Genomic DNA, 232,500 nt, shown 5'->3' with positions numbered 1-232,500 from the left:
TAGTGTGCGCAACGAGACATGTTCTCTGCATGCGACCGGACCAGACCTACCCAAACTGAACATAAATGATAGACCCAACAATAACTAGGAAGCGTGTTGTGAGAACTTGTGACTTAATCCATGCCTCTGTGGCTAATTATTACAGCCTAGTCTTTTGGGGGAATGGCAACGTAGGTTACCTTTCTATTGTGATTTTGCTTTCATAGCCTAGGCTATAATGATTGCGTTATTGTATTGTATCATAAGCTCAAAGCTGCGTTTTTCACGGCGAATTGAAAGTTGCAGCGTCCACTTCGCAGAAATACGAGATACGTCGCACCCTTGCCAGTAAATACATGGATTACAGGGGCGGTGACGTTTCAATATTCAAATGGGTGCTCGTTTTTGACCCCGCCCCGCCCCCCCCCCTCCCCCCCCGCCCTCCCCCCCCGCCCCCGCCCCCGCCCGCCTGCCTGCCTGCTCGGCCAGCCGCTTAGACAAAATGATAATGACCATTGCTATGTTTGGCCACTAGAGGGCACTGAAAACCCACAACGCTAATATGTTCCCCATTTTCAGCAGTTAAGACAATGCCATACATTAGCATTTCTAAAGGACAAGGGCACCTCGGCACAGGATTGGACGCTAGTTTGCTTTGCTGATCAGTGGGGGGAAAAAGTTTTATTTAGTATCACTTTAGTTAGTAGGCCTATCACTACAATATAGAAATACTCTGTTACAAATATAAGTCCTGAATTAAAAATGCTGGCATGCTTACTTGAGTAAAAGTCCAAAAGTATTGGTATAACATAAAAAGCCTACAAAAAGGAAAAGCTAGGCTTTAGGTCTATACTGTATAGACCTACTGTATATTTGTGTATTTATATTTGTTTGGCACTGTGTTGATAAGTAGTTCCTAATGTTTGGATGAATGGACCATTGTAAGTTCTTTGAGTTTGCAATATGCTTAGAAAAGTCACTTAAAATTGCAATCCATTATAGAAACGTTAAGCACTACTATTCTTTGTTGTGTTGTGTTTTTTTTTTTTTTCAAACTGTTCTCGACACTCGGCTGTACACAACAGTCCTTTTTATTTTTCTTACTGTCCTGTAACCTTAACTGGGTGACTTAATTTCCCCTTCCCCTTCTTTGTATATACTTACTGATTGTTTAGACTTACTGTTTTCTCTTTTATTATATATTTTTTCTCTCTCATTTTCTTTTCTTTACATATCTACTGCATAGTACTGTGTTCTATTCGTCTGTGTCATTCAATGTTATATGATATACTTTAATGGTTTCCTGTTGAAATAAGCTTAGTCTTTTCAGGATCTCATTTTAGTAGACCTTGTACCAGTGAACTGTACCGTCATGAAACTGTACATTTTCCTATGCAAACTTCTAATAAAGCCTTCAATCAATCAAATAGGCTTTAGGCTACATCAATTATATGTAATTCAAAGGAGCTTTACTGGCATGATAAAATACTATAATGCCTCATTCACATAGGGAGCAGCAAAGCTAAAGTTTAGCTTGCTTGGTCAATGTTATCTCAATGGAAACCAGCTTTAAAGCTTTCAAAGCTTTGTTCTGTGTATCTCCTGTATCTTTAAAGCTGGTTTCCATTGAGATAACATTGACCAAGCAAGCAAAACTTTAGCTTTGCTGCTCCCTATGTGAATGAGGCATAAGAACAGTTCAGTTGAGATTTTTTTTTTATTATTTTGGAGGTGGGGGTAGAATACTGTAGAGCTACATGGCTACATCACACAGAGTAGACATACAGCCAGGATGTGGAGGCGGGCTATGACGCTGGGTGACGCCCTCGAAAGGGACAAAGCCGACGTGTGATATCGGCCGAGTGCCAGGAATGCAGTTTGGCCAGTTTGGGGCGAACGACTGAGAATCAATGGGCTCTCATAACAGTACGCTCAAGCACTCACGCGCCCCCTATGTTCCCGCCGCTGATGGATTATATATCTCTATAATCAAAGATTAACATCATAAACAGAGGGTTTTACAGTGCGCTCCTCCTTGGTGTCCCAAACACAGAGCGCGTGCTTGATTGAAGCCTGTTTATGTTGCTGCGGTGATGGCGCATCTCACCATAATAGCCTGCTTATAGTGGCGTTGCTCTCCCGCAGTGTTTATGATGCCTGACCTGTGTTCGCTTCACTTCATACATAATGTATTAATCATTACCCTCGCTGATAAGATATGGTGTCACTGTGTCAGTCGTCAGACCGTGGACGGTGTTACCGAGAAGAGAACTGTAAAGTTAAACAATGCAAGCCATGCATGAGTGAAGCCAAAGAAACTGGGCTGTGTTTAGATTTGGAAGCTTTTAAAAGTTACGTTTTAAAACGTTAGTTAGTATTACGTGTAGGCTACATGTTTATTGCCATAGCCACCATTGAAAACCACATGAGGAAAAGAAAAGGGTTCTCCCCTCGGACTCGGAGCGCAGGTCTTCGCCAGGCAGGGTGGTCTGCGTGAATACCATGCAGTCACTTTGCCAAAAATCCAACTCGCCAAATCAACTTGCTAGGACACCTCGCCAATGAGCAGGGTTGTCAGCATTGTAGCGGGGCAGTTAAGGAGAACAATACTTCAGTTCTGGAAAGAAGCACCAACATTTGACAGAGTGTACCTCTTGGGTCATTCTTTAGAAAAAACACATTAGACACTTAATTTTCAAAATGGCCGCCAGTTTTAAAGAGGGCCACCTTTTTGGATGTTTTACAGTACGCCAGCCAGTTAATATCAAATTTTCATAATATTAGAGTTGTTTTGTAGGTTTTAAAACATCCTGAGTTCATTTATTACACTTTTAAAGCAGCCAGAATAACCTTTCTGACTTTTGGTTTGGGTCTTTCCTCACCTGGGACCCCCCAGACAGACCCCTGAGCCTATTTCAGTAATCGCTCTGCTCCTGCTCCAGAACAATGTTAAATTAGACCTGAAATATGCTCTGAAATAAAAAATTACTAGTAGCAAATAACAGAGGTCTTCCACAGGGGGTCCGGGACCCCTGGGGGGTCCTCAGAGCTACTACAGGGGGCCTGCCAAATCTCGATGAGATCTTTTTTTTTTTTTTTTTTTACATTTGAAACTTCGAATGTTTTTATGTATCCTGGTTTTATGTATTGTACTTTGATGGTTTATTAGTATTCTCAGTATTATTTATAATGTTTTTGTGTTTACCAAACAGTTATGGTAGACAGCAGTTACTGCAGGGATTGCAATAATGAAGGTATTTGTTATTGTCACCCCAAAACCCTCACCTTATCCTCTTATAGAGCCCATGGTCAATTACGCCCAAAGAGATTCACTACAATACAGTATTTTCAGACATGCAGGATATATTCGTCTTCATCATCATCATCTTCAATGTCCAACCTAATAGTGTTGACACAGTCTCCACCATAGCATAGAGTGAAAGGCAGGTTATTTGAGCAGCTGCACCGTCCCTTACAACCTGCTTTGCAGACACATTTGATGAGCTCAAGTTCTGCCTTTGGAGCAGGGAGAGCAAGAAACCTGACTGGAATATACCCTCCACTCTCTGAATTCCATCTATTTTCTTCGATTGGTGGAAGCACAGGGCAATTTGTCAGGTATGATTTATCCTGCATTGTGACGGAGTTGGCACAGAGGTAATGTGGTAGCAGTGCAGCACGAGTTGGAGGTAGCATCTCACCCTCCAAGTTCTTTGACAGAAATAGTTCCCATCTGAGTAATCCCAGGGTTGTTGGACCTTTTGAACTGTAAACATGGCATGCAAAATGTTCCGACTGCAATGTTGATGGAAGCTCACCAGGAGGAATGGCCAATGACCTTGCCATGGTCCTTGAAGCGATTAATGGCTTGGTCATCATCAAGTAGGCATTGACCTGTCGTTTTGGTGATTCCAACAAATGTTCTTCCCCAGTCAGCACCTGAAAAACTATGTACGCAAAGGAACCCTTGACATTTGTAACATCCAATAACTTGAACTCACTCGAATATATCAATTTCCTTTTTTGTTCCCGGAGGCAAGGACTTGATAAGGAATCGGGGTATCAGCCTCTTCATGTGTTTGCACTTCCTCAAAATCATGTCCCTTGATGAGGGTATCGTATTATGATGCCTACTTTGCCTGACAAATTGCCCTGAGCTTCCATCAATTGAAAAAAAAAATAGATGGAATTCAGAGAGTGGAGAGTATGTTCCGGTCAGGTTTCTTGCCCTCCCTGGTCCAAAGGCAGTACTCAAATGTGGCTGCAACGCAGGTTACAAGGGACGGTGCACAGACACATGGACTCGAGTCATGATGACTCGACTTGTCTCGGACTCGAGTCGCAAATTTGACGACTTGCGACTTAACTCGGAGATAAGGGCAAAAACTTGAGACTCGACGACTTGGAAGACAATGACTCCCGACTCGACTCGACCTGAGACGCGCTGACTCGGACGACTTGCCGCAACGCCACTCACCAAAGCAGTCGTGAGCGCCACGCTAGGTTCACACTTTTATTGATTGATTGATTTGATTGATTGGAGACAGGCATGTAAGCGAGAGCACAAGCACGGAAGCAGCCAAACACTATGATCAGATATGCATGGTATTTTTTGACATTTACTTTAGGAAGAAAGGTTTCGCTCTTCAAGATATAAACCTGAGATATAACCTGTGACTCGACTTGAAAAGCTTGTGACTTGACTCGACTTGACAACCTTGTGACTCGACTCGACTCGACGGGACTTGACATGACAACCTTGTGACTCGACTCGACTTGACAACCTTGTGACTCGACTCGACTCGACTTGCCCACAACAGAAAAAACTTGAGACTTGCTTGAGACTTGGACCAAATGACTTGCGACTCGCTTGGGACTTGGATCAGAGGGACTTGTACAATTGTATGACGGTGCAGCTGCTCATGTATAGTAGTGAATTTCTTTGGGTACAATTGACCGTGAGCTCTTTAAGAGGATAGGGTGCGGGTTTTGGGGTGACGATAACAAAGAGGTGTGTGTGTGTGTGTGTGTGTGTGTGTGTGTGTGTGTGTGTGTGTGTGTGTGTGTGTTGTGTTGTCAGTGTGAGTGCAGTGCAATAAATGGACATGTTAGTTTGCGTGCCCAAAGTGAGAAGTTGCAATACCTTAATTCTTGCAATCCCTGCAGTAACACCTATGAACCTGTCTGTCTAACACAAAAATATATATATAAATAATACTGAGAATACAAATAAAAACAGTTTCAAATGTAAAAAAAGATTCGGCAGGCCCCCTGTAGTAACTCTGAGGACCCCCTAGGGGTCCCGGACCCCCTGTGGAAGACCCCTGGGTATTTGCTACTACTCATTTTTGCTTTCAGATCCCAGTTACAACAACTTTAATGCTTCAGTTATGATCTGATTTAACATTGCTCTGGAGCAGGAGCAAAGCGATTACTGAGATAGGCTCATGGGTCTGTTTGGGGGGTCCCAGGTGAGGAAAGACCCCAACCAAAAGTCAGAAAGGTTATTCTGGCCACTTTAAAAGTGTAATAAATGAACTCAGGATGTTTTAAAACCTACAAAACAACTCTAATGTTATGAAAATTGGACATTAACTGGCTGGCGTACTGTTCAGAGGCAGCCATCTTGGAAACATGGCATCCATTTAGATTTTTCAGTGTCTAACGTGTTTTATCATAGGAACAACCCCTAAGGAGTACTTGTGAAAAGTTTTAGGTTTCTTTCCACTTGTGAAGTATTTTAGTGCAAAAATGCATTTATCTGCCCCGCTATTGGACTGTCAGTCAGGAAAATCCAGGAGATTTATTTTTTAGGGGGTGCGCGGAACTCCCCAACAGGGGTCTGGTGGTCCTCCCCCCAAAACATCTTAAAAGATATATATTCCTGTGTTCTGTTGAATTTTGTGCATGTTTGATACTTTTTTCAGGCTTGCTTTACTAGCATGGGTACAATTTCAGCCTTTAAATGCCAAATGTAGGTGTACAAATTTGATGACTGAAGCAAAGTAAGACATCATTCGACTTCTCATCTGGGTGTCCTCCACCAGAAAAAAATGTAACATAGTAGATGTAGGCCTAATTGCCAATCATCCTGGCGAATCCAGGAGTATTGACAAGCCTGCCCAATGAGCGTGGATAATTGGCGAGTTGGATTTTTGGCGAAGTGACCGGTTACCGTCTGCGTTCAATCTCCATCATGGAGCTGAACGGTAACCGGTAGAGTTGACGGAAAGAAACTCGCAGAGATTTCACGCCATGGAGAGTAGAGTTCAATAATATTTTTTGGTTTTTGTCACATTCCTAAGACAAAAATGTGATAACAATAAATGTACCCCCATTGATTCCGGATGGTGACCCGTTTCGAAACGGGTCACCATCCGGAATCAATGGGGGTAAATTTACTCAAATCACATTTTTGTCTTAGGAATGCGACAAAAACCAAAACAATATTATTGAACTCTACTCTCCATGGCGTGACTAATCAATAGAAAAAAGTCATTTTGGGGGTGAACTACTCCTTTAAGGCCCATTCCCACTGGGCCAGATAACAGATAAAAAAAATCTCTTTCTCCAGATATTTTTCCATTCAAGTGGATGGTAGATACAGATAAAAAAATATCTGTCACAGATAAAATAAATATCTGTGACAGATATTTTTTTATCTGTATCTACCATCCACTTGAATGGAAAAATATCTGGAGAAAGAGATTTTTTTTATCTGTTATCTGGCCCAGTGGGAATGGGCCTTTAGGCATAAGGATATTTAGGATCTCAATGACAAATAATTACCCGAGTTTCCTTTTAGTTGACATTAATTTTATCAGTGAACTCCACTGTCATGAAACTGTATACCTTTTCCAATCCATAACTTATAATAAATACCTCAATCAATCAATAAACCATCTAGCCTGGTATAACCAGCCTAGATACTAATGCAGCTATAGCTAACTAACTGCAGTATCGTCCCCACCATGTTTTAACATGGGGGGATTGTGTCTAGCTGAGCTAGGCTATAAACCATCAGCCCGGGCGAGTTTCTTTCCGGCGACTCTTCTGGTATTCGTTCAATGTCCATCATGAAGCTGAAGGACATGAGGACGCTGCAGGGGAAAAGCAACACAAACGTTTGGCATTTGTGGCAGACAGGAGAGGAAGCCCCTTTGTGCAAGCATGCAGAGAAAGTGCTTTTTGAGGTAGGCACTATAGAGGCAGAGGCCCCTCAACATACGATTCCAATTTGGGGTTCATTGAAAGGGGGGTACACGAATGATATATGTAAAAAACAGACCTGCCTATTAAAACATTTTGTTTGAGAGATAAAGGGCAAATTGTAAAACATTCACCATGAGGCGAAGAATTTGGCAGAGTTTCTTCCTTGGCATCCACGGAGTATGCATGCCAATTTAGTTGCTGATTGATCCAGCGGTAATTATCAACGCACGCACGCACGCACGCACGCACGCACGCACGCACACGCACACGCACGCACGCACGCACGCACACGCACACGCACACGCACACACACACACACACACACACACACACACAGGCAAAACAGTCTTCGCCTGTCGGCCTGGTGAAAACAACACACTATAGATAGATCGCTCATCAATGTTAAGTCAAATATTAGGCTTGTGGTCTTCAGGCAGGACTACTCCACTACATTCATGCATTCATGCACCATTGACCTCCCCACCGTCCAATCCTCGATGAGCCCCGAATGTAGGTTAACTCTATATATTTAAATCTGGGTCTTCTGCATGAGAAACATTGGGAGAGTGTTTTTTGCAGGTCTTTCAGTCCGAGTGTATCAAAAAGGCAACTGGGTTAATCACTGTTGGTCCGACCAGTTTAACATTCACAAGGTTAGCATTCACCAGCGTCCGCAGGTTAGCATTTCACCAGGTTAGCATTCACCAGCATCCGCAGGTTAGCATTTCACCAGGTTAGCATTCACCCGCGTTAGTTTTACTGAGGTTAGGGTTAAGGTTAGGTTTAGGTGTATCTCCGTCCCCCGACTTTCGTCACCTCCGTGCAGCCAATCACAAGCTTCCGCTGCCTTAACCCGGTTGCTTTTTTGATACACTCGGACTGAAAGACCTGCGAAAAACACTCTCCTGAGAAACATTCTCACTCCCAAGTCATCAAATACGGCCGCTTGAGCAAGAGCCCCAGTCGAACTAGAGGAGCCAGAGCAGAGGTTCCCAACCCCCGGTCCCTGGACCGGTGCCGGGCCATGGAGCAGGTGTACCACCATAACTGCGAGAAGGGAATTCCAATTAGAAAATTGACACTGGGTGAAAAAAAATGGGTTACAAACATTGTGGGCTAAAATGTTTTCTTTTACTGTTTGATTTAAATGATGTCGCATGACAATGACATGACTGACAAATCCTTGCTATCTTTATCCTAGTGTTTTCAACCAGCATCACTGTCAATACAAGCACTATATTTGTTTGTTCACGCTCGCACTACTGAGTAATCTGTCAGTATCTGTCTCTCAGTCCTTGTCCCCTTTTATGGGCATAGAAGGGATTCTATTAGTGTGGTTGCCCTAACAGGGCATCATCTGGGAATCAGAGACAAGATGTGCCGGTTTTCATAGTTAACTGCGACCTTCGGTCGCAATTAATAGCTGTATAAATAGCAGTCAACGTCTGTGTTTTGCTACGGCCTGATTTCACACCTGATTATACATTAGCCCACTGGTCGTTGGTCCGCGAACATTTCATGAACTGTGAGCCGGACCGTGGTAACAAAAACCCTAACCCCGGTTATCAATGTTTTTAGTCCTCTAGTCTACTCTAGACTAGAGCAGGGGTTATCAATGGTTTTGGTCCTCTAGTCTACTCTAGACTAGAGCAGGGGTTATCAATGTTTTTAGTCCTCTAGTCTACTCTAGACTAGAGCAGGGGTTATCAATGACACTAGGAGGAGCTCTTATTGGGCCCCTCATTGATTACGGAGTCCTTGTCTGGTATCGCGACGCCCCAGCCGCCTTAAAGTTAAAGCTTCAAACAGCCCAAAACAAACTAATTAGGGTTGTGCTTGGTCTCCCTCCTCTGACCCACCTTACCGATCATCACCACGAAAGCGTGGGATGGCTCAAAGTAGCTGACAGAGTACAGCATCTTGCAATGGGCCTGGTGTACAAGATACACTACACCTCCAAGATTCCCATGTACCTGACAAACTACTTCTTAAAGGTCAAGGATGTTCACGACCACAACACCAGAGGCAGCTCCACGAATCATCATCAACGTAGATTTAACACTAAACAAGGCTCTAACTCGTTCTCCTGCTACACCATCAACATGTGGAACGCCCTTCCTCAAGCCCTAAAGGAGAGCAAATCCCTAGCCTCCTTCAAAATTGGTATGAAAAGTCACCTTCAGACAGCTGCTACCCGTGACTTGTAAATAGACTAAGCCCCAATGCCCCCCCCCCCCTTTTTTATTATTCTTTCTTCTGCCTTTGTATTTGATGTTATGCTTTTGAAACTGATATTATCCTAGATAAAGTACTATGTTCTATCCGTCTGTCTTTCAATGTTATATGAGATACTTAAAGTGTGGTTCCTGTGGAAATAAGCCTCGGCTTTCTAGGATCTCCTTTTAGTTGACCTTGTACCAGTGATTTGTACTGTCATGAAACTGTACTTTTTTTCTATTGCAAACTTCTAATAATTCTTCAAAAATGTTTTTGGTCCTCTAGACTCTAGAGCAGAGGTTATGTGTTTAGTCCTCTAGTCTAGACTCTAGACTAGAGCAGGGGTTATCAATGTTTTTGGTCCTCTAGACTCTAGAGCAGGGGTTTTCAAACCTTTTTTTGACTCAGGGCACCCCTGAATTACACTGTTCATGTTTAGAATCTTACACGTAGGCTATGTCACAGATAAATAACCGTTTCCATCAGAAATGACTGAAATAACTTTATACTGGATGTTTAACCACTTGAACCCCAGCATCCCTATTCTGGGGTATAGGGTTCACCAAAAATAGCTGATCTACAAACTTGTAGATCTGCTATTTTTGGTGAAGAGAGTTGGCCGTAGATGGAAAAAGAACTCATCAAGTAAAGTGCAAATCAGGATCTTCACACAGTGAAGCGATATTGACATAGTGATATTGATGAATTCCAAACATTATCAAATTATTCTGAGGCACCCCTGGACTGCCATCACAGTACCCCAGGGTGCCCCGTCACCCACTTTGAAAACCCCTACTCTAGAGGACTTTGCAGCGCTGGAAAGTGACGACTGGGGCACTTGCCAAAGAGGCTGTATTTGATGAGCTGGTTGGCAGTTAGAACGTGCTGCAACAGAAATCCCCCCTTGAACAAGGGGGGATTTCAGGCTTGTGGTTTACTTTGGTCTACTCTGCTAGACAAACTCTATACTTAAGTCAGTGGTTCGCAATTTCTTTTTCTCAACAAACTGTGCGTTTCAAGGACGCACAGTTTGGTATATATTTGTCCACAGAGCCCCAGTCTCTATCTTATTAGTCTCTCAAGAACAGACTAACTGAACTCCAGTTAAAGGACCTTTTCTTTGACGATGGCTAGCCAGATAGACCTGTATGGGTCCATTTGGTACTCCACTAACAATAATTTAGCTGGGGACCCCCTGGAACCAGCTCAAAGACCCCTGAGGGTTCCTCGAAACCACTTTTGAGAATCACTGCTTTCTTTAAGTAGTGTCAACTATGTAAATAGTGCATTTCCTGTATGCTACAAATGTAGCCTACTGTGTGTCAGTCAGGGAGCAATGTGTAACTACAATTTACAATTTAGGCATTTAGCAGACTAGAGGACCTAATATCGCCCTAATCGGGAGATAAGCGACCGTCAGGTCACATGTATATGTCATAGTATATTAGAGAAACAGCACATTCGAGACGCGGAGCACTCGTGGTGCGGCACGGGGCGGAGCAAGCGGTCGCCACAACAACGTACTCCAGGCGGTGCGCCGCTCTATTGTCCACGACACTGCGAGCGGCTACCGAAGCCCCCCTGTATCCACGAAGCCCAAACGAGTTACGAGGCCCCCCTGGGTCCACGAAGCCCCAAGCGGCGCGAAGGCCAGCGGACCTTGGTCCTGCTCTTCGCCCCCGAGCGCCGCAGGCGCGAGTGGCCGCGAAGAGCGGGCCAGGGCCGCGCGGCCGGCGGAGCGCCGCGCGAGTTACGAAGCCGTGGTGAATGCAATCGTTATATTTATGCCCAGGCCGTAAGGCCTGGGCAAGCGCACGTTAAACGCCCTGTCCAAGTGACTACAATGGAGCTAATGGCTAGGCTAGGCTAGGCTAGGCTAGGCTAGGCTAGTAAATAAAGAGTAAACACTTCCGGTCTGCGGCGAGTTCAAAGCGTGACGTAACTCTCTTATATACACTCTGGTGAATGGCAGAGCAGTGGCTGACGTCGCCATCTGGTGGTGATTAGTGTGTGGTGAACGTCAAAACGAGTGCTCCTTGACAACTTTTACTGGTTTCTTGAACATACTGTAACATATACACAAATAGGCCTGTAAGTGGCAAGTGCCATTCCATGATGACGACATGACTCCTAGACATACTGTGTACTTAAACCTCTAAATACAAAACTAAATTCTGATTAGACTATAACTAACCAATATAATCTTTGTTACTTGCAATACAGCATAAGAAGCAGCTGAATTGAGTGATTTTCTTTTTCTGCAGATGAGAGAGACGTTTGCGCGAAGCAGTGTGTCGTGTCTAACCCACGCCAACCTTCGGGGTGCTCCGGCGCGTGTGGCTGAGTCTCGTGGGGATCCCTGCTGGCAGGTCACCCAACAGCTCCACCTGCTGATAGAGAAGGTACATCCTGTCTGTCTGTCTGTCTGTCTGTCTGTCAAAAAAGTATAATACAGGGTTAAGTGGTTCGGACTAATCAATTTAGTCGATTATAAAAAAGAGAAAAAATCTGCCCAATTAATCCATATTTGCAAGATTAAGTCATTGTTATTGTATTCTAATATTTGTTTTATATATTTTTGGTTAATTGCCCAGCCCTAAAACCAGTGCATATGAAGATCCATATACACTCAACCATCATAAACTGAGATTTATAGAGAAGATATTAAAATAATTTTCAGTATTCGAGGTTCCTTTGAATAAGACTGCACTAAAACACTCTGCACGTTAAACCACACTTGCATTTGTGCTCACATATACAGAACACACACACACACACAAGCACGCACACACGCACACGCACACACACAAACACACAAGCACGCACGCGCACACACACACACACACACACACACACACACACACACACACACACACACACACACACACACACACACACACACACACACACACACACACACACACACACACACACACACACACACACACACACACACACACACACACACACACACACACCCTTATGTATGCATGTACCCTGTCCGGTCTTTTCATTCTATTGTATGTGTATTTTCATATGGATATGGTGGAATGACAAATAACCTCAACCTTGAACCTGGAACCACACCCATGCTCGAACACACACACGCACACACGCACGCACGCACTCACGCACACACACACAGCTGACCCTGAGTCAGTGTCAGGTCATTTTGGAGCGCTGCAGACATACAATGGGCTCCTTCATAGTCAGAGATGAGATGTGATCCTGTGTGGTTTAATCAGCGCAGGAATGCACTCACCTGGCCCGCGCACGCGCACAGAGACACACAGAACGGACATAAAAAAACAGACGCACAAACATACATGCACTTAAGAATGTGCGCACACACACAACATTGATACAGACGCACGCACGCACGCACGCACGCATACTTGTGAGGAGGATATCAGCTTTTAGGATAAGATTTTTATGAATGTCATTTTTAGACATTTCACTCATCTATAGCTCTTGAAACGGGCCTCCAGATTCCAAAGGCAGCCCCTCACCAGCATTCAACTAATAGTCAGGGGATAGCTTCAGAAAAAAGGTCCAAACCTTGAATAAAATTCCTTACCAAGAAATGTCTTCACCAATGTGTTTATAAAGGTGTCTAGAAACTCACAAAGACTGATATTCAGTTTCCCTGGGGCCTAGGAGAATTTGTGACAGCTGCTGAAAGTTGAGGTGCCATTAACTTAACTATACATGACAAAACAGACAAAAATAAATGTGCTTTAAAGGGGTACTGTCACCTAAAGGGGTACTGTCACTTTAAAAAGTCATCTTAAAATATGAGTTAATATTTTTATGATGTCATTGTGGGAATGCGCAATTATAAGTTAATCAAATTAATTGACTGTACTTAGACAACTGTACTGGTCAGCTGCTGTTGGGGGGCGAGGGGCAGATTACACTGTGAGATGAGTTTCAGACTGTTTCAGACCGTTTTCAGAGAGACTACGTGACCTACAGTACTGTATCATACTATTATAATTTCGGGGCGTGTCAGCGGGCCTTTAAGTAGCATTTGAGGGGTCAAACTAGGTTTTTTTTGTGATTCTGAATCCATTGCAAGCATTCGTTTTGCACGAAAAACATTCCTTGGGCTAAAATCGGCACACACAACACTGTGAAGTGATAACTCATCACTAAACCATAGTTTTGTGGGTCCATTTTTAGCCCAAGGAATGTTTTTGCAAAACAAATGCTTGCAATGGATTCAGAATCATGAAAAAACCCTAGTTTGACCCCTCACATGCTACTTAAAGCAAATTTATTTTTGTGTGTTTTTTCATGTATAGTTAAGTTAACGGGACCCCAACTTTCAGCAGCTGTCTCCTAGGGAAACTGAATATCAGTCTTTGTGAGATGTGTTTCTAGACACCTTTATAAACACATTGGTGAAGAGATCTTTTGGTAAGGAATTTATTCAAGGACGTTTTAAGATATCCCCTGACTATAAGTAGAAATCAGGAATAACTCTTATCATGTTACTTACTTAGAAATCTTCTTTTCTTTTCTCCATAAGACAACAATTTCCCTACCAGGAAAACTGTCCTCGCTATGTCTATTACTTCTTTCTACATTTGGCACTCACACAAGTATAGTGAAAACAAGTATGCACACACACGCACGCACACACACACACACAGAGCAACCCAAGCTCTTAATCTTAGTAGACCTCTGCTGCGTATACTTCCTACCTGCCCGTCACATATAATTTCTTTCCGTTTCCCCTCCAGTCAGTCTCTCAGCAGTACCAGAGGCAGATCTCCTCCGCCGTGAGAGGTGAGAAAACAACAGCTCTCACACACACTCACACACACACACACACACACACACACACACACTCACACTCACACTCACACTCACACTCACACTCACACACACACACACACACACACACACACACACACACACACACACACACACACACACACACACACACAATATCAATGACACATAGACAAACAACACTATCAGGTGACTAAGAAATGACAGGAGCTATTGGTGTCCATTCACATGTCATGGAATGCATGCAGGTTATCATTCCCACCAAAGACTAAAGTTCAGTACTACATTCCATGACAGCATGTCACTCACTGAGAGGATCTGATCTATAAGCTATAGAGCCTGACCCATGCCATATTTGTGGGCCCAATGCCGATCCTCCAAAATGGACAGTCCTAGCCCCACTGATTACTATTGTTTTGACTGCAAAATCATCAATTTGAACAACTTTGATTTGATGAAAGCTAATCAAAAATAGATTTTAAAATAGATTGTACCACTAGCCCCTGTCAGCTCACAACCTGCCACATTGTGACGGGTTGTGAGCTTGGAGATTGGCTAATAAAACCTATTTCTTTCTTGACTTCAGGCTTGAAGATCCAGTTGTGGTGATCACGATTGATTTATCCTTAAAATAAAACCACTTAATACGGCAGCCATTCGGTTGAAGTGGTTCAGATGGGTGGGCCGTGAATGCTTTCAGACTTTCAAGTGGGCCCTGATCTTTAACCCATTTAGGCCTAGGCTTATTGACTGCTTTAACCATTGAAAAATAGCAGATATACAAGCTCACAGCGCGGCACCGAGTGCCGCACTGTGAGCTTGTATATCTGCTGTTTTTGAAAAAGTCGTGAAAATGTGTGCAAATCTTTGAATATATGTATTTTCAAAGCGAACGTTTGTAACTCAAATTTTGCTTCTGGGTGGTCCCTGGAACTAGATATTTTGAGATGGGGGTCCGTGGCCAAATACATATCATTTTGGGGGTCCTTCACATGAAAAGGTTTGAGCACCACTGACATAGTAGTCTCTCAAGAACAGACTAACTGAGCTCCAGTTAAGTGAAAAGGATCTTTGACGATGGCTGGCCAGATTGCTGACATAGAAACATAGGTTTTTCAAAAAAATCCTAGAAGGATTCAAAAGACACTTATAGAATCGGGTCAAAATTCAAATTTTCACGATTTTTCAAAAATAGCAGATCTACAAGCTCGCAGCGCGGCACTCGGTGCCGCGCTGTGAGCTTGTATATCTGCTATTTTTCAATAGTTAAAGCATAAAATAATGATACACAAAATTTGTACCCGTTCTAAATGGGTTAAAAGGTTGGGTGGGAATCAGCTGAAGTAGGGTTTGGTTTGGGGAGAAAGCAGAACAGAACAGAACATGCCAGACTGATGCTGTCTTACACCCCTCCCTGTCAGATGAGGTATCCCGGGTCTTGCCCTCACTGGTGATGGACGACAGGGCTTCTGCTCGCCCAAAAGTGGCAGCGCACGTTACAGGCAGCTTCATCCCCAAAGGGGAGCAAACTGGAGGTAAGTCCTTGCCAAAGCACTGCATACACACTAGTGGGGATGTCCTGTGTGTGTGTGTGTGTGTGTGTGTGTGTGTGTGTGTGTGTGTGTGTGTGTGTGTGTGTGTGTGTGTGTGTGCATGTGTGTGTGTGTGTGTGTGTGCGTGCGTGTGTGAGAATATGGCAGTGGTTTAATTCTTAAATCCAGTTGTGGAGAGACCCAGACTAGTACTGCAGGCGTTTATTTTCGCTGTAAAGGTATTTTTAAAATTGTCGTTAAATGTTGATGTCCTCACAAGCACAGTTAATACAATGTGTGTGTGTGTGTGTGTGTGTGTGCTGTGTGTGTGCGTTCTTGCCGGCGTCCCCCAGGTTCTGTGGGTCGGCGAGTGCAGGGCCAGAAGATCTCGTGGTGGGAGGGGGAGAAGGGACTGGCGTTCCTCCAGGATGTGCAGCTGGTGGACGGGGAGCTGGTGCTGCCGCGGGCGGGCCTCTACTACGTCTACGCCCAGACCTACTTCAGGCACACCCACTCCCCCGAGGAGGAGGAGGAGGAGGACGGGGAGGACGACGGAGAGGAGGGGGAGGACAGAGGGAAACCCCTGCTTCAGTATGTCTACAAGAAGGTGAGCTTTGTTCGTTCATGATGGAATACCAGGGGTTCTCAAACCTTTTTAGGCTGTGACCCCCCAAAATAAACATATTTGAACTGGGGACCCCCCAGTTCACTTATCTTACTGGTACAATATACCAGTAAGATAAGATGCCTATGGGCGAAAAGCGACCTTGTCCTAAAGGGTGAGGTCACGCCATCTGTTTTGGCAGGAGAAGCAGCTAAGAACATAGGTAAAAAATCTGAGCTATCCGTGTGCTAAAGTTGGAGTCTGTAGAACCAACCATGTGCTGTGAGACCCCAGACATGCTTACTCAGTTGATCGTTATGTGAAAGTCCTATGAAGTCTATGATGTTTTTATGCCCATATATGGAGATCCCTGTCTGTAGAACCATATACGGTCAAGATGTGACAGTTATCATTAGAGATGTTACCGATCAATCGGCAATGGATCGGATCGGGCCGATCAAAGCGTGATCGGCGATAATCGGTGGTTTAGATCAAAAGGTAAATTCACCGATCCGATCCGATCGGTGCATCCGATCAACCAGCCGTTCAGTATGCCCACTTTTGTATGCCATTTTGGGGTATTGATTTCCAGTGCTGAAGGAATAATTAGTTACTGCTATGATAATAAATACATAGTAATGCTGGTAAATAACTATAAGGCAAATATATAAATGAATTCATGAGTGAATTAATTAATTAAAGTTAAAACATTAACATTTAGAAAATATAAATAATATATAAATAATAACTTGATCGGATCGGTGATTGATCGGTATCGGGTGATCAAACTTTTGTGATCGGTGATCGGTTCCAAAAAACCTGATCGGACCATCCCTAGTTATCATACTAAACTGCGACATATGGTCGCAATAAACTCACATACGAGTTATACTCAGTGTAAAAATGTACCTTCAGGATTTTGTTGTGAACTTTCCCCTCTTTTCCTTTATGTTGACTGTAAATAAGCAAGCATTTAGTCATAACCACCCTAAGGTTACTATATAGTTTAGAATGTTTCATTAGTTTTTGTTTTGTTTTGACTAGTTATTGTTTTGGATTGTAATGGGTAGTCAGGGGATAGGGGAAGAATTCAGAAATAGTCATCGACAAGCAAAGCATGTTATTTTCACTATTGTTTATGATTTATGAAAATGCTAGAAAATATCGACAAAGAAAAAAAAAATAAGGACCTTTTTTTTTACTAGTTTGCTTTAGGAAACAGAATACAGTTTCAGTTAGTTATCATGTCTTTGCACAAATCCTAGTTTTCCTAACCATAATAATTTAATCTCCCCCAGATGAGCTCCTACCCGGTACCCATCCTCCTGATGAAGACGAGCCGCACCTCCTGTTGGTCCCGGGGGTCCCAGTTCTCCCTGCACTCAGCGCACCAGGGGGGGCTGGTCCCCCTGGCCGCCGGCGACCGCCTCTTCGTCACGGTCAGCAACGCCTCGGCCGTGGACATGGACGAGCGCAGCAGCTTCTTCGGGGCCTTCCTCATCAGCTAGGAGACGATGAGGAGCAGTGGTGGGGAAGAGGAAGGTGCTTTCTGCTGTTGCTGGGTGAAGCTTCCGTTGTGTGCAGCGGAGGTCCAAGATTATTATTCACACCGCGGCCATCTTGGATCACATGCCACATAAGGTGGCAGCCTGCATTACAAACCATTGTAAACAATGGAGCGATGGTCCCAAAAGAGTTCTGTTCAACCAATTTCTTTTGATCAAATCGACAAATGGGCAGATGACAACATCAACATCCCCAAAAGGATTCAAAAGAAGGGTACATCCACAGTATTCATGGTAGTTAGGTTGCAATTTAACTCTGTACAAAGACTTGCTACAGTATCTGTGCAGACTAGTGCTTGCTCTGCCATCATATTAAATTACTGTAATGTGATTTTTGCATATTAATCATGAATCAATCTAACAACAAATAGTTAATATGATGGTGGAGCAAGCACTGCAAAGATAGCAAATCTTTGCACACAGTAAGGTTGCAACCTAACTTACTGTGGATGTAATCAATCCAGTTACTGTAGCCCTTCTATTTAATCCTTTTGAGGATGTTGTTGTTGTCGTCATCTGCTCATTTGTCAATTTGGTCAAAAGAAATTGGTTGAACAGAACTCATATTTTGGGACCATCGCTCCATTGTTTACGATGATTTGTAATGCAGGCTGCCACTTAGTTATTATTCAAACCAGTGTCAATTTAGCAAAGGCTATATAAGGTACGGCAAAGTCACCTGACAGCATCAATGGCGAGCATCAAACACTCATTTTTAGTAGGTTATAGGCTAAGGCTATAGCAAAGGCTACAGTGTAACATGGCGAAAATGCCTTGAGACAACTTAAGCCTTCAAATGCTGCCTATTTTTTATTGAAGAATGGATCCAGAGACGACTGCTTCTATTAAAGTTTTGATCTTTTATATTGCCTCTATGGAAGCTGCCATACCTTGCCATACCAAATTGATGCCGCTGGAGAAGACACAGGTGGTTCAGTAATTAAAGGTAGGGCAACAGATCATTATAAATGCTGGATATTTATTCAGATAATGAGGGAAAAGCTGTTCTGATGTTCTAATTTGGCAATGCAATTAAAAAATGTTGGGAAAAGGCCTGAACAGCTAAATGTGCCCTGCCAACATTCCGTTGAGCAGTTCTGTGATGTCAGGTGTGCAAGGAAAATAAAATGAAAACATTTGATGGCGGGCATGGGATGGGAGGCAAACTGGAACCAGTGATGCCAGATTTTGCAAGAGAAACAAGCAACCAGATCTATCAAAACAAGCCCAATAGAAGTGACTAGGGCTACACGAGCACTTTAAACTTCTGATACATCAGCTATTTGAAAATAGCCGATCTAAAAGCTCACAACGCATCACGATGCAATCTGTTGTTAGATTGATGATCTGCTGTTTTCAAAACAAATCTTGAAAAATTGTGAAATGTTTTTGAAACAATTTAAATACACAAATCTGGTACGGGGGTACCTGACATAAAATATTTTAGGCAGAGGGTCACTCCGTGGACAAATACATATTAATTTGTGGGGTCCTTCACAAGAAAATGTTTGAGAGCCATTGTTTTAAACAACATTAGGAAGCAAGCCCAAATAAGCCTTTTGTAACAAGCCCCCCACCAAAAAAACACACGACTTTACAGAAAAATAAGCCCAAAGTCGCTTATAATACTGGACCAGCTTTTGAACAAACAATTATTTTTGAATGATTGCTACCAGTTAATTGGTTCAGCAATATAAAAGAAGACACTGTATCACGGGTTGTTTTCCGATCGCTTGTTTTTCGATGTGCATAACATGTAATTTTATTGAGTGGTCTAAACAGCGCCATGTATCGTTTCGGCAGCATTGCAAGATTTGGTTGTCAAAAACCAAATCTCTTTAAATATCTCAATAAACTTTACAGTGTGCATATCAGGAAGCAACACATCAGAAAACAATGTATTCGTTTATGTTCCTATACTGAAAAAAGTCAAAAGGTTGCAGTCTCAAAATAATGTTTGTTCATAAGTTGGTCCACCTGGCTCTCATTGACTACAATGCATCCATGCAGTTTGCCTCTGCCAGCTGGAACTTCTGGATAGAGAAAATCTTCTTTTATTAAATACCTTGCAGGAGTGGAGTAAGTCAAAACTGTTACACTCACCTAAACTCCCTAAAAATATAAACCAATACAAGGATACTTATCAATATATTTTACATTGAACCTTTTACAGTAAGAGGCTTCCAGAGCATTGCAAATATATCTGGTTTACAATGCTAGACATTTACAATGTTCACTTATAGGCCAATATTATACAAGTCCTGGCAATACAGTGTACATCTAGCAGCTTCCTCCACTGGTGATGTCATCACTGTGCAGTTTCTGCAACCTATACACTAGATATGGACTCATATGAAATGGTATCTGTTGCCCTACCTTTAAAGTGCCTTTAAATACCTGACGTGGCATGCGGTTGGAATGAAAAGCTGCCAACACCGTCCTCCGTGGCATATGACAGGAGACCACTGGGTTAGGGAGGCGTTTGTGTGCGTGTGTGTGTGAGAGAGAGAGAGAGAAAAATCGTGCAAGTGTGTAAATCATAGTGAAGAAAGAGCAGCATTGAATCCATGTGTGTATGAGTGTGTGTGTGTGTGTGTGTGTGTGTGTGTGTGTGTGCGTCCGTCTGTGTGCGTGAGCACTGCGCGTGTGTAAAAAGAGAGAGAACAAACAATATCAGTGAGTGTGTGAGTCAAACTCTGTTGTGTGTAAAAAGACAGAGAGAGAGAGAGCAAGAACAAACAATGTCATTGTCTGAGTCAAACTCTTGTGTATTTTAAGATGTACATATGGTGTGTGTTTGAGAGCAGAGAGAAGAGCAAATATCTCACCTTGATCTCCCTCTGTGCTCGCTGGATGAGAGCCATATTGTACAGGGAAGATTATAATCCGTACAATGTGGGTCTCATCCATTGAGCAGAAGTTAGATTTTTCTATCCCTTTGTTATGCCACATTAAAACAAAAGATTGTATCACACCGTTATCTTGCACCATAAGGCAGACGTTCTACAAGTAGGGCTGTCACGATATGACATTTTACATGACGATTAATTGTCATTCAAATAATTGGCGATTGACGGTTTAATTGTGTTTTTGTCGTTGATAATTACATTTCTGTTTGGCTTTTAGGCGTTGAAGTTGTACATGGTAGATATGACACATAACCTAAATATACAAAGAATTAACTGACATATTTGACAACTTACTACTTGAAAATAACTTTGATAGTGGAAATAGCCGATCTACAAGCTCACAACGCGTCGCGATGCGACGCGTTGTGAGCTTGTAGATCTGCTATTCCCACTATTTCGGACATCTTTCAACATTCACGATTATGACGATTATGACAAAATAATTGCGATAATGTCAAATAATCACGATTAGACGATTATGTAATAATTGTGACAGCCCTATCTACAAGCTCACAACGCCTGTGAACTTGTAGTTAACACCATTTTTGGTGCAAGATACCAGTGTGACTAACTCAGCCAATTCTTTGAAGGTTGAGGCCTGACGATTTTGCAGAAACCAACGAGGAACAAGAAATGAAAGGCAGTTAATCACACATATCACCTGTTATTCCTGAATGCTTTCTTCACTTCTCTTTCTACGGACATTCCTAGCTATGGCACTTATGTAAATATGAGAAGGCACGGCCTGTTGCTCTGGTTCCATTGTCTGTACCAGGGCTCTTTGAACCCAGTTCAACTACAGGTCTTCTATCCTAGTGGTTCTCAACCTGTGGGTCGGGACCCCCAGGGAGGTCCCCACATTATTTTGGGGGGTCCCCAGATGATTAACTTAATGTGCAACATTGCTTTCTCTCTCAACAGTAAACATCCAACATGAAGTTTAAGTGTATAGAGGGTATCTGCACATTTCTAATTAAAGTGACACTTGAAGGACTTTTTAATGCCTCTAAAATGACAAATTAAACATTGGCCAAATTGTCAAATATTAGAGGCAGAAATTGTGAAAATAGCCGGTCTACAATACATGCTCACAACGCCTCATAACGCGAGGCGTTGTGAGCATGTAGATCTGCTATTTTCACAATAGAACCATGTCAACTCTTAGTGCCTGTCAGGGTGGGGGGGTCCCCAGTTAAAATATGATTATTTTGCAGGTCGCGGCCTGAAAAGGTTGAGAACCACTGTTCTATCCTACCAGGAAGTTTGACTGCATTCATCCGGACTCATTCTAGCTGCCTAATTTGGGCATTTGCAACACCAGATGAATGTATTTAAACGCCTGGTTGTAGGACAGGATACCAGAGGTAGGTCAACAAGGGTCTCTGAAAACTGGGCTCGAAGATCCCTGGTTTGTACTGTTGAATGTAAAGTATGTCTTTTGGTTTTAGCTGTGATCAAAGGCGCAAGATTACCGCAAATGATATAATCAAGCACTTACTTTCACTCGTCACTGACAATGATCTAAGCTCGAGAAATCGCCAAAGAAGGACATAATAATGAGCTTGGACAAGGTTGTTTGTACAAAAGCGGCGGGCTGCGCCACGGTCTGTAAATGTGAATGCACTGACAGAAATATGTGGTGCTGAGTGGGACCAAACCTCTACCCAAAACGAGTGAGTGAGTGAGCTATAGCTCTGCATTCGTCAGCACTGATTACCCTTGCAAACTCACTTGGAAATTGTCTACAGGTGTTTTTCTTTTTGTTCCAAAGATTGAAATCATATGTTTAAGCCAAAGGGAGTTCAATGGGTGGCCGCCAGATGAGTGGCCATGGGAACGTCCACTCCTCACATCCGAGTCTAGTTCTCCTCTGAACAACAATAAGCAGGGCGGACATCCCACAAAAAAACGAACTGACGACTGACTAGACCAGTGGTTCCCAACCTGTGGGTCAAATTATTATGGGGGGGGGGTCCCCAGATGATTAACCTAATGTGCAACATTGTTTTCTCTCTCAACAGTAAACAACCCAACATAAAGAGGGTATCTGGACATTTCTAGTGACAATTTAAAGACAATGACAAATTAACATTGGCCAAATTGTCAAATATTAGAGGCAGAAATTGTGAAAATAGACGATCTACATGCTCACAACGCCTGGCCATGCATGCGTTGTGAACATGTAGATCTGCTATTTTCACAATAGAACCCTGTTATACAAAATGTAATGCCTCAACTCTTCGTGCTCGTCAGGGTGGGTGGGTCCCCCATTCAAATATGATTATTTTGGGGGTCGTGGCCTGAAAAGGTTGAGAACCACTGGACCAGTGGTTCTCAAACGTTTTCATTTCAAGGAACCCCTTAACTCTTGAGAGTGTACAAATGGACCAATAAGGGAAAGATCCCCTTCAGGAACCCTGAGAGTCCCTGGACCCCACTTGAAAACCACTGGACTAAACATGTCAATTTGGATACGAGTGCAAATGGAGCCAAATGTGAATGTAAATAAACCAAGTTTGTCTGTAAATATGTTTAAATAAAGACACTGTGACACAAATACCCGTTCTGGTAAGAGTACTGTATGCTCAGTGGAGGGGAGGTATGGGCACTGGCAGGACTCGATCCTAGGTCAAGAGGGGAATTGGCACCTATTTTTCAAGTGCATTCAATAGTTCTAGCCATTTTTGGCATGCTATGATCACACATGGTCTTTATTCTATAGCAGGGGTCTTCAACGTTTTCAGGCCAAGGACCCCTTAGCTCAGAGAGAGATGAAGAGAGATGTACCCCCTCTACATATTGTATAAATGTGTGATGCAGATTTTCATCGATTTCATTTCACTTGGTTGACAGCACTTCAGTCTGTTGGATTCTTAAAAAAAGAAAAAAAATTAGGTTCCAGACATTTAAAGGTGTACTCAGTGATAATGAAAGTGGCCGGGGGTCACCTTGTCACAGCGTGGAAATGTTTAGATTTTTATAGATTTTTTTACACCATTATAATGTTCTCGTTTTGATCATTAGACCCAATCACTGAATATCGGTAAGCCTACGTCTCCAGCTTCAGGATATGTATGATACTGATTTACTACCAGACTGTGGCATTTTATGAGTTCAGTAGTTTACAATCGAGGCATTTAGCAGACGTTCTTAATTCAGAGCGACTGTGGTTCTCAAAACTTTTATTTTGACCATCATAACTAAACATCATAACATAACTACGGCCATACTCTACCCTGATTGGTCGAGGACTGGCTGGCCACCTCTGAAAACCAAATCTAGCTATGCTCGCAACACAGGCCATGGTGGAAGTCCTTATATGGTCAGCACACATTCTAGTGAGGAGAATGAATGGAAAATGTACCAATTATATTTTTATTTGAATGAAATACAATCACTGAATATACCTTTAACCACTTAAATTGTTGATACTTAGTAAACTTGACCTTTCTCTCTGTACTCTTTCTTTAACTCTACACCAACCTATCTCTCCTCAGAATAGGCATGCAAGGGTTCCAAGTTATTCATTTAAAAGAATTATCCTATCACACAAGGATTTGGCAGCTCCCCTGTAGTAAGTCTGAGGACCCCCTGTTGAAGACCCCTGTTCTATAGGACTCGTAGTCAACTGGAACTGGAGTACAGAGAATACCACTGTTGTTTTACCCTAGACACTTTGGATCGGGGAATCATTTAGATCCGGAGAGCACCATGTGAATGAAATTAACTGCCTGGCAGGATAAGAAGTAGGGAAAAGAGTCCTGAGTCCTCTGAATAATACATCTCAACACCCTTTCGAGTTTTGTCTATAAGGCTAAGATTCTTTATACTTCTCCCCCTAACTGTCTCTGACATTGTTGATTAAAACCAGCTCTCGTGGCTGACAAAGGGACTTGCGTAATGCCTGATGACAAATGGATTGATGCTCTAATGTCCACTTCGGTCTTGTTAACCCATTTAGGCCTAAAATTATTGAATGCTTTAACCAGTGAAAAATAGCAGATATACAAGCTCACAGCGCGCTGCGAGCTTGTAGATCTGCTATTTTTGAAAAAATCATGAAAATGTGTGCAAATCTTTGGATATATGTATATTCAAAGTGAACGTTTGTAACTAAAATTTTGCTTCTGGGTGGTCCCTGGAACTAAATATGTTGAGATGGGGGTCCGTGGCCAAATAAATATCATTTTGGGTCCTTCACATGAAAAGGTTTGAGAACCACTGACATAGTGGTCTCTCAAGAACAGACTAACTGAGCTCCAGTTAAGTGAAAAGGACCTTTTCTTTGACGATGGCTGGCCAGATTGCTGACATAGAAACACAGGTTTTTCAAAAAATCGGGTCAAAATTCTAATTTTCAAGATTTTTCAAAAATAGCAGATCTACAAGCTCGCAGCGCGGCACTCGGTGCCGCGCTGTGAGCTTGTATATCTGCTATTTTTCAATAGTTAAAGCATAGAATAATGATACACAAAATGTGTACCCGTTCTAAATGGGTTAAATTCCTTTTTCATTGATGATACACTGGAGGCTCCCGGTATACTGTAGAAAGACTAAAGGGGCTCAAACTATGTAGTGCAGAAGCACTTCTCAACCGTTTGTTTTTAAAAAAAATTACAGGGGATGGGGGTTTCACCTTCTGCCTGAAGTTGTAACACCACCATGTTCTAGATCAGTGGTTCTCAGAGCATTTCATTTGAAGGACTCCCATAACTCTGGGAGTGCACAAAAACAAATGGACCGGTATGTAATGGTTCCATTTGTGCACTGTCAAGGTGGTTGCACACTGCTGCGTTTTTCGTTGCGAAATGCGTTTTTCAGGACAAAGAGAGAGAGGGAGATAGAGAGAGCAAGGGACCGAGTGGTGCGCGAAACGGGCGTCAGTGTGCAAACGTGACTGACACAACGTGAGGTTGATTTTTTTATTTGCGTGCTCCGAAATTCACTCCGATATTCGGCCCGAAAAACGCAGCAGTGTGCAACCAGCTTCAGACAGACATGTAAAAGGCTCCATGTGGAACCCCGAGGGTCCCAGACCCCACTTTGAGAACCACTGTTCTAGAGAGGTGTTGAGCTTTGCATGTGCGAACTGTGACGGTATCCTTTGGCTGACTTTTGGGCCACGAGCCACTGTTTCAATAACGGTAGATGGATTAATTTTGATCCGTGGCCAGTAGTTTCTCTATTTGGCATGTAACCAGGCCTGTGGACTGGGGCTGTATAATATTAATAAGAAAAACTTGCTGCGGTTTGAATGTGCACTTTAAAAAAAGAAAAAACTATGTTCAGTTTGGGAGAATTTGCTGACTATAAACAAAAGTAAATATTAGCTCTGACTAATCTAACTAGGTGTTTTTAATTATCCTGAATCCATTGAAAGCATTTGTTTTGCACCAAAAACATTCCTTGGGCTAGAAATGGACCCCCAAACCACTGTGAAAAGTGATGACTCATCACTAAACCATCATTTTATGGGCCGTTTTTAGCCCAATGAATGTTTTTTTGTGCAAAACAAATGCTTGCAATGGATTCAGAATAATTAAAAACACCTAGTTAGACCCCTCACATCCCACTTAAAGCATATTTTTTGGGAATGATTTTTTCCCCTATAGTGTAGTGTATAGTGAGTGAATGAGACCCAGAATTACACAAGCTGTCAAAAGATTTTCCTAGGGAAACTGAATTTCAGTCTTTGTGAGATGTGTTACTAGACACCTTTACAAACACATTGGTGAAGAAATGTTTTGGTAAGGAATTTGTTCCAGGACTTTTTAAGATATCCCCCGACTATGACTTGAAACTGCTTGCAGCCTTGAGGATCTACAGTATAAGGCAACCAGAAATCAGAATTATAATTAGTTTGCTCACATTTGTGTGGTATATTATCTTGATGGGAAGTCTTTCCATTGTGATGAGCTGGGAACCTACAGACAGTCACCCAAGACAGAAGAGAAAACATTAGCAAAGACTTGTGGGTAGGTTCAATCCAGATCAAAGAGACCACATTATCAGCATTTATAGTTATGTAGATTGCGCGTTAAATTTTTTTTAAATCATGCCCCAACTTTGTAATACTAGTGTGTCGATATACAAGCTCAAACCGTGTCGCGATGCGATGTGTTTTCAGCTTGTAGATCTGCAATTTTGTAATTTATGACCGTAGGGAGAGGTTAGTATCAAATCCTCCACCTCATGTCAGTCAGTCACGCCCCATGTCACGATCCACATATGGCCATCCTTGTCCCTTTTATGCCGATATATGGAGATGTCATCAATATTAAGCCCATATCTGGACATATTGTGTCAGTCTCTAGTGGTCTGTCCCTTATATGCCCATATATGGAGATCCCTGATGTCATCAATAAGCCCATGTCACGCTCCAAATATGGCCTTCCTTGTCCCTTTTATGCCCATATATGGAGATGTCATCAATATTAAGCCCATATCTGGACATATTGTGTCAGTCTCTAGTGGTCTGTCCCTTATATGCCCATATATGGAGATCCCTGATGTCATCAATATAAAGCCCATATATGTATATATATTGTGACACGACAGTCTCATGTGGTCTCAGCGCGACCTCGTCGCTTCTTGCCCTTAGAGCGTCTTACTAGTTTGAATCCTGAAAAGTAAGAACTTTGGACCCGGCAATGATTTGCTTACCAACAATCAATGCCAAGGAAGGAACAGCAACAAACCCACTGCAAATACTGATGTTGATACAGAAGGATGTTACATAATTGATGTTTTTGTCTTTTGAATATAATATTTGGGTCTTAATTATAACCCTATAGACAAAAAGCAGATATTCTACACATATTAGACAAGTGTGGACAAAATGCACATTTTCAAGGCATTACCAGTATTATGACGCCCTCCAGTGGTTGAAAAAGGTAATAAAGGCTGAATAACTTCCAAGAACTGGTACTGGTAGGTCTTATCATAAACAAAAACGAACCTCGATAAAAAGATTACCGCGTGTAGATAATGTCAAACTAATTTCAAAACAAGTTAGAAATAAATAAAAACAATCACACAAGATAGCTTTGTTTTGTTTTGGATTTTCTTTTTTTGTGGAAATATGTTACAGTTATATTACAGATATTTAAATGCCCCAAGGGAGAAACAAAAACAAGTTTTCGGAGACACCAGAAACTAACACTAAACAGACAGCAATATAAATTAGACAGGAAGTGTCAAAGACTGACAGCTTGTTGACAGTCATGATCCATCATGGTGGTGGGTGGGTACAAGCCACAAGCAGAGACACCTACCGGGCGACCGAAGTCAGGTGACATCCAATAAATACTGCAAAAACTGCATTTAATATAACTTTTATGTAAAACGAGGAGCGCTCGTTGCACTACCCTTCAAGTCCTTTTTCTGGTAAATTAGCAGCGGTTGTGAAGCTTCCAGAAGAAGTCAGTCAGAACTGATTGGGAGAGGGAGGCGCCAGGGCCCGGACTAAACTAAGTTATTTGACAGAAAAGAACGAGGCATTTATGAGACTGTGACCGGCTCATATGTGCAAAGGTTAAGTGAGAGAATGCAGTACTTTCTCCCCAAATTATTAAGCCAATTACTTCCTCCCCACACACATTTGTGTGTTGTCAATCACTGCTGTTGTATCCTTCCTTCCGACTTACCTGCCAGTGAGGAGCCCCCACCGAGAGGACGTGGAGAAAAGACAGTACTGACAGCTACAACTCAAAATGGTTTGCGCCACATCCCTGGAATTACAATAAATAATAATACAGCATGTCACCGAAGCCGCTGTCACCGAAGCCGCTGTCAAGTACAGACCGATATGAACACAGGGAATTCTATATAGTTTTGACACATGCCTGTCAAATTTGTTTGTATTTTATCAATGGTCAGGAATCACTGCCCGACTTCATATTACTTTTTGTAATGTAGTCGTTTTGTGAATCGTATAATGCCATCGACCAACCTGTATGCCTTGTTTCTCTTCTGTGAAATTCTCTGGTTGAGCCCGGGAGTTCCGCCCCGTCACATGTAACTTATAAAATAGATCATAAAATGTCTTCTTAAATGGAAATTGATTTCTGAACAATGATTTTATCATATAAATTACACAACCAGCCTCTAATGATGATGTCTCCGTTCCTGCTATAACGTTTTGTGTCCAAACCAGAAACAATGCCCTCGTTCGCGTGCACACACAGACACAAACGCACCGTGCACGGACACACGCACATACACGCACGCACGCACACACACACACTCACACACTCACACCTGCTCAGAAGTTGATCTCAGGCTTGGCTACACAACATGCTCTATACTTTACCCATGTAGAAGACGACAACTTGTCTAACGCCGCTGAAGTGAAATCTGGGAACATACAGTAACGCTACATTATGTCTTTCTCTCTCTCTCTCTCTCTCTCTCTCTCTCTGTGTTTTACTCCCGTCCCTTCCTTTCTTCTCTTGTCCATCTGTCCACCCTGCATCACTCCGTAAGACCACAAGCATGATGCAGTTCCAGGTAACCGAATGGGGAGGGCTGTTTCCTCAGCCTAAGAGCCGATTGGCCCTCTCTGCCGCCTGTCAATGTAGCTGCCTTATTCTGGCCCCGTCACCACCCTCCCCCCCTGCAGCGGCGGGCCCTTCGCCGTGTCCTCCGATGGAGGCCACACCCACCTGGGGAGGAAAGGGGGGCGGGGAATGTGCGCGCCAAAAAACAACCCAAAAATAAAAGTGGTGGGCCCGGGAGTCAACAGTCAAACCGCATCTCCAGCGAATCGTCAAAGGCCCTGCTGTCGTGTCCCGCCCCGGAGATGAAGGTGGCGGCCGTCACAGCGGGGGCCGCCGTTCCCGCCGCCACGTTGATGAGCGCGTTGCCACCGGGGGCGCTGGCGGCCGGGCTGCGCAGGGCCGCCGCCGTGATACTGGTGAGGTTGATGCCCAGCGTCAGTCTGGTCTGCTCCAGGGCCTTTTCCGGAACCGCAAACGCTTCCAGTTTCTTTTCCCCGTTGGCCATGTAGGAATTCTGACAACCCCGACAAATGCAGTCCAAACATGCCTGGGAACAATAGAATTGTGAAATATGAATAATGTTATAAACGTCGCATTCATATTGCAATAACACAAAAAGAGAGAACCATACTAATTCTCCAAGAATGTTATTCTTCTGAAATAATGTTGAATTACTGTATACTATATATAAAATAGTGCGTTTTTCCATAAATTAATGCCCTACTTCATTGTACAACAGTGTTGCACAAAAGTAGTGAAAATATCTGTATCTACATTGTGAGCTTGTAGATTGGCTATTTTCACTATTCTTTTAAAAATAGTATAAAGGAATGGTTTTGGACATATGAGGCGGCATACGAGTCTGCACGGCAGCAGCAATATACTACAATGAAATACAGTAACTCTTCCTCAAATCAACCACAATTAATAAGTATGTAATATAATGTAATAATAATAATAATAGCAAAATAAACATGTTAACACATCCCCTGCTTATGACGAGCTTGACGAGCTATATTTATGGGTCCACTCTGCTTATGACGAATATGACGAGTTATCAATTAGCTTTAATAACCAGTAAGGCTCCCTAATCGGGAGATAAGCGACCGTAGGTCACTTATCTCCACAAATAGGGCAAAAATGTGTTTTGCCAAAATCTTCCTGATCCATGTTGATGACATGAGTGTAGACATACTGTGTAGTGATTTTCGTGATTTTAGGGCCAAATCTGTAGGAGCAGTGTCCAAAAATGTGTTTTGCAAGAATCGGCCTCATGGTGGCGCTAGAAGAGGGCCATGTGAGAAATGAGGGGTGGGGTCTCCGCGTTGCCTTGGCGGACGAATAGGTACCGGCCCCGGCTCTCCCAGACGCTCCTAGCCCGAGTTACGGCATTTTATGTGAGCTGCAGTGGAGGGGGTCCTCCACTGGGGGCGCCACCACTTTGGCATCCGTTCTGGAGCACCAGGAGTCGGTGGTCCCCGGGAATTCCCCGTGAGCAGCCATGTTGGAGTGGTGATTTGGTCATTTTTGCACATTTGGTCTTTTTTTACATCTGGGGGTCCCCCTGGAGCTCCGGGCATGGATCGGGGCAACGGTTGCGGAGATATGAGCAGGGCAATAGTGTGACGTGTGAGGTGTGACAGACAGACTGACGGACTGACGGACTGACACTTTGTGCAGGGTTTGATAGTAAATGCGACCTACGGTCGCAACTATAAAACAAAAAAGTATGATCGCCGATTCGCCGTCCATAGCGCTCTATGGAAGGCCGCTATTCACAAAAAACGGATCTGGATGTTCCAGACCGGAAATGGGGGGGCGGGACAACGACGCCTGTATCCTGTCTGCCGAAATGCCATCCGGTTCAATGTTATGCAACACCAGCGTGGCGCTCCGTCGGTTTCGCTTTGAGCAATGGAAGGCTGTAGTGTTTTGTTGCTTACCGTGCCTGGATCGTATTGTGAATGGAATCGGTGAACCATCGCGCAATGGATTCGCGCGCGCGCCCACGTTAAAGGTAGGCAAAATCCTGGCGGTGTGGACCATTAGAAGGGTCTTAAAAATAGCGGTGGGTGAGTTAACTCATACCCTGCCAAAAAAGACGTTTCTATAATAAAAACGTCTTTAAAACGTCTTTTTCACTATGGACCTCCCTGCCAGACGTCTTCTGAACGTCTTTTTTTTTTTAAATAATAAAAAAATAAAAAAAAAAAAAATTGAAATTTGTTTTTTTGAAAAAAAAACATTTTGGACCTCCAACAGTGTACTAGGCATGATCGCGATCGCGAAATTGCATGTTTAACCCCCATACCAACCCCATCTTTCAAACATGGCAGCCATGTTTGTTTACATTTGAAGAAAACCCTGAATGCCTGAACGGATTTCCAAGCGGATTTTTTTGTTTGAAAGCTGTGAAAAGCATGCACATGCATAGTGCATGATCTGTGCACGAATGTGTGCACCAGCGTGCACACTATTTTTTTAACCCTTTGTTGGCGAACCGGCAATATAAGAGGTCATCCCACTTTAAATATGGCACCGACTGAGTTTTAATAACTCTAGAACCTACCTTAGCTTTTATTCCAATTGACTCTCTAAACTACACAGTGAAGTATATTGACATGGTGTAGAATGAGAGCCTCAGCTACATTCCAACCAAGTCAGAAGTAAAAGTAACCATGAGGTGCTGTAATGTAAGACGAAGGGCAGACAACTAGCACCTGCTGCCCAGTGGTGGAAGTACAGAGATGTTTTTCTTAAGTAAAAGTAGTACAGTACTAGTACTAGTACTGTGTTGTGTTACATGTGATTATGTATCGTTATGTTTGTTGTGGACCTCAGGAAGAGCTAATGTGGAGCCGAATAAAGAAATAACTAGTAAATGTACTTAATTACTTTCCACCACTGCCTGCTGCTGCCCTGGTTTCTCACCTTGCGGTTGGAGTAGCAAGGACATCGCTGACCCCTACAGGTCAAAACGGAGGGGTTCTGGGTGGCTCGGCCACACTTGCAGCCCTTCTTCTCGACAGGCTTTTTGTACAGCGGCTTGGAGGGACTGGGCGGGTGGGACAGAGGGTGAGAGTGGGGGTGAGGGGGCATGCGTGGCTGGGCGCGGGGTTTGGGCACACCCGGCCTGGCCTTGGCGTAGGCCTTCTTCTGCCCGCCGTGGTGTTCCACCGCCTTTTTCAGCCCCTTGCTGGACACCAGCACAGTCTTACCCACCTTCGGGGGGCCGCCGTTGGGCACGGGGGCCAGGTGCGGGTGGTGGGGCGGTGCGATGGCCCCCGAGGAAAGGAATTTGGGCTCGCGCTTGGCGGCGGCCAGACCGAGGTGGTGGTGATGGTGGTGGTGGTGGAGGTGGTGGTGAGGGGAGCTGTTGTTGGCACAGAGCGGAGGCGGGGGAGGGCCGCCGCGCAGGAGGCTGGCGATGGGGAGAGGCTGCACCTTCTCGCTGTCGCTCTCCGAGCGCGAGCGCTTACGGTGGCAGCGAGACGGGGCGCGGGGAACGGCGGTGGCGGGCTGGGGGGGAGGCTGCTGCGAGGGCTGGGGGTGAAGCTGCTGCGAGGGCTGGGGGTGGGGGTGAAGCTGCGGTGAGGGCTGGGGGTGGGGGTGAGGCTGTGGCGGGCGGGGGCTGTTCTCCGGTGGGAGGGAGGGCGTGTGACGCGAGGAGTCGGGACCCAGCGGGCAGTGGGGGCCGTTGAGGCCGGCATGAGGTACGGAGGCAGGGGGGTCGCAGTCCGGCTGGGGGGGACCGGGGGGGTCCGGGTCCGGGTCGGCGGTCTCCAGTGTCCTGAGCACCTCCTCCACACTCAGCAGCAGCGTCCCCCCGCCGTGCTTGAGCTCCCCCCCAAACGCAGTGATTTCACACAGGCCCTCGTCGCCGCCGCCGCTGGCCGTGACACTCACGCACACCGGCAGCTGGTCCTCGAAGACCTCCGTCTTCAAAACCCCTCCTCCCGTTTCTATGGCGACGGGCTGCAGCGCGTCCGATTCCGCCAGCCCGTTGCAGTCGTGCAGCCCGTTCACGCCCCCCGCCACCCGGCTCGGACTGTCCTCCTCCACCTTGACCTCAACGACGGCCGGCGGAGCCGCAACCTCCGCAGGACGGACCTCGCCGGAGACGAAAGAGGAGGCCGCGCCTCCGTCATGCGTCTGGCCGTCCGACGAGTCCGCGGTGTCCTCCGTGGCTTCCTGCTCGCTCTCGGCCAGCGTCAGGCCCTCGTTGAGGATGGCCTGGAGGTCCGGCGAGTCGCCTGCCGCGCTGGCTATGTGCGGCGCGAGGGGCGACTGGGCGATGTACAGGCACAGCTTCCTGTAACAGTGGACCAGCAAGGACAGCTGGCGGTTCTCCTGGAAGCGGGAGTAATCCTTGCACCAACTACACGACGGCTTCAGCTGCATCCTCTGACCTTTGCACCCGCGACATACGTAGTGCTGGCAGGACGAGTCGGTGGGGGCGATGGGGTCCTGGAGCAGGTTACCTGCATGGAGAGGAGGGAGAGGGGAGGAGAGAGAGACACATGGTGGAAAGGAGGGATGGCAATGTGGAGAGCAAAAGGGAGAAGGGTTGAGAAGAAGAGAGAGTGAGTGATTGAAGGACAGATGTGAGAAGAGAGAATCAAGGAGCGTGGGAGGAAGCGAGAGGGAAGGAAGGATGGATGGATGCGTGGAAAGGGAGGGAATGAAGGAGAGAAAACCAAGAGGATTTGTAAACAGAAGATGCATTATGCACTTCACAGGAACAAGACAGATTACACCATGCCATGATGACATGAATGATTAATTCACGCGCAAAAACAAGCACGTGCGCGTGTTTGCGCTCACACGTCTGGGGTGACCAGTGACTTGAGAGAGGAAGAGAGGAACTTAAAAGGTGGAAGATTATTAGACACACACAACCTTCCCTGGCAGCCTGCTTAGTGAGGTTCGCTGCCAAGGTGAATGATCGAGCAGACTAACTACTGGCCGCAACTTCCCGCAAGCAATAAATTCTGTGCAGGTGATTATTATTCGAAGTGATCGAGTTTGGAAGCACCCGTTTTAATAACGCAACATCCTGCTGCCTCCGGCATTGTTTGCAATTTAAAGACAGGGCTGTTGTGTTGAGTGATTTCAAACTCAAAAACACATTGAAAGATAATCACCTGCACAGAATGTATTGACAGAAAGTAGCTCATAATATCTACGGTGGATTTTTTATGAATCAACAGAATATGTCTTGACAGATACAAAGAGGATAACCCAAGCTTTCGTACAGCTGCAATGTTGGTGAGTTAAACGTCATTTAATACAATCAGATAAAACTTTTCTGTTGCTTTCAATGACTGGGCTGTCAAGGGTTGGTGTTCCAACTTCAATGCCAGATGGCATTATAACATCTTAGCTACTTGCATTTAGGCCGCAACCAAAATTCACCTGCCACCTCTGTGTGTGTATTCATTAAAACTGTGTCAAGTCTCGTTAACGTGACAGAGGGAAGACAACCCTTCTTTGAGCAGGAGCTTCCTTAGCAACGCTTGTCGCCAAGAAGAGCAGCTGCAGATAGACGGCAGGATGAAAGTCCATTCATAAGCAAAGGCACCCCACGCTGCACATGCGCATGCAAACACGCACGCACGCAGCATCAGTTTAACAGAGGGTCAGTGGTAACGGACCTTTTAAGAAATACTGACTGACAACAAATATTCCAAATGGACCTTTACTGTAACAGTCTTTCACTCATTTGTACACTTGAGAGATATATATATATATATAAAGAACATTTGAGAACCACTGACTACACAACTGCGCTAAAACATTCAAAACAACATGCATATTACCCGTCTCTAAAACCATGCAAACACCCACATCCTTGCTGTTTGTCTTTACTACAGGAAGTGGTGGAATAACCGTTTGCGTTGGCTACTGTATGTATAAGAGGATCCTGGGTTTATTATTTAAATTCAAGGAAGGACTGTATTGTAAATGGCACAGTACTGTTATAGGCTACTTTGTGAGTCAAAGAGAAACCAGTGACGTCTAGAAATATTGTAACGTGACATTACTACAACTGTTAGTGTTGAAGTGACGTCACGTTACACTATTTCGAATTTCACAAGCAAACCAAGCGGCGGTGTTTTGGTGTTTAACTTCAACTTCTGTCATCAGATATATTTGTTCATTTGGCATGAATTGCAAGTTACAGAAAAATACATAAAAGGCACATTTCTTCAGGAGTAAATATAGGCAGGTATAACGTTCTGTAAAGCAAAGGGGGACACACCCTCTCACTGTCCACTCTCTGAAAGCTGTATTTCTGAAATATACAGATGTGAGTGAGTGAGCGAGCGTGTGCGAGCGTGTGTGTGTGTTATTCATAATGGCTATAATGCAGGGGTCTTTAACAGGGGGTCCTCCAAATCTTTGTGTGATAGAAACCTTTTTTCTCCTTTTTTATATTAACCACTTGAACCCTAGCGTCCATATTCAGAGAACTTTAGCCAAAAATAGCAGATCTACAAGCTCACTTGCTATAGTCCGGCGGCCAAATCAAGTTGGGCTCCCATCGACTTTAGTGATGAAAAGTGATGAGTCAGAGTTTTGTGGGTGCTGTGGTGACCCCGAAGGTCGCCGACCTTCGGGCGCCCTAGCTAAATCATTAGAGCATGCCCTGAGCTACATCTGTGCAAAACTTTGCACTTTTAGACTGATTAGCACGAGAAAAGAAACCCTAAGGCCTTCGACTAACATGAATACTCACCCATACGTGTATTGTTTTCTGAGGCCATTTCTAGCCCACGGAATGTTTTTTTGTGCAAAACAAATGCCTGCAATGGATTCAGCATCATGACAAACCCCTAGTTAGACCCCTCAGATCCTCCTTAAATACCCAGAAAAAAAATCTTTTTCTGGGTATTTTCCTCCTGGGTGGATTTCTTGTGTTTCATGCATTAAGGGGTTAATAATAAAAAATGCTCAATGGATATCACTGGTCATCATCTTGAATCCTTAAGAGGTGACCCCAAGCTACAAGAATCAGTTGAGAAAAAAACTTTTACAGGCGAATCCACGTTCACCCCCACGGCTCCCGGACTACTAGGCGTTGTGAGCTTGTAGATCGGCTATTTTCAGCAAAGATCTTTTGTGTAGAGGGGAAAAAGAGAAGACTAAGTACAGAGTGAAATGTCATGTGGTTAAATATCTGAAAACACACATGGACAAGAATCCAAAATGCACTGATGGTTGTGCTGTCAAACAATGGAACTATATGGAATCTATGATTGATGATGAAGATTGTGGGAGTCCCTGCTTCATCTCTCTCTCAACTAAGAGGTCCTTGGCCTGAAACATTGAAGACCCCTATATTAATGGATAATATATGACACACTGACAGTCACTCACCACACACAAGGCATGACAGGGACTGTCTGAAGAAGGGCAGCAGTTTGCAGAGCTCCGCCAGTGCCCGGGGGTCTCTGGGGTCGCACTGGAGCACCGAGCGACTGGCCGACACGTACAGAGAGGTCGCATTCACCGGGTTCATGTCCGTCCAGTGGCCGGGGGGTGGGTGGTGGTGGAAAAATACAAACCAGGACCGAATCACAACAAACAACACACACACCCGGCGCTGCTGCTGCTGCTGTGTGTGTGAGAGGCAGGAGTAGCCGCTGTCTCTGGTGCTGCTCCTGTGAAGTCTGTACGGCGACTCTAGTGTCCGGGGAGGGAGGCGATGAGGAGTGCGTTGCTGTTGTTGTTTATGTTGTTTTCGTGGCCCTTGGAATGAACACAGATGAGGGGGGTCACGTATAAATGGGAGGCGGACAGCTTCGTTCCCATGACCGAAGTAAAATCCACATGCATATTAAAACGTCTGTGTGTGGATCAATCTCAGTTGGAACGGTTAGCAGCCCCCCCCCCCCACGACCCCGATTCCGGATAAGCGGTTGAAGATGGATGGATGGTAGTTTTAAGCTGTCTCCAGTCGTTATTAGATCACAACCAATCCATCCTCATTGCAGCTCGCAATTAATTAAATAAAAAAGACAAATTAATAATAATAAAAACAATCAAAGACTGCAGGCTGTACGTGCAAACATGAAGGCGGGATGAGCTCCTCCTCAGATGCATACATATAAGTTAATTGATCCAACAGGGGTTCGGTTTGTCCATGTTAATATGACTAATCCATATTGCATGGTGTGATGCGTGGAGCGCTTTCCTCCTGGAGGTGGCCGTTACCATTACTATTAGTTGATTACTAGTACTGGTCCGTTACTATTGCTGGGTTGCACTTGCAGCAGCGAAATTCAGACGGGCGCTTCTTTTATTGACGCTGTTCGCAGTACCATCATCCACATGCATGGTGGATGGTGGATGTTGAGCTTGTTAGGATGGCCGAGCAGCAGGCTTCGTTCCACGGTCGCCACCGCCGCGCATTTCTGGGCTTGCACCACCGCAGCCCTCCCCAGTCCCTGGCGCACTGCACTGCACTGCTCCCCCGGCCAGAGGCGAGGCCAGCCAGGCTCAGATTGTGTTATTGTTGTTCACACAGATTCATGGCGGCTTCCCCCTCCTCCTTGACTGCGAAAACAAAACACTACAACAACAGGCCCCACTTCGGGCTGGCTGCACCGGGTCCTTAAATTAGAGCAGAAATCCGTCGCAGGGAAGGGAGAGCGCCGGCGAGGACGAAATACGAATATAAAACATAGTTTTATCCGAGAAATGAGAACACTTTGCACGGTTTTTGTGCGTTAGTTAGGTCCGTGCGGTGTGGGAAAAAGACATCCGCCGAAGCACCGGGCTGTAGTGACAGCAGCAGTCCGCTCCGGGCGCCTCAGAACACCGCCAACTAAAAAAATACAGGCCCCTATCCGCTGTAGGAACGAGCCGTTTAGTCCCTCCGCCGCGGAAATAAAGCAAAATGTTGCCGAAACCAAGTCCTCTTACTGCCTCTGGTAGAGCCCCAGTCAGCTATTGGAGAATGGAAGCGACGTGGAGATTATTTTTTGTTTGTGTACCTTGCTATGGGCTAGTAGCCGAGGAGAAATTTTGATATCTCCGGTTGTTTTACTGGAGGGGGCGCTGTTGGGCCGCGATCCCGCGAGATTACACACGTCCTCCAAAGCGGTCCATTTAAAAGTGTTATTCATGTGTTGCATTTGTAGTCCTAAATGCCATGTTGAGGACCAACACAGGTTTTTCAATGTGTCTGATTGGCATAGAACTAATGTTCTACGCTAATCAGAACACCTGTGTTGGTCCTCAACATGGCTGCTAGGACTACAAATGCAACACATGGATAGAGTAATTCGACGATGATACAATATCACATAGGAGGACTATATACAAAAAGGAAATATAAGCCTACATTAAATATGAATATTAAAGTAATATTGAAAAACATAATAAACAAATATATTATCTATTGACACCGATTCATATTACTCTAAAATAGCCCACACTGTGTGTGTGTGTGTGTGTGTGTGTGTGTGTGTGTGTGTGTGTGTGTGTGTGTGTGTGCGTGTGTTTGTGTGTGACAGGGGTGTGTGTGTGTGTGTTGTGCGTGCGTGCGTGCGTGCGTGTGTGTGTCCTACCACCTGTCCACTGTACCAAGACATCAGAGACACATACTTCCCACAGATCATAACCATCCAAGGAGAATTTGAAAACATGACCAATGATGAAAAACTCCCATACCTGCTGGGTGAAGTAAAACAATGTGCAAACACAGCAGCAAGATTTGTGAGCTGCTGCGATATAATAGGAGAAGGATATCAAATGGAATCCAACTAATATAAACACACTAATATAAATTTTAACTTAACAAATCATCATCATCATACATTGACTTTGTCTCAATTCCAAACAATTCATATGATATATAAAATCTGATATGATATGGTAAATGTTTGCATTTATGCTTTGCTATATCACATTAAACACTGAAAGAGCTAGGCGTTTTTACTGATAGCTGAAATTCTTGTATAATAAGAGCTGAACACATATGTGAACATGGGAACACACATTAATGTCACATATGAATGTACACTTGTACGTATACATTAGGAAGCACATGCTTCACAAACACACACAGCATGTGAGGCACATATGAGCTTCTTGCACCTCCTGCAAGCAGTCTGTCTTCCTGTCTGCTGTTGTAGGACACACTGAACAGCGCTTTCTCTTGCCAGATGCTTCAACTCTTAAGTTCACTGTTCATTTTACCATTTCTATCATTTGGATTGTTTGGAATTGAGACACAGCCAATGTATGATGATGATTTGTTAAGTTAAAATTTATATTAGTATTGTTTTTGTAAACAAAATATCCCCCGGGTCAAAATGACCCACGAACAGCATTAGAGGGTTACAAAAAAATGAGGGGGGTGTAGCATGGGTGTAGTGCAAAATTATTTTTTTACATGTTAATCAAAGAAGAATCTTTAAGGCCAGTGAGTTTCAGGTGGAAAAAATATAAACTTCTACCCTTTTCTTTCAAATGAAAATGTAAAACAGAACTTAAGGGTTAATCAATAAGTATGGAATAATGGATTAAATGCAATCGGCTAGAATCGGTCTATATAAAGACGGAAATTCCGGCTAAGCATAAACCAGACGTCTAGATTGGGTCTTGTGCTCAGTGGGATATTTGTACATAGCTCTCAAAAGTATAACACACGCAAAAAGAGTTGATGGTTACACCCTAATGTCACAAACTCTACATAATATGTGTTTAAAGCTTATTCATGATCTCATCTGTCATAATGGTTCAGGATACATACACCAGGTTTCAATTTGTAAAGAAATAAAAAAGAAGAAGAAACAGGGGTGAGCATTTTCTTGCACTTCGGCCCTATACAATCTTTTTACCACAAATAGCTAAACACAAATGCATTGTGTGCTATTTTTTAAACAAAAACCTTTTTTGGAAAGTGATTTTAGTACTTTTGCTTGGTACTGTAAGTATATTTTGATGTACATTTTTTAACAATACTTTTCTTGTATTCAGAGTATTTTTACAGTGTGGTATTGCTACATTTACGTCTACTTAAAGGACGACTTCACCCATTTTCAACCAATCTTCATAGGTCCTCTTCACTAAATGCTCATTATAATATGGTACGATTTTGTCTATATATATATATATATATATATATATATATATATATATATTTGTGTCTCATAAGAGGGCTGTGGACAGTTCAGAAACTCGTCCACCATGTGACATCACTGATGGGGAATCCACGCTAATAGAAACTGCAGACTTTCTATTCCTGGAAAGTTACGCTATAATGGAAGCCATTGTTCTCACGTTAATTGTTTAAAAAAAAAAGGTTCTGAAGTGACCACAGCCCTCCTATGAGACACAGACAGGGTAGAAAAAAATGGTATCATGAGGACCAATTACATATATGAAGACTCCTGAGAAGACTGAGATCGTTTGGCGTGTGCAACAGGATGTTTCAATTGTTCTACCAGTCAGTTATGGCTAGTGTTCTCTTTTTTGGAATATCTTGCTGGGGGGGCAACAATAGTGGGCGACACTGCCAACCTCAACAGACTGGTGAGGAAGGCGGGCTCTGTCGTTGGTTCCTCCTTACAGGGGGTGTAGGAAATAGCCAGGGTGCGTACAGTTAGGAAGCTGGTCGCCATCTTGGAGAACTCCTCCCATCCCGTCTACCCTGAGATCTTCGGTTACTGGAGTAAGAGAGGTAACAACCGTTTCCGCTACCCAGGACGGAGGTGCGAGAGACTTGGAAAGTCCTTTGTGCTGGTCGCTCTCAAGCAATACAACGAGACTCATGATGAGGACAACTGTTACCTTGCACTACTGGAACAAAAGTTGTACTGACTCTGATGGCCCTGCACTATTGGGTTGTGTTGGTTGAACTGAGGACTATTGCTGTGTTGATATGGCGGTGTGATACTTGTGTTGCATTGACTAGCATTGACTGTTATGTGCACCTTTTTGTTTGGCACTGTTTGTTAAGTTGTGCTTTGAGTATAGCTTTTGTGTGTGTGTGTGTGTGTGTGTGTGTGTGTGTGTGTGTGTGTATGTGTGTGTGTGTGTGTGTGTGTGTGTGTGTGTGTGTGTGTGTGTGTGTGACGTGTCACTTATGAGCGTTGAATGTTTCGTGGTCACTTTATGTATATATTCTTCTTTTTTGCAATAGATCTTCGACACTATATGTTTATATTCTTCTTTTTTGTGCTTGCTCTTTGGACTGTACACTACAGTACTCTTTTTCTTTTTCTTACCTCTTTGTAACTTGTAACCTTAAACTGCTGTGCTGCCTCTGGGCAACTGAATTTCCCTCTTGGGATAATAAAGGTATCTATCTATCTATCTATCTATCTATCTATCTATCTATCTAGGGCACAATGTAAAACACTTTGCTTATTTATATTGTGCCCTCTGGTGCTTGGACCGGGATGTATGTTTGTGTACATCAGAAATGATGCTATTTCAATTCACTTTGACCAGTAAGACTCCCTAATCGGTCGCATACACAAACTTTAGAAGGCAATCGTAGCCAATCAGCGGGAATATGGGAAATGGGACAGATCCATGTTGATGGCATGACTTTACTGTAGAGATACTGTGTACCGCTTTGAGTGATTTTAGGCCAAAATCTGTAGGAGCATTGTCCAAAAAATTGTTTTGCAATAATCGGCCTCATGGTTGGTGCTAGAAGAGGGCCATGTGAGAAATCAGGGCTGGAAGTTGTGTGTGTGCAAAGCTTGGCATAGATAGGGGCAACGGTTCCGGAGATAAGAGTAGGGCAAAAGTGTGACGTGACAGACAGACAGACAGACAGACAGACAGACAGACAGACAGACAGACTGACTGACTGACTGACTGACTGACTGACTGACTGAAATCGTTAGACAGTATCTCTATAGTCATATGATCAACATGGATCTGTCCGATTTTCCATATTCCATCCTGATTAGCTACAATTGGCTCCCAAAGTTTGCAAGATTGCTCAGTTTCAAACAAAATGACTCAAATCATGAGAAGACTGTGCAATCTTGGTGAAATCGGGCACGCACATTCCCACTAGGTATAGGAAGAAATTCCACTTCAAATTTCTCAAATCAGCCTCATGGTGGCGCTATAACAGGCCAATTTGTGTTTTTACCTTTAACTCCACCAATAAAGTGGAAAACTTACGCAACTGTATGCGTAATCCCTAGAGGCTAAGGATAAACCTTTGCCCTGCATTTTTCACATTTGCATGTTATAGTGCCACCAGGAGGACAACTTAAGTAAAACACATTCTTTGCTATTACTCCATCAGATTTTCTCCAACAATCATGCAAATCAGTACACAGTATCTCTATAGTCATGTGCCAAGAGCGATCCATCTGATATTTCATATTCCATCCTAATTGGCTAATATTGGCTTCCAAAGTTTGCAGGATTGCTCAGTTTTTGAACAAAATGTGTCAAATCATCAATGCAGCTTGCGATTACCGTGAAATTTGCCACATATTATATTCCCACTAGGTCAAGGAACAAATGCTACCCTTTTTCACATTGGACTGTTATAGCGCCACCAGCAGGTAGACTTTAGCAAAACACATTTTTGGAACACAATGCCTCAAATCATACATGCAGCGTCCGATTGCCATGAAAGGTTTAGATTGGCGAAGAACACATGCCACCCATTTTACATTGGCCTATTATAGCACCTAGTCTGAATTGAAATTAAAAATTACTTTAAAAGTACAGATACTCAAAAAAACTACTCTTGAGTAATTACTCGAGTATTTTTACTCAGGTGTTTTCCACCTTTACGAATTGCACAAGACAAATACAAATCATTTTTACAAATACAGATCTGATCATACAAGTTACGAAGTGCACAATACAGATACAAATCTTTTTCTACAAATACAGATCTGACCATACAAGTTATGAATTGCACAATACAAAATACAGATCATTTTGAGGTTCTAATTACACCCCCCCCCCCCACAGAAGAGTTACGAATTGCACTGTACGAGTTGTACATTTAGAGACACAAATACAAATTACTCTGCACGCATAAGTGATTTAATTGTATTATTTTAGGTAAGTTACGAATCATATGACAAACAGCGAGGTAAAACAGTCTCATAATTACACACACGAATTGGTGGAGAGTCACAAATAAATCTCCTTCTAAAATGTTTACACACAGATGTGGATACGAGTTACAGATTAGATTAGATTAGAGTTTATTATTTTATTTTTTTATTTGTCATTGTAACAATACAGTACAGGTACACCGGCACAGTTTCATTTGTCAACGATCAACTCATTTTCAAAGAACAGTACACATACAAGTACATTCACAGTACAACGAAATGTATTTGTGCATTTAAGGGAGCACGCTGCTGCCATACAGTACATACAGTACCACGGCGCTGCTATAGCCCTTTCTTGCTGAAAAAGAAAAAGATAAAGATTTGGGAGGTGCAAGCTTTGCATTGGATGGTGTTGGCGTTCTATAGTTCATACAAGATGAGGCATGTTTTCACTACAGTTCCGGAATCTTTCCTGCAAAATAATTAGCATAATACTTTTCATGCCCTCATTGGCAGCAAAAATGCTGGCATACATCGTTTTAGCTCTGTCAAGTGAGCAGCACTAAAGGTTTCGGGCCTGGGAGATAGCAGCAATAAGCCTAAGCTTGTAGATCGGCTATTTTTGGCAAATAGATTTGGTGTAGAGTAAAAAAAAAAGAGGGGACCAAGTACAGAGTGAAAGGTCAAATTTACTAAATACATGATCGAGGACTTAAGGAGTTAAATGTCTGAAAAAAAAAAAGAAAACGCCCCCAAAAGCGCAGTTTTCAAACTCTAGTGGGCGCTGGAGAGCAGGCGGCTCTTCGTGTCGGCACTTTTGACCCACGCATCCGTTCGGGGAGACCTCCTCTTCCACACCACACTCTCCGCTAAGCGGGAGAGGCGGCATTGCAAGTGCTGCTGGCCGTGTTTAATGATAATGATATACATGATAATATTTGTTACTTTTGTCAATTTCTTATCTCACATCTTTCCACAAAATATTTGAAAAACGCTCAATATGGGCTCATAAAACCCAGCTCAATAAGCAGGAGGTGCTGAGGTCACTCCTATTAAAATGTGTATTGTGTGATCTATCTATGAGCCAGCCATCTCTGTGTGCACTGTTTTGCTTGGGAATATTGCCACTTCATATTGAATCAGGATGGTACACTGGAACAGAATTACAGCAAAGACGGCGCTTTTCCACTGCAAGGTGGAACCAGAACTTTCAGGAACCAGAACCTATTTTTTTGGTTCTGGTTTTGTTTCCATTGCGAACGGCCCGGTTCCAGACAAGGTTCCTGGAACCTCCTGGAACCTTTTTTAGGTCCTGCTCCTGATGTAGAACTAAACTTGAGTTCTGGGAACCTATGGGCGGGGCTAGCAGCGCTCCTGCTCTCGATTGGTCGAGCGGAGGTAACGACATCGAGGAGAACGGGGAGAAATCTCTCACAACACAACAGCGTCATTTTTAAAATCCTATTCCGACAGACAGAAACACAGAAACACTATGGACGCGACGCCATATCCAGAAGGAGCTAAGGATTTTCAAACGAATTCCGTCGCCGTCGTCTTTCTGAAATGAGTGTCGAGTGCACAAGCAGACAGACACGGTGCCAAGCAAAAATAAAGAAAATGTACGTCGATAGACAGACAACAAACTACGGTGGAGATACGCATCTCTACATTCGCCCGTCCATTGGTGACTCCCGAGTCGCGAGGCAGCAGCCGAGCCGTGCTGTGACGTGTGTGGTGTGTGTGTGTGTGTGTGTGTGTGTGTGTGTGTGTGTGTGTGCGCGCGCGCGCGCGCCGCGTGTGTGTGTGTGTGTGTGTGAGAGAGAGGGAGATGCTTTTTTTCCTCCCTAGAGCAAAGGCAGCGTACCGACCAAACGCTCAGTCAGCAGCTTGTTTGAACGTTCTATTGTTTTTTTATTTTTTTATTCAGAAAGTAGTAACTAATAATATACGTATTTACATACAGCTGTTATTTTAGATTTTAGATTCCCGAATGTGCTGCTGTTAAAATGACCAGCTGTTTTGTCTCAGCCAAATCAGGCTGACCAGTGGAGCTTCCCGGTTGGGTCTGGTTATATGGAAACAAAAGCAGAACTTGGTTCTGGAACTTCACAGGTTCTTGAAAGTTCTTGGTTCTGGAAAGTTCTGGTTCTGGTTCTGGCTTGGCCCTGCAGTGGAAATGCGCCTTATATTTTGAATGTGCATATCATGGAAAGATTTATCGTTTTTCAAAATTTTTCAATTGCCTCAGGGGTACTCTTATTTTGAAGAGATCGGCCACCGGAAGTCTTATTGCTGCTACGTTAGTGCTGCTCACTTGACATAGGGCATCGTTAACCATTGTCGCGGTATGAAAGTCTGTGTTGCAAGACTTTCATACGAAAACAATCCCCAAAAAGTGATATTATCTAGGCCACACAAGCACTTTAAAACTATACGCATCGCCACATCAGCTACTTGAAAATGACCGACCTACAAGCTCACAACAAATAAAACACAACTAGCAAGTAGCAACTATCATCTTATATTTACAAGTGGCTTAGAGGCCACGCCCACTTCAAGCACGGACATGAAGCCTCTTCAAGCACGGACATGAAGCCTCCACAAAACGGACATGCTTGAAGCCAAGCCAGCCCAATTCGCCCCCCGTCGCCAAGGTGACCGCCCTTCATTGGCTCCCACACCCATCCCCCCAGGCTATGGGGCCTGCAGCAACATTCCAACACTCCCCCAGGCACAGGGAGGGGGATGTGCCAACAACTCCACTCATTTCCAACAACAACAGAAAGGCATCAACACCTACTTCTCTCCAGTGCGTCCGGCCGTCAAATATGTCCGACCGGAAACGTGCTGCGGCACAATAGTTCCGCCACAATAGTTCCCCCCCCAATTTATTTTATTTTTTTTTTATTTTATTTTTTTTAAAAACATTTTTAACTTTTTTTTTTTTTTTTTTTTCCCCTTTTTTTCCCTTTTTTTTTCTTTTTTTTTTTTACTAGATGTGAGCGGCCCGAAGGGCCGCGACCCTCTAGTACATATACAAGCAACTTTACGGAAATCAAGCCCAGAGTCGCTTATAATTAGCAGACATGGCAACAGTTGGCCGCTTGCTTGAGTGAGTCGATTCGCTGCAGTTCGTTGTCTGTCTCTCATTCTTTCTCGAGGGCGGATTCACACTGCGGTCTCGAGACCGGTCTCGAGGCTACTTGGCAGATGTTTAAACCGGTTTTGACAGTGTGAAGCGTGCGGTCTTCCTCAGAAACGGATAGCCTCGAAACCGTCTCACCCTAAACCTCTAAACCCTACAAATGTATTTAACAAGTTTCAAGACTTATTCTTCATGCAACAACACATAAGGTTCAGAAAGGATCGCTTATGCGTTATGCAACGTGTTGCACTTGTGGGCTTGTAGATTATTAGCTGTGTTTTGTTTTCACGCGTCACCGTAAAAACGATGGATGACCAGACTCGATGCTCGCTGCTCTGTAAAACACTTTTAATCATCACACAACGACGAGAAACTATTAACTAATGACGCAGCTCTTTGAGTTGGTATTCCAACTTTCATCACAGCATAATGAGCGCATTGCGTCACAAACGGACACAAAATAGGCTAGTATAGAATAAAATAAGTTTGAACCATGAAATGTTCTTGCAAGAGATTGTATTTCTCAGCACCCGTGGCCATAGGCTGGAGAAAGAAATAGACTTCTGTCTTCTGTGTTTGGCTTAATATAGGCCTATACATTCGAATGCAATATGGATTCTAACCTAATAATTAAACCCCTGGTGAAGCCCCCCTGGTGAAGCTTTCAATCCCAAATACAATGCTTTAACTGTTAATATTGGCTCCTTGCACGCACCTGCTTGTAAAAAAAAGTCAAAAATCACGGTATGCGTTTTTACTGAAGGGAAATTTGTATTCTCCCAGGAATTTCAGCAAAAATTACTATTTAGTTTGCTGTTACATTTCGGTCGCCAAAACTTCCGGCACACAAAATAAGTGGCCGTTTTCACATGGCGTGAATTTCAAAATTGCCGTAATTTTTGAAAAGATTCCAGAAGTTTGGCTCAGTGAAAACGGGCTCCAAGTTACGAATTGCACAATACAGATCATTTTGAGTCTGTTCTAATTCCACACCCCCCCCTTCCCCTGCCTCCCAGTTCGTCTTCCCCATCTGTCAGCATACAAAAACATGACACCGTCATGATACAAGACATTGAACATTGGAACATTGTGAATAAGAATTAAACTTTTACAGAGTGAAAAGCATATGCACGTCCCACTGGGAGGAGACCCCGTGGCAGACCAAAGACCAGATGGAAGGATTATATCTCCAAACTGGCCTGGGAACACCTCGGTATACTCCCAGAGGGAGTGGAGAAAGTTGCTCAGGATAAGGAACTCTGGAAATCTCAGTTGGAACTGTTACCCCCGCGACCCGATTCCGGATAAGCGGTTGAAGATGGATGGATGGATGTAAAAGCCCCGTAAGGTGGTCTTTGCAAATGAAACGTTTGAGAACCATCCCATGTCTATGATGCATTATTTAATATTACAATATCTATTTCTCATTTTTTTCAAAGATAGATAGAAATATAGGCTACTGTGTTTATTAATGGTACCCAAGGAATGCTACCAGCGGTCACACGCAACCGCAGGGATACTTGGGACATTGTCTTGAGCTTGCTGAGAATAAAGCGAAGAAGTGTTGAATCAGAAGCATCTCAAGATAGCCACGCCCCTCCTACAGCATACCCCATGCTTAACTCATATAGTGCCAATCCCGAATATACTCGTGAAATGTAATAGAGTATCCGCAGTGCCAATCCCGAATATACTCGTGAAAAGTAATAGATTACTGTAACGGCGGATACATTACCGAGTACAATGGGCGGAGGTCCGGAGACGAAATCCGTCGCTGATTTCGCATCATCACGGCTCCTCCAGCACAAAATAGTCCCATCCATAACATTGAGGTGGACGGGGGATCTCATCTTTAATGTCCATTATCTCAAAACTACACTTTAGAAGCTAGGATGGAGGCAGATGCTCGCTTATGTTACACAGTTATAAAAGCTCCCGGTCGGCCATTACACAACTCCACGTGGACAATGATCGGTTCCGGCGCACGACCCGATGACGTCAGACCGGAAGTGATTGCGCTGTGGACTTCTGGCCTTCAAAATAAGATAACGGTGGTGATGCCAGCCTGAAGGTGGCATCGTGGACTTTATAATCCGTTAATTTCAGGGGCACTACATAAATTATAAAACTAGAAAAGAATATTTCTACGAAATTTTAAGTGTGCCTGCAGCTCGCTAAGTGTGTGCAACCTTGTGTAGCGGTTGGTGTTAGCATTAGCATTTTTAGCATTGACATTAACATCAGCATTAGCATTAAATTAGAATTTTTAACATTAACATTTTAACATTAGCATTTTAGCATTAGCTAGTATTAACTAGCATTAGCATTTTAGCATTAGCATTTTTATCATTAGCTAACATTAGCATTAGCATTTCTAACATTAGCATGTTTAGCATTAGCATTGTTAACATTAGCATTAACATTTCCAATTCTTTGCCATCTGGCCAGTGATGTATATCGGACCAGTTACCCATATATGGAGACCCCTGGTACCCATATATGGAGATATGCTATAAGAGCCCATACATGCTTTCGTTATGTGAAAGTCCTATGACGTCTATGACATCTGACATCATACCCTTTTATGCTCATCTGGGCTGGATTACACATTGGGCCGGTGGGGCCGTTGCCAGAGGCCCTTGGGGGAACTGGGCCCTTGGGGGAACGTATAAAAGATTATCGGCCAGGGCCCTCGTGAAGGTTAATCCGCCCCTGATGCCCATACACAGAGATTCCCGTCTGTAGAACCAGCCACACAGATATGGGCTGTCTTGCCGATGTGGCCTCCATATGTGGGCATTCCCATATATGAAGTCCTGTTAGATACGGACAAGCTGTGACCGTTTACATACTAATCTGCGACCTATGGTCGCAATAAATGGGACCATATTTTCACAAAATTCATATCATGGTGATTGAAACAAGACTTAAACTAGTAATTTTCTGATTTCTCATATTCGCTCCCTATATGGGCCGAAGTCCAGACTGATACTGTGGAGGAACCAGGGCTCCAGTTGTCCGGATTTAACATGAAACAAAACTAAAAGTTCCTATGTTTGGCTGCTATAGTTGCTCTGTTCTGGTACCAAAAGCAATATGTTCTCTATAGGATTCCATTCATTTCCCCCGAACTTTTACATTTGATTTTCTTACCTTAATAAACATTGTCATAAATACTTTATGGTTCCTATCCACCTGTTTCCGCGATAATTTACGGTAGAATTATTTGTGGGACACTTCCGGAGAACAGCAGACATACAAGCCCACGTCAACCATTGTGAGCTTGTAGCTCAGGGGTTCCCAAACTTTTTTGTCTCAGGGCATTCTTTTAATCCGAGGCACCCCTACATTATAATTTTCACTCCCAGCACCTTATATTTATAGCAAATCGTCGTTGTCGGGTGGAAACCTTGTATGTCCAAAACCGTTCGTTTTGTATTTATCATCTAAAATGTACTAAACTATTGAAAACAGCAGATCTACAAGCACATAGCTTGTAGATCGTCTGTTTTCACTAGTTTTGTGCGACAGTCTTGTATGATGAAGCAGGGCAAAAGACGTACACATTTGAAACTTGGAGATACAAGGTTTCTGCCCGACAGTGACGATATCTTAGTGATTATGTTGCGAGGAAAACATTGAGATTATAGCCATTTTGGTTAGAACTGACTGAAAATAACTTTGTACTTCAAGTTTAAAATGATACTAAATATTTTTTCAAGTGTCCAAATAAATTCCAAATATTATCAAAATATCTCGCGGCACCCCTGGACTGCCGTGGCGGCACCCCAGGGTGCCCCGTCACCCACTTTGAAAACCCCTGTTGTAAATCACTCTCGGCTGCGACGCCGGAAACTCCCTTATATCTTCTGCGCAATGCATGATGGGACTTTGGAAACAGGTGGATAGAAACATACAAGAAAAGGTTTATACTTCAGTGTTGTGTGCAGGAGGATGAAAATGCTCTCTCCGTGGCCGTGGAGGATACTGAGGAGACAGTTGGCCCTCATGGTGGTCCAAAGAGTGGCTGCGTTGTTTGTGGTCTTGTGGTGGGGGCCGGGTCGTGTGGGGGCCACTGGCCTGCCATCTGTTTCTTGGGGCTGTACACTTTGAGCAGCGGCCACTCTCATGACAGCTTCTGTCCTTGAGTATCCCTGAGGTGGGATAGTGATCATTCCCTGAGGAGGGATGATTAATGTTGCGTTGTGTACCGTCAGAAATGGTTCTCTGATGATGAGACATGTAGTTTAGGGACCTGCGTTGTGCCTCTCGTTCCTGCTGTTGGACCTGAAGCTGTAGATGATCCATGCGCTCTGAGAGACTTTCAAGTATCCACTGATCCATGCGCTCTGAGAGACTGACAAGTGTCCTCTGCATTTGTCTTATTTTTTCGTCGGCAGATTGAATCCTGAGGTTAGTGTCAGACATGGACACAGTAGGGCCCAGAGGAGAGATTGTGGGTAAGCCAGGTGTCTGTGGGAAATACTGCAGAGTCTGAGGAGAGGAAAACATCCAATTGGAACGATGGGAATTCTCAGTCTTTAATGAAAATGTAAGAGCATTCTCAAATGTTTTGATTCCTTGCTCGTGACAACCCAGCTGAAGACATGGCTCGATTCCGTCAACGAATCTCTGGAACCTTTCCTCTGCCTTGGCCTTTAGTCCATAAGTGGGAAAAGCGTTGTCCACTGATTTGCGAATTTCTCCAGCAAACACAGTAAGTGTCTCACCAGGCAGGCGGATGCGTCTGAAAAAAACTTGTAGTTTTTCTTTCACTGCTGTGTAATCATTCTGTATTACGTTGGATAGACTCTCCCAGTAAGTAAAAGCAGCATCACCCAGGAATAAAGGCAGCAATTTAGACAAAGAGTGCTTGTTAGGTTCAGCTTCCGCAGCCCTCTCAAAGCGTATACACCAATATGAGAAGTCCTCTTTTCCGTCCCCAACAAAAGTGTTCAGCAAATGTCCGTCAACATGCAGTCGAACAGGAGCAGTGTCCAAGTGAATCAGCGGTACATTCCAATAGGCACTATTGCGATCCATACTGATGTACTAGATCAGACTAGTGCAAACTAGTTAACAGAACATTCATACAATGGTTAAATAAATCATCATTATAAAATATAAATCACAGCTATAAATTAAATCATCCATTAACTGTCAGACGCCTGTGGACCATGCAGGTCTCCTTCTAAAAGTCTGTGCCAACTCTAATGATCAGAAATCTCACCAAAACTGGCTTTACAAGAAGCTATCCACTCCAAATGTCCTGACATTGCAACTCATGCAGGGGCCCATTATGTCCAGATCCCACTTCACTGAAAACCATTCAAACCACTTCAAATTCCTTTTTGTTGTTGTTTTAATCCCACTTCACTGAAAACCACTTGAAACGACTTCCCCGAAAATAGCTAAAAGACTCCGGAGTTGGACCTGAAGCTGCATGTGATCCAACCAATCTGAACGATTTTCCAGTGTCCGCTGCATTTCTCTATTTTTGTCCGTGTGGAAAGATTGAACACTGAGGTTAGGAGAGGATAGATGTGTGTGAGCAAGGTGTCTGTGAGAAATACTGTAGAGTGAGTGAGACGTTTCAATCTCTAATGAGGAGAAAATAGCGTTCTGGGGGGTGACACGTCACTGCATGCTATCATTTGTAGGAGCCAATCAAAGTTGAGAATTACTTCCGACCCAACCTTTTCGGTCCGTCTTTCGGAAGCGGGTAAAGGCTAAATTGGGAGGGCAGCTACCCACGTTGTCTAGCGCTGATGTTTCTGCTCGAGAAAACTTTGTGGGAGCTAATCAAACTTGAGAAAACCATTCTTTTTTGTTGAGGCGTATTCTTTAGATTCTTGGAGTTCATAGAAGGCCAAATGGAAATTGGTGTAGTTTGGCGTTAACTTTGTTTGAGATAAACATCAGAACAACAGAAACTTACCAAGTTCAGACTAATTATCTGTTTGTTCCACACCAATGATGTATATTACTGCACAACATGGCACATTTTTCATCAGTCACTCAGATATACTGTACAACATATTTTATTTAGAATTACAATAATAATAATATATTACTATAATATTATATACAGTATTATAATTATATATAATTATATTTAGGCCTCAATTTTCGATTATGTCACATTGCTTAATTGAATTGAATTATCGTTTTGATTATTCGATTATTGATTATTTTTGACACCACTATTTATTTAATGAAGCCAGCCCTTTATAATATTCATTGGCTCATGGAGGGTGGCCCAACCAACAGAAATAGGCGATCTACAAGCTCACAACGCATTGCTATCCGAAAAGTTGTGAGATTGTAGATCGGCTATTTTCACAACAAAGTATGTCACTAGAAAATATTGTTCATTCGAAACAATTGTGGGCTCGCTTCAAGCCAAAAAACAATTATAATAGTACAAAATGTCAAGATTGCAGGCAGTGCTTTCTTTGACGTTACTGGCGTAAAATGGTAATCAAACAACAATGCAGACAAGCAGTGTTATTACATGAACTTAACACAGTATGATTTGAGGCATTTTGTTCCAAAAATGTGTTATGTAATGCAAAAGTTGACCCGCTGGTGGCGCTATAACAGGCCAATGTGAGAAGGGTGGCATCTGTTCCTTGACCTAGTGGGAATGTGTGTGCAAAATTTCACGCACATCGCAGGCTGTGTTCATGATTTGAGGCGGTTTTGGCCACTTTATCGCTGCTTGCAGCTATATTTATTATTATTATTATAAAAATAATTGTGAACTTCATAGGCATGTTAGATAAAGGTCCTTAGATTGTGTGTAGAATGTTTCATGAAAATTCCAGAATAAAATCGGGTTTAAGCGTTTTACAAACTGCTCAAAATGGCGGAAAATCTAAGGGCGGAGCTTACTTAACAAAGACACAGATGACTTCCGCTTGAGTCAAGGCACGTGTGTAAGCAACTTGCATGTCTTTAAATGAAACAAGTCATGACTTATGCCCGTTTAAAGTTTGAATTTTCAAACGCTTCGTATAGCGCCCCCCTTTGGCCAATTCGAATAAGATTCGTTTCAGTGACATTTGGACTAACCCTCTACATCTTTGCCAAATGCCATGAAAGTGTCACTTTGCATGTATGATTTAGAGGCAGAAGAATAATTTGCATAAAACCGCAATATTCATTGAATTCTTAAAAAATAATTATTTAACGTACAAACTTCTCAGCACATAGCCTGTGTGGTTACACGTTGGCACTTCGACATGTCGGCATTTCGACAATTGACTTCAATGGGTCGAAATGGCGGGGTGTCCCCACTTTTCTACAGACACCGCCACTCCGAATTGGTGACACGTCGGCACTCCGACATGTCGGCTTTTCGACAATATTGACTTCACCTTTGAAGTTGTTAGGTGCTGCACAGATAGTCTTTTTTAATCCGAATCCATCTGCGCAATATATCCATTATCCAACCGCACTAATTATATTAATCCAATGTATACATTCGCACCATCACATCTTCCATATGTCAAATTATTATTATTTTCTTTAATATTTTCTTGTATTCACAGAAATGAATTGATTTAGCCTACTGAATGAATGTTCGTCTTTTTTCTGCTGCGGCGCACAGACAGAGACAGATGGATAGACACAGAGGGAGAGAGAGAGAGAGAGAGAGAGAGAGAGAGAGAGAGAGAGAGAGAGAGAGAGAGAGAGAATAATAATAATAATGCCTCCGTCCTCATCTCCCTGTGTTTATTAATTCTTCAAGTTCAATTACCCACGGTTAGTGTAACCAGGCGGTAACCAAGCGATCAAAAAATAAAACCAGGCTCCTTCTCTCTGCGCTCAGCGCATAAGGCGGTAACCAAGCGATCAAAAAATAAAACCACGCTCCTTCTCTCTGCGCTCAGCGCCATAGGCGATTTTGAGGGGTGTCCTAGGGTGCACGTGCAACCCCTGGCCGCCAGGCGGCCATTTTGATTTTTTTTTTTTTTGTAATGTAACTTTACATCCACTCAGACCGAATACAACAACACCCCCTAGTGGTAGTGATAGAGGCTGGCAGCTCCAGGCAGCCCCCCCTCCCCTCCTGATGTGATGTCATATCCACGCGCCAGTATTGAAATTGAAAACAACATCTGTTAAAAATAAAGCATGGAGTTCGAGCTCTTCACTACTATAGACGTGACTACCGGTAGATATTATAATATAGCTGCTTGCCCTGAAACATCACATGGAGAGGATCATTTTGTACCTGACTTTCCTCTACAAAACACAGACCTCAGGCTCTATCAGCCAGGACTCTTGTCTCACTGTGCGTGACTGAACCATTTCCTCCTGACCAGCCCAAGGTAAGACTAAGACAGTCAGATCATGCTTTTATAAACCCTATTATATTAAGCCCAAAATGGTTCTGCCGCCGTGTAGAACCGAACACAGCAGCGGATTATTACCGATGTGATATTCTGTATAGAACACTGGACACACTCATACAACAGCTTGAGGGGCGCTTTTCTGAAAACGATTTTAATATCCTCCAGTGTCTTGCTGATGTTGTAACCTCAGATAGCCCTTCAGAAAAAAGTGTGACAGACGTATGTCAAACATACACTCTTGATGCAGATGTTCTGAAAGCTGAAATCTCTGTAATGACTTCCATGTACAGGGAAGAGAATGTGCGCAAAAAAAAAGAAATGGAGGACACGACACTGTTTGAAAAGAAACTTGCTTTTTTTCAAGAGAAGGGAATGCATAATTCTGATTCATTTGGTACATTAAAACACGTCTACACACTGTACCTCACCATACCAGTTACGAGTGCTTCAGCTGAGCGCAGTTTCTCTACTTTGAGACAACTAAAAACGTATTTACGGACAACCATGACTGATAAAAGAGTGTCAGATATAGGCATTTTACAGATTGAGAAAATACACGAAATTAAAGTGCAGAAAATAATTGAAAGGTTTGCAAGTGTCAAAACCCGGAGGCTGCAGTTCATTGTGTAATAAGGATGTGTCTACTATTTGTTTTTGTGAAATGCTTATTTGACACTGTAAATGACTGCTTGATTGCTTGATGAATGATGATTAACTTGATGTTTGGCTTTGCTGCCTCTGTCTGCAAAATAAGTAAATAAATCCTATACTAGACATGCTCATGGTGTCTAGAAAAAGAAGCACCTGTTTTACACTTTTTTTGTTTATATTGTGTTACATTTGGGTACAAAATTAACTGCAGAAATCCGCTAAAACAACATTACAAAACCGCTAATATCCGCAATTTTTTTGCGCACGCGCGCGTGCATGAGGCGCGCACGTGCATGAGGTAATAGAGGTCGTGCACCCCCCGCTGGAAGAGGCTAGAATCGCCTATGCTCAGCGCATAAGGCGGTAACCAAGCGATCAAAAAATAAAACCAGGTTCCTTCTCTCTGCGCTCGGCGCATAAAGCTCTCCATTTGGCACAGAGAGCGAGAGGGAGAGAGAGAGAGAGAGAGAGAGAGAGAGAGAGAGAGAGAGAGAGAGAGAGAGAGAGACACACACACACACACACACACACACACACACACACACACACACACACATCGCTCGGTGTACCACCGTGCATAACTGTTGTGGACCTCCAAGGGGCTGAAAACGCGCTAGTGCATGCCGTTATATAATTCCAAGACAAAGCATGATTGACCACTTAATTGTCTGTCTGCAGTGAAATTTAAGCGTGATTCCTAAACCCACCAGGCTTGAGTTAAGACCCGCCTCACGGAAACGCGAGGACTTCCAGGAGTGGTTGAAATCCCTGCCTGACACATGGAGGGTGGATAAAGTCAGATGCACAATGCTACTACAGTGCTCAAAATAAACCGTGCTAAAAAAAACTTGAAACTGACATTACTGTGCTTATAAGGGAAAACTTTGTAACTTTTCTAAAGAGAAAAACGTACTGAGAAAGCTATTAATTTGTCACTACTGTGCTCAAAATAAAACCTGATTATCAGTTAAATTGTTATGGTTTGGATATGGCTTTGGGCCTATTATGCTGCGTGTATTATTGTAATGGATCAGTAGGTAGTAGGTAGGCTACTTTGCACTTGAGCGAGCAGCACTAACGTTCATGGGCACTTTCATACTTAAGATTATCGAGAGGAGGCGGGTCTTAACTCAATCCTGGTGGGTTTAGGAATCACGCGAAAGGTAACAGCAGCAGCCCACGCCCACCCACGCGACTCCATTGAGAAACGTAATCTCCACTCCTTCTCCTTCGATGTCCAAATTGGCCAATTAGGTACAGCGTGTAGCTGTTAATTCGCGACTACTCCTCCCGCACACGGGGGGGGGGGGTCGGGTCGGGTGGCGGCGGCGGGGGGGCCCTTTGATTTGGAGAAGCGCCAGGGCCCGTGGATTCTTAAATCGTCACTGGAGATGGATCACGAGTCACGACATGTCGGACTGATTCATTGACTGAAGGCTGCAGCCCTACACAAAATAGTTTGTTTATTATTTTAAATAATATAAGCATGCAGTGTGTAGGCTATTTATGTTTATTGCTTTTCTTTGGAGGGGAACTAGTTTTCAGTCCCAAATATGCTGTAGGCCTAGGCCTTAACTGTAGTACAATAACCGCTTTAACTGTTGCTTTTGGCTACGTTTGTATTGCATTAAAAAGGATATAGGCCTATCCATTATGTTTCTTTTATGTATTTCGACCGCGCCCCACCCCACCACTCCGACCTGGGGTGTGCGAGCGACCTCCACGGATCCCGCAGTCTCTCTCTCATTCTCTCTCTCCATCTCCATCTCTCTCTCCCTCTTCTCTCTCTCCATCCCCCTCCCCCCTCTCTCTCTCTCTCTCTCTCTATCTCTCTCTCTCTCCCTCTCTCTCTCTCTCTCTTTATTATTGCTATTATTATAATTATTATTATAATTATAATAATTATTATTATGGCGCAGGTTTTGTCCGTGCCTGGTGCGTAATAGGCTACTAATGACTAATTCCTGCTCTCATTCGCTCTCTCCATCTCTCTCTCCCTCTTCTCTCTCTCCAGACAATTAAAACATGATTTATATACACTAGACCTTACCCGTTCGAATATATGTGCTGCAAAATATGTGCAGAGTGTGGGTTTTGGGGAAAGTAACTGTAACTGCATGGTGCGTGCGTGAGAATATGTGGGAGCATCATAATGTAAGGAGCAGCCCATGGAGGAGTGTATATTTATGATGGATACAAATAATTTAACAGCAAAATTAGGTGAATAGAAGTATGAGGATGTATTTGCTCCACATAAGTTTTCTATACCCGTTGGAAGATGAGACACACATCACCCGTTGCATGCGTGACCCATGGAGAGAGAGAGAGAGAGAGAGAGAGAGAGAGAGAGAGAGAGAGAGAGAGAGAGAGAGAGAGAGAGACTGCAACATTCCTAACTGTGAGAGAGGTGTGTGTGGGCCCGGGGCTACAGATCCCATGGCCTGGAGGAACGGACCGTAACCCTGACAACAGGCTGTAGAGCTGTAGAGTGAAGAAACGCTAATAAATCGCTAGAATTTGGGAAAAATGAAATTCGGGCTCCGTCATCGTGTGTATAATGCTAATGACCAATGCCATGTTAAATTTGAGATCAGTCGCTGAAGCGAGTGAATAGATAATGCATTTTGTGCATTTTGTGACCTAGGCTACTGACTGACTGACTGACTGACTGACTGACTGACTGACCTCTCTCTCTAATTATATGTTAGATTGAATGAATACAGACACTTCACAGATATACAGTACTTAAAATTAGAAAAATCCGTTGAGAATTGACCGAGCAATAAGCCTTTGTGCGTCCACCGAGGCGGCGCCGACACCCAGGCAGCCCCGGAGCTTCCTCCGGCCCCGGGGGTCCCCGGGCCCCGCGGACCACCGCCTGTCACCAGTGGTGTGATATGGATTTTAGAAGTGGTTCCCCTCTAAATTCATGACGTCACATGCACGCGCACGTGCGCGCGCATGTGTGCACGCATGCATGCCGCTCGGTGCTATACTGTACAACATTTTTAATCTAATTATAGGCCTATTTCTTATTTAGTTACATTGATAATTTGTTAATTTGTTTTTATTTTAGTTTCAATTAATGTATTTTCCTATAGGTTTTATATAAAATAACTTTACATAGACTTTATAGACTCACCCACACACATACAGTAAAGTCTGCTAGCTCCTTGAGAACCTCTCCCGAGTCCCTCCGCTATGCAGCTCTGACAAAATGAGTGATTTAAACTCATGATATGAAGAGTGAGGAGCTGCATAGCGGAGGGAGAGGTCGGCCGCATATAGCCTACAAGTGTAACTGAGCCTGCCTACCAGAGTAGGCCTATTGTTATGCAAAGCAGACAGGTAGGGCCGGGGATTGAAGTGTTGACCGAGCCGTCGAGCCGTCACACAACCATACAGTCTATGCACACAACTTGACGACGTGCGTGCACGTCTGTGCGTGCGTGCATGACGTGCGCGCGTGTGTACAGCTTGATAATAAGTGTGGGCTCGCCGAGCCCAACCGAGCCCACGGCATCTCACCCCTGCCTGTCACCCCGCCGTTCAGTGGGCACCTGGGCCAGACTGCCAGGCCCACCGGAGCCCCGGGCAGCCCCCTACGTCCTACGGGAGCCTACAGGACCACAGCAACGACGGGCCATTCCCCATTAGGCTAATGATTGAATAATATTCTACAGAACAGATGAAATCACGTAGCTGTAATGTAGGCTATATTGCTGGCTTAATTTGTTAATTATTAGGAGCAATAAATATAGTCTATATATGCCTACTTGATTTAACAATAAATAGGCTCAAGAAAGTTGCAAAATTACAATGGGTCACTGTGACATGGCTTATTTAATCAAATCTAATCAAAGCTTTATAGGCTATGGACTTTGGGTCACTCACCGAAAGATCTGCAAACTCGGCAAGCATGTTGTGTAGAGTCTGTATAGACATAGGCCTACACCTCGGCTCGTTGTGTGCTTGTAGATCGTCTATTTTTCGCTGTTTGGCGACCAATCCCGACCCTCCGCGGGTTCTGGCTGCACGGGGTTAGCCTAGTTCCAGACCCTGAATCGCTAGCCACACCCCACTAAGCAATTTGGGGGTTAAATCGCGTTCAAATGACGTCTTCGCCGTAACCGGACGTCTAGCTAGATCCGGTCTGTTTAAATTTTGAAGTTTTTTCACCGGCTAGTATAGACTAGACATTGTATCACCGTCATTTAAACGCCGTTAGCGGCCGCTAGCGGCCGCCGAAAGTAGTGAAAATGTAGTGAAAATGATGGCAGCAAGCAGGGTTTAAAATCACTATTCCTTGGTTCTGAGCGCCGTATGCTACCCGAACCACCGCAGCTGATCGTATTTTTAATGATTTCTTACACTGTTATTATTTGACACTGGGAGTCGACGGGGTACGAACTCCTGACCTTCTGTTAATGAAACCTGTGCGCTACCGCTAGACCACGGCACAGCTTGTTACTTATATGTATTCCAGCAGCTATTAGTAGTTGACATATCGCCTCCCGCTGTTCGTTTGAGGTCGGTGCATTTTGTTTGACAACACAAACTAACTTAATTTATATTGATGCATAGCTATAAAACGATTTTATTTAATCATTATCGTATGGTGGGGTGGGGAGACATGTCTTGTGTGTTTGTGTCTGTTGGTGTCAGAATGAATTATGTAACTCAGAGAAGTAATAGTATGCTGTCATAGCAGCACCACGGCATTATGCCATTATTTATTACACTTTTAGAATTTTTCAAAGATATTGCCCAGCACGTCTTTTAGACGGCTATAAGATGTGCAATGGCCAGAAAACTGCTCGGTGGATGCAATTAAACTACAACTATTAAGGTAGAACCGGGATGAGATACTGTTAGCATCTGATAATGAACAACTTGATAAAAATGTATTTAAAAAAAAAGATGGTCTAACACACGTTTGTCCAAAACGGTGATATATCGTTAAATGGAAGCGTTCAGATGACGGCTACAACTCAACTAGACTATATAGTGAAATTGGCTCTTAAAATTACTTTAGTCCAATATTTGAAAACCAGGTGTGGATATTAAAGCTGTTTTTTTAATCAACAAGTATGGAATAATGGATTAAATGTAATCAGCTACAATCGGTCTATAGACAGACTGACGATAGACGGTTCAAATGAGGGCTAAACATAACCATTGGGCTAAATGACGGCTAGTGTTTACTGGGACCCCTTTAATTTTTTTGTTTCGGCGATTCAGGTCTAGAATCGCTCTCAATGAGGAGGCCTGCCTCGGTTGAAAATCCAAACGGGCGAATCAGCGTCGTGAATCAGCGTCTTGTGATCAGCGTGGGTGGGGGTTTCCCAGAACTCATGTGTGTTTCCAAGTACACCAGCGCCGCCGCCGTACCGTACCGCACATCGTGTCGCGGTAAAATGCGGTAAATTGCGGTAAAATGCGATCGTATCGATCTCGCTATGAAACACCAGTAGCAGGCATGTTATGTTGTGTTTGATTACTAGTTCGTAGTGCTCCTATTCTGACTGTTTCTTTGGTTAGCAAGTAGCACTAGCAAGCAACAGGTTAGCCACTAGCCAGCCAGGCACACATAACAACACTATGTCATGTGTTGGTCGGTGAACCAATCGCTGAACAGTGCCTCATTTTGGCAACGCCCATCCCTGCAAAAGCCGTGGGCGGAACTGACTTCAGACTGAAAAATGAAGTGAAACGAAATGTCAATTCAGGCTGAGTGTCAGGCTAGCACGGGGTCTGTCTTGTTATCAATCGTCGGCCCAAAACTGAAGGACATGGTGATGGAATATAGGCTTCTGACAAGGCTCACCTTCGCACGACGCTATAGGCTCTTATTAATCAGAGCCTCTGATTAATAAGAGGCTATATCGTCGTGCTCTATATCTCCTCTGATTCAGAGGAGATAGAGAAAGGTGTGTGCGTGTGGGGACTGAACTGGACCCTCCTGTCTATAGGCTACTTTCCTGTGCGTCTTTGACCTACTGTACCAACCACAGCAGCCTACCACACACTCCCTGGGTAGGTCTGTTATTGAGCTGGCCATAACTAGCCTAGTTCCAGACCCTGAATCGCTAGCCACACCCCTTTAATTTTGTCAATTCAGGCTGAGTGTCAGGCTAGGCCATAACCGTAACGCATTGTCCTTTTTCTTGGAGTAGGCTATTTGCTTTATTCAATCATACATGCATTTTGCACCAGTGCTTATTACTGCCTATTTTGCTTAGGCCTATGTAATATGCAATGAATTAATTAAACGGGTATAGGGATCAATGGACTGTTACTGTCATACAGTATGGACACAGCCTTAAGCGGAAGACACATTTCTTTATGGCTGCTTTTCAACCAGTGGTCCTTGAGGGGATCCCAGGTGGTCCCCAGCTAAAGAGTTGTGGACCACCTTATATCTGTAACTAAAATGAAACCAAATGGACCCATCCGTTAACTGTAAGTGTAAAATCAATTGACGGTATAGCTGGCACGGAGCGAGTCTGTCTGTCTGTCTGTCTACTCCATCCATCACAGCGGCGCTTGCTGCTTACGCTTCACTGCACACGGCCGGTCCCTCACGTGAGGGCACGCTCCACGGGTCCGCCCGTCTGACACCAATGTAACGTTTAGCAGACTGAGAGAGGCAGTTCGCTCCAACCGGGACGCGAATCCCAGCCCCCCACTCAGCAGACGAGGAAGCAACCCGCTGCCCCAAGAAGGCTAGCCCGCTTGGTGGAGCGAGTTACGGCCTGATCACTTGCAGGGTCGTTACAATATATAAAAATCAAACCTCGGTTCGAAGTGAAGCGGTGGACAGATAAAACCTCTATTCTGAATGTATTTGTGGCTTACTACATTTTTTAAACCCTGAAGGCCAAATTATCATGTGAAGCTTGACCAATCCTCAAAGTAGCCTATCCATTCATCTAACCGGGAGGGACATCGACATTTTGCTTTTTGAAAAAACCTATTCATTCTGGACTGATATTTTACACATACGGGACAGGAAAAACCTGTTCATTCTGGCCTGGAGTGACCATATATGGACATAAGGTAACATACTTTGTGTTTTTGAAAAACCCTGTTCATTCTGGACTGAGATCACCATATATGGTAATTAAACGGACATTCTGTGGGACAGGAAAAAACTGTTCATTCTGGCCTGGAGTGACCATATATGGACATAAGGTAACATACTTTGTGTTTTTGAAAAACCCTGTTCATTCTGGACTGAGATCACCATATATGGTAATTAAACGGACATTCTGTTTTTGAAAAAGCCTGTTCATTCTGGACTGGATTGACCATATATGGGCGTGATAAAGCCATTCATTGGAAGCGGTTTTCACCGCTTCAAAAATGGTGTCATTATTTAGTGCTGGATTTGTGCTGAATTGTGCCGTAAATGTTATAATTTGTGCTGCTATCATTATTGAGATATTCTACAAAACACCACTGTTCTGCTCCTATCTTCTACAATGAAACACTGCTGCTCTACACCGCCCTCTGTAGGTCAAACAGTATACTGCTGCTAAATCTGCTAATTCAACCATATAAATATGTATATATAAAAATATATATAAAAGCACAATTGATGATTTCAATGGCACAAATTAGAGCACATCCAGCACTAAAGATTGAGCCCATTTTTCCCCGATTTGGAGCCAAAAAATTGGGGGGTGCAAGCCTCAGCAAAATTATAACTTTAGAATATCAATATCTCAATAATGATAGCAGCACAAATTATACAAAATGTACTGCACAATTCAGCACAAATCCAGCACTAAATAATGACACCATTTTTATATATGTTTTCAACATATGGGGTGCCAACTTCACGGAGGTCAACTATTTCTCTGAATTCTCTCTCTCTCTCTCTCTCTCTCTCTCTCTCTCTCTCTCTCTCTCTCTCTCTCTCTCTCTCTCTCTCTCTCTCTCTCTCTCGATGGATGGATGGAAGGAAGGAAAGGAAGGATGGACTCATGCATGTTAACCTGGGGGTCCTAGAAATGAAAACGTTTGAGAATCACTTTTAGAGCCTGGTGGTGGTCCCTGGCATACAACCATTGCTCTACACAGAATGGAAACGACATGCAGTTACCAGACTACCAGTAACGACTCATCGTGAGAGGGAGAGGTTCATATATACAGGATACAGCCAAAAGCGACCTGATCATTAGCAGTGATGGGCAGTAGCGAGCTACAAGTAGCGACGCTACATAGCTTAACTACATTTCTCAGTAGCGTCACGGTAGCGCAGCTCCTTTTGAACCAGCGTAGCTGTAGCGTAGCGGAGCTATTTTTAGACTCCAGTAGTGACGTAGCGTGCAACAAACGATACACGTTACTATCCCGGCGAAATTTGACTGCTAAATAAAGTTTGTGAGGAAAATAATTCCCAACAGATCCCCAAACATGTTGTTCTGCACAGCGCTGCATGCTTTCACTTCATTTCAACGAACCTCCTCTGTGTTGAGAACGAGAAGCGACAGCGACTAGAGCGAGACACTTCTGCACGCATCTAGAGGGATTTATGGCTCTTTGAAGTGAGACCGAGCCAAGGATCTGTCTCACTATGCGCTCTCTACTACGCACTCTCTACTGCGCGAACCGGATCCCATCGTTCACTTCAAAGAGCTGTTCAAAAGATTCAATTCGTTCGCGAACGTCCCACCTCTGCATGCCCGCACTGTTTTTCAGGGAACGTCTGAGAAGTGAGAACAACTGACATACAAGCTCACATCGGTTGCAAATGCCAACATTGTGAGCTTGTAGATCTCCGGGGGCGGAGCATAAATCAGGCTTCAGCCAGAGATGGACAGTAATCGAAGTACTTGAGTAAGAGTACAGAGTACTCCTGGTCACACTCCAATCCACAGTAAACTCAGTCAAAATGTTACAAGTAAGAGTAAAAAAAGTACTTGCTTTTAAATAAACGTATTCAAGAGTGCATACCGGTACATGCTTTTAAAAATAAGCTACTTGAAGTACAAATAAAAGTAAAAGTACTCAAGTACATTTCCACCGCTGGCTGCAGCTTATCAACTGTTTCGACAGCACACAAGTCACTGCAGTGCACTATTTTGTCCACGGCTAACTAATGACAGTGAAGTGGCAATTTAAGGACCTTTTAGACATTTTTAATACCTAAAAAAATATAAATATAAGACCAAAACTGCATCAAAAGTTATCATCTATAAAAACATTGGTCAAATCATTGTGAAAATGGCAGATCTACAAGCTCCAAACGCCTTGTGTTCCAAGGCGTTGTGAGCTTGTAGATCTGCTATTTTCACAATATTTATCGTGGAACAGAGTGAAACTAAATGTAATGCCTCAACACCTAATTCCAATTGATTGTCAGGGTGGGGTTTAAGTAAATTAAAAAAAGTAAATTAAAGGATGACACAAAAAGCCAGACATATGGGGCTTGTTTCCAGTTTTATAATAATCAACCGAACTGAGCATTTTTTGGCTGCCTATTTGTTTGGTGGAAAGTTGTACTTTATCATGAAGTTGATATAAAAAAAAAAGTAGCTTTGTAGTAGTTAGCTACTTTTGCCGTGTAGCTTGTAGCTTGCTTTGCTACATTTTCTGTGGGTAGCTTCGTTGTAGCTTAAGCTATATTTCATCAAGAGTAGCTTGTAGCTTAGCTTACTACATTTTCCAAGTAGCTTGCCCATCACTGATCATTAGTTGACAGCGCCAAGCAGCCGTTAAAGGGATATTACACTTTCAAAAAAACTTTTTGTCATTTTATCGTCTAATCAGGCTTTTTGGGAACACCCAGGACAGTTTTTTAATTTCTTCATTCAGTATTTAGATATTTGATATTCATTTCCCCCAATTACCCCCTTCCGGGACCTTACTATAGAAACCCATTATGACTTCAAACTCCATTTTAACCACTAGAAGCGTCTAGTCGGCGACCTGGCCAACTCGGAACAATGTAAATAGGGAATGAATGCCCCGTATCTGTCTGTGCCTCCAACTGTGTTGCAGACACAGTGCCGGTTCCCCCTTTAATGCAAACCTCATTATACCTGTTGTCATAGGACCCGTTTTGAACATCTGTTTGCCTGTGTCCATTTATGCCCATATATGGAGATATCTGTATCTGTCTGCCTGCGTCCATTTTATGCCCATATATGGAGATCTTTGACCATCTGTTTGCCTCTGTCCATTTATGTCCATATATGGAGATATCTGTATCTGTCTGTCTGCAATCCATTTTATGCCCATATATGGGGGCATTCATTTTATGCCCATATATGGAGTGGGACGAATGGTTCTCGAGATACGCGGATTACATACATACATACACACTCACATAGATTTTTTGTTGACTCATGTGGCGTACGTGATGTCAGAGCCTTTTATGAAGTGATGTCACAATGAGTCAGAGCTTTCGCCGATTTCCTCCGGAACAGCCTGATGTCAACAATCAACCCCGCATAAGGAGATTCCGAACGTTTCGCGCCGGTTCGGGAAAACCGCGCGTCGGGTCGGGTCGAGACCCGGCACTGCACTCCGTGCCGCGGCGGGGAACGCGCGTGCCGAATCTGAAGCCGGTGGGACGAACGGTTCTCGAGATACGCGGATTACAGACACGCAGAGACTTCTCGCATTTATAGATAGACTAGAAGCTGGGCCGCCCTTCGGGCGGCCCAGCGTCTAGTCGGCGACCTGGCCAACTTGGAACAATGTAAATAGGGAATGAATGCCCCGCCCTTTAATGCAAACCCCATTAAGTGGCGAATTTTCAGGACCTTCAGGGTATTCAGAGAAGACCCAGGGATCCTCAGAAGAAAGAAAATAATATTTTTATTTTTAAATAAAAAATATATTTTTATTTTTTATTATTTTTATTAAAATAATTACAATTATTTGTGTTGGTAATCTGTTAAACTGCACTGTTTCGCTCGCTATACTCGTTGTAGTTGTTTCTTCCCCAAGTTCTGTGCATAGGGAGTGCTTGTGTGCTGGGGAAAATAACAGCCAATGAGAGATTTTTTCTACTGAGTCTCTGCGCAGATTACTCTCACTCGCAGGTCTTCCAGAATTCCCTGAGCCAGTTCCCCATAATACAAGCCTTGGTGTGGATTGTCAGTTTGATCAACCAATCATATTTTGAGGGCTCTGGTCAAGGGTATACGGAACACCCACGTTCAACCACCAATCAAAATGAGTCAAGTGACTACTGGCCAATCACAACACAGCTTTTCCGGGACTTGGAGTGGAACAACAAGCATGTTTCACACTCACTATGCACTACACGTGAAACTTGTAAAGTAAACAGACGCGACATGGCTGCAGCTGGAGTGAACGCTGTGGATTTATTATTATCGTTGCCTTTTTCAAGAAGACTGTTTTATGAAAAGATGGACAGAACTTAAAAGGAATGATAGCTTTATGAACCCATCTTTGAGAAATTCACCCAAAAGGACAGGAGGATGTTTTTCTTTTCTTCAAGTGAACAACTTCATTGGTGAGAGAAACTGAATTAATTTATATTGCTGGATATGCCGCTGTGCATTTAATTTCCATTGATTGATCATTGAAGAATGTATTAGAAGTTTGCAATTGGAAAAGGTACAGTTTCATGACAGTACAAATCACTGGTCAGCTAAAAGGAGATCCTAGTAAACCTTACAGCTTATTTACACAGGAACCACTTTATGTATCTCATATAACATTGAAAGACAGATTGATACACTTAGGCCTGTTTTTGTCTATTTAATGTGGGTCTTTCTTGACGTGGTCTTTCTTTACATTGATAGCTGGTGTTGTTACATGATGGTGGACAGTGCGTTTTGCTTTGTAAAGCACGCTATGTTAAATGGACGTTTCAATTGGTTGCGCTGGTTGTGTCTTGTGTGGCTCTGTCTGTCAGCAGCGCACATCTATTTAATCCTTATATTGGCATTGGTTTGGAAGTCTTGGTTTGGAGTATGTGTGTAGGTTAAGCCTACCCAGCGTGCTTGCCTTGTACACAGTCTGCTGTTCATTGTTAACCAGTTTTGTAAAAGAAAAAGAAGAATGAAAAAGGCATACAATTTGCGCGCATGTGCACGCGCGGGGGGGGGGGGGGGGGGGGGGGGGGGGCGGTGGTGCGTCCCCGAAGGTCCGGTCCCTTGGGGCACGCATCGCCACTGCTGTTTTCATAGGACCCGTTTTGACCATCTGTCTGCCTGTGTCCATTTATGCCCATATATGGAGATATCTGTATCTGTCTGCCTGTCTGTCGGCGTCCATTTTATGTCCATATATGGAGATCACTGCAGTTATAGTTCTGGGTCCATTTTATGCCCATATATGGAGATATCTGTCTATCTGCGTCCATTTTATGCCCATATATGGAGTATCTGTCTGTGCCTCCAACTGTGTTGCAGACACAGTGCCGGTTCCCCCTTAATGCAAACCTCATTATACCTGTTGTCATAGGACCCGTTTTGAACATCTGTTTGCCTGTGTCCATTTATGCCCATATATGGAGATATCTGTATCTGTCTGTCTGCGTCCATTTTATGCCCATATATGGAGATCTTTGACCATCTGTTTGCCTCTGTCCATTTATGTCCATATATGGAGATATCTGTATCTGTCTGTCTGCAATCCATTTTATGCCCATATATGGGGGCATTCATTTTATGCCCATATATGGAGTGGGACGAATGGTTCTCGAGATACGCGGATTACATACATACATACACACTCACATAGATTTTTTGTTGACTCATGTGGCGTACGTGATGTCAGAGCCTTTTATGAAGTGATGTCACAATGAGTCAGAGCTTTCGCCGATTTCCTCCGGAACAGCCTGATGTCAACAATCAACCCCGCATAAGGAGATTCCGAACGTTTCGCGCCGGTTCGGGAAAACCACGCGTCGGGTCAGGTCGAGACCCGGCACTGCACTCCGTGCCGCGGCGGGGAACGCGCGTGCCGAATCTGAAGCCGGTGGGACGAACGGTTCTCGAGATACGCGGATTACAGACACGCAGAGACTTCTCGCATTTATAGATAGACTAGAAGCTGGGCCGCCCTTCGGGCGGCCCAGCGTCTAGTCGGCGACCTGGCCAACTCGGAACAATGTAAATAGAGAATGAATGCCCCGCCCTTTAATGCAAACCCCATTATACCTGTTTTCATAGGACCCGTTTTGACCATCTGTCTGCCTGTGTCCATTTATGCCCATATATGGAGATATCTGTATCTGTCTGCCTGTCTGTCGGCGTCCATTTTATGTCCATATATGGAGATCACTGCAGTTATAGTTCTGGGTCCATTTTATGCCCATATATGGAGATATCTGTCTATCTGCGTCCATTTTATGCCCATATATGGAGTATCTGTCTGTGCCTCCAACTGTGTTGCAGACACAGTGCCGGTTCCCCCTTAATGCAAACCTCATTATACCTGTTGTCATAGGACCCGTTTTGAACATCTGTTTGCCTGTGTCCATTTATGCCCATATATGGAGATATCTGTATCTGTCTGTCTGCGTCCATTTTATGCCCATATATGGAGATCTTTGACCATCTGTTTGCCTCTGTCCATTTATGTCCATATATGGAGATATCTGTATCTGTCTGTCTGCAATCCATTTTATGCCCATATATGGGGGCATTCATTTTATGCCCATATATGGAGAACGCGCGTGCCCGTGGGACGAACGCCCATGGGTCCATTTTATGCCCATATATTATGGAGATATCTGTCTATCTGCGTCCATTTTATGCCCATATATGGAGTATCTGTCTGTGCCTCCAACTGTGTTGCAGACACAGTGCCGGTTCCCCCTTTAATGCAAACCTCATTATACCTGTTGTCATAGGACCTGTTTTGAACATCTGTTTGCCTGTGTCCATTTATGCCCATATATGGAGATATCTGTATCTGTCTGTCTGCGTCCATTTTATGCCCATATATGGAGATCTTTGACCATCTGTTTGCCTCTGTCCATTTATGTCCATATATGGAGATATCTGTATCTGTCTGTCTGCAATCCATTTTATGCCCATATATGGGGGCATTCATTTTATGCCCATATATGGAGAACGCGCGTGCCCGTGGGACGAACGCCCATATATGGAGAACGCGCGTGCCCGTGGGACGAACGGTTCTCGAGATACGCGGATTACATACATACATACACACTCACAGAGATTTTTGGTTGACTCATGTGGCGTACGTGATGTCAGAGCCTTTTATGAAGTGATGTCACAATGATGAGTCAGAGCTTTCGCCGATTTCCTCCGGAAAAGCCTGTCAACAATCAACCCCGCATAAGGAGATTCCGAACGTTTCGCGCCGGTTCGGGAAAACCGCGCGTCGGGTCGGGTCGAGACCCGGCACTGCACTCCGTGCCGCGGCGGGGAACGCGCGTGCCGAATCTGAAGCCGGTGGGACGAACGGTTCTCGAGATACGCGGATTACAGACACACACACAGACAGACAGACAGACAGACAGACAGACAGACACGCAGAGACTTCTCGCATTTATAGATAGATGATAGATTCAATGAAAACAACTGTCCTTTTTTCTGGTGACTCCTGACACCCTCCAAATACGTGAGCAGACCGTGTTTTTTCGATAACTTTTTTCCATTTCTTTTTTATAATCTTTTATTGTGGGCTCGCCTATAGGCGAGCCCACTTTAGTTATTGTGGGCTCGCCTATAAGGCGAGCACACTTTAGATATTGTCATTATTTATTTATTTATTTATATACTATATCAAGTTCTCCTCAAAACTTCGGTTCCTTTCTACTCCTACATACTTAGTGAGAAAATGAAAATAAAAACATCAATGTGTTCAGTTTACAGTGGCGAAGTGTGCTATTATTTTCTATAGCAATCGGCCAAATGGTGGCGCTGTAGGAAGCCTTCGAAAGTGCGATCTTTGAACAGGTATAGCTCATGCTGTGTTATACATACAGCCATGAAACCTGTATACACTTATGCGTCTCCTCATGCCGAACAACTTTTACCCTCTAACTTTTGACCTCTGACCTTTAGGTCTCCCACAATTTGGAATAATATGAAAAACAGTAAAAATCTATCTCCTCCTGGGTTTTTTGTGTCAAGTGCACAAAACTTTTTTCACATGAACTTTGGACCAATACGGTCAAACTAGTCTCGGCGGATTTCTTTTAAAGTGAAATATATTTTTTTAATAGTTCAATCAATATTGCGGTTTTATGCAAATTATTCTTCGGCCTCTAAATCATACATGCAAAGTTACACGTTCATGGCATTTGGCAAAGATGTGGAGGGTTAGTCAAAGTATCACTGAAACCAATTTTATTCCAATCGGCCAAAGGGGGGCGCTATACGAAGCGTTTGAAAATTCAAACTTCAAACGGGCATAAGTCATGACTCGTTTTGTTTGAAGACATGCAACTTGTTACACGCGTGCTTTGACTCAAGCGGAAGACATCTGTGTCGTTGTTAAGTAAGCTCCGCCCTTCAATTTTCCGCCATTTTGAGCAGTTTGTAAAACGCGTAAACCCGCTTTTATTCTGGAATTTTCGCGTCACGTGCACAAAACTTTTTTTACGTGAACTTTGGACCGATATCTAAAGATCTGTCAGATCGGATTTCTTTAAAATTGAAACATGCTTTTTTAAATAATTCAATCAATATTGCATTTTTATGCAAATTATTCTTCTGCCTCTAAAACATACATGCAAAGTCACATTTTCATGACAAAATAGTGTAGAGGGTTAGTTCAAATATCACTGAAACCAATCTTACCCCAAATGGCCAAAGGGGGGCGCTATATAATTTTGAGCAGTTTGTAAAACGCTTAAACCCGTTTTTATTCTAGGATTTTTTTTTGCAATTTGCATGAAACATTCTACACACAATCTAAGGACCTTTATCTAACATGCCTATGAAGTGCACACAAAGAAATTATAAAATTATAATAATAAATATAGCTGCAAGCAGCGATAAAGTGTCCAAAGCCAAAAACACTTCAAATCATGAACACAGCCTGGGATGTGCGTGAAATCTTGCAAGCACATTCCCAATAGGTCAAGGAACAGATACCAACCTTCTCACATTGGCCTGTTATAGCGCCACCAGCGGGTCAACTTTTGCATAACACATTTTTGGAACAAAATGGACCAATCTTTGACGTCAGTAACGTCAAAGAGAGCACTGCCTGCGATCTTGACATTTTGTGCTTTTATAGCCATTGTTTTCTGGCTTGAAGCGAGCCCACAATTGTTTCGAAGGAACAATATTTTTCTAGTTGTCATTATTGTGGGCTCGCCAGTACCTGGCGAGCACACTTTAGATATTGTCATTATTTCTATACTAGTCATACTAGTCAGTGCAAGTATCAAAAAACTTCGGTTCCTTTCTACTCCTACATACTTAGTGAGAAAATGAAAATAAAAACATCAATGTGTTCAGCTTACAGTGGTGAAGTGTGCTATTACTTTTTACAGCAATCGGCCAAATGGTGGCGCTGTAGGAAGCCTTCGAAAGTGCGATCTTTGAACAGGTATAGCTCATGCTGTGTTTGAGGTACAGCCATGAAACCTGTATACACTTATGCGTCTCCTCATGCCGAACAACTTTTACCCTCTAACTTTTGACCTCTGACCTTTAGGTCTCCCACAATTCGGAATTATATGAAAAACAGTAAAAATCTATCTCCTCCTGGGTTTTTTTCGATACGCGCACAAAACTTTTTTCACATGAACTTTGGACCAATACGGTCAAACTAATCTCGGCGGATTTCTTTTAAAGTGAAATATAATTTATTAATAATTCTATCAATATTGCGGTTTTATGCAAATTATTCTTCTGCCTCTAAATCATACATGCAAAGTTACACGTTCATGGCATTTGGCAAAGATGTGGAGGGTTAGTCAAAGTATCACTGAAACCAATTTTATTCCAATCGGCCAAAGGGGGGCGCTATACGAAGCGTTTGAAAATTCAAACTTCAAACGGGCATAAGTCATGACTCGTTTCGTTTGAAGACATGCAACTTGTTACACGCGTGCTTTGACTCAAGCGGAAGACATCTGTGTCGTTGTTAAGTAAGCTCCGTCCTTCAATTTTCCGCCATTTTGAGCAGTTTGTAAAACGCGTAAACCCGCTTTTATTCTGGAATTTTCGCTCCACGTGCACAAAACTTTTTTTACGTGAACTTTGGACCGATATCTAAAGATCTGTCAGATCGGATTTCTTAAAAATTGAAACATGCTTTTTAAAATAAATTCAATGAATATTGCAGTTTTATGCAAATTATTCTTCTGCCTCTAAATCATACATGCAAAGTAACATGTTCATGGCATTTGGCAAAGATGTAGAGTGTTAGTCCAAATATCACTAAAACCAATCTTACCCCAATTGGCCAAAGGGGGGCGCTATATCATTTTGAGCAGTTTGTGAAACACTTAAACCCGTTAGGATTTTTTTTTTGCAATTTGCATGAAACATTCTACACACAATCTAAGGACCTTTATCTAATATGCCTATGAAGTGCACACACACAAAAAAAATAATAATAATGAATATAGCTGCAAGCAGCGATAAAGTGGCCAAAGCCAAAAACACCTCAAATCATGAACACAGCCTGCAATGTGCGTGAAATCTTGCAAGCACATTCCCAATAGGTCAAGGAACAGATACCACCCTTCTTACATTGGCCTGTTATAGCGCCACCAGCGGGTCAACTTTTGCACAACACATTTTTGGAACAAAATGGACCAATCTTTGACGTCAGTAACGTCAAAGAGAGCACTGCCTGCGATCTTGACATTTTGTACTTTTATAGCCATTGTTTTCTGGCTTGAAGCGAGCCCACAATTGTTTCGAAGGAACAATATTTTTCTAGTTTATTTATCTATCAGGCAGGCAATCAGTAGACGGGAACTTCGGTTCCTTTCTACTCCTACATACTTAGTGAGAAAATGAAAATAAAAACATCAATGTGTTCAGTTTACAGTGGCGAAGTGTGCTATTATTTTTTATAGCAATCGGCCAAATGGTGGCGCTGTAGGAAGCCTTCGAAAGTGCGAACTTTGAACAGGTATAGCTCATGCTGTGTTTTAGGTACAGCCATGAAACCTGTATACACGTATGCGTCTCCTCATGCCGAACAACTTTTACCCTCTAACTTTTGACCTCTGACCTTTAGGTCTCCCACAATTCGGAATTATATGAAAAACTGTAAAAATCTATCTCCTCCTGGGATTTTCGCGTCAAGTGCACAAAACTTTTTTCACATGAACTTTGGACCAATACGGTCAAACTAATCTCGGCGGATTTCTTTTAAAGTGAAATATAATTTTTTAATAATTCATTATATATTGCGGTTTTATGCAAATTATTCTTCGGCCTCTAAATCATACATGCAAAGTTACACGTTCATGGCATTTGGCAAAGATGTGGAGGGTTAGTCAAAGTATCACTGAAACCAATTTTATTCCAATCGGCCAAAGGGGGGCGCTATACGAAGCGTCTGAAAATTCAAACTTCAAACGGGCATAAGTCATGACTCGTTTCGTTTGAAGACATGCAACTTGTTACACGCGTGCTTTGACTCAAGCGGAAGACATCTGTGTCGTTGTTAAGTAAGCTCCGCCCTTCGATTTTCCGCCACTTTGAGCAGTTTGTAAAACGTGTAAACCCGCTTTTATTCTGGAATTTTCGCGTCACGTGCACAAAACTTTTTTTACGTGAACTTTGGACCGATATCTAAAGATCTGTCAGATCGGATTTCTTTAACATTGAAACATGCTTTTTTAAATAATTCAAACAATATTGCATTTTTATGCAAATTATTCTTCTGCCTCTAAAACATACAAGCAAAGTCAAATTTTCATGACAAAATAGTGTAGAGGGTTAGTTCAAATATCACTGAAACCAATCTTACCCCAAATGGCCAAAGGGGGGCGCTATATAATTTTGAGCAGTTTGTAAAACGCTTAAACCCGTTTTTATTCTAGGATTTTTTTTGCAATTTGCATGAAACATTCTACACGCAATCTAAGGACCTTTATCTAACATGCCTATGAAGTGCACACAAAAAAATTATAAAATAATAATAATAAATATAGCTGCAAGCAGCGATAAAGTGTCCAAAGCCAAAAACACCTCAAATCATGAACACAGCCTGGGATGTGCGTGAAATCTTGCAAGCACATTCCCAATAGGTCAAGGAACAGATACCAACCTTCTCACATTGGCCTGTTATAGCGCCACCAGCGGGTCAACTTTTGCACAACACATTTTTGGAACAAAATGGACCAATCTTTGACGTCAGTAACGTCAAAGAGAGCACTGCCTGCGATCTTGACATTTTGTGCTTTTATAGCCATTGTTTTCTGGCTTGAAGCGAGCCCACAATTGTTTCGAAGGAACAATATTTTTCTAGTTGTATTTAGTAATTTTCATTTCCCCAAAAGATGAATATAAATCAATGACAAATTTTATCGAAAAAACACGGCCTGCTCACGTATTTGGAGGGTGTCAGGAGTCACCAGAAAAAAGGACAGTTGTTTTCATTGAATCATCATGGTTAAAATGGAGTTTGAAGTTAAACGGGGTTTGTATAGGAAGGTCCTGGAAGGGGGAAAATTGGGGGAAATGAATATCAAATATCTAAATACTCAATGAAGAAATTCAAAAACTGTCCTGGATGTTCCCAAAAGCCTGATTAGATGATAAAAAGACAAAAAGTTTTTTTGAAAGTGTAATAATATCCCTTTAACTGCTGCTGCTTATTTATTTAGGAAAATAAACAAATGACAGAAAGAAAGAGAGAGGGAGAGAGCGATCGATCCACTCCCAGCCAGTGTGCATATGCATAAAGTTCAAGTTCATTTAGGCCTACGTGTATATTCGTTTGTCCCCGAGGGGCGATTTGGTTGCAGCAATAGGCCTACATAACTTAAGAGCGCAAATGTGTGCGTGTGCGTGTGTGTGCGTGCGTGTGTGTGTGATAATAATAATTGCACTCTGCGTTTTAGTCGGTGGCCCCAGGCCAATAAAAGGACCGTTTGGTTCAGATTCTCGCAAATTCGCCAAATTTGGCACAGATGTTGTCCATAACTCCCATTAACTTTACATTACAGGAAAAAAAAGCAAAAAAAGAATCTGCTTTAAGTAGCATATAACTGGTCAAACTAGGGGGTTTTCATGATTCTGAATCCATTGCAAACATCCATTTTGCATAAAAAAACATTCATTGGGCTTTTAGCCCAAATGAATGTTTTTTTATGCCACCACAAAAGTGTTAAAAGTGATGACTCATCACTTTTCATCACTAAACCATAGTCTTGTAGGGCAGTTTTTTAACCCAAGGAATGTTTTTTGTGCAAAACGGATGCTTGCAATGGATTCAGAATCATGAAAACCCTCTAGTTTGACCAGTTATATGCTACTTAAAGCAGATTCTTTTTTTTGCTTTTTTCCCCTGTAATGTAAAGTTAATGGGACACCAATTGCATTGCTCAATTATGGCAGTACCATGGGGTGCCCATCTTGGCACCCATCTTAAAATGATTAAGTATGTTATGGACAAATTTGGCGAATTTGCGAGAATCTGAACCAAAATATCCCTGGGGCCCCCGACTATTTGTGATTTGAGGCATTTTGTTCAAAACGGCCCAATCCTACAAACTTTGGAAGCCAATATAGCCAATCAGGATGCCATATGGAAAATCAGACAGATCCATGATGATGACATGACTGTAGAGATAGGCCTACTGTCTACCGATATGCATGATTTTTGGAGTAGTGTACAGAAATGTGTTTTGCAAACATCGGCCTCATGGTGGCACTAGAACAGGCCCATTTGAAAAATGCAGAGGGGCAGAGGTTCTGAATTAGCACCAGGGAGTGTGTGTGCTCATTTTGGCAGCGACCGGGCCAACGGCGACTGAGATTAGGTGGTAACAAACTGCGAGGATGCACGCACGCACGCACGCACGCACGCACGGACGGACGCACGCACGCACGCACGCACGGACGGACGGACGGACGGACGGACGGACGGACGGACGGACGGACGGACGGACGGACGGAGGGAGGGGAAAACATACTCTCCCCCATGCCTTCGGCTGGTGGAGACAATAAAGTCTCCCCAGGACTATAGTGTGTTGCCCTGTTAGGGCAACCACACTAATAATGACAATATCATACGTGTGCTTGCCTTTCAGGTGAGCCCACAATAAGGGTAGAATATAGAGTGTAGGGAGCAAGCAAGGTCACACAGCTGACAACTAGTAAGACACCTCAGGGTGACTTGTGACCTCAGGGTGACATGCGACCTCGCCCTAAAGAGTTCATGTTTTTGTGAGGGTATCAACCCTAGGAGACACGGGGAGAACATGCAAACTCCACACAGAAAGGCCCTATCGCCAACCCCACCTAGGGTGTGGGCACTGATGACGCGGAGGGAGGAACATGCCACCCATATATGTCCTTAATATTGATAACATAATATTCGTAATAATGTCCTTAATATTGACAATATAGGAATCTCCATATATGGGCATAAAACGTGCGTAAGTAATGCCAAGCAGGGCCATATATGGTACCATAACGTTCTAATTTTCGACCTGGAATTTATGACATCAGAAATCTCCATGTATGGACATGAACGTTTTTTTTTCTTTTTCTGGGAATGACCATATATGGACTTTTATTCGCTGAGAAATCTCGTAGCTTGTCTAACTGTCAGTATAGGAAGTGATGTCACGTGACATCCTTTTTATGCCCATATATGAGTCATTCTGTACCACATCACTGTGACTCACTGACATCACATTGACATCACTTCCTGACTGTGACTCACTGACATCACACTGTCATCACGTCCTGTACGGACAGACAGTCAGACAGACAGACAAGCGACAAGGTTTTTCAGGGTATAATGCGACCTTCGGTCGCAATAAAACAAGGGCAACACTTCTACTGTCAGCTCAGCTCCCTACACTCCTAAGCAATATATAACATAATATAATTTTGCCTCGTCAATATTCAACTAAAACAATAAAAAAGCCTATCTATCTCCACATGGCTGTATTGATAATAAGTACACAACCATGTGTTTATGAAAAGAAAACTTTATTCAACAAAGCACCGATATTTATACAAAACATATGCTCTCTGTTCTGCCTTAGAAAATGTTTACATTTTGTATGAACATTCTTTTTTGTTTTGCGTCTGTACACTTAGAATGTAGTTTTGACTGCCCCTAAACATTTCCTCAAAATAATCCATACATATCTTACAAAAACAAAAAAAAAGAAACATTGTAAACAGACAAATCAAGAGTCAAAAAGTGGAATAGAAAAGAAAATTAACAGTCACATTGACAAAACAACAAAATGATAAATTACATTCTTAATTTTAATCTTCTGATTTCATGTTATGTGCGGTCATGGTATAAATAAATCATTGAATTTAAATTAAATAGTCTACTGAGTTCTGCTAAGGTGTGGCATTATTAGATGAATGAAAAATAAAATAAAATCAATTGAACAATAAACAAAAACAGAAATACAGTGCATCAAAATTACTTTGGTAGCAATACTGGTTGTCTGGCTGTTCCATTGTTGGATGGAGGGGGTATAAAATTGGCCCTGTATAAAATGTCCTCTGTAAATTGAAGTAATTGTAAAAAAAAAACCTCCAAGACAACCTGTAAACAAATCGTACGTCACCCTTCAGAGTTGGATCACAACAGTCCTTCGACATCTGCTCAGTGGTTCTCAACTCTAATCCTTTGGGGACCCAAGACCAGAGTTTTTATGCTTTCCCTCTAAAGGCCAATTTATATAATATATATAATTTGCCTTGACAGAGTGCTACAGAGAAAACTTTTTGTTGTCCAACGCGGAAGTTATTCCCACTAGTGGGTCCCACCACAGATCCATTTTTGCATTGGGTTTTGGATAAATTAACAAAATAAGCTAACCAAAGGCTAATGTTTATATTAACACGTTTTGTTCAACAAGATAAATCTCCACAAAACAACACACTTTTCACAATCTTTGAACCACACAGGCAATTAATGCAATAAAACATTTTAAAAAGCACAGCTTCATAGCATGGGTAATATTTACGAATGTAATTTAGAACATAGTAGAATGGGAAAAAGTAGAACCAGTCTGATTCAACACGTTCTGAACAATGAACTAGTTGACACATTTTGTAGAATAGGAAGCTAAGAAAGTATTCTTTCACGCCTATACACTAGTTTGTTTTCATTTAACCCATTTAGACCTAGAATTATTGAATGCTTTAACTATTGAAAAATAGCAGATATACAAGCTCACAGCATGGCACCGAGTGCCGCGCTGCGAGCTTGTAGATCTGCTATTTTTGAAAAAGTCGTGAAAATGTGTGCAAATCTTTGAATATTATGTATTTTCAAAGCGAACGGTTGTAACTCAAACTTTGCTTCTGGGGGGGGGGGGGTCCCTGGAACTAAATATTTTGAGATGGGGGTCCGTGGCCAAATACATATGATTTTGAGGGTCCCTCACATGAAAAGGTTTGAGAACCACTGACATAGTAGTCTCTCAAGAACAGACTAACTGAGCTCCAGTTAAGTGAAAAGGACCTTTTCTTTGACGATGGCTGGCCAGATTGCTGACACAGAAACATAGGTTTTTTCCAAAAATCTTAGAAGGATTCAAAAGACACTTATAAAATCGGGTCAAAATCTTTTCACGATTTTTCAAAAATAGCAGATCTACAAGCTCGCAGCGCGGCACTTGGTGCCGCGCTGTGAGCTTGTATATCTGCTATTTATTTTATATTTAAAGCATAAAATATTGCGTCATAATGTGTTCAGGCCAATGAAAATGTAGGCTTCAGGCCCAGAGTTGAGAACCACCAGTGAAGCTGAAAAAGCATTGGACAACTGAAATGTCATAATATCCTTTCAAAGAACATGGAGTCTTGGTCTTGAATCAACACGATGCATTCATTATTTACACCTTTCCCAAGCGATTTACATCAAAGTCTCATAGCTGCCCTACACAGTGAAAGAGGAGTAACATTCAGACAAGTTCAAAGTCTTGTATCCCAAATCGGGCCTGGAATTTCGTCATTTTAGGGGCAAGGCCACTTCGGCCTTCGGTGTTGCCCATTTTTTAGGGCACAAAGGCCAAATGCCAGGGTAGGAAGGCCAACAAATAAAACAAGATTTTAGTCCATTGAAAGAATTTGTTGAATTTAAGGGTTAGGGATGATAACCTAATCTGCAGTGAAATAGATAAATGATGGTATTTACAATCTGATCCATGCTCAGTCCTGCACCAATCAAAGTCACTGGATTGGTTTAACCCTGCAAGACCCACTGTAGCTTTTTGGCTACATTTATATTTTATATATAAAAAAGTTTAACTAATAAATAAGAGTTTAAATAATTAGTTTTCCTGTTCTTTTTTCACCTAAACATCACCATTGGATCCTATTGTTTAGTATTACAATGCCATTGGCCAGGATATTTGCATATAAATACCCCCCACAGAGGAGAGATTCACACAACTAGTAGAAAGTAGAAATTAATTCGGTCTTGCAGGGTTAAAGATGGGGACTCGGGCAGTTAAGATTTCAGAATCTCAACAAAAGACACTGGCGTCTACATGACAAGAAAGAGTCACCGGTGTCTACTGTCTACATATAGACAAGACAGAGACAGAGGAGAAAGTGTTACAGTCAGCTGGGGCATTAAGGCCACCGTGGCCTCAGTTCATGCCATTGGTTTGAGGGGCACAAGGCCAAATTGAGGGGCAACGGCGGCCATGGCCTTCATGGCCTCCATGAAATTCCTGCCCTGATCCTAGCATATTCTCACTCTGAAGTCGTACTATAATAATGACAAATTGCTGCAAAATCTGACCATGCATCATCACCCGTTTGACGAGATGGGAATCTCCCTGTCTTGTGCCATTCTTTTTTATTGTCCCACAAACACTCAGCAGAGCTGTTCTCACTCCCTACTCGCAATAGGTTGACACATCCGTTGAAAACATTTAAAACAAGGAACAAGGCGGAGTCCCATGAGTCACGGTCAAATTCTGTCCCAAACCCCTGATCTTTTTGACCCAAGGGGTGTGAGAATGCGATGTGTGTTCTGACGAAAGTAAAATCATTTTTACAGTTCGGTAGAATGTGAAAGTACAATGCGATAAAAACCTAGCGCTGACCTTTGACCTTTTAGAAACATACAGGACGCGATCACAGCTTCTTTTGTTTTGGACTGTGTAGAGCAGTGATTCTCGACTTTTGGTCCGGGTACCGCCCAGCGGTCCAAATGGACCCTTACGTGTCTCAAGAGTTAAATTAACACTGAGGATTTCACAGTGTAGATTAGGATCCTGGAGATTAAAAAAATACATTAAAACTGTTATCAAATGGGGTTCCATGGCCCAATGCATATCAAACTGGGGGTTCTTGAAACAAAAAAGGCTGAGAATCAACTTAACTATACTCAAACCCCAATCTACATTGAAAAGAGAAAATATCAGTGCTTATTTATCTACAAGTTACAATCCCGTAAGGCTCCATTTGGACCCCTGGTAGTCCCCAGACCCTATGTTGAGAACCAATGGTGTAGAGCAGAAACAGAACAGTGTTTCTGTGTAGTTTGTCCTAGTTCTGGGGGGCAATGGGCGTTTACTACAAGTTTTTATGTGTTTCGATACAGAGGACGATGAACTGGTTGGAACAGCTGCGCGTCTGTTGGCCCAGGAGCTGTCCGGTGGTGAGGCTGGACGCCAGGCCCGTGAGGGACACGTGGTCGTTCCTCCACGCCTCGCAGTGGCGGTCCAACACGCGTAGACCTCTACTGCTGGAGCCGTGCCACATGGTCTTCTGGGGCCTGGCAGAGTGGAGAAAATACAAGGTCAATTGTCATGATAGAGGCGTAGCTGGATGGACAACTGAGTAGACAGTAGGGCTGGGCAATTAACCCAAAATACATCCAAACCCACATTCAGAACCAATAACCGCTTATTTTGGCTTATTTTAGTTATTATTTGTTTAATAAATCGTCTATTTACGGTCCAATAGAGGCACAGGCTTGCTGTTTGTGCATCAGCAGCAGTAATCCATTGATGCTTTTATGATTATGATTCATGCTTTTACTGCTGCTGATGCACTAACAGCGAGTCTGTGGCTCTATTGGCACTGTAAATAGATGATACATAAAAAAAAAACGAAAAACTTTGGAGCGGCCGAAATGAGCTCTTTTGGGAGATGACAAAGATCCCGTTTTAGAGGTTGGCAGATCTCAGAACAGGGGCAGCAATGAGGGAAATCCACCAAACCAGGTCGGAAGGTTTATGAAAAATATTCAGGGGGGGTCACGTTTTGGTCTGAACGCCTCCTTGCTCATGTACATTCATCGAATAATTGAGAAGCAGTTTTTTGTGTGAGATAATATATATATATCAACGAATGGAAATGAAAAAAATTCAAATTGATTTTTTATAAACGACTAAATTGATTCGTCTGATTAACCACATGTACCACATGTATTATATTTCGTTGTACAATGGTGGTGTGCAATAATACTGGATCTACATGCTCACTATTTCGTTTTACCAATCTTTAATTAATCGTAATAGAGGAAAAAGGTAGCAAAAGAATCATGATGTTGATTTTAAGTCATTAGTAAACAGACAGACAGACATACAGACAGACAGACAGACAGACAGACAGACAGACAGACAGACAGACAGACAGACAGACAGACAGACAGACAGACAGACAGACAGACAGACAGACAGACAGACAGACAGACAGACAGACAGGTCATTTATCATTCATGAGTAATCATTCAAAATCAATCAATTAAATCAGTGGTTCTCAACCTGTGGCTTGGGACCCCCAGACGATTAACTTAATGTGCAACATTGTTTTCTCACTCAACAGTAAACAATCCAACATGAAGTTTAAGGTGTATAGAGGGTATCTGCACATTTCTAAAGTGACAATTTAAGGACTTTTTAATACCAAATAAATAAATAAATTGGCCAAAAAATCAAATATTAGAGGATGAAATTGTGAAAATAGCCGATCTACATGCTCAAAACGCCTTGCAAAGCGAGGCGTTGTGAGCATGTAGATCTGCTATTTTCACAATAGAACCGTGTTATACAAAATGTAATGCCTCAACTCTTAGTGCTCATCAGGGATAATGAGAGACAGGATCAATGAAAGCCAGACAAATAAACATACCAGAAGGGGTCAGCTAGTACGTCCCGGCCATCGAACGAATAGATGGGGATCCTGGCGTTGATGGGTGCTCCCGCGCCGTTGAACATCTCCTGCCAGTTCCTGAACATCACGTCACCCTGACAACGCAAACAATCACAGACACAGGTTTAAAAAACAGAGACAAGGGCGTCACAAGGGGGTGTATGTCAGAAATCAGAATTAATCTTCATACTCCTCCATCAACTCAGAAATGATAGTGCAACAATGAGAAACATTAAGAAAACAAACAAACAAAAGGCAGTCAAAGAGGTTAGCATTAACAGGCTAATAATCCCCCCCTTACCCTGAGGTTGGTGACGGGCAGCATGCTGCGGAAGCCAGGGTAGACCACGTGGACCAGGTCTTGTCTGTGGGAGGAGATGAAGGCGCGGTAGTTAGGCTGCAGGCCCATGGCCTTGGCCTGCTCGTAACACATGCGATCGGCGGTGTCCAGGCCCATCATGTCCCCAGAGTGGGGCTGGTTGAGGGCCACCAGGTTCAGCTGTGAGGGACAGAGCAAGGATGGTGTCACACAGTGTTGTCTGAACAACCACACTTTGGCTTTTGTTCAGGGGTGGGCGATATGGTGATACATATCGTGGAGACGATACAATGTCTTCACGATATGCCTTTTCAGAGATATTGTATATCGTGATACAATGAGGGAGCATTATAAAAAATCCTGTTGAATTGTTAATACAGAGATTCATTGCAGAATTCATTTAAACCTGCATTTTGGTCTAAATCGGTTGTAAGAGCCATTTGAGCTTTTTTTTATTTTATGGCATGACATCTGGATGTAAATATTATGTTGGACATAGACAGGTAGAAAAAATTATGGGAACTACATGAATAACTGATGGTTAATATGATGGAAATTACGTGAATAACTGATGTGACAGGAATTATGTGAATAACAGATGGTTAATATGATGGGTATAATTTCATTGAATGTAAATGGACTATAACTGAGAAATGGACTGATGAAAAGGAAGAAAAAAAGTAAACCCTGTCTGTGAACAGCATGAGGATGATTAATGTGAGGAGGTGATGATGGTCATGGTTGTTTATTTGTTCTGTAAAAATTCAATACAAATTTGAGTGAAAAAAAAAAAAAAAGAGCCATTTGAGCATTGTTGCTTATTTAATGATTTAATAATGATGATGTCATGGCGTGTCAAGGCCCGATTGCCTCTCTATTTAACAAGGTGCCTACTCACACTCAGGTTTTGCTGACGGCCGAGGCAAAGTTTTCAACTGTGTTTCATTCACTGTGGTCTGTATTTGTGCCATGCTGTTTGTTTATTATTTTATTAGTTAAAGTATAGGACATTAGTTGACAATAAATATAATTAATTTAACGCTGGACATGTTTGGACTTCAGTTTTGTTTTGATCACACGTTTAACACCATCTTGGCCATTGCATCCAGTAGTGCTCCAAATATTGGATTTGGGCACTACATCGGTAGTTTTTCAAACTTTAAAATGTCAAGGTCTCCCCTTAACTCTGACCGATCAATTTAGACCTCCCAAAAGGAACCCAGAGAGTCCCTGGACACCACATTGAGGACCACTGGTCTGTTACTCCTTTTTCTTTTAGTAGGTGGTTGTACTGCTAAGTGACTTAAAAAAATCACACCCGTGTGAACTGAGCGGTGGTTGTGGGTGTGTGTGTGTGTGTGTGTGTGTGTGTGTGTGTGTGTGTGTGTGTGTGTGTGTGTGTGTGTGTGTGTGTGTGTGTGTGTGTGTGCGCGTGTGAAGAAAACACAGCCTGTGTGTGACTGCCCCCTCCCCTCCCCTCCCCCTGTGTGTGTGGGTGTGTGTGAGAGAGAGAGAGAGAGAGAGAGTATTGCAGTTGATGCTCAGACTAGACTCAAGAGCACCCTCTCTGGCCACTGAGTGGTAGTTCAGGCTACATACACACATACATACACGGATACACGGATACACACACGGCCATGCTATGGAGCGGTCTACCACCGCTCAAAAACAGAATTGTGATAAGATCTTGTATTTTGATGCAGCTTGGGAAAATATTGTGATATTGTATTTTACCATACAGCCCACCCCTAGATTTGTTGAGTAATTTCTCACTTTACATCACTGGTTCTCAGATTGTTTAAGCACTTAAGTCCTATTTGAGCTTTTGGCTATATTCAAATATTGCTGAAGTACAAGCTCGGAACATGTGGCATCGCGACACATTGTTAGCTTGTACTTATTATGGGGATCCCTGTCTCTAAATATTTTTGCCAAACAAACATCAATTTGGTGTCCTTGACATGAAAATGGTTGAGAAACACTGGCTTGTAAGATGAGACAGGTAGGCCTACATATAATAGTAGAATGAAGGAATGAGATGACACATCAAGATCCAGAAGTGTAAGAAAAGCTGATAAGCAAAGCCCACAGTGTTTTGGGACTCACCCTGTCTTTAACGTAAGGTATTCTTTCCATTACGTCACCTCTTATTTGTTGTGCCGGTCGAGGCTGAAAATGTACAATAGAACATTTTAATTAACTGTGATTTTAATTAACTGTGAATTAACATGTAAAGTGAACAGATAAAACATTTAATTCGTGAGCAGGTTGAAATACAAATAAAAGTGCCATCAGTTTATCAAGGTTTGGACGGTCTACATGAATCTATGTTTGGGAATGAAGTTGTGTTTATCCGTTATAAGAACATGTACAATACCTCGTCTTGTGGAATAATGTTATTCGGGAGGTAGATCAGATTGCCAAGCTGCGGAAAGAAACACAAAGCAGGAACATTCAAATGTTAAACATGTGTGTCTGTGACCTTGTTTGTAGTCAAAGACAAAATTCATATAATATATTAAGTTTATATAAATGTATGTTTGCAAAATATATAGACTGAGTGACCAGCCAACACACTATCTTGTTAAAGCTGGTAGTATGAAGACATACATGACCAGTTATCATCATTAGCTAATATCCCTCTCATAATTAATCTTGGTACATACGGTGTCCCTGCACTTAAAGCTATACTGTGTAAGTTGCTCAACTAGTGGTCAGTAGCGTTATAGCAAACCGCGGTCGCGTCTGCTTTTTTCGGCCGTTTTTCACCGCGGACCGGGCCTTCAGACCACCTATCCATAGAGGTCTTTCGTGTCCCTCTACGAGCCTCGGTTGGGGAGCTACATGCTAAACACCTAGCCCAGTGTAAACACTGCAGTGTATTTCCTGAAGAGCTCGGCAGTGTATGATCTGGGCTTTGATTGGCCGGTAGGGAGACACGTGTACAGAATGATGCATATGACGTAATTTTGCCGGGAAAAACAGCCCCGGTCACGGCCACCAGGGCTCAGTAGAACACATATAAAGAAAAGGCTTTGGGAGCTGAAATGAACAGAGTGGGTGTTCTAAAACTTTAGCGATTTAATAATTAGGACAATTTTAAGATTTGTTTTATTAAAAAAGTTACATAGTATAGCTTTAAGCTGGCAGCATAATTCAAATCAAGTCAATTTGTTTTCACCTTTCTGAAACCAAACCATTTCTCTATGGACAAAATTATTTTACGTATAGTCGATTCGGCTCCGCTTTTGTTATACCCGCCGACTATATTATACCGTGCTAGAATGCAAGAAATACAGAGAAGAACTTCAGCAAAAGCAAAATAGTTTTCTTTGCGATTAAGGCATTTTATTACGCCAAACTTTGTTTCCACAAGAAGTATGCCGCAGCTTTTAATCACTGACAGCAGCTGTCAGTGTATTCCCATTAGAAGTACAACTTCACCCAGTAGCAAGGCGTATGGTCAGCTTTCAACTCTGATCAAGGCCATATGCCGGAATGCATAGGTTTTCTAAATAAAGTTGTTTTTCTGCATTCCCGCAAGTGTTGTTGAAATTCCTTTCCTCCGGCGCATTACTAGCCTGATTTCAGACTCTGCGCTGAGCTTAAAGGTGATACACCATGAAATTTCACTTTTCCTATTTTAAAACCTTTTTTTGGGGTCCCACTAGCACCTTCTATCCTCATAAAGTCCCATTTCTGACCGTTGTGTCTTTCTCTGGTTTTGAGAAGGCGAAGGTTAAAAGTATCCCACGGGTTCTCAAAACAGGCTATCCAGATTTGCTGCCGATTGTGACGTCATCTGCCGATTGTGACGTCATCATAAAAAAAAGAAAAAAAAAAAAAAAACATTTTTTCAAAAAAAAACAAGGGGGGGTGGCGCAGTTCAGGCCAAAGGTGGTACTGCAGCTGAAATGCTCTGAGAGCCATTCAAAAATGAGAGAGGCTCTCTATTCAGGAGTGGTAATTTAGCCTCAAACCTTTTGAAAAACGTTTTTGGGACAAACAATATGACATAAATACTTTTTAAATGCATGGTGTATCACCTTTAAGTCTGACATTGTCCCATTGACAAGAGATTTCAAAGGGGAGGGGATTTGAAATTTGAAATTCCCAACCACAAGAGATCTGGTGGGAGGGGTTGTGTTTGACTTGTGTGTACACAAAAACATTCCCCCCTCCCCCTCCCCTCTATGACAGGCATAAAACAGGTAATTGTCTTTGATGCTAACGAGGTGTGCACACTGCACAACCCCCCTTTGAAGTTCAAAGGGAGTGTAATGTCTAAAGTTTCCAAAAATCTTGAGCACAAAAATAATGACGCACGTTGTAAACGTAGACACATGCTGAATACTGAAATAAAGGCAAAAAAAGTAGTACAGTTTACATGTGTCTCATGGACACGTGGACGTGAACGTGGTAAAATAAATATGTGCTCTCTCTCTCTTAGCTTCACTGTTCTGACCAAAAACTTAACAGAGAAAAGAACATACACCAAACACATCAATAAAGGAGCACCAATCACAGTCACTCACTTAAAGACAGGCCAATCCACACAGAACAATCATTACAGTACACTGCAGCACATGATCATCAAAAAATTACACACTGCTGCATAATATTGGATACAATTAACTTCAAAGAAAAGTCAGGTCAAAGTGACTAAGATCAAGGGCAAGTAAGGTCATCATGACATTATCCCATTAAGGCTCTTACATATCCGGCCCCTAATTGGTTATGCAATACAATTATCAGATCAACAAAAATACTAAGAGCCGTTCTACATATGTCTATAATAAGCATATAATAAACAATTCTAGTCTACTATTCGTCAGTCTTCGTCTTCACATGTCTTCATGTGTTCTTCTTGTGTTCACACTGCTTCTTGCAGCAAGCACAGTTTATGTATCGGTCTCTCCAGAGTACTAGTTTTTGTTTGCAGCTTCACTCTGCGCACTGTTCCACTGGAGTCAGGTATGGTTTGGGTAATTCGTCCCATTATCCAGGTGCTTCGTGGGGCTGAACTGTCAACCACAAGCACTACGTCTCCAATCATTAAGTTTCTCTTCAGCTTAGTCCACTTCTGCCGCTCCTGGAGAAGAGGCAGGTATTCATGAGTCCATCTCTTCCAGAATAAATCTGCAAGATATTGCACTTGCCTCCACCGTCGTCTAGCATACACATCATCCTTAGTGAAGGTTCCTGGTGCCATGTTGGGCTGTGCCTTCAACAGAAGCAAGTGGTTGGGTGTCAAAGCCTCAATATCGTGTGGATCATCAGATGGACTTGTGATGGGTCGGCTATTAATTATGCTTTCAGCCTCACACATGAGAGTTTGAAGACTGTCGTCTGTGAGGGTCTGTTCTTTCACCAAGGCACTGAGGATCTTGCGTATAGTGCGTATTTGTCGCTCCCATACCCCTCCTTGGTGGGAGGCAGCTGGGCTGTTGAAAATCCATTTGATGCCCTTCTTCTGCATAGCCTTTTCAATCTGTGAGTGGTTCAGGTTTCCAATGGCCTCTCGCAGTTCTTTTTCAGCGCCAACAAAGTTTGTGCCATTATCAGAGCGCATAATGCTGACCTGGCCTCTTCTGCTTATGAACCGTCGCAGGGCATTGATGCAGGAACTGGTGTCGAGACTGTCCGCTACTTCAATGTGCACGGCTCTGATGGTAAGGCAGGTAAATATTACGCCATATCTTTTGACGGTACCCCGGCCCCGTCTAACATCAAAGGGTCCAAAGTAGTCGACACCTACATTGGTGAAAGGTGGTTTATCTGGTAGAAGACGATCTTCAGGCAGATTTGCCATCTTTTGTTCTCCAAGTCGGCCTCTGAGTCTCCTACAGACTGTGCATCCTGATATAAGACTCCGGATAGCTGAATTCGCTTGAGGGATCCAAAATCTTTGTCTCAGCTGCGACAACATGAAGTTGCGCCCGCAATGTCCAATCTTTTCATGAACATCCTGCAAGATGAGAGTGGCAACTCTGGAGTGTTTTGAGATGATTGCCGGATGCTTTGCTTCCTCTGGCAGAGCGGATCTGTCCAGCCGTCCTCCAACTCTCAACATGTCGTCTTGTAGAGCAGGGTCCAGCTTATACAACGGACTGTTTCTTTTGATTGGCAGGTTACTGCGGAGAGCCTTCAGCTCCTCAGGAAAGCTTTGACCTTGGCTGTATCGAATGATTTCTGTTTCTGCATCTATCAGCTGTTCCAAGGTAAGTGATCTCTTTTCCAGAGTAGATTTGTACTTTTCCATGCGCCGTTGGATTAGCACCTTCTGTTTCTCGGGATCTTGTTCCAACTGATTGATCGAGTTTTGTAACTCTTTCCTTTTGTCTTTCAGGTGGATCAACATTTCCTTGACTCTCAACATCCAAGCTACCGCTCTTTTGAGTCGGTCCCAACTTGAGTGGTACTGAAGCAAGGTGTTCACAGGGTCAAGCTTTTCTTCAGCTGCGATGGTGTTCACCATGATGTTCTTGACTTCTGGATCATTTTGCGGTTCTTGAGTCAAGTTGTCTGGTCTCTTTGGCCATTCACTTTCCGGCTGCAAAAGAAACTCTGGCCCGTTCAGCCATGTTTCACTTCGCATCAGGCTCTTGGCGTTCATCCCTCTTGTGACCTGATCAGCAGGATTCTGAGAGGTTCTGACGTACCTCCATTGCGATGGTTTGGTATCCTCTCGTATCAGAGCAATCCTGTTTGCCACAAAGGTTTTGAAGCAAGCGGTCTCGCTGTCTATGTACTTGAGGACTGTTGTACTGTCAGTCCAGAAAGTAGACTGCTGAAGTGGGATTTGTATTTCTTCTCGCAGCATCTTGTCCACTTTCACGGCAACAACAGCTGCGGTTAACTCAAGTCTTGGGATAGTCATCTGTTTAAGTGGGGCTACTCTGGACTTCCCCATCACCAGGGTACAATGAGTTCTGCCTTGCTCATTTGTCAGGACAAGGTAAGATGCTGTGCCATAGGCATCCTCACTTGAATCAGAAAAGTGGTGCAATCTTGCTTCTACTGTGTTTCCAAAGTCGGCAGGTTTAACACATCTGTTGATGGTGAAGTCTGAGAGGTTAGTGAGATCTTCTAGCCACTTACACCACTGATCAGCTTGCCAGCTGCTGATCTCTTCATCCCATTCTAGCTTGGCCTTGCACAGGTCTCTCAGAAGAAGCTTGGCAGGAAGTACAAACGGTGCCAGAAATCCAAGAGGATCATAGATGGAGTTTACAACAGAAAGCATACCTTTTCTGGTCAATGGCTTGTCATGCTGCTTGATACTGTATGTAAACGTATCATCTTCGATGCACCACTGCACCCCAAGGGCCCGTTCAGTGGGTAGAGCATCATGAGTGAGATCGAGGTCTTTTAGCTCACTGGCTCTGTGCTCCGCAGGTATGGATGACAGCACTTTTCTGCTATTGCTTACCCATTTCGTGAGGTTAAAACCTCCCTGCGCACACAAGTCTCGAAGGTTCTGCACCAAGACAACTGCTTCTTCTTCCGTAGCCACAGATTTTAAACAATCGTCAACATAGAAGTTGTGCAGAATGGTTTCCACAGCTTGTGAGTCTGCAGAGTCTCGCCTATCCTCTGCTGTTCTTCGCAATGCATAGGATGCAACGCTAGGAGATGATGTCGCTCCAAAGAGGTGTACCACCATCTTGTACTCCTTCATCGTTGCGTCTAGGTCACCTTCTGGCCACCATAAAAAGCGCAGCAGATCGGCATCCGTTTCTGGAACTCTCACTTGGTAGAACATTGACTCAATGTCTGCCATCATCGCAATTGGTTCTTCCCGAAACCTCATTAAGGCACCAATGAGTGTATTGGTGAGGTCAGGTCCTTGCATCAACTGACCATTCAGCGACACATTCTGGAAGGAGGCTGTGCAGTCAAAGACCACACGCATCTTTTTTTTCTTCGGGTGGTACACCCCGTGGTGTGGGACATACCAGACCCTGTTGTCATCACGAACAAGTTGCTCTTGTGGAACTTCAACAGCATAACCTTTGTCGAGTAGGCCTTTCATGAAGTCCTTGTAGTCCTCAAGAAACACTTCGTTCCTTCTCAGTTTGTTCTTCAAGCTAGCAGCTCGCTGTTCTGCCACACAGCGGTTGTTTGGCATTTTAGCTTCTTTGTCTCTCAGCGGAAGCCCAACACAGTAATGTCCATCCAAAAGTGTTGTGGTCTTTTGAACTGACAGCATAAACTGTTTGTCTTCCTGGGACATCTCATCCTTGTCATCGTAATGACGCTCTGGAAAGTCAGTGTTATACTGTTGCACCAGTAACTGTTCTATTTCCAACACTGAGATTCGGTTGATGCTGTAGTGAGCTGTCGTATCTTTGGACTGTTCGTTCTCGTTCTTCGCAGATCCACAGACCATCCAGCCCAGTACAGTCTTAATAGCATAGGGCCCTTCATCTCTACTATTAATTACGTGCCACGGCTCCATTGCCTTAGGATTGTCGGCACCTATGAGAAGGCCCACATCAGCGTCAAGGTGTGGTAAGCATACCTCACTCAGGTAAGGCCATTTTTGCAGATATTGTTGGCTCGGTATGTTTTCTCTCTGAACCGGGATGCTATCGTGTGTGTAGACTTTAGGTAACTCAAGGTAAGTACTCTCCTCTAGGCCACACACCTCCAGGTCAGAGATCTTGTAACTATCAACCAGCCTTGGTCCATCTGGTTTATCTTGGCCCATCGTACTCAACAAGATCTGAGTCTGCTTTCCTTTGACGTTCAGCTTCTTTCTGAGCTTGTCTGTACAGAAAGTCGCTGTACTGCCAGGATCCATAAAAGCATATGTGTCTACAGTCCTTCCACTGCTACGAGACTTCACTTTCACTGGCACTATTGATAACATACAATCAGTCTCTCCGCCCCCAGTATAGCCAACTATTTCCTGAGGAACAGATTGTTGAGTGCCTGTGACTTCTTCGTTGCTGCGAGTGCTGTTAGTGCTCTCTGACACATTTGCATTCTTAATGGCTTCTTTCTCTTGGTGAAGAATTTCTGGGTGTTTACCTGAGCACTGTTTGCAGTCCATCCTCTTCTTGCAGGTTTTGCTAAGATGGCCTTGTGTTAGACACCCAAAACAAAGTCCCTTTGTCTTTATGAACTCAACACGTTCTTTGTGTGCTATCCCTTTAATTTTGTTGCAGGATTCCAACGTGTGATTCTTTTGACAGAATAGACATGGGGTCTCAAAAGCGTTGGCTGCTTTAGCTGGATTAGGTTGCTTTGCCGTTGCATCTGGCTTTTTCTGTTCCACTGCCACATTGGTAGCAAAGCTTCCTTTCACTCCATTTTTGATGGGTTTTCCCCTTTCCTGGCTTTTCGCTGCTGTAGATGTGCGACTCTCTTGGAGGTCTCCAAAGAGTGGATCCATAGCTACTTTAGCTTGACGCTCAATGAAAACGACAAGATCAGCAAATCTTGCTCTGTGTCCTCTTCTTTCCAAGATTTGGAAAGCTGAATCACGCCATCTTTCCCTCATTTTGTAGGGTAGTTTGGATACCACCATCCTCATATTTGTGGGATTATCCATTTCCTCCATAAACGCCACATCTTCCATTGTGTTGCGACAGCCAGTCAAAAATACAGCATAAGCGTTCAGTGCTTTTCCGTCTTCTGTCTTAATTTGTGGCCACTGCAAGGCTTTGTCAATGTAAGCACTAGCAATCACCAACTCATCTCCATAATGTCTCTCTAGCAGTCGTTTTGCTTCCCTAAATCCTCTGTGCGGTGGCATGTGCTCGCAACTACGAACAAGGTCTTGTGGTTCTCCTGCAGTGTACTGTTGCAAGTAATATAACTTGTCCTGATCATTATCAGTTCTCTGTTCAATAGCTTGTTCGAAAGCTCTGACAAATGATCGATAGGTAAGAGGGTTACCTTTGAACACTGCGACCTCTTTAGCTGGAAGCTGAGCCTTGGACTGCTGCTTGACTAGCAGTTCTGTAATTGCATTCTGCTTCTCCATTACTTGAAGTATGCCATCACTGCTTCTATCCAGCTGTTGCCTGCCATTGGTGTCTGTGTGCCTTGGCATCACAACCTGTGGTCCTGTAACTTGTGGTGACTTGGTTGTAGTCTTGCTTTTAGTTGTGGTAGGATGGCTTATTGTCTCTTTTTTCGTTCGAGACCCTCCTGACACTTTTGAGCGGACATAACTGTTCATGCCATCCCTTGCTTCGTACTCTCTGAGTACTTTTACTTTAGCTCTTTTTTCAGCAATTTCTACCTCCAAGTTCAGCTGATCTAGCTTTGCTTTCATACGTGCTACCTCCGACTCAAGCTTCTGTTTCTCCTTTAAAGCTGAGGCACGTTCAACTAATGCAGCTAGATTTGCTTCTTCAGCAGCTCGAACTGAAGTACGAGTGGATAAGACAGATGTGCGTTCAACAACTGAATCCTTCTCATGGACAGTCACTTGTGATGCACTATCATCAGGACCTATCTCATCCTCCTCCTCTTCCTCCTTTTCCTCTTCATCTAATTCGCTTACACGTAAAGCATCCATCCATTTGTTAGCTTTGTCTTTAAACTGAATGATATTCAGCATCTTAGGTTCAAACCAGTTTTTTTCATCTGCCTCTTTTTCTTCTGTAGGCAGAAGATTTCTTATCTGCTCATTGAAATCTTGAAAGTCGGCAACATAAGTGTTGATCTCATAGTTCATCAACCCTTGCACTGCCTCTAGATTGGCAGCGTCACTCATCAGACTTTCAACTTCATGTATTTTAGCAGTTATCTGGCTTAATTTTCCTCTCCTGGCTCCAATGAGCCTATGCAGTTTATCCTCCAAAGCCCTCTCAGTAGGCTTACTCATTCTTTTAGATTCCATTTCTACAGTGTTACTTTTCTCATCTTCAGCCATCATGTCACAAAAACAGAGCGTAAATTCTATGCAAGGCAATAAAAAGTATCTTCTTTAACACTTCTTCTCTTACAGACCAGATGCATATAACTTCTGAACACGCAGAGTCTTCAATGGCTTTTAGTAGCAAACAGAGAAAAATAGTCACTGAGTAGCTTGAATCAATTCACCTCTGGGGCTGAAGTGGCTTCAACAGGTTTTTTTTTTTTTTTTTACCTTCTTTAAAGTTGTTGATTTTCCTCCAAGAAAGTCTTCATCGAGTTGTGTAGAATAATTCTTCCAAAAGATATCCAGAAACTGGTTGGTAATTTCCTTAGAATCCAAAAGATCTTCCTTTCTTCCAAAGGTGAGCTATTTCTTTTACTAAATGTAATGTCTAAAGTTTCCAAAAATCTTGAGCACAAAAATAATGACGCACGTTGTAAACGTAGACACATGCTGAATACTGAAATAAAGGCAAAAAAAGTAGTACAGTTTACATGTGTCTCATGGACACGTGGACGTGAACGTGGTAAAAGAAATATGTGCTCTCTCTCTCTTAGCTTCACTGTTCTGACCAAAAACTTAACAGAGAAAAGAACATACACCAAACACATCAATAAAGGAGCACCAATCACAGTCACTCACTTAAAGACAGGCCAATCCACACAGAACAATCATTACAGTACACTGCAGCACATGATCATCAAAAAATTACACACTGCTGCATAATATTGGATACAATTAACTTCAAAGAAAAGTCAGGTCAAAGTGACTAAGATCAAGGGCAAGTAAGGTCATCATGACATTATCCCATTAAGGCTCTTACAGGGAGCAATTAACCGATTTAGTGCCATTCCCGAGATATCTCGCGAAATGTACTCGAGTACCTCGGGTGCCATTCCCGAGATATCTCGCGAAAAGTAATATATTACTGTAACGGCGGTTATCCTACCATGTACAATGGCGGAACGTCCCGAGCCGATCTCCGTCGCTGATTTCTCATCATCACGGATCCACGAGCACAAAATAGTAATCCCATAACATTGAGGCAGACGGGGGATCTCATCTTTAATGTCCATTATCTCAAAACTACACTTTAGAAGCGAAGATGGAGGCAGATGCTCGCTTATAAAACACATGTTGAAAAGCATCGATCCGATCCGCCATGACACCACGTAAACAATGATCGATTCCGGCGCGGGACGCGATGACGTCAGACCGGAAGTGTTTACGCTGTGGACTTCTGGCCTTCAAAATAAGATAATGGCCGTTAATGGAGCCAGCGAGAGGCACTCTGGACATTATAATCCGTTAATTTGGTGGGCTCAGAATGGGTTAAGAGCTTTGGCTGAGCTCCCCCCTCCACTGTTTCTGTTGATTTTCAAAAGTTAGACCCACCCCCTCCTCCGTCTTGGCGTCTTGCATTGATTTCATTGGCTGGTACGCCAAGATACCATATCAAGTTAAGCGTCATATGACAACACCAGACCAAGAGAATCAGTCCGCTCAGAGAGTGGGCGGGTCTATGGGCTGGAGCCAGGCAAGCGCATTACTACATACCTGGATCTCTTTCCATCCCAGGGGAACCTTGATGTACAACGTAGCTGTCCCAGAGACAAAGGTCATAGTCCCGTCTGCGTCCCTGAGTGTGTGTTGCATCATGCTTTCCTTGGTCGAGAACGTCCGCAGCTAAAAGACAACAAGAGACAAAAGCACGTATAGAACACTAGTTATTACACTACATGAGCGAAAATTATTAAAAGAACACTTCATATCCTTCTATAGATTCACAAGCTCTCGTGCGTGGCTGTGAGTGTATCAGTCCATTACACATCACGAGAACCTCCCGACCAACTTCGAAATTCGGCATGTGTATCACCTGTGATCTCTGTGTGAAGTCGGTCAGATTGGTGGTTCCATCAAAAGTTATGGACTTGATGGTAAAGCAGCAGTTTGAAGATGTTATGGTAATGTTCGTCTTTACAATCTATATGTGAATCAGACTCAATTGTGAATGCAACTTTTTCCCATTCCGCTTGTACCTTCCGTTTGGATGCGAGGCGTTGTGTGCTTGTAGGACATACAAGGTTGACTCTTTTGTATGATGAAATAGGGCTTTAATTTACGAAAAAACTTTGAAACTTGGAGATACAAGGTTTCTTCCAGACAGTGACGATATCTATCTATGGAGATCAGAGTCAGGTTCACTTACACCAGCAGAGTTGCCAGGGGGTCCAGGGGGTCCCACAGGTCCAGGAGGTCCAGCAATGGTCACAGCTGTCAAGCAAAAACAACATATCTGTAGATTATTTATTTGACTTGACTGATTATTGCGCTGTGAGCTTATAGATCGGCAATCATGCAACACAGGTTGATCTACTGGGTTATTCTTTCTTATTCGCCTTTTAAATTGTGCCACATGATTATTCCACTTTAACTCGGGGCGGAATACCTGAGCCGTATCTGGAAGGAGGTCCGGGTGGGCCGGGTGGGCCGGGAAGGCCAGGAGAACCTGATCTGCCATAGCCTGGAATCCCTGTGGAGCCAGGTACCCCGGGATGGCCAGGGGGCCCCACCACAGAGTCTCCTTTAGGTCCCTGAAACACAGTTGCTTATATTGATTGTTTTCACCTGTGTGGATAGGAACCCTGGTCTATGTAATTGTTAGAGTTTGAAGTGCTACTTACGTATCTATTTTTTATTCTGCTTGTTGAAATATGCTTGTTGAAGTCACATCGCAGCGATAATCAAATTTGCTAGTGTGAATAATCCGTGTAATTATGTTACTCACACAGGCGTGAGAGTAGATATACAGGAATGCATATGGTGTGTGATATGACAATTTCTGAAACTCATTATATGAGGCAGGTATTATTCATTACTGTCACTGTCACTGTCACTGTCACTAATGTCACTCCACCTTCACTTCACCCTCCATGTCGCAAAGTTGACATTCATGATATGTTAGGGACTGGTCGCCGATTGCAAGATACTTAAAAGATGAATGGAAAAAAGTAATATGCATGGGAATGATGAATATATGAGTATATTCTGGGAGTAGACCTGACTACCACAATTTGTGTTATTGTAAATAGGGCTGGGACTTCGATTGATCGAGCTCAATTAATTGAATGCAGACTGCTTTCTTTTTTCTTTTCTTTTTTTTCTGAATCCCAGCCCTAACAGCAAAGGCTGAATCAATTGTTGGATGCTGGCTTGTCATTGTTACTGTAGGATTTTAGTTATTGTTGTCTTGATTATGTCCTTGTTATGTGTACACATAAATGTCCTTAAAACAAATAAAAAAATATTGAAAGAGAGAGACATTCATGATAGTACTGTTGCAAAAACATCACGTTACTCTCCTGTTATTTTTTCTTTTTTGTCTCGTAGGATTCATGCTTACAAGCACTCATGGACCATTCTGTTCAAACTGCTGGAACAAGCTCATGGTTTGTAAAGTGAAGGTGGCAACAACAGCATGGAAGGTGAGCTACTTGGTTACAGGTTAATAAGTCGGACCTGAATTGAAACGCAGTAATGACATGATAATGTAGTATTCCAGTGGTCTACCCATCATTGCTGCTCTGAAAATACATACTGTAGGTTACAGATGATAGCGATAACCGATTCATTTAGAACCTGTGGGTCCAAGTCCAATAAAATATACATTGCTTTGCTAAGCCGGGGAGCCACAGGCCCAAAAGCTCAAAGAATAGGGTTTTACCTGTGACGTCATGACATACTTTTTATTTTTGTTTTTTCTATTAATTTGGTCATTAAGGTACACAGAATGAGAGGCCTGCTCTGCCGGAAACTCTGCGAAAAAAAGTTATGGCCATTTGTATATTCACTCCATCGACTTCAATATACAGGAAAGAAACACACCAAAAAAAATATGCTTTAAGTAGCATGTGAGACGTCAAACTAGGGGTTCTTGATGATTCTGAATCCATTGCAAGCATTTGTTTTGCATGAAAAACATTCCTTGGGCTAGAAAACGGACCACAATAACGGTGAAAAGTGATGACTTATCACTTTTCACAGGTTTGAGAGGCTGAAATCTAGCCCAAGGAATGTTTTTCATGCAAAACAAATGCTTGCAATGGATTCAGAATCATGAAGAACCCTTAGTTTGACCCCTCACATGCTACTTTTTTTGGTGTGTTTTTTCCAGTATAGTGAAGTCAATGGGAAACATTTTTTCGCAGTGTTTCTGGCAGAGCAGGCCTCTCATTCTGTGTACCTTTATTGACCAAATTGGCTCCCCGGCTAAGCCCTACACACAACGGTAGCTATTGTTCATGAGTCACCGGGCAAGTTTTTCCAATGAAAGATTAGTTGACTCTTCCAATCAATATGTGCCGCTTAATCTGCGAAATACATATTGATTGGATAGCACATTATCTTAATGTCAAAACATATTTGGTAAAGGTCTTGTGGGAGTTAATAATAAATGTCTGTACTCGCATTGATTTCTCCTGTCAACTCAACTCTTAATATGTCGCAGCAGCTGTGCTGATCTTTCTTTAATCATGTCAATTGATATGTCTTGGTGTTTATTTCCACAAAATTGTGGCCTCCTGGTGGTGCTATAACAGGCCAATGTGAAAAGAGTGTCATGTCATCTGTGGCCTGTCATGATTTGAGGCATTTTGTTCCAAAAATGTGTTTTGCAAAAATTGAGCTGCTCGTGGCGCTATAACAGGCCAATGTAAAGGGTGGCATTTGTTCCTTGACCTACTGGGAATGTGTGTGCAAAATTGCACAGAGATCGCAAGCTGTGTTCATGATTTGAGGCATTTTGTTCAAAATGGACCAATCGTGCAAACTTTGGAAGCCAATGTTAGCCAATTAGGGTGGAATATGAAATAGCGGACAGATCCGTCTTGATCACATGACTATAGAGATACTGTGTAGGTCTACCGATTTGCGGATCACATACTACGCTAATACTAAGAAGAAGAATGTGGACCTAATATTTCTTTGTTAAAATAGCAAGTGAAATTGGACGACCCAAAGAAATGAGCAGATAAAATTGAAACTGGAACACTATCAAATTAAAGCTGATAAATGGGTACTGGTTGGATGAAATTACAGCCCAGAGCAGTTACGGGATAACTGACACCTTGAGACACGTGGCCCAGGAACTTTGGACTTTCCGTTTTCCCAGGCAGCATCTCTGGCCGCCCCCTTTAAATGTTCCCCAATAAATACATTCTTGCATCGGAGGCAGAGCTACGAATGCGTGTCTATACTCTTCTATTTTGATTAAATGTGACTCACCACTGGTCCTGGTCGCCCAGGGATACCTGGTTGCCCCAGTAACCCAGCTTCCCCCTTCTCTCCCTTGCCGCCCTGGTACCCTTTCTCCCCCTGTTGGCACACACGCACGCACGCACGCACACACGCACACACACACACACACACACACACACACACACACACACACACACACACCATTTTGTTTGTTTTACATCAAGCACATGAGTCAGATAGCAAAATAAACAAATAGAAATGTTATATTGAAATTATATTTTTTCAGACTTACCCAAATAAAACTGGCATCGAAGGGACCCACAGAATCTAACAGGAAACAAAAGCAAATTATTTATAATATAATAATTAAAATAATGACCAATGATGATCAAACTCCTCCCCCCCACTTACATCAGCGAGTACTGTACTTAAATACATTTCTCAAGTCACTGTACTTTACATTTTTACTCCACTATATTTCAAGTATGCGATAACGTCTTGCTGCGCTGTCATTATGGCTTATATGGACACGACAGGCTGATAATTCCCCGAGGCGCCAGCCTGAAGTGTCCATATAAGCCATAATGACCAAGCAGCAAGACGTTATAGCACTTATTACCCGGCTAATAAATAAAAATTATAATTTTACTCAAAACTAAAAACAAAACAAAGTATTTCCTTGTTTACAGACGGCTGAAAGTGCGTCCCCCCCAGCGTAACACGGTCGCCTTGAAAAACAAGGAAGTGCTGATCAAATAGAATCCATTTTCTGTTACTGCGTCGTCTATTTCTTTTTTTTATTTTAATGTTTTTTATCCCACGGTTTTGCAACCCATTTTTCTCACCCGGTGACTACCTAACCTGTAGTCCTGGTTTCCGCTCTCCCCCTGCCGCGCCAGGGGACATTGGGGAGCACCCGGCTGGCTAGGGGGAGGTAGTATGGAAACCAGGACTACTGCATGTTTTTGTGTGAGGGCCTATGCCCAAGGAGACACGGGGAGAACATGCAAACTCACCACAGAAAGGCCCTACCTAGCGTCGTCTATTTCTTGCCTCAAATGTTTTTAAAAACATTCTTGAGAGCAACGTTTATGCCTGACATGTTGGATACGGTACTTAATCCACGCAGTGCAGCCTGAATGCAGCAGGTGTCCTGAGCCGTTGATTAGGCAGTGGTGAATTATAGAGCGGAGAGGTCATTATACGCCTATAATTCACCGCTGATTTCAGCGCTCAACCAATCAGAATAAAGCATTCAACCAAGCCGGGTAATAACAATATATATTTCTACTTGTTACTTTTTACTTTTCTATTCCTCACAGTAGGAAACTAGGAAACCAATCACAGTAACTGCTCTCAACAAAGATGGATTAAAGCACTCAACTGAAATGACTCACAGTACAAGCAGTCGGTGGTAATGTTGACGCATGCCTACGCTATTTTCAGCTCGAGATGTGGAAAATTCTACATATTATCTGCAATCAACTTAAAGTAAAATACAGCCCTTGCTACCTCTGAAAGTCAATATAGCGCCTACTGAAGTTAAATAATGTGTCAATTCTCATCCGACTGCCGTATTGATCTTTCGATCTTCCTTATCAAAACGTCAGTCATATTTTCTTTGTTCAAGCACCTAAATGTAATTGTCTGAGCTGCTCCAGTGTCATTCTCCTTTACCATTAGTGGCCTGTTTCACATGATTTGAGATGGACAGTACAGCAGAAGTCATTCCTAATTCAATTGTTCACATTGAATGCAGAAGTTCTGCACTTCTTTTCAGCTTTCAATACACGCACGCACGCACGCACGCACGCACGCACGCACGCACGCACACACACACACACACACACACACACACACACACACACACACACACACACACACACACACACACACACACACAGCCATGCATCCAGCCACGCACACAGCCACCCATGCACGCACGCACACACGCACGCACACACACACACACACACACACACACACAACCTGAAATATCTCTACACTTAATATTATTAAAGTGTTGACTTACTTGGTGGAGCAGGTAATCCGGGCAGACCTCTCTCTCCCTTATCTCCCTTAGGACCTGTCTGACAGTTCCCTGTGTTGGAATTGAGCAAATATCCTTCACAATCCACTTCATAATACATACTATGGAAGACTATTGTATCTACTATTATTTATATTCTTTTATATTTACAATATTATATTTATAACCTATTGAATTGTGATTCCCATATAAGCAAGGTGAACCAGGACAGCCTTCTTTCACCGTAGAAACATTGCCATAGCTTGTAGATCGGCTATTTTCAGCATGCAACCAAGTATAAAATCAGCCATTACAACACAAGGCCTGCCAAAATGCATTTTAGTCAACAAAATCAACTGAGTAAAATCTTATAATATTTAGTCGACGAAAACTAGACTAACTCTAAAACCTTTCATTTGACTAAAATATGACTAAAGCTACATTTTATTTTATTAAAAAAAGGCTATGACTAAAACTAAATCAAAATTAGCTGACAAAATCAACACTAGGGCAAAGGCATGTTCATTTTCCAACCTACCAGTTTCAATGGTTCCATTGGGGGTCAGCTGTGCAAATGAAACAAACACACATTAAAGGATGTTCAATATTGAAACAAAAAACATGCAGTTACGTCAAAGCACATCTATCTCCATATGTTTCAGACGGGGAAATCCCTCTAAGTCAAACGCTGATAAGGCAAACGCTGATAAGGCAAACGCAAATGTACTGCCCGGGTCTCCTACCGTAGTGATCTTCTGCCGTCTCGTTAAGGAAACGGAGTAGCCTCCTTATTTTTAGCAATACAATGGTTATATGTCACAGTTATTGTCCACGACATTGCAAGCGGTGCGAAGGCCAGCGGACCTTGGTCCTGCTCTTCGCGCCCGAGCGCTGCAGGCGCGAGTGCCCGCGAAGAGCGGGCCAGGGCCGCCGCGCGAGTTACGTAGCCGTGGTGAATGCAATCGTTATATTTATGCCCAGGCCGTAAGGCCTGGGCAAGCGCACGATAAACGCATGCATGGAATGAAACGCGATGCAGGTGAGCTCACATTTCACCATAACAAAAGGAGTTTAAAAAAAAAAAGGAGTTTGGCTTATCAGCGTTTGCCTTATCGGCGTTTGGCTTATCAGGACGTGCCCTTTCAGACAAACGATTGCACTGAAAATGACTTGATCAACCTACAGTGTAGGCTATGAATAATAACATTTGTCCTCAAAACCAAGACTGTCACCATACATGTCTAGACATGTTAACATGAATTTGACACAGAGAAGAGAGAGGAGATGGGGATAGAGAGAGAGTCAGACAGACAGAGGGAGATAGGTAAAGGTACGTATATGTTATTATCTATAAACAAACCGTGTACATAAACATAGACCATGTTGCTGTTAAATGCTTCATTTTTACACGCTGCGGTTGTCGTATGTTTGTCTGTATTTTTGCCATAAATCATTACAATGTTACTAAACGTCTGAGTGAGTGTTAGATTTTTTTTAATTATTAATAAGACATGGCCATTTGAACTTAATTTGTAAATCAATGTTTTCTACACAGACTGAAATGTCACAAAACAAATGACAGCACAATAATGTGTGTGTCTGTGTGTTGAGTTAAATGGCCAGTGGTCTAACATGTTTAACTTATTATGATTCACTGTGTACTTGACTTTACCGCCGACCAGTTTCCAAAACATACAGTGGTTTGTTTGGTCATCGAGGAAGCCAAGTTTTTCCATTCATTTAAGTGTGGTATGAAAATCAGCTTTCAGGGACTTGATTTGAGATAAAATTTGAATAACTGACATAAACACAGTCTGAGAACAGATTGACAACAGAAAATAATCACAGAGGCTCAATATCACCCATACCATCCAGTATTAAGAATGGATCCGTCTTCATAAAGACTCTCATACCTTCTATAGTAAAGAAGGTGTGAGTATGCCTGTAGATTCTATAACAAACGGCACCAAAGATGTATTGTGAATGTGAATGGGAGTTGTGTGTATCTTCTGTAATAGTGAAGTGAGCAAAGACTGTATAAAAGACTGAAAGAAGATGAATCCATTATTCTACACAAGTGCATCTCTCACTGCCTTGATCACTTACGGTCTTCTTGCAGTGGGGTCTGGGAGGGAGGGGGAACACAGTCTGCACAGGACACACAACAGAGAAGGAGACAGCGAGAATGAGATCACTTTGATATAGACAAGTGGTTCTCAAACTTTTTAATTTTGACTTTTATATTTTAAAATAAAGCAAGGGTCTTCAACAGGGGGTCCTCAGAGTTACTACAGGGGGTCCTCCACATCTTTGTGTGATACAAACCTTTTGCTATTGTTTTTATATTAATCACTTGAACCGACAAATACTTTAGTCTGCTCTTCTTTTTCAAAGAAAACTTTGAAGACCCCTGGCTTAAAGGATGAATGCAAAGAGGGACGTATGAAAGCTCACAAATGAGAATAATATGTGTGTACAGTAATAGACGTGCATGTGTTATTCTCTGTGGTGGAAAAAGTACTCCCATATTTTACTTAAAGGTGATACACCATGCAATTAAAAAGTATTTATGTCATATTGTTTATGTCCCAAAAACGTTTTTCAAAAGGTTTGAGGCAAAAAAAAAAAAAAGTTTTTGAAACAAAAAAAAAAAAGTTCCTTCAAAAACGGCCTTCGATGACGTCAGCGACGGCAGCAAATCTGGACAGCCTGTTTTGAGAACCCGTGGGATGCTTTTAACCTCCGCCTTCCCAAAATCAGAGAAAGACACAACGGTCAGAAATGGGACTTTGTGAGGACAGAAGGTGCTAGTGGGACCCCAAAAAAAGGTTTTAAAATAGGAAAAGTGAAATTTCATGGTGTATCACCTTTAAGTATCCATACTACATTATAGAAATACTCTGCTACAAGTAAAAGTACTTAGTTATTTCACACCACTGATACTTACTCCTTTGGGACAGTTCAACGGTCCTGGGCGACCTGGGGGACCAGGTGGGCCAGGGCGACCCTGAAAAGAGAGAGACAGAATTAAAGATAGAAAAATGTATATCTTTGTGTGATAGGATCATGTTTTTTACATTAACCATTTGAACCCTAGCATCCCTATTCTGAGTGGAACATTAGCCAAAAATAGCAGATCAGATCTGCTATTTTTGGCAAAGAGGTTTGTAGAGGGAAAAGAAGAGCAGACTAAAGTATTTGTCGGTTCAAGTGATTAAATGTCTGAAAACACACATTACTCCAACATGATGACAGTCTGCTGTCAAACAAGCCTAAGCTGTCTAAGAAATCTATGAACATTTTTAATCTGCAACAAAATTGTATACAATAATAGTGGGGGTCCCTGCTTCATCTCTCTCTCAGCTAAGGGGTCCTTGGCCTGAAAACGTTGAAGACCCCTGAGTTAGAGAAATAAGTGTGTCAAAAAGGACAATGGGGGCTGGCTGGCTGCAGTTGACACTGTGTGTCCAGCACGCGTGTTTCCTAAACCCACCAGGCTTGAGTTAAGACCCGCCTCGCAGAAACGCAAGAACTTCTAGGAGTGGCTGAAATCCTTGCCGGACACATGGAGGGTGGATAAAGTCAGTAAAGGCATGAAGACAATCTTAAAACTTGTACTGAGAAAAGCCTGCATTTGCACAATGCACAGCTATTAATTTGTCACTACAGTGCTCAAAATAAACTGTGCTAAACAAAAAACCTGAAACTTACTTTGTACTGTGCTTAAAAAAATCAAACCTCGGTTCGAAGTGGAGCGGTGAATTTGAGCAGCTGTACCCTATGTGAGTGAGTGAGTGAGTGTAAACTGTGCCTGTGAGTGAGTGGTGAGTGTGCCTGGCCTGCACAAAACAGCGCCCCTCCTTTAACTAGTGTGTTGTGTGTGGCCACTCAAGGTATTGCCCAGGCTACGGACAGGGCCAGCCAGCCAGCCAGCCAGCCAGCCACATACCCACGGATATACCTGTTCATTGGGAGCGCTTTCACCGCTCCAAAAGGGAAGGTTTGTAACTTTGTAAAAGAGAAAAACGTACTGAGAAAGCTATTAATTTGTCACTACTGTGCTCAAAATAAAAACTAACTGATTATCAGTTACATTGATTGTTATAGTTTGGATATGGCTTTGGGCTTATTATGCTGCGTGTATTATTGTAATGCATGGGTCAGCAACCTTTTTGAAATGAAGTGCCACATTTTTATTTTCTAGAGTGTCGGTGTGCCATGTCAACATACGGTACATTTTAATGACAAATATTTTGTCATATTTTGATTGGCAGGACATTGTTATAAGGATCATTAGTCCCAGAGCAATAATCCATCTCCCCGACTCCCTCCCCAGTCAGAGTTCAGAGTTTTAATGAATGTAAAACTATCTGCAAGATGTAATTTGCTATAAATTAGCTAACTTCATTTAATTGACCACATTAACATTTTTTAATGACAAATATTTTGACATATTTTGATTGGCAGGACATTGTTATAAGGATCATTAGACCCAGAGCAATAAACCACCTATCTCCCTGACTCCCTCTCCAGTCAGAGTTCAGAGTTTTAATGAATGTAGAATTTTGTGCAAGATGTAATTAGCTATTCATTAGCTAACTTCATTTAATTGACCACATTCAAAAAAAGTTTTGTTTTTGAAATAAAAATCCTCTCTCTCAAACTTCTGCCAGTGTGCCGCCGATCACCCTCCCCTGTGCCAATGTTGGCACCCGTGCCTAAGGTTGCCTACCCCTGTTGTAATGGATCGGTAGGTAGTAGGTACAGTATTGCTTTGCACTAAGAGCACTAACGTTCATATATGCACTTTTATACTTAAGATCATTGAGAGGGGCGTTTCCGCGAGGTGGGTCTTAACTCAAGCCTGGTGGGTTTATGAAACACACGTCCAGCACATATTCCCTCTGGTCTGATTGGCAGTTGCTCTGCCCTCAGCTTCCTGTCTTTATTCTATCTAAAGAAACAAAGGACTGCTTCTATTTGGAACCAGGTAGATGTTTTACCACCGCAAATAATAGGCTCCTCTTACATGAATAGTTTGATGTGAAACATTCACAGATGCATTTTGGAAAGGTTTTATTGCAGTCGTACCCAACCTTTTCTAGATCAGGGCCCACTTGAAAATCTCAAAACCCATTTGGCCACTTAAAGGAGTAGTTCACCCCCAAAAAGACGTATTTTTACCAGGAAGACTCCCTAATCGGGTCGCTTATCTCATGGTGGCGCTAGAAGAGGCCCATGTGCAGGTAGATGTGAAGATTTTAATGGAATGTATGCCTATGTGTTGAGGGAATGTGCTTGGCTAATTGCAAAGACAAGGCATGTGGTGTTCATGATTTGCGGTATTTTTTTGAAAAGGGAGCAATCCAGCAAACTTTAGAAGGCAATCGTAGCCTATCAGGAGGGAATATGGGAAATGGGAAAAATGCGTGTTGATGACATGAGTTGCGAGATACTGTGTCCCGCTGTGCGTGATTTTTAGACAACATCTGTAGGAGCAGTGCCCATTAATGTTGTCTGCAAAAAGCAACCTCATGGTGGCGCTAGAAGAGGGGCATGTGAGACATCAGGGGCGGAGGTTGTGGTTTGCCAGGCAAGGAGTGTGTGTGTAAAGTTTGGCATCTCCCGATTAGGTAGTCTTACTAGTAGAAAATAAGTCATTTTTGGTGTGAACTATCCCTTTGTGGTCAGATCAATTGATTGTGTACCGGCTTGGATCAATAGAACTAACAGCGAACTATCAGTTCCTATATATCAGTATCACAATGACAACTCCCCTTTCAAACTTTTAAAGAAAATAAACATTAACATAAAATCTTAAGTGTTTTGCCAATTATTTCGGGCCCACTAGCAATATTACTGGTTTAGGCTGATGACTCACCGGCAGGCCCGCGCCTTCTCCCTTTTCACCTTTAGGTCCCAGTTGACCTGGCCGACCCTGTTCAAAGACAAGAAACGTCAGACAAAAAGCATTGCTGTGTACAAACACTAGTACTACGTACTCAGGGGCGTCACAAGGGGTAGGAAAGTGGGACTGAGTTACTGGGGCCCAAGGTGGAGGGGCCCTAATAACTTTATCTATTGAAAAATAGCAGATATACAAGCTCACAGCGCGGCACTGAGTGCCGCGCTGCGAGCTTGTAGATCTGCTATTTTTAAAAAGTTGTGAAAATGTGTGAAAATCTTTCAATGTATGTATTTTTTTAAGCAAACATTTCTAACTCAAATTTTGCTTCTGGGGGTCCCTGGAACTAAATATTTTGAGATTGGGGTCCGTGGCCAAATACATATCATCTTGGGGGTCCTTGACATAGGTTTCTTGCACACATTTTCACGATTTTTCAAAAATAGCAGATATACAAGCTCGCAGCGCGGCACTCGGTGCCGCGCTGTGAGCTTGTATATCTGCTATTTTTCAATAGTTAACATTCATGGGGGGCCCGCAGTGAATCCTTGTACCCAGGGCCCAGAATTTGGTGTGACGCCCCTGTACGTACTACTTGTTTCTTCCCAAGTGCAGAAACTGACTAAAGATTAATGTATTGTCTTGCTTTATTGCTATTGTACTAAACATGTGGCCTTGTTGCCCTGTGCTAATGCATATCCACTGTGTTCTACTACAGTACATGTCAGTCATGTGTATGGTGGTTAGTGTTGAAGTACTCGAGTCATTGACTTGTCTCGAGTCAGGACTCGAGTCCAAATTTTCATTGACTCGGTCTCGTCTCGGTCTCGCCCTTAATTTGACTTGAGGCATGTTTTCACTACAGTTCCGGAATTTTTCCTGCAAAATAATTAGCATAATAATTTTCAACTTGCCGGGAGTTTTGTTTTTTGGGTGTTTTCACATGAGCAAAAATGCAGGCATAGCCATAAAATACATCGTTTTCACCAAACCATTGTCACGGTATGAAAGTCCGTGTTGCCAGACTTTGCGAGAGAAATAAGCAACCAGGTGTACGAAAATAAGCCCAAAAAGTGATATTATCTAGGCCACAAGAGCACTTTAAAACTAAACGCATCGCCGCATCAGCTACTTGAAAAGTGATCTAGAAGCTTACAACAAATAAAACGCAACCAGAAACTATCAAATTATATATAAGCAACTTTACGGAAATCAAGCCCATAGTCGCTTATAAGTAGCAGGCATGGCAACACGCCACACAGTCTGACTGCTTGTTGAGCAGCCGTAACGGTTGCATCGAGTCTTCGCTTCTGTCTTTCTTTTTCTCTCACCCGGCCTGAACGGTTCCTGAACCCTTCAAATGGATTTAACAAGTTACAAGACATAGGTCTATTCTTCATGCAACAACACATACGGTTCAGAAAGGATCGCTGCATGATGCAACGTGTTGCACTTGTGGGCTTGTAGATTATTAGCTGTGTTGTTTTTCTTTTCTTCACGCGGCACCATAAACGATGGATGACCAGAGAAGGAAAGAGACTTCTGCTGTGTTTGTCAATGCGATTCTAGCCTAAATAATTAATCCCCTATACAAGGTGAAGCTGTAGACCTACTTTATTTCTATATATTCCTTTACATTCAGGTCGTTTTCCATCCCAGTTACAATGTTTTAAACTGTTAACTGGCTCCGTTTATGCACCTGGTTGTCAAAAAAACGGCAAATTCGCAGCATGCGTTTTCACTGGAGGGAAATTTGTATTGTCACGGTACTTTTAGCAAAAATTACTAGGTATTTTCCCGTCACGTTTGGGACACCAAAACTTCCGGCACACAAAATAGGTGGCCGTTTTCACATGGCGTGAATTTCAAAATTGCCGTAATTTTTGAAAAAACTTCCAGAAGTTTTGCTCTATGAAAACGGGGCTTTGGACTCGACTCGGTCTCAGACCATTTGACTCGGGACTCGCCCCCCACCGAGTCCACCCGAGTCGAGTCACTACATAGTTGGGTCGTTTATGGCACTTCCGTGGAGAGCAAAGGTCCGTTTCTCAATGGATTTGTCATCTAGGAGGGTATTTTTAAAAAGGGTGGGGAAATGTTTTTAGAGACCAAAATCCAAAATGGCTACAATCAGCTATGACGAAAATGAACTTTTCAATGGTTTGACCTACAGTTACGAATAAAACTAGTTTTCTGTGACTTTTTGGGTTGAGGAATCCATAATTGATGTTAATTTAATAATTTAACCTGTTTTTAATCTTCTGATCCAAGATGGCTGCATGCCGACTATCAGCTCTGAAAGGTCAACTTTTTAACATTGTCATCGAACCTTCATATTGGGCTCTAATGAACGCTCTGCTGAAGCTAAACCTAGTACAACTAAAATAATTATACATCTCAGGTCATCTCAAAGGTCAAACAGGTCACCTTTTGTCTTTGCGACCGTCAGGGAGCAGTTTACTATGAAAACCTCCACCGGCCGTCCGTCGGTCGGTCGGTCACACGTCACACGTCACACCTTTGCCCTGCTCATATCTCCGCATCAGTATATAGGGCTTGTTTGTTTATTGTATGACATCACGCCACATCATCAGCTGTGGACTCTGTGATGTCATCGTATCGCATCAGTATATAGGGCTTGTTTGTTTATTGTATGACATCACGCCACATCATCAGCTGTGGACTCTGTGATGTCATCGTATCTCCATATATGGCCATCTCCGTATATGGAGATATAAGTCGTCCATGCCCAAGTATGGGCTGGTGAGGTCAGACTTTGTGTGATGCGTAGGTTATCTCCATATATGGAGATTCAACATTCCAGGCAATGCTCTCTTCCCTGGTGAGAATTGCCCCTTTATATAGGGCTTGTTTGTGTATTGTATGACATCACGCCACATCATCAGCTGTGGACTCTGTGATGTCATCGTATCTCCATATATGGCCATCTCCGTATATGGAGATATAAGTCGTCCATGCCCAAGTATGGGCTGGTGAGGTCAGACTTTGTGTGATGCGTAGGTTATCTCCATATATGGAGATTCAACATTCCAGGTGTAACTATGGCTACCCGTATGACGTGAGAGGTGGAGGTTGTGATATTTGTGGAGATAAGCGACCGTTGGTCGCTTATCTCCCGATTAGGGACTCTTACTGGTATACAGTACAGTAGTAGTAGTAGTAGAGCACGTTTTCAGAGCCAAACTTTTGGAGTTTTCTTTTTCAAAAGTTACTGCAATTTTGAAATTCACGCCATGTGAAAATGGCCACTTATTTTGTGTGCCGGACGTTTTGGTGTCCGAAATGTCACGGCAAAATACATAATAATTTTTGCTGAAAGTACAGGGAGAATACAAATTTCCCTGCAGTGAAAAAGCATACCATAATTATAGATGTTGTTTTTTTGTCAAGCAGGTGTGTGAAAGGAGCCAATAATAACAGTTTGGGGGTGTTTTCACATGCCCTCATTGGCAGCAAAAATGCTGGTATAGCCGTAAAAGACACCGTTTTCATTAACCCTTGAGTTCTGTTCAGATTCACTTCACCTTTGGTTCTGTTCGTGGGTCATTTTGACCCGGGGGATATTTGGTTTGAAAAACAATACTAATATAAATTTTAACTTAACAAATCATCATCATACATTGACTAGCTGAACACACATGTGAACACACATGAACGTTGCTTTGGTGTCTGTGTTTCTCTTTCTCTCTCTCACCCTGAACCATACAAATGGATTTAACACTAGGGTATTGCCATGGCAACACTGTAGGCCCAAATGATGCCTGTTCCATGCAACATTTTTTAGACTTGAGTGACGTTTAACACAGCAGGTAAAATAGCTCACAAGAGGCCAATAGCACTTAGCGAGTGCATTCTAAAAGAACATGGCAGTTCAAAAGCCTAGAGGAAAACATAATTGGTTTCATAACAACCGGACATATTTAACTGAGTGCACCACAAGCTGAGAAAATGATGTCGTTTAAACAGCCAACCGCCAGGTTGACAGCCGTGCCATTATTAGAAGTTTGAATAGGAAAAAGTTTCATGCCAGTCCAGTTAATTTTTCTCACCCAACATTGGGTGACATGGCAGTCCATAGGTGAGAGCTTTGCGCAAAAACAATGCAACAGACTATGTCTAATATCTATCCATGAACAGCACGTGTCCAGTTGAAATGCCATTGAGCTTGACACTAAAGGCCAATGCAATGTGCTTGCCTAAAATGTAAATTGATCTGTAATCATCTTGGAACAGTTTGCATCCTAATCAACAGGGCTAAAATGTGTTGTTTATTGTGTGACTAATGCTTACCGGACGTCCAGGAAAGCCAAATTCCCCCTTCGGTCCAGGTGGTCCGATAGGGCCCTGTTAGAAACAGACAGTGATTACTTTGCTGTGATGATGAGTGATGACCAAATTTACCAGCACGTTTTCATCCCAAGATATAACTAAACTATAACTATAAATGAACTGCTTAGTCATTGTAGTTTCAAAGCAGTGTGTATTGAAGATGGTAAAAACGGATTACAAACATGCAAAGTGAAGATTCTGTTATCTTAAAGACTTACCAGAGGACCTGGAGGTCCAAGTACACCAACGTCTCCCTGCAGACAGAACACAATGAACAAGTTATTTATTCAATTCTCTCTACCAAATCAACTTCATGATTAAGCTTTACTAGTTCTTGGCTCGTGGTTGATGTTAACCTTCGCAAATTACACAATCACGGCTTCCACTCAAAATATGGCGGACGCATTGTTCCAATGAACAGCAGCGTCCAATGAGGTATCTACGTTTATATATCTTCAGTATAAGCACTGAGAGGGGAAACTGAAACAAGGAAGTAGAGAGGATTGTAACCTTGCTTCCTTTAGATCCAATTGGTCCTTCAAGGCCTGACATCACCGACCCATCTGCTGCCATGACCAGGCCTGGCTCCCCTCTTTCACCCTGTGTGCGTACACAATTCAATTCAATTCAATTCAATTCAATTCAATTCAATTCAATTCAATTCAAAGGGCTTTATTGGCATGAGAAAAACATACGTTAACCTTGCCAGGGGGGCTCTCTCCATTCTGACATGTCGCCACTCCGACAGTGACTTCTTATTGTCGGAGTGGCAACACTTCCATAGAGGTCAAGGTTTGGGTTAGGGTAAGAGATATAGGGTTAGTGTCTGTCGGAAAGGAGACATGTCGGAATTGAGAGATGCACCCACATTGCCAAAGCAAAAGTGGAACAATACAATCAAAACACAATAATGTATGTACAATTGAAGGGAATAGAAATGATGTGTTCTCAGGCAAATCTAACTCACAAAACCACAAGAATTGTGCATTTGCTGTCAGGAATAGTTGGCCTTTATATCCACATAGGAAAGGTTGCGCACAAATAGCATTTATCTTCTTTCTTTTTTTCAGTGTTTAAAGATAATTGCTCTGTTTGTATGTACAGTGCTTCAACAAATTACTATTTTTTCAAAAGTGTTTAAATACGCAGGCATGCACTGCACACGCACACACACAATAAAAGTGTAACAAAGTGTCAAACAGACGGACGGACGGACGGACGGACGGACGGACGGACGGACGGACGAGCCAAAGTTAAGAAAACACTCTGACCTTTAACCCCGGAGGTCCCTGGATGCCTGGCAACCCAACGTCCCCCTTTGGCCCCTGCAAAATATAAGTTTCGACACAATGTCACTGATATCCTTGTGTAAACTTTACTACTGTATAAACTTAGAGTATCTCTACTTGGAACACATTGGCAATGTTGTACATATAGTTTTGAGAACATGTTTAACTGTGGCGAATTGATAATGAATATATAATCATGATAAGGAAATTAAGTCTTTGGCAGATACTCACTGCTGGTCCCTGAGGTTCAAAAATCCCTGAGAAATTGAATGCACCATCTGTGTCGTTAAGCAGGAGCTGAACAGGCAGAGGAAGGAAAGTGTCATCATTATTAACATACAGTTAATATAATGTATACAGTATATAGGCTAGTGTCAAAACCCACTGAATTCAATAAAATCATGTGTCAGTTTCAATGTTCTGGTCATGTGTATTGAAGATGTTCTCCCCCTCCCTTTTCATTTTCCTTGACTTCTGCACTATTGGTAGCTTTATCTCAACATCTTTATTTAATTTCTGTTCATTAGTGGCCAAGCCACGTAGTGGCAAAGGCCATTCATTGATATTGGACTTTCATTATTCCGCCACTTTTTCTCTAGTGGCTTGACCGTGCAGTCGCTTTTTACTCGGCAGAATGGTAGAGGACTATGCCAAACGGCTAAAACACGAAGCTCGCAACAATTGGCCAAAGGGTGGCGCTGTAGGAAGCCTTTGAAAATGCAAACTTTGAACAGGTATAGCTCATGCTCTGTTTGAGATACAGCCAACCTGTGAAAATTGGTACACATCTTTGGAGGCCACTCTTCAATTTAAGAAACCGGGCCAAAATATGGCTGATTTTGCTTTTCAGCATATTTTTGCCTATACTTTTGTGATGTCAATCACCAAATCACCAAATGGACCTCCCATAGAATGTTTCTGACCATTTGCAAACAGGAGTAAAGTTGTATAACTTCTAAATAAAGTTGTTTTAATGTTTTACATTTAAAAAACAGGCATTATAGGAGAACTCAGGGATTAAAGCAAAAATATATATGGGTAATAAAAAATAACAATAAAAATAATAATATTAATAATAATAAATACAACTCAAGACTTCTGAACATTATGTTTTTACCTGTGGGTGGAGGTGATATTTGTGACTCATGAGAGCAGTGCCAGGGTGTTTCCAACTATCTAATCTATCTAATCCTCTATACAGTTGCATGCTGTGGCTGGGCTCAGTGCTTGACACACAACACCAAAGAATCAGAGAGAGAGAGAGAGAGAGAGAGAGAGAGAGAGAGAGAGAGAGAGAGAGTGCTAAGCTGCTAAGACGAGAACCGGAAGTGGAGCTGCAGCCCAGAGCCAAACGCAGAATAGTTGCATGCATAGAGCCAATTATTAATATTCCCTCTGTGTTTCACATCAGGTTTTCTCAAGTTTGATTGGCTCCCACGAAATTTCCTCCAGCAGAAACATCAGCGCTAGACAACGTGGGTAGCTGCCTTCCCAATTTAGCCCTTACCCGCTGAAAGACGGACCGAAAAGGTTGGGTCGGAAATTAGTCATTCTCTACTTTAATTGGCTCCCACTAAGTTTACCAGAGGAGATCAGTTGGAGAGGTTGAATTTAAGTGAGAGGTGTTAGAAGACAACTTTATGGACACATTGGTGAAGAAAGGCATTATTTTGCAGATGGCTAAAAAAACGTTGGCATCATTATATTGTAAAGGCATTCATTTGTAGGTACATGATCACTTTGAGGACAGTTTCATTGTGATCTCTCAAAACGTGTGTTTAATATAACAGTGCAGTCTCACCTCATGCTGACTTTATTTAAATTACATTTAAAATATTTGAAGATAAAATGAAATACTTTTTTGAGAGTAGTTATTTTCAATGTATGACAAACTTTGTTGTGAAAATAGCTGATCTACAATCTCACAACTTTTCAGATAGCAACACGTTGTGAACTTGTAGGTCGTCTTTTTCTGCTAGTTTGGGCCCTCCTTCATGACATGAGTCAATGGGTATTGTAAAGGGCTGGCTTAATTAAATACAAAATAAATGATAAAGAGTTGTGTGGTGGATGGGCCTCAGTCTGTTGTTCAATTGGCGCGAGAGAGAGACAGGCCGCCACGCGGCTGCAACCCATTTTGGTGCCCGACGCACAACTGGCTGTTGGGTGTCCAGTGCCAATCATAAGTTAATTTACATGAGGTGGAAAAACATTTGATTCAGCAGGGACGGAACTAGCATAGAGCACTAGGGTTTGGGGAATTGGCTTGATACTAATTGGGAATACAGAGGGGAGAAAATGTTTTTCTTTTATTACCTTTTATGGGCAGGATATTTTCTTTTTTTTTCTATACTAGACTTTGTTCTATTTGATAGCCTCAGATCACATGCTATGTTGTTCAACAATTACTGTGATGGGAATGGGATTTGGGGTATCATCACTATGCATACCTGCCTTATATGCAACATTGTTTCAATAAAAAAGATTTGAAAAGAAAAACATTTGATTCTTACTTTTGCAATGCACCCGGTCAAATCTCCACAGTGGGTGAGTGTCTGTAGCCGCGGCCCGCCCCCATATGATATCAAATGAATTAAACCATTGAGTAGCTATCACAACCATTGATCTGGCATCACTCACGCTCACATGCATGCCATGATTATTTTAAGGCGGCGCAAATACATATTACTTATTATGATGATCATGATTGGCTTGGCGGTTCACTTTGGCCTATTATAGAACCACCAGGAGGCCAAAAAAACCTACCTGACCTGCCGGAGACCTGTTCTCGGAAGAGCACTGCATCTAGTTTTTCTTTGATTTCTTTTCCCACTTTTCCCTTGCTTTCTTGCTTTTCTGCTTTTTCTGGCTTGGCCACTTTATTGCTGCTTGCAGCTATATTTTTACTATTCTATTTGGCCTTTTTTGTAGTTTTTGCTGAAAGCCAGTTCTACAACTTCTCTGTTTTTGACTTGAACCTGTGACACGCTATCCCACTTAGAGCCTATGTGGTATGTGCCTGGCTAGGCCAGCGGGCGCCCCCTAAAACTATACTCTATCGGCAAAAAATAAATGTCCACGGGTGGCAGAAACATAGTGGCACAAGCAGGACACAATAATAATAATAGTTACCTACTTCCTCCCGAGGGAGAAATTCAGTATTTTCAGCACCAACCGATTTGCTGACCACAAGGAGCGCGTAAGCAATTAGGGGTTAAGAGTCTTGCTCAGGGACACACAGCGACATTGCTACCCTGGTCTGGAATCGAAACAGGGACAACCAGGGGCTCTGGTTCCCAGAAGGAGTGGGTTGGGAGTCTAATAATTAGCGAAGCAAGCCACTGAGACCGGTGCTGAGATGTGACATTCGGTCTGTATTAGAATATGACAATGCCCAACTCCTGTAAAACCAAAGAAACCCCGCCAGTAGCCTCGCCACTAAGGGGTGAGGCTTCCCCTCACATATTTCTGTCAGAAGCCTTTGACGGGTGATTTTTCCATTCTGCGACCAAATGTTACTTACATCCTGGAGGTTGATGATGGGTCCTGGGGGTCCGGGGGGCCCAGCAGGGCCGGGAACACCGACGCCGTCCCGCCCTGGAGATCCCTGCCACACAGAGGATCGTTCAACACTTTTAACATTGGTGTCTCAAAATCTACCCACATGTACAGTATCTACATACATGTAAACCTACAGTACCATCAAGTCAAGTTCCTAGTAGAATAGGTTTATAAAATAAAAAAATATTCATTGGCTACTACTATTGACTGTTTAAAGGCCAGAGCTAAGGTTTGCGATGAGGTAAAACTACGGTGGTGTGAACTGCAGAACGTCTGAATCTGGACCATGAAAATGTACCACTTCAAAAACATTTAAAAATGTTAACATTGATTTTACCTTTTGTCCAGCATCACCTTTCTCCCCCTTCAATCCCTGTGGAGACACAAGAACAAGCTAAAATGAACCTGTAAACATAACGTTTGAATGTACATATTAGCCTGTACATAAAGTTGGCTCTCATGGTGATGTCTCGTTCGAAAGCTCATTTATCAAAACATTTGTTATCCATCTAGTTATAGATTATTAGATTATTTAGTTCAGGGGTTCACAAACCTTTTTAGGCCGTGACCCCCAAAATAAACATATATGAACTGGGGACCCCCACCCTCACTCGGTTCCACAGATAAATATTGTGAAAATGGCAGATCTACATGCTCACAACACACTCACAACTGCTATTTTCACAATGTTCGCCTCTTACTTCATATTTGACAGTTTGGCCAGTTTGGTATTAAAACGGTCTTGAAAGTCCTTAAATTGTCACTTTATAAATGTGCAGATACCCTGTATACACTTATGTATGTTTGTTTACCGTTGAGTGAGACATTCTTTTTACATTAAGCTAATCGTCTGGGGAGCTCACAAAATCATTTTGGGACCCCACTTGGGGTCCAGACCCCAAGTTTGAGAACCACTGATAGTTAGTTCATACCTATAATTGTCTTCATTCGTTAGTGACTAACCATCCATCATCTCATCCATCCACTTACCTCTGCCCCTCTGAGTCCATCCAGCCCAGGAAACCCTGGTCGCCCTGTAGCACCTGGCTCCCCCTTCAGGAAGAAAGCAAACATTACAATAAGTTACGTCTCAATACACACAGACCACTAATCAGCAAGAAAAATATGCTGAGAGACCGGAAGAGAAAAAAGCTGTGTTCATTTCTTCGACTATGACGAACAATGTTCGTCAACTACTGTACCTTTTTACACCGACGAAAACTAGAATATTCCACACAGCCACTCAAAAGAAGCATTTATAATACAGAAATGTCAAAGTTCTGAAAGGTTATGTTAATTTATGCATTCAGTACTTTGTATGGAATACTTTTGAACAAATTCCTTCGTCAGTGGGGCGTGGCATGAAGGTGGTCAGCCTGAGGTACTGCTGAGGTGTTATGGAAGCCCAGGTTTGCTTTTATAGAGGCCATATGCTCATCTGTGTGGTTGAGTCTGGTGTCTGTCATTTTCCTCTTGACAACACAACACAGATTCTCTGTGGGTTTCAGGTCAGGCCAGTTTGCTGGTCAGTTAAGGCTAGTAAGTGCTCTAAAATAGGGATTTTAGAGCACTTAATGCTTCCGTAGGTTGACAAGCTTTATTGAGATGATGATTTATTTTAGCCAGAAGCACTTGGCACCTGCCCACAGAGCCAAAACTACTAGTAACTGGTGTAGTGACCATGGAATTACTGGCCTTAACTGACCAGCCAACTGGCCTGACCTGAACCCCACAGAGAATCTGTGTTGTGTTGTCAAGAGGAAGATGACAGACACCAGACTCAACCACACAGATGAGCTTAAGGCCTCTATCAAAGCAAACCTGGGCTTCCGTAACACTTCAGCAGTACCTCAGGCTGACCACCTTCATGCCACGCCCCACTGATGAAGGCATTTGTTCAAAAGTATTCCATACAAAGTACTGAGTGCATAAATTAACATAACCTTTCAGAACTTTGACATTTCTGTATTATAAATGCTTCTTTTGAGTGGCTGTGTGGAATATTCTAATATTTTGAGATATGGATTTTTGATTTTCATGAGCTGTATGCCATAAAAATCTAAATTAAAACAAAAAAAAAGCTTTTGAATATGTCACTGCATGCACAATGAATCTAAACTATATGAAAGTTTAAAAAAATATATATTATGTTACAGAAGAAAATGAACTTTTACACAATATTCTAATTTTTTGAGAAGGATCTGGTACTTGGTTGTGCACCAGTGTTGCTCACCCAAAATAGCAGATGTAATGGTCACAAGGAAACAGAAAGAAGCCTACCTTTTCTCCTGGTTTCCCAGGGAGACCATCGGTTCCATCTTTACCCTGGTAAAGAGAGAGACAATGTAACGATGCATAGTGCACGCACGCACGCACGCAAGCACGCACGCACGCACACACGCACGCACGCACGCACGCACGCACGCACGCACGCACGCACGCACGCACGCACGCACACACACACACACGCACACACACACACACAAAACATAATGTAAAATATAATCACTCCATCTTACCCTGGGTCCTGGAGGGCCAGGGTTCCCTGCAGGTCCCTGCGGAAAAAAACAAATCCAACATGGTATTTTTAGATGTACAACTTACAGGTAGTAAAGAGTTCCAAACCCTCGTTGAATCATTTTATTATGTGACTCATACTTAAAGTATAATTACTATACCCGTATTTTCCGGACTATAAGGCGCACCGGACTATAAGGCGCACTGTCAATGAATGGTCTATTTTCAAACTGTTTTCATATATAAGGCGCACCGGACTATAAGGCGCACATAATAGACGCTACCATTGCGTTATGCATCCAACAGATGGAGCTGTGCTAAAGGGAATGTCAATGTCAATGAATGATCTATATAGACGGGTTTCTGGTCCACGTCACACTGAGGGTCGGTACCAAAATTAGCCAATGAAACCATAGAGTATAGAATGAAGCCAGCGCTCCCCCAAAACAACAAGTTTGGGGATTGGACGGAATTGATTACATGATACAGTCACCTGTGCATTTAGTCTCAATGTTTGTAAACAAGAAACCCGTCTATATAAGGTGCACTGGACTATAAGGCGCACTGTAGTTTTTTGAGAAAATTAAAGGCTTTTAAGTGCGCCTTATAGTCCGGAAAATACGGTACTTATGTTATAAGACACCTGCCCTTCCCTGCATCCATTTGTATCCATTGGAAGGGCACCCTAGAGGGCACTTCATCCGGTGTTGTTATCTATTGTGGTGGACACTTTGCTTTCTACATTGACTGGACACCCTATCAGGCACTTTATCAAGTGTTCTCCAAAGGAAGGACACCCTAGAGAGAACTTTGAATGACAAATTAAAAACTACTATGCACATCTAGAGTCTAGGGTGTCATGATAGATGTGCACTGGGAATCGTCCCCTGTTCACCACACCCGCCCCACTCCCCCAGACAATATTTAACGGTTTACAAAATATAAGTATTTCGGACAACAAATTTACACATCACATCAGAAAAAATGTATATAAAATATAATAAATGTGTTAGGGGAGGGACCTGTTAGAAAACAGTTTCCCATTTGGACTGAATCATAGAATGCGTGTATTGTAATAATAAACCACTTTTAAAGCACTCTTTGCTTTCGTTTAGATTTTTACCTGTAGGCCTTTGGACAGCATGTCTCCAAAGACACCCTGACCGCCTGAGCCTTCCAGATCCTGAAAACAAACACAGGTATTTAATGGTGAGCTTTGGATGTCATATTAGCCCTATTCACGGCCCGCCCACCTACTTCTGTTTCTCAGCATCCCCCGGGTGCTGACTTCAATTTAGAAGGGGAAACTAACAGAAATAGCGGGACAAATCGTTATTTCTAACGGTAAAGTAAATTATAATGCTTTGTGCCGTTTACTATCTTGTGTTCTTGATCATGCTAGCCGTATTTTATACTTTACTATTCGGAAATTGCATTAAATCTGCGATTTCTTTGCTAACTCTATAGGCTTATAGTAGGATTTTCCCCTTCAAAACGGGACTTCAGCACACGGGGGATGCTGAGTGGGCGGGTTGTGAATAGGGCTAATTGAGAGATAAGGCAATACCACAGAATCTGAAAAAGATTATTAGAAAGTTTAGGACCGGAAAGTTTCATCCAACTGTCTGCTTGTCAACAATTTACAATTTAGGCATTTAGCAGACACTTTTAATCCAAAACTTACAATAAGCAGGTAAATACATCAATATAATAAGCAAGATAATATGTCAGTACATCAACAGCAATACAACAAATGCATAGGAATATCAATCTAGAAAAACAATAACATAGGTAGACCACGCACCTAAGAAGTAAAAAATACTTGGGAGGGAAGGGGAGTGTTGCTATGGGTTTAGGTGGAGACTGAAGAGGTGAGTCTTCAGTCCCAAAAAAATCTATTATTTATAGCAGTGTTTCTCAATCTTTTTTGGCTTGAGAGTCCCCTTTCCATGATTTCTGAATCCAAGTACCCCCTTTACCCGACAACAGTGCCTCCTTTTCTCATTTTCAACACTGTGGTCATAACATTTCAGTCAAGTTTTCATGTCAATAACTTCCAAACATCTTTAAAACACATCCCAGTTGCCTTGTACCATGTAATTTGGATTAACAACACAGGTTCATATCAAGGTTCTCCATGCGTCTTCATTAAACATCACAGTAAATGTTTTTCTCCTCCTAATTCAATTATAGTTGATTCTTTAACTATGAACAAGCATGATTTATACTAGTTTTCTTTTTAGAGGGCATTTTCTTGAGTACCCCCTGCAGTACCTCTGCGTACCCCTAGGGGTACACGTACCCCCATTTGAGAAACACTGATTTATAGGGTGTTCACTTTCCAGGAAACGGAACAGAAATTCATACAGGTTAGAAACCTCAATATTAGTTGAAACAGCCCTGGTCCGTACCTCAAAGTCAAAGGTGAAGGGTCGTCCGGGAGGACCAGGGGGACCAGGAAGACCCCTGGGGCCAGGCAGTCCTTCTGGGCCTTCTGGGCCCTGCAGACCTGGGAAACCTGCTGGGCCTTGATCACCCTGAAGAGAGAGAGAGAGAGAGAGAGAGAGAGAGAGAGAGAAGGAGAGGGGAGTAGAGTTACGTAATAAAATTAGGCTAAGTTCACAATGGCAGCCCAAATCATATCTTTGGCCGATCAAGATTGAAATCCGATTTTGATCAAATTTGAACAGCAAAATACCATGTGAAAACTGACTATTTGTGTGTCAGGTTTGAACCACAGATCTAAGGTAGGGGAGAGCCGCCTCAATTGTAACGCTTCATAATTGTAACAAGAACATTATCTCCTGATTGGTCAATGCCATCATGACGTCATCGCATCAGTTTGTGACCAGGGCCGTAATGAACGTCTCCAGGAAGTAAGAACTATTTGTATCCAGCCTAGATCGAGTTATTGCAGAAAAACTGGTATTTTTCAAAATGCGTAAAAACTTTCACTTTGAGTATCTTTGGTCTGCAAATCTTTTCTTTAATGTTGCGGAGATAAAATCTAGATGGCTCTCTGCATGTATCTGTTCTTCATTAGTTTACATCGTTTTAACTTGCTATGCATGTTAGTTCTGTTCTGTAGGCAACGTCAAAGCAGGGGTGCCAAAACGGTTCAATTGTAACACAATTTAACATGATAATATCATATTGAAATATTTGACATATTGGCCAATATTGTGTTCAGTCAGCTGACATTCAATTACAGTGTATTTTAAGTCAGATTAGGGATGTATAACATGTTGCATTAATCAAACTTGCTATTTATTTAGGTAATCAATGTATTTTCCCATGGAATTCACTCAAACGCTTAAACTGGTACATCTTGTAATATCTAATATTTTCCTAAAGTATGATATAGTATCTTATCACACCCTTGGTATGAAAACAATGTAAAAGAGTTGCTTGAATGAAATATGATTGATTTAAACAAAAAAAAATCTTTATTAAGGTTCTTTAGCTTTGTTACATTTGTAAATCATGCTGTTACAATTAATCCTGTGTGGGCTTCAGGCAGACATAGGCATAGCCTATGTCAGTAATATTCAACTGGTGGCCTGCGGGCCAAATGCGGCTAAAGCGGAGCTTTCTTGTGGGCCCTGGAGAACATTCCATATTCCAATGTAAAAATAAATTGTGCTTCACCATTGTGCTAGGTAGCTTGGCAACATACAAGAGCTCAACAGATGAGTACTGAGTGCAGTTCATCCATTCATTTGAAACAATTTCTGGATCTTGAGTGGATATTTCATCCACTCAAAATAAATCATCATCTCAATTCATTCATACGAACATGTAAACACTTCACCTTGCCAGCCTGCCTCAAATACTCTTCCCACAAAGATACTTCTATGCCAATGACCCTTGTAGAACATATTAAAATACTGTATCTACTTCCTCTTTTCTTAATATCAAAATCTAAGACTGTGCTCAGGACTGGCACAGAAAACATCAATGCATGAAGTGAAGCAGGCCCTAATAAGTTACCATAGCCTAATGTACATACTGTACATGTCCATTGTTGTGTCTTATCAGACATATAGCGAACACCAAACGGTCAAGTGGTTAACCTTGAACATATTCGTTGATTTCTGTTGTCATAGTCTTGTGGCCCCCTGCCTAATCTAGTTGAATACCCCTGGCCTATATGGTCAGTTTTATCATGGTCCATGTAGTTACTGTTACTACAGTGCAATATGTTCATTACCATAACACATTAGCTCCTCATGGTTTGAATGAGGAATGTGACATCACACCTTTCTTGTAATAGTTTTAATGGGTTTTAGCAGGTTGAAAAGTTGTTTGGCTGTCCTTAAAGAGGTGGTGCCATAGTTTTGTACTTTTTCTGTTTTTCATGTGTCTAGGAGGTTGAAAGTACTTCATTAGACCCCCTGGTGTGGTTTTTATAAGCAATTATGTATTCTCTTGGTATTTGTTTGTTTTCTCTTGGAGGCTGCCACCTTGTGGTCAAAAGTGTCAGTTAAAAAACACACATACTGTACTAAGTATGTCACAGTATCAACTCCTCCCCTAATTACCATTCACCCAACACTGTGGGGTGTGGCTAACTTCAGCTGGGTCACCACCCACCATGACATCCATGCATACTTAATGAACTGGGGGTGTGGCCACATGAAAACCCAATTTTAACTCTTTCTGTATACTTTTTTGGAAAAAATCTTCCTCCTAGTATAATCATAATACCTGATAATCATGTTTTAGAGGGGGGAAAAATCATGGCACCACTTCTTTAATAAGAATTTGGGACAACAAGGGTGAGCTACCAGAGTGTCCACGACCACAGACGCGTCCTCCCCGCGCCCCCACCGATGTGCTAAAACTCGCTGGGAAAAACGCGCACGCCACCCCCGCACCCCCACCGTTGTGCTCAAACTCGTTGGGAAAACGTGCACGCAGCATCTCACCAGCGTCGCACCGTCTTCCGCTTCCCGTGAGGACACTAGGATGGGAGAACGGAGCGGTTAGCATCACCAACGTCGCTCTGTCCTCCCGTGAGGACGATGGGCGTCCTCAGGGGAAGACTGTGCGTCCACAGGTTAGCATTTGACCAGGTTAGCATCACCAACGTCGCTCCGTCCTGTGTACAAGTCCACGGAGTGTAGCGTCTCGTCCGCGGAGCATACGCGTCTAATCCGTGTTCCGTCCGTGGAGAGGACGCGTCTAATTCGCGTTCTGTCCACGGAGAGGACGTGTCTAATCCGCGGGCGGAAGCGTCTGCGGTCGAGGACACTCCTCATTTGGGAACATTTAATATGTTATGCACAAGTGTAACTTCTTTATCCAGCATCTGTCGCATTTCTTTGAATGTGCGTGCACTAGCTGAAGTGTAGCTGTTCACAGACACACGGACACACACAAACAAACGGACAGAGGCAAAAACAATTAGCAATCAATATCAATACAATCATAGTAATAGCTGGACAGTACCTTTGGTCCAGATGGCCCACTCACACCAGGTTCTCCCTGTTAATATACAAACAGAGTAGAGAACAATCATTAGCCACCTTGCTAGAAAAGCACCTGATTTTGACATGAACACTTATACCAGGGGTCTTCAACAGGGGGTCCGGGACCCCTAGGGGGTCCTCAGAGTTACTACAGGGGGTCCCCCAAATCTTTGTGTGATAGAAACCTTTTTTTCTCCTTTTTTATATTAACCACTTGAACCTATAGCGTCCATATTCGGAGAAATTTAGCCAAAAATAGCCGATCTACCGGCTTGTAGATCGGCTATTTTCGGCAAAGAGGTTTGGTGTAGAGGGGAAAAATAGCAGACTAAGTACGGAGTGAAAGGTCAAGTTTATTAAGTGTTGACGGTTCAAGTGGTTAAATATCTGAAAACACAAATGAACATGAATCCAAAATACACTGATGATTGTGCTGTCAAACGATGAAACTATATGGAATCTATGAAAGGTTGTGGGGGTCCCTGCTTCATCTCTCTCTCAGCTAAGGGGTCCTTGGCCTGAAAACGTTGAAGACCCCTGACTTATACAATGTGATGCCATCAGCCTCACCCTCTCTCCTTTAGCTCCAGCAGTTCCTGGGTCTCCATCCTGGCCATCGGCTCCCTGCAACAGGTCAAGGAGTAGTTTGATATTCTCAGATTGAGCTATGGAGGTGCAGCGGTTAACCAAACTAATCCATTATAGAAAATAATTGGTAATCGATAATTTACTAAAACAATTGATTAACTAGAAAGGTGCAACTGGAAATACCAAGTGTGGTTGCCGTGACGCGAAATGAATGGCCATAATATGGAGATCTCTGTGTCAGTCCTTGTCCCTTTCATGCCCATATATGGACATACTGTGTCAGTCTTGTGTGGTCTATGATGTCAGCCATCTCCATATTTGGGAAAAGATTATTTTTAATTAAAGTCAATGGAGAAAATTAATTCACAAATAATTTATGTATATAAATAAACTATATACAACGTAATCGTATCTCTTCGAAAAAAAATTGACCCATGCGTGTCCCGATGAAGCCATATTTGATTTGACATAATTGGCTGAAGTTCGTGCCACCAATGATGTGGGAGGAGTAGTGCGGCAAAAAAAGGTTTACTTAAGGGTCGTTTATAGTTATGTACGTTTGATTTTGTGTATGTTTGGGGGTGAGAAAGAACGTGCAGTAATTACGTCGATATGCATTGTTCTGTACGGTCTCTGTGTTACATACGGTTCAATAAAACCTATGTACATACTGTATCCACTAGATGGCACCCAAATGCATCTTCCCAACGAGCAAATGCTACATAACGCCTACATTGTTGAGAGAGAGGTTTATAGGCATCGGCGCTAGTCACTGTGCTGTCTGGGTATAATATAAAAAAGACTGGAGAATGGATGAGCGTGGACACGCAGTGCCGTTGCTTAAGGTATAAGCATTATAAGCGACCGCCTAGAGCGCAATCTCAAGGGGGGCGCCGCCGACAGTTAATGGGCCACCCAAACCGACCCAAAACCGACTAAAAACACCCCAAAACCCACAAAAATCGCATGCGCGGGAGTGGAGAGAGGCACATTCGAGAGATCTGGCAGAGAGCGCTGATTAGGCTTGCAACGGGTCTGCGTCCTGGCCTGTTCACTGTTCAGCGTGTTGGTTACTTACTTTGTGATTTATTTATTTATTATAAAAAACAATTATGCCCACGGCAATGCATGAGGTCACTTCCACATACGAAATGGAGACCAGAAAAAAAGACAAAACATTTCTCCCTCACTACTGCCCCCACGGTTGACAAAAGTTCGCCACGGGTAGTTCATGTGTACGTACGTTTTTATCTGTTTTAATCCGTCGGATTGAGTGTTGTCCGTAAGGTTACGGACAGACAATTACGTACGGACCTACGGAGCAACCGGATTAAGTCACTCTCCCCCTCCGTTTCTTGTGTATTCCTGCGGTCCTTATGTACTACTATGCATGGTACTTTAGGAGACGATGGAATATGGAATAAAGTCGGACAAGTACTATAGTCTGGTTGGGCAACCACACTAATAATCGGTTTCTATTTTGGGCATGTCATTACTCAATTAATTTAGTCAATTTAATTTAAAAAACAATCCATTCGATTTTCGATGTTGATTTGTTGATACCGGTATATAAAACATTAATGTAATGATGCAAAAAATATATATATTAGATTAATTTAAAAGGTTAGTGATACAATAATCGCTACGAAAATAATCCATAGTTGAAGCCCTATTGAACTATGTGGACACTTGCACCACTGTGGTTGGAGAATGGACATTTGTCCATCAGCACTTGTCCACTAACAAACGTCATATAGACCTAATATAGGACTTATGATATGGTTCTCAAATATCTTTACACTAGCATCTGAGTTTTACTTAGCCTATTGCTCATGCTCAGAGAGCTGTAACTCTCTGACAAGCACGACAGAACGCTACTGAGCGTTTTTACTTCTTTTTCCAAATGCTGAGAATCTATAGATGGCCTACACAGGATGTAACCCATTGACACAGTTAGTAAAAGCTGCTGTAAAGCTGCAAAGAAAAGACAGATTTTCCCCAACTGATGCTGTTGCTAAGAGACCAGACCATGGAAAGCTCTTTCAGTGCTTGCTACTTGGTGGAATTGTGTTTGGATTGTGTAGTTAGTTACCTTTCCAACTCCAAAGGTGGGCGAGAAATCAAAAACAGCTGTTCTTTTTCTTTTATTATTTAAGCAACGTTTTGATCACATACAGTAGACCTTCCTCAGGCGTCAGAGAGGTCCCATATCTCATTCATCAGGCATAAAGAATGTCTATGTGATGTTTATGTAATGTTGCTTAAATAATAATAATAATTAAAAAAAATCATATTGTGCAAGTGCAGACATATGGTCAAAACTAAGGAAGTATTATGAAGAAAAAGCTTTTATTCAGCTGCTATTTCATCATTGAAAGGGACAGGGTGACACTGATACGTGGGTTGTATCCCCGTCATAGTGTTTGATTCATTTCAAAGATGAAATGGCTATCTGAATAAAGGCTTTTAAAGTTTTTCATCAGAAGAGTGCCCTGTTTTTTTCTTTTTTTTTGCACGTTTTGAGTCCGCAACCACAGAGCACCTTCATTACACTCTTTTGGACTTTCTTATTTCTGATCAATATTGCACACACGCACACACGCACGCACACACACACGCAAACGCACACACACACACACACACACACACACACACACACACACACACACACACACACACACACACACACACACACACACACACACACACACACACAGTGTTATTGATGATCCAACATTGCATACTGTAAGCAAGCGGCAGCAGAAAAGCAGTGAATCAACATGGTGGTTTTAACTAGTTGGGGGTAAATGCTGTCTTTTAGTCCCAGTGGATCTGATGGGACCAGAACATAGTACCTGACCCGAACCAGACCCATTCCAAGAACCAGACCCAGAACCAGAACCAGACCAAGAACCAGAACCACTAAACCAGTCCTCAATCACCTGAAAACAAACACTGGGTCAACACTGACTAACAACTGAACACATGTATACTGCAAGACTACACACACTGCCAACATATTCTCACTCTCAAGTAGGGATGGGAGCATGGGACGATATGAAAATGTCATATCACGAATATTGTGACAAAAGACACCGCGATTTACGATATTATCCGAAATGATCAAAATCCATTATCCTGGGGCGGAAAATTTGCCAAAAAAATTGCCGATCTACAAGCTCACAACGAGTCGCAAAGACATTTGATAGAGAGTGGAAAAAAGACATAAAGTATGTATATACGTAAGCACGCTTTACCAATTATAGAGGGTTTAAAGACCCAGTGAAATGGCTATTTTAGGTATTTTATTTTGAAGTTTCAGTCTGAAAAGGAAGCCGGTGTGTTTCTGAACCAATCAGATGGGACCAACCCTTCAGGCGATGGGACGTAAAATCTGAGTCATGTGATGTTTAATGTTTTGTTTGTAGCCCTCATTAGCAAGGCAGAGAAACACGACCAGGCTGCCTCTTGTACAGAATATTTGTTTTCTTTAAGTGGTACCGGATATGTAGCTCAGCAAATAAAAGGTGAATTGATCCCAGTGCATGACGGAGGACAATATCTTGATAAACAAAATCTCCACGATACGATTATCGTGAGTGTTTTTTATCACGATAAACGATAATATCGCTTATCGTCCCATTCCTAATACATACATACTGGTACATACATACATACATACATACATACATACATACATACCGGTACATACATACATACATACATACATACATACATACATACATACATACATACATACAAACACATACACTGTATCACTACACACACTGAGACAGTGAGTAAAGAGGAGTGTTTCTGTTGAACTTACAGGGAGGCCAGGCGCTCCCATCTCCCCGTCTTTTCCGTCTCTCCCGGCAGCTCCTGGACGTCCGGGCACAGCGTCTTCCGACAGGGGCCCCGCGGGCCCTGGGATTCCTGGGGGACCAGGTGGACCTGGGGGTCCCTACAGAGAGAAAGGCAGACATGCCATACTACCATGAGATGTGAGGCTGGAGCACCATAACATGTTAGGAAAGAGTGAGTATAAGAGAGAGATATTATACAGGGTGGGGGAATCTCTCACCCTGATGATTTCTGCATCACTGTCAAAGTCATCAAACCCTGCTGAACCCTCCAACGCATCCTGATGACAGACACACACACACACACACACACACACACACACACACACACACACACACACACACACACACACACACACACACACACACACGTCACATGAGCAGTGGATCCACTGACCAACCGATCACTGGGACAACAGCGTTAGCGAGCACACACGGCTCATGATGCGAGTGACTTACAGAGAACCTGGAGGGCTTGGTGGGTCGGCCCGGAGGTCCTGGTAGACCCGGAGGGCCAGGTAGCCCAACGCCAGCGTCACCCTGTAGGGGACAGAGAAAGGTAGACGTTCCATTATCCATCTTATCTTATCTATGGTTGCTGTCAGGTGGAAATCTTGTTGTACAAATAGTGAATATGGCAGATCTACACAGCTCACAGCACGACACCATCTGCTATTTTCAATATTCTTCCATGATGATTAAGTAGGTCATTCATTTACGAAAAGAAAAAGGTTTCTGCTATTATGTTTTTGTACCTTTTCGCCCTTAAGTCCCGGTTCCCCTGACAACCCTGGGAATCCTGGAACCCCAGTTGGACCCTAAAGAGACAACATAGGAAAGACTTTTTAAGGAAGACACTTTCTTGATCCCGAGCATATGCGTATTCTCTATTTTCTGTGGAGACATTTAAGGTAGAGCGGAAACAGAAGAGTAACTAGTATAGAGCCCTGAGGGACTCTGCTCAACAACGTATGGGGTTTAAGTGGTTAAATGCAGACATAGTGTGTATGAACTCTCTTCTGGGCTCTATTTTTGATTGTCTTAAGTACCAGCTCTTATGCCTTAACTTAAAGGGCTGTCCATACTGTCTCCAACCCCACATTCCAAGCCACGCATGCGATGCGCCCATAAACAATCATACTCCAAAAGCTAAAATGATGTTCGTGCCTTGGCTATCTAAGCCGCACACTGCACGCTTGCGTGTAGTGATGACCTTAGATAACCATTTCGCACTCTGCATTCTTGGCCGTTTATGCCGCACATCCCATGCCACGCATGCGATGCGCCCATAAACGACCATACTCTTGGGTTTATAATAAACAACCTTAAACCTATTTTGTCTGATGCTTAGTGAAATAAATACAATTATAACTCTCTACTTACTGAAGTTCCATTTTCACCCTTCATGCCCTGGAAAAAAGAAGACAGAACAAATATTTTACTCAGATATCAATTCTTTACTTAGATGAGTCACACACACGCACATGCATGCGTGACGTGTGCGCACGCCTTCACTTGTGTACACACAGACGCACTAAAACAGACGTCTAAAAATACATGTTGGAGCATCGAACAACAGTTACGAGCTGTGTTTATTATTTGGATGACTGTGTCTCAAACAACACGCACGCACGCACGCACGCACGCACGCACGCACGCACGCACGCACGCACGCACGCACACACACACACACGCAAACAAACAAATAATTGAACATACAGGCTGTCCGTCCTTCCCAGGAGTTCCAGGGGCCCCCGTAGGTCCTGGCGTTCCCTGCGGGCCCCGGGGCCCTGGCTCCTCGCCGCCCTCCTGGCCTGGGCCGGCCGGTCCTGGAGGCCCGGCAGGGCCAGGCTCTCCTGGTTCCCCCTTCTGTCCTTGAGTCACCTGCAATGTGAGAGGGGTCGTTAGTTCATTGATTGGCTTGGGAAAGAGGGCATTTGTGTTTCTCTCGCCATAGTAAAATCTGCATTCATGGTCTGGAGAGGGCACTTTTTTACAGACGGATAAAAGGGCAGGGGCTCAAGCCCCCTTTGATGTCTATGTGTGCACGTGCCTGGTAACACGCTATTTCGCAAAAGTAGCAAAAATAGCCGATCCACAAGCTCTCAACGTGTCACGATGAGATAGATGCATTGGGAGCTTGTAGGGCTGTTAGCACTATTTTCTAAAAGTCAAAGTTGTGCTTGTGTGTGCATATTTATAAATAGGCCTGCAATGAAAAGTATTAACTCCCATCAAAAGACACCAATTTGACACCCCTACAATTTAAGTTATTTGACAAACTCTTACTCTCAGCCAGAAAAATGTATCTTAATTAACTGGATAACAAAAAGAAACCCCAACCATACAACTCTGGTATAGGGAGATCTTTGGGGTGCTACCCCATGAAAGATTATGTGCAGTGCACAGAGGCAACGAAGCCTCTTTTCAAAACATATGGTCCCCAATGCTAAATTATTCCCGGATGAGATATCCCAGATCCTTCTGAAAGGTCAGTGCCCGGTGGGACAGAATCCCTCTCGGGGATAGGGTGAAACCTGGGAATCGGATGCTCGATGCTCAATGTATGATTGTATTGCATTATGGTTGATGAACTGAGGACTTGAAAAATGGAGGACCCCCCCCCCCCCCCCCCCCCCCCCCCCCCCCCCCCGTTGTTTGTGAACTGTACTGTCTTGTTGAACAGTGTTTTGTTTTTGTGATTTTATGTTGTCCGTGAAATTTGTTAAAAATTAATAAAAAAGTAAAAAAAAAAAAAAAAAACAGGAGCTTGTGACTATATTGCCCTTTGCACACAGGCACGTTTATCCGCACGGATAAAACGGACAATTTCATTTTTTAAAAAGAAACAATGATTCTCCACGACCTCATGCACACCGGATCCGAATTAGCCGTGCGACGAGTGGCTGCGGCCGTGTGTTTTTTCCTCCATCGAACCCAGTTCGATTCGTGCGTCTTGTCGCATGCGGTAAAAAACTCATCACTCTTTTTATGACTCCTTTTGGGGATCCGCAGCGCCGATTCCGCACAGCATTGCACACCAAATCCAATGCGTTTATTCAAGCAGCAAACGGAAAAAAAACCGCAACTGTCCTGTGTGCAAAGGGCTTAACTCAATCGTATCCTTTGGAACAGAGATAGTTTTTTTTCCCCATTTCCTGAAAAGTAAGACAATTCAAAAAGTTTATTTTTAATTTTATAGCATACATACAGTATGCAGTTAAATACACACACACACACACACACACACACACACACACACACACACACACACACACACACACACACACACAGAGACAGACAGACGTATGTACACATACTGTACAAACATACACACTCACATAATACACCCTTGCACTTGTACAGTCAACAAACATGTAAAAAGAAATAACTAATACTTAATTATATTCAATACAAATGTGTCTTTTCTTTACAGAAAAAAAATGAATAAATGACAAGTTGTTTTCTACTTACAGTGTGAGGTCTGCTGGTTGGATGCCTTGTAGCAGACGGTGCTGCGGTGGTGGCTGAGGAACAGTTAGCAGGTTAACAGAAACGTCTACATATACAGTACTAACTACTACATGTAGATCTGCTATTTTCACAATAGAACCATGTTATACAAAATGTAATGCATCAACTCTTAGTGCTCGTAAGGGTGGGGGGTCCCCAGTTAAAATATGATTATTTAGAGGGTCGCAGCCTGAAAAGGTTGAGAACCACTGGTTTAGTAGCAGTCAAGTTAACACTGAAACCCTCATCCTATCACTGTTTCTGTTTGAACATGTCACCATCTAGTGGTGGCTTGATGTAAGTGAAAAATGTCAGAGTGTGGCAGAGACAACAGGGAGGGGAGGGGATCATTGAAGGTTGGGCTAAATTGAGACAGAGGAAGAGAGAGCCCACGGCACCTCTCACGGACCTCCGCTGCGGTCATCCCGTGGTCGGCGGCGAGGGACCCCCGCAGGGCGGCCGACCCAACGGCCACCGTGCGGGGGTCCCTCGCCGCTGACCACGGGGCAGCTGACCGTCGCCGGCGACCCTCCACCGGGGTCTCCACCGGGGTGTCTCTCGCGGACCGCCTCTCCTCAGGGGGGGGGGGGGGTCCCCGGGAGTCCCTCGCCGCTGATATTTATTATTAAAAGAAACTATTAACTAATTATTAAGAAACGTGTTATTTTCCAGTGTTCAATAATGGTTTGAAGAGGAATTTTCTGGAATAATAATTTATCCATGTAGCTGTCTCTAAAAACGACCAGTGGCAGTGTTGGGTGGCGAAAAAAGTGACCAAATCGATTGGTCTGATTAAGGACTTGAAGAGATCAGCTATTTTCGGCATCGCTTTGGCATCAAGCCAAAAATAGCAGATCTACAAGCTCTCAATGCCTCGCAGCGCGAGGCGTTGAGAGCTTGTAGATCTTGTAGATCGTTGAGAGCTTGTAGATCTGAAAACGTTGAACGTTTTTTAGAGAAATGTTGAGTCTTTGGTTGTTTACCTCTCATTGAGTTGGGCTCTGCCTCCTGACCTGACATCTCCTCAGCATCCTCATCATCGTTGCCTAGCGACACCTCTGTGGGCGGGGCTCTGACCGGACTGGAGGCAGTGAGCTCTGCTTCTGGGAGGGGCTGGGAGAGAGAGAGAGAGAGAGAGAGAGAGAGAGAGAGAGAGAGAGAGAGAGAGAGAGATAGAGAGAGAGAGAGGGAAAGAGAGAGAGAGAGTCGCATCGCGATGCGTTGTGAGCTTGTAGATCGGCTATTTTCAAATAGCCACGGTATAGAATAGGGATACAGTGGTTAATGGATGTTTTATAATACAACATTTGGATCCGAGATGTAGTGGAGTAGAAGTAAAAGTATTGGAAATTGGAAATACTGAAGTAAAGTACAAATAGCTCAAAAGTGTACTTAAGTACATTACTTAAAGGGGAACTCTACCACTTTTCAATCTATGTTCATATAATAGGTCACAATTTTTTTCTACTCAGTTTGGGTCTCATAGGAGAGCTGTGGGTGGGTCAAATCCTTCTACCGGTGACATCATCAATGGGAAATGCAAGCTAATAGAAACTGCAGGCTTTCTATTCCTGAAAAAGTTGCAATGTTAAAGTGGAAGCCATTGTTCTCGTGATAATAAAAATCTAATTTTTTTTTTTCCAAAAATATTATTTAACATTTTTTTGTCAAACGATGATGTCACCGGTAGAAGGATTTGACAGCTCTCCTATGAGACCCAGACTGAATAGATTTTTTTTGCTATTTTATTATGAACATTAGTAGGACCTATTATATGAAGACAGGTTGAAAAGTGGTGAACTACTCCTTTAAGTAAATCTACTTACACCAAGTTACTTTACAGAACTGGTAAAATGTATGTACAATTTTGGTGAGTGTGTGTGTGTGTGTGTGTGTGTGTGTGTGTGTGTGTGTGTGTGTGTTTGTGTGTGTGTGTGTGTGTGTGTGTGTGTGTGTGTGTGTGTGTGTGCGTGCGCGTGTGCGCGTGCGTGTGTGTTTGTGTGTGTGTGTGTGTGTGTGTGTGTGTGTGTGTGTGTGTGTGTGTGTGTGTGTGTGTGTGTGTGTGTGTGTATGTGTGTGTGTGTGTACACTCACCATAGTATATTCTCTTTCCTCGACTACTTTCTTCACCTCGTCCACACCCTCCATGTCTTCATAGGCATCATCATCACCACTACCATAACCTGAGGCCTGCACACACACACACACACGCACACGCACACGCGCACGCACGCACACACACACACACACACACACACACACACACACACACACACACACACACACACACACACACACACACACACACACACACACACACAGCCAGTTGGGTGGACAGACAGACAGACAGACAGACAGACAGACAGACAGACAGACAGACAGACAGACAGAATATGAAATAATAACATACAAGTGTTATTAGAGAAAAGTGCTTTCAGACAAGTTTTAGCTTGCACGGATCAGGGGCGTCAATTGGGTATGGCAGGGGTATGCAGCTGCCATACCCTGGGTCCAGGGGGGAAAATAAAAGTTACTTTTAAATAGAAATCCATGAATGTCTCTTTGTCTATTTGTGCTAATAACTACAAATGCAAAATTTAACAAAATGGTCACTTTAACAAGGTATTATAATTATATTCTCCACACTTGTATTCTCCCCATTTTGACAAAAATGGTATATTCCCAGGTTCTGCAGGTCAGCTGCACAGGTGCAATGCATTGTTGTTAATTGTGGCACGTTTACTAACATGCCAAGTTTAGCTGCACTTGAACAACCATTCCAGGCTGCCATATAACATAGACAAATAAGTTTTGAACAAACCCACTTGGCCACTGGCACTTGCACAAAATATATGTACATAAGACGTTGTTAACCCAGGAGAAATGACTTTACATGCTGCACCTTTTAAGAGGCACCTCACTACTACTATGCCTCTTCGGCCATGATGATAAAATACAAGGTAAACTGCGACCTCTAGTGGATCATTGCTTTAGTACAGTCAGTGCACAAGATGTAACAACCAACTTGAACCTTGAATGCACCTGCAGTGGCAGCAGCCCTCCAGTAGAGGGAGGAGTGGCTCCATTCATAAACAGTGTGTGAGTGTGTTGCTTACATGGGGGTCGTCCTCCTCACACTGATCGTCTGGAGCCGTGGGATCCGACTTCAACACCAGCTGCTGGATGGAACCCTGAGACACACAGACAGACAGACAGACAGACACACGCACGCACACAAATACACACACAGAGTCAGATGTTTGTTGTTATGTGTAATTCGTTCTTCATTCCGTTTTTTACGCTGAACGTTTTTGGCAGTGCAACAGGGGGTCCGGGACCCCTAGGGGGTCCTCAGTGTTACTACAGGGGGTCCTCCAAATCTTTGTGTGATAGAAACCTTTTTTTTCTCCTTTTTTATATTAACCAACCACTTGAACTCGAGCGTCCATATTCGGCTTTCTACAAGCTCACAACGCCTCTACAAGCTTTCTACAAGCGAGCTTGTAGATCGGCTATTTTCGGCAAAGAGGTTGAGGAGAAAAAGATCAGACTATGTATGGAGTGAAAGGTCAAGTAGTGACAGTTCAAGTGGTTAAATATCTGAAAACACAAATTGACATGAATCGAAAATACACTGATGATTGTGCTGTCAAAAGATGAAACTACAGTATATGAGTTACTACAGGGGGTCCTCCAAATCTTTGTGTGATAGAAAGAAAGAAATAAAATCTCCTTTTTAGCCAGATTCTTAAGCAGATTCTGAAAACTTTAGCAAAAAATAGCAGATCTACAAGCTCACGTGAGATTGTAGATCGTCTATTTTCGGCAAAGAGGTTTGGTATAGAGGGGAAAAGTATTGACAGCTCAAGTGGTTAAATATCTGAAAACAGAAATTGACATGAATCCAAAATACACTAATGAATGTGCTGTCAAACGATTAAACTAATCTATGAAAAGGTTGTGGGGGTCCCTGCTTCATCTCTCTCTCAAGGGGTTTTTGGTTCTGTGTGGAGTTTGCATGTTCTCCCCGTGTCTCCTAGGGTTGACAAAAACATGCAGTAATCCTGGTCTCAATAATGCCTCCCCCTGGCCAGCCGGGGCGCTTGATGGAGGGGAAAGGAACTGGTTGGAATAACGTGTTCCTTCCACGCGCTACGTCCATCCCGGGGAAATCCCCCCTGTCAGGTGAAAAGAAACAACTTGGACTACTCATGCATTGAAGGAAGCATGAGGTCAGTCCGTTGTCTCCCCAGTCACAGCAGAGGGAGAGCAGAGCCCAGGATTACATAGGCAATTGGCACTGGGTGAAAAAATGGGTTGCAAAATCGTGGGATAAAAATTATAAAAAAAAGGGGTCTTTGGTCTGAAGAAATTGAAGACCCCTATTCTGTCCAATAATATTCTACCCAGTTTATTCTATTCTATTCTATTCTATTCTATTCTATTCTACTCTATTGTGTTGTGTCCTGTTCATCAGCAGTGAGTAGTGTAGATGAATGTAGAGTAGCTCAGCATGTCTCAATGAGCAGCAGTTAGCCCAGTTTCACACTGATGATTTAGCCGTGAGAACACACTGCTGCACTGAAGCCTGAGGTCTGACACCTGTTTCTAATGCTAACCATCACATCACAACACAGGCAGAGAGAGGGAGAGAGAGAGAGAGAGAGAGAGAGAGAGAGAGAGAGAGAGAGAGAGAGAGAGAGAGAGAGAGAGAGAGAGAGAGAGGGGGGGAGAGGAAGAGGTGGAGGTAGAGAGAGAGAGGGAGAAAGTCAAACAGAAACATGGAGGACCACCACCAAGAGAAAGACAGACAGAGTGAAACGCTGAGAGACAAACAAAGACCCAGGCAGCCAAGAGACACACAAGCGAAAGCGCGTGTGTGTGTGTGTGTGTGTGTGTGTGTGTGTGTGTGTGTGTGTGTGTGTGTGTGTGTGTGTGTGTGTGTGTAAGCGTGTGTGTGTGTGTGTGTGTGTGTGCGTGCGCGTGCGTGCGTGCGTGTGTGCGTGCATGTGTGTGTGTGTGTGCTAAAAAACAGCTGCAGGGTGATAAACATCACGGCCGAAACAAACAAGCAAACGCGCCACGCAGCCAACTGGCCTGTCTCTTTCAGACCCTTCTGCACGGTGCAGTCAGTATTTAGGCCTAAAGCATGACAATCCGATGACTGAGCCTCCACTCCAACATGCCTTTTAATTGTCTCATAAACAAGGGGGGGAAGAGACCATGGCTTGAATGATTGCCGCATTTTGTTTTTGCCCCGATAAAAGCGTGTACACATTGCAGAATAAATAACACAAAAACACATGCATGGGTATATGGGCACACAGGCAGAAGGACACATAATAATAATTACCTACTTCCTCCCGAGGGGGAAATTCAGTATTTTCAACGCAGCTGATTCTCTGCCCACAAGGAGCGTGTGAGCAATTAGGGGTCAAGAGTCTTGCTCAGGGAGAAACACTGACATTGCTACTCTTGCCTGGAATCGAACCAGGAACAACCAGGGACCCTGGTTCCCTAGGCGGGCTCCCTAACCATTCAGCTATGCTGCTCCAATAGACATACATACACAGGTGCAGATGCACACAGACAAGCACAAAAAAAGGATGACAGAAACACAGGTAGATGTTTACTGTACATGCAGACCCATCCACCATCCATCCATCTTCAGCCGCTTATCCGGAGCTGCATGTGTCACGGTGACAACAGTTCCAGCTAAGAGCTCCAGTCCAGACTTCCCTTTTTCCGGGCAACATTAGCAGTAATTAGTTCATGCAGCAGGATCCCAGCATGGAGATGTAATCCCCCCATCTGGTCCTTGGTCTGCCCCGTGGCCTCCTCCCAGTAGGACGTGCCCAAGAACCTCCCAGCGGCTTCACTCCGAGGTCCTCCTGGGTGACTGAACTTCTCACCCTGTCCCTAAGAGAAGCGCCAGCCACCCTTCTGAGAAAACTCATTTTGGCTTGTATCTACGATCTTATTCTTTCGGTCATGACCTACACCAGTGATACCTCAAACTCCGGCCCGCGGCGCAATATTGACTGGCCCACCAGCGTAATGTCCTCAAAGGCACGCATCCAACAGGCTTTAAACTGAGCAGATTGGACCTTTAGTTAAAGAAAAAATCATATCTATACATTTTTTTTACCAGAGGCTCTGCCCGACTAATTAGCATACCCAAAACAACATTATAGTTCTAATGCAAATGAAAGAGAGATGTACTGTAGCTCTACTTAACAACTGCGTCTGCATCATTAGCCATTTATAGCTAAACATATATATATTTTTTAAAGATACATTTTTGGGCTTTTGCCTTTATTTATAGGATAGTAGACTGACAGGAAACGAGGAGAGACTGGTCGGGCTCGGGATTCAAACCAGCAACCTGCTGCAGACTATTCAAAGCCTAAACGGTATGCGCCTGGACCAGTAGGCCAATAGGTCAGCATTATAGAATTGCTGACCTATTAGTTAAGGAGATAAGTTCATATGTTTCCTCATCTGTCAAAATGTACAAACACTCTTGTGTTTCAACTGCCATGTTCCAGCTGTGCAATAATGAAAATAATGCCTTTTCAGATGGTACAGCTAATACACCAGATGATGTTGTTGTTGTTGATGGAGACCATAGAGAAGTCACCATTTTGGGATATACATTTGATCACAGTCTCCAAGAGGCATTCCTGATCAAGGTGCTAAAGTACCGAATACCTTAAGGATGCTATTATACAGCTTGGTTAAAAATGTTAAACTGCTTGTGTTCATATTTAGAAGCCTCTGTAATGTCCATACATTTGTTGTGAGAGGCCTGCAGATTGCAGGAATGCCCAAGCCAAGAGCTATTAAAGGCATTGGCTAAATTATGTTCAGTCTCTGTGATAATTGGCAGTCGCCATATGTGGAGGAGGCGATGCTTCCTGTACCCGTGATCTGTATTCTGAAATACTTGTTGTTGACATTCAACAACAAGTTTGAGCATCTAGTATTGTATGTGAGCATGTGTGTGTGTGTGTGTGTGTGTGTGTGTGTGTGTGTGTGTGTGTGTGTGTGTGTGTGTGTGTGTGTGTGTGTGTGTGTGTGTGTGTGTGTGTTGTGCGCGCACACATGTGTTTGTATATGTGTGCATGCATGCATGGTGATGCACACACTTTTGTTCATAATTATGGTATACGTATTGTGTGTACATGCATGCATTACTGCCAGATTTTTATTGTCTATCTAGTGTGTGTCGGTCCGAGTGTGTTTCGATGCGCGCGTGCGTGCGTGCGTGCGTGCGTGCGTGCGTGTGTGTGTGTGTGTGTGTGTGTGTGTGTGCATGTGCACAGAGACAGAGAGAAACAGAGACAGAGAGAGACAGACAGAGACAGAGAGAAACAGAGACAGAGAGAGACAGACAGAGACAGAGAGAAACAGAGACAGAGAGAGACAGACAGAGACAGAGAGACAGAGACAGAGACAGAGAGACAGAGAGACAGAGACAGAGAGAAACAGAGACAGAGAGAGACAGACAGAGACAGAGAGACGCCTGGTGCTAATAGAAATCCTAAGTACTCTCGTGCACATCTTGCCGTACTCTCCTGCCTGCATTTTCACCTATAAACCTGTTCTTAACGAGAGGAAACCGACTGCTCTTCCATCATATCTTTCCACTGTCACTGGAAGCTCTATCCATTTCCATCCTGTTACCTCACAATAAATCAGTGGACAGGAAAAACACACTCTACTATGATCTCACTGACATCCTTTTTAGATAAAAAACAGATTTCAAAACAAACAAAAAAAATGTTTGGGCTTCGTTACCCTGCCTGCAGCAACGCACAGCAGGTAATCGGCTCAATCCGAGTGTTTACAGGCGTGTTAGCAAGTTAACTTGAAAACATGGGCAGATTTTGAATAAACTTGGGATGAGTGCACAGTAGGCTGCCCGAAGAAATTATTACTTTTCTCCAAGCCCTTCCCTCTCACCATCATCTACGTGAACAGCTTATTGTGTTTATTTTATTGTCTCTCTGGAGCGTCCACGAACGTCTCAAGAGACAAAGCTACAGCCTGACTCGAGCCAAGGTTCAAACCCAAGATGGTGACACCAAAGACTTTTAGATCCTAGCGGGCGTGACACTCTGGCCCACATCCAGTTCATTATAGCGATGGACCATGCCCTGAGACTCGCAATCAATGGCAGAGAGGAGGCACTGGGCTTGACGCTGGTCCCGAGGAAGCGGGCCACTGACGCCTTGCACCCTGAACTAGTGGCAAGCAAACTGACACTGTGGGAACTGGGAACCAACCCGGGGCAAAAGGCAAGAAGACACACTGCAGCGTGACAGCTTTATTGTCTCCACCAGCCGAAGGCTGAGGGAGAGTATGTTTTCCCCTCCGTCCGTGTGTTCGTCCGTCCGTCCGTGCGTGCGTCCGTCCGTCCGTGCGTCCGTGCGTCCTCGCAGTTTGTGAGCACCTAATCTCAGTCGCCGTTGGCCCGGACGCTGCCAAAGTGAGCACACACACTCCCTGGATGCCAATCTAGAACCTCTGCCCTAAATTTTTCAAATGGGCCTTTTCTAGCGCCACCTAGTGGCCGATGTTCGCAAAACACATTTTGGTGCACTAGTCTTACAAATTTTGGCCAAAAATCCTACAAATCGGTAGGCAGTATCTCCACAGTCATGTGATCGACACGGATCTGTCCGATTTGGCATATTCCATCCTGATTGGCTAAGATTGGCTTCCAAAGTTTGTAGGATTGAGCCGTTTGGAACAAAATGCCTCAAATCCCAAACGCAAAGTGCAATCATCATGAAATCGCTCACACACGTTCCCACTAGGTCGAAGAAGAAATGCCACTTAAAATTTTTGAAATCAGCCTCATGGTGGCGCTATAACAGGCCGATTTGTGGTTTTACCTATAACTCCACCGATCAATTTCAAACTTTGCAAGCGCACTCCCTAGAAGCTAACGATAAACCTTTGCCCTGCATTTTTCACATAAGCCTTTTATAGCGCCACCTTTGGGCCGACTTATGTAAAACACATTTTTGGATATTACTCCTTGAGATTTTATCCAAAAATCACGCAAATCGGTACACAGTATCTCTATAGTCATGTGATCAAGTCCGATCCGTCTGATATTTCATATGCCATCCTGATTGGCTAATATTAGCTTCCAAAGTTTGCAGGATTGCACCACCAGGACGCACAGCCTGGTGGAGACCTGTGCTCGGAAGAGCACTGCTTCTAGTCTAACACTGCAGAGCTCAAGACCCTGGTGCTAGATAGGAGAGTGTGGAGGGCAGCGATTCAGGAGTCCCGAGTTGGTGTTGGCTAGGCGGCAATCGCATCGCAATACAAATATCACAACCTCAATTGTGACACAAGGTCCTCACAGATATTGTTAGCTGACTTTTTGGCCATACTAGGCCAAAAAGTGGTGGTCGTTTTTTTAATCTTCCTTGCCATAAATTAAATAAAATATTTTCTACTTTGAACTGAACAGAGCTGCCTTGGATCCTTTCTAAGTTCTCCACCTCATCATTACACTTTTTTTGATACTATACCTTTATAACGGAATGGAACTTGATTAAGTAACTATACCCTCTCCAAAGAGCACCTGTTTACAGTTTACTATATTACTCACGGACCCACGCATCGCTTCTTCATCTTTTATCTGTCCTCACAGAGTTTCTAACACTCCCCAGACCACTACATGGGCTGGGAACATGTACATGAAACACTTAAGACTTAACACTTAGCTGGATAAAAAAACTATTCTGACAATTCTTGGTTGTTGATTCCCTGGGCTACAATACTGCAGACACAGTCGTCATTGTTTTTCACATGTCAGAGGTAGAAGAAGTCTCACTGCAGCCAGAAACACATGGTTGGTTCTGCCCACGGCAGTGGGTTGGCTTTGTATTGGCCTGTTCTGATTCAGTCCAATATGGTTTTCCCAATTCCCATGAAGAGAAATTAGAGACAGACGATTTTCAAATGCTGACATACGACATTCCTGCTGCTGTAGTTCATCTCTCTATACTCTGAACAAATCTATGTGTCCCAGCGAGACCTGTAGAGCAGAACATTGATTGAATGATGCATGAAGCTCACTGTATGGAACGCTGACAGAGGAACAGGTGAGAAGACGTCATTATATGCTTGAGGAATAAGACCCAGCTCAAATCCCTCAGTCCAAGAGTCTTCAACAGGGGGTCCTCAGAGTTACTACACGGGGTCCTCCACATCTTTGTTTGATAGAAACTTTTTTTCCTCCTCTTTTATATTAACCACTTGAGCCCTAGCGTCCATATTCCGAGAACTTTAGCCAAAAATAGCTTTGGTGTAGTGGGGAATAAGAGCAGACTAAGTACAGAGTGAAAGGTCAAGTTTATTGACGGTTCAAGAATCCAAAATACACTGATGATTGTGCTGTCAAAAGATGAAATAATATGGAATCTATTAACTGGTTGTGGGGGTCCCTGCTTCATCTCTCTCTCAACTAAGGGGTCCTTGGCCTGGAAACGTTGAAGACCCCTGCCTCAGACCATGTTCCACACATGCATTCGCACACACACACACACACACACACACACACACACACACACACACACACACACACACACACACACAGAGACTCACCACAAAGGGCTCCAGCCCGGTTCCTCCTGCGTTGCCCACAAAGATGCCAGAGCTGGATTCAAAGGTGAGAGGCTGGTGGCTCCTGTCGAAGGCCACGCGATGGTACTCCTCACAGTCCATGAACAGACGCACCTGCATGACACACACACACACACACACACACACACACACACACACACACACACACACACACACACACACACACACACACACACACACTTTATCATCTATCTATAGTATACCAGGTGCCCCAAATGCTGGTCATATCCCCTGCAGCCCCCTTATTGCAAAATGGATAAAATAAATAGCATAATAATCTCGTAAAGTGTCACATTGCAACACTTTATGATCTTGCAGAGCTGCTATTTTTTGCAATGTATTATTATTATTAGCATTACTTTATTATTATTACCCTTAAAGTTTTTTTTTAATTAAAGTAAAAATAAATTGTACTTTTCAGATAGTACAGCGGAAGAGTGACAGGAAACAGGAGAGAGAGAGACGGGGAACGACATGCAGCAAAGGTGAACGGGTTCGGGAATCAAACTTGTGACACACTGTGAGACTGCATTAGTGTATCCGTGGTATGCACCTTAACCACTAGGGCTGGGCCATCGGCGCTCAAACTATTGCATTTTGTTTTTTAATTGATTATATTGATTTGTTGGATTAAGTGTTGCCCTAATTAAAAGTCACCTCAGAGGCCTGCACAGTGATGGTGAACCTGGCCCATCGGCCGGTCAGGTCGCCCATCTTGAAGGAGGCTGCTTCGTGGGTCCCTCCCGTCATGCTGTGGTCAGTGTAGTAGAGGATCACCCTCTGGGAGCCGTCCTCCACTGCAGACAACGCTACGCCCAGCTGCACCACCTGACAACATCAAGACAAGAGGTTGGCATTCAGAAACCTACAAGCATGGCAGGGTGCTGCAAATCTGGCCTTGAAACATGACGACGGTCGCTGATAACGTGACAGTTTACAGTTTAGGCATTTAGCAGACGCTTTTAATCCAAAGCGACTTACAATAAGCAGATAAAAACATCACAATAATAAACAGGATAATATGTCAATACATCAACAGCAATATAACAAATGCAAATGGATAACTATCTAGGAAACTTAATAATCAGTCAAGAAAAGGTTCTAAAAACCTAAAAACAAATGCTGACTAGCTTCATGTATGGTCATTGAGTGTTTCAGTAGTGCTAAGGGTTTAGGTGGAGTCTGAAAAGGTGAGTCTTGAGTCCACGGCGAAAGCTAGCGAGTGAGTCCGTTGTTCTAAGTGCGCCAGGGAGTTTGTTCCACAACTTTGGGGCCAGGAGGGCAAACTGTCGGACGTCGACCGTCATGGGTGAGGATTTACCTTGGGTTTGCGGAGGCGAATTAGTCAGCCTATAAACTACACAAACATTCAGATTTCACAAACATGCATGGGAAAACAGAAAACGATCAGATAAAAAGGCTGATTAACACATTTAATGCCCTAGATGTTAGATCTCCTCTAGCTGCCCAAATCTCTCCCATTCACCTCCATTGTATGCTAAAGGGCCCCGTTGCGTCAGTGCATGCGTGATGACATCACTTGGTCACATGACCGTAGACAGGATGTTGTTGCCTTCCACCCAGTATGGGCCAGTGTAGCCTATAGCTATTGTTAGCCGATCATAATTAGGTCCTTTTGCCAGCCATGCCCAGAGTTTTAGCCATAAAAACATACATCAGAGATAAAGGGCTTTAAAGTTTGAGAAATGCATTGGATTATATGGAGAAAAACGGCGGTGCGATGCTCTCAGTGTCTAATGGAAACAACCTGCGGTGATTGGGCAATATCCACAGGTAGCCCCGACCTTACGGTAAGATTTAATATTGTTACTGTAAATACAGTAAATGCGTCAAGCGCGTCGTGGGCCTCCAGCGACATGAAAGAGTTTGACGCATTGACACCACGTGGGCGTTTCATGAGTTAAAGAACACGGAGGATCCGGGTAATTATACAATGCCGGCCAGTATTTAGACAGGTGTGAGACTTTATAAAGCACTTTGTTTGTGAAATCTGAATGTAGGTGTAGTTTGTATAGGCTGACGAATTTGCCTCCGCAAACCCAGGTAAATCCTCACCCATGACAGATGCACATCATGTTATCAGCGACCATCATGTTTCAGGGCTACTGCAAAATGCAAATCCATCCTGTCTGTATCTGTCTGTCCCATTTAGTGCTCCAGAAATGAACGGGTTAACATGTCCAGCGTGCCTCCCGCAGGCTGCATCCACGACCGTTGTCTTATTTTGAAGGCCAGAAGTCCATAGCGTAAACACTTCCGGTTTGACGTCATGACGTCATTCACCGGAAGCGATCATCATCAACATGCGGTTGTGTAATGGCCGATCGATGCCTTTCAACATGTGTTTTATTAGCGAGAATCTAATGCCATCCTTGGCTTTAAAAGTTAAAAAAAAAAATCGCCATTTTGGGGGGGGCTGAGGCAGCCAGATCGCCTAACGTCGCCTTTCTGATAATTGTCTGATTTTTTGGGTATTTTTTTGACATTTTTAGAGCAAAAACTGACATAAGCTTAAGCAATGAATTTGCGATGGAAATGACGTCATCGCCGGAAACCGGAAATCGAGCGTTTCTCCCATGTAAACAACCATATTTTTTTTACATTGGAAGCCATTACAGCATCACCGCTAAATCTCAGCATCAATACGTCGGATTTTGATCCGGTTTGAAGTGTCTGTGCGTCTATTGCGCATCTAAGGCCATAGTCGCTAAGTTTTTTTAGACCATCAAGCGCGCGTATGGCGTGCACGGGTCCCGCGCTCTTCCATGCTAACGCTAATGGTAAGTGGATGGACAGGCTGCTAACTTGAGGCCTTCTAGCAATCGCCAGAGACCTTAATCGTTGGCGACATCTAGTGTACATTATATAGACTACAGCCTAGAATAATTTCATGCATATGAGGGCGATCTACTGTGTTTCTGAAAAATTAATAATATTCCCGGCAGTATAGGCGCACAAGCATATTGTAAAATGGCTGAGGGATTACTATTTTGTGCACGTGCATCCGTGATGATGATGAATCAGCGAGTCCAATCGTGCCAATCGTTTCCAACGGACCCTCGGGTAAGAACGCCAGCGTTACTCTATATACAGTACTTTTCGCGAGTATACTCGGGATCGGCACTCTAAATACTTGAGTATTTTTCACGAGTATACTCGGGATCGGCTAGAAATGAGTTAAGAAAGAAAACAAGAAGAAAAAAAAAGTACAAGACTTAAATCGATAAAAGGTTAAGCATGGGTTTATAGAGATCATATCTCGACCTCAGCTGGAAAAGCTATATTGAAGAGGTGGGTTTTGAAGGAAAGGAGGGTCTTTAATATAGTTGGGGAGGAGATTTTCATTAAACTTTGTTGGAATGCCCAGCTGGCTTCCCCGAAGAAATGAGTCATGGTCAAGTTCACAATGAAGGTCATAATTTGAAAGGGGTTGATGGATAATCACTTCTTGGGTCAACATAAGTTAGTAGTGTCTTGTGAACAGCGAGGCGTAGAACAAGAGATATTGGTGCGGTCAGGATTTTGCAACACCAGTGGATTTTTGAAATTGCACTTTGGGTTATATGAGCCACAAAGTTTGACAGGGATGAGGTTAAAATGGCTTGTGGTACAATAATGGTTGTGTGTGTGTATGAATGTGTAGTTAGTTACGCTGTTAATTTGAACTAAAAATAGACACTTTCATTTCAGCTTGACCTCGTAGATCGGCAGTTTTGGAGAAGAAATTTAGTGTAGTTATAAATTCACGAAGATAACAGCTGTCATTTTGGATTCAGTGTACAAGCGATACATTAACACTATCTACAGCATCTGACCCACTTGTTTCCAAGTGTGAATGCCTAGAGAGCTGCCAACACCCAGACACATCTTTTGAAGCATGAGTCTTTTAAGGCCTTATTTTTTACATGAATGAATATGCAACTTCTGTGGAAACCCTGTAATTTAGACCAGCGGTTCTCAACCTTTTCAGGCCATGACCCCCAAAATAATCATATTTTAACTGGGGACCCCCCACCCTGACGAGCACTAAGAGTTGAGGCATTACATTTTGTATATCATGGTTCTATTGTGAAAATAGCAGATCTACATGCTCACAACGCCTCGCAACGCAAAGCGTTGTGAGCATTTAGACCGGCTATTTTCACAATTTCTGCCTCCATTAATATTTGACAATTTGGCAAATGTTTAATTTGTCATTTCAGAGGTATTAAAAAGTCCTTCAATTGTCACTTTAGAGATGTGCTATACACTTTAACTCTTTGATGCGTTTGTTTACTGTTGAGTGAGAAAACAGTGTTGCACATTAAGTTAATCATCTGGGGACCCCCCAAAATCATTTGGGGACCCCCTTGGGAGTCCCGACCCACAGGTTGAGAACCACTGATTTAGACCCTGGAATCCTCACCTTCTGGAAAGCGTCGGTGATGGCGAACAGCACGCCCCCGCGCCTGGTGGTGGGCTTGGCGGTGACGGTGAGGGCGAAGTCCCGGTGGAAGGGGTCGGGGATGAAGGAGCGTGTTAGCCGGCCCACGTTGGCGTGGGGGCCGAAGCTGTAGGCGGGGTAACCCTCGAAGCCCGTGACGAAGGAGACCGAGGGGGGCAGCGGCACGCCGATCAACTCCGTCAGGTCCAGGGACCCCGACGATCCACGCTCTAGAAGAGAGAGAGAGAAAGGACGTGAAGTCAGGAACACTCACATCAAAGTAGATTTAACCATTACATAAATGGAATACAGTTAATCTTGGCGTTAAACGGCTCTGCGTTCGGAGATGTTCCCTGAATTTTGTGCATGCTTTTTGAGCATGGTAAGCTAAAACCAGGTAACGCAAAGCAATACCGGGATACAATAGCAGAACAATAGATCAATACCTTGACATGTACCAACTTCGTCAGTCAAAATTACAGTTTGAGATGTAACTTAGTCAGACAATCACAAGTATTTGAGCTTGGCCAGACTGATCGTGCAAAGGTGGAGGCTGGGGTGGAGGAGGAGGCAGCTTGCAGCGAATGATTCCGAAGCTTCAGAAACCAAGCATAGGTAGAGAAAGCAAGCCGTATTTAAAGGAACCTTCCCTACTGATTGAGAGCTTTGATTGGAGTATGGCAGTCATGTGACGTAATGACCAGCAGATATGATAATGAGGTATGAGAACAGAGCTGACTGACAGCTGACTACAGCTGGGCAGGCGACTCCTGTGTCCTGCATACACAGGAGTCGCGGTCTCTTCAAATATAGGCCTATGTCGTCATACACTTATTTAAATACTTTTTTAGTTATGGTTATGAAGTATTATGAGTATTCATGAGTCCGCAATCTCGCAGGACATGGACAAAATGGGTCTAGATTATTAATCGATATTCTTTTTATAATTGATTAAATCGATCAGTTCGATTAACTGTTGTCCCCGGACCCGGTGTTGCATTACCGAACCCAAGTCTGAATGCACACACACACACACACACACACACACACACACACACTGTACTACTGTAGATTTGAGAAGGAGCGTTTCCCCCCTGCCCTCCCCCTCCACCCCCCCCTGGCCACTGGAGCGCCTTGTCCTGGCCCATCTGAAGCGCATCACTGATCCTGTGCTGGACCCGCTGCAGTTCGCATACAGAGCGAATAGATCCACGGAGGACGCCGTGAACATGGCTCTGTACCACACTCTAAAACATCTGGTCACTACCGGCAGCTATGCCAGGATCCTGTTCGTCGACTTCAGTTCGGCCTTCAACACCATCCTACCATCTATCCTGGAGCACCAGCTGTCCCTGCTGCAAGTTCCTGCCTCCACTCGCAGGTGGATTATAGACTTTCAACACATAGTGCACTCAGGTGAACTATGTGGAGTCCTTTAAGTTCCTGGGGATGATCATCTCCAGGGATCTGAAGTGGGAACTTAACATCGATACCCTCCTGAGAAAGGCCCAGCAGAGGATGTACTTTCTTCGGCAGCTGCGGAAATACAGTCTGTCGAGGGCCATGATGACGCAGTTCTACACGGCCATCATAGAGCCCATCCTCACTCATTCCATTATCACCTGGTTCCCCGCTGCAGCTGCAAAAGATCTCATCAAGCTGCAGCGGGTGATACGCTCTGCGGAGAGGGTGATTGGCCGTCCCCTGCCCTCCCTCAAGTCCCTGCACGACTCCAGGGCGCTGAGGAGGGCAAGAAAGATCATGGCCGACCCCTCCCACCCTGGCCACGGCCTGCTCACCCTGCTCCCCTCTGGGAGAAGGATGCGGCATCTAGGGGCCAAGACAGAGCGCCACAAAAACAGTTTTTTCCACTCAGCCGCCAGGCTGCTTGATGACGCTGGTTTTCCTTCTGCCCCTGCCCCTTAGGGACATCAGCAATATGTCGCACTACTGAACACTACTGCACTTTATATATATTATTTATTATTTATTTTCTGCACGGTGTTGTTTTGTGTTTGTTGGTTTAATGTTACTTGTGAAAAAAATATTGAATGCACACTTGTATGTTGCCAAAGCAAATTCCTATGTGTGATACACAATGGTAAATAAAGGAATCTGAATCTGAACACACACACACACACACACACACACACACACACACACACACACACACACACACACACACACACACACACACACACACACACATCATCTCTCACTTATTTCTATGCGCAGGTCACAAGTTTCAAGTCACATAGGCACGCTTGCACGCGCACACGATCGCACATGCACGCACACGCGCCCCAGCTGGTCCTGATTAGAGTGCGTGGTCAGGACAATGGTGAGCAGTGTGAGAGACAGTACGGAGCAGCAGGGGTATTACTATCATCTGGAAGACATTAGACTAGAATAATACTCTCTCTCACACACACACACACACACACACACACACACACACACACACACACACACACACACACACACACACACACACACACACACACACACACACACCTAAGTGCAGCTTCTGGAAAATAGACTCCCTGTATGGTGTGTGTGCTTGTGCTTGTGCTTGTGCATGTGCGTGTGCATGTGTTTATACTATATTTGTGAGGGCCAAATATCCCCAGTATAGTACAATTTTATAAATACACATTGCGAGGACCATTTTACCCGGAAAATGGTTGTTTAAAAATATATATATTTAGGAGAGTGTGTGTGTGTGTGTGTGTGTGTGTGTGTGTGTGTGTGTGTGTGTGTGTGTGTGTGTGTGTGTGTGCGTGCGTGCGTGCGTGCATGTGTGTGTGATCTAGCCCACACTGGTAGCCCTGCAGCTCTCCAGGCAGGACAGAAAGGCAGCCACTGTGCGTTAATTAATCTAACAGGCTGCACACTCGGCCAATTAGTTACTGTTTAATTGGCCCTTTGCATGAAGTGATCCAGCAGCACCTCTCTCTACAAGTCCCTCTTGAATGTTGTTGTGTATTAGAGTCAAATAAATGTTGGCTCAAATGTATACCTAATCTTTAAAAAAGACTACTTGCACTGTTATCCACTTCACATAAGCCCTGTTTTATCATTTGTCATACAACAAAAACAGCAGATATACCTAGAAGTTCACAACTCATCGCATTTAAGCTGCAAATGACTGTGCCTGAAATAAGCAAGACAAGGAGTCCCTTTCATGACCTATTAGCATCAGTTTGGAAAGGCACTGGTTCAATTGTCTGACAAAGATTGACAACCTGTCTACTATGAACAGGATGGAGAATTCACCTGTCTGGTTAATTATGTGGACTGTACCATGGATGAAGATGGACATGGGTTAGGGTTAGGGTTAGTACTGACAAAGAAACCTTTTTGTTTTATATAATCATTTTCTATGCAATTTTTGTCTTTTGTATTGCGGTTTTACCTTGCGAAGTGTTGAGAGCTTTTTCCAGATCACCCAGCCCTGACGGTGACACTTTCCAAAAACGTGCTAGCTCATAAACTCGCAAGTTTATTTGGCACACGTACTCCAGCCTCATGAGATGGAGTTTAAATGAAGCTTAACAGTTGTTGAGCTGCCCAGCAGCGAGCAGTGGAACTTCAGTGGCTGATAACTGCTCGCATTAGACAGAGCTCATCTCCAATGTTACATTTTCCATTCTCCGTAGAGCCAAAGCAAAGTGAAATAAACTTCAAGAAATCCTTCATTCCACAACAGATCTGGTTTGCGTTTGTATGCAAATCAATCTTGGGAGTTTGTTTTAAATAACAGGGGCTTTTTTTTCTGCATTGATACCACTCAAAGAGGCTCGGCGAGAGACTCAGCGAAACTCCTTGCTGTGAAAAGTACATCAAACTGACTTCCAAATACTTCCCTGTGATCTGTTGTCAGCTTTCTGGCGGTATGTGGCGTTCTCCTGATGCGGCACAGTAAACCCCACCCCTCTAGCACTCCCAGCAGGCTAAAAACAAATGGCTGAGAAAGAGAAGGAGATCCAAAATACTATCTGACCCACTTCTGTGTGAATGCCTTGAGAGCTGCTAACACCCAGACACATCTTTTCTCTCTCTCTCTCTCTCTCTCTCTCTCTCTCTCTCCAGCATGAGGATTTCCAGCCAACAAGTCTCTGAACCCCCAGGCCCACGCTTGATGCACAGCCCTAATAAGTATAATCCCTGGGCACCAAGCTCTGCGGGACATCCAACGCCTGGCCAAAAAAGAAAGAAAGACCAGACTATTGCAAGTAATGTCGCAAGTAACGTCCGGGGGCAGCCGATATAGCGCTAAATCTGTGCATAATTTCTGTGCCGGTGGGGCACCGAACATGGTCGTAGCCTAGCACTGGTCCAGAGCGTCAGCTGCACTGACACTCTGACAGGCGGCTGGCTAAAAGACTAGACCAGGATTTCTCTACCCCTACGAGGGCTCAACTTCAGTCAAAATAAACTAAACTACTTGACTACTCACCTAACCAAAGGTAGTTTTGCGTTGTTGAAAGTCTATTCTCTGCGGTGGGAAACCTCTCAGCACCCCACCCACTCTGTACCTTTGGTTAGGTGAGTAGAGTTCTAATTCTGATTGTTCCAAGCCGGAACACAAAACTGATCATTAAAATAAACTGGATCTGAAAATGCATGCAGCCTCCCCCATCTGACAGTGGGTTAGCCCTGAACGGCTTTGAGTGGTGACCTGATCCAGAAGAGTTTGGGAACCCCTGCTTTACTGCAGTGGTTTTCAGGCCGTGACCCCCAAAATAATCATATTTTAACTGGGGACCACCCCACCCTGACGAGCACTAAGAGTTGAGGCATTACATTTTACATAACTAAATATTATTATTATAAATATTTTCACAATTTCAGCCTCTAATATTTGACAATTTGGCCAATGTTTAATTTGTCATTTTAGAGGTATTAAAAAGTCCTTGAATTGTCACATATGCAGATACATTCTATACACTTAAACTTTATTTTTGTTTGTTTGCTGTTGTGTGAGAAAACAATGTTGCATCATCAGGGGACCCCCCTGTGGGTCCCGACCCACAGGTTGAGAACCACTGCTCTATACTGCCTCTCTCAGTGGTGAAATCACTGTCTCAGTGGTGACATCACGCACAGATGTTCCTCTGACAGGCCAATGATTGTGCAGCTGGAGCCAGTCGCCATGGAAACCACCTCTGTGGGTCCCCACGTTGGGTTCCCATGATGCATTGCAATAGGATCGAATACAGTAGAAATAATTTCCCACTGTCTAGTCCAGTTTGTGTCTTTTTTGTAATCGCTGTGTTCTGCTAAGAGACAACTGATGTGTCTCAGTGGACAGCCATACAGACAACATCATGATTGATTCGGTTAGCAGCACACAATTGAAAACGTGAAACCATGCCAGAAAAGGAAGAAATACAATGACTTTTGCACTCGTTTGACCCTGCCCAGGATGTGACATGATCACAATGTAATCAATATTTGGCGAGTTCTAAACGGCAGCTGCAAATGGAACACGATACCAATGAAATAAAATTGGCCTGGTATTCTGAAGTTTACACTAATAAGGTGATTCAAATGTTGAGTCATCAAATGTTTTAAGTCACCAGGGAATATAAGTTATACTGTAACTTAACCACATGATTTGATTTGAATGGCATCGTTCCCAGCGGGTATCGGCCTAGTGTTTATAAATATGTGGATTGTAAAATCTACTCAGGCTTGTTAGCCCTGGAACCACTGAGACCAAACCTCAGCGCTATAAGACAACAGATACATGAACAGACACTGTCATCTGACAAGGCACAACATGGGCAGCACTCGCACTGTGTGGGGCTGTGGTTTTGGTGTGTGTGTGTGTGTGTGTGTGTGTGTGTGTGTGTGTGTGTGTGTGTGTGTGTGTGTGTGTGTGTGTGTGTGTGTGTGTGTGTGAGAGAGAGAGAGAGAGAGAGTTTAGAAGATTAGGTCTAAGCGTGTGTGTAAGTGCGTGCTCATGTTTGGTTTGTGTTTTGTGTATACTGTAGGAAGGATGGTAGAGTGTGTGTTGGGTGTTTGCATGGCCGTACTCCATACATGGGAAACTGGCGGCCCGGGGGCCACATGCGGCCCGTAGGTTAATATCGGAATACTGATTGATTTCAGCTGTTACTATTGCAAACATGCAAACGTGTCTGCTTTAATTACTAAGTTCATAAAGTTAACATAAGAATATATAAATGCATTTGAAATTAAGTAGAAATGTTACTTTTCAGGATTCCAATTTAAAAATAGCTCAACATAATTTAGGGTTCCAATTCAGAAATCTACAAGCTCTAAACACTTCACACTGCGACACGCTTTGAGCTTGTAGATCGGCTATTTCCGCAAATGTTGATTGTATATGCATTGTGGTCCTCTGGAGTGAGTGTGAAAATATAGTAGCCCTCTCCATCATTAAAGTTAAAGCCCACCACTGCTGTACTCCAAATACATCTCTCTAAGCCAGCAATGTATGCTTTTATTTTAGGATATTCTTCATTTCCGCTTTGAAATTGCACTATAAATTATGTGTCGGATCACCAAAATTGTAACATTTCCCTCATAAAATGTGGTCGTGGTATAAAAAGGTTTGAGAACCCCTGCTCGCTCTAGAAGACCATTCTGCTAAATGGTTCAGTGTGTGTGTGTGTGTGTGTGTGTGTGTGTGTGTGTGTGTGTGTGTGTGTGTGTGTGTGTGTGTGTGTGTGTGTGTGTGTGTGTGTGAGTGAGAGAGAGAGAGAGAGAGAGAGAGAGAGAGAGAGAGAGAGAGAGAGAGAGAGAGAGAGAGAGAGAGAGAGAGAGTACTGTATGTGCGTTTGAGGGGGTAAAGTGGCTGTGGCTGTGACATTTTTATGTCACCATTTGGAATGTAGATATATCTCTGCTCCTTCATAAATCCCCTTCAAGGATCTGGCATTCATTCACCACTGAGTGACATTGCACCATAAAAAGAGAAGAAGTGATATACACTGTCACAAAATGACTGATCGGTGTAATCGCACGATATTAAACTCAGTTATTGTACCGGATATTGAAAAGGGACTCTATGGCCCCTAGAAAGGTTCCATATGTACATCAATGGTGTGATTGTGAATCATGCAGGTCCTTTATAAAGACACTTATAACACAGTTGAACTACATGATATTATAAGTTCTCTTGCATGTGATGAAGACGGCCACTGCTAAACTAGATTTTGGTTAGCAACTTTATAGAGCATCGCAGTGGGCATGGTTTACTGGTCCCACTAAAAAATGTTTATAACATATTTATAACAATTATGTTAAGCCTAGAACCAAGCCATCCAGGATTGCAGTGAATCATGACCATAAAACCTTTGTTTCTATGAAAAGAACATTTTGAAAATCGCTAAACAAAGGGTAGTAGTATATCAAATAATTTAATATTAAAATATGTGTTCACATAGGATCAAAGGTTTTATGGTCATGATTCACTGCAATCCTGGATGGCTTGGTTCTAGGCTTAACATAATTGTTATAAATATTTTGTAAAAGTCTATGGGGAAAATGAATGGGAGATTTTTTTAGTGGGACCAGTAAACCACTTCCGCTGTGATGCTCTATTAGGGTCGATGTGTAAAAACTACACACAGAATCCTTTTTTGTGTGTGTGTGTAAGAACGCAGAACAATGTTGTTTATTGTTCCCATCTGTCTGTTTAACAGTTTTATTAAGCTCGGAGACGGTTATGTGCTTCACTTCACATTTATGCAGCTCAACTGATGAATACTGAGTTGAATGGAATACCAGAGCACGTGCAGCTCAGCTGTAGTAATGGTTGTAATATTGTTTGTGCGTCACTGACTGGCTAAAACATCATCTGCGAAATGTTAAGCCAGCACACCGATTATATACACACAGTGTAGTACTGTACACACTAACACATGTATACACAAACACAAAACACGCACACGCACGCACACGTGCACACACAGAGGTATAATAGTTTTACAGCCACATTACAATCTCGTGGACTTAGATGAAATGTTTTAGATGAAAAGAGAGGTGGAGGGATAGAAATTAAGCCAGGAAGAAATAGGGCTGTCACAATTATTACATAATCGTCTAATCGCAATTATTTGGCATAATCGCGATTATTTTTCATAATCGTCATAATCGTTTCCATGTTGAAAAATGTTCAGATATATATTTTTTAGGTAAAAAATAGTGGAAATAGCAGATCTACAAGCTCACAAGGCGTTGCATCGCGACGCGTTGTGAGCTTGTAGATCGGCTATTTCCACTACCAATGTTCTTTTTTAGGTATAAAGTTGTCAAATATGTCATTAATTTCTTTGTATATTTAGGTTATGTGTCATATTATCTACCATGTGCAACTTCAAAGCCTAAAAGCCAAACAGAAATGTAATTGTCAACGACAAAAACACAATTAAATCGTTAATTACAATTATTTGAGTGACAATTAATCGTCATGTAAAATGTCATATCGTGACAGCCCTAGGAAGAAAGCGTGACAATAAGATATGGCTTTCAGATAAGTTTCAATGCTGCCAAAAGCATTCATTCATTAAATCAGTCAGTCAGTCAGTCAGTCAGTCAGTCAGTCAGTCAGTCAGTCAAACTTCAGTGATATACCAGTCACATACCACGTATGCATGAATTTACACCAATGTTGCACACAGACAAACAAGCATAAATGGTGCAAGCATTCACACATATAAACATGTTTCATGTGTGGCCGGAACAGCTACAATACTCCTTGGGGCATAGTAAAGCTCTACCATCAATCTCATACACATACTGTAAGCACATGTACCTAAACACACACGTGTGTTTGCAACTACATCCACTTTTACTGCAAGCGTGTGTGTTCGCATGCACAAGCACACATTATACGCACATACAAACACTTTAGCGCAAATGGATCATGAAGTTTATCCAAGCGTTCACTCACAGTCTAAAAGCTTATTATTCCACACTGTAGCCTGTGAGCGTGTAGTCCATTCTTTTCAATGTGTAAACATCTCAGTTCTTTGTCAGCTCCTCTGGAGTTAAAGAGCTATTGATCATCCTACACCTCAAATCTTACTGTGTTCTTATTCCCTTGTGGCAGGAGTCTTCAACAAGGGGTCCGGGAACCCTAGGGGTTCCTCAGAGTTACTACAGGGGGGGGGGGGGGGGGGGGGGCGCCAAATCTTTGTGTGGTAGGATAATTCACAACTTGAACCCTTGCATCGCAATTCTGAGGAGAACTTCAGCCAAAAATAGCCGATCTACAAGCTCTCAACGACTAGGTTTGGTGTAGAGGTAAAAAAAAGTAGCAGACCAAGTACAGAGTGAAAGGTCAAGTTTAGAAAGTAACAACGATTTAAAGTCTGAAAGAAAAACACAGCAACACAAATCTAACAGACGGATGACAGTGCTGTCAAACAAGTTTATAAATCAATCTATGAAATCGATGAAAATCTGCATCACACATTTATACAATATGTAGAGGGGGTCCCTGCTTCATGCCTCTCTCAGCTAAGGGGTCCTTGGCCTGAAAATGTTGAAGACCCCTGCCCTATGGATTTATTTCTCTACAAATAACCACTGAAGCCATATATATTTATCTGTGTTATTAATTGTGTATGCATACACAATTAAGCATGTTTGGCAGTGTAACTGTTGTTTTTTTGAGAGAGAGCAAGCATTGTGTGCATGTTTTGTGTGTCTATCTGACATATTTGATTCCACAGCCCTCCCATGAAGCACAAAGTCTCTGTTGCCACTACAGCCCAGTCTTTAACACTAACACATTGATCAAAGCCTCACAACAGTTAGCTCATAATGTACCAATGCACTTTTTTGTGTGTCTCTGTGTTTTTGTGTGTGGGGTATAATATATAGAACACATGCCGTGACTCATGTGTGTGCTTGCATCCTGCGTTTGTGAATACATGTGTGGAAATGGGTCTTATTCAAAGTGATCTCAGCAACAAACGTCACCCCTTTTAGTGTGAATGTCTGTCTAGAGAGATTAGGCATACTGTATGCACTGCATACAGTATGCCCAGGGACGGATTAACCCCCGCGAGGGCCCCTGGCCTATAATCCACCCTCCACCATAACCCTCCTCCCGACCGACGCGCACTACCCAGCTCGGATTTTAAGCCATGATGATCTTCTGTGGGCCGAAAAAACACCTGTAGACAACAGAGGAGGGGCCCACACATTTGATTTTTAATTAATGTATACATTTAATTTTAGTAAATTGTCAATGACCACGCGGTCCAGTTCCCCCAAGGGCCCCTGAGAGCCAAGGGCCCCTGGCAACGGCTCCACCGGCCCAATAGTTAATACAGCCCTGAGTATGCCTGATCTAGTTAATCGAATATCAAATATTTAACCACTTTTAACCAAACAAGTCCAATCTGTAAAAGTGATCATTTTAACCACTAACTAAAATAATCATACAAAATTGTGGTGGCAACCTTTTTGCGTCTTTTTATTGGATCTTTCATTTTGGAACCAAAGCTTTCATGTGTTCAACTTGATGCAATGCTTGATGCACGTTTGAGAACGACACACACACACACACACGCACACGCACACGCACACGCACACGCACACGCACACGCACACACACACACACACACACACACACACACACACACACCAGGAAGACACGCAGAGCAGAGTCAGACAGATAGATAGGGAGAACACAAACAGGAAATACAGTAACACAGCAGAACATGATAGATTAGTTAGTGGGTAAAAACGTAGAGGGAGGGTTTTATAGCTGTGTATGTGTGTCAGGTGCTGCTGAGCGTGAACAGCTGTTCAGTAGGAATGTGAACGAGACGTTTCAGACATCCATCCATCCTCCACTCTGCTGGACCACTGCCAGGAAGATTTCCACACAGGTATTTTAATTCATAGAGGGATCTCTCTATCAGGCCCTGATTATATCTGTCTGGCTCCCCTGAGCCAACGTTTTCAGGCCAAGGACCTCTTAGTTGAGAGAGAGATGAAGCAGGGACCCACACAACCTTTCATAGATTCCATATGGTTTCATTGTTTGACAGCACGAACATCAGTGTATGTTGGATTCATGTCAATTTGTGTTTTCAGATATTTAACCACTTGAACCGTCAATACTTAATAAACTTGACCTTTCACTCTATACTTAGTCTGCTCTTTTTTCTCCTCTACACCAAACCTCTTTGCCGAAATAGCCGATCTACAAGCTCACAACAACTCACGCTCTGAGGTGTTGTGAGCTTGTAGATCTGCTATTTTTGGCTAAGGTTCTCAGGATATGGACACTATAGGGTTCAAGTGCATGTATAAAAAAATGAGAAAAAAGGTTTCTTTCACACAAAGATTAGGAGGACCCCCTGTAGCAACTCTGAGGACCCCCTAGGGGTCCCGTACGCCCTGTTGAAGACCCCTGTCATAGAGGGATGGCAGTGTAACGCTATTGCACTACCGGTAGATCTCTCTATCAGGCCCTGATTATATCTGTCTGGCTCATACTTGGTATTGGAAGGGGCGGAGGGGATGTGTACACAGCAGGGGCCGATCACTTGCTGTCAACTGGAATTCAACTAACACCTGTAGATGCCTAGCCTGAGCCCCTTTAATCACAATGAAAGTGTCAAAAATGACACTGATGATGAGTATTATTAAAATCAGTGTTGACATCTTGATCTTGATGTGACGCAATGTGATGGTAACTGATGATTGACGTGGGGTTTGCCCTGTAAGTCATTGATGTCTGTTTTTCGTTCGACAGACAGTTGGCGTGGCTCTGCCGTTAGGCATGTGTTGTGCAACCTACCTGTTTGTTTTGACTTGATGTGTGTGGTGTTGTGCACATCATAGGGGAAAAGGTGCACAATGTGTACAAAATTGGGTGCACTGAATGCAAAGAGCAAATAAAGAATGGTTGCATCTTGATGACAAACTTCTTCTTATCTTCTCAACAATACAACATTAAAAGTTACTCTCCAATCTCAATCTCTCGTTGCTAACGGCACCTATGGAGTTACAGTATATGACTTGAAAATGTGATGTTCACTGTTGAAGGCCCTGATGAAGGCCACAGATCAGCAGCCCAATACTGACATCATTAGTGAGTAGATGTACTGTACTGTATGTAGTCGGGGGACCTAAGGATATTTCGCGCTAATCAGTCTAAAAGCGCGAAACTTTGCACAGATGTAGCTCAGGGCATGCTCTAATGATTTAACTAGGGCGCCCGAGTCGGCGACCTTCGGGGTCGCCACAGCGGCCAAATCAAGTTGGGCTCCCATTGACTTTCTATACAGGAGGAAAATACCCAGAAAAACATTTTTTTCTGGGTATTTAAGTTGGATCTGAGAGGTCTAACTAGGGGTTTGTCATCATGCTGAATCCATTGCAGGCATTTGTTTTGCACAAAAAACATTCCTTGGGCTAGAAATGGCATCAGAAAATGATGCATGTATGGGTGAGCATTCATGTTAGTCGGAGGCCTTAGGATTTTTTTTCTCGTGCTAATCAGTCTAAAAGCGCCAAATTTTGCACAGATGTAGCCCAAGGCATGCTATAATGATTTAGCTAGGGCGCCCGAGTCTGCGACTTTCGGGGTCGCCACAGCTCCAGAAAACACCCAAAAAACTCTGAAAAGTGATGACTCATCACTTTTCATCACTAAACCATCGTTTTCTTGGGCCATTTGTAGCCCAAGGAATGTTTTTTGTGCAAAACAAATGCTTGCAATGGATTCAGCATCATTACAAACCCCTACTGTAGTTAGACCCCTCAAATCCAACTTAAATACCCAGAAAAAAAGTGTTTTTCTGGGTATTTTCCTCCTGTATAGAAAGTCGATGGGAGCCCAACTTGATTTGGCCGCTGTGGTGACCCCGAAGGTCGCCGACTCGGGCGCCCTAGCTAAATCATTAGAGCATACCCTGGGCTACATCTGTGCAAAATTTTGCGCTTTTAGACTAATTAGCACGGGATTACCATGTCATCTCCCTTAGGCCCCCGACTAATGTCCATTATTTGCTTTGGTCATTTGCTCATTCATTACATCCTATACCTGTACTAGTGCCACTTTGAAAACCTGCGATACTCTTGTTTTGGGCAGCTTCTTGTCATCCTGGCATGTAGGTGATATAAGTGCAAGTCAAGCACACATACACCTCATCTGGACTGGACTTACACAGGCATCCATGGGATACTGTATATTCACAACCACACTATCATCTTATGCCGCCAATGCCTCATTCTCTCTCCCACCTCTTTCTACATGACATAGGCTACTGTACACAAACAAACATGAAGCATGAGCTTGTAGATCTGCCATTTTCAAACATTTTCTACTTTAAGTATATTTTGAAGTCAATACTTTCATATGTTTTGAATTCTGGACTTTTACTTGTAATGGAGTATTTCTATTTTGCTGTATTGATACTTTACTTAAGTAAAACATCTGCTACAAAGGGGGCACGGTGGGTGCAGTCGGTATAGTAACGCTGTCGCCTCACAGTTAGAAGGTTCTGGTTTTGATTCCAGCCGGGGGACGCTGTGGGCACTGGGGACGTGTTTCTCCTCCCCGTCATCAGTGCCCATTGCATGTTCTCCCCGTGTCTCCTAGGGTAGGTACGCTCACAAAAAACAAACAGTAATCCTGGTCACTATACTGCCTCCCCCTGGCCAACCATCCAACAGGGGAAACTCCCCCCTGTCAGGTGAAAAGAAGCGACTTGGACTCCTCATGCACAGAAGGAAGCATGAGGTCAGTCCGTCGTCTCCCCAGGTTGGCAGAGGGAGTGTAGTGCCCAGGACTACATTAGATAATTGACACGGGGTGAAAGAAATTGGGATTTTTGGTGGGGTAAAAATGTCACGTTTCTTTTCTTTCTTTTTTTTTCCTGCTACAGCCGCCCCCAAAGAAGACGATCGCATGCTAACGAGACGAGAGCCAATCAATTTTCAGACTCTGAGCAGGAGTAGGGAACTCCAAAATTCCCTGAATTCCAGCCACCAACATGTGGTGCAGAAAAAAAGAAAACGGCACTAAAGTTTGATTTATAATTTGCTGGTGTTGCAAATCAGGCGTAACTTACACAAGAGCAGTAGAGGAGTCAGGCACGTGCACACATAGACATCAAAGGGGGCTTGAGCCCCTGCCTTTTTATCTGTCTGTAAAAAAGTGGGGCACGTCCTGATAAGCCAAACGCCGATAAGGCAAACGCCAATAAGCCAAACTCCTTTTTTTTAAAACCTCATTTTGTTATGGTGAAATGTGAGCTCACCTGCATCGCGTTTCATTCCATTCATGCGTTTATCGTGCGCTACGGCTACGTAACTCGCGCGGCCGGCCCTGGCCCGCTCTTCGCGGGCACTCGTGCCTGCGGCACTCGGGCGTGAAGAGCAGGACCAAGGTCCGCTGGCCTTCGCGCCGCTTGCAATGTCGTGGACAATAACTGTGACATATAACCATTGTATTGCTAAAAATAAGGAGGCTACTCTGTTTCCTTAACGGGACGGCAGAAGATCACTACGGTAGGAGACCCGGGCAGTACATTTGCGTTTGCATTATCAGCGTTTGCCTTATCAGCGTTTGACTTAGAGGGATTTCCCCAAAAAGTGCCCTCTCCAGACCATGAGCATACAAGAGAATTGCCTTGTCCAAACACTCTTATTCTGTTGAAATAATTGCTGTGTAGAAATCCATGCCATTATGCCACATCTCCACTATTGACTTGATTATGCTTAGTTCAGTGTGGCATCACGCACCTAAAATAGCCGACCTCTGCTATTTTCGATATTTCCACCAAAAGGCCCTTTTAGAACTTTCAGCCCCTGCCTCTCTAACATTCTCTGCACGTCCCTGTTTGGGGATGAGAACAGTGACGTTACGCGGGGGTGCAGCTGCACAACACAATCCTGACTTTTAGTGTTTAACTAGGGTGTGGTTCATTTTCACACTATCAGAGTTAAATCAAAGCAATAACGGTACACTGCTGGTGCCGACTGTGGACTGGAGAGCTTATGAGCTGGTGTGTGTGCGTATGTGTGAGAAAGAGAGACACGCACGGGCCAACAAACTGATTTACATAAATGATCAATAGAAATGTAGATGCACAGTAAGAAACATAAAGCGATCAATCAAAGGTTTCATACCAAACCAGGGGTTCCCAAACTCTCACTGGGCTAAACCCAAAAGAGACACTCGGTGTCTCCCAGGGACCCAAACGTACAGAAATACATCACATTAAGACCTAGGCCAGACGGAGCTGGATATTTCATACATCCCGGTTTTTCAAATATCCACATAGAAAAATATCTAGGTCCACACGACAAAGATATCTAGGTCTAAAATAATCCGAGTCCCCAGACCTCCACTAAGGGGGACAAGCACACACACACACAGTAAAGTCTTCAGAGATATCCGGGTTCCATGTCTTCACGGATCCAGTGAATCGGATATTTTTCAGTGTCTTCACTTATTTATCCGGTTTAAAAAATAACAAGCTTCGCGGCCGAAATATCCAGCTTCGTGTGGCTGCAAGCCCCAAACGCACAAAAAAATGTCTAGCTTCAGAAATATCCAGCTCTGTGTAGCCGGCACCTAATAGTGTGAGTAAATTTACTCGCAAGTCACAAGTTCAAGCACACATAAAAACACAGCCGCGACCCAACAAGAGGTCCTGACCTGACCCTGTGTTGGAGGAACACATGACCTGACCCATGGACTGACCCTGAGCTCTCTACTGTGTGGATGTGAGTTCCTCCAGCATGCTGCTGGCTGGCAGCTCACTCCATTCCACTCGGTGAAAAGAATCCTGAAAAGGCAATGAGCTAATTACTGTAGCTCAGGGTTCCCCAATAGGCGGCCCGCGGGCCATTTGCGGCCAGCGGGGGGCTACTGTCGGGCCAACACCAACCCCAGTAACAATGGTGGTATAAGAGCAGCAACAACACTAGTAAATCGTCGTTGTCGGCTGGAAATCTCGTTTCTCCAAATGTGTATGTTCTTTCGCAAATCACACAAGGCCGTCGCACAAAAGTAGTGAAAACAGACAATCTACAAGCACACAACGCCTCGCAAAAAATCATTTTTTAAATGATAAATTCAAAACGAACGGTTTTGGACATACCGGTACAAGATTTTCACCCGACAACGACGAAAACTGTCACTGGAGTAGTGGGAACGCCACCGTCGCCCCCTGCAATGTTGTGGCCCTTGGCTTGGTACCCTAGACATGATTCGGCCCTTGGGGAAAACTAATTGGGGAACCCTGCTGTAGCTGAAGGGAAGTGGATGCTGAAAGGGACTTTACAGCACCAGGGCGGTAACCACTGGATATTAGAGGTGTGACAGGAAATGATAAGAAAGTAGCGTGAGCCATTATTAGATGGATAGCAGTGATATGATAGCATGGGTCACTGCTGTCACATGAAAACTTTTATTGTGGTGGGCTGGTGTGCCTCAGTCAGGTATTGTAAATCCCCAGATCGGCTATCTTAGGCAAAGACGTTTGGTGTAGAGGGGGAAAAAGCACAGAGTGAAAGGTCAAGTTTATTAAGTATTGATGGTTCAAGTGGTTACATATCTGAAAATACAAATTGACATGAATCCAAAATACACTGATGATTGTGCTGTCAAACGATTAAATTATAATCTATGAAAGGGTTGTGGGGGTCCCTGCTTCATCTCTCTCTTAAAGGGGTACTGTCACCTAAAGGGGTACTGTCACTTTAAAAAGTCATCTTAAAATATGAGTTCATGTTTTTATGATGTCATTGTGAGAATGCACAATTATAAGCCAATCAAATTAATTGACTGTACTTAGACTTCTTACTGTACTGGTCAGCTGTTGTTGGGGGGCGAGGGGCAGATTACACTGTGACATGAGTTTCAGACTATTTCAGACCGTTTTCAGAGAGACCACGTGACCTACTGTATCATACTATTATATTTTCGGGGCGTGTCACTGTCAGCTGGCCTTTAACTAAGGGGTCCTTGGCCTGAAAACGCTGAAGACCCCTGATCTACAGTATGTCTATGGTTTTCATCAACTTTCATCTTTCATCTATTTTGATTACACTTTCCAGGCACAGCGTCATAACATTAAACATGGCCTCTAAGAGAATCCAACTCGGGCCACTCCTCACTATGTTGTTTTTGTCAAACAAATGAAACTTATTGGATTACAACCCTGCCAAGTCCTGTTCAGGGAAATGACACACTGCACTCTGCCCACGCTTCAAATTAGCCGGTACATCTTGCAAAAAGAATAAACTCTACTTATGCTGGCCAACTTCAGAAATTAAACCACAAACATGGCCCCCAAGGAATAATGCGCAATACATTGGCAATCCATACAGAATCTCGTTATTAAGATTGAACTAGAAACCCTAACGGTCCGATTTTACATTCCCTCACAGTTGGGAGCGTGTCGATATTGCGACATATCATCTGTTCGACGGTTCATTCTTTCGACACGGGTGAATGTTAACCTGGTGAAATGCTAACCTGCCGACGCGGGTGACTAAGAATGACTCGTCGAAAGAGCGAGATTTCCCCTTGCAGTTAACCACTTGAACCCCAGCATCCCTATTCTGTGGGGGAGCATTCACCAAAAATAGCAGATCTACTAGCCCAAAACGAGTCACGTTGCGACGCGTACGTGAGCTTGTACAGCAGACCTATTTTTGGCAAAGAGATTTGGGTGTAGATGAAAAAAAGTACAGTGCAACTCAGGTCTGTTTTATTATAAGTAGGTTATAGCTAGAGGGTCTGAGGGGTTAAATTCAAACTGAGGATTTTGTTGTGCAGACAGAGAGTAGTGTTTGAGTGTTTACAGCTTGCTCAGCAGAAAATAAACTAAATGTGTTCTCATCGTAGCCATTGCAAAATACAAGGAATGGTTTTAATGGCTGCTTGGGCCAAAGAGTATTCCCAGAGTATTGGGTTTTAATTTACCATGAGTCAGGCATGACAGAATGAATGTTAACACAATCAGCAGAAAGTATTTGCAAGTCAATACAGAAACCATGTCCTTGACAGCTCCAAAGTATCAGTTCATAATTATCTACATTGCACAAACATGGAAAGCCTCTCCTATCTGGAACTCGTAAATTATTTGAGACTACTGTTGTTCTCTACACAATCGTTGTCAAATTTACAGCACAAGAACATTGCGCAGCTGGGGGTTTAGTGTCAACACACTGGTGGGGCTTGAACCTGGAATCGTTGGCTCCCCAAAAATCCTATCTACCAAAACTGTGCTTCAAATTATAAAGTTGAGGAAGCTGTTGTGATGAATGATAAAGATAAGTTTACCAGGAGTGGGGTTTGAACCCACGAGGACTACTGTCCATTGGATCTTAAGTCCAACGCCTTAACCACTCGGCCATCCTGGTACACATTCTGTTCCAACAGGACCGACTACAATACCCTGTCAGACACTGCCAGGTGAACTGAATCCAACAGATTCATGCTGCTACCATGGACGGATGTACAATGAACAGCACTGTACAGTACAATAATATCATATTGTATATCATGGGACAAAGCCAAGCCAGGTGCTCCATGCTCCAATGCTCCAGCATGGCCATGCATAAAGAATCCTTTGTCATGTGCTGGATGCAGGGGCCTTTCAATTATGTGCTGCTCTTATAATGTAATGCAGGGGTCTTCAACGTTTTCAGGCCAAGGACCCCTTAGTTGAGAGAGAGATGAAGCAGGGACCCCCACAACTTTTTTAATAGTTTCATTGTCTGACAGAACAATCATCAGTGTATTTTGGATTCATGTCAATTTGTGTTTTCAGATATTTAACCATTTAACTAACCTGACTTTCGCCAGATGGTGGCAGCATTGCGTATATAACGCTCTGCTTTTACCATCTGGGTTTGCTCGGCCAGAGTTGATAACACTCGTAAAGTCCCGGGCCGGACCAATCAGCGGCAGCTATGGGCGGGCTCTGAGCGGCTCTGAGCCAATAGAGTCTGATTGCAGACCACGTGGAAACCCAGGAGGCGGATTCTGGGTGCAACGTCATGCAGACAGGCCAATATGAGTGGTTGGAGTTGGCACTCCCAGACTGTGATAGAAACGGCCTCATCCAATCACCTGCTACAGAAATTCAAAAAATGGCCCGCCCCTTACATCGAGTCTGCCCGAGAGAGCCCAGATGTAAGGCAGAGCGTTACGCACTGCTGCAACTATCTGGCGAAAGTCAGGTTACCATTTAACCACTTGAACCATCAATACTTAATAAACTTGACATTTCACTCTGTACTTAGTCTGCTCTTTTTCCCTTCCACACCAAAGCTCTTTGCCAAAAATAGCCGATCTACAAGCTTGTAGATCGGCTATTTTTGGCTAAAGTTCACAGAATATGGATAAATGGATACGGATATATAATTATATAGTATAAAAAAGGAGAAAAAACTTCTATCACTCAAAGATTCTGTAGTAACTCTGGGGACCCCCTATGGGTCCCGGACCCCCTGTTGAAGACCCATGATGTAATGTGCTACTGTAGGCCCACAGCACTATTGACCTGATATAGCTCAGTCTCTGTCTCTCTCTCTTTCTCACCCACGCACACGCACACAAATACACACGCACACACTGTCAAAGATGTGCACACACGACAGACTCACATTCAGAGACACAGGGACAATACAGATGCCATACACTCAACTCACTCGCACGCAACGCACGATCGCACGCACCCACCCACACACACACACACACACACACACACACACACACACACACACACACACACACACACACACACACACACACACACACACACACACACACACACACACACACCCACACACACACACACACCCCCCCACACACACACACACACACACACACACACACACACACACACACACACACACACACACACACACACACACACACACACACACACATTGACTCTCAATGGCTGCCTGTGTGACAGTTATAGCGAGGTGGGTTTGTCTAAGCAGAGTGCATTCTTGTATTTCATCCAACATGGAGAGAAAGAGAGCGAGAGCGAGAGAGAGAGGATCTCAGTCTGGAGCACAGCTTCTGCTACCCTGGTGGTCCAAACCGCTACACTGTACAAGTCTACAGTCTGCCATGGATGCATGGAAATTACCTGAACGTATGAAATTCATAGACCCTTTTGGCAAATAAGCGCTTTAATCAGCCAGGAGAAACGTTTAAATGTCAAGGGCCCCCATAACTCTGAGAGTGTACACTTGTGTACACTACCTTTTGTACACTCTCTGAGTTACGGTCGTGTAAAGGGTCCATTTGGATCCCCCTCAAGGAACACTGAGGGTCCCTGGACCACCCTTGAGACACTTGAGAACCACTGCTTTAGTGTCTAGTGTTTAGTGTCATGCTTCAGAGAATGGAATCAGAATTGTCATTACATGAAGTTATTTCACTTGGTGGATGGCTCACATATACTGTAGTAAGCAATAAACATAATCAAATCATAAAAAAAAACTATGTTTTTTTTAACTGTTTCAAGGTTGAGGCAAAAATAAACTAAGTTTTGTGTGCCTTTGTTTTCCAGTACTTTGGTATAGCCTCCCGCAAAGGCAAAATCATTTGATAAATACTACAAACATCATTGGCATTGCCTTAACTCCTGATTTCACACTTTTATCCTGTTGCTTTTTAATATCACACATCTGTTTTCATTCCCCTTTGTGTTATTTATTATTTCTACTTTGTTTGATTATAGTCATGCACTTTGTACTGCTGCAAATGAAAGGTCTAAATAAACGAAAACATACTTATTTAATCACTACAGATGGTATGTACAGGCTCTCTGGAGAGGCTGAGAGAACGCATGCAGACGGCTAAAAATATGCAGAGAGCTAAAGCATTAGCATGCACCAGGCTAGGTAAATATTACTGTGTACAGTACACTGCTGCCAGTCTTCTCAAAGAGCTTATTTGGCAGAAATGTTGTGTATTCATCACATGAGCACATGCTTTTTTTCCCCTTTTTTTATCCTATTACAGTAATAAAGAATACATATCTCATGTCTACTTGGGATTAAAATTTAGAAATGGAATTTGTTTTGCTGACAAATAAAATCGTAAATTTGCTCTGTACCCACTGAACCCACACAATCAGTAAACAGAGGAGAGGAGGGTTCTCTCCTGATAAGGGATTTTCTTTACTCTGAAGCAGAACCCAGACACACATATTTCAGAGTGTAATAACATTGAATGAGTGTGCGCGTGCAGACGGTGCGTTAGTGTTACTATACCTTTGAGGACATCAGTGTTTAAGGATGGCAATTTTCTTTGCCATTTTAACTCTAAGACTAAAGCCAAACATAGCAGACTTACAAACACGAGCTACAACTTTCTGCTATTTTCGGTGTGTGCAGTATTTTCCTCGATGTTTCCTTTGAAGCTTTCTTGGGTCACATTCAGACAGAATTTCTGAGCTACAGTAACAGCTTTGAGGCACTGGATGTGTTCACTGATGTCCACAATCAGAACAGTTCAAACTTTGTACTGTATAAAGCAGTGTTTCCCAAGACATGTGGGGGCCTTTCCAGCCGGCGGCTTTTGGATGGAAGTGGAGGATAGCGCACTGTATGAAGGGTGATCAGGGGGGAGTCTTTTGAGTTTGGATATTTTCACTATTTTTGAAGTTTGTGACCCCTTAGTATTGAGTTGACCGATCCCCGCTGCATCCCTTATGACAGGGGTCTTCAACCTTTTCAGGCCAAGGACCCCTTAGTTGAGAGAGAGATGAAGCAGGGACGCCCACAACCTTTTCATAGATTCCATATAGTTTAATCGTCTGACAGCACAATCATCAGTGTATTTTGGATTCATGTTAATGTATTTTCAGACATTTAACCACTTAAATCATCGATATTTTGTAAACGTGACCTTTCACTATGAACTTGGTCTGCTCTTTTTTACCTCTACACCAAACCTATTTGCCCGCGAGGCGTTGAGAGCTTGTAGATCCTATCACACAAGGATTTGGCGGCCCCCCCTGTAGTAACTCTAAGGACCCCTTGTTGAAGACCCCTGCCATATGAAAGGTGTGTGAGGTCCTGCTGCGCTCGTACTGTGTCTGACAACGCGGAAAGCCTCTGGAAAAACCAAGACAAAAAATAACAAGTGAAGAACAAAGAGGATTTCTTTGCTGAGCGCCACCCGACGGGAATCAGAACCAGTACTGGGGTTCGGTCACAGGAGCCAAACATAACTGTGGGAGAGACTGAGGAGCGGGGAGCACAGCGAGGCGATGGACAGAGGAACGTTTCTCAGAAAGAGCTTAGTCATGATACCATATTAGATGTCTGATTGTTTGAGAAAACCCTCAACCATCCAACAAAGCCACAATATTTGAATCTGGGCTCAGTCCAGGATCTATTCGGGGGTGAAGATGCTGTGGGAGACTTTTTGAAGGCAAAAATAAAGCAACCTTGCTTCCCTTGCCAGGTTTAAACTGCTTTCCCCTCCACATGGGTTTCCATTCATGTGGAAAATAAGGTATGTGGTTAACATAAGCATTTTGAGCTTCGGGGTTTGTTTATTGTAATTGCACTCATTACCCGTTGCATGCAAAATGCTATGTGCAGTACTGTAGGATGAGCATTGCAGGAGGAGGCCAGCATGATGTGTGTGATTGGAGTGAGTCGCTTCGCTTCACACAACTGACGAGGGATGGAGAACACATGACAAGACCACGTGGCAGGTGGCGCTAATGTAACAATGTGTGCTGCAATGTCACAATCTTGTGCAGTAATCTATCATGTTCTGCCGTTGGTCTACGATACAGCCAATCTTACAGTTTTTTCTCAATCGCTTGGAATGCATTTTTTTTTTTTTTCTATAATTTTTATCCCACGATTTTGCAACCCTTTTTTCACCCAGTGCCAATTGCCTATGTAATCCTGGGCTCTGCTCTCCCTCTGCCGCGCCTGGGGAGACAACGGACTGACCTCATGCTTCCTTCAATGCATGAGTAATCCAAGTTGTTTCTTTTCACCTGACAGGGGGGATTTTCCCCAGGATGGACGTAGCGCATGGAAGGAACACGTTATTCCAACCAGTTCCTTTCCCCTCCATCAGGCGCCCCGGCTGGCCAGGGGGTGGCATTATTGAGACCAGGATTACTGCATGTTTTTGTGAGGGTATCAACCCTAGGAGTCACAGGGAGAACATGCAAACTCCACACAGAAAGGCCCTATCGCCGACCCCACCTAGGGAGTAGGCGCTGATGACGCGGAGGGAGAAACACGCCCCCAGAACCCACAGCGCCCCCCGGAGGGAATCGAACCCAGGAGCTTCTAGCTGTGAGGCGAAGCGCTAACCACTGCGCCACCGTGCCCCCAGGAATTCTTTCTTTAAACTAACATCATTAACCAGCGCCTCAACATCACACACCGCAAATGGCCGATTCACTATTCTTATTGTGTGTTCACACTGAATGCAAAAGGCTAAATGCAAGTGCAAATAGGGGCCGAGCACAAGGTGTTTTGAGTGCGTGACGTGGGGGAGGGGCATACCTTTTAATTTCAAGAAACCCAGTTGCATATGCATTCGGACGGCCCCTCTCTATACTAGAAGCTGTCATGATAAATGATTCCCTCACACTTTCCTTCTTGATCACAATGTAAAAATAATATTTTACCAGGAGTGGGGTTTGAACCCACGAGGACTATTGTCCATTGGATCTTAAGTCCAACGCCTTAACCACTCGGCCATCCTGGTATACACTTTGATAATTACAGACCTGTAATGGTCCCTTTGGTATCGATCATGTAGCTGGGGAGACCCTGGAACCCCCTCCCTCAAGGACCCCTTGGAGTCCCCGGACCTCACTTTGAGAACCAGGGGAAGGAATAGGGCTATAAATGTTCCAAATCCGATAGGGGTCACCATCACTCACCATGGTGTGAAGTATGGCTGAAGTAGGTCAACGAGTGCAGCCTCGGCTGGACCCGAAAACTCTATTGATTTCTTGGGGGAAGTTGACAATGCTCTCATCCCTGAGAATGAGAGGGGAGTGGTGAGGACTGACTCTCCAGATTTCTGTCTAAGTCATTTGGTACAATGTCAGTTTTCACTACTCCATTTTTTTACAGTAAATAATCCAAAACCCAAAGTAAAACTTCCATTGGAACTCGTGGCTTTGAATTGCATTTTTCATTGTTATATAAATAAAGTTTAATAAGCAATATTGATTGAATGATGGGTTGAAGGGTTAACGCGTTAGACTGCAAATCACAAGAAGACTCTACAACCTTTCAACCTATTGGCTTTAGTGCTAATTGGATTGGAGGATGATGAGAAATGGGTGGAGAACCACTACTGTCATTTTACACGAGGCTCCCATGTAAATAATGGTTTAATATGTCTGTGTCCGTTCAGGGCATCTTCTCCTGCCCCCCCCCCCCCCCCCCCCCTGTCAGCAAAACATAATAAAAAGGGAAAAATAAGTTCCTATATGAAATTGAAAAAAGCCCAAACAGCTTCAAAGGTCTCCTAAAAGGTAACAGAACTAGTCGGTCCTATTAAAAAAAGGTGTATGACTTTTTCGCTTAGTGTGCAGGGTTTAATTGGACCACATGGAGCACGGGGGTCAAGCGGCATGAGGCTCCTGTGTAAACGGCTGGTTGTCTGGGCCCTGCCCCCCCAGCTGTGTTTGAGCAGCTGTAGAATCTGCTCTCTGACCAAAGTGTGAGAGGAGGATGCCGGCAAGAAAAACACACGGAGCCTGCTGGCAGCCTGCCTCGACAATGTCCAGCCTTCAGCCTGCAGCGCTTTGAGAGGAGGTGTGAAGACCTCACCACTGGCACACAGACAAGGAGGAAAGGAGGGAATGATTGATTTATGCTTTGAGAGACAGGGAGAGAGAGAGACTTAAGCGAGGACATGTGGGTCGACGGACAAAAAGCGAAAGAGGAGTAAATAATGTTAAACTTATATAGCGCCTTTATACAGAGATTGTGCATTACATTCACCGATGGCAGAGGAAACTATGCAAGGCCCCAACCTGCACATCGGGAGCAACTACGGGTTGAGAGTCTTGCTCAAGGACTCTTCAACACTAAAGCCTCTATCTAGTAAGGGAAAGTTAGCCTATTGCTAGACCAATCTGGGAACTAAATCTAAATCACTAGCTTTCTTCACAAATGTGTTCATAAAGGTGTCTACTATCACCTCTGAACTTTGTCAAACCCAACTCCCTTGACATACTTTGTGGGAGCCAATCAAAGTTATTGGGTATCCCGAGGGCCTGGGATTAAAGGGGGAAAAATAAAAAATGGCCAATATGAACGTATGAGGTGTGTAATTTGGGTATAAAATAGGCCACACCTGACCTACTGCTGCCCGGAATGAAAGGCAGAGAAAGAAGTCAAGAAGTACAGTAGACATGAGAGAGTTAGAGACCATAAGAGAGAGAGCCAGATGAACAGAAAAGAATCACACAGACTCTCAATGTTCTTTAATTGAAACCTCTCACTTAAAAAAGAGGGAGAGAGAGAAGCCTTGCTCAAGAGAGGAAGGAAAGAAGCAGACCAGAGGGCGAGAAAAGGCGAGGTTGAAAAAAGGAACAGAGAGAGAAAGCGAGAAGGGAAAAAAGGGAACGTAGAAAGGGAGAACTGTAATCCTTCATCAGTTAACAGAAGCTATGGAGAGTCAAGTGTCTGAGCCAGTTTCTACTCAATTAACTAAACACTGAGAAACCATCTGACGTGCCGGTGTTTCATCGGCTCTCCAAAATGGATGGGAGCTAAAGATAACAGGAGCGGAAAGGGAGGGCTACATGTATAGAGCGTGACATTTGACTTGGACACTGGGTTATGATGATTATGACAATTATGCTAACATAATTGTGATTATCTCCAATAATTGTGATTAGGTGAGTATGTAACAATAGTGACATGCCTGAGAGAAACAGAGAGTGGGGTCAACAGAACGAGAGAATGAAAGAGAGAGAGAGAGAGAGAGAGAGAGAGAGAGAGAGAGAGAGAGAGAGAGAGAGAGAGAGAGAGAGAGTGAGAGAGAGAGAGAGAGAGAAGAGCCAGATGTTTTTCAGGGGAACTCAAAAGGACAACATCTGCAAACAGATCACTGCTCAAGCTCTCCAACTTCATGCTTAGCAGTACTTGGAGTCATGATACGAATAAGCGATCCCTTATTGGAAATAAATAAGAAAAATAAAATCCTTCTTTTCCTGGCTTGGAGTGCAAAGCAAGTGTGCAATGCATGCGTGTGTGTGTGTGTGGGAGGGGTGTTTGAGTTTGTCCGCATTCATCACATTGGAGATCCTACTGTAGCGCGCAAGCTTTCTCCGGGCTATTCCCCGCAGGACACTGAGTCATGTGGCTCTCGCCAGACTCTGAGCCAGGGGTCTCGCATGAAATTCTGGGCCCTGTGTACAGGGATTCACTGCGGGCCCCCATGAACACATTATTTTGTGCTTTAACTATTGAAAAATAGCAGCTCTACAAGCTCACAGCGAGCTTGTAGATCTGCTATTTTTGAAAAGTCGTGAAAATGTGTGCAAGTCTTTGAATATTTCAAATCCTTCTAAGGTTTTTTGAAAAACCTATGTTTCTGTGACAGTGGTGCTCAAACTTTTTCATGTGAAGGACCCCCAAAATGATATGTATTTGGCCACGGACCCCCATCCCAAAATATTTAGTTCCAGGGACCCCCAGAAGCAAAATTTGAGTTACAAATGTTCACTTAAAAAATACATATATTGAAAGATTTGCACGCATTTTCACGACTTTAAAAAAATAGCAGATCTACAAGCTCGCAGCGCGGCACTCGGTGCCACGCTGTGAGCTTGTGAGTGCTATTTTTCAATAAAGTACAAAATAATGAAGGCCCCTTCACCTTGGGCCCTAATAACTCAGTCCCACTCCCCCCCCCCCCCCTGTGACACCCCTGATCTGAGCGCTAACATCTGCGTTGGCTTTGGCCACGCTCTGTTGTGAGTCGCTCCCTAAAGTTTGGAGAGAGGGGAGCGGGAGCGCGGCCAATCCACTTGCAGTCCGCGCGTTGACATCCAGTGTGGCCCATTTCCATGGCGCCGCTAGGACTGCTAGACACTTAATGACTGGTCTTTCCCCTCGGACCCAAAGTGTCTCTGACAAACAATGACAATGGTGGGGTGGTGAGGAAGAATTAGGGTAGAATTATAACTTGTATTGTTGTTATAATTGCCTTCACCTTCACCTTTGCCTTATGTTGTTCATAATTTGCCTTATCAAGATGACATGGCACAGGCCTGCTATCCATTGTTTTGGGTACAGCCTCAAGCAAGTTCCACTCTTATCTTTTATATAACTAGGCCTCTCCCTGCTTCCCTGAAAACTACTGTACCACAACCCTGAATGTTTATGTACTGTACTTATCCCATGAACTCATGTATTAAACTTCTATCTTAATGTAAATGGTCTCTGACTTCATTTGCCTCAACTGATTGATATGGAATTCCACAACAGTGAACACCACTGTGCAAGACAGATTAAGTGTCTGTCTATGATTCGTCTGAATATCTAATCAGTTGAATAGGTGGATAGTGCTCATTCAGAAAATATACACACAATATTCAACAGGGGGTCCGGGACCCTTAGGGCGTCCTCAGAGTTACTACAGGGGGGCCTCCAAATCTTTGTGTGATAGGATACTTATTTTAAATGAACAACTTGAACCCTCAAAATCCCTATTCTGAGGAGAACTTTAACCAAAAATAGCCGATCTACAAGCTCTCAACGCCTCGCAGTGTGAGGCGTTGAGAGCTTGTAGATCGGATATTTTTGGCAAGTAGGTTTGTTGTTGAGGTAAAAAAAAAGAGCATACCAAGTACAGAGTGAAAGATCAAATGTACTATCAACGATTTACTTTACTGTAAGTGGTTAAATGTCTGAAAAAACACATTAACACAAATCCAACAAGACTGATGACAGTGCTGTCAAACAAGGCAATAGAAATCTGCAAAACAATGTAATGGGGGGTCCCTGCTTTATCTCCCTCTCAGCTAAGGGGTCCTTGGCCTGAAAACGTTGAAGACCCCTGCTATAAATGTCGGCTCATGTGGCAAAATGTATGTCAAACATGAGTCGGAACATAGTCTGGGTCACCTCTAGGGAGGACAATGACCCTGCTCATTGACTCTAACCTCCAAACTCCATGCAGAAGGCGAGGGCGCTCCTCATCAGCGGTGACTATAGCTTCCAATAAATTCCTTCAACCGGTGCTCTCGTCTCAGAGAGACTTTTGGCACGGATGCCAAAGGACAAAGACCAGAGCCTTTTAAGGAGTCATAGTTTAAGAGTTTATTTAAGAGATTGTTTAGGGAACGGTACAGGGACAACTCCCCTGGGTGCAACCGTCCAGACAAACACCACGCCGCAGCATAGTGTTTGAATGAGTCTCTCGCCAATAACATTTTGATTCTGCTAATCTGCTAATAGAGACTACACACTCTGTTGTACTTGGCCCAGAGTAATGAGAATGAGAGAAGAGGAGGAGGGGGGAGAGATAGAGACATGACAGACAGAGAGAGAGAGAGAGAGAGAGAGAGAGAGAGAGAGAGAGATGAGGAAAAAGAGAGAAGAGACAAAGCCAGTGAGACCAAGAGAGAGAGAGACAATCTAGAGGAATTATGGTAGAATTACACCTTATATTGTAAATATGTCGTTCACCTACTGTATGACTTTATTATGTTCTGACCATCTGAATATTATAAGGTCAAGATGCCCATGGCACAGCCTGGTATTTATTGTTTTGGGTACAGCCTGGTCCTGAGATTGTGTGTCTTGTCTGGTCTGATCCTTGTTTTCGAGAGATAACAACTTGACCTTCGACCTTAACTCTATAACCGCTTTGGACGTTCCCGTTCGCCCCATTTTTCCCGGCGGCGCGATGCCAATTGTACGTTCTTTGGCTCGTTCTTTTGTACCTTGGTTTGATGTCTGTAAACTGATGAGGGGTCGCGTGGGTGTGTACCGTAGAGACAGCTCCCGTAAAAGTGCTCTCAAAAACCCACTGGACGTTAGCATCAATGGAGTAACAACGCTCTTCCTTGTTATTTTCTCTGGATCTATTGGTCTGTAGCGATTGAGCTGCCTTGACGGACAGCAGCCTACCGCGGACATTTTCACATTAATTCTTGCATGAGGCTGCCCTCTACTGCTCGTATAGCCACGGTACACCTATTTAAGGAGAAAAGAAAATAATAATGATGAAAAAAAATGAATACATCTTTGTCTATAACATCGCAAAGGTAAGGTGCTTTTGCTGGCACAAAACCTAATAAATAAATAACAACATCTGGCAGTAAAACTGTTAACCACTGAACTTATCGATCAGCAATTTTTGCCGAATGTCTACCTGTTACAGTACGTCACAGGAGGCTAGGGTGTCTGTGGTTCATGTACTTCTCCCATGATATCTTGTATTGAACAACTACCTTAGAAATAAGCCTCGCAGATACCGTTTGCCTCAGTAATTACTGACTGAAAGAACATGTCTTGATAGTCAGTGAGTTTTAGGCAGAGAGAGAGGAAGTGAGAGAGAGGCAGAGAGTTAGACAGACGTGAGACATAAATAGAAAAGAGATTCATGCTTCATTAGTGAAAATAACAAACACCACAGAGCTTAAACAGTCCTACAGTACATATAGCAGACCATTCTGACTGAGTGACCTCCTCTGTCTCCATTAATCAGCAAAGGAGACACTAACATTAATAACTGAGAGTTACTGTAGTGTACACACACGCACGCACGCACGCACGCACGCACGCACACACACACACACACACACACACACACACACACACACACACACACACACACACAGGTTTGCAATTGCTACTTTGTGGGGACATTACACATAGTCTACTATCTTTGTGGGGACATTCCATTCATTTTTAAACCTAACCCTAACCCTAACCCTAACCCTTAAAGGACAATTTTGTTTTTTTACAACAAGGGTTCATATTTTAGATTGTAATTAGAGAAAAGAAAAAGCGGGAGTTAAAATGTTTTCATTTGCTTCGTTCTATTGTTTTATCGCGTTTACTGTGCTAAAATGTGGGGCATGCGTACGCATGGGGGCATGCGTACAAGTGGCTAAATATGTCTTTTTAGACACAATATGCCAGCAGTTTCTTTATTGCTATTTACAGTAACACTTCTAGCCCCCATTAGTCACGTCTAACCATGAAAGGTTGCGTTGTATCTTGGGAATGGGCTTATTCTGTGTAAAATGACATATTTAGCCACTTGTACGCATGCCCCCAACCACTGAAATAAGAATCTCTAAAACAATAGAAAGAAGTAAATGAAATAATTTTAACACTCATCTTTTATATTCTTTAATTACAATCTAAAATATGAACCCTTGTTGTAAAAAAATAAAGTTGTCCTTTAACCTAACCCCTAAACAGCTTGTGGGGACCTATTAATTTGTCCCCACTTGGTTTTTTCCTCTGATTGTACTATCTTTGTGGGGACATGAGGTCCCCACAAAGTAGTATTTCCCTGTCCACACACACACACACACACACACACACACACACACACACACACACACACACACACACACATTCCTCTCGGACCACGGTCCCAACTTAAGCGTGAATATTCTCATCCATTTTAAAGAGGGGAGCACTAGAACGCTCCTAGATCATTAAACAAGACATGCTGGAATGCTTACAAATACCTCCACACACAGCCTATTCTCATTCACACGCACACAAACACGCGCACTCGCTGAAGAGTTGTGTACGCAGCAGTGCAATAAGTTAATTTAGAGTCGTAGTCCTTGGGAATATGGGAAGGGAACCCCCTACCCTTGCGAAGTCTGCGTTCCATCCGCGCTGTTCCTCACTGGGGGAGCTGTTTGTACAGCCAATTGCCGTAGCATCCAAAATAATTATTCATTTTTTTAACTTTTTTTTATGTGTTGTAATCCACCTAAAAGCCAACATGCTGTATCTCCTCATTGGTGCTGTTCCTGGCTCACGTCTTCTCATACAGTAACACTTCAGTCATGTACTGCATGACATTTCCTGAGTTATACAGAGTTTATTATGTTGGCTGTCAGGGAGCTGTGCCTTTGACCCTCCAACAACTCAATGCTCAATGGGTTGTAATGGTGACTAGTATCCAGGAACAAGAAGCAGGTCTTAACTTTAGTAATGTACCGTAGCAAAGCAAAATCCTGAGTGTTAGTTGGGTCCCTTTCTCTCAGTTTAAAGCAAGGGTCTTCAACAGGGGGTCCGGGACCCCTAGGGGGTCCTCAGAGTTACTTCAGGGGGTCCCCCAAATCTTTGTGTGATAGAAGAAACGTTTTTTCTCCTTTTTTTATATTAACCACTTGAACCCTAGCATTCATATTCTGAGAACATTAGCCAAAAATAGCAGATCTACAAGCTCACAGGATCGGCTATTTTCGGCAAAGAGCTTTGGTGTAGAGGGGAAAAAGAGCAGACTAAGTACAGAGTGAAAGGTCAAGTTTATTAAGTATTGACGGTTCAAGTGGTTAAATATCTGAAAACACAAATTGACATGAATCCAAAACACACTGGTGATTGTGCTGTCTAACGATGAAACGTTGTGGGGGTCCCTGCTTCATCTCTCTCTCAACTAAGGGGTCCTTGGCCTGAAAACGTCGTAGAGCCCTGGTTTAAAGATATGGTCATAAAGGTCCGTTTTTACCCAAGCAGACACACAGATGTTTCCCTGAATTTCCCCCTATGACAACGCAACAACAGTAAGTTCGGCACAGGACCTCTTCCCACCACACTTGCTGTCAAATGCAACGGCTGGCGTTGACCTATCGGCAGAGCACAGAGGATATTTCTTAAAGAGCCTCTGTGCAGAGCTTCTATTAATGTCTGTTTGCAGTTTGTATAGTCAGAACTCAAACATTGAATTGTCAAATATAAGCTTCAAGTGTGAGGCAAATCATTTGCTTTGGTACTTGTACAAAGCACTGTTATATATTTCTGTCTTCAAACCTTTTTTAAAGGATGAAAATGCTTTGACTTGGACGCCTTTGGTTTGACCCCTGGTTTAATCCAAACTAAAGCCACCCCGCCATTCGGATTTGGGCATGAATTTAGGTCGCTGAGAGCTGTTCTTTGGGACATCATTTTAAGTACCTTTTAACTTTGACATTTGGGAATATTTAGCGCTGGGATGCCTTTGGGATTACAATAGAAATGCAATTTTATTCCACTTCCCACCCCTGTGTTCCACAGCCAAGCACTAAGGCACATCGATTCAATGTGTGAGAATTTCACCACCGATTATCGGACACTTTTTACAAGCAAGATCAAACGCTGGGACTAAAGGCCTTGTTTGTTGGCTATGGTGCCAGGAAATAAGTCTCGTTATTAATGGCTGCTGTTGTGTAGTGACAGCATTTCAAGCTGAGCCAATGAGACGAGTAGAATCCAGAATCAAGAAGGGTTTCTTAAAATGCATACCTAAACCCTAGCATACCTACTCTGGGGCTAAAATAGTCGATCTGCAAGCTCACAAGCAGTTTAAGTGGTAACTTACGGTAGTACTCAATGGTGAGACAGGAAAGAGGGGAATGATGGGTGACATGACGGCTTGTAGATCAGCTATTTTAGAATTTCTTTGAAAATGGAAGTGGTTAAATGTGTGTGGATTGTATATGAAAACTATAAACAAGAGCTTGTGACTAATACCTACTCCATTGGATCTATTGGAACATATCGTTCTGTCGGGCAGAAACCTCGTATCTCCAAGTTTCAGATTTGTATGTTTTTTTTTGCTAAGTAAGCCCTGCTTCGTCAGACAAGGCCGTCACACAAAAGTAGTGAAAACAGCAGATCTATGCTTGTAGATCGTCTGTTTTTAGTTTAGTAAAAAATGTTAAATTATAAAAACGAACGGTTTTGGACATACAAGGTTTCCACACGACAACGACAATATGTTATTTTTTCCATTTCCTGAAAAGTAGCACTCTTTCCGTATCATCACCCGACAGCGATGATAACATAAGGTTTTGTGCACCTTTTTTTATATTGAGGGCTTTGCAGCAGCTGGCATGCAACATTTATATTAGTAACAGGCGCTGAGTCTTTGGAAAACAGGTTATTTCTCTCTGACCGCTTACAAATATTCACTTTTTGTCCTTCTCTGAGACAGCCGAATGTTCTCTCTCAAGTTGTCTCCGGAACAAATTGAACGAGGCTGTGATTTATGGCGCTCGTTGAGCAGGTAACTCAATCGACGGTCTAGTGTTCCGTTCGACCTCCCCTCACCTTATGTACGTGTAAACTGCGCGCACACTCACAGTTACAACACAGTCAGTCACACACACATGCTGCCTGTAAAGCTTTCCAGATTCGGACCCTTCAGAGCTCTCTCTTCCTCCCTGCCAAAGGGAAGTTGTAACGGAGGTGAGAGTGCTTTGCCTGCCTGCCCGACCCCATAAACCCCCACGCAGCAAGTACCTGCCTGGCAGGCAGGCTGACTGACTGGCCCTTTGATCATGAACATCTGAATCTGGGATTCACTGCCACGTCCGAAAGAAAAATGCCAGGCACGTTGATGCATTCATTAAAATATATCGTCTCATGTTCGGGCTCGGGCGGAAACATTGTGTTGTTTCGAAACGGATACTTTTCAGGGAATGGAAAAAAAATAACCTGGACTTCCAAGGGAACACACTATTATTTAATCACAAGCTGCACTAGAACAAGAGGTGTTATTGCGGTAACAGCTTGCACCTCCGGTTGTGTTTTATTTCCTTATTATTGATTTTGATTTATCAGAAACAGACATTTTGGTTGAGCCAAAATCGGACAAAAATGTAAATAAACACTCAATGCATTTCATGCTGCACTTTAATTTCAATTTTACCCAAATTGTTTACTACATCGTTACCATTTCTTTCTTTCATTCATGGATTCCAGACCAATGTGATTTGGATACAAATTGCTAACAAATGCTAATAACTTTTTAAATTAGTTTCTCAAAGAAGAAACATCTGGATGGGATTTTAGGATAGACTGTCTGATTATGTTTAGCTTGATTTATACATGGCTGTGCGTATGTGACACGCAACAAAAATAGCCAATCTACAATCTCACATAGTAGTGCCAGTCTGGCTCAGGAGGAAAAGGGGCCCCTGGCCCTTGGGAATCGTAAGGTTCCCCGTTCAATCCCTGACTCCCCCTGGGTTATTATTGATGTATCCTTGAGCAAGAAACTGAACCCATACCTGCTCCTGATGAGGTTGGTTCTTTGCATGGTTTCCTCCGCCATCGATGGGGTACATAAATACCCCATTTACCGTTCAACACGCCTCAGCACAACACATTGTGCTCTGCTATTCTCGGTGCGTGACACTCATGCACAATGTGTCAACTGTAAATCAGAAATTTGAATTCAAAATGGTCCTGAGCATTGATAAATAGTCAATTTGGTACGGTTTATCATAGAACGTTATTCTTTTTGGGTTAGCATGGAGAGAAGCAGATAAATTACATCACAAGTGGCACAGGTCCTGACCTGATCATGAACCATGAAACAGCTGATCTGCAAGCTCACAATGCGTCATGCTTTGGAAAGTTCTGAGCTTGTAGATCGGCTATTTTCCATGTATAAATCAGACAGGCATTACTACTGTTTTATCCAGTCTTTGGAAGTACAGGCCCTGAACTTTGTTTCATCTCTCCACATGAGATCCAACTAAAACAACAGAGATGCCCATAAAACAGCCCTGAAATACCGTTTCCACTGGTGAAGCAGAATGGCGGGTTCACAGAGGAACATTCGTCTTCGGAAAGACAACACGGAGGACGAGACAAAGGTTGTTAAAGGTAACGTCAGGAGGGAATTCTCAAAAGACAGAGCCATTTAAGGAGACGAGCTTAACATCCATGTGTGTTTTTATCTGTCTGTGAAGGATTCATGCTCAGTTCTTATTGAAGGGATGTGTGGCCTAACCTGACCTGCGCCGAGGAAAAAGATAAGCATCTGTGTGAGTAACAATACAGAAAGTAGGCCTACAATAATTCTAAACTGGCTTCACATTGGTAACTTGAGTTCAATATGAACCATGAGGCCAGGAGGACCCAATCTTTGAAACGGCACATGATTATTTTACTGAAGTTGTTAGTCTGCCTGTTTAGTATACAGCAGTATTCTGGTTCCCATTATTTTTTTTGATCTCTGGCGCCACCCCAAGGGGGTCTCTCTTCTCGGACCCCAGATTCATAAACACATCCTTTATGCAGTATGATGTAGGCTCAGTGTACAAGCATACACGACATGCTCAAAGTTTAAATGAAAAACTCATCTCCCAATTCCTCTGGCATCTCTCTCTACCTCCCTCTCTCTCTCTCTCCCCTCCCTCACACACATGTTCATCTTTTTTTCCTCCAGTGTGACTGAGGATAAATATAACATTCTCTTTGCACCCTCTACATTGTGGGGAACACACTGCGCTGTCATACAGTAGTTGTCATATTTCATTGCACTGCCAAATTGCCAATCTATCCTGTAGCAGCAGGGGTTGATGTCATTTTGACAATGTGCCCTACATTCTCTTCCCATTCCCTCTGCTTGACTCCATTCTGCTCTAATTCATCTCTATATTGAATCCAGTAGCTGTATATTGATGTTTTGGTTGAACACTAAGCCCGCAGACTAGACTTTCCTTTACCCTTTTCAAGGCACTGGAGACTACACTTCAGAGGTTAATATGAATGAAAATGGGAAATGGGAAAATACCGAGCTTAAAACCACAACAGTTTGCCGTCATCAACTAGACCCAGATCATAACCCTGTGGACCCCCATGTCACTTTGCATTCCAGCATGTGGGAGTCAGTGGTGGTATACTCAGATTTTCTTTCGTATAGTAAGTACGTAAGTTAAAGTAGCAATTTACTTTTGCAACAGCAATACTCTGTACAAGGAAATGTCCTGTATTTGAAATTGTACTTGAAGTGCACAAGTATTGCCATCAAAATATACAACAGAACCAAAGTAAAAGTACTCAAACTTTTGCAAAATAGCTTAGAATGTGTCGCAATGGCACACGTGAGCTTATAGATAGATACCTTTATTATCCCAAGGGGGAAGATTGTCTATTTTTAAATAGTCATGGTATGACATTATTTTGGTGATAATAATCTAAATCTGCAAAGTAACCAGTGACTAAATTAGTTCTAACAGTTGTACTAAAAAGTACAATATTTACCTCTGAAATGTAGTGGAGTAAAAACCTCTAAATTGTACTTGAGAACAGTACTTGAGTACATGTACTCGGTTACTTTCCACCACTGATGAGAGTTACAGTACAATAACAAATTGTCCATCACTCGTCCTCAGGCAACTATAACTTCTACACCCCATCATGTGTTGGAAACGTCCAGAGGAGGCCCCGCAGCCGCTCTCCAAACTTCATCTCACATCAAAACATGATTAAATGAGAAGCAGCCATCCCCATCCCATCCTGCCATCACAAACACAGTCCTGGGAGAGAAGAGAAGAGAGGAGCCACAGGGGTGTCGCACCAAATTCTGTGCCCTGGGTACAAGGATTCACTGTGGGCCCCCCACGAATGTTCTTCATAGGGGGACAGGGTTTAACCCATTTAGACTGGGAACGCATTATTACCCATTATTTTGTGCTTCAACTATTGAAAAATAGCAGATCCACAAACTCACAGTTTTGAAAAATCGTGAAAATGAGATAATATTTCAAATCCTTCTGAGGTTTATGGAAAAACCTATGTTTCTATGTCAGTGGTGCTTAAACTATTTCATGTGAAGGACCCCCAAAATGATATGAATTTGGCCACGGACCTCAACATATTTAATGCCAGGGACCCCTGCTTGTAACTCAAGCAAAGCTTAGAGTTACAAATGTTTGCTTGAAAAATACATATATTCAAAGATTTGCACACATTTTCACGACTTTAAAAAAAATAGCAGATCTACAAGCTCGTAGATCTGCTATTTTTCAGTAACTAAAGTATAAAATAATGAAGGCTCCTCCACATTGGGCCCTAGTAACTCAGCCCCACCTTTCCCCCTTGTGACGCCCCTGGAAGAGACGGTTGACTGTCAAGCAGCCTGCAGCTGGCTTCTGGAATATTGTTCAGTACAAATTCTCACTCACATGGTAACAATGAATAACCTTCACAACAAAATCATCTGAAAGTTGGAGGCAGTGGATTTTCCCTGCAGTTATTGTTGACTGTATGCGTGGTAAACATCTGTGCCTATAGGCCAATTATTTGTTTACAAACATTGAGACTGAATGCACAGCTGACTGTATCATGTAATCAATTCCCAACAGATCCCCAAACCTGTTGTTTTGGGGAGCACTGGTTATTCAACCTCCTCTTGTGTGCTAGTGAGGTGCTCCCATGGGTGCGCCCTTATCGAGACATATATACTTCATTGCGCAACGGTGTTCCACGTCAACCGAGTAGCTGATATACAAACTCACATCGCGTCACCAATGCAACCCTTCTGAGCTTGGAGGTCTGCGGCTCTGCGCGCGACACCGTCGCAGGACGGAGCATAATTATGCTTCATGGACTGCAGCTGGGCGAGCAGTAGACGCTCTGGTGATCCAGTGGATCGGGTGGGTGATCAAGAGGAACGCTCCCTCTGTTCTGATGACGGTGAATAGAGGTGGGGTTTGAAGGACAACTGTTTTGAATCGCTATTATTGTTTACAATCAACAGAAACTAAGGATTATATATTTCAAGAGTGAGAATTTACAGTAAAAATCCTAAGCATTCTTCCTCCACACTGGGAGAAAAACGGCATCTGAAAGTTTGATGGAATGCATTTTTAAACACGAGTGCCATCCATTGCATCCTATGAACGGTGGGGTTCATTTGGTGCCGACCGGCGTGCGCATACTGGTTTATATCAATGTGACGTGGACCATTAAGGCATCTATTACATAACTCTATAACTCACCATCACTATTCTTTATCAATTCAGCTTTCCTTTCTTTTTTTCACTTTGCTTCTCCGTCTGGTTATCATCCTGTTTGTCTTTATCATTTTCTTTTCTTTTTCTCTTTTTTTTTGCATGGCCCTGTTCCCAGAAGCTCAACCACAAAATCCTGTGACCTGAGGTTTCCTTATGGTTATTGGTTACCCTCAAGGAGCAGCGGAAGACTGGCTTCCTGCCATTGGTTCTCACTGACAAAAGGTGACTTTTACTGCTCTAGAGTTAACATACAGGTAATGCCTCACATATCCTGTAGTCCACAGGTACTGAGTTTAATCAAAACAAACTGGTACTTTCTGTTCTCCGTTAAACCAAGAGATTAGAGGAAAAGATGAAAATAATATTAAAACAACGTCTAATTTCTAGCAAACCTGGACCCATTGACATGACTGTCAGCAGGTGAAGGTTTATGCGAAAATAGCAATTAAAAAAGGTGACTTTACCCTTTCTCCACCAACCACACTCCATCTCATCTTCTAGAGATGACCTCCAAAGTTAAGTGTATTGTATTGACACGTATAGTGTCTTTTTGTCAAGGGCAGTGGCAGGCATGTCTTTTGCTAACATTAACACAGTGTACTCCTTATGTTTAGTTAGCCAATAGCTATCAATGTTGATTAAGACATCGAAACCTATTCTTACGTACCTACAGTATATAGCTGCGTAGGTGTGCGACAGCTATAATGCATAAAATGTTGGCCATTTTAAATCACACACTTCACTCATTATAGCTGTCAGCATAACGAGTCAATCTGAATGCTGATCTGAAGTTCTATGTCGTTACATTTGAAATAAGAGCTTAAACGCTGTATTACAGGCCAGTGAAACCCATCAAAGACATAACATAAAAGTTGAAACATATATGGCTGTAAACCTGAAAGCGGCTAATTTCCAAAACGCCTTGAAGGTTATAAGGTTGTAACCCACCTGACAGCAGCAATATATAAATCCAATAATCCTACACTTTGCCTTTGAAACGAGAACAATTAGGGGGAAAAATACACTTTGGTCTATTTTGAACCAGACCTGGCTGATGTAATTGCTGGTATGTGGTTACAGTGCACTCACAGTGTGGTTTGCAATAAAATCCACAGGCAGTCGGGGCGCTGTGTACATTGGAAAACGATTGTCTTAAAAAGTCTTTCCTGATGACAGCCAAAGGATAATTCAAGCAAAGCTTGTGTTTCACTTAAATATATAGACATCATTTAAAGATACAAGGTACATCTGGTGGCCGTTAATGGTGCGTGCAGTGGTGGTTATGTCACTTTCTTTGGGCGCTCGCTCGCATGCCTCTTCCTGGTCTTGGACCACTTTCCACCAGGGCCTCTGGTTCTCCTAGTTTTCAATCATCATGCTCCGTTTTAGTTTACAATTAACAGCCTCCAGTTGAGGCCTTATAAATCCAGGGTTGCTTGGTATTCTAATAAACAGTAAACACCTCTATGTTTCCCCACAGTAAAGGAGGCCTACATTTCACCCAGCTTGTTGGGGTTACCAGGTTCTGAGTCATAACTCACCGAATGAGCTCAACCACCTGACCTTGCTGAAGCAGCAGCGAGGAAACACTGACCACAGAGAGACCAGGGGGGGGAGAGGGCACAATTAATGCTGACTTTTGCTCAAAAGTTTGCAGGAGTTTGGAAAACATTTTTCTCCTTGTTGTCATTCCCCCTGGAAGGAGGGGCTGGGGGAAGCATCAAACGAACCACACATTGACAAGTGGGGTGTTACCCTGTTGTCTAGATACAGATGTCTCATGCAGATGTCTCATGTCTGTAATCTCCAACTCTCCAACTATTATGGTTAGTGTAGTAGTAAGAGACGATCATTTCTTTATGGATATAATTATATGTGAGCTACACTTGTACCATGCACAAGTGTGTTGTGTGCCATTCAAAATATAGTGTTTCTTGTGGAGGCTATATTAACCACATGAATCCTAGAGTCCCTATTCTTGATAATAGGCTGATCTACAAACTCACAATGCATCGTCCTGCAAGCTTGTTCTCGATAGGCTTTCTGCCAAGAGACTTGGGGCATTATCTTGCCCTTACCCCTAATGCCCAATCTTATTAGCTATTTTACTATCATGAAAAAACATTTAAAAATAGTTCAACAAGCCGATCTACCGGTACATCAACACGTTGAGAGCTTGTAGATTGTTTTATTTGAAGAAAAAAAAGAAGAAAAAGGTTTAGGGGTAAAGTGGCGCCTAAGATAGTGCCCTTAGTGTACGGGGGAAAAAGGAGTGGGCCTTGGGGAACTCCAGTCAACTAAGTGGGTTTAAGTGGTTAAAACTGTCTCAATCGTTCAGAAAACTGATTTGTTGCTGTGTTGGCCGGTGTTGGAAGAGGCTGTTGAAAGGTTAAGCCCTCATTGATGTCTGCTACTAAGCAGTGACAGTCCATAAGCCAGTGGTTCTCTGCTCTATTCCTGGACCTGGAGTCTGAAACATACAGGTTTTCAATCCAACTATCTACGCAGAAACATGTGAGAGACACTTGTGAGTGTGTTTTACTTAAAGGCCTGTCCATACTTTGACCGCAACCGCCCTTTTAGGTCAAAAGGTCCGGTTCGACTACAAAATGGCGTCACTCGCAACTTCTTCAAAGCATTAGACCGAATCAGAGTTCGGAAATGTGCACGTCGGAAAGTTCAACTCGCAGAACATTTCGGAGAAAGTATGGACAGGCCTTAAGAGAGAAAGAGAGTGCGCATTGCACACAATAACCTTAAGTAGCCAATCTAACCTAGCCTGGTTAATAAACCTGATAGAGTCTGGTTTATTAACCAGGCAAAATCTAACCACTTAAACCCTAGTAGCATAATTCTGGGATTCTGGGGGGAACATTCGGCAAAAATAGCCAATCTACAAGCTCACAACGCATCACAACATGACGAGTTGTGAGGTTTTAGACCGGCGAAAGAGATATTGTGTAGAGGGAAAAAAACACACACACACACAGAGCCAACCTCGGTCAATTAGTTTAGTAAGTATAGAGTCCTATTTCATGCTAATCAAAAATAGCGAGAATATAGCCAATCTATAAGCTAAAAGCTAATGACCTTGTAGATCTAGATGTTGTGAATGTCCAATTTATTTAATGTTTGGAAAATCTTCAAAATCTCCTGGGTTAATGTGGCTAATGAAATCAAATGCTATGCTCTATCCTTTCAGGTACATGTTGAAGTAACCATGACAATATTATTGCTATCTTACCATTCAGTACTGGGTTCTTGAGCCATCTTGCTCATCCTTTTGACACCAATTTATTCATAGGACCAATAATATTTGAGGATAATCCAAAACCGGCTATGCAATCAGTCTAGAAATCTTCAACTGATTACTCTGGTACACAAGCCTGGTTCTCATTTGGAGAATGGAGAGCTCCCACATGTGTGCAATTGTGTGTGAACCAGTGTGTCGCCAAAGGTGAGCAAGTGCGCTCTGTCGTATGGTTCGTTGTATCCTAAGCAGGGCTGGTGCAAAGAGTCTAGAGTAGACCAATGGTTCTTAAAACCTTCTTCGTGCCAATGGCATGTTAAAATGTTTCAAGCACATTCTTCAATAAGCGTGTAGATTGGCCAATTTCTAATGGCTGATGTAGGGTTTAAAGTGGTCAAATACATTTTTGATGCTATATTAACTCATTTTGCTGGGGACCCCCTTGAACCCCTCTCAAGGGTTAGGGTTAGTCTAGTCTCGCGTAGCCAGACTGTAGACTCCCACAATTTGCAAATGCTCCTGTCATACAGTATGGGAGATGATGGATGAGTATCCAGCATGAGAAGCGATAAAGCGGAAGTGAAGCCTCAACCCCAGTCCCCACTTCCGTTTCATTTTTACAGTCGTGCACATTTATCCTAATATAAATCAAAATCATCTAAGCATTTTTAGCTAGCTGCTTAGCAGTACGTTTTTGTGAACAGAAATGCCAGCTTCCGTTACTCAGATTTTCAGAGGAGTAGTTCCAGACTCTATATAGCATTCGGAGATTGTGGAATAGTTGTCTGGCTACGCGAGACTAGGGTTAGCCTAACCCGGACTCAACTTTGAGAACGACTGGTCTAGACCACTATTCTTGAGAGGAGCAAATTGAAGACTCAGTGGTTCTTAAAGTGGGGGTCCGAGGCAAATACTTTATTTAAACATTTTGACTGTAACAGGAAGACTGCTGTTAGTCAAAATGTTGGCTGTTGAAATAATGTTATTTGCATCATGGCCGAAGAGCTCTTTCTTGTTAAACATTATTTTCTGCGGTGGTCAGCACCTCTTTTGTGTTTACCTGGTACAGTAAACTGAGCACAATAAAACTCTTTGTTATGGCAGTTATGAAATTATGGAATTTTGCCCGGAATTCTCCTTTAAGCACATGTTAATGTTTCCGTGAGGCCGTGGACAACAACGAACAATAATTGGTTGTTGTTTTAGATGTCAGCGTCATTAAGTCTGCTTAAAAGCAGAGGGAGCTTGGCATGGTCAATGGCGTAATAAAAAACATAAAAACCATCAATATTCTTCTCCTCAACAACTGCAAAAGTTTGGATGCCCTATTTAAGAGCCCTGTGGGATGTTCTAATGAGCTATTTTGACCAGAACAATAACATTTAACGACTGGCCATCATTAAATATAACAACTTATGCAGGCTAGTTCACACTGTGCGCTGTAATTGACTGCACTGCACCAGACTTCATTTCAGAGAAACACCTTTCCCAAGAGATACATCATTTATTTTAAATAAATAGAAAGCTTTGCACTCCGCAGTCAGTTTAAAAGATTGCTTTATACCATTTCCCGCCTGTTTCTATATATATATATTTTTTTTTTGCAGAGCAGTCATGCTCAGTGCTCACGCACAGACATTTTTGGCAGGACATCAGGAACTCTTTGCAAGTGTGACGAAAGACATACAGTAGGCCTATATCTTTGAAAAAGAGATGACTTTTAAATCCAATACTCTTAAGAAATGTTTTGAAGCAACACAGCTTGACCACACACACCTATGGACGGCTTGAGAAACAGCACGTGTTAACGATGTGTCAATAAGAACTTGTTTAATTCTCCTCCATGTTTAAACCCATGCTGAGTTTGATGTGTTGACTTGACACAACTGGGTCAGAAGCAGGACACGTCTTCAAAGACCGTCATGTATTTGAAAGCCCTATATTTTAGTTGACTGGAGTTCCTCTGGGCTCTGGTCTATACTGGGGACACTAGTATTTCCCTTTACCCCAATATATATATTTTTGTCAAAGAAAAGGGATGCTGTGGTTCAAGCGGATAATATATATCAGTGGTTCTCAGAGTGGGGTGCAGGGACCCTCAGCGTTCCTTGAATGAGTTCTAAATGGACTCTTACGATTCTGTAACTCTGAGAGTTATGGGGATCCTCGAAATAAAGAAGTTTGAGAACCACTAATATAAATGATTTAAGACACGGATCAAAGCAGTCTACTCCCCCTATTTTCTTAAAAGCTGAGCGGGAGACAGTGTAAGAGAGCCACAAGGATAAATCTCTAGTGGAATTCAGTCTACTGCACGGAACGGAACCCACCGAAAAAGCATCCGAACGCGTACTTTTTTGTGCGGGTGTCCCCCAGGAGCCGATACTTGGTCGATGCTCTTTTTCCCCTCTACACCAAATCTCTGCACCAAGAAATCTCTGCACCGAGAAATCTCTGCGACCTACAAGCTCACAACTCTTCGAAGCGGCTATTTTCACCGAAGGTTCGCCAATTTCCACTGAATGTCCACCTACAATGACAGGCCCAGAACAGCGGGTTCATGTGGTTAACAGTCACAGGTGACGACACAGTACACATTCCACTTGTGTACTAAAAAGACTCTTGGCTACAGAGGATGTGACCATCATTGAGTCAGTGACGACACACACACACACACACACACACACACACACACACACACACACACACACACACGGTTCTGTTCTTTTGACTGTAGTTGGACAGAATAGGGTTGAACAGGGCCGCGGAGGAAATGGACAACAGTGGTCTGGTTCCAAAAGGATCCAAATGTTTGTGGTTTTGCAGCGCTGTAGGCAGAGCACATCTCGTACTACATGGTCGCTGTCGGGTGGAAAGCGCGTATGTCCAAAATGTTTACCGTTCAGAACATGGAAAGAATAAGCTGTGTTCCAATGGATCCTGTGTAATTATTATTTAGTCACAAGCTCTTCATTACTGTGAGGCAGAAACCTTGTATCTCCAAGTTTCAAATTTGTTTTTTGTAAAGTCAAGCCCTGCTTCATCATACAAGACTGTCACATAAAACTAGTGAAAATAACAGATCTATACAAGCACTCAATGCCTCATGTCGCGAGGCATTGTGTGCTTGTAGATCGTCTATTTTCACTATTTTAAATAATTTTTTAAATGATAAATACAAAACGGTTTTGGACACCCGACAACAACGTCTTGTTAATACTTTTATACATTGGTTAAATATTTATCAAACACAGACACATGCAGACACACTTTCATTGTAATGTTGTTGTTTTTGTTTTGTTTGTTTTTTTCAAGAATAGCAACAAAAGAGAAAATCTACTTTTGTGTGACACTGTACTGCAGGTGTCTTCAACAGGGGGTCCAGGACCCCTTGAGGGTCCTTAGAGTTCCAACAGGGGGTCCTCCAAATCTTGTGTGTGATAGAAGCTTTTTTTCTCCTTTTCTATATTAAACATGCACTTGAACGCTAGGGTCCATATTCTGCAAACTTTAGCCAAACATAGCAGATCTACAAGCTCACAACGCCTCGCAGCATAGATCGGCTATTTTCGGCAAAGAGGTTTGGTGTTGAGGGGAAAAAGGAGCAGACTAAGTACAGAGTGAAAGGTCAAGTTTATTAAGTATTGACAGTTCAAGTGGTTAAATATCTGGAAACACAAATTTACATGAACCCAAAATACACTGATGATTGTTCTGTCGAACGATTAAACTATATTGTATCTATGTGTTGGGGGTCCCTGCATCATCTCTCTCTTGATTAAAGGACAACTTTGTTTTTTTACAACAAGGGTTCATATTTTAGATTGTAATTAGAGAAAATAAAAAGTGAGTGTTAAAATGTTTTCATTGGCTTCGTTCTATTGTTTTATCGCTTTTACTGTGCTAAAATGTGGGGCATGCGTAGGCATGGGGGCATGTGTACAAGTGGCTAAATATGTCTTTTTAGACACAATAAGCCAGCAGTTTCTTTATTGCTATTTACTGTAACACTTCTATCCCCCATAAGTCACATCGTTGTATCTTGGGAATGGGCTTATTCTGTGTAAAATGACATATTTAGCCACTTGTACAAATGCCCCCAACCACTGAACTAAGAATCTCTAAAACAATAGAAAGAAGTAAATGAAATAATTTTAACACTCATCGTTTATATTCTTTAATTACAATCTAAAATATGAACCCTTGTTGTAAAAAAATAAAGTTGTCCTTTAAGGGCTCCTTGGCCTGAAGACGTTGAAGACCCCTGCTGTGAAGTAAGGCATCAATAAAACGTAAGAAGTTGAAATATGGAGATACGAGGTTTCTTCCCCTCAGCAGCGACATGCATAAGCAGCATAACGCGTGCCAGTGCTAATTAGCAATTTAGCAGGACCGAGGGCAGCATGCATGCAGCTCTGGGCAGAGGCACAGACGGCTCACCACAAAAACCCAGGCGAGAAAGTATAGACTCGCTGTTTTGCACTGTTAAACCTCACTAGAAGGCAACAAGCCACTGTTAATGAGCATTATTTGTACAGTCTGGGTTTACAGCACGACGGTTTAATCCCGACGGACATCAAAGCTAATGGCATGTGGATGTCAAGGGGGCGTTAACTGAACAAGCAAAAGTGAAGTTAAACAACAAACGAATGAAAAAAAAAAAGAATGCGGAGAAGAACTGTGATGGAAGGAACGCAATTTGGCAACTCTTCTCTCTGTCACGTTATATTTTAGAAAATGTCTTTTGACGTCAAAGTCTGTTCTGAAGTAGCTGGCTCCGAGCGAACGCAGACATTAGTATGCTTCAACCCGGATGATGGAGACAGAACTAATTAATTTTATGTTGTGCCATCCTTTGAAAAGTTGTCTTAAAATCTGCTTGACAACTGGGATGGAAGTATAACTTTAAGACAGACAGAGAGACTAGGTGATAAATGGGGGAAGAGAGAGAGAGAGAGAGAGAGAGAGAGAGAGAGAGAGAGAGAGACGACAGAGGTTTGCAGTAGTGGAAAGTAACTATATTTTCTCAAGTACTATGTACTACTTACAGTAAGTACAATTTTAAGGTTAGTACTTTTCCATTACTAGATCTTAGAGGAAAATATTGTACTTTTTACAATACAATTATTTGAAAACTTAAGTTACAAGTAATTTAAGATTGAGATTATTATTACAAAGCATACATTAACCAATAAGGTGCTATTTTATCTATAAAACCTCAAGATTTGCCAAATTTGGAATATTTTGAGGGTTTTTTACTTTGGTATTTTAAGTATTTTGATAAAATCCTTGATATGCAGGTATACAGGAATTGTATCTCGTAACAGAGTATTTGTATATATAGTGGTATTGCTACTTTTACCTACTGTAAGACAAATCTTGAGTACTTCTTCCACCACTGGTTGGAAGTTTGTTGATGTTTAGAAGCTGGCAGGGAGGCAACAATCAGAGCAAACTGGGACCAGACCGTTGATGATATTTGTGGTGAGGACTTCAGGAAATGAACCGACAGTATACTGTTGCATTCTAAAAAGAAAAAACAACACCGCAGCTGCAGGCCAGCTGTGTGTGCATGCAACCACACACACACACACACGCACACGCACACGCACACACACACACACACACACACACACACACACACACACACACAGATAATCCGTCACCTCCACCTTGCCCCCTCCCACTGTGAAATATTCACAATCCCATCCAAGATGCTGATCAGGATTTAAGTCTTTCTCTAAATAGCTTCTCTCTCTCTCTCTCTCTCTCTCTCTCTCTCTCTCTCTCTCTCTCTCTCTCTTCATTCATCATTCACAAGTTCAAACCTGCCAAATCATCATAATTTACAGTATGCAACAGCAACACTAATACATCACCCTACTGTAAATGATCAGAATGGGATTGAAATAATTAAACCATAAGTGTCTGTAAATGAAAACAGGCACAAAACAGACTTTATTATTTTAAAGATTCTTTTAAGGGGTTTGTGCTTTACTTTTTGAATGGAGACTGGAGAAAATGCTGTTATTATTTAGTCATAAACTCTTTCATTGGTTCAATATTTGTAAAACCCACAGACATACTTGTCAAAAAATAGCAAGAAGTTGAAATCTGGAGGTACAAAAAAAGGGAGATGGTTCTGATGTCCTGAGCAGGTTTTGAAGCCAGGATGTTGCAATCATGTGGTCAACATACTGTTGAGCCGCCATGCAGGGCAACCCACACAAAGCAAAAAAAAAAGTATTACTTGGCAAACTGTTACAGCAAAAATTATAATGATTTAAAGGAAGACTCTGTGTGAGGTCCATGCTTTTTTGGACAGATGATAAGCAGGAGCCAACGATTAACTAGAAAAGAGCAGAGAAGGACTCGCACGCATTAAGGTCTTTGCACACAGGCGCGTTCATCCGCACGGATAACACCTTTTTTTTCTCTTTTTTTTAAGGAAACAATGATTCTCTACGACCTCATGCACACCGGATCCGAATTAGCCGTGCGACGAGTGGCTGCGGCCGTGCGTTTTTTCTCGATCGAACCCAGTTCCATTTGTGCGTCTTGTCGCATGCGGTAAAAAACTCATCACTCCTTTTATGACTCCTTTTGGGATCCGCCGCGCCGATTCCGCACAGCATTGCACACCAAATCCAATGCGTTTTATTCATGCAGCAAACGAAAAAAAACGCAACTGTCCTGTGTGCAAAGGGCTTTAGAGCAGGGGTCTTCGACGTTTTCAGGCCAAGGACCCCTTAGCTGAGAGGGGGATAAAGCAGGGACCCCCCCGTATAAAATTGTGTTGCAGATTTTTATTTACTTGTTTGACAGCACTGTCATCAGTCTATGTTGAATTCGTGTTAATGTGTTTTTTTTTCTTTTCAGATATTTAACCACTATTTAACCATACATCTGTCACTCTGTACTTGGTATGCTCTTTTTTTTACCTCAACAACAAACCTACTTGCCAAAAATAGCCGATCTACAAGCTCTCAACGCCTCACGCTGAGAGGCGTTAGCTTGTATTGTAGATCTGCAAATTTTGGTTAAAGTTCACCTCAGAATATTTTGAGGGTTCAAGTTGTTCATTTAAAATAAGTATCCTATCACACAAAGATTTGGAGCCCCCCCTGTAGTAACTGTGAGGACCCCCTGTTGAAGACCCCTGCATTAGAGAGATCAGACTATAAGTCTTGATGCTAATAAAAACCTTGAACCTTGCTTGCTTGAACCTGGGACCGAAAGATCCACAGACTGACCGACCAACTGATGACAGACAGGCTCATACTAGTACATTAACTGTCACTGTTGAATAGGGATAGGACGTGAAGCGATATTATCGTTTATCGTGATAAAAAACACTTGCGATAATCATATCGTGGAGATTTCATTCATCGTGACATCGTCCTCCATCATGCACTGGGATCAATTCACCTTTTATTTGCCGAGCTGCATATCCGGAACCACTTAAACCCTCTATTGGTAAAATGTACTTAGACATACTAGCATGGCTATGGGAATGGGATGGACTTTTACATCAAACCGCCTCACGCTACAGAAACAGGAGATATAACAGGAGACGATGATGGGCTTGGATAAGCTACTTAGCGGGGGGAGGGGCTTAATGCAGCTGGTGAGCCAACGGGAGATGACAATACAATTCACCCTTTGTCAAGTCCCGCCCATTGTCCTGCCCCTCTCCACACCTATTGGTTGCTTTGACTTGGAGGGACATTCAGTGGGACATTCCATCCACTGCCATGTTAATTCAGTTGCTTCATATTGTTATTCTGTGTGCTCAATTCTAATTTCAAACTTTGTTTCAGTCAATTGGAGCTGCTCAGTGGCAGCATAGTGAATCAGCATGTTTTTAAATGTTTTTATTTCTCCAAAAATTATGTTTTAGCTAATTCAACATAAAAAAGGCGGAACCAGGGCGGGACAAGGCAGATAGAGCCTACTGGTTGGTCAGTCAGGGACCAACCAGGAGGCTAACAAAGGGTGAATTGTTTTGTCAATCACTTGGTGGCTTAGCTAAGAAAGTTTGAAGACTTTCAAACATTTGGACTTGAGTGTGTGTTGATGGGGGGGGGGGGGGGGGGGGGGGGGGCTGTCACTCACCCTCACCAAATGAACTGTTTGCCTACAGCCCAACAGTAATTATCTTCTAGACGCTAACCAAACAGACCTTATCTAGCACACCAAAGTCCCACATCTAAAGGAAAGCGGGCTGATTAAACAAGCAAGAGATCCAGCAGTGGAAAGTAACTAATTACCTTTACTCAAGTACTGTACTTAAGTACAATTTTGAGGTTCAGTATGTTTACTTTACTTGAGTCATTCCATTTCTTTCCCATTCTAGCTACTCCAAATATATCAGAGGCAAATATTGTACTTTTTACTATACACTACAATTATTTGACAGCATTAGTTAGCGGTTACTTATTATTACAAAACCCTATTTTAAACCTACTTCGGATATTCAAAAATAACTGATCTACAAGCTCACAACGCATAGTGGTGGGTGATCTTGTAGATCAACTATTTTCAAAAGGTTCGCCAAATTTTGATAATTCTTTTGTACTTTAAACTTTGTGTTTAGGGAGGGGTCGTTTTTTATTGAGGGGTGTTACTGGAGGAAAATAGGGGAGGGTCATGCTATTTCAATTTCAGTCCTAGGGAGGGTCTGCTGATTTCACTTTGAATTCAAGGGAGGGTCATGCAATTTTTCAAAAGCAAACAATGGCTCCAGAGGTACAGGCACTTATGCAACCATTGTCAACAGCCTTCTGCTTCATTTAATGACAAACCCTGGGTGCCATCCCTGGAAATGCCCCACAGTCACTGCAGTTAGTGTGAATGAACTGAAGTGGCTGTGTTTATACTACAATGTATTTTCCTAAAACAATGGAGAGCTGTGTAAGGCAGCAACAATGGTTGTCAGAACTGTATCCCCCCTCCCTAAAGTAAAAAGTGAAAAGGTGCTAAAAAGAATTAACGACCGCTCGTTGAAAATGCGCATTTGACCCAGATTTGACGACAGGCAATCAACAGCACAAAATGAATGGCAGCAGTTACAAGCCTTCTCTGTGTTGTGTACATGTGTCAACTGTTTAATCTGTAACCTAGATGTCAAATAACCTGTTCTCAACCTGTGAGAAATTCTCACCTTTTATGTGATGTCCACGTTGACTTTTACACTAGCAGCACTATAGGCTACTCACTGTGTGTTACTTTAGTTTGGAGGGTGTGTTAGTTTATATTTGGAAATGTGTTTTTGGGATGAAGTGCAGCTGGGATCTCAATGCATTATATTAGCCTATTCATTATTGTTCATTGCTGCTGCCGCCCGCACCCGTTTTTAACCATAAAAAAAATCCTAATTATTTACAGTAAAAAAAGAAAGAAAGAAAAAAAATCTCTGTTCTGTTCTCGCCACTGGTTAGGAATATAATAATATAGGTTTTATAGGCATAATTTTACTGTGGTAAATGCCATGTTGTAGGGGAGGGTCAATCTTTTTTATTTTAATGCTTGGGGAGGGTCACTGATTTTTTCCCCAATTGAGAGGGAGGATCATGGCATTTTATAAAAGGGCTTATACATTTTCTCCAGTAACACCCCTCAATAAAAAACGACCCCTCCCTTAGTATGTATTGATGCCGATACTTTTGCAAGTGTACTCAAGAGAAGGTTTCATTTCAGGCCTTTTACCTACGCATAACAGATATTTTTATATTGGGGTATATTGCAACTTTTACTTAGGTAAAATATGAGTAATTCTTCTACCATAACCAAACAGGCTTATCTGACACACCAAAGTCCCACATCTAAAGCCAAGCGGGGCGATCAAACAAGCAGAGATCAGAGAGTGGAGGATGCGAGGCGCACAGACAGAGGAAAAGGGACGTGTTCATTTCAAAAGCAGGTCTTAATGAATCTCTTAACACACATCCTACCCCCCCCCCCCAAACACACACACACACGCACGCACGCACGCACACACACACACACACACACACACACACACACACACACACACACACACATACACACACACACACACACACACACAAAGAGATGTGCAAGTTAGTTCAGACACACATACACATTCAGCAAGCATGTTCTGTATGTTTGAATATATGGTATACAGTAAATACATATGGGCATACATACACACAAACACGCCGTTTGGCGAATTTACAGCAGGATTTAAATACCGACGTTCAAGCTTGGGGCTGAATTTAACTGAGATTGTGTTAAAAGGACCTACAATAAGGGTCACATGGGGACAAAAACATTTCTCTAGTAGGCTATTCTATTTTTTTATTTTATTTTTTTACAATTTCTGAAATTGTATTGCAAAACACATTTCTGGACATCTATTTATTTATTTAAAATACTCGCAACCAATAAAGATTTGCCTGTGACCCCAAAATGGCTCCTCCTCAAACCTTATTGTTTGAGAAACCCTGGTCCAAGCATATAATGTAAAAGATATGGAGGGTGGGAACCCATTAGTTTCTATGCTGTGAAAATGAAGCTTTTTTTGTGCCCTTGTATCGGTGTCGCCGTCATTGTTTTAATGTGGGTACCAGGAATGCTATTGGCTGCCAAAGGTCACGTCCAACCGCAGGGATACATGGGACATTGTCTTGAGCTTGCCGAAAATAAAGCACACGAAGAAGAATCATCACAAGCCTATGATCACAAGCCCCTCCTACAGCATACCCTGCTTTAAAGGAGTGGCGACACCGGCCGAAATTTAACATTATGATACAGTAGGTCACGTGGTGTTTCTTCAAACAGTCTGAAAAGGAGGCGGGACCGTATCAGTTAGTAGTGAATGTATACTTCGTCCGTCGTGCGGTGCCGCGCAATGTATACTTCGTCCGTCGTGCGGTGCTGCGCACAACGTGATGGCTTGTTGTTAGCGTGTAGCCCGGCTAACGCTGCACCGCACGGCTATTTGCGAGAGCTATTGTGTGTGTACACACACACACACACACGCGCGCGAAAGCACACGCACACAGGCTACACACACACACACACACACAGAGTGTATGAGCCACGGAGCACGGACCTCAGTCCGGCCGCTGTGCTCCGGTGAGACAGCAGGACATGGCTTGCTCCGGTCGGTCTGGTGCTCCAGTCAGGTTAGGGCAAGAGACAGCAGGGTATGGCCGACAAAACCGTCTCATAGACGGGGAGAAGCGTGTTGACCCTCGTACACCTTTTTTGACACCTTTTTTGAAGAAGACATGTACTTTTTTATCGGTCTAACCATTGATTTTATAGTGAATGCTATATACTTTTTACCCCTAGAACTGATAGTTTTAAAGTTGGTTTAGAAAGTCGGAAACACACCTCGGACAGCTTTTTTTGGGGCAGTTTCAAAAGATAATGATATGGATAATCGACTCCGCCCCTCCCCCCATATTAGCCCAATCAAATTAATGTATTGCCGTTACTGTACAGAAAGTACTACTTTCATTACAGTAACTACAATAAATTAATTTGATTGGATAATTTAACATGGGGGTACATGACCTCATTAAAAAAAATTGCTAATTTGATAGCCATAATTAGCTGTTTTGGCCGTGTCACACCCCCTTTAACATAAATTATAACATAAATTGGACCATATTTTCACAAAACACATATCATGGTGATTGAAACAAGGCTTTAAACTAGCAACAGGAACCATAAAGTATTTATGACAAGTGTTTATTAACGTAAGAAAATCAAATGTAAAAGTCCGGGGGAAATGAATGGAATCCTATGGAGAACATGTTGCTTTTTGTACCAGAACAGCGCAACTAGCGGCCAATCATAGGAACTTTTAGTTCCGTGTTTGCTTCATTTTAAATCCGGACACTCAGATTCTCCATGGATGGGACAGCAGGAGTCTCTGTCAGAACACTACACACACGCACGCACGCACGCACGCACGCACACACACACACACACACACACACACTCTGACCAACACTTTCCAGGACGGAGTGAGTTAAGACATTCCATGTATGTTGCCTGTCAAGGCTTCTGGTGGCTCACCGCCAGGAAACGGCCCTGCTCCCAGAAAAACAAACACGCCTGCCTCTGCCACTTCACCTCGCTGAAAAATGCTGCGTGGCTAAAGCCCCTCTGACAGGAATAAATGAAGAGGTGTCCAGTTGGTTCAACAGTTTAGTACAGGGGTCTTCAACGTTTTCAGACCAAGGAGCCCTTAGTTGAGAGAGAGATGAGGCAGGGACCCCCCACAACCCTTTCATGGATTCCATATAGTTTAATCGTTTGACAGCACAATCATCAGTGTATGTTGGGGTCATGTACATTTGTGTTTCCAGATATTTAAACACTTGAACCGTCAATACTAAATAAACTTGACCTTTCACTCTGTACTTAGTCTGCTCTTTTTCCCCTCACCAAACACCAAAACTCTTTGCCGAAAATAGCTGATCTACAAGCTCACAACGCCTAGATCTGCTATTTTTGGCTAAAGTTCTCAGGATATGGACACTATAGGGTTCAAGTGCATGCATATAAAAAAAAAGGAGAAAAAATGTTTCTATCACAAAAAGATTTGGAGGACCACCTGTAGCAACTCTGAGGACCCCCTAGGGGTTGAAGACCCTTGGTTTAGTAGTACGATATATACCAGTGTCTCTCAAACATTTTTAATCTCAATTACCCCCAGTTTGGCATGCAATAGGCCACAGACCCCCATACTATGAGAGTTTACAAATGGAACTTACATTTGTATGTTGTACACTCACAGGGTTACAGACCTAAATGGAGTCATTTGGTTTCTAACTAACAATCATTTAGATGGGGACCCCCTGGAACCCCGTCAATGACCCCTGGGGATCACTGGACCCTAATTTGACAACCACTGGCATATACCACATAATAGACAAGACAGAGCCAAGACTTACAACAAATAGAGACAATAGCCCGTCTACAAGCTTCTACAAGCCCTTCTTGTGACTGTGAGCTTGTTAAAAACATATGCCAGAGTAATCAAATTCCAAGATCAACAACATAAACAGTTGTTCCAAAATAAGAAACCCACTGTTTGAATAAAGTGACTCAAAACAAAACAAATACAAGAGCTTTTCTTTTCGTTTATAAAGAAACTCAAGTCTCTTTAAATGGGAGAGGGAGAGAGCTGATACCGGTACATCACTTCATCCAAATCTAAGACGGGGACCCAAGAACGAAAACAGTCAACCACATCAAAGTGCCGAGGACGGCGCCCAGTTGAACATAAAAGCTCTTTGATGGACCCCCGGACTTTGATTTCAGCAGGAGACGACTGATGGGGAGATAAAGGAGGAATTAATGAGAGATTAATGGAAAGACTAGCAGACCTTAGCAGGCTCTTTGGAATTCCAGTTTGACATGGAAACTATCAACACCATCTGAGACCCCCGGTAAAGTGCGTCTACCCACTGACAATGACTTCACAAAATGGGATATTCTATCTATTCTAGAGGATAATAATGGTGTCGAATGTCGATTGCTCTGACCGCCACTTGAGGCTTTTCTGAACAGAGGCTGGTTTGAGATAAAACTTTGTTGTGGAGGTTATTCTTTTTTTTCCATTTCCTAAAAAGTAACACTGTTGGACATTCATGGTGTAGAGGAATTCTGGATCAATCAGTCATTGATTATTACTATTTCAAGGTGCAGTTGGTTGTGGCAAAGTAGTTCAGAACATAATTATACTCATGGACATGTTAAGAGAGAATGTGTTTGTGTCACTAGGAGCAAGCTGTACCCAAAACAATAGATAGCAGGCCTGTGCCATGGCATCTTGACATGACATAAGGCCAAAGGTGAAGAACATAATATCAATATATAGTATAATTCTACCAATTCCTCCTCAAAACTTTCCACCCGACAGGGGGATGTTGCGGCCAGTGCACAGCATCATGCGCTGCTGCTTTTCCTTGCGTTCTTTGAACACGTGTATAGTGTATAAACCCCTGTTTTGGATGCAAGCGGATCAGAGTTGTGATTTCAAGTTCATTTGAGGTATTCAATCAATTCCACCTTTTAAGATAATTTCGGCTTTGTGGCCCAGGACTGTTTGATACAATGAATAGAATTCGACACAGCAATCAAGGCTCTGACTTCCTAATCCCTCCTCCCACCCACCCACACACACCTGGAACACATTTGTATGGAACATTTGTAGGGAACTTGAACATAAGACAATGTAAAAGATAATACAGTAGAAAAGCATGAGGTCAGAGTGACACTATTCATCATCCCCATATGAAACAACACCATGATGCATGGAAAGCGTTCCTATACCTCCCCACGCTTCCGGCTCTGTCCCACAGCCATCCTGTCCTCATTGTGTTGAGGCAGGGGGTCCTCTGTGTCATCGTGTCACCCCACATCCACTGTCCAAATACAGCCTGTTGTTATGTTGTTTTCCACTGCTCCGGGATATTATGAGACATTAATTCCACTATGTCACTGAACTGAAGTCAACCGTCTACTGTATATTTGTACATCTTAACCCCTTTCAACTTAGTGACCCTATGTTTGATTATACTCAGTATTCACAGAGGATCAGTTCGAACATGAGGGCCAGTTAAAGTGCACATTCTGTGAGTCAGCACTCTGTGAACTGAACCAGTTCCAAACCATCCTGCGGTCATACTAGTCTCTCTGTGTGTGTGTGTGTGTGTGTGTGTGTGTGTGTGTGTGTGTGTGTGTGTGTGTGTGTGTGTGTGTGTGTGTGTGTGTGTGTGTTCCACGCATCTCCATTCTGCATCCCAGATAATTCCTGTTTATTGAGTAACTACCAGCTCTGATACGGACTGGATTTAGGCCAAGAACAAATTCCTCTTTCTGTCTTGTTAGCTCGTATGTTACTTCTTGTCCTGGTACAGTGGTACAGTGTTTACAAGCTTATTTTAGGATCACAGTAACATTGCGGGAGTTTTTCCATAACCAATAAGGCGTGTATATATGCTAGTATTTTATCGTACGATAAATAGCGAAAACAGCAGCTCTACAAGCTCACAACACGGTGTGGTTATGTTATGAGCTGTCACATCAAATCTCCCGTTCAAATCGAACTGGGAATACTGCGATTATGTGTTCTGGTCACCTACCGGCAGTCCGGCACACACAGAGAACAACATCTTTGTGATAAATCATGGCCTTCATGGCCTTCTGCAGTCTTAACCACACAAACCCTAGCGTCCTTGGGTGAACATTTGCCATTTTGGTATTTTCGATTTGATACCAGCGGAGTCGGACCAATAGTAAAGAGTCCTGGGGAACTCCTGTCAATTAAGTATGGCACTGAAAACAGCTGTAGAACTGTATGGAACTTTGGACCAAAGAAAGTCTGTTTTTGGCAAAAAAGTGTGAATGGAGTTTCTGAGCAAAGCGGAGCTGTTTCAGAGGTTAGGTTCTTGCCTTATTATCCACAGGAAGCCCTGTAAAGTGCTTTCCAAGCAGGCTGACTGTCTGGAGGTTAGTCAAGAACATTGCGCTGACTCCATCCCTCTACCTACCTGTCTGTCCGTCTGCATGTCTGTCTCTTTTAAATATTTTTGCCTGCCTGAACAGCCTGTCTGTCTCGAAAACTCTGAGTGTGTGTGTGTGTATTTATGTGCCCGGCGCGCACATGTGCGTGACGTGGTGCCACTGCTGACTGCTGTCTCCTGCCTGTCTTCTTTATGAATCTCTCTCCCTTATCTGAATGGCATCATTATTAGTCTAACTGTATAACATGATCCACCTGTGTGTTCTGCATGTCACGTAGAACACACACACGCACGCACGCACGCACGCACGCACGCACGCACGCACGCACGCACGCACGCACGCACGCACGCACGCACGCACGCACGCACGCACACACACACACACACACACACACACACACACACACACACACACACACACACACTGACAGCTGATGTGTCCATTTTCTCCGCAGCTCTGTTGTTTGGACGGAGAGGAGAAGTCCTTCCTCTCTGTTCTCCAACAGCTCTAATGGATTCCAGAGTTTGGACGCAGAAATTGTCTTCATATTTCAAACACAAAAATACAGTCGTGGCGTTTGCCAAGGAAGCAAGCAAGCCTGACTTTTATAATCAGAGCGGGGTGGAGGAGGAGAGAGACAGAAAGAAAGACAGGCAGGGATCGAAGGAAAGACGCGTGGAGAGGCAGAGTTAAAAGGGAGAGAAAGCATTAGAAGGACGAAGAGAGGTTGATAGAAAAAGAAGGATGGAGCGTCAGGGAAGGAAAAGGTAGGACGAGGCTATGAGAAGGAGCGAGAGTTTTACAGCAGGGGTCTTCAACAGGGGGTCCGGGACCCCTAGGGGGTCCTCAGAGTTACTACAGGAGGTCCTCCAAATCTTTGTGATAGAAACATTTTTTTCTCCTTTTTTATTTTAACCACTTGAACCCTAGCGTCCATATTCTGAGAACTTTAGCCAAAAATAGCAGATCTACAAGTTCACAACGCCTTGCTGCGAGGCGTTGTGAGCTTGTAGATTGGCTATTTTTGGCAAAGAGGGGAAAAAGAGCATACTAAGTACAGAGTGAAAGGTCAAGTTTATTAAGTGTTGATGGTTCAAGTGGTTAAATATCTGCAAACACAAATTGACATGAACCCAAAATACACTGATGATTGTGCTGTCAAACGATGAAACCATATGGTATCTATGGGTTGTGGGGGTCCCTGCTTCATCTCTCGCTCAACTAAGGGTCCATGGCCTGAAAACATTGAAAACCCCTGTTTTGCAGCATCAATATTTGATTAATCGGCATATCATTATACTAACACCACCATCTAATATCTATATAAAAACTGAGCTAGCATCAGCCCACACACGCTAACCCATGCGTCAGCGCATACAATGGCCTCGTTGTGGAGGATAAATAGCACTTCTGGAGCAAGAAGGATTCATAACGAGAGTGATTCATCACAGGGACCATTACCAAAACCGCTCCAGAACTGCAACCAAATGTCAGGCAGAATTCACTCATTCATACCATGTTCACAGTATGCATGTTTCTATGGAACCACTGGATCTGGCCTGTTCTGACGTACAGCGCAAAGATGCCATCCGAATGAACAGAGGAGAGTCAATCACATACTTGTAATTGTGTGTCACAATTCAAACTTTCCTTTCTTTTTAGGAAAGAACAGACATAGAATGCTTGCATATTTGCAGTGATAGCGTTTCACTTTTAAAAGTCAAGCCTCAAAAATATAACTTCATGTGTTATTTAGCAACTTGAAACCCAGGCAGCATCTATATTCTGGGGGGGACATTCTCCAAAAATAGCCAATCTACAAGCTCACAACTCGGTGTAGAGATCTGGTGTAGAGATTAAAAAGTTAAATAATACAGAGCCACCTCAGGTTCAGTTTACTAAAGGCCACTTTTAACCAAACAGATTCGTGGCCGAATCGGCGGCGGATAGCGGCGGAAAGCGTCTGTTGCCGAACGGGAGCTCATCTGTAGGTTTTCGGCAGCGGGTCGGGAACGTTATCGACGGAAAACTGGAAGACTGGACTTGCTCAGTTTTGTAGAGTCGCCCCTGGACGTCGGTGAATTGTAGTGAGTTGTAATGGACCATTAGTTTGCTACTGCTGCAGCAAAACCAAGCCTAAATAAGCCAGAGACATTTTCCCGTTGCACATTTTAACTAAATAGCATATTCACAATCTCAACTCTCAATTTCCTATACTAATCAACTCCAAGGCAACGCTAGTAATGGATGTGTGTTGTTTTGGTGTGAGGAGAAGAAAACTCCGGACAGGAAGCATCTCCGCTTCTGCTCCCCGGTTGCCAGATTCTGTGAGTTAAACAAGCGACCAGGTCTATGAAAACAAGGCCTAAAGAAGCGTCCAGTTTCACCTATTGAGCTCTATTACATTAGCTATTTTCGAAAAGAATGTTGAAAGCAAGGCCAAATAAGCAACTACAATTCAGAAACATGCCCAAACAAAAGTAACCCACAACTAGCAACATTATAGGAAAACAGGATCAAAGTCGCTTGTAACGAGCCGATATGGCAACACAGTGCGCATGCACAAAACTGTACAGTAATTACAGTCGGCATACAGTCGGCTGGAAAATTCTATGTGCTTAGTTTTTTGCAGTTCTTTGCAGTTCTTTGCAGTCTGTGAACAGTTGGAACAAGTCTCTTGTAGTATTTTCGGTGTGGAGGAACCTTAAGTCTGGGGTTTATAAACTAGTTTATAGCTGTGTACCTCATTATCAATGACGAAAACCTTCTTCATCATCAACCACCTGTGCTTCATATTCATCATATTTATCACCATGTCATCTTCCTCAGCCGAATCCTCCTCCACATTCTCTGTCATTCACATGATCCATGGCTGCTTTCTGTCTGTGCATTGGGTGTTCGAGATTCCTCTATCAGCGTAACGAATCTGATGGACACCATAATGTTGCCAATAACACACACTTACACACACACGTGTTGAGCAGATGAAGTGTGAGAATCACACACTCATTTATTACCCACATTAACTAGTGTTTGTCCCTGAATCATTTCCTCTCATGGTGGTCCATGATGAAGCCGTGGTCCTGGATCCCACCTCACCAGAGCCTTCTGTCCTGGGCCTTCTTACTTGACCATATTGTCACTGTCGGGCAGAAACCTTTTTCGTGAAGCCCTGCTTCATCACACAAGACTGTCGGACAAAACGAGTGAAAATAGCAGATCCACAAGCACACAACGCCTTGCGATTGCAAGGCGTTGTGTGCTTGTAGATCTGCTATTTTCACTATATTTTAAATCATTTTTAAAGTGATGCATACAAAACAAACGGTTTTGGATATTCGTGTACAAGGTTTCCGCCCGACAAGTTGACAACAACGACATTAACACCGTGGACTTTATTTTTCTTACGTCACTCTTGCTGCTGTGCATCCCCAAAGGAAAGGGGAGACACCTGCCCACTGCTCTACTGGAAGAGTTTATTTTTTTATTCTTGGCTGAGAGTTAAGCCCGTAACAGAGTCGGGTCCGCGGTGGACGGCTATCCACCGCGGTGTAGTGCCGTGTAGTCTTTTTGAGCGTTAACGTTGTAGTTTTATGACTCAAAAAGACTACACGGCACTACACCGCGGTGGATAGCCGTCCACCGCGGACCCGACTCTGATACGGGCTTTACACTCCACTGGAGCAATGTTTACGTCAGCTTGAACGAATATAAAATACACAACGCATAGTTTCTGGAAAGCCTGTCGGCTTTTGTTGCTTTAATGGTTGCCGTGCCAACCGTTATGGTGCCCAGCTTAGTGACTTGGGAGACATTTTCTCCCAAGTTTATAGTTCTGTTCTCATGTAAGCAAACTACTTCACTTAACACAGTTAAAACATGTTGTTCTTGACTTTGGTCTCACATGCCACCAAGTGTGTGTGTGTGTGTGTGTTCCAGAGGGTCTCCAGCTAAATGAATGGACCCTTACAGGTCTGTAACTCAGACATCGTACAAAAGGAACCAAACAGACCCATACATAATCGGAATTTATTGTCTTGGCTCTATTCATTGTCACATCATAGTTTTACAGACTGTAATCAAATGGTTTTGGGGGACCGTGACTTGGAGGGTCCGTGGCGTAATGCATACCAAACTGGGGGTCCTTGTTGAAATGAAAGTTGGAGAACCGCTGGCATGCAGCCCATGCCAGGAAGACTTTACCCCTAGTGTGTGTCCATGTCTCCTCTTCATTATAACATGGAAATGCTGAGGCACACACACCACATGACATCATAACAGTGTCGTTTTGGCTCACTGTGTCCTTTCCTCACTTCTCATTAGCCCCAAACCTCCCAGAGGGCATGCATTTATGGACCCTTCACAGCACAAACATCATAACTACATAACTAACGCCACAGCAAAGATTATAATCATGTTACCCACTGTCTGCACGTGTGTGCACGCACGCATGCGCACGCGTGTGTGTTTGTGTGTGTCTGTCTGTTGATGGTGCGGTAAAAGGCTTCATTTGTTAAAACTAGTAAGACGCCTCAGGGCGACAAGCAAGGTCGCGGCATGACTTGGCCATCTGGCCAGTGATGTATATCGGACGGTTCGGACCAGTTACCCATACGTATATGGGGAACCCTGGTACCCATATATGGAGATCCATGGAGATATGCTGTGAGACCCCAAACATGCTTACTCAGTTATTCGTTATATGAAAAATCCTATGACACATCTGACATCATACTGTACATACAATGTATTTTATGCCCATACATGGAGATCCCTGTCTGAACCAGCCGCACAAATATGGGCTGTCTTCCTCCATATATGGGCATTCCCATATGAAGTCCTGTTAGATATGGGCTTAATATTGATGACATCAGGGATCTCCATATATGGGCATAAAAGGGATTCTGGGGAATACCCATATATGGATGTATCACGGTGATGTCACCTGTGATATCACCTGTGATGTCACAGTGATGTGTCAGGGGAACCACGTGTCAGGCGTGACAGATATACGGACCAGATGTGCAGGTTTTCATAGTTAACTGTCTGCGACCTATGGTCGCAATTATTTCCTGTGAATTTTTAAAAGATGCATACTAAGACACGCTCTTGATGACTGATGGCATCATACCTGTTTTATTAGTCATATAGTACGACCGTGAAAATAGCTCCAAGCACACAAATTCCTTGTGATTAACAATTTGGAGTATTTAGAGTGCTGTTGAGAGATATTGACACTTAATATGCCTCTCTCAGAATGCGAGGGGGAAAAAATAAAGAATTATGATTCTAGATTGACTGAATGATTCTCAGTAGTACTCTGTCTATTAATGCAGTGGTTCTCAGACTTTTCTTTGTTTCAATTTCATTGACTCTGAGAGTGTATAAATATCCTGTAAGTGTACGGTGTACCCCCCATGAAGGAACCCTGAGGGTCCGCAGACCCCACTTTGAGAACCAGTAAATGAGTGTTATTTGCATACTTGCAGGCTGCAATGTAAAATCCCTGCCATCAAACCTACAGGTAAATATGTCCTGCCAGACCAACAAAGTGGCCCTTTCCACACGACATGAAAATAAGTAATCAAATTATGACTAATCCCGAAATAGCTCAATGAAAACACCAGAGAGTCCAGATATCGTATACCAGTAAGCCAGCAGCAAAGATCTCCAACTGGCAGAGATACAGTATACAATATTTTGGCTCATGGGACACAGGTTTCATTGCCATGGTACACACAAATGTACTAGTACTAGGCTGAACTTGAGATGTTGATTTACTTGTAGACACAGTACAGCACACACTGGCACAAAACAAACAGGAAAAAATAACTGCAGAGAAAGATGATCGAGATTCAAATAAACAAACTCACCCTAGCTGATGTCGTTGTTTGGGGAATTTCAATTTCAAAAGCGTTCAAAGTTCAAGGTTTCAAAAGTAGCTGATCTTCAAGCTCACAGCGCATCAAACCGCGGTGCATTCTGAGCTTGCAGATCAACTTTTTTTACATTCTGCACAGGGAAATGGAATCTATCAGTTTCATTTCAACACAGCGCACATGATGCAGGGCGATGGTGGGAGTTGTCATGGTAGCCGCTCTGTTTTAGGAGAATATTTACAGCAGCGCACGAGTGCCTGGAAATATTTGTCCCTGACGTTGTACTTGGCTAGAGAAGAACTCACAGTAATGCACTGTGGATATACAGTACACATTACCAGTAAGACTCCCTAATCGGGAGATAAGCGACCGCTAGGTCACATACACAAACTTTAGAAGGCAATCGTAGCTAAAAACTACACACAATACTGTGAGCCCGATTGTACACCTAAACTTGCACTAGTTTGCGGGCAGCCGTGCGCACGCACGCACGCACGCACGCACGCACGCACGCACGCACGCACGCACACACACACACACACACACACACACACACACACACACACACACACACACACACACACACACACAGATGTCCCACACCTCTGTCTTTCTTAACAGTGGATGCTGGCAGAGCAGTGCTTGGCTCATGGCATGCAGTCAGGCTCAAAGTCTCCCATCCCATCTGGCCCCAGCAGTCACTCTGCACAGAACTACAGTACTGAGAACTGGAGCAGCCAATCACACCATTTCCTCCCTCTCCCCAGACTTCTCTTAAGTCACTCAACGAACGTCAACTCATTCCTCGGTACAGTAGATCCCTTTTTCCACCGCCGGCCATTATCAGCTCTTATCCACTTATACTTTCGGTTCAGCTAAAGAGGTTACCCACTACCCCAGTAATGTCCTCATTTATTTAACCCTGCGTAAAAATAAACCCAATTATGATTCAATTTGGGTCAAGAGAGAGAGAGACATGCAGTGTAGAAAAGACGGACAGTAAAGCTGAGAGGGAGACAGTGTAGCAGAGACAGACAGTAGGACAGCTGAGAGGGAGACAGTGTAGTAGAGACAAACAGTAGGACAGCTGAGAGGGAGACAGTGTAGCGGAGACAGACAGTAGGACAGCTGAGAGGGAGACAGTGTAGCGGAGACAGATAGTAGGACAGCTGAGAGGGAGACAGTGTAGCGGAGACAGACAGTAGGACAGCTGAGAGGGAGACAGTGTAGCGGAGACAGACAGTAGGACAGCTGAGAGGGAGACAGTGTAGCGGAGATAGACAGTAGGACAGCTGAGAGGGAGACAGTGTAGCGGAGACAGACAGTAGGACAGCTTAGAAGGAGACAGTATAGGGTAGACAGATAGTGTTGGACAGCTGAGAAGGAGACAGTTCAGGAGAGAGACCGACAGTAGGAAAGCTGAGATAGACAATGTAGGAAAGACAGACAGTAGGAAAGCTGAGAGGGATACAGCGTATAGGAGAGACAGGACATTAGGACAGCTGACAGCCAGGGAGACAGTGTAGGGGAGACAGACAGTAGGACAGCTGAGAGAGAGAGACAGCGTAGGAGAGACGGAGAAAGACAGTAGGTTTCAGTGATACATAGTGTACTAAAATCCAGAACTGACTCGCTGGGGGTTAAATTGACGCTCTGCATTTGACTGTGCAGGCCTATAAGGATGCCAGCAATTCCAGAGGTACCGGTAAGTGTCCTAACTACTTCATCATTGATGGACACCATTATGAGGCTACACATACACTCACGAACACGCACACAATACGCGACCATCTACTTAACTGATAGCATTAATAACAGGGAAGATGTATGCCTCTATAAATCAGCACAGCTGCTCCTTGTTATTTGTGAGTGTTTGTCTTTTGTAATGGCGTTACTGGATCAAGGCCACTGTAAGAGTTATGTCATTTCTTATAAGCCGTTTTTTCCAGCATTCCCCAACTTCTACTCAGTCTCTGCTCATTCCTACCAAAAAAGGTTTTCCATGTCGTAAACTGGAGGCCGTGTTCTGCAAGACCTTTTTTTTTCTTCTACGTGCTGTTTTAATTCAAAATGTCAGCCTCTGACAATTAAGCTCCACGGGGCCGCATTAACTACAGAGACCCTGTAATTACATAACAGGGGGTCCAAAACAATGGTCCTTTTGTGACCCGGAGGTCTGCGTGTCATGGATAGGCCATGGCATCCACCACACGTGTGCAGTGCAAGCAAACACACACACACACACACACACACACACACGCACAAATGCATGCATACATGCACCCGCGAGCACACACACACACACACACACACACACACACACACACACACACACACACACACACACACACACACACACACACACACAGTCCAGATTCCATTCTGCGAGAAGTGCATGGATATAATGACCTGTCAGTCAAAGGTCTTGACAGACAACTAATGAGATAAAACATATGACTTCATGTGATGAACAGTGACCTTCAGCAGGCTACATCATCTCTCTCCTCATAATTATCAACCCCTGCTGTCCCCTCTACCTCCTCTGTCTCCATTTTGCTCTTTATATCAAGATATCTGGGGACCCCCACCTGAAAAGGTTTCGTGCCAAGGCAGGGAGCCCCAATCCATAAAGACATTTACCTCACTTTGAGAACCTCTACTACCAGTATTGATTGATTGAAGACTTTATTAGAAGTTTGCATAGGAAAAGGTACAGTTTCATGACAGTACAGTTCACTGGTACAAGGTAAACTAAAGGGAGATCCGAGTAAGCCTTTTGGCTTATTTACACAGGAAACCTTTATGTATCTCATATGACATTGAATGACAGACAGATAGAACACTATGCAGAGTATTATGCAATATCGTCAGGGAGAAAAACAGTGCATATATATATATATATATATATATATATATATATATATATATATATATATATATATATACTATATATATATATATATATATATATATATATATATATATATATAGTATAGAGTAGATATTTAAAATAGAAGGGTCTGGGGGAGTATATTACCACCTCTACTGTATCTCTCTCATTCTCCCTCCAACTGTCTATCACTCGTGGTCCTTTCTTTTTTCTTTTCTCTGTTTCACCCCCCAGGGAGTAGCCTATAGGCTGCCATTTACAGCATCAGCAGGCTGCTATTCAAATACAGGTAGGCTAATGTGAATGAAGTCAACTCAATGGAAGGACTTCCTCTGTCCTACTGTATAGCCCATGTGGCCAACTTCATACAATCATAAAAAGCAATTTGCGAGTACAATCTCCTGTCAGACAAAAGGCGTCCAAAATCAGCAGTGGTGACTGATGTCATTACGTCATCTGCACATTGCATGCCGCTACTGATTGTTGAAGTGTGTTAAGAAGAAGGAAACCCAGTCTGCGTGAACGTGGACCTGGTGGCGTCTTCGCCAGGAGTTGCAATAGCAATGGAACAGAAAATCCAGAGTTAATTGAGAACACATTGAACTCCCCTCATTGATCCCATTAATCACGGAAAAATCCACGCGAGCTGTTAAAACAAAGCAAGCGAGACCAGAAAGTGAGGAGGACATACCTAACAGTGTCCTTGATCCTAGCATGATCTACAAAAGCAAGCAGAAGGCAACTATTTTGTGTTTAAATTCCCCAGCAAAAAAAAAAAAAGAAAAAAAAATCAACGCTGATGGACTGTCCATTTCTGCAAGGTATTAGGCCTACCTTTAGCCCCTTCGACATTTTCAGTTGATAAACAAATTATTTTTGTCAAGTGAAAGCAAAGTCGGCCTATCCAGTATCTCATTTAGCCCAATAGTCACCAAATCCATCAAGTGTCTCCAACGCGTCATTCATACCGAGGCGCACCACTCAACAGCAGCCGTGTAATGACTGCGGTTTTACGCTCGCTATTGATGGATGAACGCTCTTTACGCACACATCCAGAAGCCTGTGTGTCTGCCACTGGGGACCACCACCACCACCACCACATAGGGCTCCAGTGGTTTAGGGATTCTCTGAGGTGAGGTGAAAGAAATGGACCTGAACGTCCAACAACGTCACAAAGTAAAAACCACCTTCGGACGTCCACGAGAATCAATCCTCTAGTCTAGCCTACTCTAAATTCTGCAGACGCAGTGTGAGCTGCGCGCAACAGTAGTAGTTGATGTCTCGGTGACTATTTCTGTGTGAAATCAATCCAAATGGCACCAAAAGTGCACAAGGTTGCAAGGCTCTCTAAATATCGAGTTAGTTGACACACTGATATAGGCGGCTTACATTTAATTTATCTCATTTTGCTTCTGTGGAAAACGCCAATTATTAACACTCCATCTCCATGAGTCCATGGATAAAAACCTTTGCGATCGGATCAATGAAACAGCTCAACAGCTCGTCGACAACTTGTCACAGCCAGAGCCATCACATGCAAATCATCCACAAGTTCACACCACAAGTTAGTTAGCCTACAACCGGTGCGGTTCACTTACCATAAAGCTGAGCAGATGAGCACAGGAGTAGAGATAATCCAAAGAACCACGGAGGCAAGCTGCAAATGGTGACACAAGCATAAAGTAAGCAAAAACACAAACAAAAACGAGCCTATAGACTGGAGACAAAAATACAAATCATGCGTGATGCATATCCTCATTTACCGTAAAGTCATCTTCGGCAATAAAAAGTTAGGTCCCTCACAAAGGTCCCCTTGTCCTAGAGGTAAGAAAGAGTTGGAGCCTGCTCTCACTCTCACTCACTCACTCACTCCGTTTTAGACAAATCTATCCCTGCTCCTCTCTCTCTTTCCCCCTCTCCTCTCTCTATCGGTCTCCCTGCACTGCCTGCGGTTCCTGACGAAACAAAGGCAGCTTCAGTGCTCCGGGACTCAAGCGACCCTCAAACTCTTGAAATCCGACTCCGAATCTTTCTCACCCACTCTCTCTCTCTCTCTCTGTGTGTATACTGGAGTGGACCACCGCTTTTCTAATTCAACCCTCCCCGCTGCTCGCTAGTCGCTACCCCAATACACATTAACACACTGGAGTTAAGCCCTCCTTTCTCGACCCACTGCTGACTTTGAGTTGGTTTGTCTCCCCTTCCTGAAGCAGGGGGAAAAAAGATGTTGCAGGCTCTGCTCCATATTTCCAATGCAATGTTTGGTTGTCAAGCACACATAGAGGAGGCAATAATTCACAAGGATATTATAAGTGTGAATATTAATACATGTCATGTTTTCAGGGTTTTCCCCCTAAAAAGCTGTATGACTGACTGACATCTGAGAATATATTATGCAATTACAATTTGTTTTCTCACAATAAAGTGAAGCACATTTTTAGATAGCTAGTTCTAACACCTTTTTGAATAAAACTAATTTATAATATTGATTTGATGCTCATACAACCTTATGAAGTATTTTGTTGTTAAATTCCATTGGGCTTGACCACACATGGACAAATAACATCATCAACTTGCAATGGGATTGTCTTGCTTGAGTAAAAGTTGAACTATTTCTAAAATAAATACAATATTTAAGGTGGGCAATATAATATAATGTATTAAGACATACCGTATAAGGCTATTAGCCAGGGATCATTTTAACATGAAAACAAATGCTCATATCACACAGCTTATTCAGTCATAAGTTCTTTGCATATCCAAAGAACCCATGACAACAACCCAATGACATTAATTAGAATGAACACATACATTCCCCGCAACGCATTCCCAATGCAAATGAGAACACAATAACACCACAATAACACAATAAACATGTGTGCCCACTAGCACCCCGAGACATGATGGGAAGGCCCTCCCCTGTCAAAAGCACACCCCGGGACGCCACACAGCATCCACCCGAGGGGTCTAGCTGTCCCCAGCGACCCACTCCTCCAATACAAAGCTGGTCCTTCTCTTCCATGCTCAGGGATCATGGTGTCCCATGGGATGAGGGTCATTCCGTGTGGAGAGCCTCTCACCCTTACCAATTGCACCCGGACCACTCCAGGCAGCTTCCCAAGTACAGAACACGGCCATGTCCATTTGCTGCCAAGCTTCAGTCGAACAGCCACACTGAGTTACCGGAGCAAAGTCCCGGAGCAATGTCCTCTCCCTTGTATTGGGAATCCTAGGCGCGTTTCTGGTGGGCCCCAGCCTTGGCAAGTACTTCCAGTTCGGTTCATGTGTCTCTCTCTGTCTCTCTTATGGGTGCACAACATAATCCACCCCGGCCTTACGCCGTAGTTTTGCTCAGGTGATGAGCAAAACACTAAAGGTCGGTTCACTGGGGTTCCTGGATTTCTTCTGAACATAATTACTGCTGGAGTGCAAAGTGCCGAATCCTGAAATGCGTTCCGGTTTGACTACATGACCAGGAAAAGGTGGCGGCTTAAGTCTTTTGCCGGCAGTCCGAGAGAGTGGCGGGCTGGGTGGTCAGGGTGCGACTGAACCACTCTACCAGTCCGTAGTGGTTCAGTCGCATCCCGAGTCGGGATGTAGGGGAGTAGTCCCTGTCTCCAACAGACCTCTTGGAGCATTTGAGCCTCGAAGTTGCGACCCTGATTGTTGGGGAGCTCCTCTCCTCAGGTGCACCAAACCTGCAGAAAACCTTGGCAACCGCCAGCTTCTCTGATGATAACTGAAGTCTGGTGTAGGACAGCGTACACCTCTCGCCTCTAGCCGGGGGTTTAACCCATTTAGACTGGGAACACATTATTACGTGCTTTAACTACTGAAAAATAGCAGATACAAGCGCACAGCATGGCACCAAGTGCCACACTGCGAGCTTGTAGATTTGCTATTTTTGAAAAATGTTGAAGATTTGTGCAAGTCTTTGAATATTTAAATCGTTCTAAGGTTTTTTGAAAAACCTGTTTCCCATCTCAGAATATTTAGTTCCAGGGACCCCCCAGAAGCAAAAAAAAAAAAAAAAACATGTACCGTAGGCCTATTCAAAGATTTGCACAAGATTGGCAGCCGCTCGTAACTGGTAAAAAATAAACCTAGCCTAGCCTTACCCTCCCCCTGACCCTTCTATTGTAAATATCTGTACATTTCTTGGCACTGTTTTTCTTTTTTTCCCCTTTTTTTTCTCTGATGATATCTACTGCATAGTACTGTGTTCTATCCATCTGTCATTCAATGTTATATGAGATACATAAAGGTTTCCTGTGTAAATAAGCCGAAAAGCTTACTAGGATCTCCTTTTACTGTCATGAAACTGTACCTTTCCTATGCAAACTTCTAATAAAGTCTTCAATCAATCAATCAATCAACCAGAAGTGATACTGCGGACAGGTACCGACCCAGCTCGGTACCTGGTTTAGGTATCGCTGTCCTGCTGCCGCTGCGATCCTTGGTTTGGATCAGTGGTTGTATGCAATGTATGGGTGTCCCACACAAAAAGATTAGGGTTGCACATGACACGACTAGTGGTGTTTCCCAAAACACAACACAAATAAATGGGTAAATGAACTCAAGACGGTGATATTAATCACAAGAAACACACCAATTCCCCCCAATATATTCCTGTAACAAATGACAACACAATAACGCAACAATAAAACAATAAACATGTGTACTCATGCTGAGGCATGCTGGGATGTCCTTTGTGTCCAATGAACGCAACAGGACCTGTTTTTACAGTGTGGCTCTGTAGGAGGTGAGCCATTAGTGTGTTTCTGTCTGTCTGCCTGTCTGTTTGTGTGTTTGTCTGGAACTAATCTCGCAAACAGTAGCATCCATCTTTCGCCAACTTTCTTGTGTATGCTGCCAGTAGACAAAACAGTGCATCCGTAATGTTTCCGCATATGTTTTATATATTTTTAATACTTGACTTAAATTTTAAAAGGATAGTCAAAGGAGTTTGGATCGGACTGAAACCTTGCCCATTTGCCCTATTCCAGGGATGCTACAATAAATTACCCAGTGGACAAACATTCAGACGTGCACAAAGCTTTATGGGCAAATATGGACACACCAACAAAACACATGCATTTACTTCCCAGTTCCCACACATACAAAAGACACTTATCCACCACTCTTAAACCCTATAGTCATTGAACGGGTTCCCAGGCGTCTGTCTTGGCCTCCTCCTTTTGTCCCTCTAGTCTAAACCAAATCTCTTCAAATAGCCAATTGTGTTTTGTTCAAGCTTCAAGGTTGTGCTTTATTGTTACATCTTGTGTACAGGTGCATATCGGCTATGTTTGACGAATGCTCACCTATTATTTATCGAACGTTCGCCTACCATGACATGCCCAGAGTCGGGATGCTGGGGTTCATGTGATTATTAATACTGTGCACCTTCCAACATACAGACAGACCCACACACTCAGCAGTGTAGTCCCAGGAGCCAGGGTGGTGCAGGGAGAACTGATAAAAGATGTGTGCAGACATTCTCTCTGACAGGCCAGACAGATAGGAGGCAGCCTGGGAGTGATGCTGTGAGAGAGGCCACATACCAACGATAAGACCTCCACACGTAAAATACAGAACAAACAAAATGCGACTAACTACCTCCTAGATAGTACATCTGGCAATGCTTAATTAAACCTTAACTTATGATTTATTTTCCAGTAGAAACCTTTTGTGTCCAAAATCTAAAAAAAAGTTGACTAAAGGAAAAACAGACGATCTACAGGTCGTGAGCTTGAAATCGTCAACACTCTTGAATGATGAAGTAGTAGGGCATTCATTTATAGAAAAAAGTTGAAATGTGGAGAGGTTTCTGACTGACAGCAATGATATACAAAATAATAACATACAATTCTCAGAAATCTTTAACCGGTTAAACCCTATATTGGCCTACAGCAGGGGTCCTCAACAGGGGGTCCGGGACCCCTAGTGGTTCCTCAGAGTTACTACAGGGGGTCCTCCAAATCTTTGAGTGATAGAAAGTTTTTTTTCTCCTTTTTATAACATGAACCCTAGCGTCCATATTCTGAGAACTTTAGCCAAAAATAGCTGATCTACAAGCTCACAATGCCTCACATTGCCAGCTTGTAGATTGCCTATTTTCGGCAAAGAGCTTTGATGTAGAGGGGAAAAGTACAGAGTGAAAGGTCAAGTTTATTAAGTATTGACGGTTCCAGTGGTTAAATATCTGAAAACACAAATTGACATGAATCCAAAATACACTGACGATTGTGCTGTCAAACAATGAAACTATACGGAATCTATGAACAGGTTGTGGGGGTGACATGGGGTTCCTGCTTCATCTCTCTCTAAACCAAGGGTTCCTTGACCTGAAAACGTTGCAGACCCCTGGCCTACAGTATATGACACTTTATGTCAAATAGTGAAAACATCACATCTACAATCTCACAACGTGCTGTGGTGTTATTTTCACTGAATATTTGCTTATCGTGACATGCCCGGAATAGGGGACGCTAGGTTTCATGTGGTTCAAGTTAACAGTGTCATTACTAAATGTCACAATTTTACACATGTGTTACATGTTATGGTAAAGGTCAAGTATGTGACTTTGCCCAGCGTTTACGTAACAAAACAAAAAATACCAATCATTTCCCTCTATCCCAGCAGTTGTGGTGTTTACCTGCAGAAACACACTGCCCTCTCACTGTTTCTCAACGTTTTTGCACTAACAAAAGAGAAACAGCAAAAACATCAAAATACAGCGAGAGGGAAAAGTGTTTCTTGGTTTCTTATGTTTGTACGAGCCTTTCAATTTCAACTTCAAGCTGCTAACACTTCCGCTCGAACCGTCTGATTGTTGTGGTGTTCCTGTAGCCTAGTGTTTCTGCTCTCTGAGAGTGTCCAGTCTATTGTTTGTCAGACAGCGTCTGTCATGTCCTGGCCTGATAGCTGAGATGCACTTCAGCACCACCTCTTTTGAAGCCAGGACCGGAGTGTTGAAGTGAGACCCTGGAAGAGCCCAGCTAGACATAGAATCACCATGAGTAGAACTGGTAGACGCTCTCACATTTCAACATTTGCAGTAGAGTTATATAGAGACAGGAAAGGGAAGACGGAAAAGGGGGAAATCAAATGCATGATCTTGAGAGAAAGAGCAAGAGATAGAGATAATTACCAGACAATCAGGCTTGTAAATGATCAGAGCAGGGAAAAACTAAACATATTCCATAAATATAATGTACCCATACCCAAGATGTAAGTAACCTTGAACCTTTTGTCATAATTATAGTTCATCTTCTTGCTATAACGCAGTTGCATGCCTGTTCTACTTAATGGTTTTCTGTGTGAGTCAGGGCCATCTGACAGAGACATCACCAGACGAGACCCGCTTTCAACTGCTGGAGTTGCCAAAACAACGGCAAGACATCACAAAATGTCATGCCTATCACGAACATGATTCACCCAAAACAGCAAGAAGACAAAAGACAGCTGTTAGGTTGTGTTTTGGGAGCAGTACATTTGGTTCAATGTTCAGTAGCAAAGTTAAAAGTTGCAAAAAACAGCAACTCCATCAAAAACCAACTGTGAAAGAAATACTCTCCCGCATGTTATCATGTTTCACTTAGCACACATTCACTGCAAAGCACGCAGTCCATAATCTAGCTTGACCGACGCTGGTTTTGACACACGTTCAAGTGAGAGAATTGTGGGTTTTCTGTTATGTGGGCTGCCCAGAAAAACTTCATCCAGAACACCCACAAGCAGACCTCTGGGCACTAGGTGAATGAACTGCAGATCTCCATAGCAGCCTGTGTTTGTAGGGATAAACAGAAGATCTGACCTTCCAAAATGAAGAGAGTCAAGTCAAGTCAACCTTTATTTATATAGCACATTTCGCACATAAAATGCAGCACACTATTTCACAGGAAATAAAACATGACAACAGAGAGATGGAGAGAGAGAGGACAAGGCATTGAGAAAGAAATAGGGACGAGGGACGGCTAAAGAGGAACAAGAGACAGAATTGAGCCAAAGACGATTATGCACAAACTTGATGACAGACGGCGAGCGAGGGAGACAGACAAAACAGTATGACAGACAGACATGGATCCAGAGAACAAGGGAGAGAATCAGATGAACACTAGAGACAGAAATGCATCCAGAATGAGAGGGAGACTGAAAGAAAAGGAACTGGGCTCCACCAGACCCTGGGTGAATGGCTGTAGATTACAGGGGTCCAGTGGAGAGGTCTAGTGTGACTCCATATGATACCAACGTATCAACACCGCTCCTCGGCTAAGAGCCGTGGGAACCAGCCGGCAGCGCCACTCCAGCTGGCATTGAAACACACAAGAGTACGCAAAAGGCAACGCAAGGACACGCCTGACCGACTCTGCCAGGGACATTTCAGTATAAGGGATTTTCCCACCTTGAAACTACAACATGCGGTGACTGGCGACCATATGGCCAGCTACTACTTTGTGTATGAAAGTTGGTCTATTACACAGTGGTTCTCAAAGTGGAGTCTGTGATCCTCGAGGGTGCTTCAAAATGGACCCTTAGGTGTAGTGTCGTGTAGTGTGGTGCTAGAGCTGCAGTCGAAAAGGGGCTTCACAGGTCTGTAACATTTTGTACAGGCTCAGAGTTATGGGAGTCCTTGAAATTCAAAAGGTTGAGAACCACTACACTACAGTATCTGTTATAATAGTCAGGGAATATCTTCAGAAATAGTGTCAAATCCTGGAATAAATTCCTTACCAAAAGATTTCTTCACCAATGCCCCACAAAAATATGGTTTGGTGATGAGTCATCACTTTTCACAGTTTTGTCGGAGCCGCCTTTACCCCAAGGAATGTTTTTCGTGCAAAACAAATGCTTGCAATGGATTCAGAATCATGAAAAACCCCTAGTTTGACCCCACACATACTACTTGAAGCATATTTATTTTGGTGTGTTTTGTCCTGTATAGTTAATTTACTGTAATAGGATCCCAACTTTCATCAGCTGTAACGGATTCTCCTAGGGAAACTGAATTTCAGTCTTTGTGAGATGTGTTACTAGACACCTTTACAGACACATTGGTGAAGAAATCCTTTGGTAAGGAATTTATTCCAGGACTTTATAAGATATCCCCTGACTATAACGCTAATGATGACTCACCTGCCATGGCCTCAGGAGCTTCTTGTGTGCTGTATGTAGTGGATGGGAATGTTGTGACGGTGCCAAAGCTCCCAGATGCACCATGAAGACAAGCTCAGGAGATAAAAGATAGTAAGAGTTATCAGTTAATGAGTTAATTAGGCCAAAGTGGAGGTGAGAGGAGATGAACTGCGACCACTATAGCAGAATGACACCTGAATGTAGCCTCCTGGAGGCAGGCAGGTGTGGCGGAGAGAGTCGCAGCCCCAGCCTGAAGCCTCAAAAGTCTAGTATCTGCCCTCATTCCATAGGGATATCCCTTTGGAGTAATGGTTAAGATATTGGACTTTCATGCGGGAGACCCGGGTTCGAAGCCGGGTGGGGAGGTTTGGATCACCTCCGTTACATTGGTGCTGTGACCCGGATCCGGGTTTCCCCGTAGGAGGAGGTCAAAGGGGGGTGAATGTGGCGGAGAGAGTCGCAGCCCCAGCCTGAAGCCTCAAAAGTCTAGTATCTGCCCTCATTCCATAGGGATATCCCTTTGGAGTAATGGTTAAGATATTGGACTTTCATGCGGGAGACCCGGGTTCCGTTACACAGGCAGGCACACACAGTACTCCAAACTACCAAACAGTACTCCAAACTGTGTGTGTGTGTGTGTGTGTGTGTGTGTGTGTGTGTGTGTGTGTGTGTGTGTGTGTGTGTGTGTGTGTGTTAAATAATTGCACATTTTCCAAAAAGCTTTATACCCATATACAGTACAGTATAACACGTATATAACGACAAAATGTGGCATAGCTCTTTTTACACAATGCTGTACCCCCCTCCAACTGTATATACCGGTATGTTACCCTTTTTCAACCGTTTTTATTATATTTTGACACTTGCGTTGGTAATGTAAACGTATGTTTTCTCATGCCAATTGTCAAATTTAAATGTAATTGTGTGTGTGTGTGTGTGTGTGTGTGTGTGTTGTGTGTGTGTGTGTGTGTGAGTGTGTGTGTGTGTGTGTGTGTGTGTGTGTCTCTCTCTCTGTTGTGTGTGTGTGTGTGTGTGTGTGTGTGTGTGGGTGTGTGTGTGTGTGTGTGTAGTTTCCCTAGGTCACAAGTTTTGAGTCCCAGTGTGTCCATCATCAGCCATGTGCCCTTTAGCAAGGCAGTGGAGCGTTATCAACACGGCAATTTAAGTGACTTTTGGATAAGAGCACCGGAGAAATGCTTCAAATGTGAAGTGGTGAATGAAGCAGAAAGTTCAAAGTACTTGACCTATTACTCTGTACTTAGTCTACTCTTTTCCCCCTCTACACGAAACCTCTTTGACGAAAATTGCCGATCTTCAAGCTAACAACCTCGCTCGACGCTGATGTGAGCGTTGTAGTTGTTTAAGCTAAAGTTCTCAGTAACTTGGAATGCTAGGAATGAAGGAGGAAGAGGATGGGATGGAGGAAGGGGAGATGAGGTGGAGGGACGTCAGCCAGTCCGGTGAGGGGGATGAAGGATTCCAGGGGTCGGGGTCTGGAGCGAAGCCCTGAATCTGTCCATCAAGCATGAAGTTGATGTCATTTGACTACCCATGGGAGGAGTTGTTTTCAGGTGAGATCAAATCAGGTGAGTGGTGCAGAGATGTTATCAAATGAGATTGTAATTAGCTTGAGTGGGTGAGATTGTTATCAGGTGAGATTGGAATCAGGTGTTCCCTCCTGAACAACATACTTTCGTTCATACTAATGAACTGAAGGATTCGAGATCATCTTAACCGACCTCCAAAAACACTACGCACACGACACACACACACACACACACAGGCAGTGGTGGCGTTTGTGTTATTGATCATAGCCATATAGCTCTCTTTGGCCTAAGCCTCATGTCTCCTCTTATTGATAGACTTCACATCCATTCCTCCGCTCACCGTTGACTGACAGGGACCCCCCAGTCCATGGGTCTGGAGAGTGGTGTTATGAAGCGACTTCACAAAGCCTGGGTTATGGGGGGGTGGGGGTGGTGGTGTTGCGGGGTCAGAGGTTATGTTTCGCCTGTCAGGGTTGGAATGGTGGTGTGGAGTGCCGGGGGATCAAAATAGGCCCCAGGCCTCTACTGGTCTAAAAGCTAAAAGATCTAACAAGTGCTACTGTTTTTTAGGTTGTTTTTTTAAGAGACACTCTGGGATATATAGTGGTGAATGAAGGTGTTAAAGGACCACCCATTTTCAACCTAACTACTCATATACTGTAATTAGTCCTCACTAATCCTCATTAATACTGTAGATCAGGGGTCTTCAACAGGGGGTCCAGGACCCCTAGGGGGTTCTCAGAGTTACTACAGAGGGTCCTCAAAATATTTGTGTGATAGAAACCTTTTTTGCCTTCTTTTTATATTAACCACTTGAACCCTAGCGTCCATATTCGGAGCTCACAATGCCTCGCGTTGCGAGGCGTTGTGTGAGCTTGTAGATCGGCTATTTTTGGCAAAGAGGTTTGGATGTAGAGGGGAAAAAATAGCAGACTAAATACAGAGTGAAAGGTCCAAGTTTATTAAGTATTGAATGATGGTTCAAGTGGATAAATATCTGATAACACAATTGACATGTATCCAAGAATACACAAATATACTACTGATGATCGTACTGTCAAGCAATGAAAACTATATGGAATCTATGAAAAAAGGTTATGCTTCATCTCTCTCTCAACCAAAAGGGTCCTTGGCCTGAAAACGTTGAAGACCCCTGCTGTAGATGGCTCAACTTTTTCTATTTCAGCATGCTAACTTTTCAAGAAGAGAAAGGCTGTAGTTTCTACTAGCTATTAACAAAAAAATCTGTCAAGGTTTCAATGAAAAAAGACCATAACTTTTTATTGACATTAATTTATTTTTATAGTTATATTATTATCAATAAGATAGTGTTTTGACAATTATTTGGGGGCCCACTTGCAATATCCATCGGCTGCCCACCCAGCGGGGCCCCCGTCCGCAGGTTGCGGTTCGCAGTTCGCTGGTTTAAAAGGAGGGTGAAATCCCATTCCATCCCATCCATTCAGATGCTGTCCAAAGTGCTCTCATATAAAACTTTGGGCCAGAATTGTTACCTAATTACTTGAAGGGTTTCTTTGCGTGAAACTCCTAGAGTGCATCCACCATTGGTTCACATCAGGCCTTTTCTCCCCAGCTGGACAGCTGTCTGGCCAAAGCCTAATAGCAGCGGCTGCATCGCGCCTTATTGACCGTGAAAAGCGGCCCGAGGAAAAACGGATCCACTGAGGATTGGATGACCTCAGCTGGCCCCTATAGTCTACTCTACACACACAGAGTCCGCTCCCTGTGGCTGAGGGAAAGACCTATCGGCTTGGCATAACAATACATAATCCAATTACAGCTCTATCATAATGTTAACAATAACAACGTTTATGTATTTAGAACTCACCTAAAAGCAACGTTTACACAGTACTTCAAAAATGCCAGTAAAATACATCTATGAAGGAAACACTATTATATGTCTTGATTTGAAAATGTATGCTTATTATGCTGTGCTTAACATACTACACATATTTGAAGACATAAAATATGACATTCTATGAAACGTGTAACGGAATAATTACAGATAAGGTTTAATTGCTTGACATGGAATGGTAATAACATCATCTTATTCCGAGGTCATGTTACATTGATGGCAACAGTGACACTGTGCAAAAAGAAGTGGAAAGAATAAACACATCTATAAAGACTAAACAGATGTATTAACTACATTATTATTATTTTTCATTTTTATTTTTTTGCATGTGACACCCCGAACAGTGGTGGGTCGGTCCGGTCAGAAAACGCCCGGGTCGCTCTTGGTTTCCAGTCCGCGCCGCGCCTCAGAGTTAATGTCCCGTTTAGGAAGTTTCCCCCCAACAGCCATAAACCTGTCATTAATGGATCCAGCACCCCAAGCCTTGTTTATGTTTGTTGGCTAGCGTGTGTGTGCTTTTAAATAAATAAGCCGAAGTTGTGATCTATAAAAATATTATTCATGACAGTGATTATTTATTTACATATATCATGTAGATGTATTTTCTCCCAACAAAATGTTAACACAGTTTTCTTATCATTGCAAGGTTAATGAATGTAGGTTAACACTGTTATTGTTATATAGTTCCATCAGTGCTATGTAAATATGAGTCATGTACTCAGAGCGTCAATTGGGTATGGCAAGGTATGGCAGCTGCCATACCTTGGCACCAGGGGAAAGAAATAAAATAAAACTTCTTAAAATAAATTCACAAATGTCTCTATGACTATATGTTGATTATTCTGTTATTAAATCACTTTAAACTAACTACAATGTATCGCTTTCACCAGGTATTCTCTAGCCTAGTAAACTAAATTCCTCCTGCCTTCTGAATCGAATGGTTTACGAGGCTAGGTATTCTCCACAACACTTGTATCCCCACTATCTTAACAAAATGGTGTGTCCCCCAGTTCAGTAGGTCAGCACAGGTGCAATGTATTATTGTTAATTATCAGCAGCAGGCACATTTTTTCAAGTGTGGCACACTTGTTTACTTGTCCCTGCGGTAAAATCTACTACTTACCTGTTGCTAACGTATGGCAACATGACTGGTGTCATGCCAGCGACCATGTCATGTTGCCATACCTTACCTTTTGCTGAACTGACGCCACTGCATGTACTGTATGGTCAGAGGACATTGGTTTATCAATGTGGTCCATGATGAGGTGTGGAGTGAATGGGAGTTGTAGTGAGTTTGGCACTGACTGTAGTGGTCAGCATCAGTCATTGCTTTGGAAGGCTCCACTGAAATACACTTATTTATTAACAGGTGCCCATGAAGGATGAGGTAGTTAGGTCATGCAGTTTGCTTTGTTCTTATTATTAAGAGTTGATTGCTCCCCATTGTAGGATCAATCAACTTGTGCATTTATCAATTATTTGCTTATAAATGGAATAGCAGAATCATTAGATGTCATATCAAACAGGGTGTGGACAAAGTTGCAAACAAGATATATCACATTTAATCAGCACAAACCTATAAAAAATATAAATGAGTGTCTGTGACGAAGATCAATATTTTTAAAGGAGAGTTCACTATATCACCAATATTGCAGTTCAGTAGGCTATATGAAGACAGTCATCTCTCACAAGTGTATAATTATTTCCATGTTTTGGAATTTTGAGAAATTCCATTTGTACACTTGACTGTCACTGTGATTGAACCCCAACAGTGAACAGATATCAGTCAGGAGAAGATGTTGAGTTAGTATCCTCGGTATCCAGGCATTTCAATTGAGTTAGAGACAGTGCTTTTCCAACTTATACACTTCTGTTTTCCATCTGGTAAAGTGGCTTTTGATCCCAGCACAAAAATCCGGTCCACCCACTGTTAAGACTATTGGCCACTGGTCCATTGTCCAAGGTCTGAGCGGACATTCTGGACGCGAGGAGACTAGTATTTACGAGCCAAAGCTTAGCGTCGGCGAAGCAAGCCCTACAAGAGATGGCCAGGTAGTCAGATGTCAGAACCAGACATACTCTACACACACACACACACGCACGCACGCACGCACGCACGCACGCACGCACGCACGCACGCACGCACGCACGCACACACACGCACACGCACACGCTCGCACACGCACACGCACACGCACACGCACACACACACACACACACACACACACACACACACACACACACACACACACACACACACACTTCCTCCGACCCCTTTACTGAGTTTTGAGTTCCATGTGCTCTTTCAGTTTGTACCAGAGCGATGTCTTGAGTTTTCCAACCAGAATGTCAGAAAGAAAATAGAAACAATGATCTATTTGATCTAAGGTGTCAGGTATTTTCTCCAGCACACTGTACACAAGGATGGGATATAGGGTAGGATCTCTCTCCCATGACCACCCACCGCTCATGGAACCTGTGAGGTAATTGGTTCATCATGTACTCGGCTGGAAAACATAAATATGTCAACGAGCATTCTGACGAGCTCGCAATTAAGCTAGCGTGGGTCTGACATCTGAGGAAATGCAAATGAAGTTACGCAGCCATCATCCAATACACAGCATGCGAAGGCCTTGTACAGGTCAGGATGGAGGGATCATTGCGGTTGTCAAGGTGAATAAACAAATACTGAATTAGGTTGAATTTGAGTTCTCAACGGGCCTGGAAATGAAGGCCCGGCCCTAACTGGGCCGGCCCGAGGCTACTTAGCATACATGTTAGGCCCTACCACGTCTGAAAACGTCGGGTCGAGTGGTCGGGTTTGGGAAGAATTTGAGAACTATATCACAGAGGAAAAGTAATAAAACTAGTAAGACACCTCAGGGTGACTTGCGACCTCATGTTGACATGCGACCTCGCCCTTCCATCTGGCCAACCACAGCGTTTCTCTGACGATTCTAGTTGTTGTCATTCTGGGGGGAGTTTGTTCATGTTTTTGTGAGGGTATCAACCCTAGGAGACACAGGGAGAACATGCAAACTCCACACAGAAAGGCCCTATCGCCAACCCCACCTAGGGTGTGGGCGCTGATGACGTGGAGGGAGGAACACGCCGCCCATATATGTCCTTAATATTAATAACATAATATCCTTAATAATGTCCTTAATATTGACAATATAGGAATCTCCATATATGGGCATAAAACATACGTAAATAATGCCAAGCAGGGCCTTGGTGAGTTAGGGCCTTGGTTTGATGCCTGTGGATCTCCATATATGGGCATAAGGCGGTACCCTAACATTCTCATTTTCGGCCTGGGATTTATGACATCAGAAATCTCCATGTATGGGCATAAAAGGTTTTTTTCTTTTTCTGGGAATGACCATATATGGACTTTTTATTGTATTTTATCCTTTATTAATAATAATATCCATATACATACAATATATGTTATGCCCATACATGGAGATGGGCATGAAAAAAACGTACGTTAATTAGTAATGCCAAGCAGGGCCTTGGTGAGTTAGGGCCTTGGTTTGATTCCTCTGGATCTCCATATATGGTACCCTAACGTTCTAATTTTCGACCTGGAATTTATGACATCAGAAATCTCCATGCATGGACATAAAAGGTTTTTTCTTTTTCTGGGAATGACCATATATGGACTTTTATACCCTGAGAAATCTCGTAGCTTGTCTGACTGTCAGTACAGGAAGTGATGTCACGTGACATCCTTTTTATGCCCATATATGAGTCATTCTGTACCACATCACTGTGACTCACTGACATCACACTGACATCACTTCCTGTACAGCCGGACGGACGGACAGACAGACAGACAGACAGACAGACAGACAGACAGACAGACAGTCAGACAGACAGACAGACAGACAGACAGACAGACAGACAGACAGACAGACAGACAGACAAGCGACAAGGTTTTTCAGGGTATAATGCGACCTTCGGTCGCAATAATACAAAAATAACATTTATTTTTTTCATTGAGCGCGAAGCCCTACCCGGCCCGACTAATTAGAATATCCTACCCTACCCCAAATGTCGGGTCGGGTTCGGGTTCAGAATTTGAGAACTATAGGTTGAATTTGTGTATTTAAACATTTATATATCAGTTTTCCTTAAAAACTATTATTCATAGGATTTGAAACGAGACACTTGAGTTGCTCTGACCGACATGAAATTCATGTGGCATAAACTTTTCTCTAGGTACAATTTAGGCATTTAGCAGACACTATTATCAAGAGCAAGAACTTGTGTAGTGCCTCAGTAAACTAGGATCACAGTCTACACAATATACTATCAAAATAATAACCTTAGTACATTATATGGAAGTAACAAAAACGACTTGTGCAGTTCTCTACCAGGGCATTCTATAACACAGGGGTTTTCAAAGTGGGTGACGGGGCACCCTGGGGTGCCGTGACGGCAGTCCAGGGGTGCCGCGAGATAATTTGATAATATTTGGAATTTATTTGCACACTTGAAAAAATATTTAGCCATTTACCAAAATGGCTATTATCTCAATGTTTTCCTCGCAACATAATCACTAAAATATCATTACTGTCTGGCAGAAACCTCAAAACTAGTGAAAACAGCCGATCTACAAGCACACAACGCCTCGCATCGCGAGGCGTTGTGTGCTTGTAGATCGGCTGTTTTCACTAGTTTAGTACATTTTTAGATCATAAATACAAAACGGATGGTTTTGGACATACAAGGTTTCCACCCGACATCGACGATATGCTATAAAAATATAAGGTGCTGGGAGTGAAAATTATAATGTAGGGGTGCCTCGGATTAAAAAAAAATATTCATGGGGTGCCCTGAGACAAAAAAGTTTGGGAACCCCTGCTATAACAGACAGAGCCCAGCATGAAACTCATCAACTAAAACCAGATGAAACACATTCCAAAGTGAACACAGTGTACTGATTACTAAGAAAATAACAGGATAATGCTACTGTACATTTGGTGGATTTATACTAGGTTGCACGACATCGGCGAGCAGCTAAGTATAAATCATATTTAAAGGCCAAGTCTGGATATGCAGTCCAAAAAGGAGATGAAAAACACTATGAGATAATGGAGATGAAGCACAAAGAGATGTACGGGTGAATGTCTGTAGCACATATTGTGCATGAACACGTAACAGAGAAGACATGCAAGCTCAAACTCTGTGATTACAGCATAACACAGTTGTTCGCAATGCAAACCCCAAACCCCAACAGCCAGGCTGGGAGAAAAAAAGAAAAGAAACTATGCATCTGACCACAGACCCCATAACTGCACAAATAGAACCAAATGGATCCCTAAGAGTCCATTTGGTTCCATTTGTACACTCACTCAGAGTTACATATCGGTAAGGGGTTATAAAAAGCTATAATGTTTTTCCTTCTCCTGGGGAAGAAGAAGTTGGACACATTTACATATAGCCAGGCACGTGCACACATAGACATCAAAGGGGGCTTGAGCCGCTGCCCTTTTATCCGTCTGTAAAAAGTGCCCTCTCCATCTCCAGATCATGAATGCAGTTTTCACTATGGTGAAAGAAATGCAAATGCCCTCTTTCCATGCCATACCTGAAGGTGGTATTTGCCTTATTCAACTCTCCTGAACCAGAATGCAGTATCTTATGTTGAAAGAATTGCCCTCTGTGTGTAGAGATCCATGCTGTACGCCACATCTCCAGTATTGACTTGATTATGCTTAGTTCAGTGTGGTATCAAGCACCGAAAATAGCCGACCTCCAAGCTCACAACGTGTCGCAGCACGGCGTGTTGTGAGCTTGGAGGTCTGCCATTTTCGATATTTTCACCAAAAGGCCCTTTTAGAAATTTCAGCCCCAAGCCTCTCTCACATTCTCTGCACGTCCCTGCATATAGCCAATATCGAGATAATAAACTCAGACAAATACAGACGTTCTGTACATACAGTAGGCCTCATTTTGTTTCACGTATAGCAAACGTGTACAGTATGAAAAAAACGAATCCGGAGGATGTGATTATAGCTTTCCCGTTGAAAGCAATGAACGTCTTGACCCTGACACCCCCCCCCCCCCCCTCCACATAAACTGTTTACAAAAAGTTGGCAGTGACGCACAAAAAACATTTTTAAATCAAGTTTAAAGGCTGAAAAACAGCCCCAAGATATTCCACACGGATCATGTGTAATGGCTTCAATCTCGTTGGCAGATAGATGATACGCTATGTGAGGGAGCCCTGAAGTGAATATGTTTCCCTGTGCTGCTGAATGAAATGTGCCAGCGGTGCGGGCCAGCGGGGTGAAGAAGCTGACCACATCTGCTTGTTTACCTGCCTGGTTTTCTTTAGCAGCGTCTGTGGAACGGATGAATGTTGCAAAGCAATTCCCCCGGCCAGGGACGGTGGGGCTGTCAGCAAAGCTATCCGGGCAGGCAGTCAAAGTCCTAACACGCGCTCACGCAGTGCACGCACGCACACAAACACTTGTATTACAACAGTACTTGTGAGGATATCAACATTTCAGGACGACCATTTTATAATATTTAGGCTTTTTTTTTTTTTTTTTGCATAAGCATAAGCACATACACACAAACAACTGAAAACTGCTATTTGGTTATAAAGTTCATCCTCTCTGGACCTATGTGTGCCTACTATATGAGCCACTGAGCCAGCCAAGCTTGTGTGGGCATCACCCAGCCATATATTCCATGGGCGTGATGAGCGCAGACTGGACGCCCCTATGCTGCCTTCCCTCACCCAGCCCAGGGGCACAGGGCTGCCAGTGTCTTTCCACCCCAACCCCACCTTACATTTCACCTAGAATATTTAGTGGTGAGTGTGTGTGTGTGTGTGTGTGTGTGTGTGTGTGTGTGTGTGTGTGTGTGTGTGTGTGTGTGTGTGTGTGTGTGTGTGTGTGTGTGTGTGTGTGTGTGAGAGGTCATTTTGACCTTGTTCCGTGTATGCCAGTGTGAACTATGAATTCCTTTCTGAGTGGTGCTAACCGTTCCAAT

General features: G+C 43.1%; 3 protein-coding genes across 4 annotated transcripts in view; 1 reads left to right on the top strand and 2 right to left on the bottom strand.

Moving 5' to 3' along the window:
• The window catches only part of tnfsf10 (TNF superfamily member 10), a gene marked incomplete at both ends in the record, with an annotated part of 18,528 nt that extends 679 nt beyond the window's left edge, over positions 1 to 17,849 (top strand). Inside the window, 5 exons of the mRNA XM_080751588.1 lie at positions 11,673 to 11,810; positions 14,154 to 14,199; positions 15,627 to 15,740; positions 16,091 to 16,344; positions 17,640 to 17,849. Coding sequence (XP_080607714.1) covers positions 11,673 to 11,810; positions 14,154 to 14,199; positions 15,627 to 15,740; positions 16,091 to 16,344; positions 17,640 to 17,849 — 762 coding nt within the window. The remainder of the gene's footprint in view (positions 1 to 11,672; positions 11,811 to 14,153; positions 14,200 to 15,626; positions 15,741 to 16,090; positions 16,345 to 17,639) is intronic.
• Positions 17,850 to 27,939: 10,090 nt separating this feature from the next.
• msl2b (MSL complex subunit 2b) lies at positions 27,940 to 38,217 on the bottom strand. Its single transcript, XM_080751941.1, has 3 exons — positions 36,694 to 38,217; positions 32,245 to 33,794; positions 27,940 to 29,860 (listed from the first exon to the last, which is right to left on the bottom strand). The coding sequence occupies exons 1-3, from the start codon at positions 36,833 to 36,835 to the stop codon at positions 29,552 to 29,554; spliced, it is 2,001 nt and encodes a 666-aa protein (XP_080608067.1). The 5' UTR covers positions 36,836 to 38,217; the 3' UTR covers positions 27,940 to 29,551.
• A 40,633-nt stretch (positions 38,218 to 78,850) lies between these two features.
• LOC308307097 (collagen alpha-1(XV) chain-like) lies at positions 78,851 to 215,014 on the bottom strand. 2 transcript variants are annotated; one of them, XM_080752230.1, is made up of 45 exons: positions 214,695 to 215,014; positions 214,530 to 214,588; positions 147,409 to 147,656; positions 143,640 to 143,810; positions 142,944 to 143,075; positions 135,431 to 135,505; positions 134,409 to 134,504; positions 133,298 to 133,427; positions 132,276 to 132,328; positions 130,521 to 130,685; positions 130,185 to 130,211; positions 129,557 to 129,619; positions 129,261 to 129,341; positions 129,023 to 129,082; positions 128,768 to 128,902; positions 127,794 to 127,880; positions 124,921 to 124,974; positions 124,331 to 124,366; positions 121,291 to 121,416; positions 120,003 to 120,062; positions 118,882 to 118,917; positions 118,643 to 118,687; positions 117,353 to 117,415; positions 116,700 to 116,735; positions 116,325 to 116,408; positions 113,033 to 113,098; positions 112,784 to 112,837; positions 112,023 to 112,112; positions 111,731 to 111,766; positions 111,474 to 111,527; positions 107,139 to 107,195; positions 104,205 to 104,264; positions 103,364 to 103,405; positions 101,796 to 101,823; positions 101,261 to 101,329; positions 99,521 to 99,555; positions 99,256 to 99,345; positions 96,422 to 96,566; positions 96,182 to 96,246; positions 95,530 to 95,658; positions 85,474 to 85,521; positions 85,203 to 85,265; positions 83,079 to 83,276; positions 82,757 to 82,872; positions 78,851 to 81,395 (listed from the first exon to the last, which is right to left on the bottom strand). In XM_080752230.1, the coding sequence occupies exons 1-45, from the start codon at positions 214,703 to 214,705 to the stop codon at positions 81,194 to 81,196; spliced, it is 3,780 nt and encodes a 1,259-aa protein (XP_080608356.1). In that variant the 5' UTR covers positions 214,706 to 215,014; the 3' UTR covers positions 78,851 to 81,193. The 2 variants fall into 2 exon arrangements, with proteins under 2 accessions (XP_080608356.1, XP_080608357.1); XM_080752231.1 differs by lacking the exon at positions 127,794 to 127,880 and having other exon boundaries at positions 78,852 to 81,395.
• Positions 215,015 to 232,500: the final 17,486 nt, after the last annotated feature.

Source organism: Nannobrachium achirus (genome assembly GCF_963921795.1).
Source record: "Nannobrachium achirus genome assembly, chromosome: 21".
NCBI classification, from domain to species: domain Eukaryota; kingdom Metazoa; phylum Chordata; class Actinopteri; order Myctophiformes; family Myctophidae; genus Nannobrachium; species Nannobrachium achirus.
The sequence above is the reverse complement of the archived record's forward strand: the minus strand, read 5'-3'. Positions and strand labels throughout refer to the sequence as shown.

Excerpts from the sequence above, each read along its gene's own strand:
- LOC308307097 (XM_080752230.1), bottom strand. Across the intron at positions 132,329-133,297 it reads AGAGCCCAACTCAATGAGAG|CCACCACCGCAGCACCGTCT; the intron begins GTAAACAACCAA and ends ACTGTTCCTCAG. Across the intron at positions 129,083-129,260 it reads CCAAGCCCTCCAGGTTCTCT|GATGCGTTGGAGGGTTCAGC; the intron begins GTAAGTCACTCG and ends GTCTGTCATCAG.
- msl2b (XM_080751941.1), bottom strand. The coding sequence starts at position 36,835 with ATGAACCCGGTGAATGCGACCTCTCTGTACGTGTCGGCCAGTCGCTCG. Across the intron at positions 33,795-36,693 it reads CCTGTCATGCCTTGTGTGTG|GTAACCTGCTCCAGGACCCC; the intron begins GTGAGTGACTGT and ends CTCTCCATGCAG. Across the intron at positions 29,861-32,244 it reads CTTGCTACTCCAACCGCAAG|GCATGTTTGGACTGCATTTG; the intron begins GTGAGAAACCAG and ends TATTGTTCCCAG.